Here is a 288,358-nt window from a genome sequence, read left to right as displayed (position 1 = left end):
CACATAGCGTGGCCCACATCACAAAAGTAGGTGGAACACGGGGCGTAACACTCGGAATGGGGAGCAACGCGTGAAAATATGGGCGTCACGGGGGAAGTACAGGAGGCAAGTGCACGGAACGCCCACACGCTCGCCTACAACCGTATTCATGGAATCGAATAGGGCAAACCAGCGCACGGTCAAAGACGCGCACAGGGCCAAACAAGTACGCCACAAGAAAGCAGGCGGTAGCGTCCCTGCGCCTGAAAAAAATGTGCGCCAAAATGTGCGATAACAAAAAGCACCCATATACAGCCATGATGAATGGTCCATACAGTGGCCCTCTACGACAAATGAGGTGCAAAGGGGTACCGACAAACACGGACACCCGCTGTGTGAAAAATAGCGTGTGCGTGTGTACCTGGGTGCGCGGGAAGTCCCACACGCGATTGGCCTGGGTACGTGTACTTCGGGGTGCGCAGGAAGTCCCACACGTGATTGGCCTGGGTACGTGTACTTTGGGATGCGCGGGAAGTGCCACACGCGATTAGCCTGGGTACGTGTACTACGGGGTGCACGGGAAGTTTCACACGCGATTAGCCTGGGTATATGTGTTTCGGGGTGCGCGGGAAGTTCCACACGCGATTAGCCCGGGTACGTGTGTTTCGGGGTGCGCGGGAAGTTCCACACGCGATTAGCCCGGGTACGTGTACTTCGGGGTGCGCGGGAAGTTCCACACGCGATTGGCCCGGGTACGTGTACTTCGGGGTGCGCGGGAAGTTCCACACGCGATTGGCCTGGGTACGTGTACTTCGGGATGCGCGGGAAGTTCCACACGCGATTGGCCTGGGTACGTGTACTTCGGGGTGCGCGGGAAGTCCCACACGCGATTGGCCTGGGTACGTGTGTTTCGGGGTGCGCGGGAAGTTCCACACGCGATTGGCCCGGGTACGTGTGTTTCGGGGTGCGCGGGAAGTTCCACACGCGATTGGCCTGGGTACGTGTACTTCGGGGTGCGCGGGAAGTTCCACACGCGATTGGCCCGGGTACATGTACTTCGGGATGCGCGGGAAGTTTCATACGCGATTTCAGCAGGGTACATGTATTTAGGTGGTGCCGGGGAATGCTACACGTGATTTGGCCTCCCAGGTTTTCCCTCTACACCCTCCACGGCCCCTACAGGCAGCCCACACCACAGGGGTCTACCCTGCACCCCTGCTCATGTCCCACAGCAACCCATCCACCATGGCCATGCCCCGCAGCCAACCCACATGTCACCTTGCACTACTGATCACCAACACATGTCTGCCAGCACCCACACCCCCCAGCCACCAGGGGCAGCTTCCACCAGGCCCCCACTCATGTCCCCCTGCACCCCCACCCCCCAGCAGTGCAGGGGCAGCCTCCACCAGGCCCCCACTCATGTCTACCACCACCCCCACCCCCCAGCAGTGCAGGGGCAGCCTCCACCAGGCCCCCACTCATGTCTCCCTGCACCCCCACCCCCAGCCACCAGGGGCAGCCTCCACCAGGCCCCCACTCATGTCCCCCCGCACCCGCACCCCCCAGCCACCAAGGGCAGCCTCCACCAGGCCCTCACTCATGTCACCTATCACCCCCACCCCCCAGCAGTGCAGGAGCAGCCTCCACCAGGCCCCCACTCATGTCTACCACCACCCCCACCCCCCAGCCACCAGGGGCAGCCTCCACCAGGGCCCCACTCATGTCTCCCACCACCCCCAACCCCAGCCACCAGGGGCAGCCTCCACCAGGCCCCCACTCATATCCCCCTGCACTCCCACCCCCCAGCAGTGCAGGGGCAGCCTCCACCAGGCCCCCACTCATGTCTACCACCACCCCCATTGCCCAGCAGTGCAGTGGCAGCCTCCACCAGGCCCCCACTCATGTCTCCCTGCACCCCCACCCCCCAGCCACCAGGGGCAGCCTCCACCAGGCCCCCACTCATGTCTACCACCACCCCCACCCCCCAGCAGTGCAGGGGCAGCCTCCACCAGGCCCCCACTCATGTCTCCCTGCACCCCCACTCCCCAGCCACCAGGGGCAGCCTCCACCAGGCCCCCACTCATGTCCCCCTGCACCCCCAGCCCCCAACAGTGCAGGGGCAGCCTCCACCAGGCCCCCACTCATGTCTCCCTGCACCCCCACCCCCCAGCCACCAGGGGCAGCCTCCACCAGGCCCCCACTCATGTCTCCCATCACCCCCACCCCCCCAGCCACCAGGGGCAGCCTCCACCAGGCCCCCACTCATGTCCCCCTGCACCCGCACCCCCCAGCAGTGCAGGGGCAGCCTTCACCAGGCCCCCACTCATGTCCCCCCACACCCTCACCCCCCCAGCCACCAGGGGCAGCCTCCACCAGGCCCCAACTCATGTCACCTATCACCCCCACCCCACAGAAGTGCAGGGGCAGCCTCCACCAGGCCCCCACTCATGTCTACCACCACCCCCACCCCCCAGCCACCAGGGACAGCCTCCACCAGGCCCCCACTCATGTCTCCCATCACCCCACCCCCCAGCCACCAGGGGCAGCCTCCACCAGGCCCCCACTCATGTCCAACTCATGTCTCCCTGCACCCCCACCCCCCAGCCACCAGGGGCAGCCTCCACCAGGCCCCCACTCATGTCCCCCTGCACCCCCACCCCCCAGCCACGAGGGGCACCCTCCACCAAGCCCCCACTCATGTCTACCACCACCCCCACCCCCCAGCAGTGCAGGGGCAGCCTTCACCAGGCCCCCACTCATGTCTCCCATCACCCCCACCCCTCAGCCACCAGGGGCAGCCTCCACCAGGCCCCCACTCATGTCTCCCACCACCCCCACCCCCCAGCCACCAGGGGCAGCCTCCACCAGGCCCCCACTCATGTCCCCTATCACCCCCACCCCCCAGCAGTGCAGGGGCAGCCTCCACCAGGCCACCACTCATGTCCCCCGCACCCCTGTTAGGCGGAAACCTGTGCAGTTCCCTCTGGGACCACTGCAAAAGATTTAGGACTACAGGCTTTGGCGGTGAACCCACTTGGTAGCAGTCTGCACCACACAGATTCACGTGGTAGCTGTGGCTGAGCAGTCAGACTTCTCTCAAGAAAAGTTGAGCAGTATGTGGAGTATACAAAACAGGGCAATTCTTCACAGCAAGACAAGTAAACACGCAACGAGGCTTAGTGTAAACATATTAAGGTATTTATTTATAACAGAACATCTATGCAAAACACTATGGCACTATCACGGCAAACAAATCAAACACAATTACTCTACGAAATAGAAAACGATCAATCCCCCTAGCAATATCTCGACAACTCTAGGTTCTACCGGTACCACTTATTTTCAGACAGAGGTGTATACCTCAACCTAGATGACACTCGAATATTAGTTAGGACGGGAGAGAAAAAGATAGGCAGGTTATGAAATTAACACAGTTCAATCCTTCGCGGATAAAATGCAACGCAGGAAGGCAAGAATCACAATAGATCATAAAGTTCAGAGGCCAGGCCCACTTGGAGAGAGGCAAGGCGCGATGTCCCAAAAAGTCTCTAGTGGAGATGCATTCAAGTCTTTGTAGCAAATTGTTATCGGCAGATTGAACCAGTTCAGAACAATGAATGAGAAAAGCTTGGAGGCAACCCAACGGGAAGGAGAGGATTAAGACACCTCACTCAATCCGATCGAAAGGGAAGCCAGGCGGACACGGTACCTTGTTGTGGAGGGCAGCTCCGGCGGGGGCAGTTGTTCCTGGTGGTGGATGCACGTCGGGTCTTTGCCAAGAGTAGAGAGGTTCTCGTCGTCGAAGAAAAGTGAAGTCCGGTGCACCTCCAGGGAAGAGACCAGCCGCGGAGTGCTCCGTCACAAGGCACCACCATTTGGTCGCGGTACAGGGGTAGTGGCTATCCGGTTGCCGAGGTGCTCTGCACGGGCAATTTGACCACTGCGTCCTGAGGCGAATAAAAAGCAAAGGTGACTGGTTGTTCCCACCAGTCAGGGGAAGAGACTCTCCGGCAGGGAGATCTCCTCTGTCGTCGGGAAGTGGTGAGTCGGCTCAGCAGGGCTCCACCAGAGGTGTCGTCGTTGCAGGTCGGCTCAGCGTTACCCTCGTCGGATTCTTAGGTCCTGTGGCGACTTCTGAAGATCCAGTCCCAAAAGCCCTGCTTTTATGCAGAAGACCCCCATTCATTCAGCCTAACTGTCAATCAACACATGCTAAGTGGTGAGCGGGAACGCTCACCACTTGGGCCAATCACTCCAGAGTGCGACCGGAGTTGGCAAGGCAACTCGGTCCAGGGTGCCTAAACCTCCTCCCACACCCCTGTGGTAACCCAGACAGAATGGCACCACTTTGGAGGGTCTCTGTACAGAGCCTGCCAAAAGTGGAACAAAGGGCTCGACCTTTGGTTTAGGAGTCACAGAGACGAACACAGACCCCATTTTAAAAACCGAGTTCTGGCAGAAAATACCATCCGATAAACGTATTTAAAATAAGGAGACCGGTGGTACGTTAGAGATTAACGAGAAAAAGGGTCAATCTCCAACAATGGGACGAATCCCATAGGGTTATGTTCGGGGTCGAACATAACAAGTAGTTTCCACTGCCACCAGCCAAAACTCGACGAGGGGGGACGGGACAGTGCCCCCTCGAGTAACAGATCTAGGAGTAATCGAATTACCCCTACTAGTACGTCCACAATAAGATGGTTTGTACTAGTTCTGTTAGTAAATTTAGGTCTAGTAAAGCCAATGGTGACTTTACATGCCCGGGGAGACAGTAGTCAGTCCCTGGGTATGGAGTCTATGGTGGAGGTCCGCTAGGACGCCCCAGTGTTACGGCACGTAGGGTGCGGTGTAACACACATAGAAAAACATATGAGACCCTATGGAGTAAAAGACCCCATAGCCCATCGAACACATTGACATTTCAAAGGAATTACACACATACATGTCCAAGAGTGGGAGGAAAAGAGTCTCACTCTTGGCAGGATGGAAAGAAACAAACTCCCGAAATCCAGCAAAGCTGCTGGGGGACTCACTAGGTTAGGAAATTCAGCCTAAACAGAGAATTCTCCCTAACACTCGTCCCCCCCAGACTAAGGGACAGGAGGATTTAATCCACTCCTGGATGAATCTCATACCTCTAGTCGATGACATACATCTTAGAGAGACCATCAGCATTTTGGTGGTGACATCCTGACCTGTGCTCAATGGTGAAATCAAACCCTTGCAGGCAGATCGACCATCTCAATAGTTTTGGGTTTTCCCCTTTCATTTGCATTAACCATCTCAAGGGTTGGTGGTCAGTCTGAATGACAAAAGTAGAACCATACAAGTACGGCCTAAACTTCTTCAGTGCCCACACGATAGCAAAGCACTCTCTTTCGATTGTTGCCCACCTTGTTTCAGGATCCTTCAGCTTGCGGCTGATGAAGCAAACGGGGTGCTCCCTACCTTTCCCATCCAGTTGACTGAGTACGGCACCTATTCCTACATTTGAAGCATCTGTCTGCACAATGAAGTGTTGGCGGTAATCAGGAGCTCTGAGTACTGGGGCTTGGCAAAGAGCCTTTTTCAGGTTTTCAAAAGCCTGATTGCACTCCTCGTTCCATTTAACCTTTTTAGGAAATTTGGGCGAGGAGATGACAGTCAGTGGAGAAGCTATGGTCCCATAGTTCTCTATGAAATTCCTGTAATACCCGGTGAGGCCTAGGAAGGCTCTCACCTGGGTTTGAGTAGTCGGTGTTGTCCAATTTTGCACAGCTTCAATTTTACTGAGCAAAGGCCTTATTTCTCCACCGCCTACCTCATGCCCAAGATAGACTACCTTACTCTGTCCAATTTGGCATTTACTCGCCTTTATGGTCAGATTGGCTCGTCCAAGAGCCTGCAAAACATCTCTCAGGTGGGTTACATGTTCTTCCCAGGAATTGCTGAACACTGCAATGTCATCCAAGTATGCCATGCAGAAGTCCTCCATCCCATTCAGAACCTGGTTTACCATCCGTTGAAACGTAGCAGGTGCATTCTTCAATCCGAAAGGCATTACCTTAAACTGGTATAAGCCAACGGGGGTAGAAAATGCAGTTTTCTCCTTGGCATGGTCTGTCAGGGCTATTTGCCAATAGCCTGACGTCAAGTCAAATGTGCTGAGGAACTTGGTGGCGCCAAGTTTATCCACCAACTCATCTGTTCTTGGCAAAGGGTGGGCATCAGTCTTGGTGACTGCATTAAGAGCTCTATAATCCACACAGAATCTAAGTTCTTTAGATCCGGCCTTTGGTACTAACACAACTGGGCTAGACCATGGACTAGTAGAGGGCTCTATTACCCCGAGATCAAGCATCTTGCTGACCTCACCTTTGATGTGGGTTCGTACGTTTTCTGACATGCGGTATCCTCTGCTTTTGACTGGCAGACAGTCACCAGTGAGTATGTCGTGCTGGCCCCAAGGGGTCAAGTCTGGTGAAAGTGAGAACAGAGAGGCAAACTGATTCAACATAGATTTGCACTCTTCTTGTTGCTCGGGTGTCCGATTGGAGGAGAGATTTACTCCTTCAATTTTTTCATCTAAAGGTAAGCCTCTGAGGAGATCCGGAAGAGCTTCACTCTCTTCTTCTTCCTCGGATGATGCTAGAAGCAACGCTCCTACATCAGGTCCTGAGACATACGCTTTAAGTCAGTTGGTGTGAAAGACTGTCGGAGCCTCCTTGGGATTTCCCAAGTCCACCAGATAGTTAACCTCTCCGAGTTTACCCACAACTCGGAAGAGTCCCATCCACTTATCTTGCAAGGCCCTCTGCCTTGTTGGGATCATAACGAGAACGAGCTGGTCTTGAGCGAACTCAACCATGTTAGCCTTTTGATCATGCCAGTGCTTGACCAATGCTTGTCCAGCTTTCAAGTTATCGCTTGCTTCCGTCATCATGTGCGACATTCTCCTCCGGAGACCTATCACGTAGTCAGTCACTCTGACTGGCTTGGGGGAAGGAGCACTCTCCAACCCCTCCTTAATCAGGGCCAACGGACCTCTGACGGGATGACCATAGAGTAGTTTGAAGGGCAAGTAACCTACGCCTTCCTGAGGGACTTCTCTATAAGCAAAGAGAAGGCATGGCAGTAGAAGGTCCCACTTATGCTTAAGGGGTTCCTCTAAAGCACCTATCATGCTCTTCATGGTTCGGTTCAACCATTCTACCAATCCATTGGTTTGTGGGTGGTAAGCCGTTGAGAACTTGTAAGTTACTCCGCAGGTTTTCCACATGGCTTTCATGTAGTGGGACATAAAGTTTGACCCCCTGTCAGAGATTACTTCCTTAGGAAACCCGACCCTAGTAAAAATACCAAGGAGGGCCTTAGCCACAGCTGGAGCTGTAACAGTCCTCATAGGAATTGCCTCAGGATACCTAGTAGCATGGTCTACTACAACAAGTATAAACCTGTTGCCTGAGGAGGTTGGAGGATCAAGGGGACCAACAATGTCAATCCCTACTCTCTCAAATGGGACTCCCACAACTGGGAGAGGCACTAAAGCTGCCACATTCTTGGAGCCAACCTTACCAGAGGTCTGGCAGGTGTGGCAGCTCCTGCAGTGTTTTTCTACTTCGGCCCCCATCTTTGGCCAATAGAAGTAGAGAGACAGCCTTTCCTTAGTCTTCTTGAAACTCAAGTGACCAGCCAAAGGAATCTCGTGGGCTAACTGCAAGAACTGTGGTCTATTCTCTTGGGGTACTACAAGTCGTTTGTAGTCTCCAGGTGCAGACTCGGTTGGTTCACTGTAGAAGAGGCCATCTTCCCAGTGCAACCTGTATTTCCCAGGCTCTTGCCCTTCAGCCTGAGCTTCTGCCTAGTGGCGAAGACCTTCCAGAGTTGGACATTCTCTTTGTCCCTTACTGAAGTCTGCCCTGCTGGGTCCACCTTCTGCCAGTAAAGACTGCAGCTCAGGATGGTCAACAGGATCCAGATCTCCAATGAGTTCCTGGCCTTCGATTAGCTCTTCCTCAGAGTCTAACCCTACCACACAGGGTTGTACCTCCCTCTCAGCCTCGGCTGGCGGTGGAGTTACGGGTGTAACTTTGGCCAACCGCGGGGAAGTCCGTGTTGGCTGCACTGGAATGCTGGCGGCTGGTTTCGGGATGGAAGTCTTAGGTTTCCCTTTTGCTTCTGATTTCTTGGAGACAGCGGCCGACAATTCCAGTGGAGCAGGAGTGATATCTTTCTTCATCATCTCCTGGAGAGTACCGCGCATGGTCCTCTCTCTTGCAGGTCTGGTTAGCTCCTGTAACCGTTTACTAGGAGGACTGGGAGTATGCGATACAACTCCGAGAGTTTTCAAATCGTTACCCAACAGTACGCGTCCTGGTACCTCACTCTGTATGCTGACAGGTATGTTCACAGTCATGTTGTTACACTGGATGAAAACTGGTAATTGGGGAAGCATATGCACAGGCCCTCCAGCTAACTTGGTGAGGCGTTTGGGTGCCTTAGCAACATCCTCAGCCTGAAAAAATGATTTATCCACCACAGTTATGCTGGCCCCAGTGTCCCTAATGGCAGGAGTCTCCTGACCATTCACCTGGACACTGTCCTTATAATACTCTTTAGTATTATCGGGGATAGAATTATAGACATCTAAATTCTGTTGTTCCCACAATCCCAGAGATACTAAAGAAACGCTGGCTGAGACTCCAATGGGTTCGTCAGCTAGCAGTAGAAAGTTTCCACTTGCCATTTGGACTTCCTCCTCTGGAGCGAAGGCTAAGGAGACAAGCTGGACCCCGGAAGGTTTACCCTTACATCTGGGATCTCCTTTCACGTGGTCAGTCGAGCCACAAACAAAGCATTTACCGAATGCTTTCTGGAATGATGGCTTGTTCTGACCTCCTTCCGGTTTGGCACCAGAAGACACACTATTCTGCTGTGGGTTTCCCGGTGGCTTACCCTTCTGGTTTTGTTTGGGGCCCTCTTTGGAATGTGAGTTATTCGAATTCTCTTTTGAGTCTTTTTTAGGCTGTTTTCTCTCATCCTTTTTCTGAGTTGCCCCAGAATCCTTATGAGTAGCCCTGTTGGCAACCCACAAGTCAGCAGCCTTAGCTAGCTCCCTGGAATCCAATTCCTTTGAATCAGCCAAGTGCTGTCTGAGCTCAGGAGAACAGGCATCATAAATAGACTCCAACATAAAAAGATTCCTCATACCCTCATAAGTGTTCACCTTGTAACCCTTAATCCATCCCTCTAAGTTTTTCAGCCCTTCACTCACCCAGGTAGCCCTAGGGGTACCATCATGCTTTTTGAGGGTTCTAAACCTCTTAAGATACTGGGAAGGGGTCTTCCCGAATCTAGCTATGAAAGCTAGTTTCACACTTTCGTAATCCGTCTTATCCGCCTCCCCCAAATCCATTACCACATCAGTCGCAACAGGAGGGAGCCTAGAGAACAACCAGGGAAGCAACGCATTCCCGGTGATGTCCTGGAGCCCATGATTGTATTCAAACAGTTTCAACTAATCCAACACATCCAATCTCGGTTCATACATACCCACTAATTCCTTCGGCATCCGGGGTCTTTTGGGACTGGAGCTCCTAGAGGAACCAGAGGAGAGAGAAGCATTTTCCATAGACAACTTTTTCATCTCTAACTCGTGATTAAGTTCTATTTCCCTGAGTCTTAACTCAGCTTGTTTCTGCTCAGCCTGGGCATTCATCCGTCTGAAATCGAGCTCTTGGTTTCGTTCCGATTGAGCGAAGAACCGTTTGTATTCTAGTTCGAGCTTCATTTTTTCAAGTTCAAAATAAGCAGGGTTACTTGTGGGACCTGGTATGGGCCCCGTAGGCACAGCCGGTAAGGCAGGTAGAGGAGCAGGGGAGACAGTTTCGTTAGCCTCGCCGTCCTCGTCAGCCTCTTCATCGCTATCATCAGAATTACGATTCAGATCAACACCATCACTGTTATCTACAGTCGCTGGAGAAGTTTGTTCTTCTGAACCAGTACCCAGACTTTGGTTCGCCAGCAATCTCTCCATCAGTTCTAACTTCTTGCCTCTTACAGAAAGATTCTCTTGCCTACAGAGAGCTTGCAGACTCTCAGTATTTTCACCTGACAAGGACTCTTGACTGTAAGTTTCCATCGTAGACATGTTTTCTGAAAGTTGCTTTTTGTGCAAAGTTTTCTGGTTAGGTATCCTACAGTGTCGAAAAGTACTCTAAACTGTATACTCGATACAAATCCCACCGCTGCCACCAGTGTTAGGCGGAAACCTGTGCAGTTACCTCTGGGACCACTGCAACAGATTTAGGACTACAGGCGTTGGCGGTGAACCCACTTGGTAGCAGTCTGCACCACACAGATTCACGTGGTAGCTGTGGCTGAGCAGTCAGACTTCTCTCAAGAAAAGTTGAGCAGTATGTGGAGTATACAAAATAGGGCAATTCTTCACAGCAAGACATGTAAACACGCAACGAGGCTTAGTGTAAAGGTATTAAGGTATTTATTTATAACAGAACATCTATGCAAAACACTATGGCACTATCACGGCAAACAAATCAAACACAATTACTCTACGAAATAGAAAACGATCAATCCCCCTAGCAATATCTCGACAACTCTAGGTTCTACCGGTACCGCTTATTTTCAGACAGAGGTGTATACCTCAACCTAGATGACACTCGAATATTAGTTAGGACGGGAGAGAAAAAGATAGGCAGGTTATGAAATCAACACAGTTCAATCCTTCGCGGATAAAATGCAACACAGGAAGGCAAGAATCACAATAGATCATAAAGTTCAGAGGCCAGGCCCACTTGGAGAGAGGCAAGGCGCGATGTCCCAAAAAGTCTCTAGTGGAGATGCATTCAAGTCTTTGTAGCAAATTGTTATCGGCAGATTGAACCAGTTCAGAACAATGAATGAGAAAAGCTTGGAGGCAACCCAACGGGAAGGAGAGGATTAAGACACCTCACTCAATCCGATCGAAAGGGAAGCCAGGCGGACACCGTACCTTGTTGTGGAGGGCAGCTCCGGCGGGGGCAGTTGTTCCTGGTGGTGGATGCACGTCGGGTCTTTGCCAAGAGTAGAGAGGTTCTCGTCGTCGAAGAAAAGTGAAGTCCGGTGTACCACCAGGGAAGAGACCAGCCGCGGAGTGCTCCGTCACAAGGCACCACCTTTTGGTCGCGGTACAGGGGTAGTGGCTATCCGGTTGCCGAGGTGCTCTGCACGGGCAATTCGACCACTGCGCCCTGAGGCGAATAAAAAGCAAAGGTGACTGGTTGTTCCCACCAGTCAGGGGAAGAGACTCTCCGGCAGGGAGATCTCCTCTGTCGTCGGGAAGTGGTGAGTCGGCTCAGCAGGGCTCCACCGGAGGTGTCGTCGTTGCAGGACGGCTCAGCGTTACCCTCGTCGGATTCTTAGGTCCTGTGGCGACTTCTGAAGATCCAGTCCCAAAAGCCCTGCTTTTATGCAGAAGACCCCCATTCATTCAGCCCAGCTGTCAATCAACACATGCTAAGTGGTGAGCGGGAACGCTCACCACTTGGGCCAATCACTCCAGAGTGCGACCGGAGTTGGCAAGGCAACTCTGTCCAGGGTGCCTAATCCTCCTCCCACACCCCTGTGGTAACCCAGACAGAATGGCACCACTTTGGAGGGTCTCTGTACAGAGCCCGCCAAAAGTGGAACAAAGGGCTCGACCTTTGGTTTAGGAGTCACAGAGACAAACACAGACGCCATTTTAAAAACCGAGTTCTGGCAGAAAATACCATCCGATAAACTTATTTAAGATAAGGAGACCGGTGGTACGTTAGAGATTAACGAGAAAAAGGGTCAATCTCAAACAATGGGACGAATCCCATAGGGTTATGTTCGGGGTCGAACATAACAAGTAGTTTACACTGCCACCAGCCAAAACTTGACGAGGGGGGACGGGACAGTGCCCCCTCGAGTAACAGATCTAGGAGTAATCGAATTACCCCTACTAGTACGTCCAAAATAAGATGGTTTGTACTAGTTCTGTTAGTAAATTTAGGTCTAGTAAAGCCAATGGTGACTTTACCTGCCCGGGGAGACAGTAGTCAGTCCCCGGGTATGGAGTCTATGGTGGAGGTCCGCTAGGAAGCCCCAGTGTTACGGCAAATAGGGTGCGGTGTAACACACATAGAAAAACATATGAGACCCTATGGAGTAAAATACCCCATAGCCCATCGAACACATTGACATTTCAAAGGAATTACACACATACATGTCCAAGAGTGGGAGGAAAAGAGTCTCACTCTTGACAGATGGAAAAAAACAAACTCCCGAAATCCAGCAAAGCTGCTGGGGGACTCACTAGGTTAGGAAATTCAGCCTAAACAGAGAATTCGACCTAACAACCCCCACCCCCCAGCAGTGCAGGGGCAGCCTCCAGCAGGCACCCACTAATGTCTCCCTGCACCCCCAGCCACCATGGGCAGCCTCCACCAGGCCCCCACTCATGTCCCCCTGCACCCCCACCCCCCAGCAGTGCAGGGGCAGCCTCCACCAGGCCCCACTCATGTCTACCACCACCCCCACCACCCAGCAGTGCAGGGGCAGCCTCCACCAGGCCCCCACTCATGTTTCCCAGCACCCCCCACCCCCCAGCCACCAGGGGCAGCCTCCACCAGGCCCCCACTCATGTCCCCCTGCACCCCCAACCCCCAGCAGTGCAGGGGCAGCCTCCACCAGGCCCCCACTCATGTCCCCCTGCACACCCACCCCCCAGCAGTGTAGGGGCAGCCTCCACCAAGCCCCCACACATGTCACCATGTACCCCCACCCCCCAGCAGTGCAGGGGCAGCCTCCACCAGGCCCCCACTCATGTCTACCACCACCCCCACCCCCCAGCAGTGCAGGGGCAGCCTCCACCAGGCCCCCACTCATGTCTCCCTGCACCCCCACCCCCCAGCAGTGAAGGGGCAGCCTCCGCTAGGCTCCCACTCATGTCTCCCTGCACCCCCACCCCCCAGCCACCAGGGGCAGCCTCCACCAGGCCCCCACTCATGTCTCCCTGCACCCCCACACCCCAGCCACCAGGGGCAGCCTCCACCAGGCCCCCACTCATGTCCCCCTGAATCCCCAACCCCCAGCAGTGCAGGGGCAGCCTCCACCAGGCCCCCACTCATGTCTACCACCACCCCCACCCCCCAGCAGTGCAGGGGCAGCCTCCACCAGGCCCCCACTCATGTCTCCCTGCACCCCCACCCCCAGCCACCAGGGGGAGCCTCCACCAGGACCCCACTCATGTCCCCTTGCACCCCCACCCCCCAGCAGTGCAGGTGCAGCCTCCACCAGGCCCCCACCCATGTCCCCCTGCACCTCCACCCCCCAGCCACCAGGGGCAGCCTCCACCAGGCCCCCACTCATGTCTCCCTGCACCCCCACCCCCAGCCACCAGGGGCAGCCTCCACCAGGCCCCCACTCATGTCTCCCACCACCCCCACCCCCAGCCACCAGGGGCAGCCTCCACCAGGCCCCCACTAATTCCCCTATCACCCCCCACCCCCCAGCAGTGCAGGGGCAGCCTCCACCAGGCCCCCACTCGTGTCCCCCTGCACCCCCACCCCCCAGCAGTGCAGGGGCAGCCTCCACCAGGCCCCCACTCATGTCTCCCTACACCCCCACCCCCCAGCCACCAGGGGCAGCCTCCACCAGGCCCCCACTCATGTCCCCCTGCACCCCCACCCCCCAGCAGTGCAGGGGCAGCCTCCACCAGGCCCCCGCTCATGTCTAACACCACCCCCATCCCCCAGCAGTGCCGTGGCAGCCTCCACCAGGCCCCCACTCATGTCTCCCTGCACCCCCACCCCCCAGCCGCCAGGGGCAGCCTCCACCAGGCCCCCACTCATGTCCCCCCCACCCCCCAGCAGTGCAGGGGCATCCTCCACCAGGCCCCCACTCATGTCTCCCTGCACCCCCACCCCCCAGCAGTGCAGGGGCAGCCTCCACCAGGCCCCCACTCATGTCTCCCTGCATCCCCAGCCACCAGGGGGAGCCTCCACCAGGCCCCCACTCATGTCCCCCTGCACCCCCACCCCCCAGCAGTGCAGGGGCAGCCTCCACCAGGCCCCCACTCATGTCCCCCTGCACCCCCACCCCTCAGCCAACAGGGGCAACCTCCACCAGGCCCCCACTCATGTCTCCCTGCATCCCCACCCCCCAGCCACCAGGGGCAGCCTCCAACAGGCCTCCACTCATGTCTCCCACCACCCCCACCCCCCCAGCCACCAGGGGCAGCCTCCACCAGGCCCCCACTCATGTCTCCCTGCACCCCCACCCCCCAGCAGTGCAGGGGCAGCCTCCACCAGGCCCCCACTCATGTCTCCCTGCACCCCCACCCCCCAGCCACCAGGGGCAGCCTCCACCAGGCCCCCACTCATATCCCCCTGCACCCCCACCCCCCAGCAGTGCAGGGGCATCCTCCACCAGGCCCCCACTCATGTCTACCACCACCCCCACACCCCAGCAGTGCAGGGGCAGCCTCCACCAGGCCCCCACTCATGTCTCGCTGCACCCCTACCCCCTAGCCACCAGGGGCAGCCTCCACCAGGCCCCCACTCATGTCTACCACCACCCCACCCCCCAGCAGTGCAGGGGCAGCTCCACCAGGCCCCACTCATATCCCCCTGCACCCCCACCCCCCAGCAGTGCAGGGGCATCCTCCACCAGGCCCCCACTCATGTCTACCACCACCCCCACACCCCAACAGTGCAGGGGCAGCCTCCACCAGGCCCCCACTCATGTCTCGCTGCACCCCTACCCCCTAGCCACCAGGGGCAGCCTCCACCAGGCCCCCACTCATGTCTACCACCACCCCACCCCCAGCAGTGCAGGGGCAGCCTCCACCAGGCCCCCACTCATGTCTCCCTGCACCCCCACACCCCAGCCACCAGGGGCAGCCTCCACCAGGCCCCCACTCATGTCCCCCTGCACCCCCACCCCCCAGCAGTGAAGGAGCAGCCTCCACGTGGCCCCCACTCATGTCTCCCTGCACCCCCACCCCCCAGCCACCAGGGGCAGCCTCTTCCAGGCCCCCACTCATGTCTCCCATCACCCCCACCCCCCAGCCACCAGAGGCAGCCTCCACCAGGCCCCCACTCATGTCCAACTCATGTCTCCCTGCACCCCCACCCCCCAGCCACCAGGGGCAGCCTCCACCAGGCCCCCACTCATGTCCCCCTGCACCCCCACCCCCCGGCAGTGCAGGGGCAGCCTCCACCAGGCCCCCACTCATGTCTACCACCACCCCCACCACCCAGCAGTGCAGGTGCAGCCTCCACCAGGCCCCCACTCATGTCTCCCTGCACCCCCACCCCCCAGCTACCAGGGGCAGCCTCCACCAGGCCCCCACTCATGTCCCCCTGCAACCCCTCCCCCAAGCAGTGCAGGGGCAGCCTCCACCAGGCCGCCCCCACTCATGTCTACCACCACCCTCACCCCCCAGCAGTGCAGGGGCAGCCTCCACCAGGCCCCCACTCATGTCTCCCTGCACCCCCACCCCAGCCACCAGGGGCAGCCTCCACCAGGCCCCCACTCATGTCCCCCTGCACCCCCACCCCCCCCAGCAGTGCAGGGGCAGCCTCCACCAGGCCCCCACTCATGTCCCCTCCACCCCCACCCCCCAGCAGTGCAGGGCAGTCTCCACCAGGCCCCCACTCAAGTCTACCACCACCCCCACCCCCCAGCCGTGCAGGGGCAGCCTCCACCAGGCCCCCACTCATGTCTCCCTGCACCCCCAGCAGTGCAGGGGCATCCTCCACCATGCCCCCACTCATGTCTCCCTGCACCCCCACCCCCCAGCCACCAGGGGCAGCCTCCACCAGGCCCACACTCATGTCTCCCTGCACCCCCACCCCCCAGCCACCAGGGGCAGCCTCCACCAGGCCCCCACTCATGTCCCCCTGCTCCCCCACCCCCCAGCAGTGCAGGGGCAGCCTCCACCAGGCCCCCACTCATGTCTCCCTGCACCCCCACTCCCCAGCCACCAGGGGCAGCCTCCACCAGGCCCCCACCCATGTCCCCCTGCTCCCGCACCCCCCAACACTGCAGGGGCAGCCTCCACAAGGCCCCCACTCATGTCCCCCTCCACCCCACCCCCCAGCAGTGCAGGGGCAGCCTCCACCAGGCCCCCACTCATGTCTACCACCACCCCCACCCCCCAGCAGTGCAGGGGCAGCCTCCACCAGGCCCCCACTCATGTCCCCTATCATCCCCACCCCCAGCCACCAGGGGCAGCCTCCACCAGGCCCCCACTCATGACTCCCTGCACCCCCACCCCCCAGCCACCAGGGGCAGCCTCCACCAGGCCCCCACTCATGTCCCCCTGCACCCCCAGCCCCAGCAGTGCAGGGGCAGCCTCCACCAGGCCCCCACTCATGTCTACCACCACCCCCACCACCCAGCAGTGCAGGTGCAGCCTCCACCAGGCCCCCACTCATGTCTCCCTGCACCCCCACCCCCCAGCTACCAGGGGCAGCCTCCACCAGGCCCCCACTCATGTCCCCCTGCAACCCCACCCCCAAGCAGTGCAGGGGAAGCCTCCACCAGGCCGCCCCCACTCATGTCTACCACCACCCTCACCCCCCAGCAGTGCAGGGGCAGCCTCCACCAGGCCCCCACTCATGTCTTCCTGCACCCCCCACCCCCAGCCACCAGGGGCAGCCTCCACCAGGCCCCCACTCATGTCCCCCTGCACCCCCACCCCCCCAGCAGTGCAGGGGCAGCCTCCACCAGGCCCCCACTCATGTCCCCTGCACCCCCACCCCCCAGCAGTGCAGGGGCAGCCTCCACCAGGCCCCCACTCATGTCTACCACCACCCCCACCCCCCAGCCGTGCAGGGGCAGCCTCCACCAGGCCCCCACTCATGTCTCCCTGCACCCCCACCCCCCAGCAGTGCAGGGGCATCCTCCACCAGGCCCCCACTCATGTCTCCCTGCACCCCCACCCCCCAGCCACCAGGGGCAGCCTCCACCAGGCCCACACTCATGTCTCCCTGCACCCCCACCCCCCAGCCACCAGGGGCATCCTCCACCAGGCCCCCACTCATGTCCCCCTGCTCCCCCACCCCCCAGCAGTGCAGGGGCAGCCTCCACCAGGCCCCCACTCATGTCTCCCTGCACCCCCACTCCCCAGCCACCAGGGGCAGCCTCCACCAGGCCCCCACTCATGTCCCCCTGCACCCGCACCCCCCAACAGTGCAGGGGCAGCCTCCACAAGGCCCCCACTCATGTCCCCCTCCACCCCACCCCCCAGCAGTGCAGGGGCAGCCTCCACCAGGCCCCCACTCATGTCTACCACCACCCCCACCACCCAGCAGTGCAGGGGCAGCCTCCACCAGGCCCCCACTCATGTCCCCTATCACCCCCACCCCCAGCCACCAGGGGCAGCCTCCACCAGGCCCCCACTTATGACTCCCTGCACCCCCACCCCCCAGCCACCAGGGGCAGCCTCCACCAGGCCCCCAACCATGTCCCCCTGCACCCCCACCCCCCAGCAGTGCAGGGGCAGCCTCCACCAGGCCCCCACTCATGTCTACCACCACCCCCACCCCCCAGCAGTGCAGGGGCAGCCTCCACCAGGCCCCCACTCATGTCCCCTATCACCCCCACCCTCCAGCCACCAGGGGCAGCCTCCACCAGGCCCCCACAATCTAGATCCCTGGCCCTTATGGTCAGCCTCCAAATGCCAAACACCCACCCGAGTATTGCATCCATCCACTTAGAAATGGCAAAAACATGACAGAAGCCCAATTGCAAGTTTGGAAATGAACACATGTCCCTCACATACACCCAATGGGTGTCAGTGAATGTCAAAACCCATATCATGATATGCATGAAACCAATGAGATGATACTACACATTGAAGTTTGAAGAAAAAATAGGTATTAAAAGCAAAACAAATTGAATCAAAAATAAACAAACAATAATAGAAATTAAAAAAAAAAGAAACCAGCAGGTCCGTGAAATAATGCAAAACCACAAATCATAATGCAAAGGAAAGGTGTCCAAAGTCACAGTTCCTAAAAGTAAATCCAATGGAAAAATAAAATCGAAAACCATTGCTCCATGGCGAAATCATAATAATAATTGAAAATCCAAAAGTCAACTATGTACAGATAAACAATCCAGGGTCCATGATCCCAACCGAAGAAATGAAACCTATCTAATAACACTACCTAAAAAAAATAACTATATACAAAAATGTGGCCCAATGTCCAAAAGGTCCAAAAAAAATGCTAAACCAAAGGAAACCTAACACTAACTATATAACTATTTACAAGGGCAGCGGGCTAGTCCGAAGGCTCACTTCGGGATGTTCCGGGCCAGGGCATCATCGAACTCCTGCTCAATGTCCCGGAGGCGCTCCTCCTCCATGGCCCCGAGGGTCCGCAGGGCCGTCCACATGTTCCCCCAAAACTCCCTGCGGATTGCCTCGAGGCACTCGGCACGCCTCAGGGCCCTCCGCATGGAGTTCTCCGCCCTGACCATCGTGAGCCGTGCCTCTTCCGCCCGCTGCCGCTCCGCATCTATGGCTTGGTGGTAAAACTGCACGTCCGAGTGTCATCACGTGTAATCGGAGGGAAGTGAGCGTAAACGCGATTGGCCTGGGTACGTGTGTTTCGGGATGCGCGTGAAGTTTCACACGAGATTGGTGGAAATCCACATGTGCTCTGTCATCACGTGTAATGAGGGAAACACTCGTGCGCGTCACGTCACAGATGTGCTTACGCGCTAAGGACCTTTGGTCCAATGAAATCACATATGCGTGCTGACGTGCATACACGCTAAGGGCCTTTCCTCGATTTACACGCAGACGTGCAGGATTTTCACGTGCCAAATCACTCCGTATCAAGCTGGCCACGCGTAAGCACACGGTAGACCACGCTCCTGCCCACAAGGCCGAATTACTGCCCCCCAGAGCCCCGAGCACGCTCCCACCTGCCATCTGCTGCTGCCTGACTGCCTGCTGCCCACGTGCCCTGCCATTTGCTGCCTGCACATCAGCCAGGGGTGCTGTTGCTGTGACCACCCCTGCTGCAACCGAAGACTCCCGACTGGGATTCCATCGCTCCACAGCCCAGCCCCAGGACCCAGTTGCCCACCCACTCCTGCCTCTGGGGTTGTCATGTCGGGCACTGCAACATCTGGCACCACTGACAACCCCCGGCCAGAAAGGCAGAGGGGCACCAGCTTCAGTGCCAGGGAAGTTGGTGTCCTGGTGGAGCAAGTCCTGGGGCAGTATGATGCCCTCTACGGAAATGTGCGCGCCGACAAGGATGGACGGACTCGGATCTGGACGGACATCGTGACTGCCATCAATGCAGAGGGGGTGGCAGTCCGCGACTTCCAACATGTCAAGAAGCGCTGGGAGGACTTCAGGTCCAGGACCCTGAACAAGGCCCGAAGCATCTTGAAGGCAGCGGATGCTAAGGGGCGACAGGGTCACTTGTCGGAAGATCAGATGAGGGTCCTGGAACTCATATCCCCAGCGCTCCACGTCCAGGTCCTTGAGAGGCAGACGCGTCTGGAGTCGAGCGGTAAGTGTACATGCATCATGATTGTAAGCTGTGCGTGTGGTGATGTGCCAGTAGTGTGCCGGTTGCACATATGTTTGTATGGGGCCGAGTATGGGTGGGGGTGTACAGGACCGTGAGGCTAACACATGCAAGGGCTGTCATGTGTGAGACATGGATGGTGCTTGTGTGTGTAGGCTTGCATGCCAAATGCAGTTGCGTTGGCACACATGTTTGGATGAATGTGGATGTAAGTGGGCATGTTCGTGATGTCACGCATGTATGTTGTTTTCAGCTGCATGTATCAGCACTGTGTACATGTGCATGTGTGTGTATTTGACAAGTGTGCAACAGTGAGGCAACATGGATGCATGTGACAGCGGGATGTGGAAACCTGATTGGCAGATGTGACATGGATGCCCATCGGAACACTGCGACAGATGGCTGAGGTGTACACATGCATGCAAGTGTGGTGGTGTGCATGCATGTGTAGTGTACTCCCTGTGTTGCATGTGATGTCTGGCTCACCTTTGCCTGCTCATGCTGTTGTATGTGTATGGATGGTTCTGGCAGTTGCGATGTGGCTGTGGTATGGCTCATGTGTGCAAGTTGAAATGACATGTGTGTTTCCGATTGTGATGCCATGTCTAAGGTTTGCCAATGCCACTCATGTGCAACTGTCATGTGTGTATGTGTCCATTGTACAGTGCCCTGATGCCTGTGTTTTATTTCTACCTGTCTGCAGCGTCAACTGATGAAGAGGGCGGAGAAGGTGCTGTGGAGCACAGCGGCGGGGATCGCACCGCCAGCCGGAGACGCAAGGCCCGGCTCCCCTCCCAGGTTGTGATCTTGTCGGGGAGTGAGGAGTCCGGTGCCGCGTCCCAGGCCACAGCTGCCGGGGGGATGTCCAAGAGGTGGAGGTCGGAGTTGGACTCCTCGGCAGCAGAAGGGGCAGCTGGGACTCCACAGGGCCCAACGGGGGAAGATGGCACGGAGTCATCCAGTTTGGTGGGGGGTTTGGTGGAGGAGGAGGCCGTGCAAGCAACAGAGACGGGGTCTGGAGGTGGGGATTCCACTGGTGCTAGTGGTGCAGTGCAGGACCAGGGACAGGAGGCAGCACAGGTCGCCGCAGAGGTGCCTGTGTGCAATCCCGTCCCTGATCCTGTCACTGCATCATCTTGCACCAGCAGGGATGCCTACGTCCAGACCCGTTTTCAGGCAGGGGATGACCTCACGACAACTGGCCTTCCTCTGCCTGCGAATGTGGCTATCCGGGTCCGGGTTGAGCCTGTCCTGACTGGTGTGGCGTTGCGTCAACAGGCCATGCGAGGTGACCTGCAGTCTTTTCATGAGGAGACTGCACGTCATCTCGAATGGCTCGTTGACCGCGTCAGCCTACTGGGACAGGTCACCCAGGCCGGATTCCTCTGTTTGATGGGGCATGCTACGACCCCCTCCTCAACTGAACCCCCTATGCGCCAGTCGTCCTCCGTGCCATCTTCCCACCCATCAGTCACCTGGGTGCCCTTTGGAGCTGCCTCTGACGGTGCGGCCAGGCTGGTGGAGGAGGCATCCCTGCCACAGTCGGGAGTCGGACGTCCAGCAGGGGTGGCCACATCAACGACTGCACCCCAGCCAGCGGAGGATGTGCAGGCAGCAGGAGGCAGTGCACGGGTAGAGGTACAGCAGCAGCAACGTGGTGGGAGCCATGATGGCTCGGGGCCTTCCACATCGGAGGGGCAGGCATCGGCCGGAGGGCAGGAGGACCCAGGACGGGAAGTGTCTTCCGTGTGGCAGCGGTTGGGCCACGCCATAGATGCGGAGCGGCAGCTGGCGGAAGAGGCACGGCTCACGATGATCAGGGCGGAGAACTCCATGCAGAGGGCCCTGAGGCGTGCCGAGTGCCTCGAGGCAATCCGCAGGGAGTTTGGGGGGAACATGTGGACGGCCCTGCAGACCCTCGGGGCCATGGAGGAGGAGCGCCTCCGGGATATTGAGCAGGAGTTCGATGATGCCCTGGCCCGGAACATCCCGAAGTGAGCCGTCGGACTAGCCCGCTGCCCTTGTAAATAGTTATATAGTTAGTGTTAGGTTTCCTTTGGTTTAGCATTTTTTTTGGACCTTTTGGACAATGGGCCACATTTTTGTATATAGTTATTTTTTTTAGGTAGTGTTATTAGATAGGTTTCATTTCTTCGGTTGGGATCATGGACCCTGGATTGTTTATCTGTACATAGTTGACTTTTGGATTTTCAATTATTATTATGATTTCGCCATGGAGCAATGGTTTTCGATTTTAATTTTCCATTGGATTTACTTTTGTGGACTGTGACTTTGGACACCTTTCCTTTGCATTATGATTTGTGGTTTTGCATTATTTCACGGACCTGCTGGTTTCTTTTTTTTAAATTTCTATTATTGTTTGTTTATTTTTTATTCAATTTGTTTTGCTTTTAATACCTATTTTTTCTTCAAACTTCAATGTGTAGTATCATCTCATTGGTTTCATGCATATCATGATATGGGTTTTGACATTCACTGACACCCATTGGGTATATGTGAGGGACATGTGTTCATTTCCAAACTTGCAATTGGGCTTCTGTCATGTTTTTGCCATTTCTAAGTGGGTGGATGCAATACTCGGGTGGGTGTTTGGCATTTGGAAGCTGACCATAAGGGCCAGGGATTTAGATTGTGGGGGCCTGGTGGAGGCTGCCCCTGGTGGCTGGGGGGTGGGGGTGATAGGGGACATGAGTGGGGGCCTGGTGGAGGCTGCCCCTGCACTGCTGGGGGGTGGGGGTGGTGGTAGATATGAGTGGGGGCCTGGTGGAGGCTGCCCCTGCACTGCTGGGGGGTGGGGGTGCAGGGGGACATGAGTGGGGGCCTGGTGGAGGCTGCCCCTGCACTGCTGGGGGGTGGGGGTGCAGGGGGACATGAGTGGGGGCCTGGTGGAGGCTGCCCCTGCACTGCTGGGGGGTGGGGGTGCAGAGGGACATGAGTGGGGGCCTGGTGGAGGCTGCCCCTGCCCTGCTGGGGGGTGGGGGTGATAGGGGACATGAGTGGGGGCCTGATGGAGGCTGCCCCTGGTGGCTGGGGGTGGGGGTGCAGGGAGACATGAGTGGGGGCCAGGTGAAGGCTGCCCCTGCATTGCTGGGGGGTGGGGGTGCAGGGGGACATGAGTGGGGGCCTGGTGGAGGCTGCTCCTGCACTGCTGGGGGGTGGGGGTGATAGGGGACATGAGTGGAGGCCTGGTGGAGGCTGCCCCTGGTGGCTGGGGGGTGGGGGTGCAGGGAGACATGAGTGGGGGCCTGGTGGAGGCTGCCCCTGCACTGCTGGGGGGTGGGTGTGGGGGTAGACATGAGTGGGGGCCTGCTGGAGGCTGCCCCTGCACTGCTGGGGGGTGGGGGTGCAGGGGGACATGAGTGGTGGCCTGGTGGATGCTGCCCCTGCACTGCTGAGGGGTGGGGTGATAGGGGACATGAGTGGGGGCCTGGTGGAGGCTGCCCCTGGTGGCTGGGGGGTGGGGTGGTGGGAGACATGAGTGGGAGCCTGGTGGAGGCTGCCCCTGCACTGCTCGGGAGTGGGGTGATGGGAGACATGAGTGGGGGCCTGGTGGAGGCTGCCCCTGCACTGCTGGGGGGTGGGGGTGCAGGGCGACATGAGTGGCGGCCTGGTGGAGGCTGCCCCTGCACTGCTGGGGTGTGGGGGTGCAGGGGGACATGAGTGGGGGCCTGGTGGAGGTTGCCCCTGGTGGCTGGTGGGTGGGGGTGCAGGGAGACATGAGTTGGACAAGAGTGGGGGCCTGGTGGAGGCTGTCCCTGGTGGCTGGGGGGTGGGGGTGATGGGAGACATGAGTGGGGGCCTGGTTGGGCTGCCCCTGGTGGCAGGGGGGTGGGGTGCAGTGAGACATGAGTGGGGGCCTGGTGGAGGCTGCCCCTGCACTACTGCTACTGGGGGGTGGGGGTGATAGGGGACATGAGTGGGGGCCTGGTGGAGGCTGCCCTTGGTGGCTGGGGGGTGGGGGTGATAGGGGACATGAGTGGGGGCCTGGTGGAGGCTGCCCCTGGTGGCTGGGGGTGGGGTGCAGGGGGACATGAGTGGGGGCCTGGTGGAGGCTGCCGCTGCACTGCTGGGGGGTAGGGGTGCAGGGGGACATGAGTGGGGGCCTGGTGGAGGCTGCCCCTGGTGGCTGGGGGGTGGGGGTGCAGGGGGACATGAGTGGGGGCCTGGTGGAGGCTGCCCCTGCACTGCTGGGGGTGGGGGTGGTGGTAGACATGAGTGGGGGCCTGGTGGAGGCTGCACCTGCACTGCTGGGGGGTGGGGATGCAGGGGGACATGAGTGGGGGCCTGGTGGAGGCTGCCCCTGGTGGTTGGGGGGTGGGGGTGCAGGGAGACTTGAGTGGAGGCCTGGTGGAGGCTGCCCCTGCACTGCTGGGGGGTGGAGGTGCAGGGGGACATGAGTGGGGGCCTGGTGGAGGCTGCCCCTGCACTGCTGGGGGGTGGGGATGATTGGGGACATGAGTGGGGGCCTAGTGGAGGCTGCCCCTGGTGGCTGGGGGGTGGGGGTGGTGGGAGACATGAGTGGGGGCCTGGTGGAGGCTGCCCCTGGTGGTTGGGGGGTGGGGGTGGTGGGAGACATGAATGGGGGCCTGGTGGAGGCTGCCCCTGCACTACTGGGGGGTGGGGGTGATAGGGGACATGAGTGGGGGCCTGGTGGAGGCTGCCCCTGGTGGCTGGAGGGTGGGGGTGCATGGAGACATGAGTGGGGGCCTGGTGGAGGCTGCCCCTGCACTGCTGGTGGGTGGGGGTGGTGGTAGACATGAGTGGGGGCCTGGTGGAGGCTGCCCCTGCACTGCTGGGGGGGTGAGGGTGCCGGGGGACATGAGTGGTGGCCTGGTGGAGGCTGCCCCTGCACTGCTGGGGGGTGGGGGTGATAGGGGACATGAGTGGGGGCCTGGTGGAGGCTGCCCCAGCACTACTGGGGGGTGGGGGTGATAGGGGACATGAGTGGGGGCCTGGTGGAGGCTTCCCTTGGTGGCTGGGAGGTGGGGTAGTGGGAACATGAGTGGGGGCCTGGTGGAGGCTGCCCCAGCACTACTGGGGGGTGGGGGTGATAGGGGACATGAGTGGGGGCCTGGTGGAGGCTACCCTTGGGGGGTGGGGGTGGTGGGAGACATGAGTGGGGGCCTGGTGGAGGCTGCCCCTGCACTGCTGGGGGGTGGGGTGCAGGGGAATATGAGTGGGGGCCTGGTGGAGGCAGCCCCTGCACTGCTGGGGGGTGGGGGTGCAGGGGGACATGAGTGGGGGCCTGGTGGAGGGTGCCCCTGGTGGCTGGGGGGTGGGGCTGCAGGGGGACATGAGTGGGGGCCTGGTGGAGCCTGCCACTGGTGGCTGGGGAGTGGGGGTGCAGGGAGACATGAGTTGGACATGAGTGGGGGCCTGGTGGGGGCTACCCCTGGTGGCTGGGGGGTGGGGGTGATGTGAGACATGAGTGGGGGCCTGGTGAAGGCTGCCCCTGGTGGCTGGGGGGTGGGGGCGTAGGGAGACATGAGTGGGGGCCTGGTGGAGGCTGCCCCTGCACTGCTCGGGGGTGGGGGTGGTGGTAGACATGAGTGGGGGCCTGGTGGAGGGTGCCCCTGGTGGCTGGGCGGTGGGGGTGCAGGGAGACATGAGTGGGGGCCTGGTGGAGGCTGCCCCTGGTGGCTGGGGGTTCAGGGGGACATGAGTGGGGGCCTGGTGGAGGCTGCCCCTGCACTGCTGGGGGGTGGGGGTGCAGGGGGACATGAGTGGGGGCCTGGTGGAGGCTGCCCCTGGTGGCTGGGGTGTGGTGGTGCAGGGAGACATGAATGGGAGCCTGATGGAGGCTGCCCCTGCACTGCTGGGGGGTGGGGGTGGTGGTAGACATGAGTGGGGGCCTGGTGGAGGCTGCCCCTGCACTGCTGGGGGGTGGGGGTGCTGGGGGACATGAGTGGGGGCCTGGTGGAGGCTGCCGCTGGTGGCTGGGGGGTGGGGGTGATAGGGGACATGAGTGGGGGCCTGGTGGAGGCTTCCCCTGGTGGCTGGGGGGTGGGGGTGGTGGGAGACATGAGTGAGGGCCTGGTGGAGGCTGCCCCTGCACTGCTGGGGGTGGGGTGATGGGAGACATGAGGGGGGCCTGGTGGAGGCTGCCCCTGCACTGCTGGGGGGTGGGAGTGCAGGGGGACATGAGTAGGGGCCTGGTGGAGGCTGCCCCTGCACTGCTGGGGGGTGGGGGTGCAGGGGGACATGAGTGGGGGCCTGGTGGAGGGTGCCCCTGGTGGCTGGGGGGTGGGGGTGCAGGGGGACATGAGTGGGGGCCTGGTGGAGGCTGCCCCTGGTGGCTGGGGGTGCAGGGAGACATGAGTTGGACATGAGTGGGGGCCTGGTGGAGGCTGCCCCTGGTGGCTGGGGGGTGGGGGTGCAGGGAGAAATGAGTGGGGGCCTGGTGGAGGCTGCCCCTGCACTGCTGGGGGGTGGGGGTGCAGGGGGACATTAGTGGCGGCCTTGTGGAGGCTGCCCCTGGAGGCTGGGGGGTGGGGATGCAGGGAGACATGAGTGGGGGCCTGGTGGAGGCTGCCCCTGCACTGCTGGGGGGTGGCGGTGCAGGGGGACATGAGTGGGGGCCTGGTGGAGGCTGCCGCTGCACTGCTGGGGGTTGGGGGTGATAGGGGGCATGAGTGGGGGCCTGGTGGAGGCTGCCCTGGTGGCTGGAGGGTGGGGGTGGTGGGAGACATGAGTGGGGGCCTGGTGGAGGCTGCCCCTGGTGGCTGGGGGGTGGGGGTGCAGGGGGACATGAGTGGGGGCCTGGTGGAGGCTTCCCCTGCACTGCTGGGGGTGGGGGTGGTGGTAGACATGAGTGGGGGCCTGGTGGAGGCTGCACCTGCACTGCTGGGGGGTGGGGATGCAGGGGGACATGAGTGGGGGCCTGGTGGAGGCTGCCCCTGGTGGTTGGGGGGTGGGGGTGCAGGGAGACTTGAGTGGAGGCCTGGTGGAGGCTGCCCCTGCACTGCTGGGGGGTGGAGGTGCAGGGGGACATGAGTGGGGGCCTGGTGGAGGCTGCCCCTGCACTGCTGGGGGGTGGGGATGATTGGGGACATGAGGGGGGGCCTGGTGGAGGCTGCCCCTGGTGGCTGGGGGGTGGGGGTGGTGGGAGACATGAGTGGGGGCCTGGTGGAGGCTGCCCCTGGTGGTTGGGGGGTGGGGGTGGTGGGAGACATGAATGGGGGCCTGGTGGAGGCTGCCCCTGCACTGCTGGGGGGTGGGGGTGATAGGGGACATGAGTGGGGGCCTGGTGGAGGCTGCCCCTGGTGGCTGGAGGGTGGGGGTGCATGGAGACATGAGTGGGGGCCTGGTGGAGGCTGCCCCTGCACTGCTGGTGGGTGGGGGTGGTGGTAGACATGAGTGGGGGCCTGGTGGAGGCTGCCCCTGCACTGCTGGGGGGGTGAGGGTGCCGGGGGACATGAGTGGTGGCCTGGTGGAGGCTGCCCCTGCACTGCTGGGGGGTGGGGGTGATAGGGGACATGAGTGGGGGCCTGGTGGAGGCTGCCCCAGCACTACTGGGGGGTGGGGGTGATAGGGGACATGAGTGGGGGCCTGGTGGAGGCTTCCCTTGGTGGCTGGGAGGTGGGGTAGTGGGAACATGAGTGGGGGCCTGGTGGAGGCTGCCCCAGCACTACTGGAGGGTGGGGGTGATAGGGGACATGAGTGGGGGCCTGGTGGAGGCTACCCTTGGGGGGTGGGGGTGGTGGGAGACATGAGTGGGGGCCTGGTGGAGGCTGCCCCTGCACTGCTGGGGGGTGGGGTGCAGGGGAATATGAGTGGGGGCCTGGTGGAGGCAGCCCCTGCACTGCAGGGGGGTGGGGGTGCAGGGGGACATGAGTGGGGGCCTGGTGGAGGGTGCCCCTGGTGGCTGGGGGGTGGGGCTGCAGGGGGACATGAGTGGGGGCCTGGTGGAGCCTGCCACTGGTGGCTGGGGAGTGGGGGTGCAGGGAGACATGAGTTGGACATGAGTGGGGGCCTGGTGGGGGCTACCCCTGGTGGCTGGGGGGTGGGGGTGATGTGAGACATGAGTGGGGGCCTGGTGAAGGCTGCCCCTGGTGGCTGGGGGGTGGGGGCGTAGGGAGACATGAGTGGGAGCCTGGTGGAGGCTGCCCCTGCACTGCTCGGGGGTGGGGGTGGTGGTAGACATGAGTGGGGGCCTGGTGGAGGGTGCCCCTGGTGGCTGGGCGGTGGGGGTGCAGGGAGACATGAGTGGGGGCCTGGTGGAGGCTGCCCCTGGTGGCTGGGGGTTCAGGGGGACATGAGTGGGGGCCTGGTGGAGGCTGCCCCTGCACTGCTGGGGGGTGGGGGTGCAGGGGGACATGAGTGGGGGCCTGGTGGAGGCTGCCCCTGGTGGCTGGGGTGTGGTGGTGCAGGGAGACATGAATGGGAGCCTGATGGAGGCTGCCCCTGCACTGCTGGGGGGTGGGGGTGGTGGTAGACATGAGTGGGGGCCTGGTGGAGGCTGCCCCTGCACTGCTGGGGGGTGGGGGTGCTGGGGGACATGAGTGGGGGCCTGGTGGAGGCTGCCGCTGGTGGCTGGGGGGTGGGGGTGATAGGGGACATGAGTGGGGGCCTGGTGGAGGCTTCCCCTGGTGGCTGGGGGGTGGGGGTGGTGGGAGACATGAGTGAGGGCCTGGTGGAGGCTGCCCCTGCACTGCTGGGGGGTGGGGTGATGGGAGACATGAGGGGGGCCTGGTGGAGGCTGCCCCTGCACTGCTGGGGGGTGGGAGTGCAGGGGGACATGAGTAGGGGCCTGGTGGAGGCTGCCCCTGCACTGCTGGGGGGTGGGGGTGCAGGGGGACATGAGTGGGGGCCTGGTGGAGGGTGCCCCTGGTGGCTGGGGGGTGGGGGTGCAGGGGGACATGAGTGGGGGCCTGGTGGAGGCTGCCCCTGGTGGCTGGGGGTGCAGGGAGACATGAGTTGGACATGAGTGGGGGCCTGGTGGAGGCTGCCCCTGGTGGCTGGGGGGTGGGGGTGCAGGGAGAAATGAGTGGGGGCCTGGTGGAGGCTGCCCCTGCACTGCTGGGGGGTGGGGGTGCAGGGGGACATTAGTGGCGGCCTTGTGGAGGCTGCCCCTGGAGGCTGGGGGGTGGGGATGCAGGGAGACATGAGTGGGGGCCTGGTGGAGGCTGCCCCTGCACTGCTGGGGGGTGGCGGTGCAGGGGGACATGAGTGGGGGCCTGGTGGAGGCTGCCCCTGCACTGCTGGGGGTTGGGGGTGATAGGGGGCATGAGTGGGGGCCTGGTGGAGGCTGCCCCTGGTGGCTGGAGGGTGGGGGTGGTGGGAGACATGAGTGGGGGCCTGGTGGAGGCTGCCCCTGGTGGCTGGGGGGTGGGGGTGCTGGTAGACATGAGTGGGGCCTGGTGGAGGCTGCCTCTGCACTGCTGGGGGGTGGGGGTGATAGGGGACATGAGTGGGGGCCTGGTGGAGGCTGCCCCTGGTGGCTGGGGGGTGGGGGTGCAGGGAGACATGAGTGGGGACCTGGTGGAGGCTGCCCCTGCACTGCTGGGGGGTGGGGTGGTGGTAGACATGAGTGGGGGCCTGGTGTAGGCTGCCCCTGCCCTGCTGGGGGGGGTGCGGGTGCCGGGGGACATGAGAGGTGGCCTGGTGGAGGCTGCCCCTGCACTGCTCGGGGGTGGGGGTGATAGGGGATATGAGTGGGGGCCTGGTGGAGGCTGCCCCTGGTGGCTGGGGGGTGGGGTGGCGGGCGACATGAGTGGGGCCCTGGTGGAGGCTGCCCCTGCACTGCTGGGGGTGGGGGTGATAGGGGACATGAGTGGGGGCCTGGTGGACGCTGCCCCTTTTGGCTGGGGGCTGAGGGTGGTGGGAGACATGAGTGGGGGCCTGGTGGAGGCTGCCCCTGCACTGCTCGGGGGTGGGGGTGGTTGTAGACATGAGTGGGGGCCTAGTGGAGGGTGCCCCTGGTGGCTGGGGTTTGGGGGTGGTGGGAGACATGAGTGGGGGCCTGGTGAGGCTGCCCCTGCACTGCTGGGGGATGGGGGTGATAGGGGACATGAGTGGGGGCCTGGTGGAGGCTGCCCCTGGTGGCTGGGGGGTGGGGTTGCAGGGAGACATGAGTGGGGGCCTGGTGGAGGCTGCCCCTGCACTGCCGGGGGTTGGGGCAGTGGTAGACATGAGTGGGGGCCTGGTGGAGGGTGCCCCTCATGGATGGGGGGTGGGGGTGCAGGGAGACATGAGTGGGGGCCTGGTGGAGGCTGCCCGTGCTGGTGGCTGGGGGGTGGGGGTGCAGGGGGACATGAGTGGGGGCCTGGTGGAGGCTGCCCCTGCACTGCTGGGGGGTGGGGGTGCAGGGGGACATGAGTGGGGGCCTGGTGGAGGCTGCCCCTGGTGGCTGGGGGGTGGGGGTGCAGGGAGACATGAGTGGGGGCCTGGTGGAGGCTGCCCCTGCACTGCTGGGGGGTGGGGGTGCAGGGGGACATGAGTGGGGGCCTGGTAGAGGCTGCCCCTGCACTGCTTGGGGGTGGGGGTGATAGGGGACATGAGTGGGGGCCTGGTGGAGGCTGCCCCTGGTGGCTGGGGGTGGGGGTGGTGGTAGATATGAGTGGGGGCCTGGTGGAGGCTGCCCCTGCACTGCTGGGGGGTGGGGGTGATAGGGGACATGAGTGGGGGCCTGGTGGAGGCTGTCCCTGGTGGCTGGGGGGTGTGGGTGCAGGGAGACATGAGTGGGGGCCTGGTGGAGGCTGCCCCTGCACTGCTGGCGGGGTGGGGTGCCGGGGGACATGAGTGGTGGCCTGGTGGAGGCTGCCCCTGCACTGCTGGGGGTTGGGGGTGATAGGGGACATGAGTGGGGGCCTGGTGGAGGCTGCCCCTGGTGGCTGGGTGGTGGGGGTGGTGGGAGACATGAGTGGGGTCCTGGTGGAGGCTGCCCCTGCACTGCTGGGGGGTGGGGGTGATAGGGGACATGAGTGGACGCCTGGTGAAGGCTGCCCCTGGTGGCTGGGGAGTGGGGGTGGTGGGAGACATGAGTGGGGGCCTGGTGGAGGCTGCCCCTGCACTGCTGGGGGGTGGGGGTGATGGGAGACATGAGTGGGGGCCTGGTGGAGGCTGCCCCTGCACTGCTGGGGGGTGGGGGTGCAGGGGGACATGAGTGGGGGCCGGGTGCGGGCTGCCCCTGGGGGGTGGGGGTGATAGGGGACATGAGTGGGGGCCTGGTGGAGGCTGCCCCTGGTGATGGCTGGGGGGTGGGGGTGGTGGGAGACATGAGTGGGGGCCTGGTGGAGGCTGCCCCGGCACTGCTGGGGGGTGGGGGTGATGGGAGACATGAGTGGGGGCCTCGTGGAGGCTGCCCCTGCACTGCTGGGGAGTGGGGGTGCAGGGAGACTTGAGTGGGGGCCTGATGGAGGCTGCCCCTGCACTGCTGGGGGGTGGAGGTGCAGGGGGACATGAGTGGGGGCCTAGTGGAGACTGCCCCTGCACTGCTGGGGGGTGGGGGTGGTAGGGGACATGAGTGGGGGCCTGGTGGAGGCTGCGCCTGGTGGCTGGGGGGTGGGGGTGGTGGGAGACATGAGTGGGGGCCTGGTGGAGGCTGCCCCTGTTGGCTGGGGGGTGGGGGTGATGGGAGACATGAGTGGGGGCCTGGTGGAGGCTGCCCCTGCACTGCTGGGGGGTGGGGGTGGTGGTAGACATGAGTGGGGGCCTGGTGGAGGCTGCCCCTGCACTGCTGGGGGGTGGGGGTGCAGGGGGACAAGAGTGGGGGCCTGGTGGAGGCTGCCCCTGCACTGCTGGGGGGTGGGGGTGTTAGGGGACATGAGTGGGGGCCTGGTGGAGGCTGCCCCTGCAATGCTGGGGGGTGGGGGTGCAGGGGGACATGAGTGGGGGCCTGGTGGGGGCTGCCCCTGGTGGCTGGGGGGTGGGGTGGTGGGAGACATGAGTGGGTGCCTGGTTTAGGCTGCCCCTGCACTGCTGGGGGGTGGGGGTGATGGGAGACATGAGTGGGGGCCTGGTGGAGGCTGCCCCTAAACTGCTGGGGGGTAGGGGTGCAGGGGGACATGAGTGGGGGCCTGGTGGAGCTTGCCCCTGCACTGCTGGGTGGTGGGGGTGCAGGTGTACATGAGTGGGGGCCTGCTGTAGGCTGCCCCTGCACTGCTGGGGGGTGGGGGTGTTAGGCGGAAACCTGTGCAGTTCCCTCTGGGACCAGTGCAAAAGATTTAGGACGACAGGCGTTTGGCGGTGAACCCACTTGGTAGCAGTCTGTACCACACAGATTCACTTGGTAGCTGTGGCTGAGCAGTCAGACTTCCCTCAAGAAGAGTTAAGCAGTATGTGGAGTATACAAAATAGGGCAATTCTTCACAGCAAGACAAGCAAACACGCAACAAGGCTTAGTGTAAAGATATTAAGGCATTTATTTATAACGAAACATCTATGGAAAACACTATGGCAAATTCACGGCAAACAAATCAAACACAATTACTCTACGAAGTAGAAAATGATCAATCCCCCTAGCAATACTCCGACAACTCTAGGTTCTACCGGTACCACTTATTTTCAGACAGAGGTGTATACCTCAACCTAGATGACACTCGAATATTAGTTAGGACGGGAGAGACAAAGATAGGCAGGTTATGAAATCAACACAGTTCAATCCTTCGTGGATAAAATGCAAGGCAGGAAGGCAAGAATCACAATAGATCATAAAGTTCAGAGGCCAGGCCCACTCGGAGAGAGGCAAGGCGCGATGTCCCAAAAAGTCTCTAGTGGAGATGCATTCAAGTCTTTGTAGCAAATTGTTATCGGCAGATTGAACCAGTTCAGAACAAAGAATGAGAAAAGCTTGGAGGCGACCCAACGGAACGGAGAGGATTCAGACACCTCACTCGAACTGATCGAAAGGGAAGCCAGGCGGACACGGTACCTTGTTGTGGAGAGCAGCTCCGGCGGGGGCAGTTGTTCCTGGTGGTGGATGCACGTCGGGTCTTTGCCAAGAGTAGAGAGGATCTCGTCGTCGAAGAAAAGTGAAGTCCGGTGCACCACCAGGGGCATCCTAGCGGACCCCCACCATAGACTCCATACCCAGGGACTGACTACTGTCTCCCCGGGCATGTAAATTCTTGCCTTCATGCCTTGCATTTTATCCGCTAGGATCGAACTGTGTTGATTCATAACCTGCCTATCTTTTTCTCTCCCGTCCTAACTAATATTCGAGTGTCATCTGGGTTGAGGTATACACCTCTGTCTGAAAATAAGTGGTACCAGTACAACCTAGAGTTGTCGATATTTTGCTAGGGGGATTGATCGTTTTCTACTTCGTGGAGTAATTGTGTTTGATTTGTTTGCCGTGATTTGCCTTAGTGTTTTCCATAGATGTTAAATACCGTAATATCTTTTCACTCAACCTCGTTGCGTGTTTGCTTGTCTTGCTGTGAAGAATTGCCCTATTTTGTATATTCCACATACTGCTCAACTTTTCTTGAGAGAAGTCTGACTGCTCAGCCACAGCTACCACGTGAATCTGTGTGGTGCAGACTGCTACCAAGTGGGTTCACCGCCAACGCCTGTAGTCCTAAATCTTTTGCAGTGGTCCCAGAGGGAACTGCACAGGTTTCCGCCTAACACTGCAGGGGCAGTGGAGGGTGTAGAGGGAACACCTGGGAGGGCCCCCACGTGCAATTCACGTGTGGTGCTCCCCACGCACCCCTTTAATACACGTACCCTGATGGAATTGCGTGTGATACTTCCCACCCACCCCTGAAAAACACGTACCCTGCTGATTTTGTGTGTGATACTTCCTGCGCACCCCTGAAATACACGTACCCTGCTGATTTTGCGTGTGATACTTCCCCTGCACCCCTTGAATACACGTACCCTGCTGTTTTTGCGTGTGATACTTCCCGCGCACCCCTGGAATACACGTACCCTGATGGAATCGCGTGTGATACTTCCCGCGCACCACTAAGATACACGTACCCTGCTGCTTTTGCGTGTGATACTTCCCGCGCACCCCTGAAATACACGTACCCTGCTGTTTTTGCGTGTGATACTTCCCGCGCACCCCTGAAATACACGTACCCTGCTGCTTTTGCGTGTGATACTTCCCGCGCACCCCTGAAATACACGTACCCTGCTGCTTTTGCGTGTGATACTTCCCGCGCACCCCTGAAATACACATACCCTTCTGCTTTTGCATGTGTTACTTCCCACGCACCCCTGATGCACACGTACATAGGACAATCACGTGTGGAACTTCCCGCGAACCACTGAAATACACGTTCCCCGCTTGGCATTTGCTCTTTGCCAGCCCTGTGAACTGGTCCAGGGTTAGCGCAGCCCTTTGCGATTATTTGGGGAATTTGAAGGCTTTTCCTTGCACGAGGGCGTTCTTGGAGGCGTAACTGGCGCTGCTGCAGGGTCGCTGCGCCAGGCTGCGCCATGGCTGGTTTTGGATGCGAAAATCCATGAATACGCTGTGCGTGGAAATCGATTTTAGCGCACGCGGCTGGCGCAGACACTCGCACGGGCACGCTGTGTGCCAGCCGCGTGCGCCCGTTTTGTGCGAATTTTCTATGAATTACCCTGTAATTCTCAAGAGGAGTGAGGGTGACTGAAAGCCTGCAATGAGCACACAAAGCATGGACACTTACAAATTACTCCAGACAGGTGTTATATTAAAAATATAGACACATTTATTAAAAGGCCTTTATAACATCGACCATAGCAAAGAATCACAATAATACTAAAGTAAACCAACACATCACAATCAATACAATAAATATACAAGACCAAGGGGTCTAAGGAGTTAGGAGCACGTAGTGTGTAGACCACCTAGATGGGGAGGAAAACAGGCAGTGCAAGTAATCATTAAACCCAGTTCGACATCTGAAATACACCTAACTAGGAGGAAGTCCAAGCCCTACGAAGAGAGGAGCCTTATGCTCAAAAGTACCTGCACGCGCTGGTGCCAATGGACAAAAGAAGGCCTCTTCAAGGATATCAGACAGTTCAGGAAGGTGGATGAAGTGATACAAAACAAGTCTCCACTACTCAAGCAAGGCCTCCACTTGTGGGCAGAGGCAGGGTGAGAGTGCGGGATAAAGTCGCTATTTCACAACAGCGGTAGAAAAGAAACGGGCTCCTGCGTGAGGGGCCATCGGTTGGGGTATGGACTACTCACCGGTCCCCGACGCAGGCAGACCCAGACTTCTCCAGTTCAGTTCACGTTGCTGGCAGTTTCAGCTGCAATGATCAGGACGTCTCGACACCATGTAGATTCTGTGTTAGCAGGATGCAGGGTCGAGGGTGTCCCAAAGGCAGCCAACGTGCACAGGTGGTTACCGCAGCAGGGCAACACGGCAACCGCGTTTACTCTGGTCCGGGGGCACTCGTCTCACTTCAGACCTGGGAATGCCAAGTGTATGAAATTTGGTGTGAGGGTGCCATGGACGCAGAGCAAGCAGTAAACCAAGTTTCGAGGGCTTCCCCAAAACGGCGGCGGTGACAGAGCAAAGCGTCCTGCGTAAGCTGGTCAGCCCACTGGTTGGGCCAGGGACACTTCCGAAGAGGCTTAATTGCAGGGTTTGATGAAGGTGCCGGGAATAGTTGATCCCACTATTCCAATGGGTCGAAGCGCCTTCGCAGACCTTCTCGGACGATAAGATGCAGAGGGGTCTCGCAGGACGGCAGCAGTTCAGGGTGCCAAACCGTCAGCGGGTCACCAGCGGTTTATCGACTCAGCTTCTTGTTATAGGATACTTGGCTCCTTATCCCTTGTTCAGTGTGAACTCAGGAGATCGACATGGTAGTGGTGTTTTCAGCCTCCTCTTATCCAAAGTTCCCTTTGTGCCAAAACGGAGAGGACCCAATGGGAGATCTGCTCACAAACACTCACACCATACGTGGACCTATCACGGACCACGGTGGTCCCAGGCATTCAGGACACTCCAGACTCTCTGGCACCCAGGATTGTATTGGGAACAGACATCCCAGCCCACATCCTGGAGGCACACACAAGGCATGCAGACGCCCATGAAAGCTTTGGGGTTTCGCAGGAAAGTGCATGACCAAATAAGGAATGACCCGGGTCGGCTCGACCTGGGGAAGGTGAAGGGGCAAGACGGTCAGCGGAAAGGAAAAAGAACCTTGTGGCATGGACATTTTGGAGCCAGGCCACTCATTTGTGCCAAAACGCGGTAAGCGCAGATAACATGACGAAAAAGGGTTCAAAACACAAGATAAACGATAGCTGCGACCAGTGCCGTCCGTGACACACTTGCACAGTTCATAATAAGTCCATCGAGAGTTTCTAGGGCCTTTGCAATGACTAGGGACCCAAGAGTGCGGTAATGTAAGTTACGGTGTACTCTTGTGTTATGTTGCACAAAAGCTGTAACATGAGGAATGGACTATTGGAAACAAAGTCTCCCTGTACTGACTGTCTTAAGGGCATGTCAGTTTCCCCATAAGAATTGAGCAAAAGCCCAGAGGAGTGCGCGGAAGGCTGCGCTTCTTTGGCAAAGTCTAGATCAGGGTGTAAAACAGCAGCAAAATGTTTGGGGGTTGCCACATGGAGGGAAAATGACCCACAATATGAAATCTTTCCTAACATTGATCATTTTTAGTCAACACTGGAAACAAGCGTGTAAGTGGCTGATGACTTGACTTTCTGCTAGCCACGATGTTAGGTGATAAGTATTTCCTGAACGTTGATTTTAACAGCTGCATCAAGAATGGAGGTAGGTGCAGTAATTGCCCGCTTCTTGCTCCCGCCTTTTCTCATAAATTGCAGTGATTACCACTTTTGACCATAAGTCTAGCACTATGTTTAACTAAGAATTTGAACCAAATAAGCAGAAAGAAATAAGCCCGAGTTAGACTTATAAAAACCTGGTGGAATCTTATCCGGACCTGCAGCTTTCAAGCTCTAGTGCGACTCAATTGCAATACAAATCTTGCTCATAATGATCTGGATGGCATTTGAGGATGTTTGCAGGTCTTAGTTGACAACACTACTTGCTGCATCGAGAACTGTCAAGATTCAGTATATAGAGTGTGCCCTATACGATGTTACCATGGATAATGTTTCCATTACCCACGTTCCCTTTAATCACGATCTTCCAAGAAGTTGCATTATCTTTGCTTCATGCGGCATCCATGAAAGCATTCCATTTATCTTCTACAAAGGCCTTATTCTTTTTGCTATCAAATCATTGTAAGAACATCTAAGTTGACGTATCTCATCCTCGATCACTATCTCTGCTTTTTTTTGCCATGTAAGAGTTCCCTCTTTGCCTTATGAAATCAAAATTGGACCAACACCCACCTGGTGTCATCACAAAGGGTATAAAGGATTTGTTTTCCTTCTTATTTCATCAACTGTTATAAGGAGTTCAGTGCTACTTAAATTACCTCTTAGAAGGCTTGAGAATATTCAAGTATATTTTGGATAAAATGCTATCCATATCAAGCGCTTCTCACTTCAGCACTGGAGCACCTTGCATGGACCTGCAATACGGAGAGCAACATTTCTAATTGATGTTGTCATTTTCACAATACCCCATTGCAGCCGCTGATTTGGGCTTAGTGCTAAGCTGAGTGGACAGTGATCGCTCTCAAGCTGAATCAGCACTTGAACGTTTTTAACTAGATGCCAATCTCTGGTACTTATAAGGACAGAATCGATATGTCAAGACTTACCAGTTTTATAGGTAGGTCTTGCCAGCTGACATGTGCCATTCTTCAATTGCCCGCCTTTGATTCTAGGTCTTAAATAATGTGAGTTACCTTGATGGCATGTGTATGTACCTGCATAGGTTTACTAGCTTTTAGCTCTGGGATGTGCCAGGCTTCATCCTCTTTGTCCATTATGCTTAGAAAATTCATAGGGGTTCAAATTGTGAATTGAAATTCTGCACAATCATAAAGTCACTTTGTCTCCATTCCATTTTCTTCCAACTACTAATATGATTCTATAATAAATACAGTGGACCTGATTACAAGATTGGGGGTAACCCACCAGTTAAGTCAGAAAGTCTGGCGCAGGAAGTGAGGTGTCAGATTTTGTAAGGGCCCATTCCTATGGGGTCCCATAGGAATCCATGGGAGTGGGGAGATGGGAGCACCAACACCTTTGCAATTTCTGATGAAGGAGGTATTCCTGAACAGAATATTTTGATAGAATGGATGGGAACGTATTTAGTTGATATATGGAGTGATTTGACGGACTTCAATGTCCCACAGGGGTTGCAGGATTTGAATGTCCTTGCCCGCTAAAGGGACACTGCAGAGAAAGTATATGAGCATGTAGAGAAGGTATTTGATTTTAAAAGGGAGCTAGATTGATTACAATAAGATGAGATGGGTGTAAATGGACGGCAGGCTTCATATGTGCAGAAGTGATTTCTTCCTCCATTGAAATTAATGAGTGAAGAAATGTGCATGTGCACAAGAGACGCCCTTAGGTGGATTTCAGATGTTTCAATTTCTCCAATTGCAGTGCATGACACGTTTAGTCAGTATGATCCGGCAATGCAAAGGAAAGTGTTATAGGTGATAGTAGAGTATCTACAAGATGAATTTATGAAGAGAAAAGAATGTTGGTCCGCAGATTTGATGGTTATTTATAAAAGAGCATTTTCACCCGATACTGCTTTGACTACTTTGTCACTTGATTTGGCCTTGTTGCTTAATAGACATTCGGATTTGCCTACTTTTCAATTGCCGATGAGGGAGGTTCCTCTGACATTTGTTCTGAAAATAGAGATTCCAGCTAGTGCTGCGGCAGGAACACCTGCCACCACTATTAAAGCACATTATGTCTCACAGTTTGTCCATGTCCCGTTTTCTAGACAGGAAGTGAATACCATTAGGAAATAAATTCCAGATATTAGGAAGAATCCAACAGGATTTTACAAAGAAATGTAATCTGTCTTGCGTGCGTCAGTTTTCATGCTGGGTGATATAGATGTGTTGTTTCCCGTGATCCTTCCTGCTGATTTATGAAAGCAGATTAGAACTGTAGATGATCAGGCAGGGATGGGTGATACATGGGATGCCTTAGTACGAGCAGATGGGGAAAGGAATGCTGGTGGAAAACTGCCACAGGTGATATTGATGTTGCCAGACAGAATAGTGACTAAATTAAAAACTCTGGTTCCTGAAAAAATAATTATATGGGATAAGCGTATGGCTTATGGCTTGCATGCAAGGGAAGTCAGAAGGTGCAACAGAGTATTTTAACAGATTTGAGCAAGTATTTTCGAATTTTAGTGGTCAAGATTTAAGGACAGAGCCAGGAAAGAGGATATTTGTTGATAGGTTTGTCCGTGGTTTGTTGCCTGAAATCCAATCACAGACCATGAATTCTGAGAGTGCGAGGCAGGCGAAATCACAATCTGAGGTGTTACACATGGCTCAGTATTATGAAAATAGTGTTAATACAGAGAAGGAGAAGGTGGAAAAGAAGAAAGGAGACCTGAAGACAAGAGTGTTATTGCAGCAGACAGCTAGAGGAGCCAGAGGTGGGAATACACAGTTCAGAGGCCAATTTACACCACAGTGAGGTGCACATCTGGGTCCTGTACACATAAACCAGGGTGCATATTGTAGACAGGAGGGTCATTGGCGAGCACAATGCCCGATCCTACGGTAGAGATCAAATTGTACGTATGGTGTCATGGGTAGACGATCCAGAGGCCATCCTGGGATAGGGGGTCCTGGAAGAAATCTGTTTGCACAGAACCAACAGACACCATCACAAGATAATAAGCAATGGAGTGTTATTAGTGGCAATATTTTTGATAATCCTTCGAATGTCTATTTTTCTGAGGGTTTACTGTTCCATTAGGACAGCCCGAACAGGGTCTGAAACCGATACCTATTCCCGTTGATCAGAAAGGGCCCTACATTGAAATGAAGGTGGGAAATACGGAGCATCTCTTTTTGATAGATACAGGAGCACAGAAGTGTTCTATTGATCATTCACGGGTTCCAGATTTTCCACTGTCGGGGTAGAACAACATTTCTGTAGGGTTCTCTGGTACGCCAGTGATTAGTCCGGTCTCTCGGCCGGTACCAATTTTACTGGGACCATTTACTGATTCTTGTCCATTTCTAATGACGACAAATTGTGGGGAAAATTAGTTGGGATTGAATTTATTAAAGAAATTGAATGCTGCGATTCACTGTTCTCCAGATGGAGTGTACTTATTGATTTTGCCCCAACAAACTTCCGTCCCACAATTTTTGTCTATGCCTTTACCAACTGAATTGAATAGGGTTCCGACATATTTATGGGCAGTTAATGAAAATGACGTTGGAATTTTACAAATTGAGCCAGCAAAAATTGTGTTGAAACCGGGTGTTAAATTGCCATGTATCCCACAATATAAAATTTTGGTTGAAGGTGAACAGGCTTTGAAGAGTATTATTTCTGATTTCGTACACTGAGGTTTAATTGAAGAAATTGCGGGGAGTGTGTGTAATAGTCCGATTTTACCAGTCTATAAGAAAGGGGATTATGTAATTCCTTTTATTCATTTGATTATTGATTTGCCCGCAAATAATAAGGTGGTTGCTCCACAGTTTCTGATTGTGCCCATTGTCACCACAATTCTGACTATGATTCCAGCCACGGCTACACATTTTAGTGTGGTGGATTTGAAAAACGCTTTCTTTAGTATCCCTGTTCATGTTGATAGCAGATATTTGTTCGCATTCACCCTAGGGGGCCGCTCGTTCACATTACTTGTGTCCCGCAAGGGTACACTGAGAGTCCTAGCATCTATAGTAGAGCATTGAAAGAGCAGCTTGATACGCTCGAGTTGTCTTCCACTTGCACGTTGTTGCAATATGTTGATGATCTATTTCTATCTGCTGATTCTGAAGATGCCTGCAAAGAGGGCACTGTGTTGCTGCTCATTCATTTAGCAGAGCATGGGCATAAGGCTTCGTTGAAGAAATGTCAGTATTGTCAACAGGAGGGAAGAAGACTGACACCTGAACGGATACAAAGCATCTCTGATATGTCTGTCCCAAATATGCAGAAAGAGGACAGAGCTTTAATAGGCATGGCCTCATATTGTAGACAGTGGATCCCGAATTTTTTGTTGTTGATAAAACCTATGTTGGCACTGACAAATAAGGACATTTCTTTGCTTTTACCGTGGAATATGGATTGCCAGAACGCTTTTGATTTGCTTAAGGCTGCGTTGTGTTCAGCCCCAGTTTTGGGCACACCAAATTACAAAAAAGGCTTTGTTTTGTATGTGCATGAACGTGATGGATGTGCTTTGGCTGTTTTGACACAGGAACATGGGGACAAGAATAGGCTGTTTGGCTATTTATCCTCCACATTAGATCCTGTTACATGCGCTTTGCCGAGATGTTTGAGAGCTGTAGCTGCTGCATCCGTAAAAAAAAGTGAGGGTATGGTTTTAGGTCACTCTTTAACCGTGATGGTACCCCATTCCGTAGACATTCTATTAAACAGAACACAGACGTAACATCTCAGATCAACTCGATTAACGAGCTGATTCTATTTGCACCGCATATGCAAATTAAGAGATGTTCATTGAATTCGGCTGAACTATTTCCTTCTCCACAAGAGAAGGATTGCAGTGATGAAATGTCACATGATTGCCTCTTTAATACAGAACAAGAAACAAAGGGCAGAATTGATTTAATTGATACACCCTTAAAGAATCCTCAAGGGGAACTGTTTTGTGATGGCTCCTATTTTAAACTACCGGATGGTACAGCCACCGTTGCTTATGCAATCACCACATTAAGCACTGTTGTGGAGAGCAAACAAATTCCGCATAATTCTGCGCAGGCCACTGAAATTATTGCATTAACCAGAGCTTGTGAAATTTCAGATGGGTTTAGTGTAAATATCTATACAGATAGCCAATATGCATTTGGGGTGGTTCATAATTTTGTCCGACTATGGGCTGAGAGAGGATTCTTGACCTCACATGGAACAAAAATTCAACATGGCACTCTGATAGTCCGGTTGCTATCAGCACTTGCACTTCCTACACAATTAACAATAATGAAGTGCACCGCACATCAGAAAGTGACGGTCGATGTAGGAAAAGGAAACGCTTTTGCTGACAGAATAGCCAAACAGACTGCTATTGATTTGCACTAAAAATTGTACATGTTTGATTCAGCAAGATGGGTTACTGATATTTATATGATGGATGAAGGGATTAGCTGTATAAAAGAAATTCAGGCTGCAGCTACTCTAGAAGTAGTCGAAGAGTGGGCTGAGGGTTCAGCGGGTCTAGACGATGAGGTTTGTTGGGTGGATTATAATAAGCAAAGATGGATGCTTCCCAATGCCTATGTCACTGCTATGGTCACCATGGCTCATGGTCCAACACACATATGTGCTAAAAAGATTTGTCAACAATTAGATCCAGTCTAGTATAACACTAATATCCAGAAAACTGCTGAATGTTTGGTCCAGAGTTGCATGTTATGTTTGCAACATAACATTGGGAAGGGAACACCGACACTGAAGGGCAGTTTTGGTCCCCCTCCATGCCTTTTGAGGTGATCCATTTTGATTTCATTGAGATGGAACGTTGCCAAAACTATAAATATGCCTTAGTTGTGATCTGTGCCTTTAGCAAATAGGTTGAGGCTTTCCCACTAAAGGACACCACAGCAATGTCAACGGCAAAGACCATGCTTAGGGAATATTTCCCTAGGTTTGGCTTGCCGAGAGTAATTTGGTCGGATAATGGCCCACATTTTATCGCTGCTGTCATTCTGCAAGTATGTGCGGTTTTACAGATCGATAAACGGTTCCACTCGGCCAGACATGCTCAGAGTGACAGCCTTGTGGAACGCCATAACGGTATCTTAAAGAATAAAATCGCTAAAGTCTGTGCACACAGCAAACTGAAATGGCCGGTCACTTTGCCAATAGCCTTACTATCGATGCAGATGACCGCACAGTCAAAGACAGGGCTCTCTCCCTATGAGATTGTCATGGGGAGACCAGCCAATGCATGGAATGCACCAAGGCCCAAACAGTTGAAAGATATGGAGTATATGCTTTTGTCTGATTATTGTGACCAGTTCACTCAAAACTTGCGTTTGATTCACCAACAGGTACGAGCAGCTCTCCCTGTAAAATACAAGGGTCCATGTCATCGACTCCGACCTGGTTGGTCAGTTGGTCTTGGTGCACAATTTCAAGAGGGGCACCTGCCTTGCACCTCGTTTGAAGGGACCCCATCAGATCGTTTTGGCTACGCAAACTGCAGTACGAGTGAACGGAAAGAAACACTGTATCCACATGACACATGTGAAGAGGGTTACTTTTCCTCTGCCCTATGACAAAGGGGAGGAGAAGGGAATTGATTATCCTGATGCTCATAACAAGCCTGCTTTGAATGACACCGAGGGTGCCATGAAAATTCTTTCTGAGCCTGTGAGGCCTGGGGAGATTGTTGCTTCTTCTTCAAAAGACCTTCCAGAGCTCGTGGGGCCTGGGGAGATTGTTGCTTCTTCTTCAATTTCTTCTTCACCGTCGATCGATCTTGTTTCTGCTTCTTCCTCTTCTTCATGAAACAACAACGCCTTGTTTACTGACCATTCAGTACCTGGTGTTGCAAGGGACAATCTGCGACCACGAAACAGGATTTAGATTTAGAGCTTGCTGACATTACATTAATGTAAATAGAATAGGAAAGTGCAGCTAGGATTCTGTACCCACAAGAAACCCACAAGAAACCAATGTTGAGCCAGTCCCTCATCATTCCTCTGCTGCATACGATAAGAGGTAGGGATGGGCAAAGTTACCTTCAATCAAGATAGGCAACGTGGTCAAGTGCCCCCAACAGATGAACTAAAAGAGCCTAACAGTGAGGCTTCTTAACGGACACTGAGAAACTATGCCTGTGTTTGGGGTTACTCGTACTAATAAGGACACTGATAGTTAAATCCACCCATTGAGGGCCATGGTCCCCTAGGACCAAATGGATACTGATCACAATAACAGCTTGTATTGTAATCACTCGTATTTTGGTATCTGTAGAGTGCATATTCGTTTGATATGTTATTGCCAACTGCAAGTGTCTCCACTTTGTCTCCACCATATGTGCATTCACACACTCTTCGTGCTCGAGACCTCCAACATAGAAGGGGTTATCACAACAACACCCTCTTGATGATCATGAACGCCACACATGCCATTCTGAATAAGACCAATTGTTGGATATGTTAAAAGGATTGGGCTGGTATATACATCCTTTCCCTCTAACTACTTCTTGTTATGCTTCACTTAGGGCATTATGCTTTGACCGATGGAATGATAGTGTCACTGAGAATTTTAATGCCACTAATCTTAATGAGTTTGAAAAACAAGTTTTAGCACCTTTGGGATGTTCTCTGTTTGCAAATAGGAGCAAGCTAAATGTTGCTTCTATTAGGCCTTCTGACAGACTCTCCAGACCTTTCCAATCTATGATTACCTTTAAAATGTCTCCCGTAGGAAATAGGGATGCCATGCCTCCTTCCTATACCATCAATCATAGTCCACACTCTGTTCCATTTTGCATACGAAGAGAGGGTTCCCAACCAATGGGTACATTTGAGGGATGTATGCATGCTGCTGTACTAACCAGTGTGGATAGACCTTTGTATGTTTTTTTTTGCGGTAATGAAGCATTTCTTGGTTGCCAAGAGACTGGGAGGGGGCTTGTTATATAGGAATACTGTTACCAGGTGTATATGTTGCCACCACTGCTGAAGTTTCTAGAACTCGTCCCAGGTGGGATGTGGATGGTGACACTCTCTCACAGATTCTGCGTGACGTTGCTAAATCCTTTGTGCCATTTTGGTGGCAGATAATAAACTCTCAAGACATTACAAAATTAGCAAGGGTTTTAGAAGAAAACCATCAATGAAACTATTGACATCTTATATAACATTACACTGGAGCAAAAGGCTATGAGATTAGTGGCTCTCCAAAATAGGATGGTGCTAGACATCATTCTAGCTGAGCGTGGTGGAGTGTTCGAAATGGTGGGATCTGCGTGTTGCGTTATTTAACCCGATTCCTCCCCCACCTTATTCAAAGCAATTAAGAAATTGCACACCTTGAGTACTGAAGTACACGTTCCAGAGGGAAACTGGGATATTGGCACATGTTCTGGGGACTTGTTACGATCTTGGGGCTGGAAAATCTTTGCAGTCCTAATGTAATGGTGATCCTTGGCATTATATTGTTTTGCTCTTGCATACAGTGACTTCCTATCATCTGTTCCATAATATGGGGAAGTTGTGCACAAACAGTTTGTAAACTAGAACCTAAGATGCATAGGCCAGGAAAAATTACGAATGCCTTGGTAATGCAGGACATCGCCATAAAGGAATTAATGGCGATCAATGTTTTTGAAGATAGCGATTCAGGATGCTTTGATGATGATACATGGTTTTCGGATGATGCTAATGTTTGAGTAATGCTCTTGGCTTAGACCAAAAGCATGGTTTGTAAAAGTATATTTTGCATGAATACCGCCTGATAGTAAACGATTGGCCTAAGCACATTCACATCGCATAATAAATTGCATTGAATGAACCTGAAACAGGCTGACTACGCCGCCATTTTGAGTTATCCGCCATTTTGATCGCCTCTTGCTTTCTGTCCCATGTTTAGAATTCTGTTTTCGGCTCCAGCAGAACAAAATGAACTTTGTACTGTTTCCATGATGTCAACGTAGATAAGAATGTTGAAGCTGCTAAAGCGGATTGTTTGTGCTACACTGAGAAACCTTGCATTTAAACAAAAGCCATACTAATCAGTAATTTAAATAGCATCTGTTCCAAAAGTGCCTTCTCTGTTCAAACAGCAAAGTAGAATGATGAATAGCTGAACATGTGCTCTTGCATAAATCTTTGTTTTCTCTCCTTGAAACTAAGCTGACTTTAAACTTAAGAACAAATGATAAACAAATATAAGCAAGCAAAATAAGGAATGTTACCTCTGTGGCCCTCATTACGACCCTGGCGGAAAGTAACTGACATGACCGCCATAGCGTAAATAGCGTTTCCGCCATTGCACGATGGAGCAAAGTGCGGCTAATTCCGACCCATCGGGCACGAGCATCACGCCATGGCGGAAGTGCAAAGTCCGCGATGGCGGAAATGACCCCAAAACGGCCCATACCGCCGTCGTACGCCGCCCTAGGTGCAAGTCCGCCATCCATCTTAGCGGTCACCGTAATGAGCGGTCAGCGCAAATTACGGTCACCGTAAATATACGGAAACAGAAGTGAAAACATGGGGCTGGAACGGGAAACAGCACGCCGTACACCTATAAAATCAGAATCCCAACACAACCATTAAAAATCCGACCCAGAGACACATCCCAACCCGTTAGCCACCCCATCATAAAAAAATAAATATGGGAAAAGTTGCTAAAAAAGCGTGCGATCGCAAGCGGCAGGTCCACTTCTCCCATGAGGAACTCACCGTGCTCACAGAGACCCTCCAGGAGAACGCTGCCGTCGTCTTCTCGACGCAAATGACCAGGACGGCACTTGCGAACAAGAAGGACATATGGGCCCTGGTGGCACAGCGGGTAAGTGCGGTGGGGACCGCACCCCGCAACCCACAGCAATGCAGAAAGCGATGGGACGACTTGCGGATACGCGTCCGTTTCTGCCAACCGCAACATTGCCACAGCTACCGGGGGAGGATCGGAATCACCCATCAAGTTGACCCCCTGGGAAGAAATCTGTGCCTCCACCATTGGAATGGAGAGCATAGAGGGAGTCGGAGGGATTGAGAAAGGAGTGCAGACATCCGAAGAATCAGGTAGGTGGCCCGAATAAAACAATGCCAAATCCACAATGTCCAATCATGTGAAGTACCATGTGTCCCCATAGTGCAATAGAAACACATGTCCAGGAGAACGTCCACATACATTGCCATGATAGCGCCCTTTAAAAGTCATATTAAATACATAAATAAGTAAAAATCCTAAAAACACCCTCTACATGTGCAGCATGCACACCCTAACTGCAGGCTGCAAAATAACTGCACCCTCAATCCACACGAAAATGAGACCTCCCCCAAGGCCCTGACCCAAATCACCCTCAGGTACCACCCCAATGCATGTGATACATTGCCATTCCAATTACCACAGACCCATAAATAACGCTCGCCCTCCTTTACTCCACCACAGGGTCCGATTCAAACGACGAGCTGCAGGACACCCCTACCAGCACACCTGCAAAGAGGGCCAAGACCAACGGCCAAAGACCCTCCACCTCAGCTGCACGGATCAAGACACGGCAGCAGCACAAATCAAGTGGCAGCACACTAGAGGGGACATCAACAGGCACCCCAGCAGGCAGCATGTCCACAACAGCAGCACCACAGGTCCCCCCAATGGATGCCACAGAAGGCACTGCTTCTGGTGGCAGCAGCACCATAGGTGACACTGCTTTCATGCCAGCATGCTCCGACACAGAAAACGGTGCTGCCGATGTAGGAACCATCCATGACCTGTCCCAATCCCCCTGTATGTTTCATCCCGTACACCATGAGGAAACCACGCAGGGGCACCCACAAGACGACGACTGGCCAACCCCCACAAGGCCTGTGGCAAGGCAACATGAGGTGATCAGCCCCTCTGTGACACCACCGCAAATGGGCATGGCCCAGCAGAGGCAACAGTCCCTCGAGCAGATGATAGTACAACAGCAGCAACTGGCCACGCTCCTCAAGGAGCATGCTGCTGAATGTGGGGGTTCTGAGGCAGCCATTGTAACATCTACTGAGACACTCAGGGCAGAAATGGAGCGAAGTACAGAGACACTAAGGGCACAAATGGAGGGAAGCACCGAGAGCCTGAGGGTACAAATGGAGAGAAGCACCGAGAGCCTGAGGGGGGAACTGCATGCGACGTCCAAAGACGTATGTGGTGAACTTGCCGCTGTGCGCCGTGTGCTCACTGAGCTCTCACAAACCCTTAGGGACATGCATGGACTTGAGCAGGCAGAGACATCATCCGTTGCAAGTTCCGTCCAGGGCAGCCCCCAACGTAGATCTGGGAGGAACCTGCGCTCCACAGGCAGGGGTGCCCCTGATACCCGGAGAGGGGGCTTGCAATAGCGTCTGCCCAATGACAATGAGCATCTTTGGACACTGGTGTTCGGGGGGAGGTAGGAGGGTGGAGGGGGTGTGTTGGGCTTTTTTGGGTGGCGGGTCGATTGGGTGTGTAATATCATTTCACATTTGCCATACATATATTCACATTAATCCAATGAGATGTGTGGACATTGATCTTTGTGTACGAGGCCTTTCTTGGCGTACAGGCCACATTGTGCATGTTCCAGACACACACAGTGCCACAAGTCCCGTGTCCATGTAACAGCCACCAGGCGTGAGTGCTAGAAGCATGCATCTATGATATTCTGACGAATCTCACGGGCCTCCTGTGCCTCGCGGACTCCTTGAGGTGCTGCCACATCCCCACCCTCATCATGATCATCTTCAGGTGCTTGCAGTTCTGCGCCAGGGGGCATGGCCACATTTCTACGTACGCACATGTTGTGTAGCATGACACATGCCATGACCATCTTTGCAACCTTCTCATGGCGGTACAGGAGTGCCCCGCCAGACCTGCTGAGGCAGCGGAAATGAGCCTTCAGTAGGCCGAATGCCTGTTCAATGACTACACGGGTACGTGAGTGGGCATGGTTGTAGTCCTCCTCATGCTGGTTCTGTGGGTTCCGGATTGGTGTAAGGAGCCATCTCTTCAGTGGATACCCGGCATCACCTGTATGTGGACAATGAAGGATGTTTGTGTAATGACATTGCTACGTACGCATCCCCCCCTTCCTGCCACGTCATTGACGCATCACCCACCACACATTCTCATGCATCAAATGAGACTAACCGAGTAGCCAGGATCGGTGCCCTGCGTGTCGCTCCATGTAGCGTGGTACTGTAGAGTTCCTCAAGACCATAGAGTCATGGGTTGATCCTGGAAATCGGGCACAACAATGTGTAAAGATCCTGTTGGAGTCACACACCATTTGTACATTGATAGAATGATATTGTTTCCGGTTGCGGTACTGGACCTCCATGGCATGTGGGACAACCAATTCCACGTGGGTGCAGTCGATGGCACCAATGCAACCCGGTATGCCGCCAAGTGCATGGAATCCCACTTTTGTGTTTGTAAGCTCCTGCTCCGAGCGTGGTAAAGAGATGTAGTCGTCTGCGTGCTTCAGGAGTGCATCAAGCACTTGGAATAGTGTCCGTGACAATAGTGGCTGTGAAATGCCATGAAACTGTCCGACTGTGTGCTGGTAGGTGCCTGTGGCCAGGAAGTGGAGTACAGACACCACCTTCAGTAGGGGTGGGATGGCGGTTGGGCTATCTATCATGCTGACAAGGTCAGCGTGTGTCATGTCGACAATGGCGGTTATGGTGTCCCGGTCCAAACGGTAGAGGGTGTGGATCTGCTCAGCAGTGAGGTTGAACGGATTGGCTCGGTGGCGTGGGATTGCGGGCTGCCTGCGTGGCGGTAGTGGCTGTGCTGGTGGGCCTTGCTGCCCCTGCCTTGCCCTCCTCCTCCTCCTCCTGCGTCTCCTCTGTGCGGCCGGTTGTTGTAGTCGTTGGTGTTCGTCTTCTTCTTGAAGTTGGAGTACTTGCAGTGCTATCAGGTCCCCCATGCCCAACATCGCTAGTCCTGTCGGTAGCATTTGGGAGTGGGTGTGGTTGTGGGAGGGGGTTGGGTGTGCAATTTATGTGTTTTCAGGCTGTATAGCCTCCACCTGTGGTGATTCATTCCACCTGTGCCAGCTGCAATTACTTTTGGGCGAGCACGTCCCGCACACAACGCTGCAATTTGACGCATGGCATCTTGCAATTACAATCATGTATTTAATCCCGATGGCAGTGAAATATTGGTTTATATGTTCATTCTGCTATGGTCCCATTGTTTCACATACTATTTTTGCAGTCGCGAACAAACTTGTGAAGGGTCAGTGGAATGTATTACTCGATCAACGGTGGACCCTCATGCAGCACTGTACTGACGTTCACCGACGGACGGGGAGTCCCATTAGTGATTGAAGGCAGTTACCATTTTCACACACAGCCGCACTACATAGATGTATTTGTGAATTCAAGCGTCCACAGATGCCTTTTTCGACGTGATGTTGCAAATGAGGAATTCGAAGGACAGCGCTTTTGGTTTTCAACTAGCGGCGAGGAGACGCCCACAGGTCTGACTGGAAATTTAACGTTCTATTGTTGAATGTCCTTGGGACAGGGCCCATGGCGGAATGCAATGATTGATATGAATTGAATGGGATGCGCAATAGCGTAGTGGACGATAAGGCAGGACTTCCCCAAATACATGTCACTTCACTACACTAGTAATCCGGGCAGGAGCACAGTGGATTTTGCAGACTGCATTACGCACAGACTCAATGGAAATTTCTAATGTAATGTGAGTAAATATTCAGGCGTTTTCATACCGGGATGAGGGAATGATTGATGGATGCATGGACGGATGATTTAATTGAGAGTTTGTCATGTACATGGCTTTTTGGAATCTATCCCCTTCCACTGCGCTATGTGATGCAAAGCTGCCATAGTGGGTCCATCATCTATCTGCCCTTGTTGAACCCTCCCTGTCTCGACGCGCCTTCAAACACTTGTGTCTGTGCACGTTACTAATCCCATCTAATGGATTCTGTTTTAACAGACGCATGCACACAAACACTCGTTAGCAATAGTGTATTAACCTCGATTTATATCGTTATGATTCACAAGTGATTTTTGGGTGAAATTAATCCTTTTGAGTGGGCTAGCATGCATATGGTTGTAGATTTAGTGTGTTGAATGAACTGAGTAATACATATGGAGTTCGGATGCCCATACTATTATTTTTTTTCATTTGGGTGACAGGTATCTCCTCCCCTTTTGCCGCTGCCATCTGTACGCCATTCCTGCAGATGGCTTTTTCACTCGACACCTGCAGCTTCGAGTTAATCAGTGGAGCACCATTACGATCTTATGGGACGATCGCCAATGGGCAACATGCCCTTACGCAGTGCTAGTGGCTAGGAGCAACATATGTACCTTTCAGCTGGACTAGTGCCTACTTCTTGGGACGGCCCTGCGGTTCTGGGCGCTTCCATGTTGCCTTTTTGAACGTAAATGTAGCCCCTGTGTACCATGAAGGAACAGGGCGTCACACAAGAAGAAGCTGGTCATTTATTGCGGCTGCAGCCCACAGTGATGGAGATAATTTGGGAGTTTATGAGCAAATAGCTGTATGGGCTTGGTGATTTTGTTGTGCATTAAATTTATATTCAGATATTGACCGTGTAGGCTTATTCTTTGCTAGTGATGTAGCATATTCCGATTTGTGGCGCGATGTATTGTGAGATGATCTGCATTGCGTTCCGGCTTATGAGTAGAGTTGTGTGGTACTGTACTGGCCGCGTTTGCCTACGACGCCCAGTGAGGTCAGGGATAGGGGCTGCCATTATGACTGTTTTTGTGATGTCATGCTCAGGGGCGGGGGATTAGCTTTTGTGCAACAGATGCCGGTCAGCCAGGTGGATTGGTGGAATGATGGGATTCTCAGAAAATGGCTGGTCACAGGTGCCTGTGTTTGCGTGCGTTTCTTGGACGGAGACTGAGGTCAGGTCCATTGGAATTGCTTCTGTATTCGTGCCATCTGTGCCCTACAGCTCCCATTGGCCCCTCTTGAGATGAGCCTGGCTGCTCAGTCACTCTGCCAACTTGTGTGGTACATGCTTATGCTGATGGTTGGTTTGTCTACTGGCAAGGGTACAGGGCTGGTGCAGTCTCCCTCAGGATACTGCTTTGAATGTTGATTTACACTGGTGGCAAGCGATGGGGGACTATTGTTGTTTTGTCTCATGGAATATGTCAGTTCATTTTGGTGTACTTGAACCTTCACATGCCTGTGCTGCATCAGTACGGCGATGGTGTCATGTCGGATATGGATGGCCACTCACAAGGCACTTGGAGCCCCTGCATGCATTTGTTCGTTGGCATGCATGGGTGACTTGTACATTTCACTGGTTGCATGGTGTGACTGCATTGCGCCTACGAGGAGTTGTGCAATGTGGGCAGGGAGTGGAGTACAGGCACTCAGTTGGGCCATGTACGGTTGTTTCGCGATGCCGTAATTCTCACCATGGCGGAATGGTACTTTCCGCCATGCTTGATGGCGTTGTGTAAATGTCCGCTAGGGTCAGAATTCGCGTACCGTTGCGCCATGGCGGAAATTACGGTTTTGCATGGCGCGCGTGCGCATACTTGGTGCAGTTAGCGTTGGCGTTCACTACGGTGTCGCTAATGGCATCGTACTTTACGGTGACGGGTCATGATCGCAACGAGCGGTATTCGATGGCGGTATTACATTTCCGCCTTCGTTTTTGGAATTCCGCCAGGGTCGTAATGAGGGCTGTGTCTTATATTTGGGAAAACATGTGAAATGTTTAAAGTAAATCAACAAACTATTCAAAGATGTTTAAGCATGATTTAGTTATGTGGATAGGCCATGAACCCTGGGTAAATGTATGACACGAAGAGGGAGCTGGACGATGTGTCTGGGATTGTGGAAAATCTGTATAAATACTTGTGTTTTAAATGCCCACCACTCTCTCATCTCACGGTGTCTGCTTGCACACATTGCAGGATGTTGAGAGCTAGACAGCTGCCTGTTTATAAATGTACATGGTACCTTTGGACTCGTGACTGGCGTATTTCTATTATGTGGTATTAAGCCTCGATATTTGTAATCTTTCTTAGGGATTGTTTTTGACATGTATATTAATTTCTACTCTGCCACAGTCATGAAAATACATTTTAATGGCATTTCATTCCATGCGATCAAGTTGTATATACAGACATTTATCCTTTGGCCATTTCCATTGTGGTCAATGTCATTGCGGTAAAATCATGCTAATCCATATTCTTGTACGTATGTATGTGATATATAAAGCCTAAACCTAGATGGGAAGCAACTGAGTATTGTGCAAAGAGGTAACAGCTTGGAGTTTCAAGTAGGGTGCATGAGAGATAAGGAACTAGGGTGGGTTGGAGGAGCAAGGAAGGGGAGAACTCCTGATAGGCTAAATAGGGTAGATTACAGCGATCAGTGCCTGGCAAGAAATTCTTTCAAGGGTGCGGTCTTCAGGTCCACAGGGAAATGTAGAATGGAAGTGGCAGTTTTACTTGCAATGCTAACATATTCCAAAAAAAGAGTGCATAGAAGAAAAATGATTCTCTCCTGTTGTTTCCCCCCTTGCCTTTCTTTGTTTGAAACCTGGAGATGTTGTGACTTCTGGTGTTGTGCATGGTGGGATTCCTGCAGTGATTTGGTTGTGAAAGATTTGTAGGTGATGCAGGCAGTTTGGAAGGTGATGCATGCTTGAGGGTGTAACCAGGGCAGCTCCTTGAGGAGGAGGATGATGTGGTGGAATTATATTAGTCTTGTTATGAGCTTTTAGAGGTAGAGTGTTGCTACTATGCAGGTGGGAGAAGACCAGGGCTTCTACAGCTGCACTAAAACAAGGCTCAGGGATGAAATGCTTGCCTTTCCAGTGGATTGCAAGTTGATTCTATGCTTCTTGGGTATTCTTGGAGATGTTTGAGAGTTGGTGTGTGAATCCATCACACTTCATGCCAGTCAGCCAATTATGGACTTGGGAAGCTTGGTGGGGTTTATGAGGAGAATGAATGAAGTCTTTGAGGGATTGAGTTTGATGCAGATGCTTGACATCCAGGCTTAGATGAGAGACGCACAGTGCTTGACTCAACAAATGTTGTCGGTGCAATTGATCTTTTGGTAAAGTTGTGTGTCGTCTGAATATTGCTGTATCTTGGTATTGTTGTTATTGAGGAGTTCCCTCAGAGCTATGTGGAATATGAAGATGACAAAGAACATGATAGAACATTTTGGAACTCTCTGCAGCTTGCTGGGTGGTGCTGGTATACTTTGGGGGTCAACTGGACATGCACTTTGGGGGTCAACTGGACATGTTGCCCTCTGTTGGAGGGGTATAAAGCACATGCACATGGTGAGTATGCTGAGCAGGGCTTCACGGTAAATCTTATCAAAGGAAGCAGAGAGGATGATGTCACCTAGCTGTATAGATAGTGGGCTGTAACCCATAACTACTGTATCAGATCCCTCCGCTGGGTTCTTGGGTTCTCTGATGTTGATAATAATAACCACTGCTTGGACCTACGGCGCAACTCCTTGGCATCTTCTAAACCTGATTATAACAATGTGATTGGGTTCACTTTGTCAAATACTCCTGACTTGGAAGATCTGCTCTACACCTCAGGCTTTTCATCAAGTGGTAGTGAAATGGAGGATGGAGAGGGAAACTATGAGTCAGCAAACAGGGGGAAATCTACGCCAGTAAAACAGGCTGAGCTGGATAAGTCCAGCAAACTGGATACTCTGGAATCTAAAATGGAGGCTTTATTTTGTCTCTGCTCTGGCATAGCAGAAGAACAATGGGATTTAAAAATGCTACTTGGAAAATTATACAAGGCTAGCCTGTAGGACTGCCGCATGGATAACGAAAGACATAATAGAAAAACAGAAGAGGAAATTCAGCAAGAGTCCCGCAAAAGCAGAGATTTCACATCATGCTGCTCACTTAACTCATACAGTTATCACCATTGCTTCAGGGGTAAGTGACTTATACCACCCTATTGTCACCAAATGTGTGACGCAACCGGTGAAATCTAATTTCAAGGCTCCTGTTGCGTCAGTGACAGACTCTGTTAGAGTCATTGCAGACTCGGAGGAACAAGCCCTACTGGCCCTGCACACTGCGCAGTCCATGCTGAACTTATCATCAACCCCAGAACCTGCAAAACAACTAAAACCTAAGGATGATTTCAGAGGCAAGCAGCCTTCAGTGATGCATAAAATACGACTGGAGGAGGGTCCCACTATGTCCAATGCAAATTCTAACACTACTTCATCTGCAACTACATCAAAAGGGCCCTACCTGGTCATACATGAATTATCTAATGGAGATGTCAGATGGGTTATTCTCCAAGGCCCACTGGTGGTGCCAAGAACATGTCAGTCAAATTATGCATTGGCATGAACCTTGCTGGGGCAACCTCAGAGTGCACCGACTTCCACAGACCAATTGGGTCCTTCACTAAAACAGTTGGATATCAATGGTGCACAGCATGGGCCATCATTTGAGGCCAGGCTGAAACCATCACTCGATCTTCCTGCTATACCTTCCCCAGCAGTCCCCTGGTACATTTGTTTTGGGAATTCATACAGTTCCAATGTCCCTACCTATTCGGAATCCTCCTGGTGTGTGGTTGTGCAAAATGTAGAACTGGATGAATTTTCTCCAACATCTAGTAGTCCTTTCCTAAATAGGAAATGGCTCCTTAAACTCCTGCACATGACACCTGACCTTCGCACAATATCAAGCAACAATATAGCACTACTAGAACTGCTTAGATACTCCAGTGTGAAAAATTGGACCATAGTATCTTTCCACTCTCCCATTTTCACTGGACCTATATGCCAGCATATTCAAGCATTTCGGGATTCAGGCTTTGATCTCACGCTCTTTCGACGCTTGGCTCCCAATATTTGATCGTCGGGACATGGGCCCTTGGGTATCTATGCTGGATACGCTGCGGCACACAAGAACATGGCAACGGGGGAATGTAAAGGAGATTAGAAGGTAGTTGGTCTAGAGTACATGTGATAGGGGAAATCCATCCTTGCAGGAACCTCGTTTGTGTAGGTTGTGTCCTGGAACGTAAGAGGGTATAATTCATTTCTAGGAAATACACGAGTGCTAGCCCATTTGACCGGGCCAACGTCTTCACCCTGCAGGAAACCTGGATGACCTCCCCATTTCACCTTGATGGCTATAGTATGTTCCATAGTCTCACAGCCCTGGCCAAATTGGATTGCCCTAAAGGTGGGCTCTGCATAGGTGCAATGGTGGGCTATAACCTAGTGGAGTTGCTGACAGACCTATGCAGAAGAACATTCTGGCGGCAGCAACTCTTACCAACCCACCATGGGGCACTGAACCAACTCTTGTAATATGTAGTATCTGGATTCAGGTAGCAGGCACAAGTAAGCAGGAATCACGCTGGACGCAGGTAAGTACACATGGAAGTAGTCTTTATTGTTTTACAGGGCTAGTTATGAAAGAGAGGTAGGAGCTAAGTTATAAACATCCTTCCCAGTTACATCTCCCATCCTGTGTCCCTAACTGCCACTCCTGGAACCTTCAGGTACCGTAAGGTTCCAAACTACCCAGCTACATTCCATGGCCTGCATTAGTGCACTCAATGCAAGACCCATACTACATAATGACAATGTATGGTCCCCATGGTGGGGACTCAACTAAATACCTCATGTGTAGAAACACTGGGCAATTGGCATGGTGATGTGAATGTAGACTGTACTGACACAGTGAATGGAAGTAAAGGGGATAAGCATGGATGTGCAGACCGACAAGGGCCTTAACATGGGGTGCAGCGCTCTTAGAATAGGATCTGGAGATGCGCATTGACAATTTGGGTTCCCCTATGGTGACCTGGTCAAATGGCACCTACACAATTTGTATCAATTTAATTTTTGTAAATACTGCTATGCTCAAGCTTTCACCACAACTACAAGTTAGAACCATAGACCTAAGTGACCATGCTGCACAGAGTACAATTCTTCAAATATTAAGTCAGCAGCCTGGTCGGAGAAGTGCTATGAACCCGTACTTAAACACAAAGGGGAACAGGTTATGTTGGACAGCTTTTAAATTCAGTCATTTCAACATACAACTGAGATCTAACACAAACAATTGTGAGGTATTATTTAGCGGACACTATTGGGAAGTGAAATGTTTGCTGGATAGGTATAACCTGTTAGAGTGAATTCTCCAGAGTGGCTGATTTCCCTTACCTATTGAGTCCCTCAGCAGCTTTGCTGGATTTATTCGTTTCACCTGGTAAGAGTGTGAGCCTTTTTTCCCACTCTTACATGTGTTTTGCTGTGTGTATTTAACATTTTCTTGTATTCATAGACTGTGGAGCTGTCATGGTATAAGGCAGGTAGTTGGGGCAAGCTGGGTGGAGGCTTGGCAGGCCTGGCATAGGCACACAAAGCACCAATAACAAATCCCTCCATTCCTTCCTTCCTAGTGTTGCATTCCAGACCTTGCATTCCAGACCTTGCAATCTATTAGGTGCTATTCGTGTCCTGGGAGCCGACACGCTATAGCGGGGCTCAGCAAAGGGGGCCATAAGAAAAGCATAATTCAAGCCTTTAGCTGTATTATTCTAACATATTCTACCATATAACGAGACTGGCTGGCAGCTGCGAAATGATTAAATGCCCTGCAGCTCTGCTTCAAGGCTACATTCGGGAGGGAGCCGGCCATTCTTCCTGGCGCTGCCTATGTTGTGTTTCAACGAACTCTTGTTATCCTCACGGCCCTGCCGCCTTGTCCTTTTTACGTGCAGACAACAATGTTTTACAGTCAAACAGTGTAAGCAGAAAATATACTGCGAAGCAATAGGAACAGAAAGCAATGAGCAATGGTTAGAAAACAAAATGGAGATTCTTGTTACATCAAAATGGCCGTTCATGGGCAAACTCGAAAACCTGTATTCTGTCATATCGTGCATGAGGCGGTTGGCCCACGGCCACCAAAATACGTTTGTGGTCACAAAATAGAGGTATCCATTTTTCTAGACTGACAAACCCTCCTTTGGCCGTATGACAAACGTCTCATCTATTTATTGAAACCTCCTCTAGTGATGATGAGTCTGAAGTACTTATGTCTGAATTTTTCATGCTATCGTAAACATCATCATCTTCATCAATATCTATTGCCATCAACTCTTTTACTGTTTTCATCTCATTTGGGTCTTGGTCAGCTCGACCATGAGGTTGTTTTTTCTTCGTCATCATATGCATACATTCTTCCGTACATCCCTCAGTTACGTCAGCGCAAACTATTGGTAGGCAGTGTATGCAACAACAGCACGTTAGGAATATTCCAAACACCACTCCTAATATTGAAATCAACTTCCATCCCCAAGAATGTAGTATTCCTCAAACCCAAGATCCTATTCCCCAGCCCCCTTCTTCAGTAGGCAGTTCAGAGCTTAGGACATGCATTTTCTTTATCGCTTCAAAGATCGTAGGGGAATAGTCATCGACATAAACGCAGCACGCTGATCCCACTATTTTGCAAATTCCCCCACGATCAACCAGGATCACATCGAGAGCCATTCTATTTTGCAGCGTCATTAACCTGATTCCTCTTTCTTCCAACGTCATGTTAAATAGTATATCTGTTGTTGTGTTTATGGTATTTTTTAGTATTCTGGACAGCTGCCTTATATTATAGGAGTTCACTATCTGCACTAAACATGGAATGAATGATTTTGCTACATCAGTTGCTATCAAAACACCCTTGTCAGTCCTTTTGACTCTAGTTCTGGATAGTCTGTCCATGTCTGCTGTTTCTAAGAGGAATACTCCTGGGAACAGTAGACCTAGGTAACATGTACCTCCCCAGTTTCTGGGTAAACAAGGATATGCTTTCTCTCCACATATAAAATAAACTGGATCACCTACATATACTGGTTCTATTTCCCATTTTAATACCATTGTATTCATGCATCCAGTATATGTTCTGACTGAAAAAGAGCCTTTCTTTTTTAGACAAAAAGGGACCGTTCTTGGGCTATATTTCACTGTGTAATATGGGGGGATTGCATCTTTGTCCCCTTCTGTTCTTACACGAAACGTCATTACAGATGTCTTTTCTGGTGGGGACAATCTATCTCGTCTATTTTGTCGTGTTATCTTTCGTGTACTTTTCCTCGTGGGCTCTGGGGCTATTACTTGTGCTTTATGGAAAATGGAACAACCCACAGGCTTCATTATTATCTCCTCAAACTCATTCATGTTGGTTCTGTCTAATTGACCCGTACTACTCTCATTCCATTTCCCATAAAACATTGCACCTAAAGATGCACTACATGCAGAACTTAATGGTAATGGCTGTACATACCACCCTATTCCTTTCCCAGCATGCTGTGGTAAATGGGCACATACCCAGAAATTTGTTTTCTTCAGAATGGCATGTGTCATGTTCATGATTAATAACAACGTATTATTCCCAAAACCTTCCCTGTGTCTTTCTTCCATTGGGGCAGGGTATAGGTAATCACCTGAACCAGGCTTTCAGTAGTGGATGTATTAAATATTGGTAAAAACATTTCTAATGGGTGTATCGCTTCCACATACCATAATATTAGGGCTGTCGATATTGGTGCTACCACGCTCATAAAGCACATTATTATTGTCAGTGCCAGCATACAATTCGTTTTACCATGTGTTTTTCTTAAGCTTACAGTCTTTATAATTGACTCATTCTCAGCAGGTGATGGTGACTCATTCTCAGCAGTGATGGTGCAGGAGGAGGCTTGAACCGGTCCCAGCATGTTTCTCGTCGTCCTTCTTCTTCCTTATCACAGTTAGTTGTGGATATCTCTCTTCGTCGCGCTTGCTCTGATGTCAATAAGTTCAACGGAATTGTCACAGTTCAGCTCTGCCAGTTCTTAACAGCCTGGATTTATTTATTCGTTTTTAGGCAAGATCACTTGTCCTTTCTCATACTGCTCAGAGGACCTTTGATCAGTTATCTTATTGTCTTAGTACCATGTGCGCCCAGCTTGTCCGCTCTGGTTCCTGACACATGTACTTTATGATTGCACCGAGGAGCCGCAAGTCTTGAATTGTCCGACTTGCACAATTCTCATGCTTCTCTCCTCTACACCTCTAGTTCCTTCTTCATCCATGAGCTGAACCAGAGGTTGACATAAACACCAAAAAAAAACTGCGGATCACTTTGTCTTTCGAGGCCGCAAGTTGTATCGCCTTACTGCTGGAATCGTGTGATCCGTGAACAGTGCCGGTGCACTTCCAGATTCAGACTCAAAGTCAGCCTGTGGCGCTACTGTAGGTGCTGGTGTGTGCCACGCCAATGATGCAGATCCATTCTTTGGCGTGCTGGCAAGTGCTGGTGGGTGCCAAAGGGGTACACAATTTGTTTCTGCTGGTATTTGCAAGGCAGATTTTGTGTCGGCCAGCAGTGATGTCGATTCTGCTGGGCAATGTTGGGGCACTCTTTGCCCTTCCCCCTCTTTGGCAATCGTCTCAGGCTTTGTTTCGAGTTTCACTCCTCGTTTTGGCAGATTTGGTGGCTGCTTACTGGCAACAGTTTCTTCCGTTTGTGGGACCGCTGTCTCTTTCCGGTCATCTGGGTCAGGCAAGTCTTTCAGTGAAGTTGGAATCTTCTTGGCATGGGTGGCATGGATCCACGACTTCCTTCCATCCACCCGTATTGCCGTCTGCATTTCCAAGAGTACTTGATAGTGCCCGTGCCACCAGGGTGCTAACGATGACTTTCTTTCAAAATTCTTTAGCAGCACCCAGTCTCCTGGCTCCAGCGTGTTCCCCGGACCGGTGTATCTCACTGGTAAGGCACCCTGCACCTGCTGATGAATCAAATGCAATTTCTGCATTAAAAGGCTGCAATAAGTACTAAGCACAGGATGTTCTACCTGACTAAGTCGTTTTGGCTGTGGTGCGCACCATACATTTGCCGGCCTCCCCATTACAATCTCGTACGGGGAGGGCCCAGTTTTAGCCTGTACAGACGTACGCATGCATAATAGTGCTATTGGTAATGTATCCACCCAACTCAATGTGCTTCCCTCACAAATCTTGCTAATCTTTGATTTAAGAATCCCGTTGTGCCTCTCCACAAGACCGGCAGAACTCGGATGCCTTGAACTATGGAATCTCTTATCAATCTGAAGACCAGCCCATATCTGGAACACCACTGTGTACACAAAATGTGGTCCATTATCGGACCATAGGACACGGGGCAAGCCAAATCTGGAAACGTATTCCTTAAGCATTACTTTTGCATTGCTCATTGCTGTGCAGTCCTTCAAGGGGTATGCCTCCACCCACTTACTGAATGCACAGATCACCACTAAGACGTATTTTAAGTTTTGGCATCCCTTCATCTCTATGAAATCAAAATGGATCACCTCAAATGGCATAGAGGACGGGCCAAAACTGCCTATTGGAGTCACTGTTCCCTTTCCTATATTGTGTTGCAAACACGTGATACAGTTCTGCACCAACCTCTCTGCATTCTTTTTTATGTTTACATTCTGCCATACTGTAGAAAGGTGCTGTATTATCTTTTTCGCACAGATGTAAGTAGGGCTGTGGGCCATGTGACCATTGCAGTAACATGCGAATTTGGCAACATCCAGTTTCTAGTTCCCTTGTCCACCCAACAACCTTCCAGATCTAACTCAGCAGAACTCTCTGCCCATCCCTGTATTTCATCGGCCGTAGCTTCGGCCTGCATTTCTATCATACAGGGTACTTCCTCAGTCTGAACCATCATCATTTTGGTATTTAAATCAGTGGCAGCTTGTTTCGCAATTCTGTCTGCAAACACGTTTCCCTCTCCTACTTTGCATGTTACCTTTTTGTGTGCCTCGCATTTCACTATTGCTAGGCGTTTTGGAAGCGTGAGTGCAGACTGCAATCGTACAATCAAAGGGCCATGTTGAATTCTGGCGCCATGTGATGTCAAAAACCCTCTCTCAGCCCACAGTCGACCAAAGTTATGAACCACCCCAAAAGCATACTGGCTATCAGTATATATATTCACATTCAAATTTTCAGAAATCTCGCAGGCTCTGGTTAATCCTATTATCTCTGCGGCTTGTGCCGAATTGTAGGGAATTATTTTGCTTTCTACAATGCTCTCTAGGGTAGTGATAGCATATGCGGCAGTTGTCGTGCCATCTGGTAATTTAAAACATGAGCCGTCACAAAATAACCCTCTATTTGGCTCTTCCTGTGGGGTATCACTTAAATAAACTCTCCCCTTGGTTTCTTCCTCAGTGACCATTAAGCAATCATGGGGGGGGTGATTCATCCTCCCCAACTCCTTTTATGGGTAGTGGCATTAATTCTGCAGGATTCAAAGTGCTACACCTCATAATTTGGATATGGGTCGCGAACAAGATAATCTCATATCTTGTCAATCTAGCAGAGGTGAGGTGTTGCGTCTGTGTCCTATTTAATAGAACGTCTATGGCATGTGGCACAATCAAAATTAAAGTTTGCCCCAATACCATCCCTTCTGTTTGTTTCACTGACGCAGCAGCCACCGCGACAGATCGCAAACATTGTGGTAGTGCGCGCGCTACAGGGTCCAGCGCAGAAGAAAAATAGCCGCACGGCCTATTTCTTCCACCTTGTTCCTGTGTCAAAACTGCCAATGCACATCCTTCATTCTCGCATGCGAACAATCTAAAAATCTTCTCATAATTCGGCGTACCCAAAACTGGAGCCGAACATAATGCAGTTTTCAATTCATCAAATGCTTTCTGACATTCCTCATCACACTGTAACGGCATAACCACATCTTTTTTAGTCAAATTCAAAATTGGTTTTACAATTAATGCAAAATTACCAACCCATTGTCGGCAATATGAAGCCATGCCTATTATGGCTCTGACTCCTTTTTGTGTCTTTGGAATAGGCATACAAGAAATACTTTCTATGCGTTCTGGCGTTAGCCTTCTCCCTCCTTTCGAAAGTAGGTAGCCCAAATAGGCCACTTCCTTTCGATTATATTGAAATTTCTTCAAACTAGCTTTATGGCCATGTGCCGCTAGGTGTGACAGTAGTAATACAGTGCTTTCTTTACAAATCTCCTCTGTGTCTGCAGCTAACAATAGATCGTCTATGTATTGCAAGAGTACACAACCCACTGGTAATTCTAGTATGTCTAGCTGCTCTTTTAATGCTCTACTGTAAATACTTGGACTTTCAGTGTAACCTTGCGTAATACGCGTAAATGTAAATGATCGTCCTCCTAATGTGAACGCGAACAAATATCTGCTGTCCTTGTCCACTGGAATGCTGAAGAATGCGTTTTTCAAATCCACTACACTGAAATATTCTACTGAAACAGGTATCATTGTCAATATTGTAGTGACATCTGGCACTAGAGGAAATTGTGGATTTACTACCTTGTTTAATGCGCGCAAATCAATTATAAAACATTATGGTACTTCATTGCCTCCTTTTTTATAAACTGGAAGAATCGGGCTGTTGCATGTACTGCCTGTAATTTCCTCGTTTACCCCTAGTTTCACCAAATCTGTAATAATACTCTTCAATCCTTTCTCACCTTCAGCCGAAATTCTGTATTGGGGAATTCGCGGTAGGGTAACACCTTCTTTCAAAATTATCTTTTCTGGCTCTATCTTTAAGCATCCTACATCATTGTTATGCATTGCCCATATACAGGTTGGCACTTTACTTAGTTCTCCTGGTAAAGTTTCGGACATGAATTCTAACACAGGGGCATCGTGTGGCCAAATCGTTAGGAACACTCCATCTGCCGTGCAATGTATAACGGAACCTACTTTTTTCAACAAATTTAATCCCAACAAGTTCTCCCCACAATTTTTTGTTAAAAGGAAAGGATAATGTTCAGTAAATGGTCCTATTGTAACTGGGACTGGTTTGGACACTGGGTTTATGGCTGGTGTACCTGCGAACCCTACGGAAACATTCTTTTGCCCTGACAGTGGTATATCCGGAACCAAGTGGTAGTCTATTGAACACTTCTGCGCTCCTGTATCTACAAGAAAGCAGTGCTCCTCATTCCCGACTCTCATTTCTACATAGGGTCCTCTCTGATTCACGGGAATAGACACTGGTTCCGACCCCTGTCCTGGGCTGTCCTATTGGGGAAATAACAAATCGTCCGATGTGTAATCATTGCTGTTACTGTAATACGTGTTTGGTTATGTATCGAAAACGTTCCCACTCTTTCCTCTATTTCCCCCACTCTGGTTTCCATACTGTTGGTTTTGCTGTCCCTGGCTCTGGTTTGGGGTATTTTGGTTTTGGGCTTGGTTTTGATTAGCTCCATTATTGTGGTGCTGCTGCATACTATTCCTATTTGGTCCATTCGCTCCTTGGTGTCCTCTATGCTGTCTCCTCTGACCAAACTCATTTCTATTCTGCAAATGCGGACATTGCGCTCGCCATTGTCCTTCCTCCTTACAATACGCACACTGATTTGGTCCCACTGTTCCCCCATGCATATTCGAATTACTCCTTCCTTCTGCATTCCCTCGCCCTCTATTGTGTCCTACTACTTGCTGCAGTAGTACCCGTGTTTTCAGATTTACCCTATCCCTCTCTTCTTTGTCTTTTCCCGCAGTCACTCTGTGCTCATAATATTGAACCATGTGTAATACTTCACCCAACGTTTTTGTTTGCCATGCACTCTCTGATGTCATTATTAACTCCTGGATTGGAAGTTTTAACCCCCTCACATATTTGTCAACAAATAACCTCTTTCCCGCTTCCGAGCCCACATCCTGCCCACTGAAGTCTGTGAATACTTCTTCAAATCTATTAAAATACTCTGTAGCTAACCCATCCTTGCCTTGTACACATGCAGTCAATTTGTCCCATTGAATTCTTTTCTCTGGGACAATTTCTTTTAATTTCTGCACTATACGTGCTGGTAATGCTACCAGGTTCGGTCCTGGTGTTCCTCCAACCGCTTTATTCCTGTCTTCTATTATCAAGTCCGCCCATGTGGCACCAAAGGCCATTGCGCCATCTACCTTCCTTATTTGTTTCCATATGTCTGTTGGCAGGATCACTGGGAATATTCGGTCTATGTCACCCATGGTAAGCACGGATGATTGCAGGCAGGACTCTACTTACTTGTAAAACCCTGCAGGATTCTTTCTTATATCAGGAATCGTCTAATTTATGTTGTTCACCTCCTGTCTGGAAAAGGGGACATGCACATATTGGGCGGTGTAATGGGCTGGTGTTACCTGCGCCGCTACATTGCCCGCTGCGGGAACCTCTACTTTGGACACAAAGGTAGGTGGGACCTCTCTCATAGGAAATGCCCCACTTACTGTCAATCCCCCTTCTCTCATGTGTAACAATATTCCCAGATCCAGCGATAGGGCTGTTTCTCCTGTCCCTCGCTCTAGTGCTCTTCTATATACTGCCATTATTTCGGGTGAGCTGGCCTTATTGTTTTTTATAACTTTATCTAATAAATGTTCAGCCATCGACTGTAGTGCTTTTCTTTTCATGGGCATGGAATATTCATCAAATATCTCATGTATCTCCATTGTGGGAATACTGGGATCCGACATCCATCTAAACGCTTCTCGTATACATACTTTTAAATTGTCGCCCCTCTGCACTTGAAGGCACAGCAGCTTTCTGATTGGTGAAGGACAGCAGCAGCAATTCTTCTTCTTCAAGTGGGCTTCAAGGTTAAGCATCAAGTATCGACTCCAGCTTTTGAACAATTTCCATCAGTGAGAGGTCCCCAGATATACTGTTTGGTCTCTCATTCACTCTGCTGTATCACACTCAGGCAACCAATCATTCAGAATGGCATTCATGCAGGCAGGCAGCCAATCAGGCTCACAGTGCATTCAGGCCATTCTCCTCCCTCCAGATACTAATAACAAGGAATGAGTATAGGGACAAGTGCCCAGCCATTCTGCACTCCACACTGCCTTCATACCAGTTTCGGACAGGGCATTCTAAGTCTTTGTGTCATATACCAGAAACCAGACACCCATAACATGAAGTGCATATTGGTCACACACTCCATTCACCCAGGTCCCACCACAAGGGCGTACCCACAACATACAGTCACTTGGAAGGCTCCAGCCAGTCTGGCCTGGACTTCCTCACAATACCATATATGCAACTTCCACCCAACAGCTAGTCAGGGGAAGGGACAGAGTCAGGGCTTCCTAGGTCATTGGGAAAACAAGGTAACAGGCAATAGAAAGCAAGAGGCCACAGGGGCCATCTTGTCTCCTATCAGGAATCGTCTGATTCCAATGGCAGGGCTCGGGAATCCCAAATTGGAGGATACTCAGAGCGCCTGTCAAATTCAGCATGGAGCTGCTACCAGCCCATACCCTGCTCTGTGGGCCTCACTCAGGTGCCCAAAAATATACACTAGGGGTACAGGGGTGTATCCTCACCCATGGGTGCCATAAGGGTATCCCAAGGTCTGTTCAACACGACCAAAAAGAGGAAGAGATGCACTGCCAGCAGTCCCACATGGACTCCTGTGCAGAAAATAACACAGATCACACATGATAAAGGGACTACAGGACAAGGACATGGAGGCCCTGCCCGTCCAATGCATTTCCAGCATCACAGTCAGCAAATATGAATTACAAATCGGTGTAACTGTAGTCACACTGCCACTACCTTTTGCTCTTCCAGGCTCAGATACTTAGGAGAATGTAACATCTGGAAGTGAGTACCACAGGGATGCATGTATGAAAGCAATACACCCTGGCACAGTTGAAGTAGAAAGGGTGCTACCTGATGATGACAGACATTGTTCTGGCTCTTGGGGGTTCTCAGTTGTGTTTGTTGTTGTTTGTAATGTTGCCTGTGATTTAAGCTTCTGCTGTGGAAGCAGATTATCTTGCAAACAAATCTTGCAGATTCAAACAATGTCTTTCTGTATGGGTTGTCCTTCAGGCCACAGTCCTGGATACAGCCAATGTAAACTTAAAATATACATCAACAAATGATGCTCAAATATACTATATCTGTTTCCATTCATGCATTTGAATTGTGGATCATTCTGATTATTGCCAGCAGTTCTCTCAATAGCTTTGCATGTCTGACATGCCATGTTATCATGGCGTCTTGCTCTTCTAGGAAGTCATTTAAAAGCAAGTTGATCAATGTAATACCCACTCAGTGACACAGAGCTTTAGCACCATTGCTGTGTGATTTTCTCAAAGATATTGTGCCTGTGCTGCCACTGAGTCGGTGTGAAGAAGTGCCCATCCAATTCTTCACTGTGACTGTAACTGCAGTCACTCACAGCCTTTCTTTGCTCAAACAGCCAATCAAGCATCTTCAATGTCGAATTCAAGAGGTTTGGAACATACATGTTTAGCTATTGTTGTGGGAGTTTGTACTGCACTTGGAACACTCAAAGCATTTCAGGTGCTGTATGACTGTGTGAAATTAGAGCAGATTGTGTGTGTCAAGGCAAGCATATCACAGGCATCGGAGCTATCAGTGACAAAAAGTGTAGCCGTGTGTTGGAGAACATATGCCAACCATGGCATATAGATGCTGTTCCCGCCGTTAGTGCAGGAATGACATTGGATCCATTGCCTGCTGCCATACAACCCAATGCTAGTTGCTGACAATTTAGCCAATCTACTACCACCTGCTCCACGTTATCCCAGATGTATGCTTCTGAGTCTTCTACCATCAAAATCTTCCATGCACAAAGTGGCTTGTTAGTGAACAGTATGTAGCTTCTCAGATGACTTTCCTGGCTCCCAACTAGATTGGAAGGTGACCCAACGAGCTCCTTCATCCGTTTAATCAAAGGTTTGCCCACTTATTCACATTTCCATATTGGAGTGGACATTCTGACCTTCTAACCTGTATAAGGTCTGCTTCATCTAATGTAGGTTCATTCTTGCCTGAAAAAGAAGACCTGAAATTAGCCATCATGCAACAGCATTTGCCGTCAACTCTCTGAAACCTCAAGGTCATGACCATTTAATGTTACTCCGTCATATCCTGCTTTTTTCCAAAGTGCGTCTGCTTGTTCACCCAATAGCAAGGCAAACAAATGTTTCATGTCTCCTAAAGTCAGGGTAGTCCCGGCTGTCTGTTTCTTAAGGGCATACGTCCAATAGCCTGCCCCCACTGTGAGGAATAGCAAGCTGTTCATTAAATCTTCCTTATCCATATTCAGCCAAGATACATACTGTGGCCCCTCTGGACCTATCTGTAACAAGGGGAACTGTGTCCTCTGCACTTGAGGCTGTACCATGTCTCCTTCCTCCTTGCTACTCCACTTGTCTGCTGATACCGCTGTGCACCACCCATCCTCCTGCTTCCGTGCTGCTCTCACAAGCTCCTCCTTCACTTCTTTCTTTCTTTCTTTCTTTCTTTCTTTCTTTCTTTCTTTCTTTCTTTCTTTCTTTCTTTCTTTCTTTCTTTCTTTCTTTCTTTCTTTCTTTCTTTCTTTCTTTCTTTCTTTCTTTCTTTCTTTCTGCCTTTGCACATGCATCCATATTTCTAAAACTACTGGGTTTTTAACAGTGCTTGAAGTCGCATTGCTAACTGTGTATGTTTGATGTTTTTCTAATTGCCCCTGCCAGTTTTCTTGTCTGCCCTTTTGTATAATCACCTAGAGGTGCATAACAGGGGCTGTAGAGGAAAGCACTGATAAGGGGGCAGGCTGAAGGCACTGTCATTTCCTTTCATTTTGTCTCATTATTAGGATCCACCTCCACTTCCTCAATCATCTTCAACAATTGTAATATCCTTTGTCTACACTTCAGGTTTTCCTTTTGTGTGTGGACAATAAATATGTATGCATATGTTCTAAAACATGTGTTGCATGCATGCTCTCTGCGGACCAAGATAGAAACATGCTTCCTGCCATTCCCTGTAACCACTTTGTGTGATATTTAAATATTGTATCCCAATACTGGGGTAGTGCATCATACATGTGCTTTAAAACATTATCAATGATGTTCATACAAACCTACCCCTCCCTAATCAAAATCTATTTACACTGTTCCAACAGCATCATATACTCCCAAACCTCTACTCCCAAGACCAATTTATCCCAACAAACCCCAATTGCAAAAATCCAATATGTCCCAACAATGCTTCATCTTCTCCAATAAAAATAATTAGCAAACAATCAAATTATAAACCAGTTTTCTATTTCTTCTCAAAGGCACCTACACACACACCAAACTCAATTCATCTATTCACACATTCCTCATATCAGCCAAGTCATCCACATACAAACACAAAACCCTCTAAATTCCCCACTCTAAACAAACATTGGACAAAACCTCTCAATATATCACTCAAATAAAATGTCAACAAATAATGATTACAACAATATCTTCCTCTCGCCCATCACTCAGAGGGATGGAGGGATCCCTTTCTACTTCTACACAGCGCTGCCTTTCCCCTCATAAGGGGAGATCGGACATCAATGCACAACTCTATTCTACTTAAGATGTCACATTTCCGCACATCAGAGGAGATCCCTTCAATATCTCATTAAAATCAGATGCAATACTATAATGAACCGTCTTTCCGCCATAGATGCGTTCCCTTCCAACTTAATTTTCCAACCAATTGAGCAACAAGCTAACCAACAACAATAGACAAAAACATCCACTTTGCTGCATCAACTCGATGCTGAGTCTCCCCTCTCAACTGCCTGCACCACCCGGATCGGGGGCCCACCTAAGTGATCAGGCAGACTTTCGGGCAAGTCTGCGTCTGCTCACCTCTTTGGTGTGTGCACCCAAGCTGGTCTCTGCAGATGTAAAGGCCTAGTCTCCAAATGTAATCCAAGAAAATAAAACAAAAGCAATCAAAAATGGAGTGCATAACTTGCAAGAAATAACAGCTCTTTATTCTCAAAATACGGCTTGGAGAATGTCAGACAGCTCTGTGGAACTAAACTGAAAAAAACTCAACACTCCCATTCTGGGCTGCAAAATTTAGGTGGAAAACTACAGAATGTCCATATTCTACAAATGCACATTCATTAAAATCCAAATGTTTCACCTCTCCTTGGTCTCAGCGCACCCTCAGCTAGCAACATGTTTTCTGAGTGCATCATCACCGCCCTCGGCTGCTGTGCCTCACTTGCACCCTTCCTCGCTGGGTCCCTTATAACACACAAGCCTAGGCCTGTAGCTCTCCTAACCCACCCTTATTCCATGATGCCTTACACCATCCGTGACCGAAACCTTGCTCTCTCTTGTTCTTCCTTCTGCATTGCTACTTGCCTCCGTAACTTCCAGCATTAACTCTCTGATGACCCCTTAGTCTACCACGGCTTCCTTAGCCTGCCGACCACTGCATGATCTATGGTGTGCCTACATTGCTTCACTCCACACATTACAGTGCACTGTGTCCCCTTTGGGATAGTCGATCGCAGGAGTGTCTGGATTTGTACATCTGTTGGAAATTAGAATCTGGCGGCAGCGGTTTTTTACTTTTACATTGTATTCCTGGTATGGCGCCTCCTACCATGAGGCGTGGCTCCACCAGACTATACACCCACCTGATGTGACTGTTCTATTGCATTCCTGTGGTTGCCCCCGCACCATGAGGCATGGCTCCACCAGCCTACACACCCACCTGATGTGACTGTTCCTCTGTTTTCCTGGTGTTGCCCCAGTACCATGAGGCACGGCTCGACCAGCCTGCACACCCATCTGATGTGACTATTCTATTGTATTACTGGTGTTGCCCTCTGCACCATGGGGTGTGGCTCCACCAGCCTACACACCCACCTGATATGACTGTTCTTTTGTATTCCTGTTGTTGCCCCCCACACCATGAGATGTGGCTCCACCAGCCTACACACCCACCTGATATGACTGTTCTATTGTATTCCTGTTGTTGCCCCCCACACCGTGAGGCACAGCTCCACCAGCCTACACACCCACCTGATATGCCTGTTCTATTGTATTCCTGTGGTTGCCCACCGCACCATGAGGCATGGCTCCACCAGCCTACACACCACCTGATATGACTATTCTATTGTATCCCTGTTGTTGCCGCCCACACCATGAGACGTGACTCCACCAGCCTACTGCACACCCACCTGATATGACTGTTCTATAGTATTCCTGTTGTTGCCCCCCACGTCGTGAGGCACAACTCCACCAGCCTACACACCCACCTGATATGACTGTTCTATTGTATTCCTGTTGTTGGCTCCCGCACCATGAGGCACGGCTCCACCAGCCTACACACCCACCTGATATGACTGTTCTATTGTATTCCTGTTGTTGCCCCACGCACCATGCGGCATGACTACACCAGCCTACACACCCACCTGATATGACTGTTCTATTGCATTCCTTTTGTTGCCCCCCACACCATGAGGCATGGCTCCACCAGCCTACACACCCACCTGATATGACTGTTCTATTGTATTCCTGTTGTTGCCCCCCGCACAATGAGGCGTGGCTCCACCAGCCTACACATCCACCTGATGTGACTGTTCCGCTGTATTCCTGGTGTTGCCCCCATACCATGAGGCACGGCTCCACCAGCCTACACACCCATCTGATGTGACTATTCTATTGTATTACTGGGGTTGCCCCCTGCACCATGGGGCGTGGCTCCACCAGCCTACACACCCACCTGATATGACTGTTCTTTTGTATTCCTGTTGTTGCCCCCCACACCATGAGACGTGGCTCCACCAGCCTACACACCACCTGATATGACTATTCTATTGTATTCCTGTTGTTGCCCCCCACACCATGAAACGTGGCTCCACCAGCCTACACACCCACCTGATATGACTGTTCTATAGTGTTCCTGTTGTTGCCCCCCACGACGTGAGGCACAGCTCCACCAGCCTACACACCCACCTGATATGACTGTTCTATTGTATTCCTGTTGTTGGCCCCCGCACCATGAGGCACGGCTCCACCAGCCTACACACCCACCTGATATGACTGTTCTATTGTATTCCTGTTGTTGCCCCACGCACCATGAGGCATGACTACACCAGCCTAGACACCCACCTGATATGACTGTTCTATTGCATTCCTTGTGTTGCCCCCCACACCATGAGGCATGGCTCCACCAGCCTACACACCCACCTGATATGACTGTTCTATTGTATTCCTGTTGTTGCCCCCCGCACAATGAGGCGTGGCTCCACCAGCCTACACATCCACCTGATGTGACTGTTCCTCTGTATTCCTGGTGGTGCCCTCTGCACCATGAGGAGTGGCTGCACCAGCCTACAAACCCACCTGATGTGACTGTTCCTTTGTATTCATGGTGTTGCCCCCGTACCATGAGGCACGGCTCCACCAGCCTACACACCCACCTGATGTGACTGGTCTATTGTATTCCTGATGTTGCCCCCCGCACCATGAGACGTGGCTCCACCAGCCTACACACCCATCTGATATGACTGTTCTATAGTATTTCTGTTATCGCCCTGCACGCCATGAGGCACGGCTCCACCAGCCTACACACCCACCTAATATGACTGTTCTTTTGTTTTCCTGTTGTTGGCCCCCGCACCATGAGGCGTGGCTTCACCGGCCTACACACCCACCTGATATGAGTGTTCTATTGCATTCCTGTTGTTGCCACCCGCATCATGAGGCACGGCTCCACCAGCCTACACACCCACCTGATATGTCTGTTCTATTGTATTCCTGTTGTTGCCCCCCACACCATGAGGCATGGCTACACCATCATACACATCAACCTGATATGACTGTTCTATTGCCTCATTACGAGGTTGGAGGTAGTCATGGCGCTATTAGCCAATACCGGTACCGAGTCCGCCCTCGTTCAATGGGGATTTACCGGTCTAGTCCGACCTTTGCGGGACCGGTAAATCCCCATTGAAAAAGCCATTCCCCATTCCTATTTGAGCCCCCACAGGGGTCAATGGGAAGGCGCCAATAACGGTACCGCAATTTGCGGTACCGTTATTAGCTCGAAAGTCCCTTAATGGGTCCCGTCCATAACGCCTGGTAAAACCAGGCGTTAAGGAAGGGACCCGCTAAGGGTACTCGGAATATGGCGCAAAGGGATTACCGGCACTGGTGTCCTTACCGGTGGCCGGTATCCCTTTGCGCCCACCTCGTAATGAGGCCCATGTGTTGCCCCTGTACCATGAGGCATGGTTTGTCAGGCTATGCACCTATCGGATTCGCCTCACCAATCTGCCTGTTCCTTTAACTGTTAAGAAATAATTCTGATCTGCACTTACTGTACTAACGGCCTGATGCCGGAGGGTGTGGTGCCGCTGCTATAAATTATAAAATAAATAAAATAAAATAAATAAAAATTAATAAACATGGTAGACCTCTTGCTACTAAAACTCAATCTACATATTCCAACTAAATCCACCCTACTTAACTTCATATAATACTATAAGTGTGATCAAAATAATTCAATATTATTACAAGTGGTTTGCTGCATGTGTTTTTTCTGTGCAGCACAAGACTAAAATCTCCCTGAAGTGTGGCAAAACTATGGGGGTCATTACGAGTGGGGCGGTAAGGGATACCGGGCACCAGTAAGGAGACCGGTGCCGGTAATCCCTTATGCCCTACTACAAGGTCCCTTAGCGGGTCCCTCCAGTAACGCCTGGTCTGACCAGGCGTTATGGACGGGACTCGTTAAGGGATCAGGGTGCAAATAACAGACTTGACATACGCGAACCCGTTGTTTGCGCCCTCCCCATTCCCATTGAGCCCTATCGGGGCTCATATGGGAATGGGGAATGGCATTTTCAATGGGGACTTACTGGTCGCGCAAAGGTCGGACTACACCGATAAGTCCCCATTGAATTAGACCGGTGCCGGACCCGTTATTGGTGGCAGTCATTGCGCAAATAGTGCCATGACTACCACCAATCTCGGAATGAGGCCCTATGTCTACTCTAAAAACAATGCCACACTAAAACAATACATGGCACCTACGTCACCACCAGGGGTCTAATGCCTTGCTAAAAGAATTTTCTTATGAAAGGAGTGAAGTTCCCTACTGCAGAATAAAAGGTGGCATCATCTTTGCTATTTTTCCACAAGGTGGCTATTGGAAACATACTGCGCCTCATGATAAGTATGGCAGTAAGGCAACAATGGTGCTGGTAGAGCTACCGTCACCGTTGCTACCGTACCGCCATACTACGAGCTGTGCTCATGGGTGCCTGTCAGCCCGCCAGGTCTGACGTGGCGGCAGTGCGGCACCCGCGAGCACAGCATGTTGGATGCACCGGCACCGTTGTAAACGGTGCATCCAACGTCCCCAATCCCACTGAGCGCTATGGGGCTCATATGGGAATGGGGATGTACCGGGCCCGGCACCCGCGAAAGGGAAATTACTGGGTCCGGCTGGGCCGGAATAGCCTGGTAATTGCCCATTCACGGGTTCCAGACCCGATGAGAGTTTGGAGGTAGCCATACAAATTTACTGGCAAGGCTACCTCCAACCTTGTAATGAGGCCCACTGGTTAGACACCAATACTGCCGACAAAATCAGGTCCGGGTTCCCAGAATGGGGAATTACCGGGCCATTCCGAGTTTGGAGGGCCTGGTAATTCCTCCCTCGAGGAACCCAGGCCCGGACCTTCCCCATTCCCATTTCAGCCCCAATAGGGCTGAATGGAAATGGGGGAGGAGCTAACAACGGGCCGATTACGAGCGGCCCGTTGTTTGCTCCCTCCACCCCTCGCGGGACCCGCTCTGCACGTCTGGTAAAACCAGGCATGCAGAGCGGGTCCCGTGAGGGGACCTCGTAATTAGGCGGTACGGTTTTACTGCACCGCACCTTTACCGGTGCTGTTACCCCCTTACCGCCTCACTTATAATGAGGCCCATTATGTTTAAGCTCTGCTCACATAGTTGACACAGGTGTGATATCAGATTGCTATGGCTTCCTAACTGTTGTGGGGTTATCAGTCATTGCCATAAAAATGCATGGCCTATATTTAGGGATTTTCATACCACCAGGCTGATAAAGGCAGACAATTATTATATTTATTGTAATTTACATCCAAGGTACAGAAGTTAACTTCCCACCTCTTCCTGCAGTGACGTTGTGGCTCAGCAGCAGTCAAGGGCGCACAAGTGGCCATTGAAATTGCTTTGTGTCACTGCAGAGAAAGCACTGTCATGTCAGTAGACTGGTTAGAACAAGGCATACACTAGAATTCTGGCCTGAGTATTTTAAAAGTGGGTCTGTTTTGTAGTTTCTCCCTTTCAGAAACATAATTATCTACATCATTTAATGGGAATAAATTATAAGCTCCCGGGTTAGCATACACTCACCAACTGATATTCTGTCACAGTGTAGTGGCAGGAGTCATTGGTCCTCAGTACAGCCTTGCCCGGACCCCACCAGTAAATCGGGCAGGATGGCGGCAAAGCTGCCTTACCGTTTCTGCCCCCAGATATCCTGTAGTACCAGGATATTGCAGGCGGTGCAGACGTTGGTAAGCTCCCATTCCATGGAGTCCCATAGGAAACGAAGGGCTGCTGGTGGGTAAGGAGCCCTGTGCGGGATATTGCAGGTGGTGCAGACATTGGTAAATTCCCATTACATGGAGTCCCATGGAAAGGGAAGGGCTGGTGTTGGGTAAGGAGCCCTGTGCGGGATATTGCAGGCGGTGCAGACATTGGTAAGTTCCCATTCCATGGAGTCCCGTGGGATGGGAAGGGCTGCTGGTGAGTAAGAAGCACTCTGCGGGATATTGCAGGTGGTGTAGACGTTGGTAAGTTCCCATTCCATGGAGTCCCGTGGGAAGGGAAGGGCTGCTGGTGAGTAAGGAGCCCTGTGCGGGATATTGCAGGTGGTGCAGACATTGGTAAATTCCCATTACATGGAGTCCCATGGAAAGGGAAGGGCTGGTGTTGGGTAAGGAGCCCTGTGCGGGATATTGCAGGCGGTGCAGACATTGGTAAGTTCCCATTCCATGGAGGCACATAGGAAGGGAAGGGCTGCTGGTGGGTAAGAAGCACTGTGCGGGATATTGCAGGCGGTGCAGACATTGGTAAGTTCCCATTCCATGGAGTCCCGTGGGATGGGAAGGGCTGCTGGTGAGTAAGAAGCACTGTGCGGGATATTGCAGGTGGTGCAGACGTTGGTAAGTTCCCATTCCATGGAATCCCGTGGTAAGGGAAGGGCTGCTGCTGGGTAAGAAGCACTGTGCGGGATATTGCAGGTGGTGCAGACGTTGGTAAGTTCCCATTCCATGGAGTCCCGTGGGAAGAGAAGGGCTGCTGCTGGTTAAGAAGCACTGTGCGGGATATTGCAGGTGGTGCAGACGTTGGTAAGTTCCCATTCCATGGAGTCCCATGGAAAGGGAAGGGCTGGTGCTGGGTAAGAAGCACTGTGCGGGATATTGCAGGTGGTGCAGACATTGGTAAGTTCCCATTCCATGGAGGCACATAGGAAGGGAAGGGCTGCTGGTGGGTAAGAAGCACTGTGCGGGATATTGCAGGCGGTGCAGACATTGGTAAGTTCCCATTCCATGGAGTCCCGTGGGATGGGAAGGGCTGCTGGTGAGTAAGAAGCACTGTGCGGGATATTGCAGGTGGTGCAGACGTTGGTAAGTTCCCATTCCATGAAATCCCATGGTAAGGGAAGGGCTGCTGGTGAGTAAGAAGCACTGTGCGGGATATTGCAGGTGGTTCAGACGTTGGTAAGTTCCCATTCCATGGAGTCCCGTGGGAAGGGAAGGGCTGCTGCTGGTTAAGAAGCACTGTGCGGGATATTGCAGGTGGTGCAGACGTTGGTAAGTTCCCATTCCATGGAGTCCCGTGGGAAGGGAAGGGCTGCTGCTGGGTAAGAAGCACTGTGCGGGATATTGCAGGTGGTGCAGACGTTGGTAAGTTCCCATTCCATGAAATCCCATGGTAAGGGAAGGGCTGCTGGTGAGTAAGAAGCACTCTGCGGGATATTGCAGGTGGTGTAGACGTTGGTAAGTTCCCATTCCATGGAGTCCCGTGGGAAGGGAAGGGCTGCTGCTGGGTAAGAAGCACTGTGCGGGATATTGCAGGTGGTGCAGACGTTGGTAAGTTCCCATTCCATGAAATCCCGTGGGAAGGGAAGGGCTGCTGGTGGGTAAAGGGCTAGGAGCCTTGATTACCTCTGGTTATGTCGCATGCTGCTATCTACTACGGTGCTTGCGCTGTTGGTGCATGGAGAGCAGACGAGAGCGTGCATAGGGTGGCGCAGGTGTGGAAGATAAGGAAGGGACCTGACGTCAAGTAAGGAATGTGATTCTATGGGAAGGTCTTGGAATAAGGGGTAATGCAAGATAGGGGGGTCCTGGAGTATATACAGCAGGATCTAGGCACATATTTAAAAAACATAGCCCTAGAAGGGACTAGAGAAAAGGCTTCACCATTTGGGTTTCTTCTGGGTCCCATCAATGTCATTCATTGTTAGTAGAGCCTATGTTCTGCCCTAGGTTTCCATCAATTTGATCAGAAACTTTCCCATCTGCTCTATGTATGGACCACAGCTGACAAATCATGCAATGTTCTGCCTCTCACAGTTCTATCCCCTCTCGCCTTAGAACGTACCATCTCTCAAGACACAGCGACATACGTGGTATACAGATATAATCATATTAAAAATAAATATACTAATTAAATGAAAATATTACTGTTACTTTGGAGCAATGCATAATATATAAAAGGACTTTTGTTTTATGTTTTATGGGGGCCTGCTTATGATATGTATTTGTATTTGTATTTTTAGAGCACACTACAGCCCACAGGCATCGAGGCGCTATAGCAGTGCTTAAGAAGGCTTGATTAAGGGTTACAGTGAAGCCGCCCACGTAGATACATTTGGAACGCGACTATACACAGGTGTTTCAAGGCGTGACGAGGCAAGGAAGATCTGCACTGGCCCCATATCACAGATGTTCACATCATGTACACATCTACTTAATGAAGGCAACCTGAAAAGCACAGAGCATATTCCCACACATCATTTGTACAGTGTGTTATTATTGAAAAAGCAGCTATTATACATTTCACTGCTAGCAATTATGCTCTGCCTGGGAGGGTAGGTTCTTACATGTTCTAAAATAACTTGTTCTGGTGCATCACCCAAGGGATTCCAGAGGTACTATAAATTCTGTACTCATATAGGGCATTACCATGGTAGAAGATCCCAGGTGTAACTGGTAGGTGTGTTGGAGAAGCAGCTTCATGCAGCTTACAATCCTTTGTGCCATAGTTTGTTTCTGAGTTTCACTACAGATATTTGGCAAACACGTCTAGACTTCTTTTTAGTGTAGTGTGCAGTAAATCTTTCATGTAAAGTGCACCACTATTATTGGTATAACATTTCTTTACAGCATGCAAATATTTTGTTGAGCCACTGAAACCTATCAGAGAATCGATGGACCTTGATGTCTGCGCAGTGCTTCTCCTACTCTGCTCTACAGGGAACGCTGCCCTGAACTCTGCTTGCAAACTCCATGCTTCACAGCAGGAGTCCTACTCCCAGAATGGGGATGTTGTCATCGGAGCATCAATTGCAGTTCACATAGAGTTCAACCCCTCTCAACCAACCTACAAGGAAAAGCCACAGTCAATATCTTGTCAGGGGTAAGAGAAATTGAATACTTGATGCATAGAAGTTTCTCATCTCTTATCCTGTGTTTGATAGGTCAGGTGAATCATGGTAGTAATACAGATTTCACAGCTACAATGATGTGAAGTGTAACAACAATGCATTGGAGTGTGTATTGAATTTTACCAGATAATATCCTGTGAGGAATTTCATTATGTATTGCTTGTAGCATTGACACAACTGATGTCATGTGAGGGCTAGAACACTTCATTGCAGAAAGCACAGATATGCCTCTAGTGATAGCCTGAGCGAGTGAGGTAGGGATAAGCTATCACTTTGTGTATAGACGTTCCACCACTGATATGCTGTCAGGGGGTTAAGCACAGCTTATGTTTGCATTAGGGGGAGCCTGAATGATGCAGCCATTCATCCTTCTGAGGTCTATTACACCTATGTGTTCATTAACTATTATTGGTAGAGTTCAGGGTTGCCAGGCATTTAAGTCTACATCAAAGCCCTTCTCCCCTTCTTGATGCTAAGAAATGGGCGACCCTTGTCTAACACCAATTCACTGACTTAGATATGTAAGAAAAACTACACCACATTTTATATCGGTTGAAGTCTTTGGTAGTTAGAAATCAATAAGCAAAACAACTTCCATCAGGCATACATCCACCTGCATCTTAGGTCTAAAGCAACAAAGACCAAAAAGCCTCACTACAGCGGTAACCATGAACATGTCCGGCAGATCGTCCTTCCTCCCGGGGAGCCTTTATGTACAGCGCCAAGACCCAATGATAGAAAGTCTGCATCTTCCTCATGATTCAGGAATCTCATAGCCACCACACAATTATCCAGGTGCATGGTCAATTACGATAGAAGTATTAGAATAGGAATCAAAGCTACCATCAAAGGACAGACCCAAATGCCATCAGAGTATGTTTATTGTTCAGTGCATGTGTATCATTAAGTATTGAGAGTAGCATGAAACATGTAAGCAATAGCCCTTTGATACCTCCAGGCTTAGAGTGCTTTACAAATATCAAAATAAAATAAAAATAGATGATCCCACCATAAAACCCAATTTGACAATTCGCAACATTGCATTTCCAACATTCCCAGACAGTGATTCCACAGAATGTAGCAGTGAGTCCAGAGGCCAATACACATCCCAGTGATGTCTGCACAATTTTTTAGGAAACTGTTGATAAAATATCTGCACCAACTATGGATAATATACAAAATCAGCTGGTTGTGAGTACTTGCATCTCAGAAAATACACATTCTAGTGGATGGAATACTGCTGTTATGATCAAGAGTTCTGAGAATCACAAATCTCAGATGACCTCAATTTCTCATTGGCATCCACTGAAACTGAAGGTGTCACTCCCAGGGAATGACCACAGGAATCTACATACACAATCTGCTTTTCGAAAACATGAAAACAAGACAAATGTAAACCGATAGCCACAAGATTGATAATTGGTCCAGCGCAAAAACACATGTTTGTGTGGCAGTTTGACAGGAAGGTGTAGGTAGACACTTTGAAGAACAATAGTCTGGAGGGTTTTCCAGAGCAATGCCAGGGGTTAAGAATATTCCAAACCTTCCAGCCATCGCCTCTTTTGTTTTGCGGTAGACACAGAAGTTCAAAAGGCATTACAACATTTCCTGTGTTTTTTTTTGTCTCCGGAGCAAATTGGTTGGGGACTGTGTGCAACCTTGTTTAGTCCATAATTATTGTTCTGCAGATGGTGCTTTCTTTTGTATCTCTATAATTAGGGCTATGGGTAATGCACTGTAACCTTCCTCTTTGGGTGGTTCTTTTTTGTTTATTAGTATGCCCTCATTGATGGTTGGTAACCCTAGATAAGCTGCTTCTTTGGCGGCTGTGTCGTCTGCTAGGTTTCCTAATGATAATTTGTCATTGTTATGAGTGTGCGCTTGGCATTTTACCAGGGCTTCTACAGAAGGTTCTGCAAGTGCTTCAATCAATTTGTTTAATAACTCAGTGTGTTGTACTGGAGACCCATCAGCTGTCCTAAACCCCCGTCTTCTCCATCTCTATAAACCAGCATGTACCGTGGTGATTACGTAAGCTGAGACAGAATAAATTGTTACTGCACATCCTTTTGCTGCGTGGAGTGCTTCAATCAGTGGCACTAGCTCTGCAGCTTGGGCAGAGAAATGCATGGGTAATCGTTTCTTCACTAGTACATCATATTCCCCATCTTCTAATCTCAGCACTGCTGTCCAACATGTTTTTCTCCTGTTTCTGGACAGATAGAGGCTGATCCATCTACAAAGTACACTTCTCCTTCCTTTAATGCATTTTCCCTTGCTTTTGGAATGTCATCTCTTTCCCCCTTGTATGTGGCGCAGTCCTGTTCTTGCACATCTTGTACAGTGCATGGTTCGGTAATAAAGGTTGGTAGATTTCTTGCAACACACCACATAGACATTGGTGCTGGGTATGATTATTTGATATGCTGACACTCTTTGGGTGGTTAGTGTGGATATTCATCTCTACAGAATGGCAAACAGGGAGTGCTCAACGTATAAGGTGACAGATGAACCCATGACAATTGTGGAGCTTTTTTCAATAGCAAAGGTGGCGGCTGCAAGAGCTTGTTTGCATGCGAAATGGCCCTGCATCACTGAATCAAGGGTGTCGCTGTAATATGCAAGTGGTTTCTTGCCCAAGGATGTCTTTTTTGTTAGCACTGCTGTCATTAGTGTTCCATTGGAGTGTGAAAACAAGTAGAATTCTTGATCATAGTCAGGTGTGGCTAAAACTGGTACGGTGCTGATCAATTCTTTGAGATTTTCAAAAGTTGTTTGCATTTCTGTTGTCCATTCTATGTGTGTTTTCTCTTTTTGTGCTACTTTGAGTCCTTCTAAGAGTGGCTTGGTATAGGCTGCATAATCAAGTAACCAGGCTCTACAATAATTACAGATTCAGAGGAATATTTGCATATCCCTCACAGTATGGGGTCTGGCTGAAGCACGCACTGTGGCTGCCCTGTCAGGTATTATTCTTTACCATCTTTGGAAATCAATTGGCCCAATTACAGGACCTCAGTCAGACAATACTGTAGCTTTTTCTTGTCTACCTTATACCCCTTGTGTGCAAGTAGTTGTAGAAAAGCTATTGAGTCCCTTTGGCAGCTCTCTTCACTGTCACTGCAAACCAATAGGTCATCTACGTATTGAATGATGGTACTTGGGACTTGAATGTTGCTAAGGTCTTCATGTAAAATCCTGTTGAATATGCTGGGACTCTGGCAGTAACCCTGGGGCAATCTGTTCGTATCTCCTTCCCCCTACTGTGACGGCAGTGAGGTATGGTGAATCTGAGTGAAGGGCCACCAAGAAAAAGGCTTTCTTGAGATCCACTCCTTTGAAATGGGTGGCCTGCTTTGGGATGCTACATAAAATGGATGCAGGATTCGGGACAAGTGGGAACTCTTTGTGCATTATGTCATTAAGTGGGCGGAGGTCCTGGACCATACGCCACAACCCCCCCATTGTTTTCTTAATCTGGTACACCACTGTATTGCATGGCGAATTAGAAGAGATGATTATGCCTTGTTGTAAGAGAGATTGTATTGTTTCTTGAATCCCCTCCTCTGCTTCTCGAGACAATGGTTATTAATTCACTCTGGGGAGTATTGCCCCTGCTTTCAGGGTAGTTTTTACATGGGTCACTTCTCTCAAAATCCCTACATCATGTGGGTTAGAGGTCCATAAGTGAGAGCGCACTTGTTGCAAATCTGTGTCACAATAGGAACGTGGCACACTGATGACTGCCATGAGAGGGCTTGGCACCTTTCTGTATTGTACCATTACTTCACACGGTATGCTTATTTCCAAGATTATTTCCCCATCCTGGTTGTCATCAGTGAACAGTTCCTCATCAGTTAATTCCCTTAATGGTTGTTAGGGAGAATTCTCAGAAATGTGCCAATTCCCTGTACCTTACAGACCCCCAGCAACTTTGCTGAATTTTGAGGACTTTAATGTTTTAACCTGGAGAGAATGAGTTCCTTTTTCCGACTCTCTCATGTATTTTAATGTGGGTTTGTACTCTGTGTTACTTCTGGTTGTGGAGTCTGACAAACTCCATAGGCATCATCCTTTGCATTGTGTCACACAGCACCCTCAGTGGGTTCCTAGTGATTCCTAGTGATTGCATCAAATGCAAAAGCATCGAATGCAAAACCATTGAAAAAATGCATCAAAAAAAATGCATTTAATTTTTATTTTATGGGGGGGGGCTGAGCCCCTTTTTTCTACCCTTAAAACCCATTAAAGTTATAAAAAAACTTTACCTACAAAAACAATGCATTTGTTTGCTGAATTTTTTTCGATGATTTTGCATTCAATACTATGTATTTGATGCAATGCATGGATATTCCTTCAGTGCAGTGACACAGGGAAGTCTTTCAGATTTCCCCAAGGTTTGAATACCTCTTCCTGGATAAACTACTGTTTCCCAGAACAGTAAACTGAAATTTACTTTACTTACATTTGTAACTTTCTAGACCCAGCACACACTAACTTACTATAGGGTGCTGGAGGGGTTACTTAGTATCCCCTTTGTCTAGCTTCTCATGTAACATGTATATGTTACTGTTTCCTCGAGGAATGGCTGGTGGCAGAGGTTTACTTTTTTACTACCATTATGGGATTTTACTGCGGGCCGCGTTTGCAGCCACAGTAAAGCACCCATGGGTGCCATTTTAGTCTTCTTTTTTTGCCATCTCTTTGTGGAAAGGGGCCTTCTTGAGATTTACTCTGCGCGCCAAACCAGGTTTGGTCCCTTTGTTCCTCTTGTCTTTGGCGGGCTTCACGAGTGAAACCTGCCTCTGGCTCCAGGGTTTCTGGCGGGGGCAAGAAGTGAGGGAGGAGCCCGAAACTCCATGTGCATAGTCTCCTAGGAGACCCAAATGCACTCTGTGGTGATTGGCCGGCTGACTGTCCAGCAAGGACAACCACCCTGCGGGGTGACTGACAGGTAGGCTGGAATGAATGGGAGCAAGCTGCATAAAAGGTGAGGCTTTTTGTCTTGGAAGGCAGAGTCGACCACTGGACGAAGGAATCCAAAGAGAACTTGAAGAAGACTCCTGCTGTAACTCCTGGACCATTGGTTTGCCCGGTGAAGCCCTGCTGCTCTGCTGAAACTCCACTTTAGTATTGACAGAGAAGCTCCTGCAAGGATGACTTCTCCCTTTGAGTTGGTGGGACCAATCAACTCCAAAGTAAGCCACCTGGACATCCTCTCGGAGCTGGTTGAATTTCCACAGAGTTGCTGCTGGAAACCAAATAGCCAGGGAGAGGAACACCAGTTTGTGTGCATTGATTCTAAGCTGGCCAAGAGCTCCAGGAAGATCCTCCGGACTCCCAGGAAGCAGGACTGACCAAGCCTGAGCCCCCTCAACAGAGTGCGGGACCCCTGAAGCAAGGAAAGCCCATCTTGACAGCCAGGACCCGTGGTGTTGCTATTTGTAGTAGTCGCAAGGAGCTGAAACACTGAAGTGCTACTTGTTTGAAGATTGCCGGTTGCGAGCAGTGACCATCCCATTGCAGTGCAGGAGTCCACAGAAGTCCTCTCTCTTGTCCCCACCACTGAGGCCCAGGAACAGTGAGATCTGCAGAGCTGCACAGGAACAGAAGTCATCTGCTGCACTTTTTCTTCAATCCAAAGGTACTGTAAAGTTTGAGAGAACTTACCTCTTACTATATAGTTTCCTGCATCTTCTACTACTCACAAGTCTAACAGCTTTGTGGCCCTACATTGATTCTTCTTTTTCTTCAAAGACTTCTAAAACATTGTGCAAAGACTTTCTTACTTACCTGCAAAGAAGTGCTTCAGCTCATGTAGACTTTTGCCCATTGACTTTGGCTTAGCCTGTTCCACTGAATACCTCTTGTCAGGTGATCCAAAAGTATTTGCCTGCTTGGGAATATTTGTGATCTCTTGTATGTTCTAATAACATTTTCCCTTTAACCTAATTCCTAAGTTCTTCTAAATGCAACAGTGATACATTAATATCCCCAGCACCATAGCTATTGAAGTCACCTGAGGGTGTAGGTTGTGCCTGTGGGCCATCCCAAAAGGGTACTTACTGATTTAGAAACTGGCCCTCATTACAACTCAGGCGTTAAGGGTTAACGCCACCGTTAACCCTTAACGCCTGATTCCCACCTTAACGCCTGCTTTTTGCAGGCGTTAAGTTCCATGGTGCTAAGGCACCTTGGTGCTAATTACGGCACCGTAATTTACGGTGCCGTAATTAGCGCCTTCCCCACTCCCATTATGCCCTATGGGGCAAAAATGGGAATGGGGAAGGGAAAATGGGAAATGGGGATTTACCGCCCCACTCACCTTGTAATGGGGCGGTAAATCCGCCATCCACCATGGTGTAAACGTAGTTTACACCATGGTGGTAAAGTTGGTGCACTTAGCACCTCAGTTGTAATGAGGGCCACTGTGTGTGTTTTGAAATATATGTGTGTGGTGTTTTATATTGCTCCCTTCTGAAGAAGGCTTACTCTAACTGACTGGTAAATAAATTAATAATTATTTTATCAAGAAAGCTTGTGTGTAAGAGTTTATTTGAATACTTGTCACTGTGAATCTCTGTGTAACTCCCCTACAGCTCACATTGACCCCTCTTGAGATAAGCCAGGCTGCTCCACACGCTACCAACCGGTGTAGTACAGACTTATAGCAAAGGATCAGTTTCCATTGCCAGGAGGTCAGGGTTGTTGTAGTGCACCCAAAGGGTACTACATACAATCGTGCCTAACAATGGTGCATTGGGGTAATTGTATAACCCTGTATGGCAGTCACATCCCTGTGTGCCTGTTCCTATTGCCACTATTCTTCTTGCAGACACTTCTTCTAAGTCTAGTATCAGTATCGTGCCATCTACTACCTCAGGTGCTGCCACAGGGCGGAACACAAAATCTGTTGGCACTGTCCATTGTTTTCTAGTAAGCTCAGGTACTGCCTTAGCTAACACTTGAATACCATAGATAAACATGTCAGGATTCACAGGCACTCCCCTTACTTTTATTTCATTCGCAATTGCATTTATCAGAAACATTGCTCTAACAGGGCACATGCCTGGGGTGGGGCAGACAATTCCTTGATCGGTGAATGATATGGTCATATTCATCTTGCTGAGCAAATCTCGCCCTAACAGATTGACAGGTGAGCTTTCATAATATAGTAAGGGTGTCTGAATCATTCTCCCCCCTATTTGGACATCCAGCTCTTCACGTAAAAAAAAGCATTACTACAGACCCAGAGAATCCTTGTGTTTCGAGATTTTTGTTTGACAACAGAAAATCACCTTTGCAAATGCATGGTTTTTCGGCCCCAGAATCCACCATAAAGATGAACTGTTTGTTTCCTATGTATGCCCCCACCAGTGCTTCCTCTTCTGGATTTAGGGTAGTGGATAGAATTTGACACACGAGTGCTCCCTGTGGGCTGTCCTAGTCGTGGTGGGGGTCTGTTCCTGGGCAAGAGAAAATATTGTCTTTGAGTACACAGGCTCCTTGGTAGGGTGCCAGCCCTCTGTTTCCGGTGGTGGTGAAATGGTTGTTATGCCGATTGGACATTTGCTTAGGGTGGTTTGGCTGTGACTGCATGGCATGTGGGGGGTGTCGGAGGGTTTTATAACCTGGTATTGGTATACTATTTGGCTGATCTTCTTGTTCGTAACTTCCTTGGAGAAGGCCATATGGGCGACCCGTGTGTGTGGGTGCCCACGATGTGATTGATAGTTGTATCCCTGGTTGTATTGATAATTGCCCCCTTGCATGTTGCAGAATTCCCATGCGAGATGGCCCACCTCCCGCATGAATAACACTGTCCGGGCCCTCGCCCCCTTGCCCTCCATACCCCCCTCCTCTCTGTCCCCGAGACCCACCTCGCCCTCTTGCCGGTCTTCCTTGCCATTGGGGTCCCATGTATTGTTGATCTCCTCCCCACTGCTCATGCCCATCGTCTGCCCACATTGTTGCCATTCTAGCTTGTGTAGCCACAGAGACACCTCCCTCCTCTCCTTTTGGCTCTGAGGGCAGTGCTGCTGTTACTGCAGCGACCTTCACCAGTTTAGGCTGTACTAGTTTTGCTTCTTCAGCTAATCTCCTCTGTAAAATGTCCTTCTCCCTTTCTTTGATCCTCCTGCAATGATGTATTATAATGCTCTGTATTTCAGGCCAGCCCTGGGCTTCTATCCCAACTCTTTTGTCAAGGGCCTTCTGAACTTCCTTTGGGAGGCCTCCATTAATTACAAAGTCTGCTTGATCTCCTACTGTGGACACTAAAAGGCTTTTGATATCTCCTATATTCAAAGGCACACCAGCAGTATTCTTTTCAAAGGCATAAATACATTTCCGTGAGCCCGCTTTAAGCGGGGGGGAGGGATTTGAGAAGGTTATTTTTGTCCATCTGTGCGGAGTGCACATAATGGGGTCTCCCTGATCCCTTGGGTATTAAAGGAATTTGTAATTTTGATTTTGTCTTTCGTGCACTGCCTTTATCTGCTTTCTTCTTCGCCTAGACAATCCTGCCCATTCTATTTCTGAGCCTCCCTTCCCATGTCTCGCTCCTTCTAGGAGATGCCCATTGCACCTGCTGTATCTCTCCAATTACTCCTTCCTCAACCTCGTCAAAGTCACTCCAGTATTCCTCGTCCCTCACTGCAGCCACTCTGCCGTACCCTACACTGCCGTCCTCCCCCTCCCTTTCTACTTGCACTGCTGCTATGGGTGTATTATCTATTCGAAATCTCCTGCCTTCCATTCACTTTCGGGCAAGGGTGATGTTCCTCCCATGAGCTGGTGCCCTCCTTCTACTACTCTTGCCCCTTCACACACCTTCGCAATTGGGCCAATTCTGTTTGGGTGGTATTTAATTATACTTCTAGATCCTGTGTGCTCACTCCTGTGTTAGCTGGAGAGGCTGTAGTAGACGGGTCATAGGGACGGGGTGAGGCTGTGCCTGGAGCACTTGGGGTGGTGGTCCTGGTCGATATATTAGGTCTTCATACCCTTCTGTGGCCCTTGTGAGCAGTGGGTATATATTTTTGGATTCTTCTCCTTTCTTCTGTTCTATTGCCTACTCTGTTTCCTCCCCTGCTCCTGTCTCTGCTACTCCCTTACTTTCCTTTTTACTTATGGGCGTTTCCTAAAACATCTTCCAAAAGTCCAATATCTCCCTTCTTTTTTGGAGTTGCTTTCCCTTGTATTTTGCAGTCAGATAAGTGGATAGGTGTTCTAGGGTCCCCTTATCAAAAGACGACTCTTCTGGCCAAGCGTGAGATAGTCCCTCCCCCTTGGTTTTATTCACCCATTGTTCATGATACTTTTTCATTCATTCACTATACAAGGGGAGCTGCTTACAAATGTGGGACAAGGGAGTGTCCGTCCCCATCTTTCTAGATGTCTCTGCCGGCCTTTAACTATTTCTTTTCACTACTAGCAAGCAATCTGGCTACTCCTCGGCCCCCTTGCTTTATTTGGACATTACTTATAAAGATCGTCTTATAAAACCTCATATTCTCCCTCTTAAACGTTGCAACACAAATGCATTGTACATTAACAAATAAATAACACCATATGCATCGACATATCCACGACAGCAATACTATGAACAGAAAAACATGAAACATATATTCCCTCCTTCTTCTGTCAGAGCCTAGTCATGTTCACACTCTCCCAACACTCACGTCACCTTGCCCGTCCAGGGCCTACCTCCGCAATTGTAAGAAAAGATGGTAAGATAATGAACCAAAATAATAACCACTATTGGTTCCTGGGCCGTCTACTTATATGGGCTCCTATTTATTTATCTCTTCACTTCATTACCCGCACTGGTCAGGACAGTGCATTATGGTGCTGTCTTCCAACCCCTTTTGGTGCTAGGTTCCCGTATCTCCTCTACATCACTTTTTCCTCCTTTAACCTCCAAACCTAATGGCCTTAAAAAAGAAAAAGCGCTTTGTTCTAAGAAAAATAGTCACTCATTCATATTCAGTCATTGCGTGTTCCTCTCAGTCACACTGCTCTATATTCCTCTTAGTTTGTTTTAGATTGCAATTTATACTTACGTGCCCGTGTTCTTCCAAGAGCCTCTGTTCACGGTCTATCCACAACTTCTGGGCCTCTCCCTTTTTGCTGCACCCGGCTCAGTCGAGCAGCGAGGTATTTGCAAAGCTGTAACCCACGAAAAACCTTCTCTTTTTAGCATACGCGTTTTTGGGGACTGGTCAGCTGTAGGTGGGAGCGGCCTTACATGGGAGGCCCTGGATCTTGCAGCAGGTATGGGGGTCCCATGGAATATCACATCAAAGCGGTCAACAAATGAAGGGACACACGCAATGTAACACATAATATTCAATAGACCAAAAAATTGCAGCACTCGCCATCAGAAGGTGAACGAAGTGCCTGCTGTGTGTTCTCACTGGCCACCCCAGGTAAGTCAAAGCGAGTGAAAGAACAGGGGAAGTGTGAGGTGAAGGATTTGTCTTTAGCAGTAACATGTGTTGCAGAATGCCACCGACAGCCTCTGCAACCTCTCTCGATTCACCTCTGACAGCCCAGAAATCAGTTCTCGCCCCTTCAACCTCCTCACTGGGACCCCTTAGTTCTACTGCCAGTCTCTCCTCTACTTCCCTCACCTGCCTTGCCATCTCCTCCAAGCCCACTCTGATTCCTCAGCAACTGTTCATATGAGTCCACACTACTACCCGCAGGTGTGGGGAAATGAGCCATGGTGACATCCGGCTGGTCCCCTAAATGTGCACTGGCAGTGGTTGTTGTGGCGGCCAGAATGTGTTATTTAGGAGGGTGGGCTCACCACTAATAATAACTGCCCCCTATATGAATTTGGCACCTTCCACCCCGGAGAGATCCCAAATAGGAAGATAAAGCGGGTATTTAGCCTAAGATATTCAACTCCAAATACGGCACGATTGACAACACACAGTGGATTAAACTCGATCCGCTTTGTCACCAGGAGCCAATGGAGATTGTGCATAATATGTGTAGTATGCGTGCCGTAAGGGGCGGTGGGAGCCACCCGACCCACCAGATTCTGAAGTCTCTGAAGGTGCTTGATAAGATACAGAGGTTGTGCCAAATGCAGCAAGTTACAGTAATCAAGGCGGCTCATCACCAGTGAGGCTACCACAAGTGCATGCAAATGTTTAGAAAGGTAAGGAAGAACCTTCCAAAGTATGTCGAGCTGCAAATGTCCTCTCTGGCAGACAGCACAAATTTGGACTTCCATCGAGAGTGAGGAGGACAGCTTCACTCCCAGAGCCCTCACAACTGTCACTGGAGAAGGAAAAGTTCCCAGAGAAAGGATCAGAAGGAGGTGTTCCACAGGGCAGCAGAAGATGCAGGTAGGGCCACAAGGACCTCTGTCTTTCCGCATTCAATCTAAGCCAGTTGGAACCCATCATCCGCCCCACAGCTTCCATGCAACTCCTGAACCGAGATGACGTGTCAGTATGCAGAAGATTCAGCTGTACAAGAATCTGTTTGTTATCTGCATAAGAGTAGGACCTGAAGCTGTAGGCATGAATGCACCCACCAGAGGTTGCATATATACATTAAAGTGAAGGTGACAATGAGATCCCTGAGGGACTCCTCAGGACAGTGAAACTGGGGCAAAATGAAAAGGAACGAGAGACGATTTGTGCCCTTTCAGATAGGAAAGAAGAGAACCATGTCAGTACCGGGCCAGAGATACCTGCTAGAGAGAGGCGATCCAGTAGGATGGAATGGTCCATTGCATTGGTGCAGGTCAATGTGTGGTGATGTTTAGTGAGAAATTAATGTTTGTCAATTTGACAACTTGTTCACATATCCACATGTTTGCAATGTGTCTCTCCCCAGGGCACGCCATCCGACAGTTAAGGCTTCGCAGCACTCACAGGCATTCCATGCCTTTGCAGATTAGTGCAGTACAAGATAGTGATTTGTAGAAGTGTGTTTGGTGCTGTACAAGTGACGGTGATGGATGTGCAGGGGTGTGTGTATTGTGATGTGCTCTGGAGTGTGCAGCAAGTGATGGTAAGTGGTGCAGAGGATGTTGGGGAGGCGTAGGAGGGAGTGTAGGAGGAGAGGAAGGAGATGATTTCAAGGCTGGAGTTAGGGGCCATTTTAGCTTCCTCCCAGGTCATTATATGGCCTGTAGCTCAGCCTGGGATGTCAGGGAGGCCAAGCTGTATCCCTACCCAATGGCTTGGCTGCCTGCAGGCTGTGTGGCCTCCAGGCTGGTTGACACTCTGGCGAGTGGCTGGCATGTGGGCAGGCTATGGCACATGAGGCAGGGTTCTAGTCACCTGCACAGCCTTGTCCACCGTCTTAGGTTTCCTCCTCTCCATGACATGCCACCTCATCAGCCACCTTAAGTCTGGTTGTCACTCCCAGGTGTGCCACAGTTGCGGTCTCAATGATGGTGCCCGCTCTGACTAAGTCTTAGCATATGTCCTTGCCAGTGTTATTTACAGGGTTGAGCTGGCTAGCCATTCCAGTGAGATCCCACTGTATGGAGCACCCTACCTCGATTGACGGTCCACATTGGCCATTTTCTAGACCATCAGCCGCTGCTGTTAGAGAAAATGCTCAGCCACTCTATCGACTCCACATTTGATGGTCCCGCAGGGTTCAGCGATGGTTGTGCAGCCTGTGGGTGGGGGCAGGCAGCAGCAGAGGCTCAGCTGAGGTCCTCTGGCACTCCACAGGTGAGGCATCCTGTTGGGAGTAGGGTTGCATGCACATGAGATGCGTGGACTCTTCACTGCTGGTATAGTCCTTGAATTCCTCTACCTGACCGAGGGGGATGCTGTCCTCAGATAACACCTCTGGGCTTGCCTCCTCTGCAGGCAGGGTGAGTCAGACGCCCACTCACATGTGCCTCGATGGTGATTCAACACGGTGGGCCTCCTATGTGGGGGACATGTTTTCCTCCCAGTCCTCCTCTTCCTCGTCCTGGAAGGCATTGGTGGTTATGCTCTGGACTGACAGATGCAGCAGGTGTTGTTGTCCATCCTCACTGCTGTCGGAGCATTCCTCAGGGGTCCCTTCCTCTGTATCCATAGCTACAAAGTGGAAAGAAGAAGACATGTCAGTCAGTCAGTCACATACTAATGATGCGTGCACATAAGTAGCATAACTGTATAGTTATGTTGCATTATAACAACATCCATCTTGCCCTCAGGCATCTTCCCATTGCTCTGTCCACCCACTGTTGTTGTACACATGTGATTGACCACCATAGGGGTGTATGTGAAAGTGTTACACCTCGCCCTCGGCCGCGCCATGTTTCCAGGGTTCTGCCTCGTTGCTCTCGTACGAGCAAGAACAATCTGGGAATTTCGGGCAACACTAAAATTAGGGACAGGAAAGTGATCGCCCTTCATAGAGGGTTACGGCGCCGGCATGCGCCCTTCCTATCGCGCTGGCAGCTGCCATGGCAAATAACTACACGAACTACAACATCCAGAAAACCTGCTACGTTGTAGTGCTCGGCGTTGAGAGGGGAGCCTCAATTTCAAACGATACGCCTCTTGTTGTTATTTATTCCACCGCGGCATACAGAACGCTGCTTCTGTTTAAAGTTACAACCGGCATACTTTCTGAAGTGCCCTCCCGGTATCTTGAATTGTGAAGTCCTTGTTTTCCCGTGTACCGACCCTGCCTGCACACGGACTCCTTATTCTGAATCCCCGATTGAACTGTTTTCTGACCACCCGTGTACCAGACCCCTTGCCTGCTTTCGGAACTCTTGGACACTGATTCTGCTGTGTTTCGTGACCGCTCGTGTACCAGACCCCTTGCCTGCTCTCGGAACTCTTGAACACTGATTCTGCTGTTTCGTGACCGCTCGTGTACCAGACCCCTGCCTGCTTCCTGGACTCTGAGACAGTAACTACTCCGGTAAGAGAAACTCTAATTGGAACACCATTTTTCTGTGGAAATCGACTTCCTAAGTGCATCTTCTGAACGCTTTGCTGTGGTGCACCATCCCGAAACCAGTGCGACCCTCGTTCCGTTCGGGGATAGCTACCTTACTAACCTCCCTATTTTTTATTTTATACTTTCGTTGTTTTCCAGGACTCTTACTTCAATCCTATTTCCATCAGGGGTAAAGTATAGTTTTTCTTGGTTTTTCCATACTGCAGAATTATACGTTAGCCATATACTAAGACCTCTCTACTTTATAGGTTACTCCGGTTCCTTTGGCTTAAGGGGAGATTAAACCAGGTACTACTAAAGGGGAATAGTCTTGGGAATAAACCAGTTTCATTATTGGCAGATTATTTACTTGTTATCTTTTCCTTTACAGCCTGGGTTTGAGACGGTCGGTTCTCCCCGCTTTTTTGATCGATCGGTCCCCTTGTCTGTACAGTTCAGCAAGTGGTCATATCGGTTTAAAGAGCTCATTCCCTCACAGAGAGGAGGCTTGGGTAGGAGGCTCCAACCCTAGCTCCTTCAAGCAACTCCCCAGCAATAGAGGTCCGGCCTGTTTACGCACTCTCCATATCGGTGAGTAACAGAAACAGAAGCCATGGAAGAAGTTGATCCTTTAACCACATTGGTCCGCCTGGTATCCGAACTTCGTTCTGATATGACAACCGCACATAGTGCTCTCCATCAAAGGATCGACAATTTGCAGAGTTTCCCAAGCCCCCACACCCTGGGGGTGGATACGTCTGCTGCTACGGCATCAGGTTCAACCGGTCCCATACCCTCTGCCTCTGGCTTTACGACTACCCCGGTGCTTATGGCTACTCAATTCCCACTGGCCCCCCCAGAACGATTCTCCGGGGATCCTAAACATTATCACACGTTTATCAACCAGTGCAAATTACATTTTCTCTGTCGGCCCACTGCTTTCCCTAATTCTACAACGAAGGCAGCTTTTGTTCTCTCTCATCTTGGGGGTACCGCAGCCGCTTGGGCTAATCCGTTACTGGAATCTAATAGTTACGTCCTATATGACTGCGATGCTCTCATCACGGCCATGAACAGAGTATTTGACACCCGCTATAAATCCCAGGCTACTGACCTGGAGTTCCTCAATCTGCGTCAAGGCACATCCTCTTTGTTTGCATACCTTACTAAATTCAATCAGTTGGCAGCTGAAACTGATTGGCCGGAGGAGAAAAAATCAGCCGTGTTTTACAAAGGGTTGTCAGAGGAATTGAAGGACGTTTTGGCCACAGTACCAGTGGTTCCAACCACTTTTGGTGAACTATTAGACCTGGTATTACAAATAGATGCTAGAAGAACCGAAAGAAGGGGTGAACGCAAGTCACCAGCCCCTGTTACTCTGCAGGTGGAACAGTCTTCTCCTTCTACTTCGCTTCCCGAACCTATGCAGATCGGGGCAGTAAGAGGTCCTTTGACTTCTGCACAACGGGATCATCGCAGAACGCATAATTTATGCATGTATTGCGGATCTGCTGAACACCTTCTGAAAGATTGCCCTAAGAGACCTGTCAAAAAGCCGGGAAACGCCAGAACCCGGCGATAGACAGGGTCCCTACGCCGGGGGTGCTTTCTTTGGACTCTCATGCTGCTGTTGCTATTCCTGTTAGCCTTCCTGTGGTATTTACCACTGATGATAGTACCTTTACTTCCTTGGCGATCATTGATTCCGGGGCCACCGGGAATTATATGGATTACGATTACGCCACAAGTAAGAACGTTTCGGTTGTCTCTAAAGCCCAACCCGAGGCTGTTCATGCTGTGGATGGTACATCCTTGGTCTCTGGCCTGGTTACACAAAACACCTCCTTAATTCATATGCAAACCAGGGAAGGACATGCTGAGTCGATCTCCTTCGATCTCATTAAAGCCCCTCAATTCCAGGTCATCTTGGGCATCCCTTGGCTGCAACATCATAATCCAGCCATCGACTGGACAAGAAAAACGGTGCAGTTTCCTTCCACTGAGTGTAACGAAAAGTGTTTCCTGGACACTAGTGTGTCCTCTGAGTCTTCTTGTCAAGCCTTGGTAGCATCTATGTCCATGATTGGAGCCATTACTAAATCTCCCGAAACCGAAATCCCTCCTGAATACAAGTCTTTCTGTGATGTGTTTGACAAGGGAGGGGCAGACCACTTGCCACCTCATAGGCCTTACGACTGCCCAATCGATTTACTGCCAGGTGCTAAGGTCCCGGCGGGTAGGGTCTATTCCCTCACGGTTCCAGAAGATAAAATATTAAAGGAGTATATTGACAAGGCATTGGCCACTGGGTTCATTAGACCTTCCAGGTCCCCTGCGGCTTCTCTGCTCTTTTTCGCTCCAAAAAAGGAGGGCGACCTCCGCCCCTGTATTGATTATCGGGCATTAAACGCGGTGACGGTAAAAAATCAATATCCCCTCCCGCTCATTTCAGTACTCTTAGATCAGCTTGGTTCTTCTGTAGTCTTTACCAAGCTGGATCTTAGGGGTGCATATAATCTCGTTCGAATGCGAAAAGGGGACGAGTGGAAGACCGCATTCAAAACACGCTACGGACTGCATGAATATCTGGTGATGCCGTTTGGTCTCTGTAATGCCCCGGCTACCTTCCAGGCATTCATGAATGATATTTTCCATGACTGTTTGGATCAGTTTGTTGTAGTATATTTTGACGATATCCTCATATATTCACCCTCCATTGAGGAGCACACGAGGCACGTGCAAATAGTCTTGCAACGGTTGAGGGAAAACCACCTGTTTGTCAAAGCTGAAAAATGTGTCTTCAACTCCACTGAAGTGGAGTTTCTTGGCTACGACCTGACTAGTAGGGGTATAAGGATGAGTCGCTCTAAAGTCAGGGCTGTATTGGATTGGCCTGTTCCTACGTCGATTAAAGCCTTGCAATCCTTTCTGGGGTTCTCGAACTTTTATAGGCGCTTCATCCGTTCTTTTTCTTCTATATCTGCGCCATTGACGGCTTTGACCAGCTCTAAGAAATCCTATCAATGGAACCAGGAGGCACAAAGAGCCTTTGACACCCTTAAGGCAGCTTTCACTTCCGCCCCAGTGTTACAGCACCCTAATCCGTTACTCCCATTTTTGGTGGAGACCGACGCCTCTGGCTCGGCTATTGGGGCGGTTCTATCTCAAAAGTGTCCGGATTCAGGGGAAGCCCATCCGATTGCATTCTTCTCAAGAAAATTGACGCCCTATGAGCGCAATTACCCAATCACAGAAAGGGAACTCCTAGCCATAAAAGACGCCTTTTCCGAATGGCGGCACCATCTTTTGGGGGCTCGACATCAGGTCACAGTTTTTTCGGATCATCGGAGCCTTTTGGCGTTTAAATCAATGAAATGTCTTACTGCACGACAGGCTCGCTGGCATCTTTTCTTTTCTCAGTTTTATTTTACCATCACATATCGCCCGGCACGATTGAATACTTGTGCAGACGCTTTGTCACGTATTGCCTCCCATTCTGACAACAAAACCTCTGACAAACCGCTCTTGTTACCACGTAACGTTGTTTGTGCCTGCACTCCTCAACCTAGCCTGCGGACTTTGGTTTCGGATTGGGTCTCCGAGCATAAAGAAGAATGTGAGAGACTCAATCTTGATGTGGTTCAAGGCCTACCCTACATCCAAGGACGCTTGTTTGTGCCTCCAGGACAGGCACGACTACGTGCTCTGGCCTGGTCTCATGATTCCCTATGTGCGGCTCATCCGGGTCAGCAAAAGACGCTGGAGGGATTACGCCGTTGGTCCTGGTGGCCTACCATGTCAAGGGATGTGATTGACTATCTGGCATCCTGTTCTATATGTTCCCAATGCAAGGTCTCCCGCTCCAAACCTGTGGGTTTGTTACGCCCTCTCCCTGTGCCTCACAAACCATGGTACATGGTTTCCATGGACTTTATTGTGGATTTACCTCCTGTGAAAGGTTTTGACACCATCTCACCAAGATGGCGTTGTTCATTCCCTGTACAGGCCTTCCTTCTGCCCCTGTGTTGGCTTCCCTTTTTCTCCAGAACGTTTTTCGGTTCTTTGGATTGCCTGCCATCCTGGTTTCGGATCGTGGTTCTCAATTTACATCACGTTTTTGGAGGGCTTTGACTGCTTCATTGGGTATTGACGATCGGTTCAGTTCTGCTTATCATCCTCAGACGGACGGGCAAACCGAAAGGGTAAATGCAACCCTTGAACAATTTCTCCGGTGTCTCTGCCTTCGTTTCCAAGCATCCTGGTTGACGATGCTTCCCTCTGCCGAATTCGCTTACAACAATTCCATGCATACCGCCTCAGGGGTCTCCCCGTTTTTTGCCCTATACGGTTGCCATCCACGATCTTTACCGTTTGATCCTACGCTTCCCATTGATAACCCGGCGGCTCGGGACTGTGTAAGGGAATCGGTGACAACCCATAGTACGGTTCGCTCTCATCTGCTTCTAGCTCAGGCCAGGGCAAAGAAAAATGCTGATCGTCACAGAAAACCGGCACCTACTTCCAAGGTGGGCATGAAAGTTTGGTTGTCCACCCGTAATTTGCGGATTCCTGGCAAACGCTTCTTGTTACCTAAATTCGTGGGTCCTTTTCCCATTATTGAGATCATTAATCCAGTGGCTGTACGCCTTTCTTTACCTTCCTCGTGGAATCTACATCCGGTATTCCACGTATGTCTCCTGAAGCCTTGTCCACCCTCTGTTCGGCTACCCGATCGCCCTCCTCCGATTCAAGTGGATGGGGATGAGGAATACGAAGTGGCGGACATCCTGGATTTCCGTCTCCGTAGGGGGCGCCCCTTTTATTTGGTGGATTGGAAGGGATACGGTCCCGAAGACAGGTCCTGGGAGCCCTTGTGCAATATACATACTCCGGCTCTCTTGCGCCGTTTCCATGCACGGAGGGGGTCTGCGCCGCCTTTGGGGGTGGATGCTGTTACACCTCGCCCTCGGCCGCGCCATGTTTCCAGGGTTCTGCCTCGTTGCTCTCGTACGAGCAAGAACAATCTGGGAATTTCGGGCAACACTAAAATAAGGGACAGAAAGTGATCGCCCTTCATAGAGGGTTACGGCGCCGGCATGCGCCCTTCCTATCGCGCTGGCAGCTGCCATGGCAAATAACTACACAAACTACAACATCCAGAAAACCTGCTACGTTGTAGTGCTCGGCGTTGAGAGGGGAGCCTCAATTTCAAACGATACGCCTCTTGTTGTTATTTATTCCACCGCGGCATACAGAACGCTGCTTCTGTTTAAAGTTACAACCGGCATACTTTCTGAAGTGCCCTCCCGGTATCTTGAATTGTGAAGTCCTTGTTTTCCCGTGTACCGACCCTGCCTGCACACGGACTCCTTATTCTGAATCCCCGATTGAACTGTTTTCTGACCACCCGTGTACCAGACCCCTTGCCTGCTTTCGGAACTCTTGGACACTGATTCTGCTGTGTTTCGTGACCGCTCGTGTACCAGACCCCTTGCCTGCTCTCGGAACTCTTGAACACTGATTCTGCTGTTTCGTGACCGCTCGTGTACCAGACCCCTGCCTGCTTCCTGGACTCTGAGACAGTAACTACTCCGGTAAGAGAAACTCTAATTGGAACACCATTTTTCTGTGGAAATCGACTTCCTAAGTGCATCTTCTGAACGCTTTGCTGTGGTGCACCATCCCGAAACCAGTGCGACCCTCGTTCCGTTCGGGGATAGCTACCTTACTAACCTCCCTATTTTTTATTTTATACTTTCGTTGTTTTCCAGGACTCTTACTTCAATCCTATTTCCATCAGGGGTAAAGTATAGTTTTTCTTGGTTTTTCCATACTGCAGAATTATACGTTAGCCATATACTAAGACCTATCTACTTTATAGGTTACTCCGGTTCCTTTGGCTTAAGGGGAGATTAAACCAGGTACTACTAAAGGGGAATAGTCTTGGGAATAAACCAGTTTCATTATTGGCAGATTATTTACTTGTTATCTTTTCCTTTACAGCCTGGGTTTGAGACGGTCGGTTCTCCCCGCTTTTTTGATCGATCGGTCCCCTTGTCTGTACAGTTCAGCAAGTGGTCATATCGGTTTAAAGAGCTCATTCCCTCACAGAGAGGAGGCTTGGGTAGGAGGCTCCAACCCTAGCTCCTTCAAGCAACTCCCCAGCAATAGAGGTCCGGCCTGTTTACGCACTCTCCATATCGGTGAGTAACAGAAAGCAACATGGGGCTGTGTCAGGTGCTTCTGTGTGTTGGTATTGTGGCAGCCCCATGACTCATTGCATGGTCATGCATGTGAGAAAAGATGCTTTGCATGTGGATGTTGTAGCCCCGGCGTCCATGTAATATGATGTCAGCTGGTTATTGAGCATACCAGGGTATTGATCGTGTTTGTGCATGGTTGGATTGGTGTTGGTGTTGGGTTTCATCTAGGGGTGGAGTGGAATATGTTCATTGTTGGCAGTGCCCATGTGGCACATGTGGCATGGTGGAATGCTAAAGTTGTTTGAATCAGAGAGGTCCATGTGACTGAGTAGTGTGTGGTTTTGTGTAGTCGGTGATGCATGTGCCTGTGCCAATGTTGTCTTCTATGACAGATAGCGACCTGTATGTCAGATAGGGATGGGTGTTCTGTGGGCATCTGCATCAGGTTTTGTATGTACCGTTGTGCTATGCTGTGCCCTTTCACACCATTGTATGATGTAGTGTACTTGAGATGGGTCATGGCCTTTGTGCGTTGTGTTCCCTTTGTGACAGTTGGGGTCAATGTTCAAGTGTTGAGTGGGTGGGGGAGTAGCAGATGTGAAGCAGATTGTTACGCTCACCTGGCTCCCACAGGGGTGTCGATCGGATCCGGGCAGCTGTGGTCTCCTCCAATGTGACGCGTAGTGCAGAGATGACAGACTGGACTGGCCCGCCTAATCTCATCTGCTTGACCCATAGAAGTATTCTCCTGTAAGTCGAGAAAGGGATTTAGCCACCCATGGATTCTAGTGATGGCACCCCACTGTTCTCCCCACTTATCACCTCTGATATTCCCTTTCAGTAATCTCACCTTATGTTTTTGAATGATGAGCTCTCCATCCTGCGTGGAATGCAGGGGCGCATAGATACCAGTTACTTCACTGGTTCGAAAGGCGTTGGAAGAGTTCCGGATGAATATTGACTGCGAGGTTCCTGGCGAGGACCTGTAAGTACAAAGTTCAAAGAGTTCAATATGTCCGATGTTCACTCTTGTTCCATTCCCTTCGTGTGTTACAGCTGGGTCCAAGAGAAGATTGTCTTGTGGCAGGTGATGGCGTTTAGGTAAGAGTCTGTATTACCCAACACTGTCCGGTAAAAGATGCGTGTATTTAACTTGTTGTTTTCTCTCTCCTTACAGGTGCGGCGTAAGAAGATGTGGCGTGTTAAAGAATACTGCCTCCAGTGGTAAATCGGGTAAGTCTATGGTGGTAAGAGAGATTGTATTTGTCGGCTCTCTCGGCTCACCTTATTATTTCTTTTGTCCCCTAGATGCTGGAGTTGGGAAAAGAAAATGATGGAGGCAGCACCGAATCTCAAGATGCTGTGAGGACTGGTGAGTATGGCGCGGCACTGCAGCTGGCGATGCGACACGTACAGAAATAATGCCCTTTCCAAGTTCGAAGACGTGATGGACTCGAGACGGTCGTGGCAAAAGACTGGATGCTGACTGCAGGCACGATGAGCGTTACGCTGCTGATGCAGAATAACGCGAAGCGTGAGCTGCGTTTCGGGCATGGTTTAAATAGCCTTCAAAGTAGCCCCAGGTAAGAAGTTCCCCCAGAACCACGCCCGAGTAAAAAATAGTCCCTGAAGTAAAGTAGTCCCATTCAGGCCTCACGTTGGCTTGGATTCATTGCAGCATGGTCTGCATGAGGTAAGTAATGTCTATGAGCCTGGCGCCTATGGCGCCAGGACTGATTTCTTCTAAGGACCTAGTGCCTATGGCGCCAGGACTGTACCCAGACAGCCCCTAGCCGGGGCTGCTGGGCTTTTAATAAGCACCTGGATGCCTGCTCCCGGGGCTGATGGGCTTGGTCCGGATGCCCGGGCGTAGGCATCATGACACAGATGTGAAGGGTTGTGCAAAGGTGATGTTCTTATCATGGAAGTTCATGCCTATCGCAGTGCCTCGTATTCCAGTGCAGGCATCCTCTGGTATCAGGTTTACTGTTGTCTCTTCCCTGGACATAATTTGCTCTAATGGGCCAGGAGGGTTTCCTCTGAAAGCTTGTGGTACAGTGAATTTGGTATACTTGAGCTTCACCTGCCGATTCTCCACCACTCACTTCTTCTTGAGGTTCCACTGGGGTGAGTTGCTCAATGGCCAGGTTGTTGATCTCCTGCATGAGTCTGGCCCAGTGTTTGTTCCACTGGCTCTGTGTGGTGTGGTGTCCAGGGGTCAGGATCATAGTGGTCTGATTCTGGTTGATGAACTCCATCATCATGTCCACCTTTCCTTCTGTGAAGTTAATTTTGCCCCTGCCCACCGCAACACCTTCCATCTTGCTGGACACCACAACTTCTGCAGCAATTTGGGCCACTGGTGTGGTAGTATATATTGATTGTAAGTGGTGGAGGTTGGGTTTTTTGCGGTAACTGCGTTGGGTGTGTCATGCTGTTTGGTAGCGGCAATCACTTGTACTGCGTTGATTGAATTAGTGCATAGGTGTTGGTACTGCTATGTGGTGTGAGGCATTGTTTGTTTCGTAATGTGCACCCTGTTTTCTGCTTAGGGATCCACCGTGTCTTGATGAGGTTTCTTGTGTGGTTTGGTTGTTGGATGAATTGTGTGTGTTTGTATATGGAATATGTCTTTGTTGCTATGTGTTGTGTACGGCCTCTTGGTGCTGTGTCTGTCTTTCCTTGTGCTGGTCATATTGCATATTGGTGTGCCATGGGTTTCTTTGGAAATCACCAATAAAGAATTACAAAAGTAATGCAAAAAGGAGTGTACACCAAGCAAAAAATAACACAATGTATTCTGGGTCCAGTCGCAGCTGAAGCAGTCATAGCAAAATTCTTACAGAATGCAGAACAGAACTGAATGAAAGGTGCTGTCAAAGGTATACCCCTGAAACTAAAGCACTTATAATCATACAAAATAATTAGCATCATACAAATTTGAAACATTAGGTTAGTCCTCCACATGAGGCTCATTAGAGGAGCTACATCATTCCCCTATAGCGGGACATATCCTGAAATGATTGGGTCCTGAAAATGTTGCCAATCAACCCTCGACCACCTCTGTGATGTCACAGTCCAGCCTCCAATTCCCACATCATAGTGCCACAACATTGAGTCATTTTTTTTTAAATATTACTTGTCTAGAGTCTAGAGTCGACAGTTTCTCTTTTCTGTAATCTAAGAAAACATTTAGAAGAAAGTCAAGGTCCTAAGAGTGTCACAACATTGAGCCATTTGAGATGACCAGCGGATCTTTATTCATCTGCTGCCGGTCATCTCCATCCGTTTCTCATGGGAATACAACAATCATGATACTGCAAGAGCCTTGAACCATTGACAAGTTACCATTCTAAGGTTGCATTTTAGGAACTCTTCGAACCTCTTCCTGGTGTGGAAATGGGCAATTTGAAACCGTCAATACACCAGTTTCAATGCCAAATTATAAAATGTTTGTGCGTTCACTGCCTTTCCCCAGCAGCGGTGAGCTTTGCTTCGTGACCTTGAAAGTATCCAAGAATGTTCATTTCTAACTGTATGATCCTGGGAACGTGTATTTTGCAATGTGCTGCCAGCCTCTGGGGCTACTAAGCAAGTTAATAAAATGTGAAAATGTTTCTAGTGAAAAGCATGCTCTGAGGCCTGTTTACAGTGCCTTGGTCTAATGTTAATCACTGTATACTTACCTGTAACACAACTTTACCATCTATATATTATTTGCTTGAAACACATTTATTTTGGGCATTCTGCAGCCTAGTGCATAGAACTGTTTGGCTATCAACAAAGCCCCCGCCCCTTTTAGTGGGCTACTCCCACAGCTGATATGTTTGCACCTTTTTACCACGCTGAACTTTCATTTTTACCTCACTGACATTGTCTGAGGAGTCCTGGCATCTAAGTGACACTTGATGGCTATTCTGCTATTCCATGGCGTAATGTCCGAGTCGGAATTTCCAAAATGTAAGGTACACCTGTCTGTGGCGTGCTTTGTGCGCCGTACCTGGCTCTCTGGCACATGTTGTACTGCCATTTCTGTGGGTTTATTCTGTGCTTTGTGTGCATGATGGGGGGTGTGACTGTTTTTGGTGGATGTGTCGCTGGGGGTGCCCATTCTATTTGGGCTGTGTCTGTGGGTGTCTTTTGGTTGTAATGGGTGTGTCATGGTGGTGTGTTTGTTGGTGAGTGTGACACCCCCAAAACGTAAGTATTAGGGTATTTACTAAGCGAGCGTGAATCTTGAGAGGAGTTTGTGGAGTGTCATAACTTGTTCCAGGAGGTTGATGGTTTAAGTGTGGTGCATGATGGGTGATAGTTTGGGATTTGCATGCTGACAACAGGAATGGAAGACAAAAGTGTGCCGGTGTGCTGGAAAAATATTTTTATTTTCAAAGTGAAATTGTTTTATTTGAGTTGAGATGATCATTTGATTTCTGCCTTGACTTGTGCTGGTGTTGGGACAGCCGCCAGTAGTTGTATGGGCTATTTTGTGTCAAACGTCTTTTATTTTAGCGAATTAAGTCTGATTTGCGTTGGATTATGGCAAAGTGTAACTTTGCTGTGTCTGACTTCGAACATTTTCTCATATTGGCGTAATTTACACTGTACCCATGTCGATTTGATTTTTCACGTAGCTTACACCATAAAAGAACGTAGGTAGTAAAGCAGAGCCATATAGCTTTGCAATGCAGAGAGGAGGAAGGATAGCTCAGGGGCTACGTGTTTGTCTTGGAAGAAAGACAACACAGCCCAAAACAGGTTTGAATCCCCATCCCGCGCTTGGAAACCGTCGTTGGTATTAAGCATATTATAAAAGAACAATTCAAATCAAAATAATTGCAAAGTCAAATCATTGTGCATGACACATTTCAAAATAGGGCATTCAAAGCCTGAATTCAATATTAGTTCTGGTTACAGATTGCATCTGAGTATCTTCATCTCAATTTGGCATCAGCCTGCTTTTCCTCTCCCTCGCTCTGGGATCTCTAGCCGGCCATGTTTTCTCCTGCTCTGGTGTCCTATGGAATCTCTGTATGCCGAATGCATGGACAACTATTTCATGCTTGATGAGACTTGGCTGGATGCCTATTCCACCCCCACTGTCATCACTCCACATTGAGTGACAATTCAAGTTTTCCAGACCTTTTTCTAGATATGTCTGGTGACAAGAGATTGGGCATTAAAAGTTGGACATTTAGGGCCTGGTTCACAGAAGCGTTTTCTAATGGCGCAAACCCATAGGAAGACGTTCTGTGAATCAGTCCCTTAATCAAAAGAATTTTGCTAGATATCTTCCTAGAGTTGCGCCAATTATGATTTGAACTACAAAAATGTAAACTGGACAGTCTGATGCTTACCTGTCTTATATACCTTGGGCTTCATGGGCACACTTTTACTGGGTGTGATTTACCTTTCTCTGCGTACAATCTCCCAGGAATTTGGAATGGACACCAGACATTTGGCTCGGCTTCTCCTTCACAAACTGTCTTCATACAAGCTTATCAAAATATGAAGTGTTATACATATATTCCGTCCGGAATTGTTTCAAGTCCTAGTAGGAATGTTATTGTTTGTCTTGTTCCCTTTTTATCCCCACCCTTCACTTCCCCTCCACCCCTGTTCCCTCATTTCTGTTACTGCACTTGCACGCGTCGAATTGTCTCACGACCCAGTAGGAACGGTATTCTTTGTCTTCTTCCCCTGTTCATCCACATCCTTCACTCCCCTCCTCCCCCTCTCCCCTGCATTCTTGTTCCTGCACTTTAACGATTCGCATGTCATAGTAGGAACCTTATTGTTTTCTTTTTCTCCCCCGTACCCTCCTTGTCTTTATGCGCTTTGAAACACCAGTGTGCTGTTAGATGCATTATAAATACGCAATAAATAAATAAATATAACAGTATAAGACATTTTGATTTAATGCGTGCGGATAATTGGCACTGTTCTTGTTTTTATTACCTGAGTGAATGAACAAATTCATCTTTATTTTGAAGAACAATGCTTCATAAAAGATAACATACAAACTATACAAACAGAAAAATGTATATAACATAATAAAATGAGCACAATACATTCAATGATACTGATAAAAAAGAGGGTCTGTGCAACCGCAATCATTCAAATGTTCACCAATCAGGCGAAACACATGTGTATGGGTGCGTTATAAATGCCATATCATATCATGTCATATTGCGGCTTCTAGATACGTATGCACAGCCCCAGCTGCCTCTTTCGATGGCAGTGATAACATAAGGCTCTGCCTTAATGATGAAAAAACTGAGTTGCTTATTCTCGGCTCACACTTCAGACTTAATAAATTGGACACTGCATTCAAATCCTTCATTATATTGATGGAAACACCATCCAGGCCTCTAATGATACTAACACGTTAGGTATCTACCTCGACTCCACACTGTTGCTCACGAGACAAACTAATGCTGTGGTAACAGCATCAGCCTATGCTTGCAAACGTATTACTGCGTGCAGACCTTTCCTCTCGGTACCCAATTGCATCATCCTTGCCAGAACCCTTGTTATGGCCAAAATCGACTACTGTAACGCCCTCTACTTAAGGACTAGCCAAAGTAACATCAACAAGCTACAAGTAACCCAGAATAATGCCATCAGAGCTGCCCTTAACATTCCCAGGAAACTACACATATCGGACAAGAGACGAAACCTTCACTGGCTAGCTGTTGAGCACAGAATATCCCTTGAAACCCTTGCATTGACGCACAAGGCCCAGGCGAACCTTGCCCCGGTATACCTCTCCAAGCGGTTTACTGCCCACACGTCCACCACACCCATGAGATCTGCACAAACACATTCTCTAATTAGTCCCAGATTTAAGCTTCAGAAAGCTGGAGGATCCAGCTTCCCTTTTCTGGCTGCTAAATTGTGGAACACACTACCCACCACACTTAGATCTGAACCCTCTTATCAGCAGTTCAAGAGTAAAACCAAACTCTGGCTTCAGGAGCTTGACTCAGCTGCTTCACGAATGCAGGATCTCGCTACTTCACCTCACTCTCCTTTCTGTAACTACACTGACTACAATTGTAAATGATGCACCTTGTTGTAGCCCAATGTACCTTCTAATACTGTGTATGTACTTGTCCTTACCTGTACCTGTCGACCATTGTATGTATCCCCTACGGACCTTATGCACTCCTTAAGAAATGCGCCCAGATGCCCCAGGGCCAGGTACACAATACAAATAAAATAAATACAAATGCAAATAAAACTAGTAGCATCTTTATTGTAGTGCAGTTTGTCTTCCTTAAAATTGGTATTAGAAATCTCAACCTGGTTTTCTAAAAAGCTGGACAGATAAACACATCATGAACCGGCTCATGAGATGGAAATATATTGCATGGACATTGGATATTCGATTCTGGGCCTGTGTAAATTGAGCCGTCCTTTCCCTCAACTAGAGACAGTAAACGGCTTGTTCTCAAGTGTAACAAGGCAGTCCTCTATCGTTTGCAATGAAACCAGCGCATCTAATCAGTGTTGTGCCCAACGCAACCATAGTCTTGGTACATGAGGACTGACTGCTTTTTGGACTCGAGACAGCTACGCAAGTTCTATTTATAACATGCTAATTGTAGTTTAAAACCTCAGCCGGGAGCCATTTTTGGAACAAAAATAATGTGCTTATCACAGTGTAGTTATAATTTAAACATAGCACACCCTGTTGACACATGGTTGTGCTCCTGTTACCAAAAGGATTTGTGACACGAGTGAAAAGTGCCAACCTCAGCCTTTAGTTTCAGGTAACAATGATTTCTCCAGGAAATCAACAAAGTCTTATCAAGTGCCACAGAGCCATACTAGCATTTATCATCTGCTGTAGACTTGCTTGGCCCGAGGTTTCCTGCCTTAGACTTCTCAACATCTCCACTGCCTGGGCCTTCGCTAGCACCCACTACGCACGTGGTTCTCACTGTCTACTAGACTTGTCAACATCTCCACTGCCTGGGCCTTCGTTAGCACTAGCTATGCTTGTAGTTCTCACTGTCTGCTAGACTTCTCAACATCTCCACTGCCTGGGCCTTCGCTAGCACCCACTACGCACGTGGTTCTCACTGTCTACTAGACTTGTCAACATCTCCACTGCCTGGGCCTTCGTTAGCACTAGCTATGCTTGTAGTTCTCACTGTCTGCTAGACTTCTCAACATCTCCACTGCCTGGGCCTTCGCTAGCACCCACTACGCACGTGGTTCTCACTGTCTACTAGACTTGTCAACATCTCCACTGCCTGGGCCTTCGTTAGCACTAGCTATGCTTGTAGTTCTCACTGTCTGCTAGACTTCTCAACATCTCCACTGCCTGGGCCTTCGCTAGCACCCACTACGCACGTGGTTCTCACTGTCTACTAGACTTGTCAACATCTCCACTGCCTGGGCCTTCGTTAGCACTAGCTATGCTTGTAGTTCTCACTGTCTGCTAGACTTCTCAACATCTCCACTGCCTGGGCCTTCGCTAGCACCCACTACGCACGTGGTTCTCACTGTCTACTAGACTTGTCAACATCTCCACTGCCTGGGCCTTCGTTAGCACTAGCTATGCTTGTAGTTCTCACTGTCTGCTAGACTTCCCAACATCTCCACTGCCTGGGCCTTCGCTAGCACCCACTACGCACGTGGTTCTCACTGTCTACTAGACTTGTCAACATCTCCACTGCCTGGGCCTTCGTTAGCACTAGCTATGCTTGTAGTTCTCACTGTCTGCTAGACTTCTCAACATCTCCACTGCCTGGGCCTTCGCTAGCACCCACTACGCACGTGGTTCTCACTGTCTACTAGACTTGTCAACATCTCCACTGCCTGGGCCTTCGTTAGCACTAGCTATGCTTGTAGTTCTCACTGTCTGCTAGACTTCTCAACATCTCCACTGCCTGGGCCTTCGCTAGCACCCACTACGCACGTGGTTCTCACTGTCTACTAGACTTGTCAACATCTCCACTGCCTGGGCCTTCGTTAGCACTAGCTATGCTTGTAGTTCTCACTGTCTGCTAGACTTCTCAACATCTCCACTGCCTGGGCCTTCGCTAGCACCCACTACGCACGTGGTTCTCACTGTCTACTAGACTTGTCAACATCTCCACTGCCTGGGCCTTCGTTAGCACTAGCTATGCTTGTAGTTCTCACTGTCTGCTAGACTTCTCAACATCTCCACTGCCTGGGCCTTCGCTAGCACCCACTACGCACGTGGTTCTCACTGTCTACTAGACTTGTCAACATCTCCACTGCCTGGGCCTTCGTTAGCACTAGCTATGCTTGTAGTTCTCACTGTCTGCTAGACTTCTCAACATCTCCACTGCCTGGGCCTTCGCTAGCACCCACTACGCACGCGGTTCTCACTGTCTACTAGACTTCTCAACATCTCCACTGCCTGGGCCTTCGCTAGCACCCACTACGCACGCGGTTCTCACTGTCTACTAGACTTCTCAACATCTCCACTGCCTGGGCCTTCGCTAGCACTAGCTATGCTTGTAGTTCTCACTGTCTACTAGACTTCTCAACATCGCCACTGCCTGGGCCTTCGTTAGCACTCACTACACCTGCAGTTCTCACTGTCTGCTAGACTTCTCAACATCTCCACTGCCTGGGCCTTCGCTAGCACCCACTACGCACGCGGTTCTCACTGTCTACTAGACTTCTCAACATCTCCACTGCCTGGGCCTTCGCTAGCACCCACTACGCACGTGGTTCTCACTGTCTACTAGACTTCTCATCATCTCCACTGCCTGGGCCTTCGCTAGAACTCACTACGCGTGTAGTTCTCAATGTCTACTAGACTTCTCATCATCTCCACTTCCTGGGCCTTCGCTAGCACTAGCTATGCTTGTAGTTCTCACTGTCTACTAGACTTCTCAACATCTCCACTGCCTGGGCCTTCGCTAGCACTCACTACACCTGCAGTTCTCACTGTCTGCTAGACTTCTCAACATTTCCACTGGCTGGGCCTTCGCTAGCACTCACTACACGTGTAGTTCTCACTGTCTGCTAGACTTCTCAACATTTCCACTGGCTGGGCCTTCGCTAGCACTCACTACATGTGTAGTTCTCACTGTCTACTAGACTTCTCACTATCTCCACTGGCTGGGCCTTCGCTAGCACTCACTGCATGTGTAGTTCTCACTGTCTACTAGACTTCTCACTATCTCCACTGGCTGGGCCTTCGCTAGCACTCACTGCATGTGTAGTTCTCACTGTCTACTAGACTTCTCAACATCTCCACTGCCTGGGCCTTCGCTAGCACTAGCTATGCTTGTAGTTCTCACTGTCTGCTAGACTTCTCAACATCTCCACTGCCTGGGCCTTCGCTAGCACTCACTACGCGTGTAGTTCTCACTGTCTACTAGAGTTCTCAACATCTCCACTTCCTTGGCCTTCGCTAGCACCCACTACGCACGCGGTTCTCACTGTCTACTAGACTTCTCAACATCTCCACTGCCTGGGCCTTCGCTAGCACTAGCTATGCTTGTAGTTCTCACTGTCTGCTAGACTTCTCAACATCTCCACTGCCTGGGCCTTCGCTAGCACTCACTACGCGTGTAGTTCTCACTGTCTACTAGACTTCTCATCATCTCCACTGCCTGGGCCTTCGCTAGCACCCACTACGCACGTGGTTCTCACTGTCTACTAGACTTCTCAACATCTCCACTGCCTGGGCCTTCGTTAGCACTAGCTATGCTTGTAGTTCTCACTGTCTACTAGATTTCTCAACATCGCCACTGCCTGGGCCTTCGTTAGCACTCACTACACCTGCAGTTCTCACTGTCTGCTAGATTTCTCAACATCTCCACTGTCTAGGCCTTCGCTAGCACTCACTACACGTGTAGTTCTCACTATCTGCTAGACTTCTCAACATTTCCACTGGCTGGGCCTTCGCTAGCACTCACTACACGTGTAGTTCTCACTATCTGCTAGACTTCTCAACATTTCCACTGGCTGGGCCTTCGCTAGCACTCACTACACGTGTAGTTCTCACTGTCTACTAGACTTCTCACTATCTCCACTGGCTGGGCCTTCGCTAGCACTCACTACATGTGTAGTTCTCACTCTCTACTAGACTTCTCAACATTTCCACTGTCTGGGCCTTCGCTAGCACTCATTACACGTGTAGTTCTCACTGTCTACTAGACTTCTCATCATCTCCACTGCCTGGGCCTTCGCTAGCACTCACTACGCGTGTAGTTCTCACTGTCTACTAGATTTCTCAACATCTCCACTGTCTAGGCCTTCGCTAGCACTCACTACACGTGTAGTTCTCACTGTCTACTAGACTTCTCAACATCTCCACTTCCTTGGCCTTCGCTAGCACTCACTACACCTGCAGTTCTCACTGTCTGCTAGATTTCTCAACATCTCCACTTCCTTGGCCTTCGCTAGCACTCACTACACCTGCAGTTCTCACTGTCTGCTAGATTTCTCAACATCTCCACTGTCTAGGCCTTCGCTAGCACTCACTACACGTGTAGTTCTCACTATCTGCTAGACTTCTCAACATTTCCACTGGCTGGGCCTTCGCTAGCACTCACTACACCTGCAGTTCTCACTGTCTGCTAGATTTCTCAACATCTCCACTGTCTAGGCCTTCGCTAGCACTCACTACACGTGTAGTTCTCACTATCTGCTAGACTTCTCAACATTTCCACTGGCTGGGCCTTCACTAGCACTCACTACACGTGTAGTTCTCACTGTCTACTAGACTTCTCACTATCTCCACTGGCTGGGCCTTCGCTAGCACTCACTACATGTGTAGTTCTCACTCTCTACTAGACTTCTCAACATTTCCACTGTCTGGGCCTTCGCTAGCACTCATTACACGTGTAGTTCTCACTGTCTACTAGACTTCTCAACATCGCCACTGCCTGGGCCTTCGCTAGCACTCACTACACCTGCAGTTCTCACTGTCTGCTAGACTTCTCATCATCTCCACTTCCTGGGCCTTCGCTAGCACTCACTACATGTGTAGTTCTCACTGTCTACTAGACTTCTCACTATCTCCACTGGCTGGGCCTTCGCTAGCACTCACTACATGTGTAGTTCTCACTCTCTACTAGACTTCCCAACATTTCCACTGTCTGGGCCTTCGCTAGCACTCATTACACGTGTAGTTCTCAATGTCTACTAGACTTCTCAACATCTCCACTGCCTGGGCCTTCGCTAGCACTCACTACGTGTGTAGTTCTCACTGTGTACTAGACTTCTCAACATCTCCACTGCCTGGGCCTTCGCTAGCACTCACTATGCGTGTAGTTCTCACTGTTTACTAGACTTCTCATCATCTCCACGGCCTGGGCCTTCGCTAGCACTCACTACGCGTGTAGTTCTCAATGACTACTAGACTTCTCATCATCTCCACTGCCTGGGCCTTCGCTAGAACTCACTACGCGTGTAGTTCTCAATGTCTACTAGACTTCTCATCATCTCCACGGCCTGGGCCTTCGCTAGCACTCACTACGCGTGTAGTTCTCAAAGTCTACTAGACTTCTCATCATCTCCACTGCCTGGGCCTTCGCTAGCACTCACTACGCGTGTAGTTCTCAAAGTCTACTAGACTTCTCATCATCTCCACTGCCTGGGCCTTCGCTAGCACTCACTACGCGTGTAGTTCTCAATGTCTACTAGACTTCTCATCATCTCCACTGCCTGGGCCTTCGCTAGCACTCACTACGTGTGTAGTTCTGTGTTCTAGACTTCTCATCATCTCCACTGCCTGGGCCTTCGCTAGCACTCACTACGCGTGTAGTTCTCACTGTCTACTAGACTTCTCATCATCTCCACGGCCTGGGCCTTCGCTAGCACTCACTACGCGTGTAGTTCTCAATGACTACTAGACTTCTCATCATCTCCACTGCCTGGGCCTTCGCTAGCACTCACTACGCGTGTAGTTCTCAATGTCTACTAGACTTCTCATCATCTCCACGGCCTGGGCCTTCGCTAGCACTCACTACGCGTGTAGTTCTCAAAGTCTACTAGACTTCTCATCATCTCCACTGCCTGGGCCTTCGCTAGCACTCACTACGCGTGTAGTTCTCAATGTCTACTAGACTTCTCTTCATCTCCACTGCCTGGGCCTTCGCTAGCACTCACTACGTGTGTAGTTCTGTGTTCTAGACTTCTCATCATCTCCACTGCCTGGGCCTTCGCTAGCACTCACTACGCGTGTAGTTCTCACTGTCTACTAGACTTCTCAACATCTCCACTGCCTGGGCCTTCGCTAGCACTCACTACGCGTGTAGTTCTCACTGTTTACTAGACTTCTCATCATCTCCACTGCCTGGGCCTTCGCTAGCACTCACTACGCACGTGGTTCTCACTGTCTACTAGACTTCTCAACATCTCCACTGTCTGGGCCTTCGCTAGCACTCACTACGCGTGTAGTTCTCAATGTCTACTAGATTTCTCATCATCTCCACTGCCTGGGCCTTCGCTAGCACTCACTACGCGTGTAGTTCTCAATGTCTACTAGACTTCTCATCATCTCCACTGCCTGGGCCTTCGCTAGCACTCACTATGTGTGTAGTTCTCACTGAGTACTAGACTTCTCAACATCTCCACTGCCTGGGCCTTCGCTAGCACTCACTACGCGTTTAGGTCTCACTGTTTACTAGACTTCTCAACATCTCCACTGCCTGGGCTTTCGCTAGCACTCACTACGCGTATAGTTCTCACTGTCGACTAGACTTCTCATCATCTCCACTGCCTGGGCCTTCGCTAGCACTCACTACGCGTGTAGTTCTCAATGTCTACTAGACTTCTCATCATCTCCACTGCCTAGGCCTTCGCTAGCACTCACTACGCGTGTAGTTCTCAAAGTCTACTAGACTTCTCATCATCTCCACTGCCTGGGCCTTCGCTAGCACTCACTACGCGTGTAGTTCTCACTGTTTACTAGACTTCTCAACATCTCCACTGTCTGGGCCTTCGCTAGCACTCACTACGCGTGTAGTTCTCAATGTCTACTAGACTTCTCATCATCTCCACTGCCTGGGCCTTCGCTAGCACTCACTATGCGTTTAGTTCTCAGTGTTCACTGTGTATGAGAGCAGCTGCTGTTCTTTTTTTAACACTGCCATATCGGTAACAATTCCACTCTAAACGGAAGGCTATTTCTAGCATTGTGTAACTCTGATAACGCAGGGAAATCCAGACTGATTCTATCTCAGAACGTGTGCTTCTGAGCACTGGTTCAGAAGCATTTGCGACCTGTATGTGTTTCCAGAGAGAAGACAGGCCAGGTTTTGCTGTCACTCTTAGACCTCATTCATAGAGCGTTTTCGATGAGGTTTTGCCATTATAAAGCATTTCTGTGAAGTAGGCCCTTAATCTAAACATATCCAGCTTCATATGGTTGGCTGGATTTCGCAGGCTGTCATTTCTGTTCACATGTTGCAATCTTGCAACATCCTCTTGTTTTATTGTTGCTAATAAATATTCCTTATACATTTGCAGGTTGTTCATTCGATATTATCGGACCATCCTGGCCGTGGTTTTTGCAATAAAAGAAATAAACCAAACTCCCAATTTCCTACCAAACATCACCCTGGGTTTCAGGATCTTTGACTCCTGCTTGTCCGAGATCAAGGCTGTCCAGGCGACCTTGGACCTACTCTCTGGTAATAAGGGGCCCGTCCCTGGATACAGATGCCCGATGCGTCCACCTCTGGCTGGGATCATCGGGGAGACACTGTCCCCCTCAACGCTCTCTATGGCCAGGATCACAGGAATCCTTCGCTATCCTCAGGTAAATGGGCACCTTTTAATGCAGATGTTGGAGTAATAGTAATAGTGATAATATAATAATAATCATAATAATAATAATCATAATAATAATAATAATAATAATAATGATGTTGGGGTAAAATCAAACCCCTCAATTGATAGTTATTTTGCGATTTCTAAAAAACAATGAATTCAGTCAAACTCGAAGATGACATTTTTTGTAAAAACATACATTTTTAAAAGTAAAAAAGCTGCAGTTATTTTTTTTTAAAACAAATAACAATTCCAAGGTTTGGGGAATAAAAGTTGAAAGGACATTCAGGGCAAGCAGCGAGAGAGGGAATAGCGGTCAATATGGCAGAGGGGGGAGTGGTGGATCAAAGACGAAGCAGGGCAAGCGGCTAGACAGAGAATAGCGGGCAACATGGCATGGAGGAGAAGTGGCCCGACGAAGAAGCATTGTGCCACAGAGAGAGCAATAACAAGTGGGTCAAAGAGGGAGTGCTGGGACAGAGACGGAGCAGGGCAATAGGCTAGAGAGAGAACAGTGGACAAGAGGCCAGAGAAGGAGCGAGAGGTTTGGGAGCGTACATTTTGATGGAGAACTTGTGAATGTGATAGTTGTTGGTGTGTGTGTTGTGACTGGGAAATTAGGAGAACATAGGAGGGGAATATTTGTTCCATTACATGTGATAACAATCAGTAAATGTAATAATTTAAAATAGACAAGCATGCCAAACATAAGCCTTATTAACAAACACTGTTCTGTCAAGGCGAGGACATGAGGAATTCTTTTCATTACATTGATTGCATAGATATCATTCAAAAGGTGCAAATAATGACAACTTTGCACATGCTGCCTCTTTCTAAAATACTTGCTTTCATGCTGTGGTTCTCTCACAGCCCCGGACAATACAAATGTGCCTCAAAATGCTGCACAAATTATGTTGTTGCACACAAATTGCTTGTCTATGCTGCAGAAAGCTCCAATTCAATGCAGCGATATCTTGGACTGTCTGTATAATGGTGCGCACCACTTTGTTGTGACCTTCTGTCGAAATGCCTTTACTGTTGGTCTCCTGATGAAGGACAACAATTTGCCAGCTTTATGGAATAGCTGATGAATTGGCCGAAACACAGTAGTGTCGTCTACCTTTTTTTGTCTCCAGTTTGTATTATCAACACTGTCAATCGTGTACTGTATTGTACTTTACTTACATGTTATTTGTGTACCGAAATACCTCAATCCTGTAAGGGATGATACATGTCCATTTGCATTCAATTCCAGTCAGTTTAACTGGACAGAACATTTGTGTATTGTACACAGATTTTTGTTATTAATAAGTATCCTGCTTTGAAGAACCAATTTGAAAACAATATTTTCTGCATTAAAAACATTGGGGCAAAATTCAGTTTTGTTCACACTGCGAACAAGAGCAATGTTTTTCTTTTTCTTCATGTAGGGTTGATCTGAAGAGTGTATATGGGTTCCGTCACCCTGATCATTTCACTATATAGTTTGAAATCTACCTGAGTAGGTCAGGGCCTAGCCAGGAGCCCTTTGTTTCTTCTATGGTCTACCAATAGTACTGCAGGATTTGTAAAAACAAGATAAAGGAAACAGCATGCAGAAGAAGCATGAGGGAACACACATAGGGCCATGGGGAATGCCAGACTCCATCTTGCAGAACACATGACAGAAGCTCCCGTTATCACATATGAAGCCGTTGCACGCATAGCAAGCATCATAGAAGTGCTGGTGGAAATGTGGGTGGCTTCACTCACTGCCCACTCTGAGCTCATTCTGTGCTCCTCTTAAGAATCTCACACAAGAGGCAGATGTTGGTGCCTTTCAATAGACCATGCAGAGATGCATGAAGCCCCACAGAGTTCTTCATCCCAGATTGAAGGGTGACATGATTAGAAAAAGAAAGCCACATCACAGATCATTCTCAAAACCAAGAAGCAACACATTCTATTTCTTCTTTGTTTTTATCTTTCGTGTATTCCCTGATTCACGATGGGCATCGTCCTTGGTCGACTTTGCAAAGTCTACTCAAGTTATGAAGATGGCCTGTACATGACAGTATTTTCTTCTCCTGCCACTTTGATGTGGGTAGGAATGAGAGTCTTGTTATCTGCATTGGTATTAATATAGATGCATTTATAAATGTTATCCTTATACCCAAGTGTGGTCCAGATCCTTCATATGTCTGCCAGGCCAGTCCCTGAGGCACTCCTTTTCCATCTTGGAAATTGCACTTTCAGGTTGAGCTGTGCATATGTGCCACCTCCTGGCGGTTGCACGCGCAGAGAACCTAACTGGCATTACATATGCTTGTGCAATACAAAGGAGGTCCACATGCAATATGGGTTGACTCTTTTGCACCATAAGAAAATGCAAGATGACTGATCTGCAGTATGCACCCGCTGCATGTATTACATGTTGTCTTTCTTTATTTTAATGTTTGATAGATCAGCCACTCAGCCGCTATCGCCACCCTAAGTGACAAGGTCCTGTTCCCCTCCTTCCTCCGCACTGTTCCTGCCAGCCATTTTCAGAATATCGTCCTAGCAAAGTTAATAGAGCATTTTGGTTGGACATGGGTGGGAATGATAACTTCTGATGATGAGTCAGGCTTGCAAGGAGGCCTGCTAATAAAGAGGACAATTGAAGAAAATGGCCGCTGCGTGGCTTTTATGGACAAAATTCACATCCGGTACTCCATGGAAAAAGTCCTACGAGTTATTGAAGTGGTACAAGCATCTTCCGTCAAGGTGGTTATTATTTACAGTGCAGCTTCACATGTAAAGGTTTTAGTGGAGACTTTGTATGCTCAGAATGTCACTGGGAAGACCTGGATATTTGCTCCATCATTTTCTATATCCCCAGGACTATACACACATCAGGCATGGAAGATATTCAATGGGACACTAGGTATTAAACCTTATGCAAACTGGATTCCAGGATTTGAGGAGTTTCTCAAAAGCCTCCATCCTAACAGATTTCCTGAAGATATCTTCCTTAAGAGATTTTGGGAAAAAGCATTTGACTGCCAATGGTTGGATGTAAAAAGTGTTATAAATGCTGACGTGGAACAGCTGGGAAGACAGTCAATGTATTGCTCGAGAAATGAGGGGATGAACGAAAAAGCCATGTCTTTGTTTGAACTCTATGAAATGAGCTTCACTTACCAAACCTATTTGGCAACCTATGCATTCGCTCATGCTTTAAAAACTCTGATTTCCTGCAGAGTGGGCAGAGGACCCTTCGCCAATGGCTCCTGCGCAAATATCAAGGACATGCAACCATGGCAGGTCAGTGAAAATTATTTGAATTATATTCATGAATATATGACTAAAAAAAAAGAATTGTAAATGTATTCCTGTTATACAAATTATTTTGAACACTGAATAAATTGTGGTAAAGAATGTTGGTATCAAATTGAGGGACTTAATGCAATGCCAGATGCAATGCCAGATCTATGAATAGGAAAGAGCCTTGATCATTCAACTCCATTAATAGGAAGGAGCTTTAATCATTCAACTCCATTAATAGGAAGGAGCCTTGATCATTACCATCAATAGGAAGGAGCCTTGATCATTAAACACCATCAATAGGAAGCAACCTTGATCATTCAACCTCCATCGATAGAAAGGAGCCTTGATCATTCAACTCCATCTATAGAAAGGTGCCTTGATAATTCAACGCCATTGATAGGAAGGGGCCTTGATCATTCAACTCCATCGATAGGAAGGAGCCTTGATAATTCAACTCCATCGATAGGAAGGGTCCTTGATCATTCAACTCCATCGATAGGAAGGAGCTTTGATAATTCAACTCCATCGATAGGAAGGGGCCTTGATCATTCAAATCCATTGATAGGAAGGGGCCTTGATCATTCAACTCCATCGATAGGAAGGGGCCTTGATCATTCAACTCCATCAATAGGAAGGTGCCATGATAATTCAACTCCATCGATAGGAAGGGGCCTTGATCATTCAAATCCATTGATAGGAAGGGGCCTTGATCATTCAACTCCATCGATAGGAAGGGGCCTTGATCATTCAACTCCATCGATAAGAAGGTGCCTTGATCATTCAACTCCATCGATAGGAAGGAGCCTTGATCATTCAACTTCATCGATAGTACAGAGCCTTGATTATTCAACACCATCAGTAGGAAGGACCCTTGATCTTTCAACTCCATTGATAGGAAGGGGCCTGGATCTTTCGGTATTACCCAAATTGGTAATTTCCAATTGACCGTATTGAACATCTGGCTGAATTCGGCCAGTACCATTTGATAGTTTGGAGAAAATCAATTTGGGTAATCACTACCAAACATGAGGAGCGGGGATTACAGGGGTGTCCCCGCTCCCCATGTTTGGTAGTGATGGCCTTTGGGGGTATCAAGGCTGTCCCCCGCTTACGGCGGTATGGCGGTGGCGGACAAAAATACATTTCTTTTTAAAAAGCGGGCCCTGTGGTGTCGGATCCGACCCACGTAGGAGGAATGGATCTGACACTGCAGGATCAGAACATGCACGGCTGGTGAAAAGGTAAGTAGGGGCATGGGTGGGGGTGTGTGTGGGGGTAAGTGTTTTTTTTTTAATTATGGCAGATTTGGGCGCAGCAAAATTGGCTTTGCTGCCAAATTGACCAAAGTTAATTTGGCCACGAACAATTGTGCCACAGTAAAAACATATACAACAGATTCTTCAACTCCATCAATAGGAAGGAGCCTTGATCATTGAACACCATCAATAGGAAGCAACCTTGATAATTCAACTCCATTGATAGTAATCATTATCCTATTGTCAATGAATCCTGTATCTACTTGGAATGTGTAACTGTAACCTGTAAGCTTAAAGTATTCTTGCACACACGCTCGGATACCTTTGGGTCTGGCGCAGGCTATAAATAAATAAACAAAAAAACAAACAAAGTAGCCTTGATCATTCAACTCCGTCGATAGGAAGAAGTCTTGATCATTCAACTCCATCGATAGGAAGGGGCCTTGATAGCTCAACTCCATCGATAGGAAGGAGCCTTGATCATTGAACACCATCAATAGGAAGCAACCTTGATAATTCAACTCCATCGATAGTAATCATTATCCTGTTGTCAATGAATCCTGTATCTACTTGGAATGTGTAACTGTAACCTGTAAGCTTAAAGTATTCTTGCACACACGCTCGGATACCTTTGGGTCTGGCGCAGGCTATAAATAAATAAACAAACAAACAAACAAACAAACAAAGGAGCCTTGATCATTCAACTCCATCGATAGGAAGAAGTCTTGATCATTCAACTCCATCGATAGGAAGGGGCCTTGATCACTCAACTCCATCGATAGGAAGGAGCCTTGATCTTTCAACTCCATCAATAGGAAGAAGTCTTGATCATTCAACTCCATCGATAGGAAGGAGCCTTGATCATTCAACTTCATCGATAGTACAGAGCCTTGATTATTCAACACCATCAGTAGGAAGGACCCTTGATCTTTCAACTCCATTGATAGGAAGGAGTCCGGCTTGATGAAATCCATTGATAGGAAGGACCCTTGATCTTTCAACTCCATTGATAGGAAGGAGTCCGGATTGATGAAATCCATTGATAGGAAGGGGCCTGGATCTTTCTGTATTCCCCAAATTGGTAATTTCCAATTGACCGTATTTAACATCTGGCCGAATTTGGCCAGTACCATTTGATCGTTTGGAAACAACCAATTTGGGTAATCACTACCAAACATGGGGAGCTGGTGTTACAGGGGTGTCCCCGTTCCCCATGTTTAGTAGTAATGTCTTTGGGGGTAGCAAGACTGTTCCCGATTATGGAGTACTGGAGGCGGGGGACGGAAATACTTTTTTTTTTAAAGCAGGCCCTGCAGTGTCAGATCCGACCCATGTAGGAGGGATGGATCCGACGCTGAAGGGTCAGAACATGCACGGATGGTGAAAAGGTAAGTAGGGGCATGGGTGGGGGGTGTGTGTGGGGGTAGGTGTTTTTTTAATTATGGCAGATTTGGCCACAGCAAAATTGGCTTTGTGGCCGAATTGACCAAAATCAATTCGGCCACAAACAATTGTGCCACGGTCAGAACACATACAACAGATCATTGAACTCCATCAATAGGAAGGAGCCTTGATCATTGAACTCCATCAATAGAGAGGAGCCTTGATCATTCAAATCCATCGATAGGAAGGAGCCTTGGTCATTCAACTCCATCAACAGGAAGGAGCCTTGATCATTGAACACCATCAATAAGAAGGCGCCTACATCATTCAACTTCATCGATAGGACAGAGCCTTGATCATTCAACTCATCAATAGAAAGGATCCTTGATAATTCAACAGCGACGAGGAACTGCTTACAGTGAAGTAAAAGTCATCCAGGACTTGAGATCTACATAGTGGAAAACGCATTCCAGGAAAGTGATCTGGAGGGCATTTGAAACATGAGATCAGGAGCACAATAAGAGTTGAGGACAAGGCTGTATGTGTGAAGATAGACAAGTGCAACTGTAGATCAATGGCCCATGTGCAAGGAATCAGACCTCTTTGAAGGTCTGGGGGCCATGCAACTGAGTGCTGACCTCTCTAAAGTCTAGACAGTCTTATTAATCCTCCAGCGTATTAATCCTCAACGCACCAGTGACATTAAAAGCAAACTCAATGCACAATAAATTCAGGCAAATGTCAAATATAGAAAATAGGGAATAAACATATGTTAAAAAGACAACTTTTGATCGAAAAATAGAAAAATGTAGATAAGAAATACATCATGAAGCCCATATATTACAATATCATGAACAGGGATATGTTATTTAAGTTAGTGAACAAAACTGGAACAAAGGGACCAGTATTTATATGTTGTTTTGCTCTCTTAGTAACAGGCAGGGAAATTTATCTGACTGGAATTTGGGAGCAATTATGTTCTTAGAATTATTTTCAGTATTAGATCTCCCAACCAGCCCATGTCAACAAATGAGTCAATGGCCCTCATTACGAGGTTGGAGGTAACCATGCCGCATTTAGCGGCATGGTTGCCTCCTTACCGCAAACCGGGCCCGGGTTCCTCAAATGAGGATTTACCTGGCCATCCCAACCTTGGCGGACCCGTTATTTCCTTGTCCGAGGAACCCGGACCCGGTCCATCCCTATTCCCATTCGAGCCCCCATAGGGCTCAATGGGAATGGGGATGGAGCTAACAACGGGCCCGTTATAATGGGCCCGTTGTTAGCTCCCTGGCCTCCTTGCAGGACCCGGTATGGACGCCTGGTTTTACCAGTCGCCCATTGCGGGTCCCGCCAGGAGACCTTGTGATAGGCCGGAATGGGTTTACCGGCACCGGCACCATTACCGGTGCCGGTAAACCCATTCACCAATCTTGTAATGAGGGCCAATGTTTAGGATGAAAAAGTATTATGACATCAGTGACTTAATTAAAGCTGACAGACAGTCTGTGAATGAAATAAGAGAGAGAAGTGATCGTCTTAAAATATGTGGATGTCTATTGATGCATTATTTGAAGTTGAAGCTGAACAGACTTTTTAGTCTGAACATTGTCTGGATTCAGCAAAGAAAATCTGAAAAAAGTGTTCAATGATGTTCTGGGTTTTCACCTGCCTGGAAAGGGTGGTTAATGCCTAGATTTGGTTTTCTAGGTCCTATTGGTGAAACCTTAACCTTATTGCAAGACTGGAGCTGTCACATTTTCTGTATCTTTCTCAAAAGTGCAGACTGTTGTATTTTCAGCCTCCATAAAGTGTTCTGGGATCCTTGGGGGGCTGGTTAGAGCTGTAGGTCACCCCATATGAATTGGGAGGAGTTTACTTGGAGTTAGATGCTAGCCAAGCCTGAGACATTCAGTGGATGTTGCCATGTGGGGGAAATGCCAGCATATTGCCTTCGGCAGTATGGAACGGGAGTTTTGCTGGCATGTTGCTTCTTGTTGCTTTAAGTAGACACTAATTTCCTATCCAGAAAACAAAAGACAGAGGGGCAGAAGCAGCTAAGAGGTGCAGTTCATTCAGTTAAGAGGAAGGTTCTAAATGCTAGCAAGACCCTTAAAGCACAGATTAAGAAGGGGTTCACTATCTGTAAATAAATATCTGATTTTAAGGGTAGACCTGAAATGGTCAATAAGACTGAAACAATTAAACTACCCTGACCGCAACCCCCACAAAAGCAATCAGCTACCACAAGCAATACTCAGCTAACTCTGATTAGGAGAGCCAAGCAGGAAAGAATCCAACTCAGAGAAAATAGGTGACGTAATAGAGCTATTGGGAAAAATAATCCCAGAATGATTAATATGTCATAGCAAATTACATCTTGGAATCAATACAGCACTACTAGTCCCATAATACTGGAGGAAAGAAGCCCTTGTATATTTTGTACTTAGTTTATTTGTGTGGTTTAATAAAACTTTACAAAAAGAAAACATCACACAAATACAAAACCTACTGCAGCATTAGAATCAAAATCCTTTTACTTAATCGACTAAAATAATTTACAAACACTGGTTAGAAAACTCAAAACTGCCAGCTTCAAAGAAACTGCTTTCCCATGCAACATAGACATCTATAAGAATTCCCACTGTCCATGTTCCTTTGAATTTACACATGTTCCAAAATATTCAATTCTCTGAAGCTTCAAAACATTGCAGTACAACAATAAAAGCGTCATTGTTTCTGTTTCCGATGTTTGTTTACAAAATCGACAAACAGATTGAACATCTGAATGCCCTTTCCTTATACTTGAGATTTAATGTCTTAATAAAACATTCATTCTAAAATGCATACATTTATTACAGAGCTTTTTGCTAGGAAAATAACATAGGTATAATTCGGCATATCCAAGTTCTTTCTGAGGAGATGCAATATGCTTACAAAGACCACATTTCATAACCATGTCAATAGTATTCGACCAATCATCACGAACAATAATTCCCTTTGCTTTATTTGGGTTTGTTAGTAGGGTTTCAGGTGATATATTCAAAACAGCTAACATAATCCAACATTCGTTAATATACTCACAAATGTATCCACTTTCTAAATGGCCTCTCTCACTTCCCTTCTCACTATAGAGTCAAGAGACCCTGTAGAGTTAGTGTGGAATTTCCTAAAGAGCGGAAGTCTGCTCCAGAAAACCCAACTCTCCAGCGATTGTAATCCCAATTTATATCTAATAACGCGGATAGGGACACATTTACGTAGATGATAGAATATTGAACTCCATATTAAAGCCTTCAGGACTTGGAGTGCTGTCAAAATACATACTGGGAAAAGTTCTAAACCATATGTCAGCCTTGGTAATGTAGAATTACGCACTGGGAGGGCAGAAAACTTCCCATACTTCATGTCTACTTTTTTCATTTGACTAATCAGGTCCAAGGTTTTCTCCCTCACATAACTCCTATAAAAACATTTCTTGGGATTACAAATGATAGAAAACCCCAAATAAACCATGGAAGATTTCGTTTGCAATTTAGTTTTACCAATTGTCCAGGAAAAAGATGTACCCGCCATCGATTTGCCCATCTGCAGGATTACTGACTTGTGAGGATTAAGGGTCAAATAGTTTTTATCCATATATAATTCAAATGCAGCTAATTAGCGCTGTAGTCTGATGGAGGTATGGTCGAAAAGGAGGAAAGCATCAGCGTAAGCAGCCCATATGATTTTTTCCTTACCCACTCTCGGAGGAACAAATGAAGCAATGGACAACTTTTCTCATATGTCTGCCACATATATTTTCTAAAGGCAGGATGCCAAAGTGCATCCCTGCCTTAGACCATTCTCCATGGGAATTGAGTGAGATAGCAAACCCTCACTTTTGAGCCGCTCTTGAATACAGAAATATTTGTGTAGATGTATTAACATGCTCAAAAGGCTGCCTGGTAATGCAAGTTTGGCTAATTTCCTCCACAGAGTAGGACAGTCAACTTTATCGAATGCCATCGATAAACCCATGGATGCAATATAAAGAGGCTGGCCACCCCCTTTCAGAGCAGAGCAGAATGCTGAAGACTTTTGAGCAGTGCCCCACCACAATCTGTTCTAATTGATTTTCCAAAACCTATTTGATACAGACTGAGAATGTTATTAGTACTAAGCCACTCCTCGATATGTTGCAACAAAAGTGTTGCAAAGATTTTTGAGTCAGCATCCATTATTTATATCAGGCAGTAATTCCTAGCCATAAATATAGGAATTACATAGGATTCCCTCCATGAATTAGGGGTTGTCCTGGTTGCTATGATATCATTAAATAATATTACTAGTATTTTGGACCACAGTGTTGAATTCTTCTTAAACACTACATTAGCCAAAGCATTAGGGCCGTAGGCCCTCGATGGATTAGATATTACTATTAACTGTGCGATAGCCAGTGCAGACAAAGTAAGATACCAGTCAGTATTAAGTAACAAGGCCTGATTGACAGTTAAAGGTTGTTTAGTCTTACATAATTGCAAGAAATTAGTACCCCACGATTTTTCAGATTTGGCTCACTATTTGTGTAGACTCTAGTCCATTCGTTATGGTCCAGAAATTGGAATTTTGATGTTGAAATAATGCAGCCAACATATCCTCACCGTCCTGTTGGTACAGATGTTGACGGTGTTGCTTTACCCTATTTTTCAATTTCTGTTTACATAACCTAATAGCCTTAAAGATATCGAGGGTGTTTTCAGACGATACCTTCACATACGCATTTCTTCACAATTTGCTTTCTTCATCATTTGGATCAGAGGATCATACTTATGGCGAGGTTTCTTAGCATTTTTCTGTAACCCTTTAATACCAGGGAATTAAATCAACACATATTTTACATATGGGCCCAATGTTGAGACTGTATAATGTTACAATTCAAAATCATACGGTGTATTTTCAAAATCTTCAAGTAGCAGCAAATTCATTTTACCAACTACAAAAGTGGTCTAGTAGTGACTATCATGTGGTATTGAGTTCCCCTTAAAGGACACCATAAGCACTCAAAGCAAATATCCCCAATAAAACCGAGTTGTGGTCAGGAAATCACTCATTATTCTCAAGCTCATAAACATAGCAAGGACACCTTGCCTTTAGAATGTCACTTAGAAGAAATCTATGGCGTGGAAATGGATGAAGAGCATAGAACTTCACGTGCAATAGACGTGGAGCAAGGAAAGAAGACAGCAAATTCTAAACATGTCCCTCATCAAACTGAAATGGGCTGGACAAAACACAAAAATTCCAAAGTGCTCTTTGCCATATTAAAAGAACTGGAAAGCCCTTACCTATAACTACTCCAATAAATACCAGCAAAGTATGGTGTACCACTATACAAAATGCACTCTCAGCTAAAATTGACACGCTCCAAAACAAAATTCTAGCTAAAAAAACTTCCCTGGTCAGCAAAAAAAAACCTTCCATATCACCGGACCTAGAACCCATGAATTACACAACAACATTTAAATTCTTGCAGGTCACTCAAAAACAAGTGCTCGATAATATATCTAAACTCAAAGCCACTAATTGCAATGGAGACTGCTTCCCAGCAAAATGTGTCAAATTATGTGCTCCCACGCTAGCACCCACCATCACCAAATTTATTAACATCTCATTAACCTCTATGGGGGTCCCTGCAACCATCAAAGAAGCATGGGTCACCCATTTGCTTAAAAACCCCACCCTCGACCCGGCGATTCCGAAAAAAATTGTCGCCCAATAACTACTGTGCCGTTCCTGCTCAAAATAATTTATAAAATAGCCTACTCTCAAATTCAAAATTACTTGGAAGAGAACCACCTCCTAGGTGCCAGACAATCTGGCTTTTGGCCTAATCATAGCACTGTAACAGCACTCTTAGACTTAAAAATCCAAATGGATATCATTAGGGACAACGGAAACCTCAGTATTCTTTTACTACTAGACTTATCTGCCGCGTTCGATCTGGTAGATCACGACAAACTGCAACACTCTGCTTACCAACTTCAACTTCTCCCAAGAAGCAACATGTTGGGTCAAGTCAATCCTAGCTGATCGTACCTGATATGACATGATATGATATGGCATTGATAACGCGCCTATACACGAATGTTTCAAGGCGCGACGAGGCAAGGGAGGGGGAACAAAGGGAAGACAGACAACGATCTTACTAGACCAGGTGTCATTCAGATCGCGCAAGTACATGGGAAGGGGGGAAGGGAAGTGCGAGGGGCAAGGGAGAGGGGAAAGTGCAGTACATGCGATAGTAGAATAAATAAGATAAAAAATAAAGGGCCAGCTGGTGGCAAGTGCATGGTAAGTGCAGACATAAGTGCTGGGAGGGGGACTTGTGAAAACAAGGAAATAATATGAGGCAGGGTAACCAAAAAAAAAAAAAAAGCAATACATTTTCTACATTCCTCAATGCCCTAGGCTTCGGAAGACCCCAGATATTGGCAGGTCTCCCCATTACCACCTCAAATGGAGAGAGCCCAGTCTTCGTTTGAGGGGTTGTACGCATGGCTAGTAACACGATCGGTAAGGCGTCCGGCCATTTTAGTTTGGTGCCGGCACACGTTTTAGCGAGCTTGTTTTTTATGATACCATTGTGTCTTTCCACTAATCCGGCGCTCTGAGCATGTCCGGCCGAATGGAATCGTTTGTCAATCTGCATTGCCGTACATATCTGTAGAATTACAGCAGCGATAAAATGCGGACCATTATCCGACCAGATAACTCTCGGCAAACCAAACCGTGGGAAGAATTCCTTTAACATGGTCTTTGCAGTGGTCATGGCTGTAGTGTCTTTAACAGGGAAAGCCTCGACCCACTTACTAAAGGCGCAAATGACCACAAGGACATATTTTAGATTGTTACATCGCCCCATTTCAATAAAGTCAAAGTGAATCACTTCAAACGGGACAGAAGGAGGCCCAAAGCTACCTCTTGGAGTTGCTGTCCCCTTTCCCACATTGTGTTGTAGGCAAATCATGGAATTTTGGACATAATGCAATTTTTGAAATCTTATCATTTACCCAGACTTTATCTAACATTCTCGTGATCTGTTGAGCGCACACATGTGTGGGACCGTGTGCCATGGTAACCATCATTGCTATATAGGCATTAGGAAGCAACCATTTCCCTTCAACCATGTCCACCCAACACCCATCATCATCGAGTTTCCCCAAGCCCTCAGCCCACCTCTTGGATTCTTCTAATGTGGCATCGGCTTGGATATCCCGTACAGACCCAACACCCTCATCCATTGCATAGGCATCTACAGTCTCCCTTGAAACATACATCTCCGTGAAGAGATCAGAGGCAGTTTGTCTAGCTATTTGATCAGCGAAAGCATTCCCTTTCCCTACATCATCTATAATCTTGCGATGTGCTGCGCACTTAATGATTGCTAACTGACTAGGGAGCGCAAGCGCTGAAAGCAATTGTACTATCAGGGAGCCATGTTGGATCTTGGTGCCAATGCGAAGTTAAAAACCCTCTCTCTGACCAAAGTCTCCCAAAGTTGTGAGCCACCCCAAAGGCATACGGGCTATCAGTATATATGTTTACTGTTAGCCCTTCGGAAAGCTCACAAGCTCGAGTCAATGATATAATCTCTGCGGCCTGCGCAGAGTTATGCATAATTCTCTTGGTTTCCACAACCGTACTCAATGTAGTGACTGCAAAAGCAGCTGTGGATGTACCATCCAGTAGTTTGAAGCAGGAGCCATCACAAAACAGCTCCCCTTGTGGGTTATCCAAGGAGTGTCCCTCAAATCAACTCTGCCTTTTGTATCTTGTTCAGTAGTATACAGGCAGTCATGTGACTCTTCGTCACCGCAAACAGTATTTTGCAGGAAAGGTAGGAGTTCAGCCGGATTAAGAACGCAGCACCTCCTAATTTTAATGTGGGGAGCAAACAAGATTAATTCATATCTTGTCAGTCGTGCGGAAGTGAGGTGTTGCGTTTGGGTTTTGTTCAATAGAATATCTACAGAGTGAGGCACCATCAGGGTTAAATCATGGCCTAGGACCATTCCCTCACTCTGTTTTACAGACGCAGCAGCAGCAGCGACAGCGCGCAAACATCTTGGCAAAGTGCATGCAACAGGATCAAGGGTGGAAGAGTAGTAATCGCATGGCCTATTCTTCCCTCCATGTTCCTGCGTTAATACAGCCAAAGCACATCCATCACATTCATGCACAAACAACACAAAGGCCTTCTCATAGTTCGGGGTGCCCAAAACTGGCGCCGAACATAATGCAGTCTTGAGCAACTCAAATGAATGTTGATGCTCCGTATTCCATGGCAATGGCGAAGAAATACCCTTCTTCGTCAAGGCCAACATAGGTTTTATCACTAGTGAGAAGTTTGGGATCCATAACCTACAGTAAGAAGCCATACCTATCAAGGCTCCAACTTCCTTTTGTGTATTTGGGACAGACATGCCAGAAATGTGTTTTATTCTTTCAGGTGTCAATCTTCTTCCCTCCTTTGACAGGAGATAGCCTAAATAGGCGACCTCCTGGCAACAATATTGAAACTTTTTAAGCGAAGCTTTGTGACCATGCTTAGCTAGATGGATGAGCAACAACACAGTGCCCTCTTTACAAGAGTTCTCAGAGTCAGCGGCTAAAAGCAAATCATCAACATATTGAAGCAACGTACAAGTAGGGGGCAATCCAAGGGTATCAAGCTGCTCTTTCAAAGCCCTACTATAAATACTAGGACTCTCAGTATAACCTTGAGGTGCACAAGTAAATGTGAATGAGCGTCCCCCTAAGGTGAACGCGAACAAGTATCTACTATCCTCATGTATAGGAATACTGAAGAAAGCATTCTTTAGGTCCACAACACTGAAGTGAGTAGCCGTAGCTGGAATCATGGTTAATAATGTCGTCACATCAGGCACAATTGGAAATTGCAGAGCAACGACTTTATTAATGGCACGTAAATCAATTATAAAACGAAATGGAATTGCATTATCACCTTTTTTGTACACAGGTAAAATCGGACTATTGCACAAACCTCCTGCAATCTCCTCAATCACCCCACGATCCACAAAATCGGAAACAATGCTCTTCAAAGCTCGCTCGCCTTCAACTGAGATCTTATACTGTGGAATACGGGGCAGCTTAATTCCATGTTTCAAAACTTTTTTAACAGGCTCAATCTGCAAAACACCGACATCATTGTTATCAACTGCCCACAAACACTCTGGTACATTACTGAATTCTGGCGGCAAAGGTCTAGTCAACAATTGCGAAACAGAACATTGCTGTGGTGAAATCGTCAAACGCACACCATCAGAAGAACAATGAATTAACGCATTTAATTCCTTCAACAAATTCAACCCCAGCAAATTCTCTCCACAATTCGAAGTCAAGAGAAATGGACAGTGGTCCGTAAAGGGACCCAAAGAAATAGGTACCGGTGAAGAAACCGGACAAACAACTGGTGTGCCAGAAAACCCTACAGAAACATTGGTTTGCCCTGACAGTGGAATGTTTGGAACCCGAGAATGATCAATGGAGCACTTCTGTGCTCCAGTGTCTATCAAAAATTGATGTTTCCTATTTCCCACTACCATTTCAACGTAGGGACCTTTCTGATTAACGGGAATAGGTGTAGGTTCCAAACCCTGCTTCGGCCAATCCTAACGAAACAAAATATCATCAAAAGGAAGCTCTTCAGATAGATATGCAGCAGAAGGATGATCAAATATGTTTCTAGTATCCACACTCGAAGTCTGATTATCCTGTGAAAAAGGTTGTTGGGGATCCTGCGAAAACTGGCCTCTACCAGGGCCCCCTACACCCGGGCGACCTCTGGATCGTCTACCCATATTTCCAAATGTGTTATTCGACCTCTGTCGAAGGACGGAGCATTGTGCACGCCAATGACCCTCCTGGCGACAATAGGCACACTGGTTAATATTCACAGGACCCAAGGGCACATTCCCTTGTGGAACATACTGACCTCTAATCTGCGAACTACCCCCTCTAGGGGCCTCTAACAATTTGCTGTAACAATACTTTAGTCTTCAAATCACCTTTTCTCTTCTCGACTCTATCTTTTTCATTATTGACACGGTTCCCGTAGTACTGAGCCATGTGCAGTACTTCTGATTGGGATTTCGCCTGCCAAGCGCTCTCAGAAGACATCATTTGTGACTGGATGTCAGGCAGCAATCAACGTACAAATGTGTCCACAAATAATCTTTTCCCAGACTCTGTGCCTAAGTCTTGTCCACTGAAATCCGAGAATACCTGTTCGAACCGATTAAAGAACTCGGTAGCACCCTCAGATTTTCCTTGTACACAGGTCGTAAGCTTGTCCCAAATAATTCTCTTTTCGGGGATTATAGTTTTCAGTTTTGCAATGATTCTGTCAGGCAAAGTTAGTATCACCTGAGGTGGTCTCTCACCAGCTGGCCTTTCCCCATAAAGCCTAACTATGTTAGCCCATGTATCTCCCAACCCTGGTACATCGTCTATAGTTCTAACTTGTTTCCACAAATCTACAGGCAGGAGTACAGGGAATAGCAAATCAATGTCGCCTAGGGTAAACACTGAGGACTGCAAAACGGATTCTATCTCTTTATAGAACCCTGTCGGATTTTTCCTAATGTCAGGAATAGTTTGTCTAATAGTAATCACTTCCTGTCGTGAAAACGGGACGTGAACAAACTTCGATACATAATGTGCAGGAATGTCCACAGCAGGTGTACCTGCTGCAGCATTAGCAGGAATCGCAACCTTTGGGACAAATGTCGGAGGAACCTCTCTCATAGGCAACTGAGATGTAGGCAACTCCGAACGCTTACTAAGCAACAGAGCTAAGTCGAGCGCTAAAGCAGTTGAAGAAGTGTCAAGTGAAAAAGCTCTCTTATAAATGCTCAATAACTCTGTGGGACAACTAACCTTTCTCTTTAAACATTCATCCTGCAGGTACTCTACCATTACCTGTATCACTTTCCTCTGCATTTCTAGCGTATATTGACTGTATGTGTCATATACCTCAACTGGAGTTATCGATATGTCTGAAATCCATCTAATCGCATCTTTTGTACAAATTTGCGCCTCCTCAGATGTCAATTTACGACACAGAAGAAATCGTTTCTGTCCATACATACTTTCTTCTTTGTCATCCTCATTCCGTAACCTTTCCAACTCCTTTCCATACTCAAATATCCTCTCAACATGCTCATGTACCTTCTCCACAGTGTCTCTTGAAAACGCTAAAGTATTCAGGTCCCTCAACCCTTGTGGGAGGTCTGCATTATTTAATTTACCCCACATTACACATAAATGAATCCCTAAACCTTCAATGAAAACATTTTTCTCAGGAAAATTATCCATATTAGAAAGTGTGGCAAGAACATTAGCTCGATCATCTCTCTCCATACAATGCTTAGCCCATGCAAACAAATCCTGTTTCTTTTCTGTAGGAACAGTATTACGAGTAACAACCCTCGACCCCGCACCCTGATCAACTACAAGCGGTACAGAACTACTTGGGAGTGAGGGTGCAGGCAAATTCAATGGAGGTACTATTACTGGTGCAATGGGAGGAGGCAGAGGAGCAGGTGGAGGAACAACAACCGGAGGAATAGGAACAACAGGTTGAGCAGGAAGAGCAGGAATAACAGCAGGAAGAGGTACAGCAGGAGGAAGAGGAACATACGGAGGTGGTGCAGAGGCACCAGGCCTTCGTTCATTTAACAATTTGTCGATAAACTCATCAGAAACATGAAGATCTTTAGAAGGAAAGATTTTCTGAATACCGAGTGAGAAAGCCCTGTCCATATTCCTAACCGACTCAGACTGTTTGTCCTGATCATATAACAACGCCTTTTCAGCATTTGTTTTATGACGGCGCACATGTTTTTCCCTACTTTTAAGCTGCTGCAACGCTTCTCTTTTCCAATTTTGCAAAACATCAAATGCTGCAGGTCTGGCCTTCTTTTTTAACAAGACTGACTCTAAATATTCAATACGAGGGATCTCAAAACTACCATTGACCGGCCACTGAAGTTCGGAGGCATGTCTGGTTTGTCTGTGCCAAATTTTATTAAATACTACACTTCCAATGCCATGCTTACAGTACATAGTACATGCCGGTGACCCCTCCTGTGGTGCCGGATGGCTAAATTCCAAAGATTGTCTATCGCTGCGGAATAATGCCCTAAAGCAGCTAGACAATTTCCCAGGCATTTCTCAAATACTCGGTGTTACCTGGTCAATAATTGTGTCTGCAGATACAATGCGCCAAATTCAAATTGTCAGGGTTGAATTAAGAGTCGGGTAACGACTCACCTGACCAAACCTAAGGAGGACCGATCGGTTTACAAAGGACTTACCTAACGAATTTTACCTTGTGTATGGTGATTTCGGCAAATCTGCCCGCCTCAAAAAATTGACCCTCGTCAAGATGCCGTCTCAGACCACACGGCTATCGTCCAGGGAACGGATCGTGCAGCGCTGTTGAGGTGTCGCGTCTCGTTCAGTCGGGCCCGTTATGTCAGACCGTCCGATCCCGGTCCGATAGAGTGCGTCAACCTTTAATAATCTGGCATCAATCTTGAGGGTCCCTATTCCGGGCGCCAACTGTGAAAACAAGGAAATAATATGAGGCAGGGTAACCAAAAAGGAAACACACCAAACACAGGTTACAAAGGAACATACAAAGTACTTTATTTTATACTGAATCCAGTTACAAAAGAACAGAACAAAATTCAGATAGCTATCGACCCTCAGTACAACACAGCGAACTCCGGCGTGGTTCGGTGTGCTCAGTGAGTGCAAATATTCATTGAAACAGTCAGGCTTTTATACATTTCTCCAGCCTGTTGTCCAGCCTTTCTGCAGGTTAACCATTCCATAAATAAGTTACTGCTCTAGGGTCCCTTGCCAGGTCAAATCTAGTTCATCTTAGGTTTATACATTAACAAGAAGAAATGGTAATAATGTATGCTCTAGGCCTAACATTACAATGCGGGACTTAATTTATACAATATAGTTAAGCAGGTGTTCTCATTCAATTATAGATCAGTTTCGGTGATACAGGTAATCCATTGCACACAGGTCAGCAGAAGGACAAGGTCTCAGCTCATGACCCTAACAAGTGGCCTGCAGGCAAGTTATACATTAGCTGTACAGAGGTCATGACATTCGAGTTCTGTTCTGAATAACATAGGCTACCATTTTAGCTCACATGGTGACTTTATAGAGCAAGAAAACCTAAAATGGCGGCTTGACCCAAAATGACAGTTTACATGGTTTCTAAGGTCAGGACCTTGCAATGCGAATTTATTCACATGTAGTTTATAAGCAGCTTGTTAGCAGCTTGGCGTAGGCCAATATACATATGTTCATAGCAATAGGAGGCACGATATAATTTCTAGTTTGACAGACTGTAGGGATACAGAGACAGTCCCGAGGTGCAGGGGTTGCCAGGGAGGCAGTGCCGGTGTCCAACTGGTGGGGCCTGGGCCCGAGATCAGTGAGAGTGGCCAGGTAACCAGTGCAGTTTCAGTCAGGAATTTAGCAGGGGAGCGGGGGAGAGAAAGCAGAAGCAAAGAGGAAGGTTTTGAGGTGCTTCTGGAACCAGAGATGGTTCACCTCAAGTTTCAGGGAGGCAGGAAGGCTGTTCCAGAGGGAGGCCCCTGCGGCAGAGAGAGATCTACCTCCAACTCGTTGCTTGGAGAAGCGACTGACCCTGAGGGAGTTGGAGGCGGATGAGCGAAGAGCTTGAGAAGGAAGATATTTAGGAAGAGAGAGTTGAAGGTATTTCAGCCCCAGGCCCCAGAAGGCCTTGTGGACAATGCAGAGGGTTTTGAACTTAATCCTCGCAGCCACTGGGAGCCAGTGCAGAGATTTCAGTCCTGAAGAGATACAATCCCTGGGCTTGAGGCCAACAACAAGTCTTGCGGTCCTGTTCTGGGTAAGTTGCAGAGGGCGGAGAGTAGAGGCAGGCAGATTTAGATAGAGGCTGTTACAATAGTCCAGCCTAGAGAGAACCAGGGCTCTGGAGACAATGAGCTTCTGGGGGAAGGAGAGGAAAGGAATGATACCTCTGAGGAGGTGCAGCTGTTAGTGTGACTTCTTAGAGACGTCATAAATGTGAGGAGAGAAGGAGAATGTGGAATCGAAGATGACCCCAAGGTTTTTAGCCTTGCAGGTGGGTGCAGGAAGAGGGCCAAGAGAGGCCGGGCAGACAGCTGCAGGGAAGGAGGGAGTGGGTGTGCCGATGAGTAGAATATCAGTCTTACTGGCATTAAGGCAGAGGTCATTGGTGGTACACCACTCCTGGATGGCAGAGAGACAGTCAGAGATGAGGGAAGGAGAGGAGGAGGCCGAGGGTAGCCTGTAAATGAGCTGGGTATCACCCGCATAGCACTGAAAGTTGGGGCAGAGAGCGGCGATGCATTGGGCAAGGAGTGCCAGGTATTGGTTGAACATCCAGTGAGAGAGGTTAGATCCCTGGGGGACACCACAGGTAGAGAAAAAGATGTCAGAGAGGAGGGACCCAAGTTGGACCTGGGAGGGTCGATTGGAGAGGAAAGAAGTCAGCCACGCCAGAGCCTGACCAGTTATACCCAGGTTATCATGGAGACGGTTGAGTAGGATGGCATAGTTGACAGTGTCAAAGGCAGAAGAGAGATCAAGCAAGATGAGAACGCACAGAGTGTTAGAGTCAAGGTTGGAAAGCAGGTCTTCACGGATGTTCAGGAGAGCAGTTTACGTGCTTCTGGCAGCTCTGACACCAGACTGATGGTCATGAAGACAACCAACAGATTCAGTGTGGAGATTCAGCAGTGAGACTGCCAGTTTCTCCACGAGCTTGCCCAGGAACAGAGTGATGGAGATTGAGCGATAGATAGCCGGGCAGGAGGGGTCGGCAAAGGGTTTCTTAAGAAGAGGGTGCACAAGGGAGTGCCTAAGGGGGGATGGGAAGACTCCAGTGGCGAAGGAAAGATTGCAAAAATCAGCCAGGGCAGGAACCAGGGAGTCGATGTAGTCCTTGATATTTTTGGAGCAACCAGGGTGAACCTGTTTCGACGAGACTTTCATAGATCATACTTGACTAGAAGCCTCATCAGCAGAGAAAAGTGGAATGGCAGAGAAGTAGGGGGGGTGGCTGCAGAAGGGCCAGCGGAAGAGCAGGGAATAGAGGGAGGAAGGCGTTAGGAGGAGAGTGAGGACAGGATGTCCTGGGTTTTTTAAATGAAGTGAGAAGGCAGTGCCGTGCAGAGGGCCTGGGAAGGGACAGGAGAGGCAGAGACTGTGGCAGTATTTGCCAGTTCCTTGCAGATTTTAAAGATTTCTGCTGAGTTGTTAGATGCCGGAAAGATGCAGGCTTGAATGTGAGCCGTCTTTTTGGTGAGGGCGGAGAGCCATATTGTCTTTGCAGCAGGCGGCAGGCCAGTTTGTGAGAGGATGAACTTGAAGCACGCCATTTCCTCTCGGCCACCCTACACTTGCATTTTAGGGAGACGAGGTCCGAGTCATACCAAGAATTACACTTGGCTTTGGGATTCAGGCGGATTTTCATGACAGGGGCAAGGGTATCAAGAGTATCAGATATAGAAGAGTGGAGCGTGGAGAGGGCTGTATCAGGGTGAGAGACAGCCAAAGGGGGATGAGGGGGTGAGAAGGTGGCGGTGAAAGCCTCAACTGACACGTGCTTCATGGGTCGGATGACCGAGAAGGTGGGTGGCAGTGATGGAGGTAGCTTGGCCTGAGGGGTAGGGAGGGTGAGGTGGGAGGATAGGAGAAAGTGATCACTCTAGGAGAGAGAAGTGGAGAGAGGGACAGAGATGGGAAGGTCTGAGGAGATCAGAGCATCGAGAGTGTGCCCTGCAGAATGAGTTGGGCCAGAGGAGAGAATGGTGAGTGAGAGAGAGTTGCAGAGGTCACAAAAGAGTCCAGAGGGGGGGACAGGAGGCATCCAGGTGGATGTTGAAGTCTCCAAGAACGAGGAGTTCAGTGGTTGAGGCCAGGAGTGAGGAGACAAGGTCCGCCCACTCAGAGAAGAAGGAAGAAATCTGACCAGGTGGCTGATAGGTAGTAGCCACAGTAAGGGAATGGCTAGGGGAGAGAGAGAGCCTGCAAAAGAAGAGTAGGCCTGCGTAGGAGTGACAGAGGCAGGGATCCACTCGGGGAAGATAAGGGCTACACCCCCACCAGAGCGGTTGGACCTGGGCAGGGAAAGGATCTTGTAGCCGTCGGGTAGGAGCGTGTCAAAGCTGGTGACAGAGCTGGCCGTGAACCATGTCTCAGTGAGACCGAGGACATTGAGGTCAAGTTCTTCAAGAAGCCGGCAGATGTCAGAGGAATGCTTGACAGCGAAGCGAGAGTTAAGAGTGGCATTGTGGAGAGGTTGCCTTCCTTGAAGGACTTCCGGGTAGGGGTACAGATCAGAGGTACGCCCTGCGGAGGTGTAGATGGAGCCCGAGAGGGGGCTGAGAGGAAGGGGGATGGAAAGGTAGCCAAGGAAAGGGGAGGGAGGAGAGCAGGAGAAGAAAAGAAGTTAAAGAGACGCAGGAAGCATCTATCAAAAAGGTGCAGGTTGGCCTGAGGGCCTTGGACCAAGATGGTCCCATTAGAGTAAACAATAATGATGACCTTAGAGGAGAGGAAGGAGGACAGGAGGGCATCCAAATGGGTGCCACCATTAATGGGAGAAGAGGCGAGAGGAGAGAGCACAGAGACCATATGAAGGGTCCATAGGTCTGGCAAAGGCACGACAAAGAGGATGTTGGCGAGAGTTTCCTTGGACGAGGCACTGGTATAGGTGTCAGCGATAGGGAGGCCTGGGTTGGAGACCAGGATGTCCTTTTTAAACTTCTTCCTACCAGATTTAGTGATGACAGCAGGATAGTCAATAGAGAAGCAGAAAAGATAGGAGAGACAGAGAGCAACATAGGGTGGGCGGGAGATGAGAGAGGTGAAAGGGAGAGGGGGAGACACTAGTGGGGATGACGAGTAGGCAGGCAAGACAGTGGGAGGCAGGCAAGTTTGGCAAGACCAAGACAACGACACTCAGGATTAAGGAGCCAACAAAAAGCACAATATTGTAAGACAGGTGAGACACACCTAGGTTTGAGATTTCTGAATGGGGGAGCAAAGGCCTAGTTTTCACAGCGCAAACATTATATTTTAAATACTGGTACAGTGCATGTTATAGCAATACAAGTAGAAAACACACTTTAGTTTGAGATTTCTGAATAGGGGAGAAAAGGCCTAGTTTTCACAGCGCAAATGTTATATTTTAAATACTGGTAAAGTGCATGTTATAGCAATAAAAGGAAAAAAACACACCTAAGTTTGAGATTCCTGAATAGGGATGAAAAGGCCTAATTTTCACAACGCAAATAAACATAGGAAAGGAAACAGCCGACCCCATCCGAGTCCCGATTGGAGTGTCACAAGGCTCCTGCCTATCACCAACTCTCTATAATGCTTACACTAAGCTACCCTTTGCAGAAGTAGATAATACGGAAGTGATCTATATGAATTTCGCCGATGATATGCAGATTCTCATTCTGATCACAGGTAACCAAGAGAAAGATATGATCACTGTCAATAAAATCTATGCTTAATCCAAAACTGGAAATTTAGAGACTAGTAACGAGAATTGTATGCATGCCTGCAACTCATGTATTGTTTATGTACTGTAACTAGATAAGCAGATATAATGTAACTCTTGTATGGATTTTTCACTGTAACCAGATAAGTAAGCATTCTGTACCCTACGCCGTGATACCTCTGGGTCTGGGCGTATATCAAATAAGAAAAATAAATAAATAAATACATACATTCCAGCAGACAGTATTTTTAATAAGGTCCATTACAGAGGATATTTTAGAGTGCTGAAGCGGCAACCATACCCTAACCTTGTTAAGGGATCATCAAATCAATCAGACAGGACTTTGATAACTTTGGAAACATTCACCACTCCACTCCTCTGAATGGTGAGTGTTTTTTTGCAATTTTGGGTTTAAAACAATGAACGTCTGTGCCTTATGTCCTGCCCCAGCGAATGTATCCTTTTTGAAAAATGCATTATAATCGTGTTGCGGATGAACTCCCAGGTAGATTCGAGGGCTACTATGAGTTTGCGAACTCAGTGAAGGCCCAACACCTTCACCTAAAAGGAACGTAGACCCAGCCAGACAGCAAGTTGAAATTGCGGTTTATTACAGCCAAAATCAACGCGGTTCAGTACAAAGATAGGCAAAAAACGTCTCGGTGAGCTCCAGCTCGCAAGCCAGTTTTGATGGTATATTGCGTCATGAGAACGTCACAACCTGGGACATAACTTCTAGGGCGTAACAAATGTAGGGGAAACAACCTAGGGAAAAAAATCACACCAGTGCTCCCCAAATGAAATTCATTGTTTAACTTTTGAAGATGTTCTGAACAATGTCCTTTATTGTGTTTATTGATTCATCACTGAAGGCGGAGGTCAATAAGGAATAATATTATTGACCCATATCAATTGACCCACTACGCTAATGTGATTTCTCTTCTATCTTTACTACCCACTGTGGGTCTCATTGTTTCCCCTAACCATCTATTACTCTTTTTTACCCTATTGAAAACTTGAAAGATTTGTTCATAGGTTGATTTTCATGTCTTTTTGAACTTTTGGTAATGCATTAATGAATTCCCTGTTTACGATTTGTCAAATATGGTTTTATCTTCCCCACATGGTTTGAATTTAAACCATGACATGCAAACTAATGAACCTAAAAAATAATAAAATATATTTAATTGTATATGTTTCCAGAGAGTGTTTCTGAGACCGATGATGGTAAGTGGGACAATGAATGTAAAATCCCCACTCCTAGTGAATCTGATCTAAATTGATCTAATGATAAATTAAATATTAAAATTCACCAGTGGTAGGCCCTTTTATTGTTGCTAGATATGTCAATGAACAAAAACAAGTGGCCTACATATGTGATGACATTTGTGATGTCATCTTTGATGTCCTGGGTGTTAGTCTTAGCAGTGCACGGTGGTGGCGCGAGTTATGGTTGCTTAGCTTACCATAACTGGCGAATTTCAATGGTTTTTTTGTTTTACTTGTAACCATAATGTCTCTTTACATTTTATTTTAACTGAATTTAATAGATTTTTATTAGTGCAACTTAACCATAACGTCCTTTTAACAACGTTCTTTCACTGAATTTCATAGGTTTTTACCTGTGCACCCTTAATTTGCTACAAGTTCCTTATACACACCACCAATCTAGCAGTTGTAGACTCCACAGACAGTACAACAGTCTGCTGACATCAGGTAGCATTCACAAAGCCCAGAAGCACAGGGGAGAACAAAACATGTTCTAACCTTCAACCAACAAACATATATATATGTAAAACAACATTACTTATATTTACTACACCCACATATACCTTTTTGTAGAAAATCATCATTTAAAAATGTTCAAATTATTTTTTCATTTAGCACACAATATAATGGAATGCCCCAAGCACAAACCATAATAGTACACCATATATTATCACCTCAGTGCAACTCTGCATACAGACTCACATACCCCAGGCGCTTATTCCAAAAGAACCTCTTACCAAATAGTAAGTACACTGTATTTATTTCTCCATTATTATCATTCATTATATAAATATTTCTTTTAAGTAAGAAGCACTATTTTTGTATTTTCACAGAAACGGCAAACACACTTAAGTGGTTGGAAGAAAACTTCCCAAAAAAGAAATGAGTGATGATAAAATATCTAATGGTAAATGCAACATGTTTCAATATAAACAAATAATGTAATTCATACAGAGCTCAGTGAAATAATAATGTCTTCTTTCTTATAACACATACTTTACATGAAGAAACAACACCCCTTTGTAATTATTGTAAGGATTGCACATTATCAAGGACACAAGTGATCACAGTTGAAAGTTGTTTATTAAGCTGTCTAGGTAGGGTGGTAAAAAGCCTAATCTAAACCTAAATCTAAGATGGGAGCAAGCTATGACATTCAAATCAAAATAAGGAAGTCCTAGTGGTGTCTTGTCAAATAAAAGAGCCTATACTAAGAAAAACCTATTGCCATTCCTTACGCTAAAGACAAAAGAGTGTGTGATAGGATTCACAGGAAAGAAAGTGTTCACAAATAATAAGTCAGGATGCGGTAATCGTGGTCTCCCTTCCCCATGTTCTGAGCATGGGAAAAGGCAGGACTTTGGAGCACAGCACACGCTCAAGCTTTCCCAGCATGAGACAACATGTCTGTTCTCAATTATCAGGACCGTTGATGGACAATTCTCTTTCCTTGTAAAAAGTCTCCTGCCTTCGAGGACCTTATGTGTTCAAAATAACAACAAAAAGTCCCTTTGCACGTACAATGTCTTTTCACCCTTGGATCCTACTCTTCTGGGCCTTGATCCACAATATTTGCTTTCTATATCATGACCTTCGGTGGTTGCCTTTCTTGCTTTCAAGGGTCTGATAGGTTGAAATATAAGAAAGAAAAAGTTGCTTTCGGATTACACTTGAGGTGATGATTCTTCACCCCTGGGTCCCCCTCTTCTGGGCACAGACCCCTCTTGAATATCAGCCTCCCTCCTGTCGGATTCACAATAATTTCTCGCTTGCACTCATATGTCATTGGGGCAATGGCTTCTCACCTCTGGATGCCCCTCTTCCGGGTGCAGATCCTTCTCAACTGTTTGCCTCCCTTAGTCGGGTTCACAAGGGCTTTCAACAAAATTTCCTTTGTGATATTCACAAATTTTAATGTCTTAAACAGTTCACTGTGGACAACCCTCTGCCGGGTTCACTCTTGTCAACACACTGTTGTCTTTTCACTTTCTTACGTTGTGGGATTCATTTCCCTTAGCTTTACGATCATCTGTTGGCCAAAGACGTTCAACTGTACAGAGGATTTTACTAGACCCCCGTATGACCACTTTGACCCACTTATCACCTGTTCGAAGGCCTTCTGGTAACAGTAGTTTCAACAATCGGTAATCGGCCAGACTTTCTCAAGTGAGCACCCATGTCGTGCCTGGCCCATCTGCAGCCGGCATTCCCCTTTTACATTAACAGTTTTTTATGCTTCCGGCAATCAGCTGTTCGGCTGTGATGAACCGCTTGGCTTTCTTCATTTCGGGAGTCAAGGCCGGTACCACAGTAGTGGCCATCTCCCTTTGTCCTACTTATCAGCGTAGGGACGCTCCGTGTAACGTTGACATCTGCTGCAACAAACTTGGGCTATTGTTTGCAGTCTTATGATTCCTTGTGCTGAGGTTTTACAGGCCTGGGTTGGAAAGGGCAAGTTTGCTTCTGTCCTTGGCAACCTTTCACATCATGCTGCCTTTCTGCTCCTCGTGTACTGCCTGGTCTGTATTGCTGTCTCATTGTGCGGTCTGCCTTGCTCGTATTATGCTCTCTTGCTCCATCTTTTATCCATGTGGGGAAGGGAAAAGGCCTTCAGGTGTCTGTGATTCTCATCAATTGCCTGCCTTTGCCTGACCTTGGTGATGGGACATATTAGGTAAACAGCTCTGGTGTTTGTCCGTTGTCTTTCACAGTGTGTGAAAGTGTTCGTGTCAGAAAAGGCATGGGCACAGTGTTTTCATGTCCTACGGGGCAGGATGGGGAAAAGGTGTTATGAGAAGGGGGATATCGCGTCTCACTCATCGGTGTCCCACTTCCACTCCCAGAGTACCCCCATCCAGGTGATCCTTCCTCACTAGTCCACCCCCAGTAACTGGATACAATAGCGATGGCCGTGTCCTGGCCACACAGATGACAGATCCCTGGGGACTAGTACATGAGATACTTTTAGGTTTCTCACATACCCTTCCCATATGGAAGGTGGATATGTGTGTTCCTTGTCCAAACCTTGTATTGTTAAAACAGGGAAGAGAGATATCCAGGAACTCTTGCATATTCCACTGTTTGGTGTTGGTCGAGGTAGATAGAGGTGGAATAGTTTTACCAGTAACCTATGAACTAGGTTTTAGGATCTATTTTGGGGTTCAAAGGTGCAGGGTTATCCCAGTTCCATATTGGAGAGTTGTGGGAATAATAAATTGCCTGCCAAGAACTCTTGGGTAGGAAATCTCTGCATGGAGGTGGAGTTTCCTTTAAACGATTAGAGAATGTGGGAAAATCCCTCCCTACAATAACTTCTTCAGGGAGTCCCGGCATTATGTATGATGATGCTTCACAGGATTCACCCCGCATCTCAATATGTACAGTTATTTTAGGATAAACCTCATTGTTCCCATGTACACATGTAACCCAGACTAGGGCTGCCTTATCCAGATCTCTGGATGAAATTAGATCAGCCCGGATGGCAGTTTGTTTACTGCCTGATATAATTAAGGCTCTTACCTGTCTTCCGTTTACCCAAGCTTTTTCATAAAAAAATTCAGGTGGAGTTTTACATAGACAAATGCTGAAGGTCTCTAGCTCTTCCTCAGGTTCTTCCCACTCTTTGCCCAACAAACAACCTATTTCCATACGTTCTTCCCTGATATTCTTGGGACAGTGCCTAGCTAAATGTCCTATTTATCTGCAGGAAAAACAGACTGGAGGAGTTGGTTTCCCCCCTTGTATTTCCTCTCTTCTACTTTCCTCTTTGGACTTTGGATCAGTTATTCTGATTTCTACTCTATCTCGGGGTAACCCGTCTTTACTTCGGAGCAAACTCCTTGTTTATCTGTTCCTGGAGGTTGAGGTCGGTGGACAGGTTTATGATCTCTTCGTTCCTTTCAACGATGGACTGAGTGGAAATGTTTAGCTGCGTCTCAATGGTTTTGTGCAGTTTCAATGGCTATGGCTAGTGTAGGTCGGTTCATCTGCAGCATGGTCTTTTACAAAAACAAGGGTAAAGACTTAGTGAACTGCTCTAGGGTGATCATCCCTGTCAGTTCATCTAAGGATTTATCATTAATCCATAAGGCCACAGTGTTTTTGATATGTTCACCCATTTCTAAGGGGGTTTCTCCTGGGTTCAACCTAATGGCCCTCAACTTCTGCCGATAAAAGTTGCAGGTTTGCCCCACTCTTTTTAACAGTCCCTCTTTGTTGAACCATAAGGTGGCAACCTTGTACAAGATTTAGTAGCTGATAGGAGGTTTGTAGTTCGCCTTTCAGTAGAGGGGCTAAATAGCATCTTTTAAGATTTTCTCCCCATCCTAGTTGTTCAGCTAAGCGTTCAAAGTTTAAGAAAACATTTCCCAAATCTTCGCCTTTAAGATATGGTCAAAGCACCCCAGTGGTAGTAAGTGTCTTGCTTGTAGTTCCATTAGCTTAGTGAGATTTTCTTGAAGGCTAATCTCAGCCTGCATCTGATGGGTCACCAACTGGGTGATGACATTGGCTAGCTCAGCCATTTATTCTGGGGGTTTAAGGGTTCCCTCTGTGGATGGTTCAGAATCAGAAAGGAAACAACCTTTGACTCAGTCAAATCATGGCCCTCATTACGACCCTGGTGCTAAGTGGAAAACGATGGCAGTACATTTTTACCGCCATCGTTTTCCGCTAGGTCCGATCATGACCCGTGACCGTTAACTATGATGCCATTAGTGGCATCGTAGTTAACGCTACCGCTAACTGCACCAAGGACGCGCGCACGCGCCCTCCCACACCGTAATTACCGGCATGGCGCAAAGGTACGCGAATGCCGACCCAAGCGGCCATGCACCTAACGCCATCATCCAGCCCGTTAAGTATCTTACGCCATGGTGCTAATTACGCCATCGCGAACCAACCGTAAAGGGCCTTGTGCAGTGAATCCAGCTGCCACAGGTGCACAGAATCAGCACAGGTGGAGGCAATACAGACTCAGGAAGTAGAAAAAGAGCACACCCAACCCCTTCCCAGACCCAGTCACACTCCACTCGTACCGCAACCGTAAACTATTTCACTCAATCAACGTGCAAATGGTCTGTGACTCCAACAGGATCTTCACACATTGTTGTGCCCGATTCCCTGGATCAACCCATGATTCAATGGTCCTGAGGAACTCCACAATACCACGCTACATGGTGCGACATGCAGGCCCAAGATCCTGGCTACTCGGTGAGTCTAATGTCATGAGCATGGAAATGTGAAGTGGGTAGGTGATCGACATACCAATGCATACTTCGCCTGGCAGAAAGGGGGGGGGCGATGCATACTTCACCTGGCAGAAAGGAGGGGGGGTGATGCATACTTCACCTGGCAGAAAGGGGGGGAATGATGCATACTTCACCTGGCAGAAAGGGGGGGGGATGATGCATACTTCACCTGGCAGAAAGGGGGGGGTGATGCATACTTCACCTGACAGAAAGGGGGGGAATGATGCATACTTCACCTGGCTGCGACTAGCAGTAGCCAGATCATACCCTGAGGCAGCACTTACGTCATCTGACAACTGTATACATGATGCCTGACCTAAGCAGCCCTAACATGGGAATGAAGGTTTCTCCCAACCATGACACAACCATCTGCAAGTGCATTGTACAAAATGTGACCACAGTGACTCCAACGAAAAGCACCTACATGCACGTCACCAAACACCATCAACTGAAAGGCCTGTCCTCCATAACTGCGCACAAAGGAGGCACATGACGGACAGGAACATCAATACACCACAACACAGACAGCAAGGCCCACAAACTGCCCCTATTGACATCAGTATTGTTCACTGGGGTCATAATGAGGCAGACTGCAATGTTGCAATCATGTGAGCGTTGACCTCACAGGACATGTGCTAGGTCACCTAAAGAACTGGCCTGAACGGACACAGTGGATGGGCACTCACAAGGCACTTGTCCCCCCTGCATTGTGTCTTGGCATGCAAAACTGTACATGAGAGCCATGAACATATACCGGTTGCATAGTGTGAATCCATTAGCGCAACTAAAAGTGGTGCAAAGTAACAGTTGAATGCAAGGCATGGTGGCACGTCATGTACAGAAATCAATCTCATCCCTGACACATACATTGTTGCCCACTTACAGGTGATGCAGGCTATCCCCTGAAGAGGTGGCTCCTTACACCAGTCCGGAACCCACAAAACCAGCATGAGGAGGACTTGAACCGTGCCCATGCACGTACCCATGTGGTGATTGAGCAGGCATTCGGCCTACTGAAGGCACGTTTCCGCTGCCTCAGCAGGTCTTGCGGGGCACTCCTGTACCGCCATGAGAAGGTTGCGAAGATCGTCATGGCATGTGCCATGCTACACAATATGTGCGTCAGACAAAATGTGCCCCTGCCCCCTGACGCCGAACTGCAACCACCTGATGATGAGGATGATGAGGGTGGGGATGGGGCAGCACCTCAAGGAGGCAGCGATGCACTGGAGGGGCGTGAAATGCGTCAGATTCTCATTGACCAATGCTTCTAGCACACATGGCGTGTGCGTGTAACATGGAGACGGCACTTGGGGCATTGTGTGTGTCTGGGACATGCACACTGTGGACTGTACAACAATAAAGCACACATACGCAATGAGCAATGTCCACACATTTGATTTGTGCTAAACGAAAAAGTGTATTATGATTGTGAAAAGGTATGACACACCTACTCCCCCTTCCCCGCTGAACACCCCAACACACCCACTCCCCCCTCCCCTGAACACCCAAACACACCCACTCCCCTCTCCCCCTCCCCCCTGAACACCCCTACACACCCACTCCCCCCACCCCCCTGAACACCCCAATACACCCACTCCCCCCTCCCCGCTGAACACCCCAACACACCCACTCCCCCCTCCCCTGAACACCCAAACACACCCACTCCCCTCTCCCCCTCCCCCCTGAACCCCCCTACACACCCACTCCCCCCACCCCCCCGAACACCCAAACACACCCACTCCCCCCTCCCCCCTGAACACCCAAACACACCCACTCCCCCCTCCCCCCTGGAATCCCTACGAAGGTGTGAGTGAGTCTGTGCAGCAGTGTGTGATGCAGTAATTCTCCACTGTCCAGCCACTAATTACAGTCCCCTCCCCTGGCCCCCAGGGTAACCCTGCCTGTGCTGCGCAGGTTCCTCCCTGATCGTCGGATGGGGCTGTTCTGTGCCGAGCTGGTTGTCGAGGAGGTTCCTGCATGCACATTTGGACGCATGTCCCGAATGGTCTGCACCAGTTCTGAGATTACGTGCCGCACAGCGGAGAGTTCTGTGCAGATGTCCTTCGTGGAGGACTCAATGGCAGCCGTGACTCTGTCTGCACATCTCTCCATTGCATCCTTTGCCCCCCCACACTCTGCAACGTGCTCATTGAGGAGCGAGGATAGTTGCTGCTGCCAGGTGACTATCTCATCCAGGGTCTGTTCATTCCTCTGGCTCATGACTGATGGCATTGGCATACCCATTGGACTGCTCACCTGCGGCAGCGGGGATGGGGTGGCTGGCCAATCCTCGTCCTCTAATTGCCCCTGTGTGGCATCCGCATGCAGGCTGCTTGGGGATATGTAGGGGGAATGTAGGTGGGCAGTGGGGCTTGCATCCTCAATCTGCTCAATGATCCCAGCTTCACTATCGGAGGAGGCTGCAATGGCTGCGATTTCGCCAAGAGTGCTGCTTGCAGCAGAGCCTGTCCCTTCGGTGGGCACGATTTGTGTAATGTGCGCTGCTGCTGCTGATTCTGTGGTGACAGTTGTGGTGGCTGTCAGTGCCCTGTCCTCTTTCCCTGGCAGGGATTGTGGCTGCTGTGGTGTTTTCTTCGGGACGGCAGAGGTGGAGGCTTGCGGTCTTGGCACAGTTGTCCTGGCCCTCTTGGTGGCTGTGGAGGCAGTGGTGTCCTCATCCTGAGGGTCTGAATCTGAGCCTGTGGTGGAGCAAAGGAGAGATAGTGTTATTGATGGGTCAGTGGACATTGGGCCTGCATTGTGACGAATGGCATCTTGTCAGTTAATACATGCAGCACATTTGAGGCAGGGGCATACAGGTTGTCTGCCTTTTGTGTGGAAGTAGCATGGAGGTATGTGGGTGCCAGCAGTTAGGGTGTGCATGCTGCATGTGTACAGGGTGGAGATCGGATGTGTCTGTGGGCAGTCTCCTGCTGCTGTGTTGCATTTGCACTATGGGGCAACATTGTACTTCACATGATTGGACTTTGGTGAATTTTGCATGGCTTGATTTGAGCCACCTACCTGCATCTCCTGATGTCGGGGCTCCTCGCTCCATCCCTCCTACTCCTTCTATGCTCTCCATTCCAATAGTGGAGGCACAGATTTCCTCCCATGCTTGCAATTTGATGGGTGAATCAGATCCTCCCCCGGTTGCCGTGGCCAGGTTCCTATTCGCCGAGAGGATGCTCCTGACGCGGAGCCTCAGGTCGTCCCACCGCTTTCTACACTGCTGTGCGTTGCGGGGTACAGTTCCCACCGCACTGACATGCTCTGCCACCAGGGCCCATATGGCCTTCTTCTTGGCAATTGCCGGCCTAGTCATTTGCGTGGAGAAGACCACCGTAGCATTGTCCTGGAGGGTCTCCGCAAGCATGATGAGTTCCTCACGTGAGAAGCGGTCCTAGCGCTGCCGATCGCAGGCTTTTTTGACTGCTTTTGGCATTTTCAAGTTGGTAAATGGGTGGGTAATGGGTTATGACAGGTCTCAGGGTCGGATGTGGAGTGGTTGGGGAGGATGGCAATGGATTGTGTTTTTAAAGATGGCCGCCGTGCTCTTTCCCGTTCCGCCGCGATGACGCTACTTCCGGTTCCGCTTATTTACGGTCACCACTAATTACGGTCACCGCTAATTGCGGTGACCGCTATGATGGGTGGCGGAAGTGCACCTTGCGTGGTGTACGATGCCGGTAGGGGCCGTTTTGGGGTCATTTACGGCATCGCATACTTTACATTACCGCCATGGCGTAATGCTCGTGCGCGATGGGTCGGAGTGTGCCGCACTTTACGACATGGGGCCAGGGTGTAAACGTAAATTACGCCATGGCGGTAATGTTCGATACTTACCACCGGGGTCGTAATGAGGGCCCATGTCTCAAGAGCTTCTGATTCTTCCGACTCTGAGTCAGTTGAAGTAAATGAATCCCTAAACCTGGTGATCCTGCAACTGATAATGATTGGGTACCAAAACAAAAAGTTCGGAAGGAGGGGGTCTCAGAGCACTCAGTCTGATAAAGGAAAAGGAAGGTCAAATTTGTAGGATTATCCGGTCCCACGGTTGTATGTTGTAATGCGAGAGTGGAACAGCATCTAGTAGTACTTGAATTTTAAAGAACAGATCTTGTAGACCAGGTGGGATATGTAACTGAGAGAACAATACCTCTTTCAGCATGGACCCTAAGGTTATGCGAGGTACAGCAACCTGGGCGGAAACCCATCTGCATAGATTACAGCACTTGGGATTCCTCCAGCCATGTCTGAGGCGCCCTCAATACAACAGCGGTGAACATTTGCCCTGTCACATGTAGTAATGACAGCAGTCTGTAGTTCACCGGCAACAAACTATCACCTTTTTTACATACCGGAACGAGAACAGACTGCTCCCATGATGCCAGAATTCTTTGCGTCACACATACCTTGTCAAACAACATTTTGAGTATACTGACCCACTGGTCAGGATTCTGTTTTAATACCACATTGGCCAGGCCACTTAGACCAGGGGCCCTGGAGATTTTAAGCTTCTGGATTACAGCTCGGATGTCGCCTTCGTCGAAGGACATGGGCCACCCCTCAATCTTGTAATCTGGGGGCAAGGCCTCAATGCTGGCTTCACTATTCCTTCTAACGTGCCTCATCCATTCCAGTTCCTGTAAAGGGCTTAGGATGCATTTCTTATGATTCCCCTTGGCGTTGGCCAACATCCCCCAAACCTTCCTAGGGTTCCCACGTCTAAGCACCATAATCATGCTCTGCCAACGCGTGTTGAGGATAGATAACCTCCATCGCTTGAGACATTCTTGGCAATTTTTCTTAATACACCTCATGCGTGAGGCCAGCTCAGGAGCCGACAGCCCTTGGCCGCGGGCCATGCACAGCTCTCTGTGCATAGCTCTCTTGGCATTGCAAATGGCATTGTCGAAGGCATGACATGGTTTACTGCATTCTAACACAGGCACATTGTGGCCTGTACCAGTTTTAAAGGTCAATATTCTATTCCAATCCTCTATCTCATTGCAACTCATAGTACCCAAGGCATCGATATCCTCGTCTTGGAGCTCAGTGATCATCATGCCCACCTTATACAAATGCTTCACCATCCAACAAAAACAATTGCCAGCTTGGTTAGCTTGGATTCCAATACAACCACTCTCACTGAGCCTAGTGTGTAGCAAATTGATAGTAAGTGCAAGAATATTATGGTCACTTTACTCAATGGGGACGACTTTTAGGTCTTTGGTCATCATGAGACAGGCATTATTCCTGAAGAAATATTCCAGGGTAGCCTCACTATCATTTGCGGCCCAGGTGTAATTCCCGGGATTGTCGCCCTTTGTTCTACCGTTTAGCATATTTAGTTTCCACCGCCTCAAAAAGGGTACCCATAGTCTCCCTTTGGCATTACCTTTCCCTTGTACCATCACACTCTTGTTTGCAACATTGCAATATAGCACACAGCTTATCAGCAACACACCAGGCATTTAAATCCCCATCTAAAATAATCAAATACTCAGCAGGGTTCCCTTCACATAATACCAGGCTTTCCTCAATGTTGGATTGTAGATTATCCAGTGTTTTTGTATTTGGAGGAACGTATACATTTGGAATTAGCATTTTCCAGTCGTTCATATATTCCTCCTGCCACAGCTCCACAGCCAACACATTTTCTTTGGCGGTGGATACAACCACCTGGCATGGGCTGAAGTGGTGTCTAAAACCAATTAAAAATCCCCCAAAGGGTCTTCCCTTGGGGCCCATCTTGGCCAGATGTGATAACCCTCAACCTCAAGGGGACAATCTAACCAAGTCTCTGTAGGAGAAAAACGTCAAAACTTTTCAATGAAGAGATCCATAAGCATGCAGTAAGGGACTGAACCCACATTTATTCCAACTAGCTATCCTAACCAGTCAGTGACCTCTCTCTCATTGGTAAATAAGGTCCTCTGCAGCAGGCAAATGGCCCCAGGATATAGCTTTGTAGCCAGAATACACATCACCCAAGGCCAGAGGTGATGACTGATAATTAAAGAGGTCACCACCCCACCGTGCCCCATCTGTGCGAAAATAATCTCTGTCATAGGCCGCTGGTTTGACTGGACGCTGTGGCCGGCTAGGAGTGACAATTCATGGCAGACTATGAGTTTCAGACCCAAATTAAATAAAGCGTTGGCATTGGCACACAGTAACAACACCACTGTATGGGAGGGGGATTGTAACAGGGTCGGAGGATTTTACTTCTGTCACCCAGTTAGAGTACCCCCCTGATTCTCCTACCAATGGTTCCTGTAAATCAGCTGTTCTAGATTTAACATAGAGGAACTTTGAGGCCCCATCACAATTTCCACCAGACACTTTACCCTGTGACAACCTAGAGCTTCTAGGGTGGGGAGGCTGGTGGTGGCAAGCCTGGGATGAGCCCACTTGTCCAAGGGGTCTAGGAGGGACATGGTATGCCTGAATCCGTCACCCAGTACCCTAGAAATCACTGTGGGGGCCTTTTCCACTCTGATAGGATTACTTGAGGGGGGCAATGCCTGCAACCCAATGAGAGGGCAGGTGGCGAGATTGGGACTTTCCAGAACTTTCCTGAATGCTCCCTTCATTGAGGGCTTGGTTTATGGGCTGGAGACGTAGCTTCCATCATTGATATCTTGCCACATAAGTCCTCTAGTGCATCCTCCTCAGTTCCAGCCACAATATTAACAGAGTCTTGAGGCCTTCAAGACACGTCCAAATAGTCAGAGACTACAACCCTGTCCCCCGTTCCAGCCCAAACTACCCTGCCGGGCCCCTCAATCGAGTTATCCAGAACCCTTTCAGGGTCCCGGCCAATTGCTTGTCAGTGGTTGCTGAATCGTAGGCAACGGTAGGCATCTTCCGTGGAGGAGTAGAAGTTGTACAGGGCAGCCTACTGGGCTCCAACAATTTGGCCATCATAGTGTGCAGGATCCGCTGGTCAGAGGCTACTACAGAACAGAGGACGAACAGGGCTTCAACCTTAGCTCCCACCAGTGCTGCCCGGGTCAAGCAAATACATTGGTTCCTGAGGGGTACTGCCAGGGCCCACGACCCCCTCTTGAGGAGACCAAGTTGGGACTGGCAGTCAAGTTCAAGAACTGAGAGGCATCCCGCACAGGCAGTTGCGGGCCCAAGGAATTTCGAAGTATGGTTTTGCAAAGTGTCAACAAGGATACATTGTTGTCCAAAGAATGAGCTGAGCAGGACAATTGCAAGTCTGGGTCAGCCTCAGGGGCTGACCCCTCTGTGTGAATAGGCCCTGTGTCAGTACAGGAGTCAGACAGTATGATGTTGGTAGGGGCAGTGTGCTTAAAAAAGTTATTTGTACAGCTCCCAGTTCCAGCAAAATAACCTGAGTTCCTTGGCCGAGTATTAGTCACATGAGCCCTTGAGAGTCCCACATTTTTGATTTTGGGGCATCCCTTTGTATTTTCCTCATTTGCAAGGGACTCCGGACTCATGTCCCCTTGTAGATAGTCTCACTACGCAGGCCCAGCCTCAGTGATAACTTTTTTTTTTCCAGTAAGGGTTAGGTTACTATGGGCCAGCAGGCATGCATAGGGAATGTCCTGCTATAACACAGTATTTTATACCACCAAACAAGGTGCTTCAAGAGTTCACCTATTCTAAAGATAACCAAAGACGGTGTGTGTTGATCGTGTTTGTAGGAGGGATGGGTTCAGAGATGTTTCTCAATCACCCAGTCGATATAAGGTCTGGACTTATCCACATCCAAAGCAGTAACACGCACCAGTGGTATTGTCAATACTGGAACATTGTGTACAATGTAAGGAAGCTTACTGCAGCAGTTGGTTTGCACCCACATGCTAGGTGTCAGCATGTCAGCTTCCTAGGTAGCAGGCACTCACTGAACAGCAATCAATAGCAAGCAAGCCCAATAGAATATGACTCACGAAGGAGGGCTTTCTTAGCAAGCCCAACAGCTGAATCCGAGGTAGTCAGGTACTGCAGAGGGAGGACTCAATCTCCGGCTTCGACGCTCCACGGTAACACGGAAACACACACTGCAGCATACTGCAGCGCTCCGCCAGGAGTGAAGATTATGAATGGAAAGCCACCTCCTCCTGCTAGCGCCACTGAAGATAGACTCAGTATGAGTCTGCAGTAACAGGAAACACACACTGCAGCACACTGCTGCTCTCCACCAGGCGGGATGATTATGAATGGGAAGCCACCTCCTCCTGGTAGCACCACTGAAATAGACTCAAGACGAGTCTGCAGTAGCAGGAAACACACACAGCAGCACAAAGCTCTGATCTGCCAGGAGTGACGATCATGACTGGGAAGCCACCTCTTCCTGCTAGCACCACTGAAATAGACTCAAGACGAGTCTGCAGTAATGGGAAACACACACTGCAGCACACCACTGCGCTCCGCCAGGAGTGAAGATTATGAATGGGAAGCCAGCTCCTCCTGATAGCGCCACTGAAGATATTCTCTGCATGAGTCTGCAGTAACAGGAAACACACACAGCAGCAGCTGGAGATTTCCCTCGTCTTGTCTCTTAACTACGATTACTAACATTCACGTAAAAATAGCAATGTTGCTTGTGCCCTGTGCTACACTATGTGGGTTGATTATATTTTATTATATTTAGGTGGGGTTCTTTACATTGGGGGGGTGGTACCTTCACAGTCCCCCTCTCTCCTGGCCCATCATAGTGCTTCAAATGTATTTTGCCTCACTCTAAAGTGCTTAGGGGGGTGCGACGGGTTGCCCCCTTCCCAACATTCCCCCCTTTTGTTACTTCTACAGTGACAAGCTCCATAATACCTCTGCACTCCCTCTCCCTCCTCTCTGTTTTCCACATATGGCTGTGTTCTCTTTCGTGGTACCCAGCCCCTACATACTGACCGCAGACTCTCCCCCCTATGTGCATACTCTTCAGGTGATCAAGTCTTATTAATGCATCACCGCTCCTCCGCCTGGTCCACCCAAGCCTCTGTGTAATTCACTAGATCAGGGGGTGGAATAATGATAGTGTGGTATAGATGGTCAACTTCATCTCCATATGGGAGGGGGGACATTGCATACTTTGAGACACTCTGTGGTATATCAGTCTGTGCTTCGCTATCTTTTGTCTTGCAAGGTGCTTTTGGAATCCCAATTGATATCATTATTCTTGAGCTGTGGTCTTGAGCTGTGGGGTTCTGCACTAATGGCACAACAACAAAGGTGTAGTTGGCAGACGCAGAAGATGACAAGGGCGAACACCATAATTGAATGCCAAGGTAAACCAATCATGTCCTGTACTCTTCCCTCCTTCTTCATGTGAACACCCAGGCCGTGGACAGCTCGAATGATGTGGGATAACAATGCATACTCTTCATCCTCTGGAGGTACAACAGTGCAGAAGGAATCGCCAAATTATTTGCAAACCCCTCCTTCCATTGCTGTTAACATGTCCAATACATATGGGTTTTGCATCGTCGTAAGTCTTAGTACACCCAACTCAACCTTGATCACGTTGAACCCATTCTCTGTATCGCTCACAAGCTTTACCAGCTCCCATCTCATGATCTGCAACCATTTGGTATTTGCTGCGGCCTACACTCCAGTAAAAGTAAAAAGGTGAAAAAGGATTCTGCTGAACTGAAGAGCCTGTACTCTTCAGGTATTTCACCAAGCAATGCGGATGAATCTTTGAATATGTAATTCAATCTTTTTTCTCTCTTTAGTTCTGGAACTCTTCTTTCCCTGGCAAGATGCAGAGCTCTTGTGTGGGCAACAGGCCCTTTTCTTTATTTTCGAATGTGGGGAGATAAATTGGTTGCTCGACAGGCAGTGCTTCTCCATTCAGGTGTTCTTGGGGATCACTAGTAGCGCTGAGTGCAATGTGCCCAGCGAAAAACAGCCCCTCCATGATGGTGGGCTGTGCAAGTAAGCTTGTTGGCCACAGACTCAGCAGTAATCCATCACCGCCGCCATTCCCTTCTTCATGTCTGTGATCAGGAGAGTCTTATTGCAACTTTTGTTTGAGCCAACAAAGACCCTTGCTCGGGAAACAGAGTCTATATTGTTCTTCCTTGTGTACTCGCAATGGCTTTTCCGTTGTTGCAATCCTCATCAACTTTGCGCTGCACTCTGTCCAGATTTGTGCACAGACATTGTCCACCCATGCTATCCTTTCCTTGCTGTATGTTCCTAGTCCTTCTTCCAAGCAAGGTAGTATGGTGTCCTGCCCTTTTGCCATCAGATAGGGTAGATCCACATACTTGATGTTTTTTGGATCGTCGTTGCACTTCACAAGATCTGGAGCCACCATTTGCAGTTGCACACTATGTGTCTGGAACGTTCCTTTTATTCTGCATAGCACAAGATGAACTAGGCATTGTGCCTCTATAATTGGGACTGCTTACGGTACTAACACCTTGGGAGCCCCTGACACATGTGGAATGAGTGAACACACTTAACAGCTTCCATTCACAGAGTTTCTTCCCACACCACTCAAGTCAGTATACCATGAGCTGGGAAACTCGGGATGATGAATATCCTCAATCACACCCAAACCCAGCCCTTGATACTTATCATACTTTTTTCGTACTTCTTTTTCCATCATTCTATACACGCTCTCAGGGGTACCAGCTTTAACACTGCTATTGAAAACAACATCATATTGTTTCGAATTATTAAACAATCTTTGACTTGCTGAAAATAATAATCACTTACACATGTATCAGCACTATTGTTATTCCTATATTAATTTCCATTATTATTGTTAGCGTTCATATTGTTACTAATATATGTAAATCTGCTGATATTATTGAAATGTCCATGTACTATCCCATTTGGATAATATATAATCCCATTCCCCCCCCCCCTTTATAGGACCTCCCCTTATAACAAACTCCCCCCAATACAGTCTCAATACTACCATCAATATCACACATAGACCTGGAATAATGGTCAACCCACATCAGTAAGCATAGGTCCATAATTTCTCATTTGTGCATCTACACCTCGGATCCATACTTAACAAACAATTATTTACATTAGTCACCTCTATCTTCTTCTCTCCTGAAATGAAAGCATAGACACACAAACCAATGAAAAGGAGAGACGTACAAGATGTACTTTTTACAGAGCAAGAGAGAAAAAGAGAGAGAGGGAAAAGGTGAGAGAGAGAAAGAAACAGAGAGAGAGAGGAAGAGAAAGAGAGAGAGAGAGAGAGAAAGGGAGGGAGAGACAGAAAAAGAGAGAGAGAGAGTGAGAGAGTGAGAGAGAGAAAGAGAGAGAGCGAGCTCCTGAAAAAGAAGGATATAGAGCTAGCAGCTGGGCTTTGGCCTGTCAATGGAGTGTGATCCAGGACACATATCGTGCCTGGCCTGGCAGTGAGGTAGATCGGGTGCAGATATTGCTGCCCCTCTTTTGAGATAACTGATGTGCCAATGTGCTATCTGGAGGTGCCCTGCGGACGTCGGAGAGGTGGACCCAATTTTGCAAGCCCTTTGCCTTTACCACAAGGGGAGTCCAAAACACCACCTCATAGGACCTGTGGAACAAAGGGTTGTTCCACCTGTGCACGAAATTGCAAATGTACACAAAGTCAACAGGCTGCAGTGGTCATGCGCTTGGGATTTGTCACTGTTGTGGTTGCTACGTCCAGTGTCTCTGTCGTCTGAATCCTGGGAAATGCAATCTGTCGGGAGACACATTTAATTGCCCTTGTTAGTGTGGTCAAACAATCTTTGAACTCATCACTTAGAACCTCGCACACACCCCATCGAGGGAACAACTCACATACCAAAAATCTAGCAGGACATTGGCATCCGATGTTCACATGGCCCCGCTTCGTCCCAGTTTGGGAAATGACAAACCACTACTATGAGGTACCGGGAGCAATTGCAACACTCACCAATATCCGCATAGTCTATGTGTAATTCACGGAACAGCCAGTAGGGTGGGGCAATGTGCCCCGTAACATCTGTAATGTCATCCCTGTACTGATACTTTGACATATGGTGACATTTATGACCATTTCTGTGATGTTCTCCTGAATATTTGGGATAGACCAGACCTCCTGTATATCTGCTGCTATGTGCTGCTTCAAACTGTGGGATGGGTAGTGTAACTGTTAAAATGCTACTACTAGCAGCTCCTGGGACATTACTATCTTCCCAGAGCTCTCTTGTCTCCAGAACAGCTCTGATGGGGATTGCTTGCAACCCTTTCACAGCCATAATTCTTTCTCCCTTCCTGGTGTCCTTCGTTGTAACTTGATAATCTGGTAGATGGGCAATGCTGTATAAGATATCCGATGTTTGCTTACTGGTGGGCTGGTCAACATGTACTCAGCAAGCATTTTGTTTGGCAGATACGCTGCCATTTTAGCTGCCGCATTGGCAGCTGAATTCCCCATTGACAGCTCATCAGTTCCATGAGTATGGGCAGCGCATTTGATGACCACCACAACAGATGGCTGGGATAATTCTTCTATTAGAATTTCCAGCAGCACTGCTTGCTGAACTGGAGATCCACCCACCCTCCAAAACCGCCTCCCCTTCCCATGGGATAGACTGGCATGCAACGTTGTTGTGAAGTATGCTGAGTCTATATATATTCTGACATAGCACCCTTTGGACTCTCTCTATGCTTCGATGAGCGTTATGAGTTCTGCCGCCTGTGCAGAATAATGTATAGGCAATATTTTCATGACCACCGTCCTGTACTCCCCTTCCTAAAGTCATACCACCGCTACCTCTGTATGTCTTTGTCCACTCTCCTGGTCAATTGTGGATGACCCATCAACAAATAGTTTCTCACACAATGTGCAGTCTTTCACTTTGGGGATGTCATCCTCCTCCCCACGTATGTTTGCACTTTTAAATCCTCTGTAGTAGACATGTCTGTTTGCAAGGTGGCAGGATTCACTGTTTTGCATCTAACCACATGAATATGGGGTTTTTAAATGATAATCTCATACGCAGAAGACCTTTGTGTAGTCAGGGTAGAGGTTGACCTCTCCAGAATGTCAAATAAAGTGTTCCACATACAATGTAACTGAGCACCCCTTTACAATCGTAGAACTTTTTTCTATTGCAAAAGCAGCAGCTGCTAAAACTTGTTCGCATGTGAACTGCCCTTGCATCACTGAAACCAGAATGCCACTGTAATAGGCCAGTGGCTTGTGGCCCATGGTGCTCTTCTGTGTCAATACCGGTGTCATTAGCTGGGCACATGAGTTCCTGCACGTAGTATGGGGTGTCCAGTACAGGTGCTTAACTAATGACTTCTTTTAAATCGTTGAACTGTTTGATCATGTCTGCAGTCCATTGTAACTTATGATCCTTTGGTTTTTGTGTTTTCCTAAGGGCTTGTAAAAGTGGTCCTGTGTATGCGCGTAATCTAAGATCCTTGACCGACAGTAATTGCACAGCCCCAAAAACCTCTGCATTTCTTTAACAGAGGCGGGTCTGGAGGTGGTGCGTATTGACGCTGCCCTATCTGGTAATATCCTTTTACCATTCGCTGATATGTACTGTCCCAGATATAGCACCTCCTGTTGGCACTATTGCAAAGTAGCCTTGTCAACCTTGTACCCATTATAGGCCAGCAATTGTAAGAGTGCAATGGAATTCCATTGGCAGTGCTCCTCACTGTCACTGTACACTAACAGATTGTCCATATACATGATAATCGTGCTGAGCACCAGTACCCCGGAGGTAACCTAGTATGTTTGGACTGCATCTGGCCCTGTGTATATGCTGTGCGGTACCTTGATTTAGCATGGAGTGGAATCGAGAAGAAAGCATTTTTCAAGTCCACTACAGTGAAGTATATAGCATCTTTACGGATACTGCATAAAAATATCACAGGATTAGGAATGACTGGAAATTCTTTTGGCACCACATCATTTAGGGTGCAGAAGTCCTGGATCATTCTCCAATTGCACCCTGTTGATTTTTTTTAACAGGGTATATCGCTGTGTTACATGGAGACGTCAATGGTACAATGATCCACTGGTCCAATAGTGCCTGTATTGTCTTTCTAATACCCTCCTCTGCCTCCCTTGATAATGGATATTGTTTTACCCTGGGTAGAACTGCACCTGGCTTCAATGTTATGTGCACGGGGTCATGTCTTTCAGTAGTCCCACATCATGTGGATTTCGAGCCCACAAATTCAGAGGCATCTGTTGTATGTCTTTGTCAAGAAATAGAGGTGGGGTTAGTACTAACATCAGAGGGCACTGCACCCTTCGGTATTGTACCATTATGTTGCAGGGGATACAAATATTATTTTCCCATCTTTTTCATTGTTCTCAAACCGCTCGTCATCCATCATTTCCTTTAATTGTACTCAGATCTATACAGAGCACTGTGCGCCACTCATACCTGTACCTGTCAATTCCTTGCAGGACAACCCTCTTGTCAGAGACCAACAATCCCTGTATATCGAGTGCCAATATTGTTCCGGCCACCACCTCAGTTGACAAAATTGGATGAAAGATTAAATCTGTGAGCACTCAGCAACACTGCTTGGCAATCTGAGGCACTGCCTCCACAAGCACAGTAATACCATAAATGAACATGTCTGGTTCCACGGGAGTCCCGCAAACCACCACCTCCCTTGTTATTATGTGTATAATCAGCATTGCCCTTATTGCGCACATCCCAGGTGTGGAGCAAATTATACCGCAATCTGTAAATGATATTGTCATGTTTAATTTGCTGAGCAGGTCTCTGCCCAGAAAATTGACAGGGCAACTTTCAGAATATAGTTTATTTTATATAGTTAGATTATGGGAACGCACTTATGCTGGGAGCCAACAAAAAAAACATCCAAGCGTTCCAGATTATCCAAAATAGCGCAGTTAGGATAATCAAATGCAAATCTAAATCAGACCACATCAGTGCATCTAGGAAGGAACTACATTGGCTCAAAGTGGAGAGCAGAACCCACTTCAAGGCTCTCACAATAGCCCACAGATGCATCCACGGGAAGGCACCAGGCTATCTAAAATCGAAAGTACGTTCTTATGTTCCAAGCCGCGCCTTGAGTTCCTCGGATCAAAATAGGATCGCAGTGATGCCACACAAACTTAGATCTGGACTGGGAAAATCCTTCCCAGTCATTACAGCAGGCATCTGGAATAATCTGCCAGCCCACATAAGGAAAGAATCTAACTACTTACTTTTCGTAAATTAGTGAAAACATATCTTTTCAACTGACCACTTTCATGACCCACTAAATCATTGATTCCAGAAACTGTCCCGTCCATTTCTGTTGTCTTTGTGTCCACGTTTCTGCACCCCGAAACTCGCGAGTTAACGGCGCAATACAAATAATTAAATAAATAAATATAGTAAGGGAGCCTGCACCACATTCACTCCCACTTTTACGTCCATCTCCTCAGTGTATGGAACCTTCGATATAGCCCCAGAGAATCCCTGCATGTCAAGATATTTGCCGGATAATGGAAAATTCCCCTGCATAATGCATGATTTCTTTGCACCAGAGTCCACCATTTATATTAATTATATATGTATAAGGCGCTGAAAGTTAGCAGGCATCGGAGCACCAAAACTAAAAATAAACTTACAATGTAAAATACAAAATAAACACCTTCATTACAGTAAATGAAACATCACAATACTCATCAAATACAGCCTTTTCATCACGGGATACACGCCTTCAGGCTAATCCACTATAAGATTTAGACTTGATGATCCTATGGGCAAATAGTTGCAGTTGCTAAAATAGCTAAGATAGCTTGGTAAATTGCTGGACATTTGCAGTCCCTGTTTTTCTGGGTACACCACTCATCTATTTGCAACCTGTAGGATTTTCAGGTCTCTGTATGTAACCAACCCCGGCCCAGTTTGTTGGTGGAGCTAGCCCAGACATTGTTCCTTAATGCATCTCTGGGTTCTTTCCCTGTTGGGTTTTCAATATTAGTAATGACAAAGTTCCTTTTGTCCATGACAGAGTTTCGTATGATCTTATCCCTGAGCTGTGCCATTATTGACTTCCTTACTCGAAAGTTTTTTGGAACAGAGATTTTATATCCTTTCATAGGATAGCCCGCAATACCAGAATCTAACATGGACTTCCTGGAGTCCATCAGTGGAGGAGGGTGTATATGACTCACCTTGTCCTCTTCTCCAGATGAATATGCAAAATCCATCTTAAATACAAGACTAATCCATAGCTATATGGGCAAAACACATGTGCTCCTAATGTCAGGGAACAAATAGTTCAAAAAATATAAAAATGCATGTCCTTAATGCCAACCCTTGCAAGCTGTAGTCAATTCAACAATACAATGTTGAAAAAATAAATGCAACCCATACTGCGTATCAGCTCCACAGACAAACTAGATGTGTGTGGCATGACACTCCCTATGTGACAACATGCAACAACACAACTAAATAGCTTAGAAAAATGTATCTCCAACACAGCTGTATTAGAAAAAGTATTAACTCTAAACTGAAGAGTAATTGTTAAACGTAACCTTCATGTTTAACATGAAGAACATGGTTTAGTCAATGGAGCAATTGGTACAGTTGTTGGCGTCCAAACATATCCACATGACAATAACATTCAGTTTGTCAACATTCACTTGCAGAAGTAAAACAAGTAGGCCACACACTTGCAAGTTTCCTTCTTTTCAAAGTCATGCATGTACGCATAGAAAAATCTTGCATATTCTGTCAATATTTACAAATCGCAAGGTATATAACCTTAGATCACACATTGATTTACATTGGCAGCTGTCTTTAAAGAAGCTATGATTTACGTAGCGCTTTAGGGTCTGCGTACACTCAATGGTCTATTCCTAGATAGCTTTAATGCAAACAATGTCAACGCTGAGATTCCTTGCATCCTAGACTACAACAGGCTGTGTGCACTGTACACCCCATCTAGATATGTACTCTTTACCTCAAAAAAGAAAACCTTTCTTTTTTTTTTTTTTTTTCGATTTATTTTATTCAGGTAAACCCTGATAAATTTATTGAATGCTGACATCCTTTGTCACTTATTCTCTGAACTTCGTTTAGTATGCGTTTTTCTAGCTACCCGGGTACGATGAGCTTTAGAGAGAGAGATGGGCTTTAGAGTTTCAAGTAACTGATCTGGTCCCATCAAGACGCTGCAGCTATCGCCGTTGGTTTGGTCCCCTTGGGTTCTTTTGTGTGAGGCAAAGTACTTTCTCCGAGCTGCTTGAAGGTTGCCTCAATTAGGTTTGCCATAGCCACCGACCATCTGGTGGATTCCCCCGATATCAATCTGTTCCACAGCTCGTTTTCTTGGAACATCCATGGGTTTTCCATCAGAGGTAGTAGGTAGTTTGTTCTGTTCTGTTTGTTGTTTTCACAATTGAGAATTAGATGTTTTAGCGTTTCCTTCATTGCCGGGTTTTTACATAGTCGACATTCTGATTTGTCGGAAGCGGATCTGATCGTGAGTATTTCTTGAATTGGTCATAAATTTAGCCTTGCTTTCAAGAGCAAGTTTCTTTTTCTTTTGTCGGGAAATTTTTTACAATACTGGATAGGAGATGTTACTTTGTTAAAAGTCGGAGGGAGATGGTTCAAGAGTTTGTTATTTGATGCCAGATCAAGGGTTCATATTGAGTCTGTCATTACTACTTTTTTCTTGATTCTTTCAGGGTTTTCTTTGAGTTCATTAGCTGAGCACGCTATTTCTTGCAGTTTCTCTCTCCTTTTTTCTTTCCATTTTTCTAAGGCTGCACATTTGGCATTGTCCATCTTGTCTTTGATAATGGAAAAGGCTGGCAGGGGCTCATCCAAGATGGATTTTCTGAAAAAATTCATGGCTGCTTGTTCAACAATGGATTCGAGAGATATAAGGCCCAGCTCCCTTCTGATTGCCGCCATTGAGGTAGATTTGGGGACTCCCATGACTGATTTCCAAATTAAGCCTTCTATTTTGGTCCAAATATTTGCTGGCATTGTGAGCGAGACTTCCATTCCATAGGTCAGCGCGGGGGTGACTTTGCCCTTGTAGAAATTTATGGCAGGTGTCAAGGAGAATTTGCCGAATTCTTTTGTCGACCAGGCGCATTTGCGCTGTTAATCTTTTAGCTTTGTCCCATATGGTCTGTTGCATTGCTAAAGATGTGTTTGAGCTGTCCAAGTCGACTCCCAAGTATCTGATCGATTTCACTGATTCAATTTCTACATTTTCCAGGAACCAGTCTTGTTGCTTTGCTTTTTTTTGTTTTGTTTGGTGCTTTCTCAATCGTCAGGACTTTGGTTTTGTTTTTGTTGATGACAAGATGGTTTTGGGCGATGTATTTAGCCAAGTTATTTAGTTTGTGCTGAAGGCCAATTGCGGTCTGGTCGATTAAGATAATATTGTCAGCCTAGAGCAGTCTTGGTATCGTTGTTTTGCCTTATTTAGGCGGAAAGTACCTGATTTCGGTTTCGGCGTGTTGGGAATCGCTTAGGAATGAGATGAAAAGGGTTGGTGCCAGGGGGCAGCCTTGTTTGACCCCTCGTGTTATTTTGATCTCTTCAGATAGTGTTCCTTCTTGGCTGAGTTTCACTCTTACGGTGTTCTCTGAGTGAAGTGCTTTTATCAGATCCAGAACTGGTTGGGGGCAATTCCAGGCCTGTAGTTTAGCCCACAGTGAGTTGCGATCGATTTTGTCGAACGCCTTAGATAAGTCAATGAAGGTTAAGTGGATCTTTGGAGCCCCTTCCTTAACCTTGGCCGATAAGATGTTGATGATCATGATGTTTACCGAGGTGGATCCTTCTTTTTGGAACCCCGTTTGAAGGTTGTCCCTTAGTGGTCCACTTTTTTCCCAGGCTCGGAAGTGGTCCAAAAGAAGGGAAGCGTAGAGCTTGCCGATGACGTCCAGTAAGGCAATAGGCCTGTAGTTAGCCAGGTCTTCGCAGCAGCCTTTTTTGTAGACTGGAACGATTACTGCTTTCAGCCATGATTCAGGAATTTCTTTTTTGTTTTCATATTCTTCAAAGATTTTGCTGATCACCTCCGACCAATGTTTAGGTAATTGTTTTAGGATTACTTTAGTTAGACCGTCGGGGCCAGGAGCTTTAGTTTCATGATTTTTGCTTCTATGTCTTCTCGGTTATTTACGTTTACCCACCTTGCGTTCGTATTAGCTGGCTTTAGAGGTGGTGCTTCTTTGACCTCTTCGAATTCCGACGTTATGTAAGATATCCATTTCTTCTCTTCAACCATGTTACACAGTGGCGTGTGCTGAGACTTGGCTGATTTGTTTAGCAGTGACCATAATTCGCTGGATTTTTTAGACACCAGACTTTTCATCATGGCTACGGCGTCTAGTTGGTATTGGAGTGCCTTATGTTGTCTATGCCAGCTGAGATATCTTTTCCTCTCCAGGTGCCAGAGCTCCCAATCCACCATGCAGTTCGATTTTGTTGCTCTTCTTTTCAGGCAGCAACTCAGTTTTCTTTGTTTGACCACTTCTGCATTAAAAGCGTGGGATGGCTGGGCTGTTTTGTGTGATTTTCTCCAGGGTTTTTTGTAGAGCAGTAGGAGCGGTGTATAATCCGGTCTTTCTTTTATGTTTTTCTGCTTATTGGACCAAACTTTGTTGTCCCATGTGAGCCTTAGTTTGAGAATGTCGTTTTCCGATAGCCTTAGTCGGGAGCTCTGACTGCTGACTTCTGTTTCTAAGGGGTATGTCGATTTTGCTTTTCTCGATCCTTTCCAAGCGCATGAGATCAGATTATGATCACTGTTTCTGGTTCGTTCGACTCTGAACCTCGTTATGTAATCGATCAGACCCGACGAAATGCAGATGTGATCTATTGTAGCACTCGAATCTCCACGCTCCCAAGTTGGAATGTTCATTTGGTTTGGGAACAGGGTGTCGATGTTTTGGATATCTCTTTCAGTGATTAGCTCTTGCCACGCTTTCCCTCGTTTTCTGGTGGGGTCTGATGTTGCAACGTTAGACTTGTGGAGATCGGTGCAGCTGGCATTTAGGTCGCCGCAGATGATGATTTCGATGTCTTTGAAGGCCTCGTAGAGGTGGTTGATCGTGTTGCCCATGTTTGAGCAAAACGTTTCAGTTGACATGCGCTGTGGGTTGCAGTAACAGTTGATAATGGCTAACTTTTTAGAGATACCTCCGCCGTGTTTATTATCCTGTCTGGACCAAGTGGTCAAGCACACCAACATTTCGTAAGCTTCCTTCCATTTCTTTTGTTCTTCCAAACCCAGACCTATTTTGAAGGCCGTCAATAGGCCCGCTGATAGTCTTCCCAGCAGATCTTTAACCACTGGAGAAATTTGTACAGTGAAGCCGTCGAGGGTCGGTTTGTCCATTAACCATGTCTCTTGCAGGCACAATATATCAAAGCTACCAAGGTTTACGTCACTCAGCTTGGTTAGGTGTGCATGACCTCGGGTATTCCATGATCCCAGGCTGAAAGCTTCGTTTTTGGGCCGTTCCTATTTACCGTTGGGGACGTGGCTGTTTGAGAGGGTTGGCCTTTCAAAGAAAACTAATACAAACAAAACCTATAATAGACCTTTCAACAATACCTCTAAACAAACAAATAACAACTGCTGCTCCATCAAATAATACAACCACAAAACTGTCTAGTCCAAAATCAACTGCACGTCCATTAGAATCCAAAGAGACAATGGCCCTCATTACGACCCTGGCGGAGGACCATGGTTCAATTTGCACCATGGTCCATGGCGCAGAGCTGCCAACTCCGCCATGGGGGTTGGCGGACTTACCGCCCCATTCCGACCTTGGCGGGGCGGTAAGTCCCCAATCCCCATTTACCCTTCCCCATTCCCATTTTTGCCGCATAGGGTATAATGGGAGTGGGGAAGGCGTTAATTACGCCACCGTAAATTACGGTGGCGTAATTAACAACAGGTCCCGTAGCGCCATGGATTTTTCCGCCCGGAAAAACCAGGCGAAAAAACCACCATGGCGCTACGGGAACTCGTAGTAAGGCGGAAAGGTACGCCATGCATTACGCTGGCGTAAAACCCTTTCCGCCAGGGTCGTAATGAGGGCCAATGTCTCTTCTCAAAAAAACAACTGCACAAACCTCTGGTCCATTTAAATTCAGCAACACAACTGGAGTAAATTGCTATGCAAATGTAGCAATCAATCTTCCATTCCAATTGCCAACAATTGTTCACAACATTTACATAAATGGCTCAGACTAGTTGTGTTTGCAAATGTTCGTCCTCATAGAAATCCCACAAATAACCCAGATAGCACTTACAGTGTTTCAGGTATAAGGCAAGAATTGTACTGCTGTACAGTAATGGTACAAGGCACAATAAATGCATTGGAAGATCCACATGAATTCCTAATGTACTTACTACAGGTACTGGAAACCAAAAACTTCTCTATAAATAAAACCTTCCAGATTTTAGACACGTGAAAACATACATGCACTCTCTGCAACCATTTTTCACAAGAGCACATCCCAAATGAACGATTTGTGTATGTATCCATACCAAATTCGGAATTCATTCCATTTCATCAGCTTCCGCAGAATGCAAGTCATAGCAGATTATGCCCTTTTTGTAATTCAGACAATCGTTCCAATATACAAATATACTCACATGGCCAATATGTGATACTAAATCTTCTAAGGTACAATGCAGATGGTACCAAAAACCACTGTAAGCAGGCTTCACACACGGCTAAGAATCTTTTGGCAAGAAAACCTTCACAACAGTGGGCATAATCTACCACACTGGTGCTACAACAACTTCAGGCCACTGTACTGTACATTTAAAAAAAGAAGTGCTTGGTATGAATGTAACAACACCTCTGTTTCTCCAAAACATGGGTTACCAGCAAATCTAAGAAATGCCTACTTAATATTCCTTCAATCCAACAATTAGTCACTAAACTGTAGCACAATAAACAAAATACATCAATGGGTATCTAACTACATCCACAATACGACAATAGTACTTTTAAAAGCCAAGATATTTAAAATACGCCAACTGGTATTTAACTACTTCACAAATACACTTCATTTCAATGCACTTCAAATATGCCTTCACAGTTCTTGTTACTGCAATACTACTTGTAAAATCCAATATAATTACAATACACCAAAGTTACCGCCAAATCTACCAAATGCCTACTTAATATTCCTTCAGCCCAAATGTACTCACTAAACTATAGTACAATAAAGAGTTAGACTATGTCATTCTTCTCTCTCTGATTATCCTGTCACTTACTAATGATCCAGTCCTTGCGATAAAAAGAATACATTTTAAGATGTGTGCAGCTTAAGCAGGCCCACCCTCACAGCCAAGTCCACAGGCTCCCTAAAATAGTACATATGTTGCAAGGTTTGTGGTGGGTGTTTTGACAAATTAAATGAGCACCAAACACAGTGTCTATTAAGTGCTCATTAAGTACCCAAAATTCTTGTTGGTTTTATGCAAAGCAGCAAGTTTCTATGTGCTCCAGTACCCTTTCTCCTAGGTCTTTGTAGGCTATTTACTTACTGGGGCTAATTTTAAAAACGGTGGTGCATTGAAAAAAGGGTGAAAAATAAGGTATATGCACAGTCTTTGCGTTTGCTTCAGTGCTCCGGAGCATCTTAAGCAACTTTGGCAGGTAGAGTGGGAGGCGGGAATGGGAACAACCTTTTCTACTCCTCATTCTTGCTTTGCCTGCAAACCCAGCTGGTATCATGCATGCTTGTGATTTTGATGCACACATAAAACTTGTGGATTCTTATGGATTCTGCATGCATTTACCACATCTGCTAAGACCAGATAGAATTCATAGGTATATGTTTTAAATGGCCTCTGCAAGGTATCATTTGTCTGTGGCTTTTACATCTTTTTTTACAAACCGTATGATAAAATTAAACAGTAAGGGTGATTTTTCAGGTATTTATTCTTTCCTTTTGCATTTCGTTATATAAAATTGGATATGTGTATGTTGGGGACCCACCAGCAATTAAGTGATATCTTTGTTGGTACCCTACACGCAATTTTCACTTTTAACAAAATTATCCTGAGTAATCAAAATGTTTATATGCAGAGTGTGGCAGTGTTTTATACAGAATATTTTATGATAGGTTATTTATAACATGCTTAATATGCAAAGATTTCTAAATGTGGAACCGGCGATCGAACCTGCGTTGCTTTTTTCATTCACGTTGCCCCTGAGCTATCCTCCCGAAACACGCAGACAGAGGTTTAGTTCCAAACTTAGCGAGAAAAATGTATTTACACTTTGCAGACTGGAATCAAACCATGTCACCTGAGACCACACTGGGTGACCCAAAATATGTGTTTTTTTACTATCTCCTGATTTTTACTGTTTGGGGCAAGCATCCCCCTTCCCCTTTTTATCCACGGTACATCATTCTTTAGGCCATGCCCCCTTGTAAGAGCCCCCAACATTTTACATCTATTGGATGTTTTCATGTGTTATGATGAAGAACCAACTGTATATTGTATAGCTTTTTACCAACATTTCTAAAGATTTGCCAAAGGAGTGTGGGAGACCCTCTACTGGGAACGAGCATGGGTCAAAGACGCACTTCTGTGGAATTTATATCCACTCTGGAGTGTTTAAAACCACGTTTTAGCTCCCTCCACCCTTCACAGAGGAGTAATAACCATTTACACATCAGTCTTTGTCCTACCCACAAGCGCAGTCCAGCACCAAAATGCTAGCCAATTCTCCTCTGCACAAGAGTACCATCAGAAACCCCTGGCACGTGTTTCGGTCTAGTCGGACTCATCAGTGAGGTGAAGCTGAGCTTCTCTAAGGCACAGTGAGCAAGGGGTCACTCTTGGATTACTCTGGGCTGCTTAGGGTGAAACTCCAAGTTTCACAAAGTTGCAAATGAGTGTGGGAGCCCCTCTACTGAGAACGAACATGGTTTCCCCCACTTCATTTCTAAGAATGTGTGCTGTAATATGCACCATGTCAACACATTTTACAACTATACTGAGAGGGAGCCCCTTCCTAATGTCCATGATTTATTTGGGGCTCCTTGGCTTTGCTCTGTCACTTCTACTAATTTGTGGGTGCAATGAATGCCTCTGCACTGAACATATTCACCGGAACCATTGAGTCGGGTGATGCCGTCTGCCCAGCGCCAGCAGCGGCCTCTGGTGGCTGATATGTTGGAATTCAGGGGCCATTGCTGGCATTCCTTATTTCTGTGCCAGGTGAAATATGACTCAAGCCCATGCTTACATGTTTCACCTGGTGCGGCACACGGCATGGCCCTGTGGCTGTAAAATCAGCTCATCACGTGCCTTGCAGATATGTGATGTTCTAGGCCATTTTCGGAGTCTGTGTTGCCACATGTGCTCGTTTGATTAGCACGAGGGCTGTCCTCAGCAGGGCTTACGTCTGCCTCCTCATTTTGGTTTGCACCATTTACACACTGATTTTAATCATAATCAGTGTCCTTTACTGGCCCGGCCATAACACTGTCATCGTGATAAGACCATGAGCATGCACTCGGCTTCGTTTACATGTTTCTGCCTATATTTAACTTATGAAGACTGTATCACGCAGACCTCAACTGCTGCACACGAATGTTACTTTACAAACTCAACAAACAGCATGCTGCACAGGGGCCTACTGTCATGGCAGGTAAAATTGGTTCAAATGTTTCTGAGCTGAGCAGGTTCATCCAGCATTGTCTGCTGGGGGGCGTGTGTGAATTCCTGGCACACCAGTGTTCCAGACCACTAAGCCAGAGACAGAGAGAAGCAGTGCAAGTCAGATACTAGATTGAGGTACAGGCCCTCCACAGACACAGCCCAGCCAACATCATCTCTTTCTGGAGTTGTAAGAAATGAGTCACACATTCTGAGTCCTACACAGGACTGCCTGAGCCGAAATGCTTCAGGAAAGGATGGGAACATCAGATGCTTTGGGGCCTCTCATGAGAGCGCGTTCTTCTCTGCAGTGTAGATCTTTTTGTTCACACTTCCCATGTCTCTCCCATGGTCTTCCTAAACCCATAGCTCCTAAATGCTTAGAGCCCCCATGAGAGATCAGATCATAAAGCAAGACTGCTAGGATGAGGAATGGCTGCGGTGACTGGACCCTAGGGGCACAGCAAGATTAGAGCAGGGAGGGTCTTGGGGAGGGGTAGTCAGACAGCAGAGCAGGACGAATGTCAGAGAAGCTGATGGGGGTTGAGGGAGGAGGCCCACTGATTGGACAGGGATTGATGAAAGGGGTTATATGTGTGGAAATAGAGTATGCATAACACCCTTGGATGAAATCTCTCCAGCGACACGACGAGGATGGAATGTGCATGACTACAGAACACCTGGGGGGGTCATTACGACCCTGGCGCTAAGGGGTTAACGGCGCCGTAAAAGGCTGTGGCGCCGTTAACCCCTTAGCGCCTAATTACAAGGTCCCTTTGCGGGACCCGACCGGAACGGCTGGTCTGAACCAGCCGTTAAAGTAGGGACCCGCAAAGGGACCTTCCAGGCAATTACGGTACCGCAATTTGCGGTACCGTAATTACCGCCTTCCCCAGTCCCATTGAGCCCTATGGGGCAAAAATGGGAATGGGGAAGGGCCAATGTTCAATGGGGAATTACCGCCCCGCCAACCTCAGAATGGGGTGGTAATTCCCCATTGAACATTGGCGGACTTGTTACAACACCGGCAGCAACCATGGTGCTAATAGCGCCATGGGTTACCACCAGTGTTGTAATGAGGGCCCTAATCTCTAAAGGATTGTTTGCAGTAATATGCAAGGCCCTGCACTGGCCTAGCATCCAAAATTACTCAGATACTTTACTCATTGAGAGAGTGGACAAATGTTCAGGTAAATCTCAACAAATGCTCAAGAAAGAGACCAAGAAGCTTAAGACTGATCAGTCCTCTCTGGAGCTGGCCAATTGACAGGGGGTTGAGTTATGCATGCTTGTGTGATTCCCATACATGCATCCAGTCTTAATTATGGGTGCTGTTGCCATGGCTCCCAGTCATTGCGCCAATTTCCTAAACCACACCAGTGTGAGAGATATTGACATATCCCGTGTTCCAGGGCACAGCTCTGAATCCATAGACTCTCAGAGACAGGACGTTTTGCTTCATTGTTAAATACTTTGCCCCTTTCCTGTCTGACTGGACCTTCCTGCTATTGGAGCCTGCTCTGAAGCACCACTGAGCTGCTCTTGCACTGTAGGTAAAGTGCTCTGAATCCATGGACTGGACATTTCAGCCCATCCTGTCTCTCTGGCTCAGCGTTTGTATCTCTGCTACAGTATTCTGGGCCCTCCAGCCTGAGAGATGGGAGGCTCAGCACCTGTGTGATCATTCCAGAAGTGTGTGTATAAACAGGTTCTCTGCCACCAGATTAAAAACAATGTTTGTGTGCAGCATGTCCTGTCAGTTTCCTCCCACCTCTCAGACCTGTGTTAGTTGGTGAGGTTAGCCATTGTAATAGTGGTCAATGTATAGACCTCAAACTGGCAAAGAGCTACTTTGGACTTTCCAGGTTTCATATTGGTGTCCCTTAGGCTATATACGAAGGTATGAAGCAAGTTATTTGATAAGCTTAATTGCCAGAAACCATTCTTTCTGCATGTTACTGGCTCTATTTACCCTGAGTGAATCCTGAAATGGTCATCCTTCCTCCATGTAAAATTCTCAGTCCCTGGAGATAATGCAGGTAATTGATGTACCCCCATCTTTGCTACAACTGAGCTGTTTTACAACCCAGAAGCTGTCCTTACTATAGGTGGTCTGGTGTCTTTCACTAATCAACGAAAAAGGTTCCTCTGAGTGAGATGTGTTATATTCATAGTATAGTGAATCCCATAATCTTTCTGTGGCTGAGAAGGTTAATACCTTGGGCCTGTTTTTGGAAGGTTCCATGGGGCGGAAGCACAGGTTCTGTACCTAAACAAAAACTGCTCGTACTACCTACGGCTCCTTAAGGCCATCCAAACATACCTGAGCGAAGAAAAATGCGCAGCCGTTGCAAGGGCCACCATTTTGTCCCGGCTGGATTATGGAAACGCACTATTGCTAGGAGCAAACAAGGGGTGCATAACAAAATGCCAAATCATCTAAAATAATGCAGTTAGTATAGTGAAGGGAAAATCAAGAAGAGAACATATTACGGCCGACAGAGTGGCGATGCACTGGCTCTCCGTGGAGGATAGGATCCAGTTTAACACTATGACTCTAGGTGATTGATGCCTCTTTGGGAAAGCCCCTGCCTACCTGCAGGGTAGACGCAGTCAATATGTACTCAGACGAACACTGAGATCAGAGACTTTAGGCAAGATCACATGAGTGCCCTATAAGCTTTCAAACGGCATGGGTGTGGCGTTTCCTGTGATGACAGCACACAGATGGAACAACCTACCATTAAGGCTTAGACTGGAGACCAATTACATAGTCTTTAGAAACAACTTGAAGACACTGTTATTATCACGGGGCATGTCATACTTTGGTTGTTCGTACCTGTCTTTATGTCTGCGCCCTGATGCCTGCAGGCTTTCAGGGCATTACAAACTAATAAATAATAATAATAATAATAATAATAATAATAATAATAATAATAATAATAATAATAATAATAATAATAATAAATAATACTTCCTAAAGGTGGCAGAATATATTCCCTGTGACAATGGCATTAATACATTATTGTTTGTCTAGATTGATTTACTTCCATGATAATTATGGGTCATTAATCCCCGGGACCATCAGGCAGAGGATTTCCGCTCGGTACATGCTAACCGGGTACAGTCTAGGGGTACTTTGCATTTCAACTGTCCCAGGCTATGGTTGGTTGATATGAGGATGTCTCAGAAGGATTGCATGACCACCCCTCTTACCTGGTTGAATCTCACCTCGTTGAATTTTATCATGATTCATTTTAATGTTAATGTTATTTTAAGTGTTGATTGTTGCATAACTTGTGAGGGGTTTCCTCATATTTTGTCTTCCTTTTCTCCTGCTCAGCTGAGTGTATAATATGGTAGTACGGGAGCTCAGCTTGGGTCACTAGGTATTACAGCCACTTTCCCAATGTGTTCCTTGCAGGTACTGTCTCATTGTCTGAATTACCAGAAGCCATCTCCCATGCATTTAGCCAATGTCTTGCTCTCTCTGGTGAATCCCACAACCACCTCCTTCCTACAGTTGACAGGCTTATAGCCCCTGTGGGAATCCCTCTGTCTCCAAGAAGAGACATTTTGTTTTTAGCCCTGACGAAAATCCATGAACCTACCCTTCCAACAGAGGGTGGTTTCTCTGGACCTTGAAATTCTCCTCTGCCCATTTTTTCAACAGGTAATTGTGTTACCTATTCTTTATTTGGAGTGACATAGTGCCCAGAATCTATCAGGTGAAATGCAACACTTTGTCCCTGGGACAATGGGCATCACCTATACTTCTTTCAGTTTAAATGTATTGTTGGAATCCGAAAACGTGCCTATTATTTTTCGTGATCCAAAATTGCTGGAATAGATGACATCCTTTATGGTTGGGCACTCTTCAGCATGTGTCGCCCCTCTAGGAAGGGTCAGCATGGTGGACTTCGGCCTCAGGGTTTCAGCCTCCTCCTAGAGCAGCCCCCATCAAAAGCAGTCAGTATAGTACATGCTGAGGGATCATGGGAGGTATTATTTTTGGTATTGATGAAAACCCTCTGTCAAAAAAGGTTTTAGTTCTTTGTTCATCTCTTTCTATATGTTTCTGTGTGAATTCAAAGACATGCTGCAAATGTTTCCTGAGAGTCTGAATGAATCCACGAATGACAGAGGTGCTCATGTGTTCTTTCAGTTTCTTGTTCATGGGGTGAGAGATTGGCAGCAGGTCCTGGAGTTGCTGACAGCATCATTAGTACTTGCAGATAACACATATCCCATGATGGTTTTGCCTTTTGTAAATATTTTGTAATAATGTGCACAATACTTTGATAGCAAATCAAAGTGGCGATGACTGGAAGGTTTAGAATAGATGTTAACCTCTATCATTGCTCTCGGCAACCTTCCAGACCATTGTTCTTTACCTGCTAATACATTACGAAAGGGGAAAGACCATATGCAAAACAGGCTTGATCCCACCCGCAAAGTGGCTGTCCAGCTCAAACTGCTTGGCCACACCCCTTCTGCACGAGACCACAGGCATCTCCAGTCATGTTTCGGCCTCATTGGGCGTCATCAGTAGTTTGGGGCTCTAGCCCAGCAGGCATGGCACCCATGTCTGGGGAAAACATGTCTGGAGTTGCTTGCATTTCTGTGCAGGGGGTACCTGGCCTGGCAGTTTGAGCAACGCTGCTCCCATTGGTGGCAGTACCTGACTGATTTGTATATTGCTGGACCTGTTTTTCAATTGTGCAGATGGTCTGAAAGCGGTGGTGGGGAAGGTTGCCAGAGCAGTGCCAGCGGTTCAGATTTATTCAAAACCTTCACCCATCCCTTTTTTGGTTATAGTTTGTCTCCCTGTATGCCCAGGCATGTGTCCCTTGCTCTCTGCGCCTCAGGGAACCAAGCTGCACCTGACTTATAATGCCCAACCAGGCCAAAACATGTCTGGGGTTGCGTGTGTTTCTGTGCATAGGGGCCCTGGCCTAGCAGTTCGGGCTGGGCTGCTCCCACATTGGTGGCAGTACTTGACTGATTTGCATATCTGATGGTTCAGATTTATTCCAAACCATCACTTTTGTGGTTATAGTTTGTCTCCTTGTGTGAGAGAGGGTGTGCCCAGGTGTGGGTCCATTACTCTCTGTGCCATAGGGTATCAAGCTGCACCTCACTGTTGAGGCCCAACAAGGCTGAAAAATGCATGGGGTTGCTTGGGGGGACCTGGCCTAGCAGTTCTGGCTAGGCTGCTCTCATTAATGACCTCTCTGAGGTCAATAGGGATGATGTTTGGTTCCCTGGGAAAGCGGACCTCTTGAAGTCGAGGATGGACGATAGGGTAGCACCCTTTTCACCTATGAAGGTGACATGTACATTTGGCCCCATGGGAACAAGGACTGTGATGGAACCTGTTAAATCTTTGATGGCTAAAGACTCGATTGAATCCTGGTCTTAGCTACAAGGAGGTTTATTGGGGGGAAAAGAAAATCATGTGTCGCTAGAGAAGAGCGGATTTCAAAACTATATATAATTTGGTTCTTGGAACACTAGGGCATTTGGCACCTTTTTCAACCCAACAGATGTATACTGTCTGCTTTTAATGTTTGTTTGAAAGAAACATGGCTCACTGGTTCCCCAAGTCTTTAGTTTTTTATTTTTTTTATTTCTAAAGCGTTAAGACAAGAGCCCAGAGGCATGGAAGCGCTAGTAATGACATACAAGATAAAACATAACAATCAAGATTCAGAGGGGGGAGTCCAGAGTGAGGGGAGCATGGTCAAGAGTCAGCTTCCATTCATAAAGAAAAGGTTTTCAACTTATGTTTGAAACTGGGTAAACTAGGGCATAAACTTATATCGGGGGGTGCGCAGGGGGGTGTTCAATAGACGCGGACATGAGAATGGAAAACATCAATGTTTTACCTGTGTCAGTTTTACCCTGGGAATAAGAAGGAGAGCACAGTTGTTGGATCTAAGGCTGCATCTATCCAGTAGCCATTTAAGCGGAGCTACTAGATAGGACGTGCTTTTACCATACATACAGGAGTGTGAGATGCAGAGCGTGCGAAACATGACCCTCTTTGCTACCGGGAGCCAATGTAATGCTCTCCGAGCTGTACACACATGGTCAGTTTTACGCAGACCCCTTACAACTCTCACTGCATTGTTCTGTACGACTTGCAGACGGTTCAGTTCCCTTTTACCAACGCCCATTAAGGTGCTGGCACAATAGACTAGGCGGCTCCCAATGATCGCGCTGGCTAAAGTGGCACAGCTGGTCACATCAACATATGGTCTGATTTGTGCCAGTAGTTTGATGTAATGCTTTGTGATAGATACTAAACCTCCGATGGATATTCCATTTTACTATCTCCAGTGCCTAAGGGGTCACTAGGGCGTCCATCCTCAGGTCTCCAGTGCCCAAGAGGCCTCAAGGGCGTCCATCCTCAGGTCTCCAGCGCGTAAGGGGCCTGCCGGGCGTCAGTCCTCAGGTTTTCTGACGGCTGCCAGTAATGATATAGGTCTAGAACTTAGACAATGGCTATCTCCTAATCCATTCCTGCAAGCTACAAGGCTAGTGTGGGACATTGCAGTTTCTACTGGACCAATGGTTTAATTCTGGTCAATGTGTACTGGGACCCTGTAGGTATCTCTGATAAAGCGTTTATTGATTCTGTTATGAGCACCCTAGATGCAGCATTGGATGATCCAACTATCACCACATGCGGCGATCAGACTGTTACTTGCCCGTCTTTAGATCCCCACTGCCAGGAGCAAAGGTGTGGTCGGACTGATGGTAGCAAGAGAGGTGCACTCTGGAATGATTTCATGGAATCAAGAGCACTGTGTTTATTAAACGGGTTCGTAAAGGGAGATATCCCAGCTAGATCAACATGGACTAGAGGTGGCCGTGAATCTATCCTGAGGGTCTAACCTCTCACCCTGGCTGTTCAACCAATACCTGCCACTTCTTGCTCACTGCATTGCCGCACTCTGCTCCAACTTCCAGTGCTATGCGGATGACACCCAGCTCATCTTCAGGGTACCCTCAGCAACCTCTTCATCCTGTCTCATCTCTGACTGTCTGTCCGCCATCCAGGAGTGGTGTGCAGCCAATGATCTCTGCCTCAATGCCAGTACTACTGAGATTCTCCTCATCGGCACACCCGCTCTCTCCTTTACTGTCACTCTCTGGCCAGCCTCTGTTGGCCCTCTTACCTTCTCCTACCTGTGAGGCTAAAAACCTTGGGGTCATCTTCGACTCCACACTCTCCTTCTCTCCTCACATCTCTGACCTCTCTAAGAAGTCACACTATCAGCTGAACCTCCTTAGTGGTATTCTTTGTTTCCTCTCCTTCCCCCAGAAGCTCGCAGTCTCCAGAGCTCTGGTTCTCTCTAGGCTGGACTACTGCAACAACCTCTTTCTAAATATACCTGCCTCTACTCTCCGCTCTCTGCAATTTGTCCATAACAGGACTGCAAGACTTGTCCTTGGGCTCAAGCCCAGGGATTGTATCTCTCCAGGACTGAAATCTCTGCACTGGCTCCCAGTGACTGTGAGGATGACATTCAAAACCCTGCATTTTTCACAAGGCCTTCTGGGGTTAGGGGCCTCAATACCTTCAACTCTCTCTTCCTAAATATCTTCCTTCTCGAGCGCTTCGCTCATCCGCCTCCAACTACCTCAGGGTCAGTCACTTCTCCAAATAATGAGTTGGTGGTAGATCTCTTTCTTTTTCTGCGGCCTCCCACTGGAACAGCCTCCCTGCCTCCCTGAAACTTGGGGAGAATCATCTCCGGTCCCGGAGACACCTCAAAATCTTTTTCTTTGCTTCTGCCTTTCTCCTCCTCTCCCCTGCTGACTTCCTGGCTGAATATGACACTGCACTGGTTACCTGGCCACCTTTTGATCTCTGACCCAGGTCCACTCCCCTGCCAGTTGCACACCTGCACTGCCTTCCTGGCAACCCCCGCACTTGGGGGCTGTTTCTGTATCTCTACATGTCCCACTACCAGCACTTGGCACCTGATATCTGCACTTACCCTTGCCACCTGCTGGCCATACTTTTACTTATTGTTATTTATTTATCCCATGTACTGCACTGTCCCAATCTACCCCGCCCTTTCCTACTTCCCCTTCCCATGCACTTGCGCATTCTGAATGACACTTGGCCTAGTAGGATCGTTGTTTGTCTTCCCTCTGTTCCCCTTCCCTTGCCTCGTCGTGCCTTGAAACACTTGTTTATAGGCGCGTTAAAAATGCCATATCATATCATCATATCTTGGACTATATTTATGCAACAGATAATGTATTAATGATGGGTACTGAACTGGTAAAAATTCCTACATCCCTTAGCGACTACAGAACATTATCTTTTAGCTGGCCTCTTCCTAAGCAAGGTGATTATTCCTCCCCGATAGAGGAGAGCATGGGGTGAAATTGTGTAATCTGGAAAAACAAAACATAGAGAGACTTAATGACCACCTTCCAGAGGGATTTAACACTGTCCACACTTTCAGAACCCCATCTGCCAATTTATATGTCACAACTTTAAGTAGTTTCTCTCAAAAGAGAGCAGATTCTCATAAGCCCCTGTTTAAGCACAGGCATGTCTGGGACCCGCTAGTACAGGAAAAAAAAACCTTGCAAGCAGATATTAGAGAATTAAAGGCACTTGATGTTTCTGCACGTTTAGTGCTAACCAAGAAATTGAAGTTAAACTGTAAAAATTGCTTACACGCCCATAGAATCATGACTGTGCAAATTGATGCAGAAGCGATGCTGGCTGCATTAACTTCTAAAACATCTTCTAACGTGTGGAAGATGTTAAAGAGAGAGTCCACCCGACAAGGGGCATTGCAAATCAACCCCATTTCAGAAGAACTTTGGGTTGAACACTTCAGTACTTTATTCCCAATTCCCCAGACATCATTTGATGCCTTCTCCCACGCTGAAGTAGATTGTGATTTGGATTTTGATAAAGAAGAGGATTTATATCTGATCAGGCATTGCAGCTCATCAGGGGCTCAGGGCCCTAGTGGGCTATCACATGTTATGTTGAAATTCCATCCAGAGCAATGGGTAGATTTATCATATGTCATTTTCTTGCAATTATTAAAAGATAGGCACATCCCTTGTTCATGGATGCTTTGAAACAGAATTGACTTACTGTATAAGACCCTAAAAAAGGCACAATAAACAAATACATAAATGGAGAAAATCCATAATAATTCCAATTTTTAAAAAAGGGAGATTGATCTTCCCCTCAAAACTACAGACCAGTTGTACGTTTGGACAGTCCTGGGAAGATATTTGCCTTACTGGTGATGGAAAGACTGCCCAGCTGGGTGAAAGAAAGCTTTCTTTTTTATATGAATCAATCAGGTTTTGTTAAAGGTTTGGGGACATCTATAAATGGGTTTATTTTGGATCTATTCAAAATGAGAGCCTTAGGCACTGCTCCACCTGTTTGCTTTGCATTTACAGGCATTTGATAGTGTTTGTCGGTGTGCTTTGTGGGGCAAGCGGAAGGACTGGGGTTGTCCTTTACACCTATTGAATATTTTAGGAGAGCTATATGGTCAAACATCTGTGCAGGTTTGTTGAAACATGCAAGCAAAGCTCTCTAAGGAGATATGGACATTTAGGGGATTAAAGCAGGGGTGTGCTCTTGCCCCTGCTTTGTTAAGCAGACTCTCTGGATAAACAGGCATCCTGCCCAATGGTTGCTCTATACGGATGATCTGTTCCTTCTGGGCCAGATTCCCATAGGGCTGCAGAGGCAATTGCATGCTCTAGATCGGTACGCCATGATTAACCATCTGGAAATAAATGTGGCTAAGTCTAAAATCTTAAAGTTGAGCACAATGAGATCTTAGAAGACCCCTGCATTTAAATGCACTTATCTAAAGTCTCGCTAAAAAGAGTCAAGGAATATACATACTAGTGTTTCAATATGATCCCTAATTTCTCGAGTTCTCCCTATTATAGATACTCTTAGATTACAGGCAGAAGCGTGGGAAGCGTAGGAATTGGTATAGTATCATAGATATGGTCACTAATCCCTACGTCTGGTGCTAAAGTTTTATAAACAGAAAGCAGTCTCTGTATTGGTGCACGTGTCGGATTTTAAATCAGACATACTTGAGCTACCGTGGAACCTCTTGGAAGGTATTTTCTGGAGGAAATATTTAGTTCTTGCTAAAAGCACATCAATGCAATTAGTTTGCTAAGAAGTAGGTCTACTTTCTTTGGTTGCCATGGTTCAGTGGGAATCTTTGTCATTTCTTAGGAGGTGTCACATAGTAGACACAACTCCCTATTCGGCCTCTTACAAGAGGCCCTACTGAAGAGGAATGATCCAGTTATTACTACTTGGGAAAATAGAATGCACGATTTGATGGTGAGGGAAGACTTTGTTTGGGATCTCCAACTAGATCGGCTATTCAGTAATCCTTGTAAAGCAAAAGACTAGCTTTGGTTGAGTGATTGGATTCTGATGCAGTCACAATATAGGAATGATAACTATCAACTGTAAAAAATGACTTTTTATAGAAAAGCATTGTTAAGATTCTGTCTTAATTTGTTCCCCACTCAGGAAGTGCTGGGGATTTGTGGCCAGCTTCTTGGAAATGGGCCTGGGTGTAGATAATAGCTGCTGCCCTCAACTCTAGAAGCCTTAAAACATCTGCTGATAGGTTGTCAAAAGCTAGAAAACCTATTAGTGCCCGGCAAGAGTCAAGCAGAATGCAACATGCATTCTGATTGGCTCTCGCCAGGTCGTTACCAGGCCATGAATCCTTCGATTCTAGGCCAGGATTCCAGCCGCCTTGTCCTCGGCGGGGGGCATGGCAGCCCCCTCAGACAATGAGGAGGCTCTAAGTGGGGCTATCTCCGCTCCGAGCCTCCCCAGGGCTGAGAGGCTGCTTTCGCCCCCCACCGGGGATTTAGGTAAGGCTTTTTAAAAAACAGAAAATGTTTTCCCCTTTCCTCCCTCCTCCCTACCCTCCCCACCCCACTTACCTTCTTGCTCCTTCGTCCCCGGAAGGGGACGATGGCAGCCTCTAGCCGTGTGGTCACTTGGAGCAGGGCCAACCCCGCTCCGTGCCTCCACATGGCTGCCCCGCTGGGGACGCAGGTACGTATTATTTTTTTTCTTCCCCTCTCTCCCAAACCCACTTACCTTCTGATTCTTTCTTTTTTTCGGGAGCGGTCGCGCTGAGAACACTTCTGTTCCCATCGCGTCCGCTCCCGATGGCTGCCATGGAAAGGGAAAACAGACTACATTTTCTCTTTCCTGGCGGCCATTTTCTTGGTCGTTTTTTTTCTTTTTTTTCTGTCCCGAAACGCTGCAGCATTTTGGGACAGAAAAAAATACTTTTAGTGCCCCGGTCACACAGATATTGTGTACCGGGGTACTAATAGCAATATTCCCCTCGCGACGGGGGTATTACTGACTCTGGTAATATAACTATGGGCCCCGGGGCATTACCTGAGTCGGTAATGCCCCTGCCGCTCATGGCACATTGCTTAAATAGAGCTAATCCTTGAGAAGCCAGCGGGCAAATAAAGAACTCTAACCCAAGAAGACTGCTGGTATCTTCTGTTTAGTGGCAGATATGTTAATGTGACTCTTTCAGTGGATAGGTTTCTTATGGTTTAACATTGCAATTTAGCAAATAGAAATTGTATTGAGGATTTGGGAAGAGTACGAAATATCTGAAACAATGGTTAATTGACGTACAATATGTACATCACTTTCCCTCTCCCATGCACTTGCACGTTCTCAATGTCACTGGGCCTCGTATGATCATTGTTTTTGTACTCCCTTGTTCCCCTCCCTTTCCCTGTCACGCTCTGAACCACATGTGTATGAGCGCGATTCAAACAAAATATCAATATCAATATATGTTTTTAATTTTAGGAAATTGTAAATTATGGTATCTTTGTTTAATGTGAATTATTTTATTAATTACTAGCAAAAAGTACCCGTTCTCACAAGGAGTTTATTTATTTATTTTTACATTTATAGAGCGTGCTAAACGCTGAGGCATCAAGGCACTGTAAGTCGACCAGTTACTTATGACAGTACAGGTGTTATATAACAAGCAGTATAAAACAGGTATCAGGTTTGGACAGTTCTGTGGGGTCTGTGGGCAGACATGACAATGCTCTCATCAGGTGTTGAAAATCAATGATTTGCTTATCGCTTGATGTGCTTTGTACTCGAAGGTGAACTACCTTGAGAATGGGCGGGTATGGCTGGCTGACATACCCCAGAGCAGATGTTGGGGGAGGCGAGAGTTGGTGTGCTGCTGCATACTGGGACCTACTGAGCTCTCTCCCCACCTGTTACATCACCCTGACATGGTGCAGTTTGTTGTGGTGCATTGCAGTGCAAATGTCCCAGAAACCGTGCATTCTAGGATTGAGGACTAGTTCTTCTACTACCCCATTGACGTTTCACTAATTTCAGGCAACCATCTCTTGTGTGAGGGTGCTGAAATCTGGGGAAAGGGGTGTGGTGTCTAAATGTTATGTAGCCAGTAGTGTCCGCAGGGTCCTAATGGGTAACTGTGCACACTTTGGTGCAGATTGGTGAAATGGTGTGAAATTGTATAAGGAACAACGGTTCTCCAAGCCACAAACCCACAAACAAGTTTTGACTTGTTCTGAAATCTGGGGAAAGGTGTAGGGCGTCCACATGTCATGTAGCCAGTAATGTTGGAGGGTTCTAACGGGTAACTATGAAAAATTTGGTGCGTATTGCGGAATAGTATGGAATTGTATAAGACACAACGCTTTGCTACAGCCACACTTTTAAAAATGTAGATAATAGGTAAGCATTTTTGTAATATATAGTGAAAGTTTTTGAAAATTCAAGACAATCTCTTAAATTAAAAAGAAATAATAATACCCAGTGTGTCCTGAGAAGGCTTTAAGCAGTGGGAGTTTCCCATTCTTGTACAGCCCGTACTTTACTGGGTAAGGGCTTGATGTCTCCCACTCCTACCTCATGTCCAAGGTAGACCAGTGAACTCTGACCAACGTGGCACTTGCTGGCCTTGATGGTCAGATTGGCCTTCTGAAGAGCCTCCAACACCTGACTCTGGTGTGAAAGATGTTCTTCCCAAGTAGGGCTGAGCACTGCATTGTCATCCAAGTATGTGATGCAGAAATTCGTAGCCCATCAGGACATGATTTACTAGTCTCCGAAATGTGGCTGGTGCATGCATCAGTCCAAAATACATCACCCTAAATTGATAGAGGCCTTTTGGAGTAGAAAAGGCTGTCTTCTCCTTGGCATGGTCAGTGAGACCTCTTTGACAATAGCCTGAAGTCAGATCAAATGTGCTGAGGAATTTGGCTGAGCCCAGTTTATCCACCAGCTGATATGTTCTCAGTAAAGGATGGGCATCAGTCTTGGTGATTGCATTAAGGTCCTATAGTCCACACAGAATTTAAGATCCTTGGTTCTTGCGTTTGGTACTAAAACCACTGGGATAGATGGTAGACCAGAGACTTGTGGAGTGTTCAATTATTGCAAGGTGATGTATCTTTTTGACCTCTGTCTGGATGTGATTTCTCACAGCATCTGAAATTCTGCAATTCCTGCTTTTCACAGTGACACTATTACCAGTTTCAATGTCATGCTGGCTCCAAGGAGTCAGGCGAGTGTAGTAAAAGAAAAGGGGGGCAGCACACCTTTGCACTCCTCCTACTGTTGCGGAATCAGATTCGAGGAGAATTTTACTGCTACTGAGTCATCTGAAGTGTTTTCTTTTAGTAGATCTTGGAGAGGTTCACTCTCCTCTTCTTCTTTGTCAGAGGCTAGGAGCAAAGCAGCTATCCCTGCCCTGGGAACATAGCCCTTCCAACAGTTGGTGTGCAAGACCCTAGGGGCCTCCTTGGGGTTTCCCAAGTCCACCAAATAGTCCACCTCTCCAAGACTGCCTACAATCTTGAAGGGCCCAGTCCACCTATCTTGTAAGGCTTTGGGCACTACTGGGACCATCACCAGAATCTGATGGCCTGGAGTAAACTCCTTTGTTATCAGGGAGGAAACCCGGTAGACCACTGTCCAACTAAAGGTTGGCATGTTTACTCTGTCTAAATCCGGGTGGATCAATATAAAAGTATAAATAGGAGACAGAGCTAGAGATACAGGTACTGCCCACCAGAATCTAGAAGGAGGGGGGACCAGTCACATCTAAATAATTACAAACAATGTATTTAACAATAACATTATCAGATAAGTTAAAAAATAGGATTTAATATAGTAGATCCACAACACAAGAATCACAAAAACATTAACAAAAAAACAAAGGAATGCATATTAGGCAGTCAATGCTAGATAATACAAAATCAGAAGAACAAAGAACACTTTGGACAACCTACTGTGTACCAAACTCCATTTGGATCAGCTTGCCGGCACAGACTCCTCTGCATCTAAATTATCACTTGAGCAGGGTTTTTTGAAGTGTAATGAAGTCTTTGAAGCCCAAAGTTTTTTGGCGGTGCGATAACTCAGTTCGCCATATTTCAAGGTGACAGGTACGTTTTTCCCTTATTGGAAACTTTCGTGTTTGCTAAGACACTAATTAGCTATTTAAACTGGGATTAGCTTTATTGAGATCTTGTTGTTGAAGTATTACGAGATATGTCAGTAACTGCAACTTACTTTGGTTACAGCACCTCATGTCCATATTATTGGGACTCTACTGACCCTAGCACGGCATCCAAGAAGTGTCCCGTTGTAAGGTACGACATACGTATGGAATCATTTTATTCCATTTTCCATTACAGATATATGGCAGATCTATCATAGCCATGAGGATGATTCTTTATACCTCACTCCTCCTCGGTGTTTATGCCGCACTCTATTAAGATTACGTTTTTGTTGTAGGACACCCTATCTGTATTGGGTGAAGTTTGGCCAGACTGCTTAGTGCCATTCCATATACGTTATATCGGGGAATAGCCTGAATGGTACTGTTACCTCTGACGGCCTGTCCTTCATCCTTAAAGGCAGGTGAGCGTTTATGGACATTTGTAGTGCCCTATCTATTTTACTGTTGTCTACCTACCCTATGTTAGTGTTTGAGCACGGATGTTGCTACTTTGTTAAGCTCATTCAGGTGCTTTTCTTGTATTAAATACTTTGTAGGACATATTCATCATCCTACTCCTACTGAACCACAGAAGTTGCGAGCCCCCACGAGCACCAGTTAAGGTAAATCACCTTTTTGGTCCTCCAGTTCACTAATACTAGAACTCTACAAAGTAATATAGCTAATAAATAGCTGATCCTTTGTTTATATTTTTTCTACCCTACAGGTGGCATAAAACTCGCCCAGATCAAGTGTTTGAATCTATAGGAACTAGGTTTTTCGTCATAACTGTATTCTCCTGATAAATGTTCGTTATTTGTGTTTGTGAACAGAAACATGTAGAGACAGTTCTCTGGATTGGAAACAGAGATTCAATAATATGTTAGACTGATCTAAATGGAGTTTGGTACACAGTAGGTTGTCCAAAGTGTACTTTGTTCTTCTGATTTTGTATTATCTAGCATTGACTGCCTAATACGCATTCCTATGTTTTTTTGTTAAAGTTTTTGTGATTCTTGTGTTGTGGACCTACTATATTTAATCCTATTTTTTTACTTATCTTATTTGTTATTAAATAAATTGTTTGTAATTTTTTAGATGTGACTTGTCCCCCCTCCTTTTAGATTCTGGTGGGCAGTACCTGTATCTATAGCTCTGGAGTAAACTCCACCATGTAAGTCTTCTGGTCGTAACTGTGTTTCACCAGGGCTTGACCAGATTTCAGATTATCTGTTGCCTCAGACATCATTTGTGCCATCCTTCTTCTCAGGCTTAGCACATAGTCAGCGATGTTCACTGTCTTGGAAGGTGTAGAAGCCTCCAGTCCTTCTTTTGTCAGATCCGGAGGGCCTCTAACCTGATGTCGATAGAGAATCTGAAAAGGGCTGCTTGAGGTACTTCTCTATAAGGCAAAAGAAAGCATGGCAGTAGAAGGTCCCATTTCCTGCAAAGGGGTTCTTCTAAAGTTCCCAATCAGGTTTCTCACATTACACAGTGAAAAAGTAATGTTGTGTATTTCAAGACATATGAGAAATATGTGTTATACATGCGGTGCATGTGAAGATAGATGCCATTTACCTGTCAGTGTGTCATGTGTTATAGTAATTTCTCATCATCATGTTCCCATCACCAAAGTATGCCGCAAGACACACTTTCAGAATGCCCTAGTATTTCACAATTGCATACAATTTCCATACACTCAGCACAGAGTACTTCTTCTTCAAATGAGTAACATCCTTTGTAACGCCAGATATTCGGCTATGATTCTAATATTTAAAAGTCATTTTACATAAGCATTGCTTTTTGACACGTTTGGGCAGCAGGTAGAGTCTAATAGCAAACCTATCCCCACTCAATTACATTTCTAGTCATCCCTGTAATTGCATAGTACTAGTGCTTGTTACTTCCCTGATCAGCACACTTTGAAATTTTGTAGTGAACCTTTAAACCATATGTCTTTTTCCATATACATTTCACTCTACATTTACTCCTTCACAGCAACATGTTCTGCAAAACCATCCCCACTGTAGTCCTGGAAATTCTATTCCAATGCTGTTTACAAGAGTAGGAGTACAGCAGGAGAGTTTACCTTATTAATGTACAGTTCATGGAAAGAACCACCCCGCAGGCCATCATTTCCTCACCAGCTTTTCCCTAGTTGACAAACCTGAACTCACTACAGCTTCCCTTCACCATTGAGCTTCCATGCACATCTGTGCCATCACAACCACACAACGATAGCTGCTTGCAGACTTGTCTTCAAGGCACACCAGCATATTCTTCCCTCTATTGCTGCTATTCTCTTGGTATGAACAGGCCTATATTCTTGAAGGAGAAAGCATTTGAACATGTTATATAGCACAAACCTGCCTTTGAAATCTGCAGCCTGTGCTTTGTTGTAAGAATCCCATTTTGAGTGATGTCATTGGCCTGTATGAGAGGCAAGCCAGTAGATAACTGAGACAAACTATTCTTATAATTTAAGAACAACCTAATGTGAATTGGCCACACTCTACCATTAGGGATATGAGATGTGGATGGCGTTGAATAATCAATGGAAGAGTGTGTACATCTCTGTATGAAACCCTGTCTTTTTGTACTTCACAGATGCTTCATTATCTGAAAATTCAGCGTTTTAGGACTCAAAGTGGACATGAAATATTCTTTGAGAAAAATGGAGATGTTTCCACCCCTTTTGATATTGTGAACATTCAGATATCTCAAGATGAGGAATTCCACACCATAAATGTGGGTAAAATAGACCCCACAGCACCAGAGGACAAGCAGGTCACCATCAACATGAGCAGTATCCTGTGGAAGACTGGATCCTCAAAGGTAGGGATGGGAACGGGAAGCAATGGCATGAAAGTCTTCCAACAACACCCTCAAAGGAAGGGATGGGAATGGAAAGCATGGCACGAAGGTCTTCCAACAACACCCTCAAAGGAAGGGATGCGAATGGGAAGCAATGGCAATAAAGTCTTCCAACAACACCCTCAAAGGTAGGGATGGGAAATGGAAGCAATGGCAAGAGAGTCTTCCAGCAACCCCCTCAAAGGTAGGGATGGGAATGGGAAGCAATGGCAAGAAAGTCTTCCAACAACACCCTCAAAGGTAGGGATGGGAACAGGAAGCAATGGCAAGAAAGTCTTCCAGCAACACCCTCAAAGGTAGGGATGGGAACGGGAATCAATGGCAAGAAACAAGAAAGTCTTCCAGCAATACCCTCAAACGTATGGATGGGAATGGGAAGCAATGGCAAGAAAGTCTTCCAACAACACCCTCAGACTTAGGGATGGGAAAGGGAAGCAATGGCAAGAAAGTCTTCCAACAACACCCTCAAAGGTAGGGATGAGAAAGGGAAGCAATGGCAAGAAAGTCTTCCAACAAAACCTGCTCCCCTTCTCTTTGCCTGGAAGCCACCTTGTCTGTCATTGACCACTTGTATGCCACAGATGCAGACATGCTTGGATGATTTTCCTAACACACATCCTTTACAAACACAATACTAGAGCTACTATATTCAAGGTCAATTGTCCTAAAGTGAACCTCTGGGGAGAGATCCATGAATTCTTCACCTGACAAATACACCTGACTTTTGTCTGATGAGTCTTTAACTAAAACATCTTTATAGAGGGACATTGTGTATGTTTTCAAATAGATACGGTGCCCCACATCTAACCACTTCACTGTGCAAGTCTGCACGCACTTTGCTGTATGGGCTCCCCTGATAATGTTATGTTATGTTATGGTACTTGGCATTTATATAGCACCTTATGTGTCATTGGTATGACCTCACAGCTCTGGTAGGTTGACCGCCATCAGGAACTGTAGTTCAAGTCAGTAGAGAGAGAGTGTCGTATGGTGTGTGGGTGCACCGGATGTGTGTGCAGCTGGTGCAGTTGTTGGCTGATAGCTGCTTCTTAGCGATAGGTGTACTGCTGAGGAAATCAGTTGGATGTGTTCAGTCTGGTGGGTGGAGGAACGCCTATGCTAGCCGGAATGTGCTTCAGCTGATAGTGTTTTATTAGGGTGATGTGATGTTTGTGGGGTCATGTTCGTATGTGAACAGCTAGGCTGAATTCTCAGGGGTATAGCTGTGTTCTAGTTGAATGATGGTGTATAGAAGAGAGGAAGCATAGTGGTGTGATATGGTGACTATCAGTATAAGCGCCTGAGACCAGGCACATGAGCAGGACAGTGGGGACATACATAGCGACATACATATACATAGCAACAGTGTGGATAGGGTATATATGGGCTACCTTGTGTGAGCTGCGCTTTTCCTTTTTTTGGAAACCTTGTTGGAACTTTTTCAAACTTTGTTGGGTGCACGGAGAGTGCGGTCCCTCCCCTCTCCTCTTTTTCTTTACATATATATATATATATATATATATATATATATATATATATATATATATATATATATATATATATATATATATATATATATAGGCATACGGGTGAAATGCACATATAGGAGATACATGCTATTATTTACAATTCTATCCAAGTGAGGGATATGCTACCATTCATTATTCCACCTAAGTGTGGCACATGCTATCATTCACAATTCCACCTGAGAGTGGCATATGCTAACATTGACAAATTGGTCTGAGTGTGGCACATGCAATCTTTCACAATTCTATCCAAGTGTGGCGCATGCTAAAATTGAAAAATCTGTTTTTTTTTGTTGCAGTTTACGTTATGTGAAGGAAAGGTAGAGGAGCGGGGGCTTTCTGGAGTAGAGTATTTGCTCTACACCCCACCCAGGCCACACTTACAGTGTTGTTGGTGTCTGTTTGCTGCTGGATTCACTGGCTTCCCCTGAGGACACCTGCAGACTCAGTCTGGAGCCGCCTCTGTTGGAGCCGCCCTTTATCTCGGGGTGCTTAGCCGATGGGGCTGCACGGGCAGAGGGCTGCCCTGCAGTGGTCAGTGATGTCCTCGTTGAAGGGCCAATTGGGTGGCGCGGCGGGCTCGGGAGGTGGGCATAACTGGATTCAGGAAGCAGGAGTGGTCAAGTGCGAGGGGATGCTGTAGGGGGATTTTAGAGGTTTTTTGGGTGGAATTGGGGTCACTGCACAAAGCTCCACTCACATGGCAAGGACCGATAGAAAGGGGGTCTGGGGAGACTGCCTAGACACTAGGGGAAACACTGGGGCAAGGAGGGCCAATCGGCGGGCTCGGGAGGCAGGCTTAACTGGATTCAGGAAGCAGGGAGAGGGGAAGTGCGAAGGAATGCGGGCGGACGCTGTAGGGGGATTTTAGAGGTTTTTGGGTGGAATTGGGGTTGTTGCACAAAGCTCCACTCAACTGGCAAGTATCGATGGAAAGGGAGTCTGGGGAAGCTGCCTATGCACTAAGGGAAAGACTGGGGCAAGGAAGGCCAATCGACGGGATCGGGAGGTGGGCTCAGCTGGATTCAGGAAGCAGGGAGTGGGGAAGTGCGAGGGGATGCGGGCAGACACTGTAGGGGATTTTAGAGGTTTTTGGGTGGAATTGGGGTCGCTGCACAAAGCTCCACTCACCTGGCAAGGATCGATGGAAAGGGGGTTTGGGGAGGCTGCCTACACACTAAGAAAAACACTGGGACAAGGAGGGCCAATCGGCTGGCTCGGGAGGCGGGCTTAACGGGATTCAGGAAGCGGGGAGTGGGGAAGTGCGAGGGGATGCGGGCGGACGCTGTAGGGGGATTTTAGAGGTTTCTTGGGTATAATTGGGGTTGCTGCACAAAGCTCCACTCACCTGCAAGGATCGATGGAAAGGGGGATTGGGGAGGCTGCCTAAGCACTAAGGGAAACCCTGGGGGCAAGGAGGGCCAATCGGTGGGCTTGTATTCGAATCAATGAATACGGGTTGTTCGCGTGCGTGTGGGTGTTCCGTGTAGTTCCCTGCAGTACTTCCCCAGTTACGCCTTCTTTTAGACGCGTTATTCCCTATTCGCGTATTACGCCCACTGTTCCGCCCACTTTTGTTGTGTGCGCTGCGCTATGTGCGCTTTCGCTGTGCACTTAGCGCATGCTGTTTGGAGACGTGTGCGCCATGCACGGATTTGGCGCATAACCAGTGGGAAAGTAGCGCAGCAACTTCCTTAAATCGCACGCTTGCGCGTGCGCTTGCTTTCTCCCGCTTGCGCCTCCTTGCGCCTGCTTGCGCTGGAATTTTCGGCGCACGTTTGTTCAATGAATCAGCCCCTTAATGTATATTTAGGTCACTGAGGAGGAAGAGTTGAGTGGTAGAGGCCAGGAGGGAGGAGGAGAGGTCTGCCCACTCAGAGAGAAATGAGGTGATATGACCAGGAGGCCGGTAGATGGTAACCACAGTAAGAGAACGGGTAGGCAAGAGAGAAAGCCTACAGACAAGGCATTCACAATAGAAGTAGGTCTGAGTGGGAATGATAGAGGCAGGAATCCACTCAGGAAAGATCAGGGCTACCCCCCCACTGGACCGGGAGGATCTGGGTGCTGAGAGGATCTTGTAGCCATCAGGGAAGAGAGTGTCAAAGCTCGTGACAGAGCTGGCCGTGAACCATGTCTCAGTAAGACCTAGGACATCAAGGTCTAGTTCTTCAAGGAGGTGGCAGATGTCAGAGGAGTGTTTGACGGCAGAGCGAGAGTTGAGAGTGGCAATATGAAGAAGGTTGCCAGCCTTAAAGACCTTCCGGGGAGGGGTACAGATCAGAGGTACGCCCTGCGGAGGAGAAAGAGCTCTAGGAAGGGCAGAGGAGGAGGAGGAGGAGGAGAGAGAGGGCAAGGTATCCAAGGGGGGAGAGGAGGGGACAGCAGGAAATGAGAGGAAATTGATGAGGCGCGGGAAGCGACCTATCAAATAGGAGGAGATTGGCCTGAGGGCTTTGGCCCATGACAGTGCCATTTAGGTAGACATTAATGATGACTTTAGAGGAGTCGAAGGAAGCCATGAGAACTTCCCCCACCATTAATAGGAGAGGAGGAGATAGGGCAGAGCACAGAGACCATATGAGGAGTCCATAGATCTGGCAAAGGAACGACAAAGAGCATGTCGGTAAGGGTCCACTCACCTGGAAAGGATCGATGGAAAGTGGATCTGGGAAGGCTGCCTATGCACTAAGGGAAACACTGGGGCAAGGTGGGCTAATCGGCAGGCTCGGGAGGCGGCTTAGCTCGATTAGGGAAGCAGGGAGTGGGGAAGTGCAAGGGGATGCAGGCGGATGCTGTAGGGGGATTTTATAGGTTTTTTGGGTGGAATAGGGGTCGCTGCACAAAGCTCCACTCACCTGGCAAGGATCGATGGAAAGGGGTTCTGGGGAGGCTGTCTATGCAATAAGGGAATCACTGGGGCAAGGAGGGCCAATCGGTGGGCTCGGGAGGTGGGCTTAGCTGGATTCAGGAAGCAGGGAGTGGGGAAGTGCAAGGGGATGTGGGTGGACGCTGTAGGGTGATTTTAGAGGTTTTTTGGGTGGAGTTGGGGTCGCTGCACAAAGCTCCACTCACCTGGCAAGTATCGATGGAAAGGGTGTCTGGGTAAGCTGCCTACGCACAAAGGGAAACACTGGGGCAAGGAGGGCCAATCGGCAGGCTTGAGAGGCGGGCTTAACTGGATTCAGGAAGTGGGGAGTGGGGAAGTGCAAGGGGATGCGGGCGGACGCTGTAGGGGGATTTAAGAGGTTTTTTGGGTGGAATTGGGGTCGCTGCACAAAGCTCCACTCACCTGGCAAGGATTGATGGAAAGGGCATAGTATAATTTACAAAAATACCAGAAATCGCACTGCACGTTTTCCCATAGAATCCAGCAAATAGCATTGTGTCCCTGTTACCAAATGTGTTCATGGCTTTTTTTAGAATCACAGAAATGAAGGCTGCAGATGCAGGTTTTACTTGAATGGAGACTTGATTCAATTCTGAAATCCAGATCTGACGAGAAGTCCAGAAAAATCCCTGTCCAAGATTATTGATGGGTTGACCACCAAGGAAAGACTGCAACCTTGTGAATGAGAGCTGAGTCAGCACTCATCTCCTAGGTTTATTATTTAAAACAAGGGTCTGATAGCTTGTCTATGAATGGAAGCTGAACCTTAGGATAGGTCCCATGACACAAGGAGAAGAATCCAGCAAAAGATGAATGGAGAAGTTCTTCTAAACTAGATCCTTCGTAACTCCTTTCTGAGGAAAAGCTCTGATAGAGTGTGCATACAAGACCTTTCTATAAGTAGTGAGTGGCCCGGTGAGATACTCTACGTTCTGGACATGGGAGGTTCAGGTGAGTCACAAGCTCTCCATATCATTTGACATGATCCAAATGGCTGTGACCTCTGCCTACAACTTGACCAGATAGAACATGGACTTTGGATCATTGCGAGCAAAGACCGTCAATAGAGTCCTTTCCTTTAGCAGGATAAGCATCCGGAGAGGATCTGTCAAGATCCTCTGTGAACTAGAGGGTGGCATGTCCAGTCCTTTGGAAATCCCTGGAGCCCACTGCAGCATCACACAGAAACCAAAGATTCTGGATGCTGCTAAACTAGCTACAGAGATTGCCCAAGTCCACTTACCATCGAGAGAATCGCTACCACAGTGATACACCACCTTTAAACAACGACAATGTGTGAACCAATATGAGGAAAATGCAACCATGGCATTCCACTATGTGGCATTGGCCTGGCAGAAGAAGAATGACTCCTCCTGTCAGAATGTGGCACTGGGCATCATTCTGCAAACAAACCCAGATGCACAGATGTTCATACTAACTTCATCGAGAACACCACACTGATTCCTTGTGAATGCTGACAAAGGCACAATCTGAGACTGCAAAAGAAACAAAGGTCAAGGGAGGAACATTGGCCCACCAGCTCATGTGTGTCATGAAAGGACTGTGTACAAAAGGCTGCCACTGGAAATAGGGAGGAACATTGGCCCACCAGCTCACGTGTGTCATGAAAGGACTGTGTAGAAAAGGCTGACACTGGATATAGGTAGGAACATTGGCCCACCAGCTCACAATTATCATGAAAGGTCTGTGTAGAAAAGGCTGCCACTGGATATAGGTAGGAACATTGGCCCACCAGCTCACAATTATCATGAAAGGTCTGTGTAGAAAAGGCTGCTACTGGATATAGGGAGGAACATTGGCCCACCAGCTCACTTGTATCTTGGAAGGACTGCGTAGAAAAGGCTGACACTGGATATGGGAGGATCATTGGCCCACCAGCTCACTTGTATCATGGAAAGACTGTGTAGAAAAGGCTGACACTGGATATAGGGAGGCACATTGGCCCACCAGCTCACTTGTATCATGGAAGGACTGTGTAGAAAAGGCTGCCACTGGATATAGGGAGGAACATTGGCCCACCAGCTCACTTGTATCATGAAAGGACTGTGTGGAAAAGGCTGCCACTGGACATAGGGAGGAACATTGGCCCACCAGCTCACCTGAATCATGAAAGTACTGTGTAGAAAAGGCTGCCACTGGATATAGGGAGGAACATTAGCCCACCAGCTCACCTCTATCATGAAAGGACTGTGTAGAAAAGGCAGCCACTATATCTAGGGAAGAACATTGGCCCACCAGCTCACTTGTATCATGGAAGGACTGTGTAGAAAAGGCTGCCACTGGATATAGGGAGGAACATGGCCCACCAGATCACTTGTATCATGAAAGGACTGTGTAGAAAAGGCTGCCAATGGATATAGGGAGGAACATTGGCCCGCCAGCTCATCTTTATCATGAAATGAGTGTGTAGAAAAGGCTGCCATTGGATATAGGGAGGAACATTGGCCCACCAGCCCAACTGTATCATGAAAGGACTGTGTAGAAAAGGCTGCCACTGGATATAGGAAGGAACAGTGGCCCACCAGTTCACCTGTATCATGAAAGGACTGTGTAGAAAAGGCTGTCACTGGATATAGAGAGGAACATTGGCCCGCCAGCTCACTTGTATCATGGAAGGACTGTGTAGAAAAGGCTGCCACTGGATATAGGGAGGAACATTGGCCTACCAGCTCACCTGTATCATGAAAGGATGTGTAGAAAAGGCTGACACTGGATATAGGGAGGAACATTGGCCCACCAGCTCACCTGTATGATGAAAGGACTGTGTAGAAAAGGCTGCCACTGGATATAGGGAGGAACATTGGCCCACCAGCTCACTTGTATCATGAAAGGACTGTGTAGAAAATGCTGCCACTGGATACAGGGTGGGACATTGGCCCACCAGCTCACGTGTGTCATGAAAGGACTGTGTAGAAAAGGCTGCCGCTGGATATAGGGAGGCACATTGGTCCACCAGCACACCTGTATCATGAAAGGTCTGTGTAGAAAAGGTTGCCGCTGGATATAGGGAGGAACATTGGCCCACCAGCTCACTTGTATCATGGAAAGACTGTGTAGAAGAGGCTGCCACTGGATATAGGGAGGAACATTGGCCCATCAGCTCACGTGTGTCATGAAAGGACTGTGTAGAAAAAGCTGCAACTGGATATAGGGAGGCACATTGGCCCACCAGCTCACCTGAATCATGAAAGGACTTTGTAGAAAAGGCTGCCACTGGATATAGGGAGGAACAGTGGCCCACCAGCTCACTTGTATCATGGAAGGACTGCGTAGAAAAGGCTGCCACTGGATATAGGGAGGCACATTGGCCCACCAGCTCACCTGTATCATGGAAGGACTGTGCAGAAAAGGCTGCCACTGGATATAGGGAGGAACATTGGCCCACCAGCTCACGTGTGTCATGAAAGGACTGTGTAGAAAAGGCTGCCACTGGATATAGGGAGGCACATTGGCCCACCAGCTCACTTGTATCATGAAAGGACTGCGTAGAAAAGGCTGACACTGGATACAGGGAGGCACATTGGCCCACCAGCACACCTGTATCATGAAAGGTCTGTGTAGAAAAGGCTGCCACTGGATATAGGGAGGAACATTGGCCCACCAGCTCACTTGTATCATGAAAGGACTTTGTAGAAAAGGCTGCCACTGGATATAGGGAGGGACATTGGCCCACCAGCTTACTTGTATCATGAAAGGACTGCGTAGAAAAGGCTGCCACTGGATATAGGGAGGAAAATTGGCCCACCAGCTCACTTGTATCATGAAAGGACTGCATAGAAAAGGCTGCCACTGGATATAGGGAGGAACAGTGGCCCACCAGCTCACTTGTATCATGGAAAGACTGTGTAGAAAAGGCTGCCACTGGATATAGGGAGGAACATTGGCCCACCAGCTCACGTGTGTCATGAAAGGACTTTGTAGAAAAGGCTGCCACTGGAAATAGGGAGGGACATTGGCCCACCAGCTTACTTGTATCATGAAAGGACTGCGTAGAAAAGGCTGACACTGGATATAGGGAGGAACATTGGCCCACCAGCTCACTTGTATCATGAAAGGACTGTGTAGAAAAGGCTGCCAATGGATATAGGGAGGATCATTGGCCCGCCAGATCATCTTTATCATGAAATGCGTGTGTAGAAAAGGCTGCCATTGGATATAGGGAGGAACATTGGCCCACCAGCCCACCTGTATCATGAAAGGACTGTGTAGAAAAGGCTGCCACTGGATATAGGGAGGAACAGTGGCCCACCAGTTCACCTGTATCATGAAAGGACTGTGTAGAAAAGGCTGCCACTGGATATAGAGAGGAACATTGGCCCACCAGCTCACTTGTATCATGGAAGGACTGTGTAGAAAAGGCTGCCACTGGATATAGGGAGGAACAGTGGCCCACCAGTTCACCTGTATCATGAAAGGACTGTGTAGAAAAGGCAGCCACTATATATAGGGAGGAACATTGGCCCACCAGCTCACTTGTATCATGGAAGGACTGTGTAGAAAAGGCTGCCACTGGATATAGGGAGGAACATGGCCCACCAGCTCACTTGTATCATGGAAGGACTGTGTAGAAAAGGCTGCCACTGGATATAGGGAGGAACATGGCCCGCCAGATCACTTGTATCATGAAAGGACTGTGTAGAAAAGGCTGCCAATGGATATAGGGAGGAACATTGGCCCGCCAGCTCATCTTTATCATGAAATGAGTGTGTAGAAAAGGCTGCCATTGGATATAGGGAGTAACATTTGCCCACCAGCCCATCTGTGTCATGAAAGGACTGTGTAGAAAAGGCTGCCACTGCATATAGGGAGGACAGTGGCCCACCAGCTCACTTGTGTCATGAAAGGACTGTGTAGAAAAGGCTGACACTGGATATAGGGAGGCACATTGGCCCACCAGCTCACTTGTATCATGGAAGGACTGTGTAGAAAAGGCTGCCACTGGATATATGGAGGAACATTGGCCCACCAGCTCACTTGTATCATGAAAGGACTGTGTTGAAAAGGCTGCCACTGGATATAGGGAGGAACATTGGCCCACCAGCTCACCTGAATCATGAAAGTACTGTGTAGAAAAGGCTGCCACTGGATATAGGGAAGAACATTAGCCCACCAGCTCACCTGTATCATGAAAGGACTGTGTAGAAAAGGCAGCCACTATATATAGGGAGGAACATTGGCCCACCAGCTCACTTGTATCATGGAAGGACTGTGTAGAAAAGGCTGCCAATGGATATAGGGAGGAACATAGCCCACCAGATCACTTGTATCATGAAAGGACTGTGTAGAAAAGGCTGCCAATGGATTTAGGGAGGAACATTGGCCCGCCAGCTCATCTTTTTCATGAAATGAATGTGTAGAAAAGGCTGCCATTGGATATAGGGAGGAACATTAGCCCACCAGCCCACCTGTATCATGAAAGGACGGTGTAGGAAAGGCTGCCACTGGATATAGGGAGGAACAGTGGCCCACCAGTTCACCTGTATCATGAAAGGACTGTGTAGAAAAGGCTGCCACAGGATATAGAGAGGAACATTGGCCCACCAGCTCACTTGTATCATGGAAGGACTGTGTAGAAAAGGCTGCCACTGGATATAGGGAGGAACATTGCCCCACCAGCTCACCTGTATCATGAAAGGATGTGTAGAAAAGGCTGACACTGGATATAGGGAGGAACATTGGCCCACCAGCTCACCTGTATCATGAAAGGACTGTGTAGAAAATGCTGCCACTGGATACAGGGTGGAACATTGGCCCACCAGCTCACCTGTATCATGAAAGGATGTGTAGAAAAGGCTGACACTGGATATAGGGAGGAACATTGGCCCACCAGCTCACCTGTATCATGAAAGGACTGTGTAGAAAATGCTGCCACTGGATATAGGGAGGCACATTGGCCCACCAGCACACCTGTCATGATGCCTACCCCCGGAGCACCAGGCCAGGCAGAGCACCCCTGGGAGCAGGCATCATGCCCCCGGGTAAAAGCCCAGCGGCCCCTTATAGGGGCTCTTTGGACTCTGTCCTGGCGCCTTTGGCGCCAGGCTCATGTTGGACATCAGTCCTGGCGCCATAGGCGCCAGGCTCATAAAGGAAGGTGTTTTGTGCACTTACCTGATGCAGACCATGCTGCAAGATTCAGGCCTCCCTGAGACCTGAAAGGGACTATTTTTTCATTGGGACTATTTTGCCACTCGGGCGTGGCCAGGGAAGGATACTTACCTGGAACTACTTTGGGGGCTATTTAAGCCACGCCCAGACAGTAGCTCACGCTTCGCGTTGTTCTGCATCCAAGCAGCTGAACGCTCACCTTGTCTGCTCCTGCATCTGGTCTCCAGCCACGCCCGCCTCGATCCTGGAAAACCTGTAAGGAAAGAAGAGAAGAGAAAGGTGAAAACCAAGAATTTTATCAAACTTCTTACCTGCATCCGGAACCTTCACGCCAGCGTTCCTGAGAAAAGACTTTCATTTAAAAGCACCGCGTTGCTCGCTGCAGCGCCGTGCTTCACTCACCTGTCCTCCGGAGTTCTTCTGGCTCCACCGCGACTGTCTGCACCGGTCGCCACATCTCTGCGCCTAGGGGAGAGAAGAAGAGACAAAAGGTGAGCAGAAGGAACATATGAGGAAAGCCTAATTTTCCGCCATAATACTTACCGGTCTTCTGTTGGTGGATCATTCCTCATTTCGGGTCGGCGCCGCTACGTTGGCAGGTACCGCACCCCGGCCCCTATGGGGAAAGGACAAAAAGACATTACTGGAGGAATATAAAGACATTAAGAGGGATTGCCCCCATCGCTAACTCACCTGAGTTTACCATCGGCAAGTCAATCCCTCAACGCATCGCCTTCATTCTGCACCTGAAATAAAGGACAGATCACAGGTTAGGAAGGCAACAGAAAAGGAGGCTCAACACTTGAACTTTTGTAATCTTCATACTTACGGCGGTCCGCTCGGAAAAGTCAAGTGGATCTTGCCAGCGCCATTCTGAAAACCAGTGAAGTAACTAGACAAACACGCGCCCCTGCACCAGAAGCAGGATGGAGAGTTCATCCTTTCAAACCATAAGGTGAGCTTCAACCGGGGATTTCAGAGGAAGTTAGAGAAGAACAAAGGGGGTAAGGGGGGAGCAAGCACACTATTCTGCAGACTGTTAATCCCCTTTCTCATCTGCAGAAGGATATTCCTACGGGCCAGACAAGCAAGATTTGAGGGTCCTGTTCAGTCGGTGTTCCGAGTTCTGCGCATCACGCTCGAAGAGGCCACAGCAACCCAGACTAGACCAGCGCCTCCGTGGGAGTCAGGTGAGCGTTACAGAACGCGAAGCCTTCCTACAAATTCCCACCCAGGCGCTATTGAAACTTCTGAGACTGATCAGTTGGCCCAACTACTGGGGGAATTACGGGCCGAAGTACACGCCGCTCGTCAAGAGACTAATGCTCTCAGGAGGGAAGTGATTGTATCAAAGGAAAGAACTGATGACCTGGCTAGACAGTTTTTGCAAGGTCAAGCTGGACACACTCCTCTACCCAGTTCCGGGGGAACCCCGCTCCTGTGGTTCCCAGTAACCCTGTGCAGATTAATCTACCTGGAAACATGCCGCTGGCCCCACTCGAACGCTTTGCTGGGAACCACAAACGATTCGCCGTATTCATGAATCAGTGTCGTTTGCACTTCCTATGCAGACCTGGGGCCTTCCCTAATGACCAGACCAAGGTAGCCTTTGTATTGTCATATCTCAGCGGCTGTGCTGCCGATTGGTCAGTTCCACTGGTTACTCAAGATGACCCAATTCTCGGTGATTTTCAAGGATTTCAAGCAAGCATGGAAAGGTTATTTTCTCGACATTCTCAGGGGCAGGCTCTGGATGACGAACTCCTATCCCTGCAACAGGGCAATCAGGACCTCCTATCCTACATTGCAACCTTTAATAGACTAAGGGCCTCATTAGGACCCAGGCGGTAAGGAGTTTATGGCGGCGTAAACAGCGCCGACCCTTACCGCCTGATTCCGAGGTCCCTTAGCGCCATGGAGGATTTAACACCTGCTTTTAGCAGGTGTTAAAATCCATGGCGCTAAGGGACCTTGTTGTTAATTACGCCACCGTAATTTACGGTGGCGTAATTAATGCCTTCCCCACTCCCATTATGCCCTATGGGGCAAAAATGGGAATGGGGAAGGGTAAATGGGTTAATGGGGACTTACCGCCCCGCCAACCTCGGAATGGGGCGGTAAGTCCGCCAACCACCATGGCGTAAACATAGTTTACGCCATGGTGGTAAAGGTACGACCCAGGCGGTAACTTACCGCCTGGGTCGTAATGAGGCCCTAATTGTGGAAACTGGGTGGCCAGAGGATAAAAGAATCACGTTATTTTATCTAGGTCTACGCGGAGAACTTAAAGATGTCCTGGCCCAAGTTGTAAATCCGCCCCAAGAATGCACAGAATATATAGACTTAGTGGTCCAATTGGATCACAGACTTCAAAACAGAAAAGCAGATCGGTCCAAGTTTGAGACCCGGGTGTTGGTCAAGACCCACGCTAACCCCAAGGGTGCTGATGTCTCTGAGCCTATGCAAATCTGAGGGGTTAAAGGACCTTTAACTCAAAAAGAACGTGAAAGAAGACGGCAGATGCAATTATGTCTTTATTGTGGGTCCTCTGGACACTTTCTACGAGATTGACCGGCAAAACCGCCCAAGAAGGTGGTAGGAGCCGCTGATAAAAACCATGAAGACTCTGTTTCGGGAAACGACCACGCCCGACAAGCGTAGGGGTCCGCTTGCCGAGCTTGAAAACTAACTCTCAGACCTTGCATTTCATTGTGCCAATGGTCCTCGTAGATCCGGAACAGCCTAAGCGGTTGCATGCAATAAAGGCATACATCGATAGTGGGGCTATAGGAAATTATGTGGATCGTGAATTGGTCTCTAAGATCAACCTCCCTCTGCATCCTAAAACCAGCAAAGATGTCATCACCACAGTCGATGGAACCGAAATTGCCTCTGCACCGGTAACACATTCCACTGCTGAGGTGACACTTATAGGTCCGGACGGCCATCGGGAGGCAGTTGTGTTTGATGTAATCAAGGCTCCACCGTTTCAGGTTATTCTCGGAATCCCTTCGTTAGAGACACATAATCCTCAAATTGATTGGCGAGCGAAGAGAATAACCTTCCCGGATTGTGCACAAACCTGCTACCCAGAAAATCTGAAGATTAGTCTAGCGTCTGTAACCTCTGTCTCCATGCAACTACCTCCGGAATACCAAAACTTTCAGGACGTCTTCCAAAAGGAACAGGCCAACACGTTACCTCCCCACAGATCGTACGATTGCCAAATCGATCTGGTGCCCGGTGCACAACCCCCTTGTAGCAGGATTTATGCCCTTACTGAACCTGAGAATCTGCATTTGAGACAATATTTAGATCAATACCTAGCCAATGGTTTCATTCGCCCGTCAAAGTCTCCGGCATCCTCGGCTTTGTTCTTCGTGTCTAAAAAGGAAGGTGACCTTAGAACTTGTATCGACTACCGCGCATTGAACCAGATAACTGTTAAAAACCGTTACCCTCTGCCTCTGATCCCTGAACTCCTTGACCAGGTGAAGGACGCTTGCATATACACCAAGTTAGATCTCTGGGGGGCTTATCATCTGGTGCGAGTAAAAGAAGACGACGAATGGAAAACGGCCTTCCGTACAAAATATGGATTATTCGAATACCAGGTGATGCCTTTCGGGTTGTGCAACGCGCCTGCTGCCTTCCAATTCTTCATGAACGATGTCCTTGGGGAACTCATCGATGTTTGTGTTGTCCTATATATTAATGACATTCTTGTGTACTCCTCTTCGGAATCTGATCACAGAAAGCATGTCAGGGCCGTCCTTGAGAAATTGCGCCAGCACAAACTGTTTGCAAAGCTGGAAAAGTGCGTTTTCCATACCACCGAGGTTGAGTTTCTTGGATTCACCCTGACACCTATAGGGGTCCGAATGGACTCACGAAAAGTGGATGCCATCCTCAAATGGCCATCACCTATTTCGGTGAAAGGTGTCCAAAGCATGCTTGGTTTTGCCAATTTTTATCGCAGATTTATCCCGGAATTTTCACGTGTGGTACAATCCATCACTGCACTCTTGCGGAAAAATAAACGCTTCTAATGGACCGAGGAAGCCGAACAGGCCTTTCAGGAATTGAAAACTAAATTCACGTCTGCACCTATTTTGAAGCACCCGCGTCCCGATCTCCCATATATAGTCGAAACCGACGCGTCCAGCTTAGCCATGGGAGCTGTCCTGTCTCAGAGAGACCCTGAAACCAACCAACTGCACCCCGTAGCATTTTGGTCCAGAAAGTTCTCGCCGCCTGAGGTAAATTATGCAATCACCGACAAGGAATTATTAGCCATTAAGTCCGCCTTTAAGGCTTGGCGGCATTATCTTCTTGGCGCCAGGCATACCATCACCGTGATCACTGATCACCGAAACTTACAATATTTAAAAACTGCCAAGGTTCAATCGTCACGTCAGCTCCGATGGGCTTTGTTCTTTGCTGAGTTCGATTTTGTAATCACTTACCGCCCCGGCTGTAAGAATGGCAAAGCGGACGCGCTATCTCGAATAGAAATGGGAGAAATAGACACAAACTCAGAACCTGTGCCGATAATTCCCAAACAAAGAATTTTGGGGATAACCTCTTTACAAACCCTTGAAGACATTCAAGCACGGGTAAAACAATTCCTGGTCTCTACAGACTTGCAGGATTGGATCCAAAGGGGGTCTTACTTTTCGGTCAACAATGGCATACCTTACTTCCAATTTCTAATTTCTGCCAGAAAAGGAATTGCAAGAACTGGTTATTTCCCGTCATCATGATACCCTGATGGAAGGACATCCTGGCATTGCCAAAACTGAGGAAAAAATTAAACGACAATTCTGGTGGCCTTCCTGGCGAAAGGATATTAAATCTTTTGTGATGTCCTGTGGAGTTTGCGCCCAAAACAAAGGCCAAAAGACAAAACCCGCCGGTCTTCTTCAGCCTTTAGACATTCCACCAGCACCTTGGCACACCTTGTCACTAGATTTTATCACGGACCTGCCCCCTTGTAATGGATACAATACTATTCTGGTTGTGGTGGATTTATTTTCCAAGATGGCCCATTTTATTCCGTTGAAAGGATTACCTTCAGCTTCTGTCCTAGCCAAGTAATTCCTCGAAAATATCATCCGTTTGCATGGATTCCCGTCCATACTAGTCTCCGACCGGGAAAGCCAGTTTATTTCTCATTTTTGGAGGAAGTGTTGTCAACTGGCACAAATCGACGTAAGACTCTCAACCAGCCACCACCCACAGACCGATGGTCAGACGGAGAGTACGAACCAGACCCTTGAACAATACCTACGATGTATGTTGCACCAATCGGAGGGTAATTGGAAGGATATTTTATGGGTGGCCGAATATGCAAACAATAACTCGGTACACTCTGGAACTGGACAAAGCCCCTTTTATACCCTATATGGACATCACCCTCGTACTTCAGACCTGGACTCACCTCTGAGCCTTGAAATGCCCGCAGTGGACCATTTGCATTCCACGATAACTCAAGCCTTCAAGGATGCAACTGCACATTTGCAACAAGCGAAAGGGAAATACAAAAAGAATGCGGATCTGCATCTGAGTGAGGCGCCTCCATTCCAATAGGGGATCAAGTATGGTTGGCTATCAAACACTTATTGCTCAAGGGACCTCAAACTTTTAATCCAAGGTATTTGGGCCCTTACTCGATCAAAGCCATAATTAACCCAGTGGCAGTCAAGCTCGATCTACCAGCTAACATGCGGATTCAACCCGTTTTTCATGTGTCACTTTTGAAACCAGTGCAACCAGGAACCAGATTAATAAAGCCACCAGAACCAATCCAGATAGATGGGGAGCCTGAATTCGAGGTGAAGAACATTTTGGATTCTAAGATCTAATTGATTGGAAAGGGTACGGGCCTCAGGAAAGGTCTTGGGAACCCAGCGACCACGTACATGCACCTCGGCTGGTAAAAAGGTTCCATCGGAATTTCCCAAACAAACCGAAACCTCCAGAGGGAACAACCTTGGGAGGGGCCTGGGGGGAAGTGCTGTCATGATGCCTACCCCCGGAGCACCAGGCCAGGCCCAGCACCCCCGGGAGCAGGCATCATGCCCCCGGGTAAAATCCCAGCGGCCCCTTATAGGGGCTCTTTGGACTCTGTCCTGGCGCCTTTGGCGCCAGGCTCATGTTGGACATCAGTCCTGGCGCCATACGCGCCAGGCTCATAAAGAAAGGTGTTTTGTGCACTTACCTGATGCAGACCATGCTGCAAGATTCAGGCCTCCCTGAGACCTGAAAGGGACTATTTTTTCATTGGGACTATTTTGCCACTCGGTTTTGGCCTGGGAAGGATACTTACCTGGAACTACTTTGGGGGCTATTTAAGCCACGCCCAGACAGTAGCTCAGGCTTCGCGTTGTTCTGCATCCAAGCAGCTGAACGCTCACCTTGTCTGCTCCTGCATCTGGTCTCCAGCCACGCCCGCCTCGATCCTGGAAAACCTGTAAGGAAAGAAGAGAAGAGAAAGGTGAAAACCAAGAATTTTATCAAACTTCTTACCTGCATCCGGAACCTTCACGCCAGCGTTCCTGAGAAAAGATTTTCATTTAAAAGCAAAGCGTTGCTCGCTGCAGCGCCGCGCTTCACTCACCTGTCCTCAGGAGTTCTTCTGGCTCCACCGCGACTGTCTGCACCGGTCGCCACATCTCTGCGCCTAGGGGAGAGAAGAAGAGACAAAAGGTGAGCAGAAGGAACATATGAGGAAAGCCTAATTTTCTGCCATAACACTTACCGGTCTTCTGTTGGTGGATCATTCCTCATTTCGGGTCGGCGCCGCTTCGTTGGCAGGTACTGCACCCCCGCCCCTATGGGGAAAGGACAAAAGACATTACTGGAGGAATATAAAGACATTAAGAGGGATTGCCCCCATCGCTAACTCACCTGAGTTTACCATCGGCAAGTCAATCCCTCAACGCATCGCCTTCATTCTGCACCTGAAATAAAGGACAGATCACAGGTTAGGAAGGCAACAGAAAAGGAGGCTCAACACTTGAACTTTTGTAATCTTCATACTTACGGCGTTCCGCTCGGAAAAGTCAAGTGGATTTTGCAAGCACCATTCTGAAAACCAGTGAAGTAACTGGACAAACACGCGCCCCTGCACCAGAAGCAGGATGGAGAGTTCATCCTTTCAAACCATAAAATGAGCTTCAACCAGGGATTTTGGAAGAAGTTAGAGAAGAACGAAGGGGGGAAGGGGGGAGCAAGCACACTATTCTGCAGACTGTTAATCCCCTTTCTCATCTGCAGAAGGATATTCCAACGGGCCAGACAAGCACGATTTGAGGGTCCTGTTCAGTCGGTGTTCCGAGTTCTGCGCATCACGCTCGAAGAGGCCACAGCAACCCAGACTAGACCAGTGCCTCCGTGGGAGTCAGGTGAGTGTTACAACACCTGTATCATGAAAGGTCTGTGTAGAAAAGGCTGCCACTGGATATAGGGAGGAACATTGGCCCACCAGCTCACTTGTATCATGGAAAGACTGTATAGAAAAGGCTGCCACTGGATATAGGGAGGAACATTGGCCCACCAGCTCACGTGCATCATGAAAGGACTGTGTAGAAAAGCTGCCACTGGATATAGGGAGGCACATTGGCCCACCAGCTCACTTGTATCATGAAAGGACTGCGTAGAAAAGGCTGACACTGGATACAGGGAGGAACATTGGCCCACCAGCTCACGTGTGTCATGAAAGGACTGTGTAGAAAAGGCTGCCACTGGATATAGGGAGGAACATTGGCCCACCGGCTCACGTGTGTAATGAAAGGACTGTGTAGAAAAGGCTGCCACTGGATATAGGGAGGAACATTGGCCCACCGGCTCACGTGTGTCATGAACGGACTGTGTAGAAAAGGCTGCCACTGGCTATAGGGAGGCACATTGGCCCACCGGCTCACGTGTGTCATGAAAGGACTGTGTAGAAAAGGCTGCCACTGGATATAGGGAGGCACATTGGCCCACCAGCACACCTGTATCATGAAAGGTCTGTGTAGAAAAGGCTGCCACTGGATATAGGGAGGAACATTGGCCCACCAGCTCACTTGTAGCATGGAAGGACTGTGTAGAAAAGGCTGCCACTGGATATAGGGAGGAACATTGGCCCACCAGCTCACTTGTATCATGGAAAGACTGTGTAGAAAAGGCTGCCACTGGATATAGGGAGGAACATTGGCCCACCAGCTCACGTGTGTCATGAAAGGACTTTGTAGAAAAGGCTGCCAATGGAAATAGGGAGGGACATTGGCCCTCCAGCTTACTTGTATCATGAAAGGACTTTGTAGAAAAGGCTGCCACTGGATATAGGGAGGAACATTGGCCCACCAGCTCACTTGTATCATGAAAGGACTGTGTAGAAAAGGCTGCCACTGGATATAGGGAGGAACATTGGCCCACGAGCTCACCTGTATCATGAAAGGACTGTGTAGAAAAGGCTGCCACTGGATATAGGGAGGAACATTGGATCACAAGCTCACTTGTATCATGGAAGGACTGTGTAGAAAAGGCTGCCAATGGATATAGGGAGGAACATTGGCCCACCAGCTCTCTTGTATCATGAAAGGACTTTGTAGAAAAGGCTGCCACTGGATATAGGGAGGAACAGTGGCCCGCCAGTTCACCTGAATCATGAAAGTACTGTGTAGAAAAGGCTGCCACTGGATATAGGGAGGAACATTGGCCCACCAGCTCACTTGTATCATGAAAGGACTGTATAGAAAAGGCTGCCACTGGATATAGGGAGGAACAGTGGCCCACCAGCTCACTTGTATCATGAAAGGACTTTGTAGAAAAGGCTGTCACTGGATATAGGGAGGAACATTGGCCCACCAGCTCACCTGAATCAAGAAAGTACTGTGTAGAAAAGGCTGCCACTGGATACGTTGCTGTTATTACAGTCATCAGCTACACCACCTATTGCAATATTAACTGATGACTCTCCACGGAGAAACAGAAACAATACAGCAACTATTGGAGAACCACACATCTAAAATGAGACTAGCTTGTAACACTTTGAGGAAGTCCAATGTTGAAGGCATGTTGAGGGGGCTTTGGAAACTCTGCGGGTAAAGGGGTTGTGACCTCTCCTCAATCACTCCTTAGATGTGCTATAATCAACACCCTCCTCCCAGTGCTCCCGGCACCTTTAACGGGGGCCATGTCCAGAGGGCAGTGGAAAGATGGCCATGGCTAACCAAGGAACAGATGCCATGGACCAAGCCATGGACTGCTCACATTCATAGAAGGAGACAAGAGCAAGGTGCAGCAGGGATTATTCGCAAAGAGCGACCCACTGGCAATTCCCTTTCAGAAGATTGGAATTACAAGGCAGGCAGACAGGGAGCCTGCCAAGAGCAAGCTGGCTGCCATCTGGGGAACGCCACCCAATCAATCCCGATCTGGGAGAGAACAAGAGATACATTAACCACTTCGTAAAAAGAGAGGTCCACGCCGACTCCGAGGAGTCGATGTGTGGGGGAAGAAAGGAGGGACGAGTGATTTAGGAGGAGGAGAAAGGAGTAAGAGAAAGGTTAGTGGAGGGGAAAGGTCAGAGAGTAAAGTGATGGAGGAGAAATGAACACCTAGAGTAAGAGAGGAAGGAGGTGAAAGAAGGAATTAGTACAAACTAGACAGGGAGAGGTTGGTGGAAGGAGGAGAGAAAGAAGTAGAAGGAAGCAAACGAGAAATAATAAGGAGAAGGCAAAAGCAAGGAAGACACCTTGCTCATTACCTGTTTTTTGTCTGAAGCCAGAAATGATGATTTGATTTCTTATATATGTAGTGCTTACACCTCATCACTGTACATAGAACATATTTATATGCATTAAACATCCCAACCAAAGATGTTACTCATTTATCGAGTCAGAAGAATGAAAGGCTGAGCTGGACTTGCTGGGATTTGAACCTATGACCTGTACATCACAAACAGATCACATCAGCGAGTGCTCAACCCACTGAGCTTAGACATTTAGAAGAAGAAAGAAGGGCCTGCCAGGGGCAGAGAGATGCATACTCTGGGAAGAAAACCCAAGAGCCAGAGTCCTTATGGGTCCCATTGATGGATAGAACTAGAGTCTTTTGTGGGCTCAGTGCTGGGAGAACCATAGTCTGTGGAGTGTGGGCTCATTTCTCAAGGGAGCCAAAAGCTGTGGTGAGATATGTATTGAAGAGCACCATGCATGTGGTAGATTTATTTCTAGAGGGAACTAGAGCATGTGATTGTCTCACGACACACTCCCCTTGGGTGGAACTATCAATTACTGCAGCGTTAAAATCAACCTGGTGGGGGGGAGAAATTCCTGTCAACCACAGGATACCAGCAGGATAACCCCATTACAGACCCCCACAAAATGTGTTGGGCACTATAAATTAACAGTGTTTGTGAGTGATTCTAGAACTTTATCCAAGGAAAGAAAATACATATATAGAGACTTGTGCTCTTAGACGTAAGCCTGCAAAGTTTATACTTATGCACACTCTGTTGAAAAACATCTTGGCACTGTTTTGCCTAGACTATCTATTAGGAGTTTGCTGGAAAGATGCCAGTGATTCCGTTATGCTGGTAGTAAGGTTTATTCTAACTCCGCTGGTGCACGCATTTGTCCTTGCCAGATCCTTGTTACCATCATGATGGAAACAATGGCAAACCGGAAATGCTGGTGCTTCTGTGAACAAAAATGCTGGTAACAGCAATTCTTGCATGAATCATGATGGAAGCATCAGAATTGGGACCACTGTTGACGGAAACACCTGCAAAAGTAATAATGGAACCGGAAGCAGTGTCATCGGAGTAAATGGAAGTTGCCAGCAGCCATTTTGGGCAACTTTATCCATTTAAAATCTAGCAAACACTGGCAATATGTCAGATACCACCAAGTATCGTGTTCCTGAGGTCTGGCAACAAAATCCCTGCTTCACTGAGTTGGAACTGACTGCATTGACGGACAACATTGTGGCCAATGCTGACAAACACTTCAGCAGTGACAATCGGAGAACCAACCAGTGCTGCAAGACCACCATATGGAAGGGGGTAGCCCAGAAGGTCACAGCAGTGGGTTCTGTCCCCCACACACCCAGAGAGTTCAGCAAGAGGTGGGATGACCTGCACCTCCAAGTCGGAAACATCCTATCGGCACATCAGAGGGAATCCCTGGCCACCGGAGGTGGGACGGCCTCACCCTTGAAACTGATGTTGTGGGAGGGGACCTTTAGTTCAGTGCTGCACATGGAGGGAATTAAGGGAGTAGGATCAGCAGAGGCCAGAGCAGGGACTCAAGTAGAGGGTGGAGAGTACAACAAGCCACATCCAAATGCCAAACATGACACACACGTGAAATGCACCATATGCATTACGGAAACAGGTCCAAGTAAATGTGAACAACACTTGACACCACATCAATATGGTCCATGCACATTCAGATGCCTGGGGTGGCGTCAGAGTAGGACATGCACAAGCATTGTACACAAAAAGCATGGGCACACACATGGGCACATGAGTACTTGTCAGGTTTGCAAAGGGACAACATGACATTTAGCACATCCACGATATATACACCACTACAAGCATGGCAGGACTACAGTCAATGTGCACTCATATCACACACATATGCATTCATGCTTCATATCAGATTTGACAACCAGACATCATGTCCAGGCCAGGTCACACACAATGATGTATCTGTGTAGACAGGTGACTGATACATGCCCATTTTACCCTAACAAGCACATGCTCCAACAGTGAGAATGCTGGACCCTCCACAGCCCGGGCAACATCATGCAGGACAGCAAAACCACCACACACCACCACATCCCAGCCAACGCATGCTGCAGCACCACAGCCATCAGGCCCAGCACCACAGCCAGATGTGCACCACAGCCATCAGGCCCAGCACCACAGCCATCAGGACCATCTGTTGCACCGAAGCCATGAGGCAGAGCATCACAGTCAGCTGCTACTCCACAGCCATCAGGCCTGCCAACGCCACCACCCAACACCAGCCCCTGGCTCATCCTGGCCCCTCCACTGATGATGATGAGGTGGTAGATTGAGGCAATAGCACAGATTGTTCTCAGGACTACACCCCTTGCCACAGGCCTACCTTCAGCCCCTCAAACTTGCACAGCTGTCCTCCAGGGGAAGGGGTCTGTGGGGAGCGGTAGGGGTGTATTTTGGAAGGGGGTGTGTGGGGAGGAGAACAGGGAGGGGAGGCACAGGGTGTTGGTTGTAGATATTTGTTCTGAAATAATAGATTTTGTTAAGCACTTGCATCACAGAATGGACATTCCTTATCTGTGTGCTAAGATTTATTGAGTGTGCACATCACATGCAGAGAGGGGCATGGGTTGTGCATTGTGGAGGGGGGGGTCAGCAGTTGTCAATGAGTTCTTGATGGGCAACATGCCCATCCCTGGCATCCATGCGCACGTGCATGTTCCTGGCTGGTGATGCCTCCCCATATTCATCATCTTCTCCTTCTGGTGGTGGCGGCGGCATGTCTAAAACTGCGGACAGGGGTATGTCGCATCTAACGCAGATATTATGCAACATTGCACAGGCCACCACTATCTGTCCCACCTTCTCTGGCCTATACATGAGTGCACCCCCAGACCGGTGTAGGTATCGGAAATGTGGCCCCAATAGCCTGAAGGTCTTCTCAACTGTTGTCCTGGTTCACATATGTGCATGATTTTAGGCCATCTCCTCCTGCGTCTGGGGATCTCTCAGAGGGGTCATCAGCCACGGACCCTGCTGCACCCTGGGACAGCCATTGCATAACATTCTTTCTGTGCTGCGTTTGGGTGCCTGGGATAGATTGCTGGGGTGGGACATGACTGCCATTGACTAGCCCTAGTGGTAGTCACCAGCATGCATAAGTGTTCCCAGTGTCTGGTGTGGATGTTGCCTTGCCCCTACCACAGTTGTGACTGTACACACTGCGTGACACTCGCAATGTGGACTGGACATTATTTGACTTGCATGAACGCCACGTGACAGCTCACATGCACAATAGGCCCGGAAGGCCAATTACCGGTTTGGACACACTGAGGCTGGCAATGACACACCATGGACATGTCACCCCTCTCCCTTCCATTCCCACTACACTGCTCACATTGCAGACCGACCTGAGCACAAAGTGTCTACCCCAGTGAAAACAGTGCACAATATGATGACCATTGACGTTCACATTGACAATGACATTTGAAGTGTGAGAATGATGGTGCATGACAGGTGTTGCCTGTGACTGAGGATTCTATGCAGCCAATGTGTGTATTCATGCAACATGTCTTACCAGGACATACATTTCATGGTCTTAGGTGGAACAGTGTACTGGTACACTTGAATTGATGGAGCGGCCGTGATGCATTCTGGTACCTGTAGTGCATTCCATGTCCATGTCCTTATGGGTTAGGAATGGATTGGTCCTTCAATGATGCTACTCCAGTCTCGTGTAACTCATGTGAGTTATGGGCAGTCAATTGAAATTGCACTTGTCGGTCCTGCATATGCCAGGTGGCTGTGGGACAGGCATTAGTGTCATCAACCCCAACCCCTTAGCCTGTGACCCATACAGCAATGTGTGTGTAGTTGTACATGTACTCACCCAACATCCAGGTCATTTGTCCTCCATAACATGGCATTTACATCAAACAGGGTGCTGTTCGGCAGCACCATGGAGTCATGGGTTGATCCTGGCCTGCTAACACAGCAGTGCATGATGGTAAAGTTGGTGTCACAGTTAACCTGGACATTCAGTGAATGGTAGTGCTTCCGGCTTCTGTACACCTCCTCTGAGAAGTGGGGGGCCACCAGCTCTACATGTGTGCAGTCCAATACTGCCAACACATTGGGCATGCCCACAATTGCATGGAAGTGGGCCTTGGTAGCATTTACCTGTGCCTGAGTGATTAGGGAGTAATGTGCTGGCCCATATGGTGCAGGAGAGCTACCAGTACATGGACCAGCACTCTGGAGAATGCAGGCTATGATATGCTATGCAGCTAGCTCACAGAGTGTTGGCACGTGCCTTTGGTGAGACAGTGCAGGACTGACAGCAGCTTTAACAGGGGTGATATGGCTATATGGATGTCAATCCTGCTCCCAATGTCATTCTGGACGAGGTCCACCAGTTCCAGTATTGTCACCCTGTTTAGGTGGTACAAAGTGTGTTTCATGCCTCCAGTCAAAGCCCAGGGTGTAGCCTCCTCCACTCCCTGTCCTCCTGTTGCCACTGATGCAGCTTCAACTCAAAGAGCTGAACCCCAGTGTGCAGTTCCTCAATGTTATTGGCTACAACAATGAGTGGCAGCAAGGTTGTATTTGTAAATGTTCTTGGGGTGGGGGTGGCTCTTTTCTTCTGTTTTTGTTTGTATTGGGTGCACCTGAGTGGATTGGGCGCACCTGTGGCCTTTTCTTTCCCAACTGGACCCATATTCCGGCATGGATTTGCTGGTAGTACCAGCATTTTTCTGCCTATATTACCGGCATGTCCATGCTCATAATGTTACTGTGTTTCTGTGATGCCGGTATAACCGGCATGTGCCTGGGGAGGTGCGGCAGCTACCGTTGCCTGTGGTAACACCAAAGGATTGTCAACTGACAGTTCTAGAAGGTCCGGGAACGATACCTGACTCCTCCAGTCTGGTGATATTAGAATTACCATCACCTGCTGTTTTCTGACCTGTGCTTTCGACCTCAGAATCATTGCGAATGGGGAAACACATATTCCTTGTCCAGCCCCCACATTTGTAAAAATGCATCTGTTGCCTCTGCAGCTGAAAAATTGCTCCAGCTGTGTGTTCAGCCTGGATGCAAACAGATCTGTCCTGCATGGGCCTCTCATTTTCATAAAGGATGCAAACACTGTCCTGTTCAGTTGCCAATCGCTGGCATCTCTCAGGTGTCTCGAATTCCAGTCCGCTACTACGTTCTGCAGGCCTGGGAGATATTGTGCCCTGATGCTGATCTTGTTTTCCAGGCACATCTGGTTTTTGAGTGACATTGCTTCTGCTGTATCTGTGATAACACACTACATTTCTGTGTGCTTCCTCTTTCTTTGCTTCTCGGGCAGCCAGATAAATACTTTTACTTTATAACTGATCAGAGTGCCATTGGATGAACACCTAAAGGGACAGTGTAGAGACAAAGGGGGGTCATTACAAGTGCGCCGGTCTGGCAATAAAGTGCCGGTAACACTGTTTACTGGCCCTATTACCAGGCAGGATCATCCAGAGTTGTATTGTCAGTAACACCGGCACGGGAAACACTGCACAATAATGACATCACAGATACCATCACTGATAGAATCACTACTTACATTACAACAGTAACCAGCATTAAGGACGGCCTTCAGCCATGGTCAGCGTGCATGACCAAATATATTTGAACACATGAATGGGTACTAATCATGTCCTTCAGTCATGGACACTGCCACAGTCTTCACACATGTGCACTTTATATTTCAAAACACTAACATGCTACCAACCATAGACTTTAAACTTCACCAGTGGCTATAGTTTTCAGTTGTGTCTACTGCACATTACATACACTAATCATCCACTAGCCATGGGCTTTAGCACAATACTGGCCAGTGGCCACAATCGTTGGATGTGCCCACGATATATTCTAATATATAAATGGGCCTCATTAGCCATGACCTTTGACCATGAGCAGTTTGTACATCTTTTGGCCATGTCCATTGTATATTTTAAAATAATAACATGCCGTAAGCAATGAACTTTGGACATGCCCACTGTGTATTATAGAACACTAGCAAGCCCCTAAATATGGCCTTCAGCCATGCCCTCAGTATATTATATGCACTAATCAGCCAACAGCCATGGTCTTCAACACAATACTAGCCAGTGGTCACGGCCTTAGGCTGTGCCGACTGTGTATTCTAACATATTAATGGGCACTATATATGGCCTTTAGCTAAGGCCACTGACTACAGCTTTCAACATTGCACACTGTATATTTTAAAACAGTGACGGGCCACTAGTCATGGCTTTTAACCATGCACATTAGTATTTTGCAACACTAACTGACCACCAGCTATTGTGTTTTTTGATGGCCAGGGACCACAGCCTTTGTCATGGCCAAGTCCATGGTGTAAAATGTTATTTAAAAAATCAAAGTTTTCATGATCTAACTTGTAAATGATGTTATGTCTAATTCCATATTAATGTAATCAGTTATATGCAATGTAATTCGTGTTGTTACCAGTGATGGCATCAGTGATGTGATTTATAATGTCATCAGTGTTCTCATACAACAATGATGTGATCTGTGATTTCATCATTGTGGTCATAGGCTACGCACAAATAGGCATGCAGCTAACGTTGCTTTAGCTGAATTTCAGGGGTTTTGTTGCATTAAATTCTCACCTTAACGTCCCTGCAACTAAAGATTTTTCCTTGAATTTCAAAGATTTTGTTACAATGCCACCTCAACATCCCTGCAAGTAAAGTTGTTTTCCTTGTATTTCAAGGGTTTTGTTATAACATTGATCCTTTCCGCACATGGCCAGTGGCCATGACCTACGGCTGTGCCCAATGTATATTTGTAACACTACCAGACCACAAACCATGGCCTTCAGCCATGTTCGGTAGGCACAGCACAGTCCATTTTAAAACTCTACCAGACCACTTGCCATAGCCTTCATCCATGTCCAGTGAGCATGGCCACTCAATATTTGCAAGCCATCACTCAACGATGTTCATCAATCACAAACTCATTTTGACCTGTTTTGACAGTGGTATTGTTATATATAAAATATTGTTTTTAGGCAACGTGCAGTGAGATTAAATCATTTCCTGAGGATCTCTCACTTTGGTTAAACTGTGCCTTGGTGACTGTCGTGCTACACTGTACAACCCCAACTAATCACATTTAAGCAGCACTGAAAAATTTAAAAATGACCAACTGCAACAATAACATATCCCCAGGTACCTTTGCCCCCAAAGTGAAAATCAAATGCTGGCTCCCATGATTACACACAAAGATAAGGAATAAAGACGTAGGAACTGGGAAGAGAAAAACACTAGAATTCATACATATAACAAAAGGGTAATAAAAAGAACATGTATTTGTTTTTGCCTTTTGTATTTTGTAAATTTGTTGGTATTTTTTTCTAAAGAATGGGATACAAAAAATGACACTTAAAAACATTCCTGGCAATCACAATTGGACGTATGTTCTGAAAAAGCCTTGTCCAAAGCCTATAGAATGCCACCTCCCTCCTCAATCAAGCTGTGGCAGGTTTTAAACATCACCAAAAAAGTTTGAAAGATTGGGTGCAGGTAGGATGGACTGAGGTTGGGTGTTGGTTGGTGGAAAATAACTAGTAATCGTATTGGAAGTCTATGGCACAGATGATAAATACTGCTGTGCTGAACCATGCACTTTCAACGTAGGTCTCACATGAGCCTTCCCATACGATTCATCCACTTCATCCCAAAGTACGCAGACAAGATGTTGAATTAATGTTGAGGTTCCCAAACTGTGCGACGACTTGTTTGAAGGTCCCCTTCGCAAAACCTTACCACAGAAATTACACATGACCTCCTCCTGTTTTAAATGGCACCCATTGAAAGGGTGAACAGACTTTGTATCCCATTCCACGGTGGACATGTTTTTCAGTTGTGAAATGTCGTTGTGTCTTGCAACCGAATAAAGACACTATTGGTACCATGTTCTAATGGGCCAGAGTCCTAATATCAATAAGCCCAGAGTCAGGGGGCATTACCACATCAGGTAATTCCCCAGGGTTTTTCTTAAGGCCCTTGCTTCAATCTGGCCTGTAACTGTGGGCCCCACGGCATTACCTGACACAGTAATGCCCCCCCCCCCACTCTGGGCTAATTGTTAAATAATAATTTTTGGCACCACAGATGTGCAGTATATTGCAAACTTAGACTGAGAAGACAGTAATTCCCCCAACCGATGTGTACATTGATTTCTTTACATGTTCTTCTTTTTTATTGAAAAGTAATATGCATAGAAAAAAAGGAAGAGTTTAACATATAGATCTTCTTGAATCTGCACATAGAAATCTCTAAGAGGGTAAACAATAGTTTACCATAGAGCAGGCTCTAAACAACACAACAAATGCACTCTCAGAGTTTCCACTGAAAATAAAGCTGCAAATATTTACTGACACTTACTATATGCTTATCCAAAAGATCTGCAGATGTTTACATCAGCAACATAGCCAGTATGTGCACAGTGTGACTTCTGCAATCATAGGCTACATTGTGATTAAGAAATACAAAGTTTTTATAAGCACACTTATAAATAATATTATGTCTAATGCCATAAGTGTTTCATCCACGTACACATAATCCTTTTGTTTTTATAAAGAAGGTGGGAAAAAATTGCCACTTACAAAAAAACTAAGGATGACAATGAATCTGGTATTCAGCTATTAACTTGTCCCAATCCTTACTTGCGGCACCTCCCACATCTACCCATTGGTGGCATAGATCACACATGACTCTCATAACTTAGACATTGGGAGCCGGTAAAATTGGAACATATGGAGTTGGCACTGCTGCCAAATTTGAGGATTCATTCTGTGTCGGTGGTGTTGCACTGGTGGAATCAGATGCTGGGCGTGGTGTCCATTTCCTTGCACGTAATGCATGACCCCAAGCCTTTTGCTTTGTGGTGTTTGTACGATTTACAATATGTGTCGTCCATATCATCCCAATGCACTCTCACCAGATGATTAATCCTCACAGATATGCCAAGACTTTGCAACAGTACATTTGATGGTCCACATCTTAGAGTCTTCATGCACAATGTGCACTGAACATCCTCTGCCTCCCTTGTATAGCATTGTTCGTTAACCTTGAAATATCTCCAGTTGTCTACCGAGGTTTTTATTCCTGTGTCTTTCTTCTTGGGTGGTGATGGATTGGGGACACAGATGGCATCGTCATCAATGCTGATGCTCTCATAATTAGATATGTTGAAATGTCCAACTGGTGAGAAAAATGTAAAATAACAAAAATGACAACTCTGAAAAGGATATGCCACAAAAAATGGAGCCTCCTCTCTGAACCTCTCTAGCCTTTCTGATGACTCTTCAAATGGAGTGCTCCAGTGCTACAGGTGTTTCAGGACTCTGGCTGTTGCTGGCAGCAGCTTTAATGGGTGGAGGTTGATTCTGCACAACCACCGCTCACAGCTACAGTGAACAAGGAAGTCCACAAGTAAGTCAAAAAAGGCTGCATCCCAGTAAGGGGAAGACCATCCAGAAGGCGTTAGATGCTTGTTTGAGACATAGTTCACAGCATCTACCCCTCATGCAGAATTGGTTAAAGTTCTTCCAAGGCATGGACAAAATCAGAAGTACAGACGAGCATGGAAGAGAAAAAAGGGGACGAAAGAAAGCCCAGAGGGCACATGATGGCCACACATCTCCGAGTACACCACAGAAAGAGAAAAGTAGCAAAAGAAAAGCACTGAGATTGAGGGTAAAAGAAAGCACATGGTAGAAAGTATCCTCACCAAACTTGGTCGAGAAAAACGACAGCTGGCCAGAGCAGCCCAGTGAAGGGGAGGCAGAAACGCTTTGCTCTTTCAGTGAAGAGAAAGACAAAGAGCTCTCAAGAAAAGAAGGACTGAGTAAAATCAGAAGGAGAATGGAGACAACTTATACCCAGCCGCTCTCATTCATCTCTGGTCATCTGAATGGGAGCCACCAACAAACATAGTGGCGTACCTGATGAGAATTTTTAGTTCACCACTGGCCAAAAAAGCCAGAAACAGACTACTGAATGAGTGTCCCAGACCGCATCTGCCAAAAGGTAATTGCTGAAACACCTAAAAAAGACAAAAGAATGTTCACCTGCATAAAGTATACTAAACACATCAAGAAATGGCTAGAAACATCATGGAAATCATATCAAGATAAATTACTGGATGTGTTGGGACCAATTTCAAAGATACTCAAACTTGTCCTTTCTCTTGGGGTTCCCTTACCCATTCTTTTACACAGAACACACCATCAGACTTCCCTCAGTTGGGCTCCAGTCAATTCACCCTCAGACTTCCCTCAGTCGTGCTCAAGTCTGTTCAGTAAAACACATCAGCCAAAGACTTTCAAAATTAAAGAGTATTTTACTAGGCCTCTGCATGACCACTTCGACCAACCCAGTTCCACTGTAGGCTTCCCTCTGCCGGGCATGAGCCTGCCTCATGAAATGCCTTTCGGTTATTGTAGTTTCACTTTCGGACAACTGACAGCTTAGCTTTGCTTTTCTCACAAGCAGATTAAAGTTCAGAAACACTTAAGCTTTTCGGGATCACGGTTCACTTTCTTGCAACCTCCCGTTTGATTTACTGTCATCGCATTCACTTTAAAGTTCGTAAACATTTCTCTTCATCAGGAGATACTAACTTGTATTGCTTCAGAACAATCCTCTCTTTCTCTTCTTGCTTTTACTTCGGATGAGTAAGCTTGCTTGTTACTGTTATCACACATGCTCTTCAGAAACTGGTCTCTCCATACATTCAAGAACTCACCGGCTGTGTTCGGCTTTAGCATCTTTTCTTTCTTATCTTTTCAAGGTCAGGCCTCCACCATATGCCCTTCGGTTCCTCCCCAACACGCCTGTTGTCACAGGATGGAAGCTGGCAACTTTCAGTCACATCAAAGGCATATTTCCTTCAGCGCTTCGGCTTCTTACGGCAAACCTCTCAGGCCCTTTGGAAACATGGATCTCTCGCTTGGCTTGCTCTTGCTCTCTCTTCCAGTCAAACTGTCCCTTGGCCTTCAGTTCTCCTTAGCCTGGTTCCCCACAGCCCTGGCTGAGCTGCTCCTTCTCGTACCTCGCCTTGTTCCAAGTTTGTCTGTGCGCTCCACCTTTTATCAACAGCGTGATAGTTAATGTATTGCAGGTGTGTGTGATTAAGCCTAAGTGCCTGTCGCTGTCTGGTCTCTTTAGTGGGAACGGGTCATTGTAAAGTAATAGAGTTGGCCTTTCTTGTCTCAATCCTCTTCTTACTCGTTTCAGTGTTTCCGCTAACATAGAAGGGATAAGGATCATGGGAGTTGTAGTGTCCCAGAAAGCAGGTAGGGATAGAAGTTAGATAAGAGCTGGGAAAGGGGGTATACCATGTCTCACCATTAGGTGTCTCTCCACCACTCCCTGAGGACCCCCTACATAGGTGATCCTCCCTCGCTTGTCCGCCCCAAGGGTCGGGATACAAAAGCGATGGCCCTTCCCTGGCCACTTGAGTACGGGAGGACTGGGTTGTGAAACATCTGCTGGTTTTTCACAACTGGGACATATTAGAAAACGATTTCACCTTGACAAATCCAGTTTGGCATGGTATAAGCACCAAGGCAAAAATTGCTGTTGGGCAAAAAAGTTACATTTTCACTGCATTATTGCAACAAGGCAAAGTGTGTCCTAGTACTAATATGGAATAGTATTAGCACTTGGACAAACTCTGCCCAGGTAAAAAAACACATTGAAAATGTATCTTTCTTGTACTAGGGCAATTTCTGCCTAGGTACTTATACCATGCCAAAGTGCACGTGTCATGATGCAATTGTTTTCTAATATGTCTCAGTGTTTTTAGAAATAGGGCATACTTTGCCCCAGTGCTAATACTGTGCAACCTTGCACTGACAATGGTGCAAAGTTTCTGTAATCTGGCCCTGAGTTTCACAAAACAACAAATGAAGACAATGGGGGTCATTACAAGCTTACCGGTCTGGAAACAACAGTACCTGTAAGCTTGCCGCTACCGTTGTTTCCGCACCGGCAAACTACGAGTTCTGTGGGCGGGTGCCCGCCTGCCCGCCAGTTCTGACCTGGCAGGAGGAATGGCACCCGCTCGCGGTCTTTGGACAGTAGCACCAGCACCATTCTGAATTGTGCCGATGCTACCGCCCTCCCCATTCCCATTGAGTCCAACGGGACTCAAATAGGAGTAGGGAGTCATTTTTTCTGGCGCCCGGCAATGGGCAATTACCGGGTCCGCCAGGACTGTAACGCCCCGATAATTGCCCAATGGCGGGCGCCGGAAAAAATGGCTCTGGCGGCAGCCGTGGCGTTTTTTACAGCACAGCGACTGACGGACTCATAATGAGGCCCAATGTATTTTCTCGTATAGATAACCACACAGTAACTCACTATTGCAAAAACAATCTTTCACCCCAAAAAAACACTTTAAAAAAAAAACACCATAAGTGATTATAAAACCATTCTAAATAAAATCACATTTCTACTGCTCTGTGATCATACTTTTATTTTGAGTGCAGGAAGTATACTTACTAATTCTATATCATGCATCTCACTGAAATACATTTTCTTTCCTAATAAGCAACTTCCAACAATTGTTCCCACCCATTTTCAACATATACAGCAGGACCACTTCATTGTTTACAAATACAGTAAGAGACAACAAAAATCACAAAGCCGCCTTATCAACATATTATGAAAGAAATGTTTCAACAAAACAGTGACAAACAACTGATGAATGCCAATAATATTTTGTCACAGGTACAAAGAACTGCACCATGAGCACAGTGTGAGTTTTGTTGTCAAAATGAGAAAACTAGACAACATGGTGGATGTTATTCCCTCCAAAATCAAAAGCAGGAAAAGAGGATTGTATTGTAAGAAAACTAATAAAATGGCTGACACACATTCACTGCAACCCATCACAAAGAATCCCGCATTTACAACATTAACACCAGCCACTTAGAAACACAGAAGCACATACAAAACCCTGCCCAGCATCTCTAGCAGACACAGCTATTCATCGTGGCTACAAATCTTTTTTGTAGCCGCGGCTACATGTACATTCTCTACAAACTGAAGACTAAACTAAGCCAACCTTCAAAGTTCAAATAAGAGATGGGAACACCTAAGTACACAAAATAACACCCACAAATACAATTCTGACCTGTACAATCCACATACAAATATTATCATTTCACAGATAATGTATGGTTCAATAGACACAGCTATAATAGTAGCCGCGTGTTTTGAAACAACCGTTGAAAAGGAGAAAAAACATTGACATGCCAACACACATGTTTGTTATAGCCGCGTTTCGACTGTTATTGCCCACGGCTAAGATACATACACGAAATACTCAATGTACCTTTTGCTGGTATATAGCCGAGGCTGCAAAGGGTACCACTTTTAATGGCGGGTAGGAATGCCGCGCACATGATAGGTGCAGGTTAGTTGCAGTTATACATGCCAGCCCATTGCTGTGGCTAGGCATGATCCTCAGAAGACCAAACTCTCCCTTTTTTGTACAGCCGCAGTTCTTTTATATTTAAGCCCTCTCATCGACGAGTGATATCGTAGCCACGGATATCACTCGTACATGAACGTTGATGTGCCATTTGCTGGTATATAGCCGCGGCTGCACTGTGTGCAACTTTTAACTGCGGGTAGCAACGCCAAGCAACAAGTGGGTGCTGGGTAGCCACCGTTATTAGATTTAGTTTTCTAAACTAACTGAGTATGGAATATGAATGACAAAAAAGACAGTAGTGATACAATGATAGTGAAAATTAGTTATGTAAGATACATGATAATAAAGAGAGCACATCAAATGTGCTAAAATACTGCACTCAGTGTACTCCAAAACAGTCCATTTAAAGACTACTTATCACATATGCATATACAAATACAATGAAATAACATCCATCTCATATAAATACACAAATACAATCAATTTTCTTTGAAATCTTTTTCCTAGCCAAACTTACAATATGAAACTTTGGGGGATGTAGGTCACATAGATTTCCATACATATATACATAATAGCTCATTCCAAGAAAGGACTTTTTCGGGTAAAACACTGTACTTTTTTGCACATTGAGGCCTGAAGCCGCGGGTATGGTCTAATGAACCCGCAGCTATGACACCTCCCAGTCGTTGCTGCGGCTAACCGCACCTCCAAAATTCACAACCCCATTGGGCGATACCATAGCTGTGGTTATTCATATATGTTTAAAAAAATAATATCCTTTTATCTGTAAATAAACAAAACATAATTAGTTAAAGAACACACACACTTTAAGAAACACAAATGAATACACAAGATTTTATGACCCTAATATATTGTATGCAGAGCATCACATGCACTACATAAGATACAATGTGTATGCATATATCACTGTTCTCTTTGCACATACTAATCAATGGGTCACTGGGAAAAGAAATCCAACATGGATAAAAAAAAACATACACAAATATAAAAAGTATACTACCAATACAATAAACAAAAAGGGATATATAAACTGGGTGAGAATAAACAAAGGACATTATACTGGGTGGTTGCAGAACAGAAGATGGGGAAAGTTAAGTAGACTTGGAGAACAAGAGCAAATAGGGTGGGATAAGTAAACTTGGAGAACAAGGGATAGAAAACAATTGCCTAGGTAGAAACACTAGAACTATCCTTTTTAGCTGTCTTTTTCACCCGGCAAGCCAGTTGGAAATATTTCAAGATAAAAGAACACTATTTTTAAAAAAGTTGAAAATCCTATGCACCTTGTAGAAAAAGAAACTAAGACGTGGACCTTCAAATGTTCCATTTCATAGCTTGGAAACCTCCGGTGTTAGGGGAATATCACCAACAGTATATGAAACCTCCACTTCTGCAACTTTGCCAATTCCACCTGTTCCAATTTGACTGCCCCCAATGTTTCAGTTATGAGAGTAATGTGTTGCCTATGCCACAATTGGCTTCTCCCGGGAGAGGCCACACTAGCCCACCGAGAAAAGACCCTCTTCAAACATAATGTACATTGCCATGAATAATTCACTTACACACTAGAGGTACAATATAAAAGCTGTTACTATAATCAATGAACATATACACATATATATACAGGGTGAGAACAAACAAGGGACATTATGCTAAGGAATTACAATAGAGTAAATGGGTACGTTAAGTTAACATGGAAAACAAGAGAGAATGGGTTAGGTTAAGTAAACGTGCAGAACAGGAAAGGATGGAGTAGGTTAAGTAAACTTGGAGAACATGGGAAACACTTTGAAATAGGTCCGCATTTCACTGGAGTTAACTGAACAACTTCTTCAGTAGCCAGAGCACTGCAAGTACTTGAATCCTATCAGCACCTACCCACCATAAAAACAATAAAGACTCAAAAAGAAAATAAATGCAAAGAATCCAACTTTGTTTCAACAGATAATAAAATAAGCTGCAACAAAAAACAGAACATTAAAAAAATGACTAAAATTAACTTGCAAAACACCATCAATTTTACTACCTCACAGAAAAGTCAAAATAACTAAGAATACTGCATAGCCGAACCTGCATTAAAATGAAAACAAATACAATAAAATAAACCTTCAACTGCAGTAACATAAATACAAAAAACCGAAATGCCTGCATATAAATGCCATTGATTGACAAATCTAATTGTGTAGGTCTGTGTAGTAAAAGTTCAAAATACATTCAGAAATACTTGCCACACAATCAGAGCAGATTAAAAAAGTAACAATGGTCACCATCTGATAGCAGTGGTGAATATAACTACCACACACAACACTGCAAATAATCCTTCAAATATGTAAATATTTATTAACAATTACTTTCACATCAGCCACACTTTTGCCATGTGCACACTGTCAGTCTTGATCAAAAGAATACAATTGCAGAAAATTGTGGGTTTTATACTTTCAAAAATGAATTCCACAAAAAGAGGACTATATGATAAAAAAACGACTAAAATGGATGACACATTTTCACCACAACCTGTCACAAACAGCTACACAATTAACAACCAATCGCAAACAATCAAAATCACTGAAATCCTTTTTATCCCTGGCCAGTATCTTTCGTAACCACGGCTACCACACACCCACAAATCCACAGTATGCCATTTGCTGGAATACAGCAAAGAGTGCCACTTTTATCTGCAGGTAGCAACGCCGGTTGAGGTGCGTGCTAAATAGCCACAGGTGAACACGCCAGTTGTTGCTATTGCTAGGCACGATCCTCAGTACACCAATTAGTCCCCTTTATTATAGCCACGGCTATGAGGATTCTTTAAAAAAAAGAAATCCTAGTATGGAATATAAATGACAAAAGAGACACTTAAAAGGTGTCAATACAATAAATGACTGCTAATGGAGTTATTTAAAGTGGATGATGATAAAGTAGTTTCAGCATTCATGAGAGATCACAACCAATTATGGAGTTCAAACAACAACACACAGCTCTATATGCCCAATTTCGATAGACATGATGTAGTACACCTAACAGATGAAGGAAATGAAGCGTATCTTCATAACATCAAAGCAGTACTCCAAATGAGCTACACAAAAAATACTACACTCAGTGTATCCCAAAACAGTCCTTTTAAGGACTACTAAACACATATAACTACACAAATACAATGAAATAATACCCTTATTTTCAGTACAACCATGGCTAGAGTTCATTGACTTTTTTCATAAATGCGGTTACACATTGCTAGTTAAAGGGGGAGGCTCATATCAGGTTTTATACATATATACATATATACAAAATTACACAATATATAATAGCATGGCAGCGAATACTCATGCTAAAATTCAGTGGATGGGGCATCGAAAAACCAGAGTAGGGTGGCTCCTTTTTCTACTGATCTTTTAAACAAATGTTCTTCTTTTTTTCTTCACTGTCTCTCAAGTAAGAAAGTCTGAAAACACACCGCCAAAATAGAAGACTCCCAAATACCTACAGTGTCACAGCTTTTTCATCCCAGACGTCACTATACCTATAAAATAACGTTTTTTTGGCTGTGCGCTTTGGCAAAAATATACCTTGTTTGTCAATGAAAAAAATGAATGGGAAGTAAGCTGCACATTTTTTTCTCTTATTAACTTTTTTATTTTGCAACAAATCTTTACAAAATGTTGCAGTCTAGGGGCCCGCAAGTCCTTAATCACTTTTGAAATTTCAGTCAAATCTGTTACTCAAATCAAAAGTTATTAACGATACAATTTTGAGGGGTTCCAATGGGAGTCCGACTAGCCATAACTATAGTGTGGCGACCGCCGCCCCATAATATATATATATTACATGGCCACGGTAGTGGCCATGTAGTTATGGTTAAGTTGCTGTTTCCATAGGAAGAAAACTTTTTGGGTGGCTTATAAATTCGCTCTCCCTGGACGGATCCTCACCAAACTTTGCAAAAAAAGTATTTGGGTCACTCTGAATTTGTTTGCAAAGTTTGGTGAGGATTTGTCCAGGGGGGGGCAAAGTTATAGGGGGGGTCCCAAAACTTTTTTTTCCCATAGACATAATGGGAAAAAACTTTGCTCACGCCTACAGCCCAAACCGCTGGACGGATTTACACCAAATTAGCGGCAGGAGCGGCGGCTTGGTCCCGAAAGCGTGCTTTGCTTTATTTGGTGTAAATCCGTCCAGTAGTTTTTTAAAAAATGACAAAAATGTAAGTGAAAAAAATGAGTGATATCTGTGTTCGCTTCGCGGACACACTTCCTTGTTCGCTCCGCGGACAGGACGGTGATTGGGCAAGCAGCTTCAGAGACGCCCGCCATCTTTGTTCCTCGCATGAGAGGCTTTGTATCCCGCCTGCAAAGTAAGTCCCCCACCCCCGCTCATGCCCGTGTCTGTCTCCTGTTCCTCCCACCCCCTGCTCATGTCCGTGTGTCTTTCTCCCTCCCGCCCACCCCCCGCTCATGTCCGTGTGTCTTTCTCCCTCCCGCCCACCCCCGCTCATGTCTGTGTGTCTTTCTCCCTACCGCCCGCCCACCCCCCGCTCATGCCCCGCTCGTGCCCCGCTCGTCTCTCCCAACTGCCCACCCCCCGCTCTTGCCCCGTGTGTCTCTCCCACCCCCGTGTGTCTCTACCACCCGCTGCTCATGTCTGTGTGTTTCTCCCCACCCGCTCATGTCCGTGTCTCTCCCCACCCGCCGCCCACCCCCCGCTCATGTCCGTATGTCTCTCACCACCTGCCGCCCACCCCCCGCTCATGTCCGTATGTCTCTACCCACCCGCTGTCCACCCCCCGGTCATGCCCTGTGTGTCTCTCCCCCTCCCGCCCACCCCCGCTCATGTCCCGTGTGTCTCTCCCCCTCCCGCCCACCCCCAGCTCATGCCCCGGGTGTCTCTCCCCTTCCCCCACCCCCCCGCTCTTGCCCCGTGTGTCTGTCTCCCTCCCCCCACCCCCACTCTTGCCCCGTGTGTCTTTCCCCATCCCGCCTACCCCCGCTCTTGCCCAGTGTCTCTTTCCCCCTCCCGCCCACCCCTGCTCTTGCCCCATGTCTCTTTCCCCCTCCTGCCCACCCCCGCTCTTGCCCCGTGTCTCTTTCCCCCTCCCGCCCACCCCTGCTCTTGCCCCGTGTCTCTTTCCCCCTCCCGCCCACCCCCGCTCTTGCCCCATGTCTCTTTCCCCTTCCCGCCCACCCCCGCTCTTGCCCCGGGTCTCTTTCCCCCTCCCGCCCACCCCCGCTCTTGTCCCGTGTCTCTTTCCCCCTCCCGCCCACCCCCGCTCTTGCCCCGTGTCTTCCCCCTCCCGCCCACCCCCGCTCTTGCCCTGTGTCTTTCCCCCTCCCGCCCACCCCTGCTCTTGCCCCGTGTCTTTCCCCCTCCCGCCCACCCTCGCTCTTGCCCCGTGTCTTTCCCCCTGCGGCCCACCCACGCTCTTGCCCTGTGTCTTTCTCCCTCCCGCCCACCCCGCTCTTGCCCCGTGTCTTTCACCCTCCCGCCCACCCCTGCTCTCTTTCACCCTCCCGCCCACCCCCGCTCTTACCCCGTGTCTATCACCCTCCCGCCCACCCCCGCTCATGCCCCTTGTGTCTCTCCCCCGTCCCGCCCACCCCCCGCTCATGCCCCGTGTGTCTCTCCCCCTCCCGCCCACCCCCCGCTCATGCACCGCGTGTCTCTCCCCTTCCCCCACCCCCCGCTCATGCCTCGTGTGTCTGTCTCCCTACCCCCCACCCCCGCTCTTGCCCCGTGTGTCTGTCTCCCTCTCCCCACCCCCGCTCTTGCCCCGTGACTCTTTCCCCCTCCCGCCCACCCCCGCTCTTGCCCCGTGTCTCTTTCCCCCACCCGCCCACCCCCGCTCTTGCCCCGTGTCTCTTTCCCCCACCCGCCCACCCCCGCTCTTGCCCCGTGTCACTTTCCCCCTCCCGCCCACCCCCGCTCTTGCCCCGTGTCTCTTTCCCTCTCCCGCCCACCCCCGCTCTTGCCCCGTGTGTCTCTCCCCCTCCCGCCCACCCCCACTCATGCCCCGTGTGTCTCTCTCCCTCCCCCCCACCCATACCCCGTGTGTCTCTCCCCCTCCTGCCCACCCCCCCACTCATGCCCTGTGTGTCTCTCCCCCTCCCGCCCACCCCCCGCTCATGCCCCGCGTGTCTCTCCCCTTCCCCCACCCCCCGCTCTTGCCCCGTGTGTCTGTCTCCCTCCCCCCACCCCCACTCTTGCCCCGTGTGTCTTTCCCCCTCCCGCCCACCCCCGCCCTTGCCCAGTGTCTCTTTCCCCCTCCCAGCCACCCCTGCTCTTGCCCCGTGTCTCTTTCCCCCTCCCGCCCACCCCCGCTCTTGCCCCGTGTCTATTTCTGCCTCCCGCCCACCCCTGCTCTTGCCCCGTGTCTCTTTCCCCCTCCCGCCCACCCCCGCTCTTGCCCTGTGTCTCTTTCCCCTTCCCGCCCACCCCCGCTCTTGCCCCGTGTCTCTTTCCCCCTCCCGCCCACCCCCGCTCTTGCCCCGTGTCTTTCCCCCTCCCGCCCACCCCCGCTCTTGCCCCGTGTATTTCACTGTGCGGCCCACTCACGCTCTTGCCCTGTGTCTTTCTCCCTCCCGCCCACCCCCGCTCTTGCCCCGTGTCTTTCACCCTCCCGCCCACCCCTGCTCTCTTTCACCCTCCCGCCCACCCCCGCTCTTACCCCGTGTCTATCACCCTCCCGCCCACCCCCGCTCATGCCCCTTGTGTCTCTCCCCGTCCCGCCCACCCCCCCGCTCATGCCCCGTGTGTCTCTCCCCCTCCCGCCCACCCCCCGCTCATGCCCCGCGTGTCTCTCACCTTCCCCCACCCCCCGCTCATGCCTCGTGTGTCTGTCTCCCTACCCCCCACCCCCGCTCTTGCCCCGTGTGTCTGTCTCCCTCTCCCCACCCCCGCTCTTGCCCCGTGTGTCTTTCCCCCTCCCGCCCACCCCCGCTCTTGCCCCGTGACTCTTTCCCCCTCCTGCCCACCCCCGCTCTTGCCCCGTGTCTCTTTCCCCCACCCGCCCACCCCCGCTCTTGCCCCGTGTCTCTTTCCCCCTCCCGCCCACCCCTGCTCTTGCCCCGTGTCTCTTTCCTCCTCCCGCCCACCCCCGCTCTTGCCCCGTGTCTCTTTCCCTCTCCCGCCCACCTCCGCTCTTGCCCCGTGTCTCTTTCCCCCTCCTGCCCACCCCCGCTCTTGCCCCATGTCTCTTTCCCCCTCCCGCCCACCCCCGCTCTTGCCCCGTGTCTTTCCCCCTCCCGTCCACCCCCGCTCTTGCCCCGTGTCTTTCCCCCTCCCGCCCACCCCCGCTCTTGCCCCGTGTCTTTCCCCCTCCCTCCCACCCCTGCTCTTGCCCCATGTCTTTCACCCTCCAGCCCACCCCCGCTCTTGCCCCGTGTCTTCCACCCTCCCGCCCACCCCCGCTCTTGCCCCGTGTCTATCACCCTCCCGCCCACCCCCGCTCATGCCCCTTGTGTCTCTCCCCCTCCCGCCCACCCCCGATCATGCCCCTTGTGTCTCTCCCCCTCCCCCCACACCCTGCTCATGCCCTGTGTGTCTCTCTCCCCTTACCCCCACCCCCCGCTCATGCCCTGTGTGTCTCTCTCCCCTTACCCCCACCCCCGCTCATGCCTCATGTGTCTCTCTCCTTCCCCCCACCCGCGCTCGTGCCCCATGTGTCTCTCTCCCTCCCGCCCACCCTCCGCTCATGCCCCGTTTGTCTCTCTCCCTCCCGCCCACCTCCCGCACATGCCCCGTGTGTATCTCTCCCTCCCGCCCACCCCCCACTCATGCCCCGTGTGTCTCTCTCCCTCCCACCCACCCCCCTCTCATGCCCCGTGTGTCTCTCTCCCTCCCGCCCACCGCCCGCATATGCCCCGTGTGTCTCTCTCCCTCCCGCCCACCCCCCACTCATGCCCCGTGTGTCTCTCTCCCTCCCACCCACCCCCCGCTCATGCCCCGTGTATCTCTCTCCCTCCCCCCACCCACGCTCATGCCCCGTGTGTCTCTCTCCCCTTCCCCCACCCCCCGCTCATGCCCCATGTCTGTCTTCTGTTCCCCCGCTCATGCCCCGTGTCTGTCTCCTGTTCTCCCCACCCCCTGCTCATGCCCTGTGTCTTTTTCCTGTTCCTCCCACCCCCCGCTCAGGCCCCGTGTCTGTCTCCTATTGCCCCCCACTGCCCCGCTCATGCCGCGTGTCTGTTCTCCCCACCCCCCACTCATGCCTGTGTCTGTTGTTCCCCCCACCCCCCGCTCATGCCATGTGTCTGTCTCCTGTTCCCCCCACCCCTCGCTCATGCCCCGTGTCTGTCTCCTGTTCCCCCCACCCCCGCTCATGTCCCGTGTCTCTCCTGTTGCCCCCCACCCCCGCTCATGCCCCGTGTCTCTCCAGTTGCCCCCCACCCCCCGCTCATGCCCTGTGTCTGACTCTTGTTGCCCCCCGCTCATGCCCCGTGTCTGTCTCCTGTTGCCCTCCACCCCCCGCTCATGCCCCGTGTCTGTCTCTGTTGTTCTCCCCACCCCCCACTCATGCCCTGTGTCTGTCTCCTGTTCCCCCACCCCCTGCTCATGCCCCGTGTCTCTCTCCTGTTGCCCCCAACCCCTGCTCATGCCCCATGTCTGTCTCCTGTACCCCCCACTGCCCGCTCATGCCCCGTGTCTGTCTCCTGTTGCCCCCCCGCTCATGCCCTGTGTCTGTCTCCGGTTCCCCCCACCCGCTCATGTCCCGTGTCTCTCTCCTGTTGCCCCCCACCCCCCGCTCATGTCCCATGTCTATCTCCTGTTGCCCCCCACCCCCCTTTCATGCCCCGTGTCTGTCTCCTGTTCTCCCCACTCCCCCGCTCATGCTCCGTGTCTGTCTCCTGTTCCCCCCCACCCCCTGCTCATGCCCCATGTCTGTCTCCTGTTGCCCTCACACCCGCTCATGCCCCGTGTCTGTCTCCTGTTGCCCCCCACCCCCCGCTCCTGCCCTGTGTCTCTCTCCTGTTGCCCCCCACCCCCCGCTCATGCCCCGTGTCTGTCTCTTTTGTTCCCCCACCCCCGTTCATGCCCTGTGTCTGTCTCCTGTTCCCCCCACCCCCCGCTCATGCCCCGTGTCTCTCTCCTGTTGCCCCCACCCCCTGCTCATGCCCGGTGTCTGTCTCCTGTGCCCCCCACCCCCCACTCATGCCCCATGACTGTCTCCTGTTGCCCCCCCTGCTCATGCCCCGTGTCTGTCTCCTGTTCCCCCCACCCGCTCATGTCCCGTGTCTCTCTCCTGTTGCCCCAAACCCCCCGCTCATGCCCCGTGTCTGTCTCCTGTTCCCCCCACCCCCCGCTCATGCCCCGTGTCTCTCTCCTGTTGCCCCCCACCCCCTGCTCATGCCCCGTGTCTGTCTCCTGTACCCTCCCCACCCCCCACTCATGCCCCATGTCTCTCTCCTGTTGCCCCCCACTACCCCGCTCATGGCCCGTGACTGTCTTCTGTACCCCCCACCCCCCGCTCATGCCCCGTGTCTGTCTCCTGTTCCCCCCACCCCCCGCTCATGCCCCATGTCTGTCTCCTCTTGCTCCCACCCATGCCCCGTGTGTGTCTCCTGTACCCCCCACTCCGTGCTCATGCCCGTGTCTCTCTCCTGTTGCCCCCACACCCCCGCTCATGCCCCGTGTCTGTCTCCTGTTGCCCCCCACCCCCTCGCTCATGCCCCGTGTCTGTCTCCTGTTCTCCCCACCCCCCGCTCATGCCCTGTGTCTGTCTCCTGTTGCCCCCCACCCCCGCTCTTGCCCCGTGTCTCTTTCCCCCTCCCGCCCACCCTCGCTCTTGCCCGTGTCTCTTTCCCCCTCCCGCCCACCCTCGATCTTGCCCCGTGTCTCTTTCCCCCTCCCGCCCACCCCCGCTCTTGCCCCGTGTCTCTTTCCCCCTCCCGCCCACCCCCGCTCTTGCCCCGTGTCTTTTTCCCCCTCCCGCCCACCCCCGCACTTGCCATGTGTCTCTTTCCACCTCCCACCCACCACCTCTCTTGCCCCGTGTCTCTTTCCCCCTCCCTCCCACCCCCGCTCTTGCCCCTTGTGTCTCTCCCCCTCCCACCCCACCCCCTGCTCATGCCCTGTGTGTCTCTCTCCCCTTACCCCCACCTCCCGCTCATGACCCATGTGTCTCTCGTCTCTCTCCCTCCCGCCCACCCCCCGCTCATGCCCAGTGTGTCTCTCTCCCTCCCGCCCACCCCCGCTCATGCCCCGTGTGTCTCTCTGCCTCCCGCCCACCCCCCGCACATGCCCCGTGTGTCTCTCTCCCTCCCGCCCACCCCCCACTCATGCCCCGTGTGTCTCTCTCCCGACCACCCACCCCCCGCTCATGCCCCGTGTGTCTCTCTCCCTCCCCCCACCCGGCGCTCGTGCCCCGTGTATCTCTCTCCCTTCCCCCACCCCCGCTCATGCCCCGTGTGTCTCTCTCCCCTTCCCCCACCCCTGCTCATGCCCCATGTCTGTCTTCTGTTCTCCCCACCCCCTGCTCATGCCCCGTGTCTTTTTCCTGTTCCTCCCACCCCCCGCTTAGGCCCCATGTCTGTCTCCTGTTGCCCCCCAACCCCCCACTCATGCCCCGTGTCTGTTCCTCCCACCCCCGCTCATGCCCCGTGTCTTTTTCCTGTTCCTCCCACCCCCCGCTCATGCCCCGTGTCTGTCTCCTGTTGCCCCCCACCGCCCGCTCATTCATGCCCCGTGTCTGTTCTCCCCACCCCCGCTCATGCCCCGTGTCTGTCTCCTGTTCCCCCACCCCTCGCTCATGCCCCGTGTCTGTCTCCTGTTCCCCCCACCCCCGCTCATGTCCTGTGTCTCTCCTGTTGCCCCCCACCCCTGCTCATGCCCCGTGTCTCTCCTGTTGCCCTCCACCCCCCGCTCATGCCCCGTGTCTGTCTCCTGTTGCCCCCCACCCCCCGCTCATGCCCCGTGTCTGTCTCCTGTTGCCCCTCACCCCCCGCTCATCATGCCCCGTGTCTGTCTCCTGTTGCCCCCCACCTCCCGCTCATGCCCCGTGTCTGTCTCCTGTTGCCCTCCATCCCCCGCTCATGCCCCGTGTCTGTCTCCTGTTCCCCCCACCCCCCGCTCATGCCCCGTGTCTCTCTCCTGTTGCCCCCCACCCCCCGCTCATGCCCCATGTCTGTCTCCTGTACCCCCCACCGCTCGCTCATGCCCCATGTCTTTCTCCTGTTGCCCCCCCGCTCATGCCCCGTGTCTGTCTCCGGTTCCCCCCACCCGCTCATGTCCCGTGTCTCTCTCCTGTTGCCCCCCACCCCCCGCTCATGCCCCGTGTCTGCCTCCTGTTGCCCCCCACCCGCCTCTCATGCCCCGTGTCTGTCTCCTGTTCTCCCCACCCCCCGCTCCTGCCCTGTGTCTCTCTCCTGTTGCCACCCAGCCCCCGCTCATGCCCCGTGTCTGTCTCTTTTGTTCCCCCCGCTCATGCCCTGTGTCTGTCTCCTGTTCCCCCCACCCCCGCTCATGCCCCGTGTCTCTCTCCTGTTGCCCCTGCTCATGCCCCGTGTCTGTCTCCTGTACCCCCCCACCGCCCGCTCATGCTCGTGTCTGCCTCCTGTACCCCCCACCCCACGCTCATGCCCGTGTCTCTCTCCTGTTGCCCCCCACACTCCCGCTCATGCCCCGTGTATGTCTCCTGTTGCCCCCCACCCCCGCTCATGCCCCGTGTCTCTCCAGTTGCCCCCCACCCCCCGCTCATGCCCTGTGTCTGTCTCCTGTTGCCCCCCGCTCATGCCCCGTGTCTGTCTCCTGTTGCCCCACACCCCCCGCTCATGCCCCGTGTCTGTCTCCTGTTGCCCTCCACCCCCGCTCATGCCCCGTGTCTGTCTCTGTTGTTCTCCCCACCCCCCACTCATGCCCTGTGTCTGTCTCCTGTTCCCCCACGCCCTGCTCATGCCCCGTGTCTCTCTCCTGTTGCCCCCACCCCCCGCTCATGCCCCATGTCTGTCTCCTGTACCCCCCACCGCCCGCTCATGCCCCGTGTCTGTCTCCTGTTGCCCCCCCCGCTCATGCCCTGTGTCTGTCTCCGGTTCCCCCCACCCGCTCATGTCCCGTGTCTCTCTCCTGTTGCCCCCCACCCCCCGCTCATGTCCAAAGTCTATCTCCTGTTGCCCCCCACCCCCCTTTCATGCCCCGTGTCTGTCTCCTGTTCTCCCCACCCCCCCGCTCATGCTCCGTATCTGTCTCCTGTTCCCCCCCACCCCCTGCTCATGCCCCATGTCTGTCTCCTGTTGCCCTCACACCCGCTCATGCCCCGTGTCTGTCTCCTGTTGCCCCCCCACCCCCCGCTCCTGCCCTGTGTCTCTCTCCTGTTGCCCCCCACCCCCCGCTCATGCCCCGTGTCTGTCTCTTTTGTTCCCCCCACCCCCGTTCATGCCCTGTGTCTGTCTCCTGTTCCCCCCACCCCCCGCTCATGCCCCGTGTCTCTCTCCTGTTGCCCCCACCCCCTGCTCATGCCCCGTGTCTGTCTCCTGTACCCCCCACCCCCCACTCATGCCCCATGACTGTCTCCTGTTGCCCCCCCTGCTCATGCCCCGTGTCTGTCTCCTGTTCCCCCCACCCGCTCATGTCCCGTGTCTCTCTCCTGTTGCCCCCCACCCCCCGCTCATGCCCCGTGTCTGTCTCCTGTTACCCCCACCCCCCGCTCATGCCCCGTGTCTCTCTCCTGTTGCCCCCCACCCCCTGCTCATGCCCCGTGTCTGTCTCCTGTACCCTCCCCACCCCCCGCTCATGCCCCATGTCTCTCTCCTGTTGCCCCCCACTACCCCGCTCATGGCCCGTGTCTGTCTTCTGTACCCCCCACCCCCCGCTCATGCCCCGTGTCTGTCTCCTGTTCCCCCCACCCCCCGCTCATGCCCCATGTCTGTCTCCTCTTGCTCCCACCCATGCCCCGTGTCTGTCTCCTGTACCCCCCCACTCCGTGCTCATGCCCGTGTCTCTCTCCTGTTGCCCCCACACCCCCGCTCATGCCCCGTGTCTGTCTCCTGTTGCCCCCCACCCCCTCGCTCATGCCCCGTGTCTGTCTCCTGTTCTCCCCACCCCCTGCTCATGCCCTGTGTCTGTCTCCTGTTGCCCCCCACCCCCGCTCTTGCCCCGTGTCTCTTTCCCCCTCCCGCCCACCCTCGCTCTTGCCCCGTGTCTCTTTCCCCCTCCCGCCCACCCCCGCTCTTGCCCCGTGTCTCTTTCCCCCTCCCGCCCACCCCCGCTCTTGCCCCGTGTCTCTTTCCCCCTCCCGCCCACCCCCGCTCTTGCCCCGTGTCTTTTTCCCCCTCCCGCCCACCCCCGCTCTTGCCCCGTGTCTCTTTCCCCCTCCCGCCCACCCCCGCTCTTGCCCCGTGTCTCTTTCCCCCTCCCTCCCACCCCCGCTCTTGCCCCTTGTGTCTCTCCCCCTCCCACCCCACCCCCCGCTCATGCCCTGTGTGTCTCTCTCCCCTTACCCCCACCTCCCGCTCATGCCCCATTTGTCTCTCTCCCTCCCGCCCACCCCCGCTCATTCTCCGTGTGTCTCTCTCCCTCCCGCCCACCCCCGCTCATGCCCCGTGTGTCTCTCTGCCTCCCGCCCACCCCCCGCACATGCCCCGTGTGTCTCTCTCCCTCCCGCCCACCCCCCACTCATGCCCCGTGTGTCTCTCTCCCTCCCACCCACCCCCCGCTCATGCCCCGTGTGTCTCTCGAACCTCCCCCCACCCGCCGCTCGTGCCCCGTGTATCTCTCTCCCTTCCCCCACCCCCGCTCATGCCCCGTGTGTCTCTCTCCCCTTCCCCCACCCCCTGCTCATGCCCCATGTCTGTCTTCTGTTCTCCCCACCCCCTGCTCATGCCCCGTGTCTTTTTCCTGTTCCTCCCACCCCCCGCTTAGGCCCCGTGTCTGTCTCCTGTTGCCCCCAAATCCCCCGCTCATGCCCCGTGTCTGTTCCTCCCACCCCCGCTCATGCCCCGTGTCTTTTTCCTGTTCCTCCCACCCCCCGCTCATGCCCCGTGTCTGTCTCCTGTTGCCCCCCACCGCCCTGCTCATTCATGCCCCGTGTCTGTTCTCCCCACCACCGCTCATGCCCCGTGTCTGTCTCCTGTTCCCCCACCCCTCGCTCATGCCCCATGTCTGTCTCCTGTTCCCCCCACCCCCGCTCATGTCCTGTGTCTCTCCTGTTGCCCCCCACCCCTGCTCATGCCCCGTGTCTCTCCTGTTGCCCTCCACCCCCCGCTCATGCCCCATGTCTGTCTCCTGTTGCCCCCCACCCCCCGCTCATGCCCCGTGTCTGTCTCCTGTTGCCCCTCACCCCCCGCTCATGCCCCGTGTCTGTCTCCTGTTGCCCCCCACCTCCCGCTCATGCCCCGTGTCTGTCTCCTGTTGCCCTCCACCCCCCGCTCATGCCCCGTGTCTGTCTCCTGTTCCCCCCACCCCCCGCTCATGCCCCGTGTCTCTCTCCTGTTGCCCCCCCGCTCATGCCCCGTGTCTGTCTCCGGGTTCCCCCCACCCGCTCATGTCCCGTGTCTCTCTCCTGTTGCCCCCCACCCCCCACTCATGCCCCGTGTCTGCCTCCTGTTGCCCCCCACCCGCCTCTAATGCCCCGTGTCTGTCTCCTGTTCTCCCCACCCCCCGCTCCTGCCCTGTGTCTCTCTCCTGTTGCCACCCAGCCCCCGCTCATGCCCCGTGTCTGTCTCTTTTGTTCCCCCCGCCCCCGCTCATGCCCTGTGTCTGTCTCCTGTTCCCCCCATCCCCCCCTCATGCCCCGTGTCTCTCTCCTGTTGCCCCCACCCCCTGCTCATGCCCCGTGTCTGTCTCCTGTACCCCCCCACCCCCCGCTCATGCTCGTGTCTGTCTCCTGTACCCCCCACCCCACGCTCATGCCCGTGTCTCTCTCCTGTTGCCCCCCACACTCCTGCTCATGCCCCGTGTCTGTCTCCTGTTGCCCCCCACCCCCTCGCTCATGCCCCGTGTCTGTCTCCTGTTCTCCCCACCCCCCGCTCATGCCCCGTGTCTGTCTCCTGTTCCTCCCACCCCCGCTCATGCCCTGTGTCTGTCTCCTGTTGCCCCCCACCCCCTGCTCATGCCCCGTGTCTGTCTCCTGTTGCCCCACACCCCCCACTCATGCCCCGTGTCTGTCTCCTGTTGCCCCCCACCCCCCGCTCATGCCCCGTGTCTGTCTCCTGTTGCCCCCCACCCCCTGTTCATGCCCTGTGTCTGTCTCCTGTTGCCTCCCACCCCCTGCTCATGCCCCGTGTCTGTCTCTGTTGTTCCCCCACCCCTGCTCATGCCCCGTGTCTGTCTCCTGTTCCCCCCACCCCCCGCTCATGCCCTGTGTCTCTCTCCTGTTGCCCCCCCACCCCCCGCTCATGCCCCGTGTATGTCTCCTGTACCCCTCCCAACCCCCGCTCATGCCCCATGTCTGTCTACTGTTGCCCCCCCACTCATGCCCCGTGTCTGTCTCCTGTTCCCGCACCCACTCATGTCCCGTGTCCCTCTCCTGTTGCCCCCCACCCCCGCTCATGCCCCGTGTCTGTCTCCTGTACCCTGCCACCCCACGCTCATGCCCCGTGTCTCTTTCCTGTTGCCCCCGACTCCCCGCACATGCCCCGTGTCTGTCTTCTGTTCCCCCACCCCCCGCTCATGCCCCGTGTCTGTCCCCTGTTCCCCCCACCCCCTGCTCATGCCCCGTGTCTGTCTCCTGTTGCCCCCACCCATGCGCCGTGTCTGTCTCCTGCATTCCCCCACTCCACGCTCATGCCCCGTGTCTCTCTCCTGTTGGCCCCCACGCCCCCCGCTCATGCCCCGTGTCTGTCTCCTGTTGCCCCCCACCCCCCGCTCATTCCCCATGTCTGTCTCCTGTTCTCCCCACCCACGCTCATGCCCCGTATCTGTCTCCTGTTCCCCCATCCCCCGCTCATGCCCCCTGTCTGTCTCCTGTTCTCCCCACCCCCCTGCTCATGCCCCGTGTCTGTCTCCTGTTCTCCCCACCCCCCGCTCATGCCCCGTGTCTCTCTCATGTTGACCCCACCCCCTGCTCATGTCCCGTGTCTGTCTCCTGTTGCCCCCTACCCCCCGCTCATGCCCCGTGTCTCCCTCGTGTTCCCCCCAGCCCCCGCTCATGCCCCGTGTTTCCCTCGTATTACCCCCCGCCCCCCGCATCTCACATAGCATTAAAAGTTTGGACAAACTAAACACATTAAATAAAGAGAATACATTAAATAATTATGTACACATAAATCCAACCACAATTCTACATAACATACACAAGTGGTTGTATATTCACAGTGGTACAACTGGTATGGCTCCAAATGTAAATCTCAAAATGCATTAAAACCTAAAACACTTATACATTTGTACCTCACAGTGGGACTGTTGTCAAAGAAAATAGAGTCTCTGTGCATCTGTCTGTGCACGACGTACACAGAACCAGGATCCCTGCGAATACTCCTGCCGTCCTCAACAAGTGAAATGTGATTGCCGAAATCTGGAATACCAAAGCATATCTATCAGCTCCAATTACACGTAGTTAAATCACCAAACCTTAATGACTAAACAACTAGTTCAAAAAACACCTATTACTCATTGGCAACTAATCTGTGCAGCTCAACGATCACCAGAATCCACAACCTTGTGCCACCACCTCATTTTTGTGCCAACATATCAACTTAACACAGAAAGTTAAAAAGCCCAAATCCTCAAAGAAAACCCAAATTGTATATATATCTATACTTGCAGATATTTTTGCTCCTGAAGAAGGGGATAGTCCCCGAAACGCGTAGAGCTTGAAGCTGCAGTTCAAAATTGGGAGCTTATTTTTTTGTCTGGTTTGATTTGTTTTTCATGCTGGCCATATTGGAAGTCAGTTGATACCTTTTTTCTGTACTTTTATGAAGATATTTTGTTACCTATGTTCTAAATTGACAATTCTTTCTATATATAAAAGTGCAAATGTTATGAAATTTGACTGATTTATTTCAGCTTGTAAGGTGTGCAGGGGACGGGAGTGTCTTTAAGTTTAGACACTTTTTGTTTTATGTTTAACACATGCTCCAGTGTCAGGGCGTGTATTCCTCCCCAGCACCCAGAATTGTAATAAAATTACTCTAAATAGTTATTTAGTTTTTGAGTAATTAGGTGTGCTCTGATAGATGCTTCTTTTTGTAATTTGGTCCAAGTTATAGACATAATGGGAAAAAACTTTGCGCACGCCTACAGCCCAAACCGCTGGACGGATTTGCACCAAATTTGTGGCAGGAGCGGGGGCGTGCTTTTGTAAATTTGGTGTAAATCCGTCCAGTAGTTTTTTTTAAATGACCAAAACGTAAGGCAAGAAAATTAGTGATATCTCCGTTCGCTCCGCGGACGGACTTCCCGGTTTGCTCCGCGGATAGCGCCCCGATTGGCCGAGCGGCTTGCGTGATGTCCACGGACATGCGACGTGTTCGCTGATTGGACGGCGTGGGGCGTGGACCGAGTCAGATTTTCTCTGGCGCTGGCCATCTTGCATTCGCCGACGACCGCGGACAGCGCGGTGAAACTTGGATTAAAAATTGTATTTAGTGGAGTGTGTTGGTGTGTAAGAATGTTTGGGGAGGGTGGGGGAGTATGAGATAGGTTCAATGTTCTGTTTTTTGTATGTGCTAGATGCTTTTGTTGTGTTCGATTTGTCTGCGGACAACACGGCTGTTCTGAAATTTTCTAAATAAACTAAATGGTGGGGTGTTCTGAGGACGGAGTATGTGTCTGTTGTTCGCAAGCAAGCTAAAATTGAGCTAAGAACACTCGCGGTGTCCTTAAATGTTCGTACATACACAAAATGGGGGTGTCCTGAGGACGCTGTCCGTATTGTACTCTGGCAAGTTGAATGTGTTCTAAGAACACTTGCGGTGTCCCGAAATGTTTGCAATTAAACAAAATGGGGGTGTTCTGAGAACGCTGTTCGTATTGTTCGTTGTCAGGTTGAAAGTTTTCTAAGAATCCTCCTTATGTCCGCTGATTTTACAATCTCCTATGGGCTTTAAACGACTTTTTGTCCACTAAACAAATGATAAATCAGGCTGCTGTGCACCCACATTATGTGATAATCCTATCACTTGCCCCATCGACCTGGCTGACCTGCTTTTGCGACACTAAATCATATATCTCACCCCTAAGCCTGACATTATCAAAACATTCATATTCACCACCTCTCTCCGTGACGTTACAGGGTGCGTAGTCAAACGCGCCCAGTCATCTCCAGTCCTACGCGACTTTACACAGAACCCGGAAAACAACACACATCATCTCACAACACAGCGCGCCACAATTCGGAATATGAAACTGTGATTTAAAAGCAAACAGCAAGATTCTACATTTCGTAAAGTACATTTATTTGACATCAAATGTTTAGAGAATATTCAGCGATTTGCATTTGTCTTTGCTGTCGATCCGCAAAAGTTCATCTTGAGCCATGCGCTGTTCCTTTGCGGTACAGAGGGTGTTAAATCATCTCACAACACAGTGCGCCACAATTCGGAATATGAAACTGTGGTTTAAAAGCAAACAGCAAGATTGTACATTTGGTAAAGTACATTTATTTCACATCAAATGTTTAGAGAATATTCAGCGATTTGCATTTGTCTTTGCTGTCGATCTGCAAAAGTTCATCTTGAGTCACGCGCTGTTCCTATGTGGTACACAGGCTGTTGGTTTATGATAAAAGAAGCAAATGGTCGCACTGATAATCGGAAGGCTGCTCCAACAACAAGGCATTAGACCACCATAATGGTTGGTATGTTGCTTCTAGCCGCTAGTACCGCGTAAGGGCATATTGGTCCTTGGCGATTGTCCCATAAAATGGTGAGGGTCATGAAGTTGCTTACATGGAGCTGCACCTGGCAGTTAAAAAAACCATTGGCTGGGGTCTGAAAATCGTGGCATTGACAGTAGTGAAGAATGTACCTGTTTTAAAAAACATAAATTAGTGTCACCAGCCGATCTTCATTAAAAATATTCATTTTATTTATTAGGACGTGAAACTATTTGCTAGCAAGGATAGTGCAACGGAGTATGTTAACTTATTCCCATTAACCCACCCTCTCTCCTCTGCCTTTTTCAGATCCCTTTAAGCAACAGGGGACCACTTCGGCGGTGATAGTGTGCGGTACAAAACAATATGCCACATTGAACGAACAAGTACAACTTAACCGGGCTTTAACGCCATGCTATTGTTATTATATTCCAGTATAAAATAATCTAAAGGGTTACTTACATTGTATTGGCATTTTCCATTGTCTACGCGTAATGCAGTCCCAAAATACAACTCAGTCTGTGCCAATGATCTTTCTCATAGTGATATAATATATAAAAGTGGTTTCGTTTCAGAAATTTCATCCTTATCGTGTCTTACGTTTTTGCAACCCTCCTTCTAAAGAAGTCTTTTAGCACAAACCCTGTCTGTCAAGTATAAAAAACAATAGAACTTATAGTGCGAGTCGTGGGCCACTTCGGCACGTGAGCAAAAAATGGAAGCAGCTGACCTTCACTGTGAGCGACCTTAAATTCTTACTTTGCAACATTCTGTGTAAAGCCATCTCTGAGAAATTGCTTTTTACACTCCATCTTTGTATATTGTCTGCGTGCTAATAAAACAAGTTTGTTAAAGGGAGTTTATGGTGAAGTTGCGCTACTAAAAACCTATGAAATTCAGTAAAAAAACATTGTTAACGGGACATTATGGTTAAGTTGCGCTACTAAAAACCTATGAAATTCAGTGAAAAACCTTTGTTAAAGGGACGTTATGGTTCCAAGTAAAACCGAAAAACCCCTGAAATTCGCCAGTTATGGTAAGCTAAGCAACCATAACTCGCGCCACCACCGTGCACTGCACGGCATCAAAGATGACATCACAAATGTCATTGATGACATCACTGATGACATCACATGTCTATGTACTTTTCATGAAATATGTGTACAAGGGATTCTTATTATAATGTTGCGAAAAAAGTGTCAAGGATCATTGCAATAAATATCATACCCTAATTAGTGCTTTGAACGATGCATTGATATAATAGCATTCTATTATGGGGTTCTATCTAGTATACTAAGCTACTAATGCAGAAACATAGCATTGTGTGCAGCGTACAAGATGAAGGTATAATATTCGTAATGTTAATATGTTGAATAATTAAATGATAATTGTTTTCTTAATAGATTTTTGTGTACTGTGAAATATGTAATAAGTAGCTAATAAAACCCATGAATTACATAATTGCATTGCTATAGACAAAACACAAAGAGACAGGAACACATACCAATATACATATAAATAGGGTAAATAGCAGCTTTGAAACAGAGCAATCATTTATTTGCATGAAAATAATGCTGGTGTCAGGGGAATCGTGCTCAATGGCAAATTTATAAAACAAATACTGGACTCATTTCCACCAAATAAACAAAATGTAAAGGAAATCTATTGAGGGGTGTACAAGTGCCCTTGATCATCGATGCAAAAAGTAATAAACAACCCTTTTTTACGCTTCATAACTCTTAAACCATTGAAGGAATTTCCAGTATTCAAAACCTGAAAACATATTTGGAAAATGTCAGTTTATTCAATATAATGGATTGAATGGTTGTATGTTATATCTTTCAATCCCTTGTTCTACTTCTGTCTCCCTCAGGTTCCTCGCTCTGCCTGCAGTGACTCCTGTCTTCCTGGGTACAGAAAGGTTGGTAGGGAGGCGGAACCTGCCTGCTGCTATGACTGTGTGCCCTGTTCACAAGGGGAGATCAGCAATGTCACAGGTGGGATTACCTCTATGATTGATGCCACATATATTCAAATAGTCATATGCAATAAACCAGGCCCCACCATAATCAGCAGCAGACTCTATGCTGTCAATCGCTGGTCATGTTTGGTGACTTGGATTCTGATTACTTCTGATGAAGGGACAACAAGTGGAATTATTATTGTAGATGTTTTGTGAACCACATCAATTGTGATGACTGGAGTTTAGCCGAGAGGAAGGCTGGGTCATTGTGAATAATCCCCTGAGGCTGGAACTCGAGTAGGCTATGAAGAAGCTGTTGATGAACTCCATTAGTAATTAGATACATTTAAATGATTCCCTAGCCCTAGTTGCAAAGCCATTTGCCACTGGGCACACTTTGTAGCAGTAGCACATGACTTTGCATATTCAGCATGCCGGATAATAATTAAAAGTGGTCAACATCTATTGGCTTTGTTGCACAGATTTCTGTACTTTGCACATTTTACAAGTCATATGATTGGTCTTTGTGTTGTTTGCACTGTCTTGTCTTATTTGGTATTTGTGTTGCTAGGGAGGATGATTGCATGCATTGTGATATGTTCTATAGTATATGTTTCATTTTATATTACTACCAGTTGAACTCCCTGTATTCGTCCTGGGATTTCAATTCTCAGATTTTTTAAACCTTTGATCAGTAAGTCTCACTTCAGTTTCTTCAGCAGTTTCATTGCTTTGCTTTTGATCAGCACAAATTCTCAGATCAGTAAGTGTCACATGAGTTTCTTCAGCAGTTTCTTTCCTTCGTTGTTCAGCTGCACTAATTCTCTTCACAGCAAGCTGTGCTTCAGTTTCTTCAGCAGTTCTGTTGCTAGGTTTTTTGGCAGCACAAATTATCTGATCAGGAATTCTTGCTTCAGGTTCTTCGGCACGTTCATTGCTCTGTATGAAAGTATGTTGAATTCTATCAGCTTCATGGTCTTGAGATCTTCCTTCTTCAGAATGCTGATCATGTTTCAGCTTTGATGCGCGATGATGAGCACTTCCTTCAAATGACCTCTCGAGGGCAGTGTAACACCACAAAATGTAATGCTGAAAAACAAAGCTGAAAAACCAAAATAATTAATTATCTCTGAACTGGATGACCTAACAAGCCAGAAATAGTTGCATTCATGCAAAATTCATGACACCAGACCTCACCGTTTTGAGGAGTTACATCCCCAAGAATGCCACATGCAAACCAACAAACAAACACAACTTTGTTTTATATATATAGATGTATTGGTTAAAAATGAATTGTCTCTATATTCCATCACGGGCCAAGTCTACTGGGGAGTTTTGCAGTGGGCACCATGTAACTTTGCTTCTTAATCTACTCACTCGGCGACAAATCCATAGGGAGGGAGCTTCTACTGTGATTGACCTATTTTGCCTGGGAGTCCGAGGTCGGCTGATAGGTGCTTGATTGCCAGTACTTGTTAGGCTTGGCAAGCATACATTCTGAAAACAGCACGGAGCACACAAAGTCACGGGCCAAGTCTACTGGGCAGGTTTGCAGAGGGCAGCATGTAACTTTGTTTCGTAATCTACTCACTTGGTGAGGATTCCATCGAGAGAGAGGCTCTGCTGTGATCGACCTATTTTGCCTGGGAGCCCAAGCTCAGCTGATAGGTACTTGAATGCCAGTACTTGTTGGGCTTGGAGTGCATATATTCTGAAAACAGCTCGAAGCGCGCGCAAAGTCACATGCCAAGTCTACTGGGTAGTTTTGCAGTTCTGCAGACTTTGATGGAGTCGAGTTTGACCTGTCCAATGTGGCATCTAATGTTTCCTGGCTAAACGTATGTTATATGTTGATCACCATGGGCAACCAAGTGATTAACAATAAATATGACCTCAGGAGCGGATCAAAATATGGGGCTCTGGCTTTCTCTTTGGAACTGGATGCATCTGCTGCCCTGGTATTTGCTGGCGAGTTGGCGGCTAGAAGTGAGGAATTTGGGGGTCCAGGCTCAGATGTAGCTATGTCCTTGCAGTTAGCTATGCGGTTACCCCTACTATCATCTGCGATTCTTGCCCAAACTACTTTATGTGACCTGGGACTTTCACACAGCGGCCAGAAATGGACTAATAAGGATCCCAACCCATGGAAAGTGGAGGATCCAAGGAGACTCCAAAGTCTATAGCGTCCTTTTTTACAACTATTACGTCAGATTTACAATTGCCATCAACATCGGGGGTGATTATACTTCCAAATCAAAATGGTTTAATTTTAGCTTATAAAGGGGAGTGTGAGAAATGTGCCACTGGCCCCGTTGGTGGAATCTGAGTGAGGCTAGGGGTTGGAAATTAGCCTAATTTCTACCTGATAGCCCTCAAATGTTTTCGGAAGAACCAGAGTCTGACTCCTTTTCCTCAGTTACCTCCTATGCCTCCACTCCGGCTCCAGTCCAACAGTGTCAGCTAACCACAATGATGGAGTAGTTGGACCATACAGTGAATGCACAGAGAGATCCAATACTTGTGGAACTAAATCAAGTACTGAGTTCCATATTAGGCTTATATGAGAACCTAACCCAAGTAACCCAAACACACACAGCACTATTGGACCGGATGTGGGGTAAAGTGCAATTACTAGGGGCTACAAATGCTGATCCTGGAATGGGGGCCAGAGATAAAGCTAACATAGGTGGTACCGATCCCTTACTGGATCCAATGAATCATACTGAGATAATTAATCTGTCCACCCCAGAGATGGGGAAAGTGGACTAAGATAAGGACATTTCTAATCAGGAATAGGCTGTTAGTTTAGTACAATCTAAATGCAAGGAAAAGTCTCAAAAACCTCAGAAGAAAAAAGCACAGAATGAAAAACAACTGAAGAAATCAAACGCTGTTGTGAAATCATTGAGTATTCCTACCACAATTAAACCAATAGCATGATCAGGGCGAGATGAATCCAATATTGATTTACATGTAGGAAAGGGGAGGGGCGAACAAATGTTGATTGAGCCTGCAATCTGGGGAGAGGGAAGGTAGTGGGAGGGGAAAAATGATTTGAAGGATTGTTCTGCACAAACGGCTGTATATCCTCTACGGGTGCTCCCAGAAGAAGATGAAAAGAGAATGGGGAGGCCAGTGAAAAGAGCCTCTAGGGACAAGCTGGGTTATTATCTTGGGGTGGAAGGAGAGACCAATAGTATCCCAATATTGAACATCATGGGGGTGCAGTGGCAAATCTAGGTTCTTCATACAGGAAGGGAGAGTGAAGCGGGATGAACAGTATTACCCATAGGCAGAGAGGGCCTCTCATGTTAATAATGTTATGTGGGGCCCCTAGGGGGAAAAGGAGGCTATATCGCCTTGGTCTGTGGTTGGCCGGAATGGACTACACAGCGGGGCCAGGAGGGAAAGAGAGAATACATTCACATTTGATCCGTACTGCACCCGAGGGGCTCAAGAACGAATAACACAGGAAAAAGGAGAGTGTAGCCCTAAATACGCCAGGGAGAAAAGACTTACTTTTGAAGTACTCAGGTATGATATCAAAAGAAACATTGTTTTGAACAGGTCAGGAATATTCTGGTTATTATCAGAGATCCATAGTCTTAGGGTAATTAGTTATGATATTGATCGTGTAGAGTTTGGTGTACATAGTAGAACATACTTGGCCCTTGCTACTTTATACTGTGGGGTTTTGGCCTCTTTGTTCATGAGCGAAATTGCATCATTGAACAAAATAGGTATTGATGCCCCAAATAGGGACACAGAAGGAAACTTGTATTTTAGGGGTGGGGAGCATGGCTGGAAGGGCATTCATGGGAGGGAGGGGAATAACCAGGGGGGACTGGTATGTAGAGGCCCCCACCAGGCTTATGACCAGCGGACTTCATCTGTCCTACCAAAATTCCTCTGAACATGCATTCCTGAGGCGCCGTTAAGGACGATAACAATAAACTGAGGATAGTATCCTAGAATAATTGCAGATATGCCCATCTGTTCTCTAATCTGGAGATGGAAGTTTTTCTTCAACAATACCCCATTATCTATATGCAGGAGACATGGCTGATGAAGGCTCCTGTGGTGGGCGGTGTTAGGCAGAATCATCTGCAGTACCCTTTGGGAACACCACACACAATTAAGACTACAAGTGTAAGTACAATTTCACCTTTGGTACAAGCCTGTACTACACAGTAAAGTGGTAGCGATGGCTTAGCAGCCAGACTTATCTCAAGAGTAAGTGAGCAGTACAAGAGGATACACAAAGGACAACAATTACTATGGTTTAAACAAACACTGAGTCAAGGGTTCTGAGTGAAATAATATACATTTATTTACACCATCAGTTATAAAACAGTTCACTATTATAAAGCAGCAGTAAATAACAATCTTAATACACTACAATAACCCCCAATCAATTCTGGACAAGTTAAGCTCAAATAGATGGTTACAAAAGATCTTTTCAGGCCGCTAACAAGGGGGAGTATGGGCGTTACTCATTTTGGTCAAGGACGATTGGGGGCTAGGGATGGAGCCCATATATTTAAATCTGAGGAATATGGTGGCAATTCAGTCATATATTGTGGCTGACCAGATGAAGAGGAGTCTTTTAATGCTGAATATCTACTGGCACAAAGTTGTGTGTGACCTTGAGACCCCGCTGTACGAATTGATGGACTGCATTGCAAATTGGTCTGCCTCTAAAATAAATCATTCAATAGTGGTGGGTGGGGACCTGGATTCTTTTTGTTTTACAGATGTACATGAGTGCACTCGGGCAGGGCAATTCCCTTCCTCGGTCAACAGGAGACAAGGGAAAAGGTGGTTTGAGTGCTTCGAATCTTTGCATCTTTATCGACTAGGTTTATCCCAGGAGACATACCGAGCCGGACCACCTGGCAAAGGGTGGAAAAGAGATATATTTTGGATTATTTGTTTGTGGATGATTTTTTTGTTTAAAATGTATACCCATTTCAATGCTATCCCCTGTGATATGAGTGATCATGGCATGATTGAAGTGGAATTTCAGATAGCAGTGAATAGGACTACTAATCAGCTCCTCCCTGGTAGATTAATTAACCAAGAAGGAAATAGGGTAACGTGGAACCGGCAGAAAATTGCATCAAATAATAAAATACATTTTTACGCTCACCTGGGTTCCACAGGGGCGCCGGACAAAGCTGGACTGCCATGGTCTCCACCAATGTGACTCGTAGTGTAGTGATGAGCGACTGCAGTTGTCCACTTAGTTTCGTCTGTCTGGCATGTAAGAGGACTTTCCTGGAGTGGTAAAAATGGTAAGTTAGCCGACCGCGGTAAAGAGGTTTAACTTCTGTTTTTTCCGTAACCACCTTGTGTTCCCCTTATTATGTCTCACTTTATTGTTAAGAAGGATGGGCTCTCCATCCTGCGTCGGAATGCAGGGGTGCGTAGAAACCAGTTAACTTTCACTGATCCCGTAATTTTATGGCAGAGTTCCTGACAACAATGACTCAGAGGTAAGTCTTTATGCCAATCCAAAGAAGGATGCAATGCTTTAGAGTTCAGGTTGTCTTATAGTTCACTCTTGCACCTTTTCTTTATGTTTCTTCCTCTTGCAGAATGGCCCAAGATGGATGTCTCTTCTCCGAAAGAAATGAGGTAGCGCCAAGGTAAGAGTCCGTTTTTGCACCAAGCACAAGTCTTAGCAAGCAATATTGTTCATTCATGTGATTAATCAATTGTCCTCTCTTTATTTTGCAGGTGAGGCGCTTATCTAGATTGAAGGATGTATGATGGTGACTAGCGAGACCTCGAGCGGGTATTGTTCCCAAGTAAGTATCTCACCTGTTGTCTTTCTTTCCTTTGCAGATGTGGATGCTCCGAGCGGCGATCTCGTCAGAGTGCCTCGCGGGATCATGTGGATGAAAGGAGCATCGGTGAGTATTCCGCGGCGCTGCTGCTGACAGTACAGCGCGGTAACTGGTGTTCCTTTTCTTGCAGGTGCGGCACTCCCAGATGAATGCAATGACAAATGGTAAGGCTCCTGTTCTAATCTGCGTTTCCTTTTCTCCTTTGCAGGTTTGTGTCGTGGAGAACAAAACAGGCGTAGCTGCGGACTGGATGCTGGAGCGACAGGCACGGTGAGCGTTACGCTGCAGGAGTGCAGAATAACACGAAGCGTGTTTTGCTCTCCTGGCGTGGTTTAAATAGCCACCATGAAGTAGTCCCCAGGTAAAGTTGACTTGCAGCGTAACCCAATCAGGGAAGAAAGGTAGGTTGAGATTTATAAGGAAAGGTTTGGCTCGCCTCAAAGGGGAATTGGGCCTATATTGGAAAAAATTGATGAGGATTGGCAAGTCCCAATAAAATATGGGGATATTCTGACTGTTATTAAATCTATCAGTAAATCTAGAGTGCCGGGCCCTTATGGATTGGCGTTTGCTCTATTTAACGATAATCCTTCTTTATGGGCGTCTATCTTGACAATCTTTTTCCAGCATATCATTGAAACCTAGTCCTTCCTGATAGCTGAAGAACCGCGTACGTAATTCCAAAATTTAAAAAAGGGGATAGGACGGAGCCTCTGAATTATAGACCAATCTCCATTTTGGATGTGGACAGCAAGGTTCTGGTGACAGTTGTGTTTAAACATTTAGAAACCTGGTCGCGAGAGGCTGGCCGCATCCAAAAGTGGCAGACGGGGCTCCGCAAGAATTTGAGCACTCACCTGAATGGTCTACTGCTGAGATACGTACAAAGGCAAGCTTTGATGGGAAAATGTACAGCCATTTATGTAGCCAGCTTTGATCTAACAGTTGCATTCGATACAGTGCACAGGAATAAGTTGTGGCAAAAGTTAGCCAACTTGAAAATACCTGGGGAACCTTTGAAGCTCATAATTGCCCATCACGATAAATCCAATATTAGGGTTAGATTGAACAAGCAAGGCGATGCTTCATGTGCTATTACAACATTTTGTTGGCTGAGGCAAGGGTGTATATTGGCATGCTGCTTGTTCAATCTGTATACCTCGGAACGCTGGGGAGGACTTGGACAACAGTGCATTCTCCCAACCAAAGGTAAACCATCAACCCCTCTTCTGGTTGTCTCATGCGGACGACTTTCTGCTGATTGACCAAACCCCCAGAGGAATGCAGACAGTGCTTGATGCTTTCGAAGTATATTGCAAGGACAATTAACTTGTCTGTAACTCCATAAAATGTAAGGTCATCTGATTTACAAGGAAACAATGCTGTTTACCGAAACAGTGGTGGTTGGGTGACCAGCTGCTTGAAACATTTCAGTCGATCGTATATCTGGGGTTTCAAGTTACTGAAAAAAAATCCAGTAGGGAGGCGAGAGCTTTCTGGAAAACAAAGCAAAGGGTCTTGTCAATCAGCTGAAAGAAATGTATGGGGCATACAGTAAATTCTCATTGTTACCCTCCCTTAAATTCTATCAAGGAAAAGTTATTCCTAAGAAATTGTATGGAATTGAAATCCACAACATGTTAATTGTTGATATGCTCCCAGCATTGGAAGCTTTCATTGGAGAAAGATTTTGTCTGTTTCCAATTCTCTGCCGGGGTGCAAATTAGATATGAATTGGGTATTCAAACACTTAGAGAACAGGGTCTATGGAACTTTTAAAACTTGTTCTGGTAAATCTTAGTCACGAAGACCGATTCACTATTTGGTGGTATTCGCATGACTATGGGTCGTGTTGCCCGTTCAGGTTTGAAATACAGTGTGACTCGCTCTTGGCAGAGATCGGTTCTGATCGTGAAGTATTACTGACGAACGCGCCTCAGAACTAGTGATTGGATAGACACATTGGAAAATGCGCATGGTTACACATCTTCATCACATCTGTGTATGGAGCGTAAGAAATCAGGGGTTCTTGCATCTTTTTTATCGATCTATCCGAGTCGTGCTGCTCGATCGGAATTTTCGGTATTTCGGTGGAATCTCTACCACACAAAGGAAGTTCTTTGTAAATATGGGGTGATTTCACATCTAGATCTGACCTGTGGATTGTATAGGGATAATATGTCGAGAGAAACTCGAACATTCTGGTGGAGTGCCCAGCTTTATACCTCTGGCGCAAGAAATGTTTTGAGAAGATGTTCCTGGCAGAGGGGTGGAGTAGTGGGCAGGAGTTCTGGAGGAAACCCATGAATGGAAGTAGAACATCTGATGTAATTGCAGTTGTAGGTTTGAATTTTTAAGATGGTAGACGTGAAGAGAGATTTTAGGTCGAGTTTAATTTTAGAGGAGTGTTTATCAGTTCTGCTCAAAAGTGTATTTTAGTAGCTCATTTGGTAATGTGTTTTTTGTTAAATGATGAACATTAATTCATGTATACTGCAACTGTGTATTGTATTGTAAATATGTATACTGTATGTAATGTAACTGTGTACTTAAGAATATTTGCCCGGTTGCCCACGGGTCTGGCTGTGCTTTACAAATAAACTAAATTACAAAAAAATTACAAAATTAAATCTTAGAAATTTGGATAATTTGATTGAGATTTTTTTTAATCAATTGTATTTAAGTGAATATTTGATGACATGGCGATTGAATGTGTTTAAGATTGAGACATTTTTTTATTTTAAAGATGTGATCTATGTAGTATAAAAAATGATTTGTTAAGGATTGTTTTGCAACCATGTGACAATACATACATCATTTCAAGATTGAATGTATCCATTGAATAATCATATGTTTGTACATTAATAAAGTAGTTTGCAGAAAAAATATTTTGAAAATGTAATAAGCTCACTAAGATATGTTTGACTATGCAGAGGATCACCTGTGTGTCGTTACCCACCTTAATGAAACCTGCCCCTGTACAGTATGGAATGAATGGGAGGAGTAGTAAGTAGGCGTGTAATGGTAAGGAGGATGGTGCAAAGCTCACTGGGGTTCTTTCAGTTCACAAGCACGTGCCCCTACTGTGCCCACTCCAAGGAACCTCAAATGGAAAAGTGTTGGCTTTAACCTTCATTTGTAATATTTACCACACACTAAATTCCTTATAACCCGTCGTGTGATATTTTAGGCTTCCACTGCTCTGCAAACTTGCTACACAGCCATAGGTCTCAGAGTCCAGAAGGAATGATGAAAGGTCGATTTGATCACGCCGGGATTTGAACCTGCCACAGCAGGCTGCTGCACAGATACCAGGGGTGAGCGCTTAGCTCACTGTGCTATCTCATTTGCTGATCACTAATTCTGAAATAATATGCAGGCAGCTTTTTTCAGATCCCTCTTTTGCAGTTTCTTTTAGATGAGTGCTGTTGACCCCCTGGTCTCAATTGTCCATGGTTAGATCTAGGATGGAACGATTTCGATATATTTTCATGTGTAAATGCAACTCAGTGAACTGCCTTGACCAATTCCTACAAGTAGGATCTGGCCACGTTCTTATGTCTGCATTACTTGCCACTGGTCTCTGTACATATGTAATGCAGAGTGCATTGTGTGTAGTGTATGGTGTACAGAGGACATGTACATGACTTTAACAAGCTCACGTTGGGTGCCTTAAATACCTTTACCAAGTCACTTCAATTATCAATAGCAATGTATTCAAATGAAAAAGGACAGGTAAAACAGGACACAAAGGAAGTTGAATGCATTTATTAATTTGTTATGCATTTGTAAGGCACTTATACATCAAGTAAATTGTGTTTGAAAGGAAAGAGAAAAGAGTTTACTTTCTTTCTGAAAGCTAAAATAGAATGGGTCAGTCTAGGGTCAATGGGAAGATTGTTCCACAGCGGTACCAGGTTGGAAGCATTAGAACATTTAGCCTTGGGAAAAGGGCACTGCAGAATGGCCTGACCTCTGCAGATGTGGCTTCCACCTGATGTGTGTAATGCATTAGATAATTAGGAATGCTGCATGCCTCACAAGCCAGACACCAGATCTTAAAGTGTATCCTAGCATCCACTGGAGCCCAGAAAGAATGGGAGAGCCTTGCAGCAGGATGTAAAGAAGGTCCAAGACGACTATTAGGACCAGAGCCTGTACTACGGTGCTAAAGAGCTCTGGGGCGGGGGTGGGGGTGAGGGGGAAATTGGCAGCCTGTTGTGTGATTTCTTGATGATACAGTCCTTCATAGTGTATTGTGAATAATGAACCCTAGAGATCTTGCAGTTTATATAAGTCATCAAAGGAGTATAGCAATACACGCCAGATTGAAAGAGAGGCAATGTATTCCAACTGGCAAAGGGAATACACCCGCTTTCAGAGGTGTTCACTTTAACATTGGTGAGCGATATCCACGCTTCAGTATCTAGTGAACACTGTTCAAGGGTCAAGAAATCATCTTGGGAGGACACTTTCAGAAAGACCCTAGTGTCATTAGAGTATTGGTGAAAACGAATATTGTATTTGTCTATGGTTTCATGCATAGATTATACATAACTGGATAACAAGTTATGATATAGTAGTTCCTAGTCCACCTGGTGCTGGGGAACGAGCGGGAAACAAAAAATAAGGGCAACACAGAGCAAACCTCTAATATATCTTCAAAATGTACAGATATAAAGGTTATTATATGCACGAGTGCCATACGCTGGGGAAAATGCATCAACAAGTAGATCTCACACGCGGCCACAACAGTGGCCAGTATGTGAGAGCTTGAACTCTGCCTGAAGACTGATGGGAAGTCATGGCCTCTGCATCCTGCTCACCATTGGACACTTTGAACAGCACTCTCTCAACACTTTCACTTGCTCACATTCTCTGTTCCTCTGGCGTTAGTTGTCTAATGCCAATTGACTCCAGTTCTTCGTTCGTGTCTTGGGGGTCCTTTCATGTTTGCCGGTCTGGAAAGTAAGTGCCGGTCTTAACGTTTGCTGGCACTAATTTGAGGAAATATGTAGGGCTCTCCACTCAAAGTATTCACTGAGCATGACTGCTCATGAATCATGAAATCGGCTGCTTATTTTTTCTGCTACCACATAGAAACAATTAGAAAATGTTATGTTTTTTTTGTCCAATGTTTCTTAAAAATTGTGCTACAAAATACATCATCCCAGAAATATATTTTAAAACATGTTCGCTTTATCTGGGAACTTAAGCAATAGTTCTGGTGTCATATCTGCAGCTTCAAGGATTAAATTAATGTGGATCTTCCATGATTGTAGAGGTCCTATAGATGATGATATGAATATGTGTTTTAGTGCAGGTAAAATTTTCTGAGAATCGGTTGAAGATATCAAGCACTTTTTATATGCAGAAGTTGCCAAGTGACACTTGCAGCTAATGACCTAAGACCTAATTTGTACCTAATAATAGCAATCGGAGTTCTAAAGGGGATTGATGAAATACTCTTCCAATAAACTCCCTCTAAAATATCCCACCTCGGTGGGTTTGGAGGACATTTTGTGTGTGCTCAGTAAGAGATTATCGGAATCACTTTCTGCTTATAGAATGTCACTGCAGGTTTAAGTGAAAATGTACCATATTTTCGCTGAAGAGCTCTACCTTGAGTGGTTGGAAGTTTCATCTTGATCTTCAGTTCAGTTTTGTATGGTTGATCAGATGGGTGGGTATCAAGATCAACACCAAGGTATCTGTAATGTGAAACTTGAGGAAGTGACATTCTCAAGAAAGAGAAATTAAATGTAAAGCCTGCTTTCGGTAAATCGTGATGAAAAATCAAAATATTGGACTTTGCAGTATTGATGGTCAGATGGTTAGTCTCTGCATAATCGTTAGGGCTATTAACTTCCTTTGAACACCTATTGGAGTTCTATCCAGGATGACTAAGTCATCGGCGTAAAAAGTAACCATGGTATTTCTGTTGATCCTAATTTTGGCGGGAATGACCAAACTGATTCAAAAGCTGTATTTATGTCTCTAATATAAAAATGAACCAGAATTGATTCAAAATGCAGTGTTGTTTTAATCCTGCATAGGTCGGAATTTCTTTTGATAAAAGACCATCAGTAGTAAGCATGACTATAATAACAGAGTTTGAATAAAATTGGTGAATCAAATAAATAATGTGGGGAGGGCATTTAGCATCTAAATATTTTTGCCATAAAATCTCTCGAGATATCGAATCAAACGCTTGTCTAAAATCAATTAGAGCTGTTTAAGCGTGATTGCTTGCTTTTTGATTATCGAGAGAATCTTCAAATGTACTACTGTTCCTAATCCCTTAACAAACCTTGATTGGTGTTTGTCTAGTAATTTATTAGCATTTAACCATTAGAACAGATAGGACCCACTCACAAGGAGGAGGTGTCGCTATTATAGTCAAGACTAAATTACAGCTTAGATCTTGTCCCATCGAAAGTATAGAAGGGTATGAAACATTACTCGTAAAATTTCCCATAAATGCTAAAACTACTATTAATTTAATAGTAATTTATAGAGCACCTAGCCCTAACAACCACCCAGAGACTGAAATTCCGTTGCTATTAGCTCCACTAATAAAACCTAGCTCGAAATACATCATCCTGGGTGACCTCAACCTAGGTTTCAATGATAGCCAAGATGCCAAAGCAGAATCACTTCATTCCGCCCTGAATGACATGGGTTTCAGCCAACTAGTTAATGCACCCACACATATCAAAGGCAGGACCCTTGACTGGATCCTCTCCCTTAATACACCCATAACCATTCAGGCCATCTCCCCTCTCACTTGGTCCGATCACCATAATATTGTATTTACTATCAATCCCTCCGAACCCATACAAAAGAAACCTAAAACCATGATTACCTATGAAACTAGAAACGCCCGCAAACTCACGCCAGAAAACCTCACGCCTCCTCTTTCAAAAATCCTAGATTCCACCTCAATCACTAGTGACAACCCCTGTCTCCTAGCTGACATATATCACAAGTGCCTCACTGAAACCATTAATGCCATAGCACCGCTCACCACCAAGGCAAAACGCTCAGACAAGCGATCTAGCTTCTGGTTCAATGAGGACCTTATCGCCCTCAGAAGAACCAAACGCGCGCGTGAACATACCTACAGAAAGCATCCTACTGCAGAGGCAGAAAAAGCCTACCAAGAAATAAACAAAACCTATAAAACAGCTACTATTACTTATAAATCTAATGCGTACAATAATAGGATCAACAATGCCACCTCAGACACCAAGGAATTATTTGCCATTTTAAAAGAATTGGAAAACCCCACCCCAGCCATAAACCCAACTATCCCCAGCAAGGAATGGTGCACCACTATTCAAGACGCACTAACAGCCAAAATTGAACTACTCCAAATAAAAATCACATGTAAAAAACAATCACTAGCCTATAAACCTGCCCTCCTTAATCTAAATCGACCACACCAGGAATTCACCAGCTCCCCATTCCAGTTCACACCAGTATCCCAAAACGTAGTGTTTGACACCATCGCCAAACTTAAAGCCTCCAATTGCAAAGGCGATTCTGTCCCTGCATCAGTAGTCAAATCCTGTGCCCACACCCTCACCCCTATTATCACCAACTTCGTGAACGCTTCCTTCAATGCCAACCTAGTACCAGCTAGCATCAAAGAAGCCTGGGTCACCCCTCTCCTGAAAAAACCTACCCTAGACCCTACGGTGCCCACTAATTACAGGCCAATAACAACTGTCCCATTTCTCCTCAAAATATTGGACAAACTAGCATACAACCAAGTCCAAACTCACCTCGAACAAAACCACCTCCTTGGCACGAGGCAATCAGGTTTCCGCCCCAACCATAGCACAGAAACGGCGCTCCTTGACTTAAAAATCCAGATGGATACCATCAGAGACTCAGGAAAACTCTGCATCCTCCTCCTACTCGATCTCTCCGCAGCGTTTGATTTAGTAGACCATAATAAACTGTGTGCCACACTAGCGAAAGACTTCAACTTCTCCACCGAAGCTACTACCTGGATCAAATCTTTTCTTGCTGACCGCACCTCCAGGGTCGTCATAGGTAAAGAAGCCGCCAACCCAATCATAGTACCCATTGGTGTCCCCCAAGGGTCCTGTCTCTCACCAACATTATACAATGCATACACTAAACTCCTCTTCTCAGCGCTAGACGACATGGATGTCATCTACACCAACTTTGCAGATGACACCCAGATCCTCATCCCTTTATCGGGAGATTACACTCAAGACACCGACACTATCAATAAAATATATGCCATAATCCAAAATTGGATGGCACTAAATAGCCTCTGCCGTAATGATGAGAAGACTGAGGTTCTCATTGTGGGCTCCCAATCCAAAATAGAAGCCTTACATCCTGATTACTCATCCATCAACATTGATGGCACAAACATATCAGTACTCAAACAAGTCAAAACACTAGGTGTCTACCTTGATGCCAACCTCACCATGACCAAGCACATTAACGCCCTTTCCTCCTCTACTTCCTACACCGCTAAACTTATTGCTCTCAGTCGCCAATTCTTGACACCCACTAACTGTATCACGCTGGCAAGAGCTTTAATCTTATCCAGACTCGACTACTGCAACGTACTCTACCTGGGTACCTCAAAAGCCAATCTAAACAAACTACAGCTTATTCAGAATAAAGCCCTTCGGGCGGCCCTTGAAATAAGGAAGTCAGATCATATCTCAAATATTAGAAGAAACCATCACTGGCTCCCCATCAAAGCCAGGGTCACATTCAAAGCCCTGTGCGTCACATACAAATGCATCCACTCATGTGTCCCCATCTACCTCAACCACGCCATCACCAAAAAAGTATCAAAGAGAACCCTCAGATCTAACAGTCAACTACTCCTAGCCATCCCCCGATACAAGACTACCAAGGCAGGAGGCAGTAGTTTCCAATATCTCGCACCCACATATTGGAACACTCTTCCCCTCCCCATCAAAAATGAGCAAACGTTCGCAGGCTTCAAGAAATCTCTGAAAACGTGGCTATTTAACCAAGACTAAAAGCCTCTTCCATGCTTCAGGAAATATCACTGTATTTAAGCCCTGCATTTAAAGTTTTCATGTATGATTATTTTGTATTCACATGCACTGCGCCCGACTGGCAATTTCCAAGAAATGTTTTAACTAAGCTGTCTGTAACATCGCCGTGGTACCTAAGGGTTTGGGCGAGTAACAAATGCAATAAATAAATAAATAATAAATAAAAATAAATATGAAATCACGTAATACTAACCTATCAAAAATCTTACTTGGTACATCTGATAGAGCTGTAGGCCTATAATTGAAGGGATTAATTCGATCTCTCTTTTTTAAAAATGGGATTATATTTTTAAAAATGGGATTATAATGGATTCTCGCCATGATAAAGGTACTTGTCAGAGTCTTATAACTTGTCTAAAGATCAGCTCTAGGATATTTGCCCACTCTATTGGGTGTGCTTTTACTATAACATTTGATAGATTGTCTGGTCCAGAAGCCCTAGCCGAGTTTTTAATTAGTAAGAAAATATCAAGTGTGTTAAATACAATCTTCGTAAAATCAATTGGAAGATGTTGTATGTTTGATGCTATTTCAGGGCATTTACCCAGTAGATCATTGAAATGTGATATCCATTTCTCTTCATTTATTGAATTGAGTTTGAGTGATTGATTGGCACATGAAGAACGGTCATTCATTGAATTCCAGATCTCAGAAGTCAATTTCATGAATATGGCCTTTGACATCTTCTTTGCATCATCTTGTTTCTTAATCGCCAGGATCTGCTTAAATTGATTCTTATATTTAGTTTTTAATTTGATTTTTTAATCGTCATGGTTACAATTTGGCAGTGTTCTCAGGGCATGGCGTAGCTTAGTTTTGAGGTTACGAATCAGTGGTAGATAAGTATATTTGTGTTTAAATGAGGTGTGGGACGATTGTTGAGTGCACTGAATAATGACTTTCATATGATAAGTGTAATAAAGTCCTGCAGCCAATTCTGTGGATGTAATCACTGTAGAGAACCATTGCGAGAGATGTGATATCTGTGAAGGATGCCATTGTAAGCGGTTTCTACCTTGATTAAGTGATACCTACAGAAAATACAGAACACTGCAGTATGGATCATTTATCAGATGAAACACTCAGAACCCACCAGTACAGCCAGGAAAAAACTCCACTGGCTTCCGGTGGCAGCTCTTATCCAGTTCAAACCGCTAACGACCAGTCATAAATGTATTTTTGGTAAAGCTCCCCTATACCTGAAGAAAAAGATCATCATTTACCGACCTAGGAAATATCTGGGATCTACTGAGGGCTTCCTGTTGGAATTATCCTGGATAAAACGATCTTGTGGTTTAGGTCGAGCCTTCCATATCCAGGGTGCCAGAGTATGGAATGTCCTTCCCCCACAGCTATGAAAGACAGAGGACCATCTTGTCTTTCGTAAACAGCTGAAGATGATGCTGTTTTACTAGAATTGACTGTTCTCAGCTACTCGCCACTCTTTCTGCCTTTCGGCGCCTAGATGCCCAAAGGCTTTGGCACGTTACAAGCCTAATAACATAACATAACATAACATAACATACTGATTGTCTATAGGACTTCGAATTTTGAACCAAATGAGGGTTCCAACGTGTTTCTAAAAAGTGATGATCACTTGCAAAATTTGGAATAATTTTAAATGATGCAATCTGCTTATTTGCATTTGAGGAGATAAACACATTGTCAATTGTGGATGAGCACAAACCTCTTGACCAAGTAGATGCAGGAGGGGTATCTTCGGCAGATCAACCATTTAGCATGACAAACTGTCTGTTATGCATTAACAAAATCCAATTTGCTGCACGCAATTTTTAAAACTGAGCATTAGTTGATAAACAATTTGCATTGAGATCACCAGCTATGATGATAGTGCTGATTGTTGGATCTAAAAGGACTAAGAAAAGTGTCCATTCGATTTTGTTGAGAAAGTCGAGATCATTAGATGTGATAGGGTTCCAGTAAAAATTTAAAATAGCTGATTTTGGATAAAGTGGGTGGTAAGGATTTTTCGATTAGATATTAACTAATTGGATACCAGGATCCGGGGAATACCATTGCTCAAGATGGATTTGGGCATCCAGTCATGCTGCATGGAGTAAGCCTGCAGCTGGTCGGCCTTTAGGTGCTTTGATTGCTGGTATCCAAGCTATCTGATGGTGTTGCCAAATATGTTCAGATACAAGCCAGGTATCTTGTAACATAATAATGTTGTAACAATTGAAACATTCAGCTTTTTCAGAAAGAAGAGGAGAGAAGCCTCTTGTATTACATACTTCTAATGAAAAGGAGTGAAGAAGATGTGTTGTTGGAGGCTACTATGTGGTGGATTAAGCAGCAGCTTGAGCCGCTTGAGAAATACACGTCCATCTTGATTTAGGATATGCTGGTATTAGTAGTAATGGTTGTTGCATTCGCGTTTCGTCTCTCCATCTAGGACAGGGTTCTTGAGGGGTTGTTGTGTTATCACTAGGTAGAGACAATGGTGGTTGTTTCTGATAAGAATCCTTTTCATTTTTTAATGGTGCTTGTTTTAGACTTTCCAAGAGAAGACCATTAGATTGTAAGGCATATCTATTTTGCCACACAACATTTTTACAATTATGGAAGGAATTATTAATTCAACAATGTCAAAGCTAGATGGATCAATATAATTTATTGCCTCAATATCAGCAGAGATGATGTTCTCTGGATCCGAGATGGAATGAAAGATCATTAATAAAGTTGATCTATTGGGAAACGGATCGGAGCAATGTCTTCCCATCATCGTCGCAATCAGTGTATCTGAATTTATTAAAGAAGCTTCAATGAGATAATCAATAGGAGCACTCATAGTCAAGTTATTGTTTAGATTAGGTGCTTGGGTCCTCACTATTTGTACTGGGGAAGGATTATGAGTAGAATTTGAGATCACTTGATAAGAGTAATCAGTTTTGTGTGTAGTTAATCCTGTGGTAGATGGTTCTTTTTCTTTTGTTGAAATGCTACTGTTTAGACCAGAGTGTGATTGAGAGACCGAGTTGTGTTTTGGTCGATCGGTTCCTAGTAAAACAGCTCTTTTGTGCTCCAGCGTTTTGAAAGACAGAGAGTCAACGTCAATATTGACACAAAAGGACTGTTTAAGTTTGTCTGATGGAATTTGAGAACCATGTAATCTCTGATGAATAATTTCCCTTTGGGATAAGAATTAGCAGAGTATACAGATACATTCATAAGTTCAGCATTGATGTTTTCAGAGTCTGAAAGTTCTGGGGGGACAGGTTTCAAACAATCATTATTGTTAGTGACACTTGGAACACAATTAGCAACCTTACCTTCAGATAATGTTGGTAGACCCGCTGGAGGGAGAGCGAAGGGTGGACATGCTGAGAAATTGTCATTAGTTTGATCACTTTTTGAGAATGTCTCAGGAGTCGCTTCAGACCTTTTATTACTTGGGATGGTGAGATTGTCTAAGAATTTTTTGGTTTTCTGATTGGGATTTTTCTTAACTGGAATGGCTAGATTCTTTTTTTTTTGTTAGGGTCATTATGCAACAAGGAGGTACGTTTTCTTTTTCTTTTCTTCTTCTGCTTTTTACCTTGCCTTTGTTGAAAAACATCATATACGGGAGCTTCGCTTTCACAGATTTCTACTATTTCTGGGTCAGTAGGATGTACGGTAGGATTAATCGAGGGAGAAATGGATGGAGAAAGATTAGAAGTAGCTGATACAGCTGAAGCAGCTATAATGGACAGATTGCTCTCTGTCCTGGTCTCCAGCATTATCAGGGTTGGTTGAACACAATTACCGTTAGTCTTAAGATTAGAATCCATATTATTCAGTTTTGGAGACAGGTTCAAGGCTATTCAGTCAATCTTATTTATCAAAGAATGAAATAAAGTAGTATTTGATACTGCTTTGCATTCTAGGATCTTGTGAAGCTTAGTAAGAGTAAATATGCTAGTGTTCATAGCAGTGAGTGCTGCGTCAAGAGAAGAATTTCAAGTGGACAGAAACCCAAAGGAAGGCCTCGGTGTGGATTTAGTGAACAATGCCACAAGGGAGGAATCGGAGTCAGATCGAGATATGATTCTCGAGGGTTCATCATTGACATACATATTAGGTGAGGTTGAAAGTCTAGTCTCTTGATGAACGGGATTACTTTGAGAGATGGTATTCAAAGGCACAAAGTCTTGAGAGTTTGGTCTCTGGGTGGACTGAATTGATGCAGTTGTGGCATGAGGTTGTGAGAAAGAAGGTGCAGATATATGAGAAGATGATGTGGTATGCAAGGAGTCTCATTTTAATATTTGAGTGTAGAGTGGTGGAATTGTTGTTGAATCTAGCATGTGAATGGAAGCATAAACTTGCATGCCTAAAGAGGGATCTACAATGGCAGTGGTCATGGGAAAAAGCTTGGTCTCTGAGTTCGGTGCGATCGAAGTCGCACACGTCTGCATTGTAACGTTGTAGAGAGTAGAGGTAGGATTAGCATGAGGATTAGGCACTAGGAGCAAAGGTTACTGCAGGAGTCTCAGACTCTGCAGCTAGAACAGGATTCAGTGCTAGCGGCCATTCTATTTCATCTCTAGAGGCCAGAAAGAATCTAATGTTGCTGTTAGCATTAGTATTAATTGCATGGGAGCGGCGATTGAATATTTCAGCTGGAGACCGCTGCATGGGCTTTAGATGTTTAGTTAGAGAAGCTGTGGCTTGCAGGGCCATACAGGAAGTGAGGCGGTAGGTAGCCATGAAAGTAGTTAGCAAGATCCTCGTTAGAGTAAGTGGGGTGCAAAAAAATAGGAGACCCTTGAAAAGTGTCAGGGAAGAAAGAAAATAGGGCTGCTCATAGATAAAAGAGCGAGTACTGACACGGCGACACTGCGGACCAGTCGTCAGCAGTCAGCACTCGTAAATGGAACTCACACAGGTGCACGCGTGCAGGTGCATGCAGCTGCTCCAATTTATTCCTGGTCACGTGATTAGAAGGCGTGGCTGCAGTAAAAGTGAAATTATGCAAACGTTAGCTTGTTTTACAAATATATGAAGTCCAGATTAGCTCAATGAACTTAATGAGTATTAAGAGATAGCTAGTACCCTAAGGTTTTCAGAAAGTCAGATCCAGTAAAGTTGCAAAAGCAAAGTGAGGATCCACAGCACGTTGAGAAGGCTCTGAAGCAGTCAGCACTCGCGAGGGTACTCATACAGGTAAGCACGTGGGTTCGAGAGACTGGTCCAATTTAGTCCCGGTCACACGATTAGACGGTGTGGCTGCAGTAAAAGTGAAATTAAGCAAATGTTAGCTTGTTTAACAAGTATATGAAGTCCAGATTAGCTCAATGAGTTCAATGAGTATTAAGGGGTAGCTAGTACCCTAGGGTTTTCAGAAAGTCATATCCAGTAAAGTTGCAAAAGCAAAGTGAGGATCCACAGCACATTGAGCAGGCTCTGCAGCAGTTAGCACTCGCCAGGGCACTCACACAGAGGCGCGCGCGGGTGTGCGCAGCCACTCCAATTTATTCCCAGTCACGTGATTAGAAGGCATGGCCTATGGTTTTCAGAAAGTCAGATCCAGTAAAGTTGCAAAAGATGCAAAAGCAAAGTGAGGATCCACAGCACATTGAGCAGGCTCTGCAGCAGTTAGCACTCGCCAGGGCACTCACACAGAGGCGCGCGCGGGTGTGCGCAGCCACTCCAATTTATTCCCAGTCACGTGATTAGAAGGCATGGCCTATGGTTTTCAGAAAGTCAGATCCAGTAAAGTTGCAAAAGATGCAAAAGCAAAGTGAGGATCCACAGAACGTTGAGCAGGCTCTGCAGCAGTCAGCTCTCGCAAGGGCACTCACATAGAAATTCTTATTTATGTTTCTTGTCCTGGATGTTCACACCACTGCCTACCTCTTCCATCCAACTCATGCTCTCCTTTTCCCTATGGATCCTCACTTGCCTCCTGGATATGGATAGCTGTGGTTAAATCTTTATAGATTTGTCTTGACACCAACCACCCTTCCTATTGCCCACACTCTTTATTGATCTATAACAATGTATCTAGACAGCCGGAAAGCTTATGCTATAATCGTGTAGCACCTTACATGCAATTAAAGGATCACATGCTGGCTTCACTTCTTGCTGGTCCCAAGGATGCTCTCCTACCCCCACTCACTGCTCTGTCACTTCTATATGCACCACCACTGCTAACTTCCCCCTTCAAAAAGTTTGCGATACGTTCCTCATTTTCAAGTTCTCACATCTCACTACAGGTGCCTTTTTTGAATTAATTGAATCCGAAATGTCTAAAGGAGAAAAAAATGAGTTATTTTACTGAAAATAACTTTCGGTTCTCTTTATCCCAGACATTTCGGACAACCCCCTTCCCTCTGTCTCCTGCATCCCTTTGCAACACCAGTTCCCTTCGCTTGCATGTACGGGAACTGATGCTGAAGGGTCCTCTTTTCTTTTTCTTTTTTTCTTCTTTACTATATTCCAACGGGTGCTCCTCCGCAACCCCTGCTGACATTAAAGTGAACAAGGGTATATGGGACACCCCCGAAGCCCCCGCTGCCCGTTTCTGTAATGACACCGAATGGTGGACTTCTTTGAAATGTTCATCTGTATGTAATTTTCATACGGCTGAAATTCAGTCAAGTCTCCCATTTGTTTTATTTTCCTACGTTTTTTGTATGGAAACTGCCTATTTCTAAATCACGACTGCCTGCTGATCTAGGCCTGAACTTCCAAACTATTGTCTAATAATTATCTAGTTGCTGAATCACAAACCCAATCTTTACCAATGAACAGTATCACAGTATCAGAGTCTCCAAGTTATTGGTTAATCTTTGTTTCCATATTAATGTTAGATGTTGTGTTCCTTCTATAGTGGGATCTGTCCAGCATCTGCAATACAGCTTTATGTTAAAAAGTCATTTTATGCCTGATCTGTGTTTATAAAAATGTATGAATCAAATCACTCAATGTCACCGGAACAATACACGCTCCTATGTGACTTATGTCTAAGGTATCCATTGACTAGAGGCTTGTCTTTGCAATAGGTGTTGCGGAGTCGGTCGCAGAGTCTTTGGGTCTGCACTAGAGAAGGTTCACTTTTGTTTGGCTGCTGCTGCTGACTGCGTTTCATAGGACTGCCTACAGTCCTCTTTCTACTGCAACTACCTAAGAACTTAAAATCCCCAGAATACCGCAGAGCGGCCGCGGAGTCGGTCGCAGAGTCTTTGGGTCTGCACTAGAGAAGGTCACTTTTTTTTGGCTGCTGCTGCTGACTGCATTCATTGGACTGCCTACAGTCCTCTTTCTACTGCAACTACCTAAGAACTTAAAGTCCCCAGAATACCGCGGAGCGGCCATGGAGTCGGTCGCAGAGTCTTTGGTTCTTCGGGCTCTGCGGGCTCCGACCCGCCCGCTCCCCCACGACTCCCACAACACCGGCTCAACGTGGGTCTCTGCGCCGGCCTCCTCATCCCCAAGGGAGGCTGCGACTCTCCTCGGCGGCGCCTGCAGACCAGACTACATACTTCCAGCAGAGAAACGCGAGCCTCCGACGGCGCCTCCCTCGCTCCTTGGACCAGCCTGCAGCTCGCGGCATCCTCACCCCTGAGACACCAGTGAGAGTCTCCGGATCTCACAGAAGCTTTCTTGCCCCTCAGAGAGGTCAGCGGCTCCCCACGCCAGCGCCCTCGCATAGAAGCACATACGCCAGCAGGCAGCCGTTTCCTTGCAGAACGGCTTGTTCACTTCCTGGAGGAGCCCGCAACCCCCGACGTCACCACTGCCAGGATACCTACGAGACTTAGGATCTCGAGACCAGCACAGCACCCCCCCTCACCCTGCCAGGCAATTACGGACCACGAGGAAACTGCATGAACAGCCTGTGGTCTCCCGCGGAGTCCTGAATAGCTTGAAAGACGCTGAAAAGGTACATACTTCAGTCGTGGCATGAGCGCCCACTAGCCACACCACACCGACATCTAAGAAACTACACAGCTTCGCATCGCAGCGCTGCTCACTGACACACCCTCATTGGATTGCTATTAAGACACCAAAGGAACTCTTCTCTCAAATCCTGCTTTTTCCCTACCATCACATCTACAGGAATCCTGACAACATGTGAAGAAAATAACGTACAGAATGACCTACACTTTCTAACCACAGATCCCTCCACAGCACAAAACAAAGTTAAAAACAAGCCCAAAAGATATCAACCCGCAACGGAATCAAGAAGCATATCTTTTGTCCCCCTCCATCTTTGGCTCACTGCATCTATCTCTGCAAAACAGGCATAAATCAACGAAACATCCCCGGACTGGGAGACCGAAAGTACTTGATCCTTGAATCCCAACAAAGAAACCTAGCACCATACCTGACTCCTCTGGCAGACACTAGCATTTTGGGAGACCGAAAGGACTTGACCCTTGGATCCCAGTAAAGAAGTCTAACAGCATACCCGACTCCTCTGGCAGACACCAGTGCCGGCAACATACAGGAGATCTGTGCAGGCTACCTACAGGAGACCGAAAGGGCCCGCCCCTTGAATCCTACGCCACACATCCACCGCAACAGAAAACTCATCAACAAGACACCGAAAAGACTAGTCCTCCAGATCTCAACAAGGAAGACACATCAATCAATGTTCTAGTTATAATAGAGACTTGGATCTATCACCACTCAGGAGACTGAAAGGGCACGACCGTTGGATCCTGAACACAATATCAAGCACAATTTACCGTTAAGTACTGCTAGGAGACCAAAAGGGCTCATCCCTTGGATCCTAACAAGAAACACACCAATCCATGAAGAATGTCTACAAATCGAATCACTAAACAACAAAGCATCCAACAGCCAAAGACTAGACAAAGAACTAAACTTGTCACTGTTGGCTCGTCTGATCAAGACTCGTCACAACTAACCATGGAACAATCTTTTCAAAGAGCACCAAATCCCAAAGGAAACCAAAAAACCTTATCAAAGAACTCCAAAGCTAAACGAGAAGCCTATCTCGTAATAGAAGACCCTCCCAACATTGGCACTACTCTCCACGAAAACATTCAATCTGAATGTGATAACCAACCTGCTGAAGAACTAATACTTGCTCAAATCAAAGCACAAGTCCACAATCCTTGCACTGTAAATCAACAGGAAGACTCATCATGTCCAATCATTTACACTCCTGTGTCACCCCACAGCAACCAGGAAATTGATATTCTCGCCCAATCTACCGAAAACGATCGACCTGCAAAGATCAGTCCTCAGTGTAACAAAACACAAGACACAACATCAATACCTGCACTCAGCACTCAGGAAACCAGAACAACGACATCTGATCACATTGAACCTCCAAATAACAACTTGAACTGCTCTAGTGGAAACACAAAGACAGCAAAAAAGAAGTTCAAACGACAAGTGATCAAAGAAACACTCTACTCTCCACAGCTAGCCCCGTAACACAAGAAACCACCAACAATTCGACAACAAAAGACCAATCAAACCGCATTCCTGGCAAAGACACCCCAATACACCAACCAAGTGAACTCAGAGACAACCTACATTCTCAAAAACCACCATGGACTTCATCCCAACAAACAAAGAAAGAAAAAGCAAGGCTAGCAAAATTGGCGTGGCTACAAACTCACAACTCCATCAAACTCGCACAACCTTCAGACGCTGCTGGTATCAAAATAAAAACCAAAGCAGCAAGATTATCAATGGACATTACTGAATTTGTGTCATCCGCAATCGGTACCGCGGGTGGCGGCTCCTTCCACGTTGGAGGCTGCAACCCGGCAGGTAGGGCAGTGCAGTCCCTTCTTTGTGTCTGGTCTCGAGTCATTGGCCTATCGTAGCACTGCCGGAAGTTATCTGCCCCACAAGCCCGGCAGTCGCCGCGTTTCAACCCTTTGCTGGTCCTCGCTCCAGTGGCTCTGGTTCTTACGCTCTCCCAGCTGTGCCCTCTGCTCGCCTCGGCGTGCGGCGGGTTATCCCTCCCTCTTCCAGTCTCTCCCTCGCCGACCTCTCGGCATTTTCTCGCTTCCTCCTCCTAGTCTCGGTCGCTGCTCCGGCGGCGGGCGTTTTTCTTCTCTTTGCCGCTCTTTTCTCTCGCGGTTCTCCAGTTTTTCCCTTTCTTCTTTCTGTTGTATTCTCTCCTGTAGGTCCGCTCTTGTTCTACCGCGCCTGTGTTTCCCTTGGGCCGGTTGCTCAGTGGCTTCCTTCTCACCTCGGCTGGTGGATCCCGTTTATCTAGGGATCCTCCCCTCTCCTGCTCCCATTCATCTGAGTTTTGTCGTATTGGATTTACTTCCTGTGTTCAACCCTGTGGATCTCGTCTCTGCTGCCAGTCCTACTGCTACATTTGGATCTTCACCTACTTCATTGCCAGAAGTCTCCTAAGGGTTTTTTTCCCACGTGTGGGTTTTTTCCCTTTTGTCCGGCCTGTTCCCGGAAAAGGGGCCCCAGGACGGCTGTCTATTCAGCAGTCACTGTGGCTTCTCACCGAGACAGGCAAGTGCTACCTAAAAAAGAACGGGACTACCTGAGCCGGCGGAATCTACGAAACTCAGGTCACTCTGAAGACTCAGGTGAGGAGAGTGTGGAGGGACGGGAAGACGAAGGGGTTCGACAGCTTAAGCATTCACAATAATGACAAGCATTGAAAAAAGAAAGGACGTTTTTGGCAACCGACCAGAAATACATCAACTCCAACTAACATTGACTACGTGTATCACACACGATACCCAAAAATGACCTGTGAAAACAGAACCTCAATCCGACTATACTGACAAACAAACCTTCCCAACACGCTTCAATTACGATTCAGACGACTCTTACTATACGCCAGATCCTTCAACAAAGAACTTAAAACCGATCACTCTACAAGACAAAAACACCAATACCACACCAAAAGACGATCACCCTGAAGAAAACAACAACCCGAGAATTCCGACAACGATGATAGAATTACAAAACATGCTCATAGTAATACTTTCTCAAGCGATTATTACCTTCCTCAAACTGCATGAAAGTATGAAAGACAGCATCAAAGAACAAGCAACTCTCTTGGCTCTGATACACTCGAAACAAATATACATGGAGAGCTTTGTCTCGTCACTCGAATCCCGCTTGACTGTTGAAGCGGAAGAATCACATTGTTGGCAACAAAGATTAGCCGAAATAGCAAGAGGGGATCGTCAAGAGAAGACAATGCTAACAACAGAGCTCTTACAGTTTCTTAAAGCACACCATCAACAGCATTTAGTCCCACAACCCAACATGCCTACTCAAGAAGGAATACCAACCTTCCCTTCCGACAATCTACTCCAACAACCAATTGTCGCCACCTCGACCCATGAACATCACGTGCTGAATGAAACAGCCGGAAACATCACCACTTCAAAATCGGATGCTATGGAACCTAAACAAGCAAATAAGAACCCCAATGAGGCATACCAGATCTTCACAAAAGAAAAAACTTAAAGGACCCAAAACCTATACAATCCAAAACCAACAAAAAACGACAAACGGGCTCGAGAGCATTCCTAAGAACCGTGAAACCAACCACCGAAAACCAGGAAAAGCAAAACCCTAAAATCCAGACTCAGCCTCAAGTGCCACGAAGACCGCCAGCTGAACCATCTATTGATGAAGAACTACTTAATTTATCTACCCATGAAGACCAATTACTAGACAATTTACTGCCACCAAGCCAACCAATAAGCCATGTGAGCTTCATAATAATTGATGAATATCCTTTGGAACATGAACAACCAATAACTCTCAGAAATCTCAGACCTCTCTATAGAGGAAATCTCAGATGCATCCCTAGAAAGCGACACAATGGATGAAATAACACATGAAACCTACGACCAAATCTCATCCGAGTCACTCATGACAAGCCTACATGATCGCACTGAACACAGCTTCATCTTTCCATCATTTGTCAATCCGCTACGACAAAATGAAATTTACGAAATTCACATTGAAAACGAAACTAATAGATTGGAGCCTCTAATTCTAAACAGAAATAATGTTCTACGCCTTTTTGGAGCAATACCGCAATTGAGGAAAATAGCATCAAAAGACATTGACTTCACAATATTCAAAGATGACCTAAACTTAGATAAGGTTGTCATAGAGCTGGCAGACCCAAACAAACAGGAACTGATATTATCAAGTCGTGCCCAGCTACAAAAACTTGGCTTCATCTGCTGGGCTGCCACAACCACAAGAATACCTACTAAACAGAAATACAGAGACACTTCGGACAGAGACTACAACCGGCAACATCAATCGAGAACACAAACGACCAACTGCGCTGCCGATCACACTGGAGACGACAGAAAGTGGAGCAGATCACCACAAACACAAAAAACATGCAGAGATGAAAGACCGATCAAAAGAACCTATAATTCGGAAACCTCATTCACAGGAACTGCATCTTTAGAAGACTCAATGATCTCCCGCTCATAACAATCAACAAACCTGGGATACACATGGTCACCTTGCTCGTGGAACACCAGAGGAAACTTGCATCTCTTCACAAATCCGTCCAAAGACCTTGAACAATACCAAATCATATGCCTTCAGGAAACTTGGCTCAGCGAACATCCAGCCTGTGATGGCTTCCTCACCTTTCTCAACCCTGCCATTGTCAAAAATCAAGGAAGACCAGCATCAGGGCTCTTGACCCTAATCAAGATAAATCCCCACTGTACAGTAATGAGCACTGAAAACATCAATCCATGGATCCAATTAATAAACCTAATGTGCACGAAGATCGACTCACACAATGAAAAAAAAAACAACACAACAGTTATAATCTTAAATCTGCATTGGAACCCTACAGCAATATCAACAGAAGCATTCATCGATGGCAATCGACAAGGCTGTGACAAACCACCAGCTACCAGAAATAATAATCTGTGGGGACCTGAATATCAAGCTATACAACCAAAATGGATCCCTCCGAACTCAGTCACATCTTGCTCTGAACGCAAATTACTGGATGAACGAAATTACAAATTGCAATCTCATCCTTCTGAACCATGCAAGGAAGAACTCTGTAGCCTACATGCCAACCTGGACATAGGATCATCAAACGCAATCATTGATTAGATATTCCTATCATACAACCTACATGAATCTGTCATAATCACACAAACTATTATAACTGATAAAAGTGACCACAGCCTACTCACTGTCCACTCCGGGCCAATAACTCAGCAAAGTGAACCAGTACCAACAGTCTCTGTGGAACTCAACGGCACAACATCAAGACTAAGGATTCCACAATCAGCCATGGAAAACTTACCGAAGAAACTCCATGATGCCATTCTAACAGATTCCGAGAAACTCAACTATGAGTGGATTCTACTCCCTTTCCGGCAAACTCTCAAAAACCGCCCACACATAGATCATCGCCATACATACAGCCAAGAAATAGCTGATAGGAAAAAATGCTTAAATCGATCAATACGACGTCTAAAGAAAACAACATCTGCAGAAAACAAGAAACAGATCAAAAATCTGAAACAGAAATACGCAAACTGGAGAAAATCACAACAAAAAATCATCCAACAAGCAGATGCAGAAAACATAATGAAACTACACAAGACCCACAATACGAGAGACCTCTGGAACTTGCTCAACGACAACCTGCAAAAACAGCACAAACTGACAGCTAATGTTCCACAGGAAATTTGGATTACGCATTTTTCAACCATTTATGGAGCATGAAAAACGCAATCCCAAATCCAAATGCCCACAAACAAACTGAAATGGCATGTAAATGCAGAATTTGAAGACTTCATGCAGCTCATCAAAAACCTGAACACGTCTAGAGCGCCTGGGCCTGATGGACTGTCTAATGCTGTCATTAAGCAAGACCCGCCTGCCTGGGCGAACTTCATGTGCCATATCACAACTTTGGTAAACACACTCAACCGAATACCAAACTCTTGGAGGTCTGCAATAATTGTTCCAATTCATAAGCAAGGACCAAGAGAAGAACCACAACATTTCGGCCCAATTGCCTTACTAGACCCGCTTGGGAAGCTATTCGCCTCAATACTTCTGAAACAACTAACTGCGTGGGTACTCTAAAACAACATATTCTCAGTAAGGCAAACAGGTTTCACAGCCAATGTCGGAACAAATCTTAATCTCATACTACTCCAACTAATAACGCATGAAGCCATCAACTCTCACACTACAACACACGCAGCATTCATTGATTTAAAGATGGCCTTCGATGCGATTTCACGCCAAAAACTATGGTCAAAACTCAGAGCATGGAATTGTCCATCGAACATCCTTGAACCAATCATTCTCCTCTGTTCAAAAACCACCATAAAAGTGCGATTATCAAAACAAGGAGCCACCACCGACGCAATTTCAACAGTAAATGGCCTAAAGCAAGGCTGCCCCTTGGCAACAACTCTCTACAACCTGTTCACGGCAGACATTGAGGAACACCTAAGATCCAACAAAACAAATCCACCTAAACTCTACACCAGTCCCTGCGATGGCATATGCAGATGATATTGTCTTGTTGGACAAAACACTCACTTGACTACAAGCATCTCTAACAGCCCTGAGTAGCTATATGGACAAAAACGAACTAACGATCAACATCGGGAAAACCAAGACAATGGCCTCATTACACGGTAGGCGGTAAGGGTTTACCGGTACCGGTAAGGGCACTGGTACCGGTAAACCCTAACCGCCTTACTACGAGTTCCCTTTGCAGGACCCGATCTTAACGGCTGGTTTTACCGGCCGTTAAAGTAGGGTGCCACAAAGGGACCTTGGTGCTAATTACGGTACCGCAATTTGCGGTACCGTAATTATCGCCTTCCCCATTCCCATTATGCCCTATGGGGGCAAAAATGTGAATGGGGAAGTGCCTTGGTGAATGGGGAATTACCGCCCCCGCTGACCTTGGAGTAGGGCGGTAATTCTGCCATCCACCAAGGCGGACACGGTAAAATACCAGCGGCAACCATGGCGCTAATAGCGCCATGGTTACCGCCTACCGTGTAATGAGGCACAATGACCTTAACCAAATCATTCACAAAATAAACACACAAATCAAGATTCAACATCAATGGGAACCAAATAGAAAACATGAGAACTTTCAAATATCTTGGTGTCCTAATTAACCAATCAAAATCGGAGGAGCAATGGATTGACAAAATCGAACAAACCTCACAAACTCTAGCAAGACAAGGATGTATACTTCACAGGAAATATGGCCAGTTTTCATTCAAACCTATCATTGCCTACTACAGACAGAAGTACATCCCGATACTAACATATGGAACAGTAGCAATGCTGAACGCCCGCACAATAAACTGGATGAAATTTGAAACAATTTTCTGGCGTAAAATTCTCCACTTACCACAGTCATATCCTATGCCAAGAATCTGCTATGAAATGGCAACGCAGTCAATTGAATCCATTGTACTATGGAAAAGACTAGATATCTTCCGAAAAATACTCACCGACCAAAAAACCCCAGCTATCCAAATCCTCCGAGCCCAGGCTAATACCTTCAACAACACGGTATTACAAAAATGGAAACATTCAATGAGGAAGGAAATGGAAAACGAAGACATCACAGAAGAACAGCTAACTCTCCGCCCACAACATGCAAAAATAAAAGTTCTTCAGAACGACTGGATAAGAACTATTCAAAAGAAGAACGTCTACAAACAGAATCTTCAATGCACAAAAGACAACAGGAAAATCCATGAACTACCACAATGCCTTCAAATCTTTCCAGACCAGAGCATTAGAACAACATTCTTAAGAGTGCGTCTGAACATTCTACACAAACTCATACCTATCAACAACATGACAGATCGATGTCACAAACAACTACTGTCGATTTTGCAAGGATCAAGCCATCCCAGAAACTATATTCCATGTCGTTATGGAATGTCAAGCACTTTCTTCTCTCAACGCAAACAATTTGGAGCATTCTTCCAACTCTCAGAAAAACAAATGAACACTCGAGAAAGATGGACCGCCCTACTTAGTGGACATAACAATAAATACACTTACACAATCACTCTTTTCCTAAGCACCATTTTGGAACTGAAGGCAAGATTACTGTGAGATCAATTCTAAATCATTAGCTCTTACCATTCACAGATCACAAAGAAAATGATGAAAAAGTTTACAAATAAACTAAATCATCAAAAAAAAAAAATAGGTGTTGTACCTAATTTCAGGATGAAAAAAAAATCTAGGGTTTTCCAAGCACCTTCAAACTGTATGAATTAAGCATGTTTGTAGGAATTAGATTTCCACAAAGAAAAGTGTTGTTTTGCATTCTCAGCAAATGATCTGCTGTCCGTCCAGGATTCATTAGGCAATTCCGGGAGAGACATGTTTTATGTTGAGTGTTCAAGACACAATACCTAAATTTACTTACAAAATGGAATTTAAAAAAATATATAATTACAAAACAAATGCGTAGTTTATCTGAACATTACAAATGTGTGTAGTTGTTTGTAAAATTGTTTGTGAATATTCAGTTTTTCAAGAATCGATAGTTCTGAATTTTGACCAATGAGATCCTTTCAACAAATGTATTTGTGGGTATGGTAAACTCCACTAATTCTCCTTTTTCGCAGATGCAGTCACATGTCTAAAGTGCCCAGACATGGAATGGCCCAATGAGAAGCGTGATCAATGTATTGAGAAATCGATTGAGTTCCTCTCCTATGAAGAGCCACTTGGGGTAATCCTTGCTGTCACCGCAAGCTTTTTGGCCCTATTGCCTGTTTCAATCCTATGCATCTTCATCAAGTATCGAGACACCCCAATTGTCAAAGCCAGCAACCGTGGGCTCAGTTATTTCCTCCTTTTCTCCCTCATGCTCTGCTTCCTCTGTTCCCTCATCTTCATCGGCCGTCCCAAGAAGATCACATGCATGCTTCGGCAGACAGTGTTTGGGGTCGTTTTTTCCTTCAGTGTCTCCTCCGTTCTTGCTAAAACTATCATTGTTGTTATTGCTTTCAAAGCAACAAATCCTACCAGCCATGCACAGAAGTATCTTGGATCCAAAATACCAAACTGTATAGTCTCCTTCGGTTCTCTGATCCAAGTTCTTATCTGTGCTCTGTGGTTATTTACATCACCTCCATTTCCAGAAATGAACACCAGATCTTACAGAGAGAAGGTCATCTTTGCATGTAATGAAGGGGACACCATCTTCTTCTACTGCATGCTGGGATACATGGGCCTCCTCGCCACCATCAGCTTCATCGTGGCCTTCCTCTCCAGGAATCTCCCTGGAAGCTTCAACGAGGCCAAGCTGATCACCTTCAGCATGATGGTGTTTGTCAGTGTGTGGATCTCCTTCATCCCAGCGTACCTGAGCACACGCGGGAAGTACATGGTGGCCGTGGAGGTGTTTGCCATCCTGTGCTCCAGCGCTGGACTCCTCTGCTGCATATTCCTTCCCAAGTGTTATATCATTTTGATAAGACCTGAGAAAAATAGCAGACAACAGATGGTTGGCAAAAAGCATTTTGTGAATAAAGAAAAAGTTATATGAGAACTATCATTGTGGTATTCTGTTGCTGAAGAAATTGTGTCAGAAACCACTTGTGATTCTAAAGGTGCCCTCTTACAGTATGTGAGCAGAAGAGAGTATGGATTTTTCTTAGGAGCTATTGCAGGGGGTATAGGTGCTGAGAACACAGGGGCAAAGGCGCAACTGTCCCCCTTCTCCTTGATGAACGGGGGCAGGGGTTTCATTGTGCCCCCATGGAGATTATGCAAGTAGTTGCCTGGGGGCTCCTTGCAAGTGCAGACAAGATTGACTTGATCTAGAGAAATCAGCCTCAAAACGCCACCACGCTGTGACTTTTACATCATGGTTGGAATCGCCATGGCTTCCGGCTCCACTCCTCCTGTGCTAAGTGTTGGCGAAGTGTCAGCATGCACCTCCTTTTGCCATTTCTTACTTTTTCCCCTTTATTTTGTTGCATTTTTCTTGCTTTGTCTTTTTGCATTTGACTTTATCTCCATTCTTTTTTTCTTGACTTTCTCTTTCTTTCTGAATCTTTTCTTCTAGCCATCTTACTTGTCACCCCTCCCCTTTACTTTGATGCTATTGTCTCCAATCTCCCCTCCCGCATGCCTTTGCTGATATCACTGTCTCACTCTCTCGCTTAAGTAGTGAGTCAGCCCCACCTACTCCCGGTTCACATGTCCCTGGCTGGTTTAATCAAACTCAGTAGGATAGCTCAGCATGATAATGCACCTGCCGTGGAACGCTGCATGCAACATGAGGGTCCAGCTGCATAAGAGAATAGCAGAGAGGAATGGGAGATAGGGAAAATGGAGGGTAAAATGGAGAAATGTGGGTCCAGACATGGAGAGAAATAAGGAGGGTGAGCAAGCCAGGGGATGTGCTAGAGATAGACATGTGGAGAATAGAGGCGGGAGGGAGGGATGAATGAGGGGGAGAGAACAAGTGTGGGTAATTGGTTGTGTAAGGGGCAAGCAAAGAAGCAATAATGAGGGAGGGATCAGGAAGTAATGCATGGACAGAGAGAAGGGTGGATGGGAGGGAGAGACTGAGAGAGGGTGAGTGGGAGAGATGGAACAAACAAAGGGAAGCAAAATAATTTGTGGGATGGAGAGAGAGAGGGAAGAAGAGGTAGTCACAGATAGGAAAAGATAGCGGGATAGTGGGTACAGGGTAGCAGTGTGAGAATGGAGGGGTATTGGAAGGAGGCACGAGGTGGGAGGGCTAAGGGAATGGCTAGTGCAGAGGGGCGGATGCAGGGGTTGTGTGAATATATGCATAGTGGCCTTTCATGCTGCAGGATAACCATGGTCAGACATTTACACACAGGCACAAAGCCTGAGAAACTAAAGGCATAAAACAAGAGACTAATCAATACCCCTGCAGAGGCCTCAAGAATCCAGGAAGGGATGTGCCACCCTCTGAATGGGGCAGCAGAACAACAGTCCTTCTGAAGTGAAATGCCTCTCTGAGGCCCTCCTTCTAACGGGGCTGAGAAAGCATCAAACAAACATTATGATGTTTACCCCACGCCCCCCCACCCCCCAAATGTAACTTTGTGGATAGAGACTCTTCTAAGTCTCTTAGTGACCTCGTCGGGTCCGTTCAATCTTTTCATTTGAAAAGAGTTGTGAGCCATAAGGGTGCACCATGTTGGCAGTGTTCTGTGACAGCAACATGGGGCCTCATTACGAGTCCGGCGGTAACCGGGGTGGTAAAACCGCCTGGTTACCGCCGGACTCGTATTATCATTCCGCCTCCGTGACTCCAGGAATTACCAGGGCATTACAGCCCCGGCATCCCAGGAGTCACGGAGGCGGAATGGTGTTAATCCCCATTCCCAATGAGTCCGATAGGACTCAATGGGAATGAGGAAGTGGAAACACCGGCCCCATCTTGTGATGGTGCTGGTGTTTCCACGTCCGCCTGCAGGCGGGAGGTATTCAACGCGCCAGGTCAGACCTGGCGGGAACGCCACCTCCCGCCTGCAGGACTCGGGATCGGGCGGTCCGGGATTAGCTGTGGTGGCGGGTTTACCGCCACTGTTAATTCCCGACCGCCCGACCCGTAATGAGGCCTATGGACTTTTAATTTGGGAAATTACATGTTTGCTTTGCAGTGCATGAGTTAGAGGTTGCGTTTGCTGTCACTTTCAGGCCATTACCTCTCTCAGGCCTCTTGCACTATCCAGCAACCTTCTTATCACTGTGTCACATTTTTACCCTACTTTCCTCTACATTAGCACCTTAATGTCAATGATTGAGTAGTATCTTTTCAGTGGTCTTTTAGTGTTCCAGCTCCCCACTGGCTGCCTGTCCATGATAATCTGCAGCTATTAAGCTCTGTTCTGCATTCTTTTGACTTGAGTATGATATAAACGCCCCACGAGTGCTTTGGACTGTTTTTCTGTTTTTTCCAGCTGTCGGTAAGGAGGCTTAAAAACATCTTTTTGTAATGGGCCCCCACCAGCCCTGACACATTTTCAGATTGCAGTGCAGTTACATAATGCTTTGTAGTCCCTTCTCATAACCTTCTGACCCTTACACACCATGGTTGTTGGTGTTACTCTAATTTAATTATGCCTTAATTGCATAGTGCAGTACATGGAACATCTTTGCATAGAATATCACCCAATCGTAGTTGGCACTCCTTTAGTGACCTCGGAAAGATTAAATGCTGAGTTGCCCATGGCAGGATTCAAACCTGCGACCTGCTTATCACACACATTTCACAGCAGCGAGCACTCACCACGCTGAGCAATCTCACTGGCAAGCTTTTGTTCAAAACTCCAGAATGGTTCCATGTGTGACATAAGTTTCCATTCTCAGTGGGCTGACCCATGCTTTATATCGAATCACAGTACATTAATGCTGACTAGAACCGCATTGTTTGCTGTCTCATCTGTGAGGCTGTGGCTTGAATGGGCATACATATTGATTTAAAAGTGTCATTCTGCTATACTGCACCTTCTGGGCATGTACACCATCATGGGTGAATTTATCAAACTGCAACTGTACGTGAAAGCACACTTGCATGGAAAGATTGCCTTTAATACTGGTCATTTCAATACACTTTTACATTCAAAATGCTTTGTTTGTACTAGATGCCTAAACTAAATGCAATGCATTGTGCTATGCTCCTTCATACACCTCACAGCGGACTCCCAAGTCTCAACCAACTTTGGTGCAAATCCTATGAACGTTTGCAGCATTAGGGTTAAGGATTCTGTAAGTACAAAATAAATTTAAAAACTCACCCCGTACTGAAAATCAAAGGTCGGCACCCGTGGCAGGGAGGACAGCCTATCATTAGTGCTCAACAGACAAAGAAATGACAAACAACCCTTTGTCCTAAGGAGACTGAACAGAAATGTAAATCAATCATTGACTGGCCTTGAAATGATGAACATAAATCTGAGTCAAGTCATGATTTATTGAATTCCATAAAGGCATGTTGGCCAGCCTCAAAACAGACTTGACATTAAATAAATACAAATAAACATACTGAAACACTTCATGTGTACCCATAGGACTCTTATAAGCACAAATGCAACCATTTCTAATAGATGTTTCTTTGGGTCATGATCTATGTGCAACTGAAGAGTGTAAGTGGGGCGAGGGGGAGCGGTGCCCCTCATACTTCCAAGTCATTTTCTTGCAGGTTTTTTTAATAATAATAATAATAATAATAATAATAATAATAATAATAATAATAATAATAATAATAATAATGATTAGTAACTGGAAGGGTGGCTGCTCCCCTCCCTACCTATGTGGATCATTGCAGGGCATGCAGAAGTCATTTGAAGGATGCATGAAGACCCTGGATCTGGGAGCAAACACCCACACATAGAAGATGAAGAATTCCAGGCCGGGGGACAATTACCTAGGGTGGCAGTAGTGCTGCCCCTTCAGACAAAAAAATGGAAAATGGAGTTGCACTTACTCCCAACATGCCTGGTTCAAGGATAACAATCAATGTCTCTCTGAAAGCAAGAAGGGGCTCTGCCTATTAGGCTTCACTCTACTCTGGATGAAACAAGAAGTTGATATCATCTCATTTTAAATGTTCACTTAATCACTCTATTCAAAGTAATTTGTATTTTGTATTTTATTTTGTTAATTTATATAGCGCCGGGCCCAAAGGCATCTAGGAGCATATCTCGTGAAACAGAGTTGATAATTACATACAGGCAAAATAGGTGGATATAGCATCTTACAGACAGCATGCGGGTAGAGCTACAGAATGACATGTATAGGTACAGTGTAATATACAATAAAGGAAGTACAGGCAAGAAAGATATACAAAAGGTTGCGCTAAAAGTACAGTCATGATGATGTGGGCGGTTCACAAGCAGATAAACTATCTAAATACAGGAGATATGTACAATGAAGAATAAGAGCATTATATACAAGTAAACTATACAGAGGAATGGAGCAGTGCGGGTCAGGGGGCAGTAATATAATGCCAGATAGCTCATATGCTTTGTGCTGAGAGCCACAGTTTGGTTTTGCTCTTAATGGATTGGAAGGAAGGCTCGGCTCTGATAGAATTAGAAAGGGTATTCCAGAGTTTAGAGGCCAAGATCGGGAAGCTCGCGCCACCAGCTTTTTGAAGCTTGAATCTAGGAACGGATAGACTATGGGCTTTAGCCACTCTCATAGGCCGAGGAGAGGTGTGAGGTGAGAGTCGGTTGGCTAAGTAAATAGGGACCTGGTTGGACAGGCACTTGTGAGTCAAGGCCAGTGTTTTCAGGGAGATTCTATGATTAACAGGAAGCCATTGTAGGTTACGTCTGTGGTTGGAGATGTGCTGGTTTCTAGGAATGTTTAAAGCCGCTCTGATGGCATTATTCTGGATGACTTGCAATTTGTTAAGGTTGGACTGACTAGTCTCTAGATACAGAGCACTACAATAGTCTATCTTAGACATGACTGGATTTCTAGCCAAGATGGTGCAATTGGGGGTAGTCAGGAAAGGTCTGCAGGCAGTAATAAGTTTGCATGTATAGGTAGAAGCTGAGTTGATAGCATTTGTTTGTCTACACAATGATAGTGTGGAGTCAAGGTATATTTCTAAAGATTTGGTATCCTTAGAAACCTTAATGACGTTGCCATTAATGATGAACGATTTGAAGGAAGGGTCAAGTTTATTAAGATGTTGATGGGAGCCCAGAATAAGGAGCTCTGTCTTATTGTCATTGATACAGAGCTCATGTTGCGCCATCCATGCCTGAATAACCAAGTAAACGTCATTCAAGGATTTAGTGGGGGATTTAGTGGGGATAAGTATCTGGGTGTCATTGGCATAGTTAGTATGCAAGACACCCATATAGTCAAGAACATCAAACAAAGGTTTGCTGAACACATTATACAGTGTTGGTAACACACATGAATCTTGGGATACACCACAGTGAAAGGGAGCGGGCTCAGCCTCAGCAGATGCAGACGGGGGAAAAAACCTGCATAGATCTGTTACTTAGGAAGGATTTGATCCAGGTGGTGGCAGAGTCTGAGAAGTGGGCAGCTGCTATAAGGTGCTGGCATAGGATTTGGTGGTTAACCAAATCAAAGGCAGATAAGAGATATATTTAATAATAGCAAGGCTAATTTCCCGTTTTCTTTCAGCGCCTCAATCTGCCTTTTTAGGTCAATGAGGGCAGTTTCCATCCTGTATCTAGGCTGGAAACCAGATTGCCTTAAACCAAGGAGATTGTTAGCTTCTAGATAATCCTGGATCTGAAGGTAAGCGGCTCGGTCTAGTATTTTCAGCATGAATGGGACAGTGGTAATGGGCCTATAATTGGTTGGTAGGCTGGGATCAAGGGAAGGTTTTTTTAAGCAGAGGGATAACCCATGCGTCCTTTAGGTTGTCCGGGACTATGCCTGTTTTGACGAATAAACTTATAAAGGCAGGAATGAATGGGGCTAGAACCTGGGAAGCCTCCTTGATAATGGGGACTGGACATGAGTGGTCTTGACAGTTGGAGTGTTTAATTTTGTTAATGATGCATTCAACTACGGCGATAGTGAGTGGAGAAAAGCTGAAAGGTTTAATATTTGGAGTGGCTTGAGTGTTTGCACTCGAAGGGGTATTCAGTCTCTGGTATGTTCTGTAGACAATTTTGCTTAGTTTTGATTTTAGTTTGGAGGGTAGCAATTTTGTCCAGGAGTGCTTTCTGTAGGTTCGTGCACCATTTGCTGTCTTTAGTGCAGGAGTCACGGGGAGTAGCAGGCGATTCAAGTTCCTTCAGAATCTTGAACAATTCTTTGTTGTTGGAATCCGCTTGTGTAATACGTTTGTTGAAAATATCTTTTTTGGCCTGCAAGATGGCCTCTTTGTAGTTGATGGACGCTATGATGAGGCGGTGCTTATGGGCTTATGGGCATCAGAAGGATTACTTTTCCACAGGTTTCGGCATTGCGTTTTTCTTTTCGTAGCGCTCTCAGATGTGGTGTAAACCATGAATTGATGTGTGCGGGAGGTTTAGATTTCCTAAGTTTGATAGGGGCGATTGAATTCAGTGCTGTGAGCATAGCATGGTTATAGGTGTCCGCTAGAATAGAGGGGTCAGAGCAGGACATGGATGCTTTACTGACTGTGGGAAGTATAAGTGTGAGTAGTTTGTCTGTTGTTATGTCCCTTTTATTTCTAGTGGGCAAGGCAGGAGCAATAATCTATGTTGAAGGTAATAATATGATGGTCTGACCAGGCACAAGGTGTTAGTCTGTAGGCTGACATTGCAGTTGGAGTCGACTAACCAGTCAAGTGTCCGCCCTTTGATATGGGTAGTTGAATTCTTGAATGTTGTGAGTAAACCCCGGTCAGTTAAAATATTACCACAGTCGGCCGTGATGGGATCGTTTGGATCTTGGAAACCCAAGTTGAAATCCCCCAGTAGGATAATTTGAGATTTAGTTTTCAATTTGTCTAATAATAAGGATGTGATGTCATCCACAAAGGAGGTGGCAGGGCCAGGTGGTCTGTAGATGAGATGTAAGGTGGCAGTTTGGTTAGGAGAGATGGGAAGTTTAACTGAGAGTAACTCAGCTGAGGGAATCGTTTGGCTAGGCATCGCTCTAAGGCCGAGTGAATTCTTATGAATACAGGCAACTCTGCTCCCTCTTGATTGCGAAGTGTTGCGGTCACATCTAGTGATGGAGTAGTCTGTAGGTATGGCAACAGAGGATGCATGGAGCCAGGTCTCTGATATGGGAATAAAGTCAAGGTCTTGAGTCTTAATACGGTCTGTAATGTCCAATACATGTGCAGGGTGGGACCTAGCATTGACTAGAGCGTCCTTGATCAGCGTGTCTTTGGGAGTGTATGGTAGGATGTGTTAGGGTTGGGCTTGCGATGGGAAATGGAGGGCCAACGGTGACTATGACTAGGTGGTGGTGATTTAGTGATTGAGTTATAAGGCTTGTGAGTTAGGCTGGAAACATGGGGAATTCTAGAGCCTAGTCTGTTATTTCTTAGGTGCAACGCACAAGGTTGATTAGGTGTAGGTTTCTTGGCGAAGTGTTCTAACCATAGGGCGGGGGTTTTAGATAAAGGTTGATGGATGTGGGTGTGCCAGTAGACATTGCGACACTTAACTGGGGCCATCCTACAGTGTGGCTTTGTGAGGGAGGTACCTGGTGAGGTAGCAGATTCAGGAGTACCCTAATAGCAAGGTAAGTCATTATGCTAGCGGGTGTGTTATGTGTAAAGGTACTAGGGAGCTGTGGGTAGGCAATACGAGTAGGTGCCCAAGCTAACATGGTTAAAAGTAAGCTTAACATCTGAGAAGGTAGCGTTAGGTGGACCAGGAACATATTGAGCAGCCGTGGGCAAAGAAGGAAGGTAATTTCTCTGTTGGTATGGGCAAGTACAAGTAAGACTAAACAGACCTGCTAATTAGCAGAATGGGCTAGACCGTCATTAGCAGGGCAAAAACATTCAATGGGCTAAACAGACCTAATGAGCAGCAGAGTAGGCTGGTCCGTCATTAGCAGGGCAAACACATCCAATGGGCTAAACAGACCTAATGAGCAGCAGAGTAGGCTGGTCCGTCATTAGCAGGGCAAACACATCCAATGGGCTAAACAGACCTAATGAGCAGCAGAGTAGGCTGGTCCGTCATTAGCAGGGCAAACACAATCAATGGGCTAAACAGACCTAATGAGCAGCAGAGTAGGCTGGTCCGTCATTAGCAGGGCAAACACAATCAATGGGCTAAACAGACCTAATGAGCAGCAGAGTAGGCTGGTCCGTCATTAGCAGGGCAAACACAATCAATGGGCTAAACAGACCTAATGAGCAGCAGAGTAGGCTGGTCCGTCATTAGCAGGGCAAAAACATCCAATGGGCTAAACAGACCTAATGAGCAGCAGAGTAGGCTGGTCCGTCATTAGCAGGGCAAACACAATCAATGGGCTAAACAGACCTAATGAGCAGCAGAGTAGGCTGGTCCGTCATTAGCAGGGCAAACACAATCAATGGGCTAAACAGACCTAATGAGCAGCAGAGTAGGCTGGTCCGTCATTAGCAGGGCAAACACAATCAATGGGCTAAACAGACCTAATGAGCAGCAGAGTAGGCTGGTCCGTCATTAGCAGGGCAAACACAATCAATGGGCTCAGCAGTAAGATTGGCTAGTCCAGCAATTGGCATGGGCGGGAGCATGCTCTGGAGTGGGCAGACCTGATAACTTCGGCAATGTGTAATATAACATTGGGTCAGTGCATGTGTCGTACGGTAGAATACAGCTAGATTGTGAAGACACTCTGACATATTATTAAAGACTTGATGGCAGTTAGTACAAAGCGTTGCGAAATACAGTAGGCTCTATGTGTGCTTACCACGTATTTCAGTTTGAGCAGGCAGTCTGTGGGAGCAGCTTTATTATGCGGTTAGAACGTGTCCGCTGCAGTCTCTGTGCTAGGGCATGCTTTAGGTGACTGTGCTTTAGGCAGCGCAGCCTGCTGAGCGACCGTAGCGACCTGGACAGGCCCAGACAGGTTGGACCTTATCCTCTGGGGGATTTGGGTGAGGGGGGCCGGCTAACGCCTCCCGGCACCCCTTGCGCCGATATGAGCGTGAAAATCAGGCCAAAGCAAAAATTCTGCGTTGCTAGGCAACTGTGAATAAACACAGAGCCTCGGCAGCCATTACCAAGAGATGAATGCCGCCTTACGAGTCACGGCGCTGAGTGATTTCAAAATGGGCACTTGGGTTCAGGTGAGCTTGGGTGTGGATGGCTAAGGCTCTAGTGGCCTCCTCTGTGCTGGTGAGACTCAGTGCGATAAACAGCTACTCCTGCAGCTCGCCATCCCTCAGTAGATCGGAGTTCCAGCTGCTCTGGATCTCCGTCGGGTAGTGCTGGAGTCTCCTCCGGCAGCTACTCTGGTGTGGGCTCCTGCCCGTGGCTGAGCAGTTATGGTGTGACAAATTGACATGGGCAAGATATCACTGAGATATAACTGAGGGTACCAAGGGTTCACATGACTGCCGGGTCTCTATCTGAAAGCATAGAGATCTCACTCAACTAGAAGGGTTAGAGATTAAATGCTAAATCAGGGGGTTATTCCTCACTCCTAAGGGGAGCTCAGATATTCCCCAAGACCGACAAGAGGGCCTGCCCAATGCAGGCAGACTTCTGTCTCTGAGCTCCTGTTTGTTTTGTCTTGGCTTCAAGACCAGCTGGATACTTTAGTGAGTCAGAGCCAGAAAGGTTCTCCCAGGCATCGGGACCAGCTAGGGTTCTTTGGGGTTTGGGGTAATCTCTCCCCCACTTTATCTTCAAATGGCTCCTCCATCACCCCTCCTTGCCTCTATTTGTGGGTGTAATGAAAGGGGCCATTTTGATGTAGAATACTCGGCACTCAATACTCTCTAAAAATAATGGCAATAACAGGTAATGGCCAAGCAAACCTAAAAACTAGCGGATGGAGTGTTCTCCAGGATTACATGATCTGGAGAAGATCTAATCTATGACTGCGCACTGTGAAATAGTCATTCATGCGTGCACACTAATGTGTCCATGTTGTCCCATAACCAGGTTATTGCATTTCATTTTTCCTTTCCATTCTCATTCTCAAAATTGCACACACACTTTTATACGAAATGAAAACTAAAAAGAAGTGCATTGTGAAGAAAATGCAACCTTGACTGGATGAGATGCTCTATCAACAACACACAAGAGAAAAACAAAATGAGCATGCAAATACTTGGAGTAATTAAACAGAATCCCCCCCCCACCAAGAATTCAGGAAAATGACTTGCAAACATGTTTTGTTTGTCAGAGCAGCCACAGAAATACAGTATGGGGAGAATGCACATAATTCACTCACAGTATTGTACAAATCATTGTGTATTAAGTAGACTTGGATCAAACTAGGCCGGCCACAGAATATACATTTAGTGCAGTTTATTATGGGTGGAGAACTGTGGTGAGTCAATGATCAATGCACTTTGTAATCAGCGTACACAATATGAGTCAAGGTACCATCTTTTATTAGTACCCGGCATGAAAAAAAAATAAAAGAACTTACCTGCGAGTGGCTACATTCCGAGCCTTACTACACTGTAATCCCAAAAACACAATAGCATGCAGCTCGCTCAGGTCCCGACAGCATGTTAATTCTGGAATAGCCGCCGTGGAAAGGGAGAAGGGACTACGTGTAGTCCCTTCTACCTGTTCCCTGGCGGCCTTTTTTTTGGTTTACTTTTTTTTCAATTGACTTCAATGGCCGCCATGGAAAGGGAGAATGGTCTATGTTTAGTCCCTTCTCATCTTCCATGGTGGGCATTTTCTTTGTTTACTATGGCCATCGCAGAAAGAGAAAACGGACTACATTTTCCTGTGTGTGGTGACCATGTTTTTAACTTTTTAACTTTTTAAACTTTTTTTGGGCAGCGAAACGCAACACGTCTCGCAGCCAGAACAAAAAAACACTATTAGTACCCTGGCCTAACAGGCCGGGGTACAAATGTCAATAACCCAGAGACTGCAGGCCAATACTGCAAGTGGTAATGCCCCCGGGGCATTTGTTAAGTAACTTGGGCCCCGGGGGCATTATGGCCTGCAGTCTCGGGGTGTATTGCCTAAGTAGTGTAAAGTTGTAGGGAATAAAAAATGAAGGTCTTCTGTAAAACCTTCAGGCCAAAATAAACCTTGCTCTGTATCAATATCAAGGTTTCTCCCTAGTCCCATGGCCCAGGATGAATCCAGAGACAGTCTGATAATCCTATTTCTACTTTAGTTCCAAGGTGCCAAAGCAACATCTTTCAATAAAGATCCTTGCTTTTCAGAGTGAAAACCTATGTCAATCAGCCTTTAGACTGAATGGATGTTTTTCCAGGGACTCCCTGGTTTCTTGCCTGTTTCTTGTGTTGAGTGGGTATGTTGAGAAGACAGACTCCTCAAGTTGCAGGTCTCATGGAACAGTCAACCGAGACAAAAGTTTGATTTTAAGACAAGCATTTACAAAAGGCTAGGATCTTGAGCATGCAGGAAGCTGCCTTATGGTTTCTACTTAGTGCTCCTGATGGAAAATGCTACCATCCCGTCCCGGTTCTGGAAGTACTTCTGACACAACAGTCCACTCTCATTATTCTAACTTCTTTCCTTGACATCTCACGACATGCTTACACCCGGGCTAACCTCTACAAGCTTCTCTCCTCCTTCTGTCTCTCCTCATGCTTCGAGCGCACCCCGTCATTTCTCTACCAAAGGCTCATTCCTACACCCCTCCTAGGCTCACATGCAGCTTACTTGGGATATGGCTCTCTCCTAACAATTTCCTGAGTACCATGGCCTCTTAGACAACCACCTTTCCTTTCTAGTATCCACTATAATGACTGTGTCCAGTCTCTCCTGCTTCCTCCACTGTAGGACATGTCTGTCCTCCTCTGTGGAATTTAATGTATTCTCACTTTCAAAGAAGCTTGTGAGGCTGGAATAATGCAACCCTGCTTCCCTCCTAGCTATTTTTCTGAATGAAATTTGCCTAACATGATGCTCTTTTCCATTATCTTAAACTGTACAACAAGTTAGTTTGGTGTAAACTGACAGTTTTCTTTCTGGGCTTGTAAACCCATTGCCAACCCATAAAGTCTCATGGAAAGGTCATCCGAGAGAAACGTTGGATTTAGGACAAGCATTTACAAAAGGCCAGGATCTTGAGCAGGCAGGAAGCTTGCCTCTCTATGGCTTCTCCATCCTCTCTCCTCCTGCTTCTCTCCTTCAACATCATACAGTAATTTCCTATGGCCCTATCTCTTTCTGTCCCTCTCCTTCAAACTCTTTCTCCTGTTCATCTCTTCTGCTTCCTTCCTGTCACCTTCCTACAAACTGCTCCTGAGGTCCTTCTCACATCAGATGTGGGTGAAGTTTTGTAAACCATTGCACACGATTTTCGAATCACTCTTCATGGATTTGATTGTCTCACGGCCAGGAGGACTGGCCCATTTTGGTCTGAGGAGGAAGAATGCATTTCTGACAGAATCCCCGAATCCCACAATACAGAAACGTCAACATCCAGAATATGCAAATTCAATATGAACATATCCCCACCCAAACATTCTCAAGCATAAATAAATAATAATTGACATGACTTTCCTTTTATACAACAAGTCTTTCAGTTATGTTTGTGGTTTCTTAGATAGGATAATATATTTTGGTGAAATGAGAAGCCTGGGATTTTAGCTCAGCTGTCCTCCTGTTCCAGTGTGCAATTTGACAGCAGGCTGAACTCCCTCCCATCCCAATGTAAAGAGGAGGTGACGCTCCAGAATTCATTGAGCGCTGGATCCTAGCTTCACTCTAAGAGCAAAACAGGAGCTTGCAGGGTAATAGACCTGTTCCTGATTTCCTCGCTACCCACCCACAACGACACATTAATCACCATAAGCATGTAATACATAAAAGGGTCAGACCAGTGTCCAGTCACTATTGTACATAAACCATTTCCACCTTCACAGCGAAGGTAGAAATGACTGAAGAAAGTGTGGAGGTGGTATCTCTGAAATATCCTCCAGGGTATTCCAGAAATTCCACCTGCTCTGTTGGTAACTCTGAATCTGGAGGATTTTAAGAATACCACTCGCAGACGTGGTGACTTCCTCTGAGAGTATTTCATAATATATCCAGCCATCTCTGAATGACCCGCTTACTTTGTAGTCTTTCTGTGTGTGTTTTTCACCTGTGGCTTTCGGTGAGTACAGTGATCTATACAGCATCTATTTCTAGAACCAGAATGGGAATACCCATGGGTGCTATTCAGGGTGCTCTTACATCTTTGTAATGAACTCAACAGTGTGCTGGGAATTCACAAGAGCCTTGGAGAAGCCTTCCTGCAGAAGGACGCTAAGGAAAAGCTTGAATAAGTTATTGGACCTTTACCTGTTGCAAGGGGGAGTCATGATAAGCTGCTGAGGACGTTAACAGACCAGTGGTGTATGGGCCGCAGAGATAGCTAACATACCATCACGGGTGACACATTCTGTCATTTAAATGCATGCATTGCCACTGGGCAGTGCCCGTGCCTGGGCTCAATCTTAAGGGCAGTGAATAGGGGCTACCCCGGCACATCTGCAACATTACTGAACTGAAGGCGCCTGACTCATCACAGCATCTAATCAGATGCTGCACATGCGTTTCAACTCTCGCCTCCTTCAAGGTCCCTCCAAGGCAGGCTGGATTTTGAGGCATTTTCTCTTTTTCAGTTGTTTTATTTTTTGCATTTTGCAGATATGGCCCTGAGGGCCGAAGGGCTGTGGATCTTACTGTTTGCTGTGGCGAGTGGAAGGAGAAGGAGAAGAAGGTGTTGAGGTGCGTGTGCCTATACCTTTAACAGCAGCTGACCTGGTCACCTGACTTTGGTCACAAGGTATATAAGGCCGCCTCTTTCACCCTTGTGGCGCTAAGCCCTGAGGACCGAAGGGCTGTGGATCTTACTGTTTGCTGTTTGGCGAGCGGCGTACGGTGATATCGCACAGGTTAACTGCTACCCGAGAAATGGATCCATCAAATCTATATACGTCTAAGGTGCTACGAAGGACTAGAGCACAAGTAAGACAAACAGCAATGACTACCATGACCCAAGCAAACATCATCAGAAGCAACAAAAAAGTGAGTGAATACTTTTCTTGTGGGTTGCAATCTGGTAATACTGTCTTATGACGCTGATGATAACGCTGCCACACAGTTGGAAGAGGTGTTTGTACCCGTGCAATCCACGGACGAGGTTGCACCCATTAAGCAGATCTCGCCATTGTCCCTGGCTCCTCCAGTGTTGGCTGAACTCAATTCACCCCCCCTATCTGCCCCATTTTTCCATGTGCATCAGGCGGAGGAAGAGGGGTGGATAGTTATAACATCCTCGAACGAAGCGAAGGGGGCAAAGAATAACCTTGATTTGTCGAGTAATACGAGCACATCTAACCTGGATGAGCCGACTAGCGGTGGCGCCATGCCGCCAGCGATGTGCGTGTCGGATGTTGCCGGTGCGGCTGGAGGCGTCCCGGTTGCAGAGGGGGCCGCGGCGGCCTGGTGGTCCAGTGCTGCGTCTGACTCTCCTGCCGCGGCGCTTGTTGATGACGCAGGTGGGCCGGCCGGGGGGGCGTGGCCTTCAGCGGCAGCCAAGGTCACGTGTGGGGAGGGTAATGTGGGCGTCCCGGGGCTGGTGTTGCGCCTGGGAGATCTGGCTGCCGCGGTGATTGACGCAGCAGCGTCTGCTCGCCCCGAGTTCCATACGGGGCTGTCCAGTGGAACAGACAGTGCTAGGTCTGCCATTAATAACGCTTTGAACGACAGCCCTTTTAAGGAGCCCAGTGGGACGACCGTTTGGCATCAGAATTCGAGCCCGCTTACACCCCACGTTAAAGAAGCTGCCCCGTTGGGCAATGACAAAAGAAACTCACTAGAGGTCGTCTCGGCCGTGTTACAGAATCTGATTAACTTAAATAAATCTAGATTGTGTAAACGGCCATCTGTATCTACCCTAACAGCCGAAATATCTCCAAAAGCCCCTCAGAAAAGAACTTGTATGAATGTCACCGAATTAAATCGTGATATATGGGGATCGAGCAACTACAAAAGAAGCAAAGCATGCACTGCTGAATCGCCTGAGAGCCTTGTTCAATCTCAAGTTGGTAATGTTGTCGATTCCCAGAAAAGAATACCGATCCCACACACGAGCGGTCACTCTAATAACAAGAAATCCCAGTTCGGTGTAAGGGAAAGTTTAACTTGTGAAGAGACGTCTGATGATTCGGAAACGTCAGATTCCTCGATGGGTGACCGTCCCTTCCCAAAGATAAGGAGGAAATGGGCCGGAGGGAGGCGTTTTGTTCCTGAGACAGAGAGGAAGATAGCAGAAGATCGAACCGCTCCTTGTGTTCATGTGCCCTCTAGCGATCTCATGATGGCGCTTACATCGGCAATGGCAATCTCGATGGCACCCTTTACTAAGTTATACGAATCCTTGAGCGACAATGTCAAGGACGTCACTACGTTACTAGCCTTGTTGAATTCAAAACTGATCCATCTTGAATCAATGCAAGAGATGGAGAGACATAAACAAGAAGATGTATCGCATCAAATTTTGGCTGGCATCACAGCAGTAAAAGAGGCAAAAAAGAATGACATGATTGATAAAAAATTATTCGCTGAGGTTGCAAAGGAAGCCTTGTCCTTGTTTCATAGATCACATGTTATCAAAAAAAGCGAAGACCGGCTGGGCGACGAAAATCCAGAAGAGCCGGGAAGTAAAGCCCTGCCCACTAATGTGAATACATTTGAAAGTTCCTCACCGTTGGCTAAGATGTCGCCTCTATGTTCAGAACCAATCCAGCAATTGAAGCAAGTCCTCCAGGATGATAAGGCAGTTGATGCCGTATCAAGTGAGGTGATTAACATCTCACATGAATCACTGAAGGACAGACCATATACGCTGGAAATGGAGGCGCAAAAACAAATGACTGTGAGTGAACCTCGGGATAAAAACGTTGGCCAAACATCTTCTCTTGATATTTCCTTTAACACAGCATTTCTGCAAACAAAAAATGCATTCAATCCAGCTTTAGGTGACGTGCAAATGGCCTCCGGCGCTTCTATAGTACAGAAAACTACAGAGTTGGCCCCCGAGCTGCAACTCGCAAAAGTGGCAACTCCAAAGCCTGTAGGCTTGTTTTCCATCTTCGGAAGCTTAGACAACGAAGTGCATTCGCCTGTACATGCTGGCAGAAAGTCTTGTAACGTACAATTGAAAAAGCAAAAAAACATGCCTGCCAGAAAAAAATCGCAACTAAAAGGAGCTCGCAAATTTCTGCGGAACTTAAACATGTTCCAAATAGTTGACAAGGCCATTACTACCAGCTTGAAATTAGCGGACACTATTAAGGAGACTCAAAATGCTCACCACGAACTGGATGACTTTAAGTCCAAGGTGTCGCAGAGTCCGTCGAACGATGAGGACTTAGTCATACAAACAGAACTCTTGAACATGTCA

General features: G+C 47.9%; 1 protein-coding gene across 1 annotated transcript; it reads left to right on the top strand.

Moving 5' to 3' along the window:
* Positions 1-77,649: 77,649 nt before the first annotated feature.
* On the top strand, positions 77,650-271,883 carry LOC138528225 (extracellular calcium-sensing receptor-like). The gene is made up of 6 exons (XM_069639682.1): positions 77,650-77,858; positions 112,476-112,767; positions 115,221-116,063; positions 184,642-184,869; positions 239,338-239,461; positions 270,958-271,883. Exons 1-6 carry the CDS (start codon positions 77,650-77,652, stop codon positions 271,881-271,883), a joined length of 2,622 nt encoding a protein of 873 aa, XP_069495783.1.
* Positions 271,884-288,358: the final 16,475 nt, after the last annotated feature.

Source organism: Ambystoma mexicanum, chromosome 7q (assembly GCF_040938575.1).
Source record: "Ambystoma mexicanum isolate Mex_15411 chromosome 7q, UKY_AmexF1_1, whole genome shotgun sequence".
Taxonomy (NCBI): Eukaryota; Metazoa; Chordata; class Amphibia; order Caudata; family Ambystomatidae; genus Ambystoma; species Ambystoma mexicanum.
This window is presented reverse-complemented; position numbering and strand designations above follow the sequence as displayed.

Excerpts from the sequence above, each read along its gene's own strand:
- LOC138528225 (XM_069639682.1), top strand. The coding sequence starts at position 77,650 with ATGGACCTTGATGTCTGCGCAGTGCTTCTCCTACTCTGCTCTACAGGG. Across the intron at positions 77,859-112,475 it reads CAGTCAATATCTTGTCAGGG|GTTGTTCATTCGATATTATC; the intron begins GTAAGAGAAATT and ends ATACATTTGCAG. Across the intron at positions 184,870-239,337 it reads GGAAGACTGGATCCTCAAAG|GTTCCTCGCTCTGCCTGCAG; the intron begins GTAGGGATGGGA and ends TGTCTCCCTCAG.